Genomic DNA, 271,062 nt, shown 5'->3' on the forward strand with positions numbered 1-271,062 from the left:
TGATTATAAGGGAGAATAAGCTGATTTCAGAGTCACATCATCTGAAGACAAAGTATCAATTCTAATTTATAAGAAACACTTGAATTGGCATGAGCAATTAAAGTTGCTAATAGGTCTCCGTACTTCATATAGCATATGGTATGACACAACATTAGTGCCATATTCCTCAGGGCTTTTCTCAGAAAAGGATCCATATCTCTCTGAGAAAGAAATATGGACTATCCAGATTAGGAACACTGACCAAAATATTACAGCAATGTTAGACATTTGCATTATTTTAAAAAACAAAAAAAAAAAAGGTCAACTTCTAGGAAATCATGTCATTGTATAAAGTACAGATTTCACAACTCTGACTCTTGGGGCAGATACTTGTAGAGACCTAGAAAAGCATTCCAGTAGTGATGGGACACCACAATAAGCATATTCATATAGTAGTGGCTAGATGGTAAAGTGGATAGAGACCTGGTCTTATGTTGAAGTTCAAGGGAGACCCCAAAAAGATTGGCGCTCCAGGCTGTGTTGCAAAGTATCTAAAAAGAATTTGCAGGCTTGGACCCATCTCCAAGTCAAGGGCCAAAGTTTATTATGATTGTAATGCCAACTAAAGCAGAAAACTTCAAAAGAAGTTAGCAAAAAAAACAGAAGCAAGAAGATAAATTTATAGGAAAAAAGAGAATTCAGGTTTTTTATGTCACTGGTATGCTAATTTTATGGCTTAGAGGTAGAGTTGAGGAGTGGTCTGGTATGCATCTCACTATTGTCTCAGAAATTTTATTACTGACTCATAGATTATCTGACAGCCTGCAAAATTGGTGAAACTACAGCACCTAGAGTCAGGAATGAGCTTCACATGCTAGCTATATGAATCCTGGCAAGTCACTTAACTGCTGTTTGCCTCAGTTTCCTCAATTGTAAAATGGTTTTTCTAATGGTACCTACCTTGAAGGGTTATTGTGAGGATCAAATGAATTGGGTAAAGCACTTAAGATAGTGCCTATCACATAGTGTGGTCACATAGCACGTAAGTGCTAATTATATGAGAAATGGATAGGCATTTGGTTTCCACAGTTGTGAAAATTAAATTGGACAAATTAAACTTAAATTAGAAAACTGTAACCCAGAAGGACATCAAGGAATAACCAGAGATAGAGGTTTTCTTCCAAAAGAATGTAAACTCCTTGGGGGCAGGGGCTGACTTTTGTAATCTGGGTGGTAACCTGAGATTTGAAAAGAATCTTTTGCTCTTTGCCCTTAGCCCTCCTTTGTTACCCTTCCCCCCTTCTAGAATGTAAGAGCAGGAACTGGCTATGTAATGAGGGTGGAGATTCATAGCTTGAAACATCCAATTAATGGGGAATCAGGAATGAGACTTGTGCTTCAGGATAGGAATAAATGCAGCCTATGGAGTTTTCAAAATGTGTCTAGTCACCTAGGTACTCATTCATTTTTTGTTGTCATTTGTTTTTAGTAGTTTTTTATTTTCAAAATGTATACAAAGTTAGTTCTCAATATTTAATCTTCTAAATCCCCCCCTCCACCCCTTCCCCTAGACAGCAAGTAATCCAATATATGTTAAAACACGTGCAATTCTTCCATACTTATTTCCATAATTATCATGCTGCACAAGAAAAATGAGATCAAAAAGGGAAAATGAGAACAAAAACAAAAAGCAAGCAATAAAGAAAGTGAAAATACTATGTTGTGATCCATGTTCAGTCCCCATAATCCTCTTTCTGAGTGTAGTAGATAGTTCTCTCCATCACAAGTCTATTGGAATTGGCTTGAGTCACCTCACTGTTGAAAAGAGCCACATCCATCAGAATTGACCATCATATAATCTTGTTGCTGTGTACATGTTGTCCTGGTTCTATTAACTTCACTTAGTATCAGTTCATGTCTCTCCAAGCCTTTCTCATCCCACTGATCGTTTCTTATAGAATAATATTCCATTAACATTCATAAGCCATAACTTATTCAGTCATTCTCCAACTGATTGGCATCCACTCAGTTTCCAGTTCTAGGTACCCATTCTTGTAAGAATGTAAAATAAATCTTTTATGCATTTACCAGTGAGTCAATGAAGTTCTTGGTAAGATATTTTGTTTCTTACAGTTATTAGAATATCATTCATTGGAAAGGGGAAAAGATCCTTCAAATATATGACTTTGGCAAATAAACAATGACAAGTACTATAGATAGATAAAATTTTAGGAAGCAAATGCAATTAAACTGAAGGAAATATGCCAGGATATATAGCATATTTCTGAGAGTTGAAGCTATTTCTAATTGGTCTTATGCATTAACAAAAGCAGATAAATGTTCAGTTGCTGGACAAAACAAACAACTTTAAATATAATTTCTAAACTGCAAGGAATGATCTAACTTGAAAAAAACTAGGATTAAGCTAGCCATAACATCTTACCACATTTTGATTATAGAAACTAGATCAAAGACTACCTGTGGTTATTTATCCAGCCATAAGGGTGAGAATATCTTCTGACAGAAGGGCCACCAGACAGAAGCATTCCACTCAGAGAAGCCAGGGGACCAGATGTTACTGCCATATATGACATGACAATTGGTCACAGCAACCCTCTGCTACCTGGATGGACTTTAATGGTTAATGGGATAAACTAAATGACATCTCATAACAATATGGCCCTAGGCCCTAATTGTGACCTGAGACTTTGCAATAACAAGTTGAGCTAAAGCTAAAAGCTGCAGGTGTTAATTTTAAACAATACACATTTCCAAAGAGTTTGTTATTTACTAGTATTTTATTTCTGGGATAATTTCCAAGTTTAGGGTATATGCCTGGACTCCCCCAACAATGGGAGAAAAAGGGGAGAGCTTCTGGTTAGGATCTATATAATCTTGTTTTGCAGTTTGCACTTCTCTACTGAGACTTTGTTAAGAGTTGTCCTTTCTCACCAGGTCATGCTGCCTTTATTTTTTTGCTTCCTACCTTGTCTCAAATTTTAATTTGGGTTGGGGTCATATAATAGCAACCTATCAGATGCTGGTGAGTCAGGGTATATCTACCTGTGTGCGCTTCCCCTTCTCACCTTCATGGTTTCAGTTCAAATCCCAACTCCTAAAGAACTTCCTAGTCACCTAGTGAAAATGCCTTTCCCTTTCAGATTGCTTTCCATCTCTGCTACAGTTACTTTGTTACTTGTGTTCTATTAAAATGTGAGCTCTTTAAGGGAAGGGACTGGGTTTTTTGTATCTCTACTGCTGGCGCATAGGTAACACTAAATGCTTTATTAACTGACTTATGTAGTAGTGAAGTAGTGAAATATGCGTTCAAGAATCTGCATTAGGAAATGGAGATGGGAGAACCAGAAAGATGTCCCCAGGCCACAAAGTACCTGGCACCAATTGTGTGGGAGTTCCCTCCACCTGGTACTACTAAAAGGTTTGGTAAAACTGCCTATGATGAGGCATTCATCAACATGTGACCCCAATGACAACCTCCAAGTTTAGTTACCTTTCAAAGAAAGCTTTTGAACTATTATGGGGACTTTTGTGTATTTTCTATATCTCCTTAAAACCTCCTCTAGGACCTTTGTCTCCTGAATTTCCTGTGGAATGAAATAAAAGTTGCCCCATTCCCAATACTGGTAAATTACATGGAATACTCCAGCAGAAGCTGTGGAAAAAGACAAAAGCTGTTTCTATGCCCCATGTTTTTGAGATGTTCCTAAAGTAAACTCCAGAGCCTGGGCATAAGAAGCCAGAGACTATCTTCTGGGGGTCGGTACCAAACATGGGAGTCTGGATTCTAGGAGAAACATCAGGCCACAGATTGCAAGTATGAGAACTTTTGACTATTAGGTACTGCCTTAGAAGAACTCAGGGGCTAGACATTCAACCTTTCTCATCACTGGAAAAAAGGAACCTCATCTGTTTAAACTTAATAGCAGCAGAGGACTGCCAAGAGAGACCTCTCCCAGGAGATTGATGGTCTCTCCCATCTCAAGGGTCTCCCAGAGGGCCTCGTTTTCTACTTCAGATAATCCTTAAAAATCTGTATAAGTTTAATAGTGATTTCAGCTAGACAAAACTGTGTTTTGTTTTATTCAAAAGGGAAATGTCACAAATTTTAGCCCAAACACCTTCAACACTTCATCCCTGTTGTGATTTGTGCTTAAATTGCTACATTAAAAAAAAAAAAAAATTGCCTTCCAAGCTGGACTGACCCTCAAAGCCTTGCTTGTGACCCATTAATATATTGTGGTGAAAATGAAAATGCACAGTAGTGTTACATAACTCAACAATCAATTCTTGGATTAGTACATTGGTTGTTGTGGTCGAAGGGGAGTGGCAATGTTAGCTCAGTTATAAACTCTCACAAACTGGCTTCTTTTTTACAAAGGCAGATCATGGATGTGCAATGCTGCATAGAATGTCAAACTTTTTCAACATTTTAATTTTGCTAACATACTTTTTCCTGTCTTATTCTGTTAAAAGGAACAACTCTCTGGAAATGGAGATATTAAAAAACAAACAAACAAACAAACAAAAAAATCACACACACATACAAAGATATCAATAACTTTTTAAAAAAGAAAATCTGGCAAAGACATTAGAATCAGTCAATGTCAGAGGGGCTAAGGACAGCAAGTACATTAATGCCCTTCTGGTGAAGCCGTGAATTCATTCAGCCCTTCTGGAAAACTTTGGAATTATAAGAGAAAAATTACTCAATTGTTCAGACCCTTTGACCCAGCACTCCCACTACTGGGCATAAACAAAATGGAGGTTGAAGACATAAGGCTCCATCTATATCAAAATATCGTGATACTTTATATTTCAAAGTGGCAGAACAAACAGTGGTATAGGGATATAATGGAATATTATTGCTCAATAAGAAATATGAAGAATGAGGTCAAAGACAAAGACTCCATCTATATCAATATATTGATATTTTATGATATAACAAAGTGGCAGAACAAACGGTGGTATAGGGATGTAATATTATTGCTCAATAAGGAATATGAGGAACGAGGCCAAAGACATCAGGAAAGACTCCATCTAATATTTTGTGATATTAACAATGTGGCAGAACAAACAGTGGCACAGGGATGTAATGAAATATTGCTCATTAAGGAATATGAGGAATTCAGAGAACTTGGAAAGATTTGTTTTGAGCAAAGACAGCAATAGCTGTCTTTAACAACTGTAAAGACAACTTAATGGCACTTTAATAGCCCTTAAAGGTTTATAAAAAATCTTTACACACATTATCAAAAGCTCTTCCCAATATGCCCTAGACTTAAATCAGCAGCAGTGATGAAACAAATTAAAAAACAACCCTTTTCACCTAAGACGATCATCTTTTACAATGCATTTTAGAGTCCTCCAACAACCACCCTAAGTGATATTACTGGAAATTTTGACAGTATAGGGAGGTTCTCTACCTGAGCCTGTGTATATCCCTCCTCCCAAGCCCTCAAAACTCTTTTACTACCTATTAACAGGGAGTTGGCAATCACCTTACTTGATTCTTCCTTCGACATTTATTGGATGATATAATGTCAAATGCTTACCATGTGCAAGGAATTCCTAACTTTTTTGGGGACGGGGAATGACATATATTCAAGTAAGTATAATACAAAATTGAGAAAAGCTACTTATAAACGAGAAGTGAGCTAAAGTACTCTAGGAAATTATGAAGAGGATACTGAGGAGGTGAGATTATCAGAAGTGATTTCACTGAAAAGGTGGCACCTGAGCTGAACTCTGAGAGAAGTCCAGAAGTAGTATCAGTAAGAAAATACATTCTCAGCATAGGGGACACACTGTCTCCACGAACGTGGGGTGAAGTGGAAGATGGAAGGACAAGACTGATGGACAATTCACAGTACTGCAACATTAGCATTTATGTGAAGAGAAGTGTGTGAAATATCTGGCCAGAAAGATAGGCTGGAGGTAGACTGGGGCAAGCCTTAGACATCAGGCTGAGGAATATTTTAAACTAGAGGCAATAGCACATCTCCTTCATAGACTTTTTACTAGATGTGTGACCCTGGACAAACCATTTATTTTCTGAGCCTCAATTTCTATACATTTCTATACTATTCCCAAAACTAGGAAGGATGACATCCATTGCATGACAGAGTAATGACTCATAGTGGCTCACAAGGCTAAAGCAAATGCTCAATGTTAACAGAACATTACTGTAGGCAAAAAAGCTATGTTGAGTCACATCCAACTCTGACCTGATTTTGAGGTTTTTCTTGGCAAAGGTAGTGGAGTAGTTTGCCATTTCCTTCTCCAGTTCCATTCACAGAGGAGGAAACTGAGAGAAACAGAGCTAAATGACTTGCCTGGTCACACAAGTAGTGAAGTCAGGACTTCCCAACTCTAGGCCCAGAACTCTAGTTTCTGTGATACCTGGCTGCCAATGCTGAATTAGGGAAATAAGTGTCCAACATGAAGGAGGTGATAATTCCACTGTATTCTGCCTTAATGAGACCACTTCTAGAAGACTGTATTTAGTTCCGAACACCACATTTTAGTAAAGGCACCAAAAATCTGGATGCATCCAGAAAGTCCAACAAGAAGATGAGAAACATACTATCCTTAAAAAAAATTGGTTGAAGGAAATGAGGATGTTTATACTTAAATCCCACTCTTGGCCACATATCCCAAGGGTATCCATGACAGAAAGATCCCATGTATAACAAAATATTCTTAACAAGTCTCTGTTAGCAAGAAACTGAAAACAAGATGAGTGTCCTGACAGGAAAATGAACAAACTTGTGACAGAAATATAATGGAATATTCTTTCATAGTAAGTAGCAGGAGACATGAAAAATTCAGAATTGCTTCCAAAAAGTAGGATAATTTCGATGAATAAACAGAGAAAAATGAGCAATGTGGCGTTTGTAGTTAAGAAGCCCTGGATAAAAATTCTATCATTGATATTTACAAGTTGTGATCATGGGCAAATCATTAATTTTTGAACCTCAGTAATTTGTAAAATGGGGATAACACTAGTAGTACTTATCTCACAAAGTTTTTGAGGTTCAAAAAAGACAAAGCATGTAATTTACAAGCTATGTGTTAGCTGTTAATTCTCATTATGCAGAACCAAGGGGAACAATATGCATAAAGGCCACAGTAACTTAAACAATACTGATCAGTGATCTTGGTTCCAGAGGAATGATGATGAATCCTCATCTTTCTTCTTGATCTAGAAATGGCAGACATCTGTGGATGGAGTATACACTGTTCAACCTCATTGTTCAACCTCATTAGTGGAGTAGGTTTGTTCTGTACTTCTATGCTAAGAAGATTGGGTTCTACTACTGGGGTATAGTATTAGGGAAAGATACCAATTTTAAAAAAAAGTTTCAATAAAATACTTAAGGAAATAGGTAATAGTTATCCAAAGTGGGTTATCTAGGAAAGTACTGAATTTTCCTTTGAGTTTATAAAGGCAAGTGGTGTTCCCTTTTTCAGGTACTGGTTGGATTAAAGGGCTGGCTGCCAAGGTCCATTCCAACCCAGAAATTCTGTGGCTCTAGTTGAGGGATAGGAAGGATCTTGAGAGTCCAATGCTATATCTCAAATCCAAGATCTATCGTCAAAATTGGATAACGATTCCCATCTGAGAGCCCTCCTTCAGTAATTTAACCCCATGGAAAGCTCTGGGACTTCCACAGATTCAGCAGCAGATGAGTTAGAAGGTGATGAGTGATGGCATCAATTCCGAAGAAGAAACAGTTTTAAAATCAGATTATCAGAATAAGACAATGGGCAGGAGGGTGGACCAGGAGGAGTTCAGGTTTGGAGGATGAAACAGTCTGAGAAGGCGAGAACTGCAATGGTCGTTTGCATGAAGATTTAGACATTATGTTCATCTGAAGTGGGTCATCCCTCCCAGGGAAGTCCTGAGGAGAAGTTTCTGGCACATGATGGTTGAGCCAACTAGCCTAGAATGGAACCTATTATGTTTTCCATTTGAGCCCTGGAGAAGAGAAGAAGGGTGTCGCACAGGGAGAGAAACCTGATCGTTTCCATAGTAGTAGGCGCCGAGAGACCTCACCACAAAGTAGTCCTCAGAACAGAAACTGAAAGAGGAAAGGACTTCAGTGTTAACCTCACTTAGCTCTACCCTCAGGTCACAAGAAGAATGAAGACTTACTGGAGATTCTATCTCACTAATGGCAGAAAAAATGTCCAATATGAGGCTGCCAAGCCAGCTATTGTTCTCTCAAAGGAAGGCACCATGAGGCCTGTTATACATGTATGTGTTGACCCACAAGAAACAAAGGGAGAAAAACAAAAACAATGGGACATACGTAAAAAATCAAGCAAGCCGGCTTCTCCCTGCTCTTCTCCCTTCTGATCCCCAAAGTCCCATCCTTATGCCCTGGTATGCTCCATCCCATAAAAACTTGTGTGGATTATCAAATCTCTCTCCAGGGGCTAGATGGAGAACAACAAGTTTTCTGGCCCAAAGCATGGGTGAGGCAAGAGTTCAGTTAGATCAGGAAACAAATCACACATGGCTCTGAGGGTAGAAATCAAACCCTGTTTTATAAGGCTGCGATGGCCACTGTTTGCTTCTCAGCTGGGATAACAGGAGCTGGGCAAGCAGCAGGAGAGTGGGACATAGCCCCTCCATATGCTTTCCCTAAACCCACCATCCCTCTAAGCCCCAGAGAAATCCTCTTTCTGGAATTCAACCTTTTCCAAAAATACTCTGACTAGGGGCAGGATGGACAGGGGTGGGGTTCCAGGCTGGCCGGCAGGCCGGTTCCCATGAGGTAGCTATCGCTGGTGCTCCTGGGGAGGGAGTGGGGTTAATGGAAGGAAGCTGATCATGGGTTCACAGAGGCAACAAGGTTGTTGTTGGCTTTTGGAGGTGTGGGGGAAACAGGGAGTCTCTGAGCTTGCCCTGAATATTTGAGCATAGGTAACACTGGAGGGCAGGGGCTAGAGTTGTGGGTGGCATCCTCATTTTCCTTTGTAGAATGGGGGGTTTTCCTGGGAGAAAGAGAAAAGGGAGAAGTGTAAGAGTTCATGAAAATGGAGGGGTTTCTCCCTTCATGAAATGGCTCTGTTCCCATGAACATGGCTGGGACTAAGAGCAACTGATAATTTTAGCAAAGTCTCCTGTCCTAGAGTCGGCCTCCAATCTATTTCAGGAAAGGAGCTTCCTTTTTACTGTTCCCCCAAAACCTGAAAGGACAGCCAGGTCCACAAACACAGGAGGGCAGGCACAGGCCCAACAAGGAGTCAGTTGGCCACAAGTGTCCTCCTCGCACCCTCGCGCTAGAGGGGCTGATGCAGCACCACCCACCATTCGTCACTTTGCACCCCTTGGTTTTGTCCCAGTAGGAGGAAGCTTTCTCTATTCTGAGCTTCTCCCTGACCCCAATTCTGTCAAGCCTGGCCACTGGTTACTTCTATCCCCATTCCTAGATTTCTGACTCCTCAGAACTAAACCCAGTCCCATCCCCTCATCCCTCAAGTTTTGCCCGGATTCAGCCCTTAACCTTTACCCCAGCTTGTTCAGGTCTGTTTTACAGAAGGCATTGAGGAGGATGTCACCCTTCATGACGATATGTGATCTCGGCAGGGACCACTACAAACAAAAAGAAGAGCAGGCCTCCCCACTTAAGAGTGAGCAGGAATGTCCCAGACAGCCCAGCCCACCACTGACCATGGGGCAAAGAAAAAGGATTTCCCCTTCCTCCAAGGCCAAGCCAGTGAACGGGTGGCAAACACCCAGAGAAGCTTGGCAGGATGAGGAGAGACATCTTGGGATAGACCCTGGAAATAAGCAGGGGATGGCTCCTCGCCACCCCTGGAAAAGCAGGGACGAGCTCACTCACCATGGGAGCAGAGTCAGAGATGGTTCCAGTATGAAAGCCTTTGTAGCACCAGCTGCGGAGCAAGTCCACTCCTGGAGCAAAGAGGAAGAGAGAACAAGGTGGGTCACTCTGCAAAGCTTCCTGCCTGTCCCCAGACAACAAGGTGGTGCACACGCACCTTTAAGTTTGTTGCTGTGATACTTCTGTTCCCACTGCGTGGTCAGGATATTAAAATAACGTGGCTGCTCGAAGAAACGGAGATAGCGGGCAGAGACTCGAGACGGGAAGACCCGCTCAAACTGGCCCCGGCGTGAGAACTCATCCTCCATCTCAACGAGGACCCGAACGTCATCTGGCGTCAGGATGTCCAGCACCGACGCATAGAAATCCTTGTGTGCCCCATGTAAGAAGAGGAGACAGCATCAATCAATGGGGATGGGGAGAGGGGTGGAAGAGGAAAAGCAGAGCAGTTTTGAGGGGACAGAGCACACCAAAACCAGTACTGGCAGGATGGAACTCATGAGGCCAGGATTGGGGAGATGGAGGGCACTAAGCCCCATCTGTGGGGGGGAAGGCAGCACTGAGCAGCGTGGGGGATTGGGGGGGGCTCCAAAGCAGGCCCTCAGCCACTGCCACTTCATCAGGCTCAGCCTCCTCAGGAAAGAGTAGAGCAGGGTCTCAGAGGGTCTGGCTCTGGACCCTCTGGCAATGGGGCATTCCAGACAGAAGGTGACTTGCCCAAGGTCAGACAGCCAACTGAATGGAGTAAAGGCACAGAGCCCAAGCTCCAGGATGCTAGCTGGCTGCTCTGCCCAGCCCCGGGCCTATCTGTCAGAGAGATGGCATGAGAGGGACCCATTCTGCTCCTGGGATGGCTCCCCACCTGATCAGGCAGTTTCTGGGTCAGGTAATAGGCTTTCTTCATTTTCTCTGCTGTGAAGTACTCTGGAGCCAGCCTACTCTTCTCCTTTGTGGAGCTACTAAGACTAAGAACAAAGACAAGAAGGGTTTAAGCAGGTCCAAGAGCCTTGAAAATGAGATGCCTTCCTGATGAGAAAAGGGGGTAGAGCCTGGCTGAGATCTGTGGGGAGGTGGAGGGGGGAGAGGAAAGAGCTGTGAGGAGCCACAACATGCTCCCAACCAGGCAGCTCTAAAGCTCATGATTCCAGTACTAGCAAAGAGAAAAAGAGCACAGGGTCTCCACATCGAGGTGAACAAGCCTTGTCAGTCCCACCTGGATTGGGGGAAATCTCATGGAGGACCCCCAGTGACCTGAGGCCCCTCCAGCAGCCCAAGGCCTGTGGTGGTCCCTTTCCAGGGGCTACAGTGGGGCAAAGGCCCAACCTGATGGTGGAGCTGCTAGAGCTGCCACAGCTGGAGCCGATGTCCTCTGCGTGGGGAAGAACAAAGCCCGCCAGGTTCAGGAGGTCTCGGATCATCTGGCCCTTGATGCTGATGTCTAGTGGAGAGTTGGAGTGAAGGCTGCAGGAGGGAAGCAGACATAGGGTAATCAAAGCAACTACTTGTTTTTTCCCCAGAATTTCTCTTGACCACAATTATAGTATGGCCCTAATTCTGCATCATGCCTTTGCCTGATCCTGCAGAATCCCAGAGGGCTCAGGATATTTGCAGTAACAACTTGCACTTACCTAGTGCTTCATTACAAGGAAAGAGGAGCTAGCACAACTATTTCTTAAAGATGAAAGAGACTCAAAAATCTAAGTTCTTTTACTGCTGTCCCAGGGTCAATTAATATTGGGACTCAGATTCCAGACCAATGCTCTTTCTGTTGTACCGCCCAGCCCAGATGTGCTATACAGTAGCTCCATTACAAAGGTCCCCTGGCCCCATGAGTAAGAATGGGCCACACTTTTTAAGGAACTTTCCTGCTGAGGGTAACCCAGGCTGGACGTCAGGTTCAAGGAACCATTTCCACCCCTCTCCTCTACCATCTTCAAGTTCCAATAGACAATGGGGGGAGAGGGAGGAAAGTATGACCAGGGAACAGTCTATCCATTTAACATAAGAGTGGAAACTGAGGTCCAAAGTAGGAAAGGAATCTGTCAAAGTTGGAAAAATATGGATTGGAATGGGGCCAAACTTCAGGAGAGGAGGCTGAGGAGAAACTACAGACGGGGATTTCTGGTGCGTATCCTTGAGGATACCACTCACCTTGGAGAGATGTTGACTTCAAGGACCCAGGGCTTCAGATTTTCATCTAGCATGATGTCAAAACCAAAGAGCTCATGGCAGCTGTAGGGCCGGCGCACATACATCTTGAGCAAACTGGTTACGTAAGGCTCTGACCTGGTGATGGGGACGGCGGTAAATTGTGGGCTTCCTCCCATGGCCCAGCCAGAAGTGCCTTGCCCACTGACTAGCCCCAGGAGGGGAAGCATCAGTCTGCAGTAGATACCTATCAACCTTGAGCCAGCTTCTGCTGAGACCTCTCAGAGAATTGGGGGAAAAAAAGAGGGAAATGAAACCCAGCCTACACACATTAACTCTCGCTCTTTCACCCCCCCCACCCCCACTCCCTCCCCATCCCGATTTCCCAGCGGCTCCTCTAGAAAGGCCCAAGGAAGCCCAAAACACCACGTCATGGAGGTCAGTGCACCACAAGTTAGAGTCTCCAGTGACTCACGCAATGATGGTTTTGACGACAACATCCTTAATCTTTTCCCAGATGGCATCACTGTTGATTCCTTTTTGGCTCAGATAGTTCCACAGGGCCTTCAGTGCCCTAAAAAAAAAAAAAAAAAAAAAACAAAAAAAAAAACAATCCAAAACAAGAGGAAAGGAATCTTCAGTGTCATGTTTCTGGGCGAGAATCTCTCCATGGTGTGAGGGAGCCTCTGTCTACAAGCTCTCTTTTCTCAGGCCCCCTGACACCTCAGGAGGAGGAGAACGTGAAGGTCAGCAGAGCCCCTGGACACCAGCCCCAAGGCAGGGCTCTGAAACCTTAGGGTGTCATGGAGTCCTGGGCTGTCTTTCTCAGGATAATGTTTCACAATGTAAACAACTGAATACGTGGGCTCACAGTGGAAGGGTGTCCTAAGGAGACATTATTAGGAGAAGCGGCCCTGGCCCCGCTGGGTGACCATGTTCACCTGCCTCACTCCCTGCACTCACACGTACCCTCTATCCTGGAAGGCCACCCTTCTTCAGCCCCCTGCCCTCAGACAGTACCACTTATGGCCCTGGCAAGCGTTCTCATCAGTGTTGGCCTGGTATTCGGTGTTCTTCTTATTGATGCTGTAATTGGTCAGATGGATGAACTTGTTGCTAAGGCTCTTCATGGAAGAGGAGTATCTGGGAGTCAGCAGGACAGAGAACATGGAGGAAAGGGGGTCAAGGCTTTCCTGGGCTCTAGGCAGGTTAAGTGGCACACATGAACCCATTCTCGCTGCTCCCCCAACCAGAATTCAGGCTTTCTAGAACTTCTCCAACCCCTGAGGAACAACCAACTGGTGTCCTCAGTCACAGCAGTAACCAGGAAAGTACAGGGGGCAGAACCCTAAAATACTCAAGCTTTTTCCTCTCTTAGGCCTCCTCCAAGCAGCCTTCCTGATGCAGAGAAGAGTTCCTCCCCAGCTCTTCTAATCACTTCCATTCATGTTTTCTGTGTGCCCCCAACACCCTCCCCTCAAAAAAAGTAAAGCAAAACCAAAAAACCCAAACAAACCATTTTTTCCATCTATCTTATTTGCTTTAGTTCCTGCTAAACAAATCTATATACTACAGTATGATATCTCCCACTTACTTGCAGCTAGCAAAGCGGACGAGTCCATCCGTGAAGAGGTAGATCCGAAGGGGATCATATGAGGTGACGTAAACGTAGATACGAAGGTCAAACTTGCTCCCGCTGATGAGGTAGGGTTTGTGCAGATATCTTCCCAGGAAAGAAGAAAGGGGTCAACAGTGATAGCAGCATAAGGTGCAAGAATGGACAAAAGAGATGGGAGAGAAGGAGAAAGGACTAGATCAAGAGCTAAGCCCACAGATTCTTAAAGCAAAAACAAAAGGTTCCTTGGTACTAAGAAAGCCACCTCTGAAAAGGAGATATGGAAAAGAAGAAATGTGGACGAGTCTGGGGCTGGCTAGGAAGACTGGGAGATGGCGGGTGGGGGAATCTCCAGCGACATGACAAGAGGCTGGCTCACCTCTGCACGAGAAGGGGTCTTCTCTTAGGTAGTTGGCTCCATTTATGGATGACCTGGATGCCAATGCCTCGGGCTGATGCTGGCTAGAGAGCAAGAAGGAAGGAAAACTGTGTCAGCACAGGGACCCTTGCCTTCCCTGTTCTTTTTCCTCCCTCCAGACTCCTTACCGGCTTCACAATCCACTTCTGACGGCTGCTACTCTCCCAGGCTTTTCGAAGAAGTTTGGCATCCTGTGGTAGGATGAATGACTGGGGGAAGAAGCTAAACTCCTTCTTTCCAAAGCGGCTCTGCATGCGTGACAGGTTACGCCATAGTCGGTCCTTCCGCCCAATCTGGAATGAGCCTGGGAAGTGGTTCAGCTACACACAGGAGAGGGAGAAGGGAAGAGAAATGAAAAATGTTGAGGGTGGCTAAGGTGGCAAAGGAAGGTGACATCCAGAAAGGTGATGCCATCCAGTTCAGCTGCCCATGCCAGCTCAGTAGCTTCTGGAAACACTCAGACAGTGGCAATTTGGAAACAGATGTTTATGAAAGGAAAAACTAACTGGCCCTATTAATATCTCTTCTGCATCTGGACCCTGATGGCTCTTCCCTCCAGTATGAGACAAGAACTGGAGACTTATTTAGTCCCTAGAAGTCCTGATCACAAGAAACTAAGTCTATTTCTTCCAAGAAGGGACCACAAGCCTCTGTGTTTTATAAAAAATGACCAGCGTGGAAAACAAATGGAGGGACTATATGGCAGTTTAGATTGGAGTATGTGGTCAACTGTAAATAGAAACTCTTTCCTTTGATACACACAGGATGGTACCTAGAAAGGCCAGGACTAGATTGAAGTCAGTTTCTTCTCTTCTCTCTGTCACTGTCTCTATCTCTTTCTATAACTACTGACCAACACAGTGGCTGGGACATACATAGCTGTTGCTAAATAAATAATTGAGTGACTCTCAGATACTATGTGACTGACCTGGATTGGAGCCCAGGGGCCTACAGCTAATTCTCATCTGGAAGCCTATTATGCTTCTTCTTCAGAGCTATTTGAAAACCTTTGGGTTTTTCTCACTTTTTCCTCTCTAATTTTGTGTTCCCTTTCCTTGTTTTCCTACTTAGGAACCACCTTGTACAGCCTCTCAGGGATGGCTCCTACCTTTTGATGCTCCCGAATTGTTTTGAAACTGGGAGATTTCATGTGGTGACCCCAACAGCCCAGCCAATCATCGTTTTCTGTGAAAGACATTTTACAGTCAGTTCCTTTTGCAGTTTCTTCTCTTTGTGGTGGAAAGGGGCTCTAAAACTCTATATGTGCCTAGGGAGTTCACAGACTATGGCCCTGTGCCCATGTCAGAGAAAGGCTCCACAGCCAAGATTGGGACACTATTTTTCTATCATCAGGGTCCCAATCCCACACATAGCATGAAAAGGCCAGGATCTCAAGGCTACCTTTTCTCTCATGTTTATAATATTTGTCCCTCTCCTCCCACAAGTCCTCCATTAATAGAGTCCTCTAAAAATAATTGTGCTGAATCCTAATCTCTTAGCACTTCCCTCAGAAGGCAGGAAGGGCTCCAGATGCAAAGGTTCACATCCCACAGTGAGGTCAGAGCACTTTGGCAATACTAGGTCTGGTAAATGAGGCAGAACAAACCAACACTCACTCTTGCTGACTTTGAAGTGAGAGCGTCCAATGGTCTGTTTGACAATGTTGGGAGTCACTGTACTCATTTTCCAACGAAGCAGTTTCCTCTGTTCCCAGGGTAGCTTCTCCACTATACAAAGATCACGGATGGCAGAAAAGACCACGGTGAACAGAGAGAGGATATAACCACATTTGGCTACCAATAACTCCACCATAGCCACATGAGCCTCTGGAATTGTTCTGGTTCAGTGCTCCTACAATAAACTGAAATGCTCATGGGCAAGATCCTTTTTTAATAAAAATCAAGAGGGAGAGATGAAAGAAGAAATAAGGAACAAAGACTAGAGGCAAGAGGTAAAGGAACAGGGTTGATAAGGAAAGGGGAAAATATAGGCAAATGAGGAAGAATCTAAGAAGAAAATATAGTTTGGGGTTAGAATTAAAGCCATGTAAAACAAAGGCATGAACATAGAAAGCTTGACAAATGGTATATTCATTATACTTGGCTCCTTCAAGGTAGGTAGCCTTTCTCCTCCCCCCATGTCCACCCTCCCCAATGGATTATCCTTATATAAGGCCTCTTTCTCTTCATCCCACATATTGAATTGTTTCTCACTAGCTCCTGTGCTTTTAAATACTTTTCCAGGTTTACCTCTCTCATCCCTTGTGCCAAAGTAGATGGTAGGGGGTACATTAGGAAAGAGGCTGTAGATAAGGGGTTGCCGGACAACTTTCTCATGGTTGGCAAGGGGTTTGGCCAGAACTTCCATGCAGTTCCTAAAATAAGAAGACAGGAACATGGCAGAAGAATGAGGTGACTCGCTGATATCAGAAACATGCTTCTTCAGTATGCTGGAGGTACAGATGAATCCCTGCTACCCAAAAAGAAAAGATGCTCACCAACAACTTCCTAAGTAAAAACATGTAGGATATAAACTGCTAAACATTTCAATTCTTCTACAGAAGGTCCAATTCCATTAGGTTAGCCACATTGTATGACTGCCAAATGTATGCTTGCCACAAAAATATATATATTTTATGGAGAACTCACACAGGGCAAGCAGTCACAAGGTGGTCAGAAAAAGTGATACAAGGATACTCTCAAGGTATCTCTTAAGTACTTAAAAATCTATTGTATGACATGGGAGACACTGACATAGGACAACGCAGCATGGTGTGCCCTCATCAGAAAAGGTGCTGTGCTCTATGAGCAATGCAGAACTAAATTAGCCCAAAGGAAACACAAGATGCACAAAAATAGAGAAGCTATTTTATTTGTGTCCAACACGTGGTAGAGCACTCTGGGCTTATATTGGTCTGATCAGCCACAGCTGGACATAATGTAACTCAACTCTAACATAGTGATGTCACTTTGGTCCTCTTCAAGAATGAAGAACCACCACCAATTCAAGGTCCTTGTCATTTTTATCACAAGTTCTAAATCCTTTTTTCTCTGGGATATACATTCAGAAATCCATGGTGCAACAAGAAGTATATTGGATTTGAAGGGGGAGGGTTGTGAGGACATGATGACTCTTGAGCCCAGGGCTCTGCTATTTATTCCCAGGTGATCTCAGGCTAATCACCTCCCTCATTGTTTGAGTCTGAGATTCTCCATCTGTACAATGAAGGGGTTGGCTTAGACAGTCCCTATGGTGTCTTCTAGTTCTAGGTTTATGATCCTTTGAAATCAAGAAGTCTGACATTTGTTCAGTGCTTCACACTCCATGAAGAAGTGGAGAGAAGTACTAAAAAGCACTTTAAATGGGAGGGAATTTGTCCTATTCCCTACACAACCACTGACGTGCCTCTGGATTCAGCAAATGTGTGGGATCTGCAAAAGGCTATTATAATAGTCCAGGAAAAAGGTGATGAAAATCTGAATCAAGGTAATTATAGTGACCAAAGGGTAGAGATGGTTGAAAAGACTTAACAATTCAATGAGTGAGTATAAGAAATGAAATATGACCTCTAGATTGTAAACTTGGGTAACTGGAAGAAAGATAGTGCCCTCAATGAGTTTTAGACATGTTAGACTTGAGAGATCCATTGGACCTCAGGAAAGAGATAATAATTATCTATGCATATCTGGGAGTCATCTGCATAAACATGACAATTGAAACTATGGAGGCTGCCAAGATTATCAAGAGGGCTCTGGATGATGATCCTCCTAGAGATGGATATCAGTCATACAAGTAACAAGACATTGAGGTGCCATAAAAAGCCAGCAAGGAAAGGCTCACTGAGTAGGGAAGGCATATTTTTGGAAATAAATATTATGTCTTAAAAAAAAATCTATCAATAAAGAGAAAATTAGAGTGAAAGGATGATCAAAAAAGCAAGGTCCCAGAAGAGATGGGAATCCTGGGCATAGAAAGACACATTAGAATTGGCTGGGAAAAAGGCTTTTTCATTACCAGAATGAATTAACTGGAAGGAGCAAAGGAAGAAAGAACAAGTAACAATGCTGAACTGATCTGAAGTATGAAATTGGGGAAGAGTGAAAGTTAATTCAAACTAACCCTCGATTTTTTTTTCCCCAGTAAAATATGAAACAAGATCCCCTACCAAGAGGAAAAAGGTTGATATAATCAAATTCTGAAGGGGTTTGGAATAGCCAATTAGAATAGAAAGTAGGACAGAGGGTCAATCAGGGAAGGATAAAGATATCATACCACAGCAGGAAAGATTTTGTGATCAGAGTATAAAAATATGTAGACCACTCTGCTTTGCAGCATTCAGCAACATGCAAGCAACAATGAATATCCAGGTTTGGTCAGCTTTGGAAAAGGAAGACTGGCAATGTGATAAGGGGTCAAAGGATTCCAGGTTTGAAGACAGAGTAACTCTTAAGTTGTTCTGTGATCCTCTTTCATCTCTACCTAGTTCTAAACAGAACTGAAAGCAGGGTACTCTGTGGAAGGGACTCCCAAGGCCTCACTCCTCCACAACCTGGAAAGCAGAGTAGCTTAATTGATGATAATAAAGCAGACTCTGAGTTCCCCAGGCACTCACCGAGAGATCACTGCAACTGATTCACTTGCTGAGACACCGCTGACTGAAGAACACTCAGAATCCTCTAATGGGAAAAAAGAGAAAGCAGTGACTTCTCAGATGCCCAGGAGTTATGCATGTGATACCTGAAGGGAACAAATGGCAGGAAGAAAAAAAGAAAGACTAGTCTGAAAGGGACTTGGGGATCAGGCAGTCACTAGAAAGCCTTTTTCTTGGTGCCCTTAAGGCAGCAGAACCAAAAACTTACCATCCTCCTCCTCATCCTCATCTTGGCTACAACAGTCTTCTAAACCATCTCCCAGCTCCTCTTCCACATCCTCAGCTTCACCTCGGAACATGTCAGTATTTGAACTATAAGGAAGAGATTCCGTACATCATTGGTCCCCTTTTTATTCAATCTCTGTTTCCCAGGTTCCCCTGATATCTTGCTCCAAATGCTCCCAAGGTCTAAGCACAATACATAAAGCTTCCTTTGGAAGGAATCCTATATTCTGTTTCTTTATTCACCCAGAGTACCTAATATAGCAGAATACAGTCAAATGGCTATTAATTGGCTCCTAGAACTTGAAAGATCCTTCTCTGAGAATTGTAGGACACAAATCTGCAGAGTGGAGAAGGACTGAGGCCTGTGTATGCATGGACTAACCACTGATACAACAACTTGTCCAAAGAAAGAAAGGAACCTGCCCTAAACTGAGAAACTTCTTGAATCCACCCTGACCTTTGCCCATCTCGAACAAGAAATCAAACTCTAGTTCAGCCCCAGGACCAAATCAACTACTAGAGGTACTTAAGATGCTACGGCATTCAACCCTCCACCTTCTGGACCAAGGGCTCCCAAACTGGGCCCACAAACTTGTAAAAAGTACTTTGAAAACTATTTCAGTATTACTGGTTTCTTTTGAGGTCCCATATATTTGCATTTACAAAGAATCTTCTGAGAAGAAGTCCGTAGACTTCCCAGGTTAAGAATGTTTGCTCCCCAAAGACCCTGAGCAAGATATTCTGTAATTCACCTGAAGCTTCTAACTGATGAGTTCTGTGGCTGCGGCGGCAATGGCAATGGCTGCTGTTGCTGCTGCTGCTGCTGTTGCTTGCCTTCTTTTTGTCCTCTAGCTGGCTGACTCAGATGAATGGAAGACATCCGGCTGGCCATGTCTGCCACACTGAGAGCTGGAGCTTTGTCTCCAGTGGGGCTCCCCCCAGCAGGTTCGTTGTTGGGAGGGGTGGGGTGTGAGGCAAGGAGGTGAATGCTGATGCGCTTTGTGCAGAAGACGGTGCTGTCCAGCCCCATGCTGTCAGAGCCGTCGGGGACTGGTCTGGTCTCCAAAATAGAATCCTCTCGAGCAAACCGAGGACTCACCACGGGGGGCTGCCACCGCCCATTCCCATTAAGGAGATTCCAGTGGAAGCTGGGGTTCATGAGGCAGGACCGTTCAAGTCGGTAGCCTTGCCCCATCTTGGCAAGGCCCCTCCCTGTCAACTTTCTTACAGCCTCAGTCAATCGGATCTCCCTGGAAAAGGCTCGGGGAGCATCCTTAACCTCTAAGGTCCAAGAAGGCCGCTCTGCCCTTGAGGATGAGACGTTCTGGACATAGTTGGGAGAGGCACCTCTGGTGGGGGGGCTGGTGGAGGACGCAGTGAGGGTGCTAAGGGTGGGAGTGGTGGTGGTATGGGCAATGGTATGGTCAGGGACAGTGCCACTGCTCTTGGAGACCCTGTGGTCAAGGTGAAGGGGGGAACAATCTCCAGTGCCCCCTGAATGATGCCAAGAGACAGGCAATGGGATCTTGGGGGGGGGAACTGGCTTCAGGCCCTCTGAGGCCTGCTGTGAAGGCACTTTTGTGCTATTTGGCCTCAGGAAGGAATTGTTGTTGAGCACAGGCTTGTAGGAAGAGGGGGAAAAGGAGGAAGGGATCTTCCCTGAGATGGCAGGGGTCATGCTCTTCCCTGAAGAGTGCTCCCCGGCAGCTCTCAGAGGGAGACATGGGTCTGTGGCTGAGGAAGCCATAGTCCCAGGAAGGGTGGAACCTGCCGCTGGGGTGATGACCTTAGGGGCAGGGAGACCTATAGGGAGGCTCCTTCTGGAGAGAGTAAATGGTCTTTTGTCCGATGTGTTTGACCGTAAACAGAAAGACTCAAGCTGCTGGTAAGGTTTATGTCTGTAGTTGGAGCGCCGGTACAGCAAAGTGCTGCTGAAAAGGTCCGGGAGGGAGTGCAGATGACAGGGGGAGTTGCCGTGGCCTGCGATGACAGCTGTGGTCCCAGAATTACAAAGGGTGTTGGGATAAAAAAAGTAAGCTGGCTGGGGAGTGATCCCCAGGGCACCTGGGCCCTGCCCTGATGAAAGGGTACCCACGTGCTTCTTCTCTAGTCTCCAGATCGGCTTCACCTGCTGTTGTGCCTGGTACCAGGTTTTGCCCTCGGAGGGTTTTTCGGCTGGTGGGGTCGGCACTGTGCCCGGGGGACCACCCTGCTTGAAGCTGTTTCCCCGGCGGAGGCCAAGACTATAGTGCTCTGTCCCTGCAGAGGCCATGAGGGAGCCATTTCACAGCCACATATGGCCTGGCTCATGCACGGTGCCCTGCGCTTCAGGCTGCAGCAGCAGCATCCTTGGATCAGTCAGCCTGAAAAAAAGGAAAAAAGGATGAGGTCAATCAGAGTCCACAAAGAAAAACTGGGGACAGAGAGATGCCACCATGAGGGGGGAGGGGAGGGTGCGCTTGCGTGCATCCGCACACACATGGACATACTTCTGATTTTCTTGGTTTAGGGACCAGACTTGACCCATATTATTTCTGGGGTGCAAGGAAAGACAGCTCTCAATGAAGTCAAGACTATTTCCCCTCCCATCACCACTCCGCCAAAGCAAACCTTCTAGAAGAAAGGAACCTTTTAAGACATATGTACTTATGAAGGGAAGAGAACCAGGAGAGAAAACTGTATGCAGTGAGAGCAAGATTGTTCAATGAACTGTGAATGGCTTAGCTGTTCTCAGCAATATAATGACCTATGACAATCCCTAAGGACTAGTGATGAGGCATATTATTTGCCCCCAGAGAAAGAACTGATATTATCTAAAGCATGTCATTTTTCACTTATTTCTTTCATTTTTTTCATTTCAGTCTTCTTATACAAGATGACTAATATTGGAAATGTTTTACATGATTGTATATATATAATCTATATCTCTCAGGGAGAGGAAAATAGAATTTGGAACTCAAAAATGTTTTTAAAATTGCTTTAATATGTATTTGGGGAGAAAATAAAATACATATTAAAAATGAGAAGAAAGTATTGTTTGCATTCCTGCAAAAACTCACTTTTTTTCCAAAAAATGGCTCATATTTAAAAGATACTTCTACCTCCAAAGACCTTATCCATGGGGTCCCCCTTCCTCATCCCATCACAGGTTCTGCTGAAATAAGGGTAAGTGTGAGTCCAGCAGAGAAAGCAGCAGATAATGTCTCCCCCTAAACTACTCTGAAAGAATAAAAGATCACTTGAGAAGAAGTTAATTCTCTAACCACTCTCCTAAACAATTCCCAAAGACCTATGGCTAGAATACAAAGTCATGCCAAAATGATTTAGGAATGATCGAGTTGTTTATTTCTTTGATTAAGCAAAACAAGTTTAGTAAATGGAATGATTATTGTTGGGACCTTGAACCATTTTTAATTCAAAATTTCCAAGTATGAATAAACCCTTTTCAGAGACTTGGGGTTGGAAGAGACTATGTAGTACAGCTGTTGATATTTTCAAACAGCCGAGTAGAGCCAGCAGGACACAAGGAAAAGATAAAATAAATCTGTTCCTCCCCCTTCTTCAAATTCCAGGCTAAACCCAACAGTTACAGCAGAGCTGAACCATAGCCCCCATTTTTCCTAATTCAGTGCCCCCAATACAAAGTAATTTAGAGCCAGGATGCAAGATGCTTTTCACTCCAACTGGCTCAATATTACAGGAGCTCAAAGGTGCTGACCGACACTGGAAATTACCTATGATACTATAATTCAGAGTAATCTCAGTATTTCACAATCGATAAAGGAGGAAAGTGGAAAACAACATAAAATAAAACTTCCCCAGCTTGTCCTTGACTGCTAAGCTCCTGTCATCAAAAAGAAAAATACTTCCATCTGGTAGTCAAGAGGATCTGGAAAGATTCTGAGAATACTATTCAATCTAGTCAAGTTGACCAGCATATAAGTAAGGCAGGGAAACAAAATAGTCTCATCTTGGTTTAGGATGAAGGACTCAGGAAAGAGCAACTTACCTGAGTTTTATTTTAACTGGGAAAAGAAAAAGTACTCACCAAGTTTTCATGAGTTCAAAGAAATTACTTTTTGGCTAGAAGGGTGGAAGCGGAAGGCTTCCTGGTGGAGGTGGCATTTGAGTTAACCCTACAAAACAAGTTAATATCTCAAGAGGCAAGGACAGAAAAGATGAAGAGAACATTCTAGGCCTAAGGACATTCATTCAGTCTTGGTATTAGTTCTCTTCCAGGAGCAAAGGCAAGAAAGTGGCAAAAGAGAGAAGATCTGAGAGAATCAACTAATTCAATGGACAAGCACAGGGATTACAATGGAAAAGCGTGACATCAGTACTGAAAATAAGTGGGGACCAGGCTATAGAGAGTCTTAAAAAAAAAAGTTTGGACTTCATGAGGCAGGTAACAACTGGCCATAGAGAGCTTTGGAGCAGGCCAAGGAAGATGATCATACCCAAATAAGCAGTAACTAGAACTGGTCCACTAGACCCAAACAACTTTGACTTTCTAAATCCTTTATCCAGAATAACAGGCACTATGGATTTAATATTGCTCTCTCTACCTGCCCTCTAAACAACCCTTTTAAATTTGTCTAACACAGAGTACACTTATTTATGTAGTCAGACTGGAAAAGAATTTAGGTCACTTTAACCACATTTTATTTCAGTCCCACTCAATCTTTTATGTCTGGCATAACTGCCCTAAAAATCTTTTTAGGTTTTCCACAACTGTCAATAATAGCATTCCATGAACCCTGAAATGTTTCCTATGTTCCCAAGTTGTAAGAGAGTAAGTAAAGAGTGCACATTCTTAGCTCACCCAACCTGTTGTAAGCCATGCCATATTCATATAACTTCTGTGAGATATATGCAAATGCAAAAACGTAAGACAAATATGGAAAACAGATATAAAATCAACTTAGTCCCTGACACTTCATATATTCTGTGGCCCAGGGCATAGGCCAGGCATGAAATTTTTTATTTGCATACATATAGACATATAGCATTCAATTGTACAAAATAATAGCAATAGTGTTAATAATCAACTGTGAAATATCTGATCAATAATGATCCACAATTTCAAAGGACCCATGATGAAAAATACTATCCATTTCCAGGGAGAACTGATGAACTCTGAGAACAGACAAGCATATTTTTCACTTTTTTCCTGCCCCACCTCCCCTTTTGGGAGGGGCAACATAGTTAATTGGGATATGTTTTCCATGATTTCATATCTATAATGGGTATGATATTGCTTACTTTCTCAATAGGTAGAAAAGTGAATGGAGAGGAGAAAAATTTTTTAAATTAATGCATAAATAAGTCTTATAACATGTTCCATAATTTTACCCCTTTAAGGTAGGGGGAAAAAAAACTAAAGATAAACAACTAACTACTCTCTAGACCATAAAAATCTCAGACAAATCAGAGATAAGCTTAAATGCCAAAGTTCTGACCTGAAAGGAAGGTAGGTAACTGACTGGGCTGTTTCTGAATACATATTGCTTTATGTTTTGCTCTTCTAGATCCAATTGTCCTAATGCTAACCCTCATAACATCTGAATCAAATAAAAAAAAAAAATCCAATTCTTTAAAGTATTGAAGGGAGAAACTGCAAAGTACATCCTTAATAGGTCATGAAAAAGTCCCATAAAAACCAAAATATTAGCAAAATAAATTTTGTGCTAACAAAGAGCACGAAAGATGATGTTCACTGACTTAAGAGATGGCTAAACATAATATAGAGGGAAAAATCATATGTCTTAAGAAACAGAATCTGAAGAATTCACAAGTATAGGAAGACATAGGAACTGAAGCAAAGTATACAGAACTAGGAGAACAAAACAATGACAATGAAGCAAATTGAACAAAGAGGGGTAGAACTCATGGTCAAAAGACAAGAACAAATAGCTCTCAGAATCTGACTATTTTAATGACCATGTGAAAAAATGTTTCAAATCAAATGATAAGAGAAATGTAAATCAAAACAACCCAGAGGATTCATTTTGCCTCCTGAAAACTGGCAAAAAACAACAGATGGAATAGTTGATGTTGGTGGGGTTGTGGTCAGAAAGGCATAATAATAATGTGGGAGATGGAGCTGGGAAAGATTACAACTCTTCTGGAAAACCATTAAGGAATATGTCAATCAAGTAGCTAAAATGTTTCAGGCATCTTAACCCAGAGATACATACAGACCCTTCAAAAAGGTCACTGACAGAAAGACTCCATGTAACACGAAAATATCTAGAGCGTGAGCATTTTGGGAGTAGCAAAAAACTGGAAACAAAGTAGACGTCAACCAATTAAAGAAAGACTAAAGAAATTGTGCCACATTAAGGTAGTGAAATAATACTGTGATATAGAAGCAGATAATGGATAGAGAGCCAGACCTCGAATGAGAAAGCCCTGTGCTGTGTTTTACCTCTAGCCAGCTAGCTATATCCCTGGGCTTGGGATATCTGTAAAATGAGCTGGAGAAGGAAATGGCAAACTACTGCAGTATTTTTGCAAAGAAAACCTCAAATGAGGTCACAAAAAGTCAGACACAACTGATGACAAATATAAGAAATTACAGAAATGATAAATACAGAGAAGTGTGAAATAAGAAAATCAAATTTATATTGTTTCCTTTTTGTAATTTATTCTGTATCACTGACAACATTTCATATACTGCCTAAGCCATGCTTCTTTGTCTCTAAGTTAATTGCACAAGTTCAGCTTTCCTCTCTTGAATTAAGTTCAGAAATTCAGTTTTCTGGTAATCATTATTCTATCCTTGTGTCAAGGGAATCTGTTGTCCTTGCAGGTGGTTGCCAAAAATTCTGGTCTGTTATTTTTGCAACACTGACTATCATTCAAGAAAGTCTGATCTGTTATCACTGTGACATTAGCCATGCAGATGGACACTACCAATGAACTTTCTACAGTGGGGGAAAAAAAATAGGGGTTGTTTCAACCCCTGTATTCCAGACTTCCATCCAGTCATATTGTTTTCCTCATCAAAGATACTACCTTTTAGCTTTTGAAGGATCTTACTTTTGTCTGTAAAAATGACAAGTCTAAACAACTGGAAAAATATCAATTGCTTATGAGTAGGCTGAGATAATATAATAAAAATAACAGTTCTACCTAAAATAATTTACTTCTTCAGTGTCATACCAAACTACCAAAAATTATTTTGCAGAATTAGAATAAAAAACAAAATTTACCTGGAAGAACAAAAGTCAAGAATATCAAGGGAATTAATGGGGCGAAAAAGTGTAAAGGGATGTGGCCTAGCGGTACCAGATCTAAAACTGCATTATAAAATGGCAATCATCAAAACTATTTGGTACTGATTAAGAAATAAGAGTGGAGGATCAGTGGAATAGATTCGGTACACAGGACACAATAATCAGTGACAATAGTAATTTACTGTTTGACAAATCCAAAGGTGCCAGCTTCTGCGATAAAAAATCACTATTTGACAAAAACTGCTGAGAAACGTAGAAAATAGTATAGACCAACATCTTATCCCTATACCAACAGAAGGTCAAAACAGGGAAATGATTTAGACATAAAGGGTGATATTATAAGCGAAGTAGAAGAGCAAGAAGTAGTTTACCCATCAGATTTTTGGAGAAGGATTACATTAAAATTTTTTTTTGAAGCAGTTGGGGTTAAGTGACTTGCCCAGAGTCACATAGCTAGAAAATGTTGAGTGTCTGAGATGGGATTTGAACTTAGGTCCTCCTGACTTCAGGCCACTGCTTTATCTACTGCACCATCTAGCTGCCCTTGATTACATTAAATTAAAAAGGGTTTCCACAAATAAAGGCAATGTAACCAAAATTTGAAGAGAAAGAAGACCAAAGAAATCACAAAAGAGAGGAAAAGAATCCACATATGCAAAAGTGTTTGTAGCAGTTCTTTTTGTGGTGATAAAGAATTGATAGAGGCCTTATTATTAAAATATAGAAAGAACTGAGTCAAATCTATAAGAAAACAAGTCATTCCCCAATTAATAAATGGTCAAAGAATATGAACAGGCAGTTTTCAGATGGAGAAATTTAAACTCTATTTAACTACAGTCATATGAAAAAGTGCTCTAAATTGTTACAAATTAGAGAAATGCAAATTAAAACTCTGAGGTACTACCTCATACCTATCAGATTGGCTAACATCATAGAAAGGAAAATTATAATAGTTGGAGAGGATGTGGGAAATTGGAACACCAATGCATTGTTGGTGGAGTTGTGAATTGATCCAGCCATTCTGGAGAGCAAGTTGGAACTATGCCCAGAGCACTAAAAAATGGTGCATACTTTTTGATGCAACAAAACCACTACTAGCTCTGAATCCAGTCATAAAAAAGGGAAAAGGAATCTCATGTACAAAAATATAGATAACACTTCTTTTTTTTTTGGTACAAAGAATTGGAAATTAAGGGAATGCCATCAATTAGGAAATGACTGAACTAACTGTGGTATGGGAATGTAATAAAACTCTTGTGCTACAAGAAATGAGGAACAGGTAGATTTCAGAAAAACTTGGAGAGATTTAGATGAATTGTTATTAAATGAAATGTGCAGAACTAGCTAGGAGAACAACTCTATGTGATGATCAACTTTGATAGATTTAGCTCTTCTCATCAATACAATTCCTGAAGACTTATGATAGAAAATGCTATCCACATCCACAGAATTATAGTCTGAATGCAAATCAAAGCATACTATTTTCACTTTGTTTTTTTATTTTCTTGGGTTTTTCTTTCCTTGTGGTCTTTCCCTTTTTTTTTTCTGATTTATCTTTCATAACATGTCTAATACGGAAATGTTTAATATGTTTATAAACATACAATATAGCCTATATTGGATTGCTTGCCATGTTGAGGAGGAAGAATAATTTGGAACTCAAAATGCTACAAACATCAGTGTTGAAAACTCTTTACATGTAATTGTAAAAAAACCAAAATGCTATTAAGTGCAAAAGAAATTATCTATCTTCCCTTGTTACAGATCTTTTTGCTTGGGGAGAAGCTAAAGATCCTTTTTATTAATACTTGTTAGCCTTACCAATGAAGTAAATGAAGTAAACGTGCTCAGAATTCTGTCCCTGGGTTTATCTTGATTTTTAATTTTAACAGCAATAAATGGAATCCCAGAAAATTATATAATAACGCAAACACAAAATAATAAAAAATTAATAAGAAAAATTATAAAGAATAGTCATAGTCCCCAAGAAAGATATGAGACAATACCTCATTTCATTCCTTTGCAGAAGTGGGAGGAGGAGATGAATCAAGGATCTGGAATATTGTATACATTATCTTGTTGCTGCTGTTGTTGTATTGATTAAGTTTGGGGGGGATGAATTTTTTTTCCTTTCTTTTATAAGTCCTTAGTTATATAACACTTGATTCTCTGGGAGGAAAAAGGGGAAAGGACTATAGGTAGATATTTAGATGATGTAAACAATCAACTTTTTTTCTTAAAGATAAGTTTGATAGGGGCAGCTAGGTGGCGCAGTGATTAGAGCACCAGCCTTGAATTCAGGAGGACTGAAGTTCAAATCTGATCTTAGACACTTAACACTTCCTAGCTATGTGACCCTGGACAAGTCACTTAACCCCAGCGGGGGGGGGGGGGGGGGGAGAGAGATAAGTTTGATAATAAGGGAAAAAGGAAGGATATATTTGGAAACCAATGAGAAGTAAAATAAAAATTAAGAAATAATGAGAAAGGAAAACCAAATAGTTGTCTCAGTGATAGATGAATTTCTCACCTCATAAAAATTCAGAGTAAATAAACAGAAGGTATAGAAGGGCTCTGAATCTAAGCTTCGATACTTGATGAGCTATAGAAAGCAGGAAGAAATTCTAGTAGGAAATCACACAGTAAAAGTCTGTCAACAAATAAACAATTTGCCAAACTATTTGTCCTTTTATCTCTTAAGAAGGTATAAGGTATGGAGGGATGGGAATAAATGTCACCTGCCTTCCTAGAACATGTCCAGGCACATTGAGTATCAAACAGGTGATGTGAAGATATCTTAGCAACACAATCTGAGCAGCAACTTTAGAGCTATGGAAAGGGAAAATTATTGTATTCAAATCAGGACACTGCACATTAAGAAAAGCTTTGATAAACTGAAGAGACGCTTCAAGGGAACATTCAGGGTTATTAGGAGGCCTTAACTTCATGTCCTATGAAGAGAAGTTACCAGAGATGGAGCTGTTTAGCCTTAAGAACAACACTCTGGGGCTCTTGGAAGCTGTGCTCCAGTCTCTGAAGAGTGCTTCAGTGGTAAGAGGATCAGACTTCTTTTTTGCCTCAGAGGACAAAAATAAAGTGAGGCATAGAAGCTGCCAAGAAGTAAATTAAGGTTTGGTGTCATGAGAAGCTTCCTGGCTACTAGACTATCCAAAAAAGGACTAGCCTGCCTTGAGAGGTTTCAACAAATGCCAAACAAACACTTGGTAAGCATGTTTACAGGAGGGATTTCTTCTTTAGATATAAGCTGAACTATGTGGCTGCCAAGGGACCTTCTCATTCTAAAATTCCACAATGCTATGATATGAAGAGGTGCATGAGCTCTTCTACCAAGAAAGATATTAAGAAAGCACAATGTTCTTTAGATGTCACATAGGCTCTACAAAAGCTTAAGGGAAAAGGGTATTGTCAATCACCTCTATGACAGATGCAGATGCCTCTATCCTAGTTTCTTCCCTGATCTCTGTTCTCAAGCCTGTGGGTAGCAGGCTAACAGTTTTCTTCATGCAAAGATTTCTGATAAGGGTCTAACTCTGTCAGGGTTACACTACAAGAAGAAAGATCTTCTCTTCATTTCACAGAGGGGTTAACTGAGGCCTGGCATCCAGACTCCAAACTGGACCCTTTCTTCCCCAGTTGCCATTTGTCCTCAGCAGCATCTATCAGCATTCTGGTCTATTCTCTCTACCTCTAGAGGCTCCAAGTACCATTTCCTCTGAAATCTCATCTCCTGAGCAAGTGAAGAGCCTAAAATTTAAGAAATGGAAGGGAAAAAAAAAAGAAATTTCAAAACTTAAATGTTTTAAGAAATGAGTCCTTGGCAAAAAATCACAGGTCTAAAACATAAGTTTCAGGAATTCTAAAAACAATACCCAATTACAAGTTAAGTTTTTTAATGATTTCATGACAACTCTGACATCCCATTCCTTCTTTCTATTCAAGCATCCATCACTTTAAGTCAAGTTGTAATTACTTCTCACAGAGACTATTACAAAAGCCCTTAAGTGCTCTTTCTACCTCAAGTCTATGCAGTTGCCAAATTTATTTTCCTAAGAGTACAGTTCCTACTACATTACTTCCCTGCTCAAAAAGATCTCATGGTTCCTTATTGCTGATAGGATAAATTACAAGCTCCTCTGGCTTGTAATGTCCCTCCTAATCATGCTCTTCTCTGGGTAATTCAAAGCAAGCCACTTAAGATTTCTCAAATATCAATGTCATCAAATGTAAAATGTGTTTACTCATATGAAAATTATTATGTACAAGTTATCCATTACATTTAAAATATTTGATTTACAAATGTTCATATAACTTTTCAGGAAGCTTTGGTATTTATTTTATAAGTTGTGTTTCCCCAGCAGAATGTAAGCACCTACAAGGCAATAAATGTCTCATTATTTTATAATTTTGTATCACTAGAATTTGGCATACTACTGATTTCTAGTACACATACTTTCATACTTATAATTATTCAGACTTTCATACTTATAATTATTTCCTGGAGCAATTCAAATGATTCGTCATGGAATGAATACTCCTTCTACTCACACTTTGAACAGCCTTAATAGTATTTGTTTTAGAAGATATTACCCAAATAGCATTTTTTTTAACCCAACATGTTATCTTTAGAACCAATCAACATGACAGACATCTTTCTTGAACCTTCCGTGACCTAGAAGAAGGAAAATCCTTATCTATAAAGGCAAAGGCCTAGAATATCTGGAGCTGGGTCTTCCCACAGCTTTCACAACAGTTTGGAAGAATTTAAAGGCACCATAGAAAGTGGACAGAGAGCTGGTCTGGAATCAGGATAACCTAAGGTGTGAGAGCCCTGGCCAAGTCACTTAATAGTGCAGAGGCAAATCTCTAGGCCTATAAGTTAAAGAGAAGGTGGCCATTGGTAGAAGTTTTCTATACTGATGAAATCACATGTCTAGTCTCTGGTTCCTGATACTACCTCTTTGAATCAGGCTATACTAGTGGTCTCCACCCCTTGTACTCCAAGCCTAAGAGTCATCCCTTGGCGTGGTGAAGTAGCAGGCCAAATGCTAATTAAAGTCTTCTATCATCTTAGCTCCCACTGAATAAGTGATCAAAAAATCCAGTTCAGAAAGTCAACTTTTCCTTCTTCACTCTCAAAACTCATCCAGTCCATTAACCACAAATAAAGGAGAGATGCTGGAAAAGAGGCCCAATAAGGATTATACAATAAAAATTTTCCTAGCACTACAGATAAAATCCCTTATGACGTCTATCCCCAATTATTTTGTTCTAATGTAAGTTTGTTTTAAAATACACATATTCTTTGTTCCAGAGAATGGCTTTCTGGGGAGGAGAGGAAGGACATATATTTGGGAATGGAAGTGATATAAAAACAAAACATAGCAAGTAAAAAAAAAAAACTTTTAAACACATTATCAGAAACCAAACTCCCTATTTACTACCAAGCCAACCCTCTCCCCTCTCCTCACTTGTGGGATCTAAGTTATTAAGGCAGGCTCTGATATTGTATGATCCCAGGCAAACATAGAGGATTCTGATTATACTTATACAATCTGCCTCCTTGGGTTTTAGTAAGGTATTGTTTTTATAGGGTTTGTATCAGTAGTTGGGATTCTGAAAGCTGAAGTACATAAAAGGAGTTGAAAGGTAATTACTACTTAATATGAGGACCAAAGAAATAAATGGTCTTTTCTTGGGTAAGTTCTCTTTCTGCTTACAAAACATACAGTCCACAAATCCTTTGTGATACAGAGTGGCCAAAGACTTACATAGAATTCATTGTAACCAGATGAGTCAAATATTATTTCTATGGGCCAACAACTGGAAATAATTGTTACACTGATCTCTTTTCTTTAAAAAAAAAAAAAAGATAAGCCATGTGACCTGTGGGGGTTCGGTTCCCAGGCCAGAATACTATGTACAAGAAGCATCACAGAACACAAGCACATTGAGTAACAATGTTTCTGTAGAACAGTGTGTTCAAAGTTCCAACATGGAAGAACTTCACTCATTACAACTCCGGGAGAAAAGTTGGGACTATACACAATGACAAAAAGTTCTTTGCCTACTTCCTTCAGCTACATTAGAATGAGCCCTGAATAGAAATTCTGACTGCTTTATGGGTCACATAATATGAGAGTGATAAGGAGCTTAGGAAATTATTCTGCTTCCTCTCTTTTCAGCCAAGGAAAAAGGCCCTGAGAGAGGATTCACTGCCAAGTAAAGGTTGCAACTAACAGAGATTAGGTTCTCTGGCACTCTTAAGATTCAGGGATTTTTACAGATAAAAGACCCAAGCCAATTAAATTCTCTAGATAAGAAGCCTGCAAATGTTTCAAATACTGCTGTAACAAGGTTTTAAGAAAAGAGAAGGAAAAGTCCAAAAAAAATCCAAAGTAAAGGGCATAGTTCCGTAAGAAATGATGCCAACTGGCCTGAGATCATTGATATCCATACGCCTTCAAATGATACAAAGTTCAGCTTCTAATGGCCTTGATCTTGGTTAATTATCCCCAGTTTGTCCTGCAGAGTTGTTTGCATGTTGTCTTTCCCATTGGACTGAGTTCCTTGACAGCAGAGACTAGCTTTGTCCAGTGCTTAGGAAGGAAGGAAAAAAGAATTTATAAAGCTCCTACTATGTGCCAGGCACCAAGTATTTTACAAAGATGATTTCAATTGTCCTTCACAATAATCTTAAGTAAGTGTAATTTTTATCTCTATTTTACAATTAAGGAAACGGAGGCAGTCAGTATATTAGTAACTTGCCTAGCTTACACTGGCATTAAGTTAGCTGAGGAACATCTGGACACAAAACTTCCAGATTTCAGGCTCAGCACTTTATCTACTAACATCACCAAACTACCTGTATACTCAGCACAATATATGACACGTAGGTCACTTACTAATGATTACTGACTCACCTGGCTAAACTCTGTAGCCCAAGGAGTCACCACAGAGTCTCCTATCCTGGCATTTCTCTAACTCAAGGAGAGTATTGGTCATGATAGGAGTCACAGATTGGCAGATTTAAGAATAACTGAACATTTTCTCTGTAATACAAAGGGAATCCTGAGAAACTTATAGCTTTTCTGACTACTTTGTAACCAGAGTAATGGTAGAAGGGAACATAATCTTCCTTAATCCTTTTTCTTTTCTTTTTCTTAAATAAAGCCTTTTATTTTCAAAACACATGCATAGATATTTTCAACAGTCACTCTTGCAAAACCTTGTGCTGTAATTTTTTTTCTCCCTCTCTTTCCCCCCACTCCCTCCCCAGATGGCAAGTAATCTAATATATGTTAAACAGGTGTAATTCTTCTTTACATATCTCTGTGTGTGTGTGTATGTGTGTGTGTGTGTAAACATATTTTTTGCTGAGGCAACTGGGATTAAGTGACTTGTCCAGAGTCACACAGCTAGAAGTGTTAAGTGTCTGAGGCCACATTTGAACTCAGATCCTTCTGACTTCAGGGACAGTCTTCTATCCACTACTCCATCTAGCTGTCCACATGCATATTTTCTTAATCTTTTTCAATTAAGCAAATTTAATTTGTTGACCTCAAGTGACTAGATAAATAGGGCAAAGAATTACACTCACTGGCTAATCTGGCTCTAACATCTGAAAATTGGTCATGGCCCTGAAATACAAGGCATTTGATGATACCAAATAAGAACAACCAGGTAAGGAATAAAACTTTCTTACTTGAGAACCATAATGCTTTAGGAAAAGAACAAGAGGAAATGGTCTAAAACCAGAGAAACTTCAGTAAGGATTCTCTGTCACCGAAGGATTATTAGGGAGGTCTGAGATTCTTAAACAGCCCAGGAACAAGAAGCCGTATCATTATGGCATATTAGTTAGTTGATCACTCTACTGAACTTCACTGATCATTTGAGTCAAGCCTATATTAATCAACAACCAGCACAATCCCCCAAGCTATAAACTTTCTCTCTGACAAACTATTAAATCCCTCTATTCTAAATTAAAAAAAAACTCTTCATTTGCCTCTTCATATAGTCTATTAGCTCCTTTTTGACTCTTCCTCCTACTTTTCACCTATCTCCATTAGCCCAGGAGTGAGAACAAGAGTTGAAACCAAACAGAAGGAAGTTCATGGGCCCTTGAAAGTTACAATGAGTTTTGGAACTTGAAATGAAAGGTACAAAATGGATCAAAAACACTATACAACGATGTCACTCAACTAATGCTAAGGCTTTTAGAAGTCAAGTACCTCACAGAGTACCTATAGTTTTGGTCTTTATGAAGAATCAATCTAAGGCTGGCCTACAGGATTACACTCTATGATTAGAGCATCATAAAACATCTGCCAATTCCTGAACATAGTCAATAAGCCAAGAAATCCATTTGAATTAAAGGCAAAGGACCTGGGAAAAATCATGGATGAAAAAAAAAAAAGAAAGAAAATTTATATGATCTAAAGGAAAGAATAATACAATGTCCACTTTGAATGATTTTAAATTTGTCTGAACAGTAAGTAACCAATCAAAATTCCAAAAGTCTGATCACAGTAAACAAATAAGTTGCTTAAACAAAATACACGGTTTCGTACACAAACCTCTTTTTTTCAACTTTCTTTATCAAAATATTCACGTTTGCTGATGGTTTTCTAGCTCTTAATACAACTTTTTGAGAACCCTGAGGTTTCAATACACTTGACAAATTGGCAAAGTTGACAAAAAGTCAAAATAGTCCATGTTAGGAGGGTGGTGATAAAACAAGCACATTGTGATCTGAGCTGTGAATTGGTCCAACAGTTTTGAAGCTAAATTAGAAATTGTTTGTAGAAAATATCTTTAATGTCTATACCCTTTGACCTAGAGATTCCATTGGTTAGCAAATAGTGGTTAGTAAATAACAAAAAAGGCACTATATATACAAAATGTTTGTAATTACAAAAAACTGGAAACAAAGTAGATGGCCATCAATTGGGAGACTGCTAACCACGTTGTGCTAGAGTATATGAATGTAACAAAATTACAGTGCCATAAGGAAAAATGATCAATATAGAGAATTACTGGATGAAACATGAACTTATACAAAGTAAACAGAACCAGGGAGACAGTATACACAAAGACGCATGACAGAACAACTGATCCAGAGTAAATTATGAGCTCTAATGTAGGCCACGGGACTTTTAATTAAAGACTATGACTAGGAAAAGATCTATATAGTCTGGCTAGCTAGTTTTAGGGACCCAAAGGGCTCTCTAGGAATCCAAAGATAGCTTACTCTCCTACTTTTAAACAACTTTGGGGGTATGAACATTGATCTTAATAGGATATAGTTTCTCCAAGTAACCACCAAAGCAAATATAGAAACATTTGTTAAGACTTCACATAGGTGGCAGGTGAGCCTAACAAAAATAAAATGTTGAAACTATCTTTACATGTATTTGGAAAAACAAAATACTGTCACAGGAATCCAAGGGAAGTCTTTGGATATTAAGGAGTATTGACAAGTGGGGGGCTGTGGGATGAAATTACAGCAGCATCATGTAAAACTGGGCAACTTGCTGCACACTTTTGGTTGCCTATACTTCCAGAGGTCCTTCTGCTACCAAATCCACTGTGGCTCTATGCAGCTTCAGAATACAAAGCAAAATTATTTTGCCTTCAGCCTAAGTGTCATGAGTAGGGACTAAGCTTAGAAAGAAGGGAAACAGGATATTCTCTAAAGCAGAGGCTTCCATACTTTTTTGATCACATGCCTGATTTCTAAAATGTTTTGAAGATGCGAATGTATATATTTACTTACTCATATATTATAGATATGTACTACTATATATTATAAAACAAAAAATAAGACAATCTGAGAGGATAAGAAAACTATTTTTTAAATTTAAAAAAAAAAATCTCCAGTCAATAAGGAGCCACTGTTGTTTATTGAGCAGAAGAATGACATGGAAACTGATTTTAGGGAAGATGATGAGACAGACTTGGAGAAGGCTGACCAATCAGGAGAGTATGACAGTGGTCCAGGTCAGAAGATGAGGTGGTGGGCATGGCATGCATAAGGGGAAGTTTTCCGTTGGCACTAGCACAGCGGCTCCTAGCAGTTCCACTATCAATTAAGTTATGATTGTCCTGAAAGACTGCCTCAAGTGAAGGAGGCACTGCGGGGGGGATGGGAAGGGGGAAGTGGTGAAGGTTAAGATGGGGGTAGTTATATTTAAGACAGTCTCCTGAATGGCTCTGCTGGTAGAGTTACCCACTCCAAAGAGTCTGATCAGCTTGTCCCTCCATTCTGGAGAATGTTTTATCTTAAAGCCTTTCCTATTGCAGCTCCTTTTGGAGTTTCCTGCAAATTTTAGATTCTTCCCCTTCATGGACTCTTCTGCTCCAGCAAAGCATTCACCAAACTCAGCCTTCCTATGTCCTACATTCACACCTTTGCGCAAACTATGTCTCATACCTAGAACCCACTCTTTTCATCTCATCTCCACCTCTTAGAATCTCTTCAAAAATCCACTTATCCATTATTATTCATATTACCTCCAAAAGAAACATTTTCTGATCCTTTAGCTATCAGTTCTCCCTCCAAGTGTCTACATCCCTTCAGCAGAATGTTGCCTCTTGAGGGCAGGGGCCCAATATAGAGCAAAACTGCTCAACAGCTCAAGACAAGAATCCATCAGTTTCCTTACACAAACCAGTCTCCAGAGGCCAGGGCCAGTCTAACTGGAACACATTGTTTCTTCCTTTTTCTTTTCCTTTTTTAACATGTGAAGCCAGCATGCCTTTTATCTTTTTTTTTTTTTTTTTTTTTTTTAAATTTTAAGTGTTTTAATTGATTGTACCACAAAAGAAAAAAAACAAAGATTATTATAAGTCTTGTCTGTGAATTTGCAAGATCTTCTTTCTAGAGTACCCAAATCTCTCTACTACATTACTGGAGTATGTGGCTCTTAGGATCCAAAGTTTCTTTTCCCTTCTATCTAGGCATTTTCCAAGGTCATCAGGGGAATTCTAGACACACATACAAAAAAATGAAAAAATCTGCAATCCACAAGGTCTTTGAAAAATGTTTAGTATTAATAGTCAAGGTAGAATTGACTTACCTGGAGATGAGAGTCAAATGGAGTTTGAAAAGAGAAAAGAGAATAAGATCCTATTTTTATTTGAGAGATAATGCCTAGGGTTCTCCTTCAATTACAAACGACAAATAGTAAAACAGGAATAAAAAATAAAAATAAAATAAAATAAAAGCAGTGAGCTTCTACAAGCCCAAATAGGGAAGGTGGATCAGGAACATCAGGAGAAAATATACTATTACTGATTTTCCAATGAGTTATCAGGTCTAAAAAAAGGGAATAAACAGAGGTACCCAGAGCTATAGAAGCTAAATCTCCAAATTAGTGAAAAGGAGCAAAGTTATTCTCAAAAAGTGAACTGCTTTCCCGATCCTAATCCTGGCCTCCCTCAGCCTCATCTCTAACCGCGAGCCAACAATTAAATCAAATCTTGTGGAGCCAAGGGTGCCAAGAAGAGAAAGTAAAACTTCAAAACAAAGGGGGAAGCACCCTTTTTACTTAGCATCTCGCTAAATGACCAAAATAGCCCATAGTGAATCGGGGAAGTAATTACCAGAAACTTCCAGGAACAAGCGATAATTGTAAAAGTACCCTTGAGGTCATGACCCTAAGGAAAAGGAAAACCCACTTTCATCATTCCCCTTCAACAAATAAAAGACTACCACACAAAGGTCGCAGACACATCCATAATCTGAAGAGAGGGGAAGTGACCCCTTAGAAAGGAAGAGTGGGGCAGCCAGGTGGCGAAGTGCGTAGAGCACAGGCCTCGGGAGGACCTGAGTTCAAATCTAGTCTCAGATACGTAGCACTTTCTAGCAATTGCCTCAGGGGGGAAAAAGGAAGAATGGTCCAAAACGCCACTGGCAAAATTCTCAAACCACAAGGGACCTGACCCCAGGCGAACACTCCCCAGAGAGCCCCTATCCCAGCTGGCTAGAAAAGAACTAGAACCCCAATTTGCGAAGTCACCCACACTGCCCTCCACTCTGCTCCGAGTCTTAGAGAAGCGGGGGAATAACGGGACGCCCCTTTAGTCGCTAAGAGCACGGCAAGTGCTCTCCATCAAAAACCTGTCCATCTGTAGCACGTTACACGGACTAGATGAATGGGCGCGTCCCAGCCGCTGGGCCCCGCACCTGTGGGACCCCTCACTGCCCCACACCCGCGGCCGGCGCCGTTAGCAGCGCCCATGCTGAGGAAACTCGCGCTGAGGCTCCAGAAGATCCGGGACCACATCCGCCCGAGGGTCACCGACAAGCCATTTAACCCGAGCGGACGAAGCCGCTGGACTCGATTTCTCGGGTCTATTTCCGGCTTAAAATAAAGCACACACTAAGACGCCGCCGCCAACATGCCGAGACAATGGGGCGGCTCCTCAGACCCCTGACCGCCAGCTAGTGCGGCTCGGCTACCTCTGCCCCGGGTTCCGAGAGGGCGACACCGCCCCGGCGCGGCGGGAGAAAAGAAATCTGAGCTCAAAGGGACCAGAGGCGTTTATTCTTCCTCCTCGGAATCTACTGCGCTACTCTCCCGGCTGGCAGCGGCTTCGTAAGCGGGGGCTCTCAAAGGACTGGGGAGGGGAGGGAAAGCGGTCCTCCCGCTTTTCTAGAGGGGGGAGGAGAGCGGATCCAGGAGCTCCGATCCCTTTCCCTACTTTTTCCTGAGAAGGGGGAGGGGAGGGCCCCTGCCCCAGCACTTCTCGTGGAATGGACTGTTGAGTGTCCTGGCATCTCACGGCTCTTACAACACACAGAGCCGCACGGGGCAGCGCTCGGCGAGGGGGAGAGGGAACTCCCCCTCCCCTCCCCCATCCCCGCCGCAGACACACAAGGAGGTCCAGGACCGCCAAAGAGGCTAGGCAAAGTGGGGGAGGGGAACCCCGGGGCCCAGAGGGGTAGGGGCTGCAGGGCCGAATAGGCCGGGCTCGGGGGCAGAAGCTGCGTCCGAGGAGGGAGGAGACCGCGGCTGGGGGGGAGGGGGAACGGAGGACCGGCCCTCCTCCCCCCTTCCCCCGCGGGGGGGAAGAAGGAAGGGCACCGGGGGCGGACGCGGAGGGCGGGGCGGGGGACGCGGCACACGCTTCTGGGTCGGGACTGGCGGGAAAGGGAGCTGGGGATCGAGGGTCCAAGGAGGTTAAGTGGCGGGAGTAGAGAGGGAGGACGCGAAGGAGGGAGAGCGAAATGGAGAGCGTCCGTTCCCGAGGTAGCACTCGTCGCAACCCCCTCCTCACTCACCTTGCCGGCCCCCGCTACGTCCCGGCTTCGATGCCTGGCTCCGCGCTGCTCCTCCCTGGCCTGCCGGGCGGGCGGCCTCGGCGCCCCTAGCAACCACGCACCGCCACGCGACCCGCGCTCGCCGGCGCCGCCGGCCACGTACCACGTGCGCGCCCCTGACTGACGGACGTGAAAACGAATGAAGGCAGGACCGAGGCGGGGAAAGTTAAATAGGGGGAAGAGAAGGACTGGAGGAGGAAGGGAGGGGAAAGGGGTGGGGGAGGGAGAGCGGGAGGGGGAGGGAGGGAGACAGTCCCCTCCCGATGATCTGCGCGTGTGCAAAAGCATTCCATTGCTCCCAAGAGGCAATGTGAGCTGACTTTGGCGTGGTGTATTCTGGGAATTGTAGTCTTAACGATCGACTGCCGTGAATCTCAATGTACGTACACAGACTTTCTCTGAAACTCCCCCAAAGTCTGCCATTATCGCAAGTGAGCTCCAAACCCCTTTGATGAACAAATCAAGCGAGTCAGTATAGTATATAAGTATATGTATATTATTTATAACGTGTTATTTTATTGATATTCATATAATTAGTTATATTTATGACATAATGGTTTCTTTTAATATATTACTTATTCCATACCCTAATATGTCATGTATATATTCTGTATTATAAGGTGATGGAGCATCAGGTCAGGAAGGCTCCGCTTCCCGAGTTCAGATCTGGCTTCAGACCTTAAAACTTGCCTCAGTTTTCTCATCTGTAAAGAACAATCTAGAGGAGGAAAAGCACTCCAGTGAATTTACCGAGAAACCCCCAAAGGGCCCGAGAAGAGTCAGACGCTGTCGAAATGTCTGAACAATAAATACTGTATAACTTTGTGTCTGTTATGTAGCTATATTTTGTCGTTATACATTTTATTTTTATACGTAATTTGCATATCGTACAGAGTATATTACATGTACATGGATATATGCATACAATATGCATTTTTCTATGTGTATAGTATCATAAATGAGGTGCTCTGCAAAAGCAAACATAAAGTGCTACATAAATGTTATTGCTGTGCTTATGATTATAGTTCTGAAAAGCCCTTCTTTGAGGCTTACCCCATTCGCCTCTCCCTGCCTTCCTGGAAGCCTATTTATTCAGTTGAAGGGATGGATGCCTCTGACCAGATGTAAGTTGAGATGTAAGGCACGAGTTCTTAACCTGGGACCCCAGAATTTGCTTTTGAAAACATTTTCATAATTTTCACAACCATCTCAATAGAATTGGTTTCTTTTGTTATGTATTTCATGCATTTTAAAACGTTGTCCTGAGAAGGGCTTCCCCAGACTGCCAAAGCTCAATAACCGGGCTTCTCCCAAGATACAAGTTAATGACGGGACTAACCAAGGGAAGGTGAAGAATCTTGAGAGATCTCAGAGAATGTCACTGCAGAAACCAAATAAACCAAAACTGGCCATTGGAGCGATGGAAACCTATCCTCATTCACTTCAAAATCTTTATTTTTCTCCACACATTTCTTTTAAAATATTGTGATGCTTAATATAGATGCTTCAGAAGTCATCACCAATCATTTCACATGCTCTGATGAGACTCAAATACCACCTTGTACTCCCTTACCCCAAACACACACTTACTGATGTGGGGTGTGCTCCCTTTAAGAAACTAGTCCTTTCGGATTTATTCCTTTGTGATTCCCAGCCCCTCCTGGCTGATGCATTATCAATTCAAGCAGCTAGGACCTTGGATTCCCAAATCCTGTCTAAAGCACCCCTTTGAATTCCAATTGGAGATCCTGGCCTGTCCCAGCCCCCACTAACTCTCTCATTATAAAAGAGCCAAGCTGGAGCTCTCTTTGCAGAGGTTCCTAACAGGGCAGCCTTACGCCGGTCACGTCAAGGGTCTCTGCCCACCAGACCTGTAGCTCCGGTGCCCTCTTATCTCTATCCTCAACTTTACTAACTGAACTTTACTTCCAAACCCCACAATAAACCTCTTATCAATCTGGCTTTTTGGTCTATAAATTCCTTTACAGGAGACTCTTGCGCTGCCACTAGACCTCATTTAACTCCCTTTCCTTGCGCCGAATCCAAAGGGGTTGCAGGGGAGCTCCATTTGACTCCCTATACCCCGAACCTGCCACTATACCTCAATTAAATCCTAATTTCATTTAGATACTCCTTATCTAATTCTGATCATTACCACCAGCACTCTAGACAACGGGGTCATCGTTATTTATGTCCTAGTTGATTTTGAGAAACCAGGGAGAGAAATATAAACTCAGGAAAACTTAAGAAATTCAAAAGGAGGGATGAGAAGCACTTTTTTTTTTTATTAAAAGACTTTACAAAAAATTGATATAACTACCCTCACCCATAGATGGAAACATGAGTACAAAACAGGGACTAGGTATCAGGGTGGCCCCCAGCAACAGGGAGACACACGCAAGGATTTATAAACACACTTCAGAACTGAGCACAGATGTTGCTCCCAGCTCAGGATGTGGGGTCTGGCACACAAAAAGTAGAAGCCTTTTGGAGCAACAATGAAGACCCTCCAAAAGAGAGAGTCTGGAGCTCCTATAAGGTTGGTTCCCTTAAGTCCATGAAATTAGTTCCTGGGACTAAAGGTATTTTACTGAGGAGAATATATCCCAAGATATGGAAAAGAACCAAGGGTCCCATGGAACCAAGAGAGCCAGAGGACGGGGTCCAAGAAGTCTGATTTTGGCCTGAGAAGGCAGAAATCTCCCTGTGGCTGAAGGAAAATAAGACTTTTCTAATGGGGATCATTTCGGATCTGTGATCATGAAAGGCCCCTATCTCCCTCTTCTGGCCTCTTGGTAAATTAGTGGTTTGTGTGAAAGGAAGAGGCCCATGGAGCTGTGTCTGAAGAGACTGGTGGCTTGGGAGCCAGGATTTCGGGCTCACGTGCTGTGAGCTGGTCTCAGGAGGTGGATGAGTTTCTTGCAGTGCCTGGCAGAAGAGGGTCGGGGGCTCCCAGGAGGGAGTGGGCCAGACGATGAGAGGGAAGCTAATTTCTCACTGGCGTCCAAGGACACCAACACCTGGAAAAGAGCAGAACATTCAAGATGTCAGGTAGCTCCTGACTGACCCCTCCAGGTGGCGCTGGCTGGGCAGACCTTCAGAGTGGGCATTTCCTCTTGGTGATTTTATTGCTAACTCTATCAGGAGAGGGGTGCCCTGAGAAGAGGGGGACACTGGGCTAGGCCCCTACACTCCTACCTCCCCATTGCAGATAAAAATGAGAAATAAGTCAAGGCAGCCTGATGATCTCAAATGATCCTGCAGCATGGTTGGCAAATCTTGGCCAACTCTGGTGCCCCCTCTCCCTTCAATGGAGATATGGAATGGGTCCTTACGGAGCAGGATCTAGAATTCTAACTCTAGAATTCACCCCTGAGAGGCTTGGAGGGACAAGGATGCTGATCTCTGTGTGCAGAACCACTGCAGGAGAGAGAGCTTTCTTCACAAAAATGGTGGCTTCTCGGCCTAATGGTTCTCACTGCAGGACTCTCACTCCCTTAGGGAGTGACACACAAGACTGGCCCATTTCCTTCTCAATCCCTGGATGCTCCTCCTGGCTCCACAGCTTTTTGTTTTTTTAATAGTCAAACATAAGCTAGGTTTCCACCCTGAGACTTCTCTTCCCCAGTGGCTGTTTGGGAGGTAATATGGCCAACAGGGGAGCTCAGTGTTGAGGTCTCTGAGGATATACCTGATGGATGCAGGGTTCTTGCCGGAGGCTCCGCAGAGCAATGAGGGCAGCTTCTCTCACTGTGGGTTGGGGATCCCCACATGCTGTTTCTAGGAGCCGATGGGGCACCTGGCACCGAAGTAGTTCCTCCCCTAACCCTTCAGGGCCCAGGTTGCCCAAAGCAGAAGCTGCATTACGACGGGTGCCCGTCTGAGGATCACCTAGCAGTTGGGTTACCCTAGGCACTGCGGGTGCTAGAGCTGCTGCCAGAGGCCCAGCCTGGTAGGCTGCATTCCCAACAGCAAAGCTGGCACTGCGGCGAACAGCAGGGTCCTTGTCCCTCAGCCCAGCCAAAAGCAAGCTCAGCAGTCCTGCCTGGCTCTGGAGGGCCCCCCGAAGGGCAGTGCTGTGATGTAACAAGTGACCCAAGAGCCCATAGGCTCGGGCACGCACTGGATTCTCTGGATGGCCCAGGAGGCAGCGCAGAGGCCAGTAGGATTCATCAGGCCCAGCTAAGAGGTCCTGTAGGAAAAATAAGTGGGTGGGAGGCCAGACTCGGGCTGCATGGGCTAAGAGGGACAGGATGTCAGAGGTCAGAAGGGGCTGGTCCCCCAGTAAGGCGGCTGACAGGAAGGTGATGGTGTTCGGTGAGGCAGCCACAGCAGCTACAAACTGATTGAGGGTGGTGGAATCTGTAAGGGCCAGACGGGTGAGAAGGCTGACAGGCAGCTCAGCCTGTGGTAGCAGGAGGTAACGGCAACAGACCTGAGGGAATCAAGGTGAGCACATGAGAAGAAGAGAAAGCTGTCCTTGGCCTCCCCAGAGAGGAGTTTCTCAGAATAAGAGGAACCAAATCCTAGGGCAGAGCCGGAGAGAAGAGGAAGTACAGAGTATTACTGCCTCCATTTCCCAAACAAGAAATGTAAATGGATAGGCTATCCATACCCAGTGCAAACATCTCCCCCAGGAATAATCAAAGAAAAGAGCTGTCCCCAAAAAGAGACAGGACAAGTTACCTTGCCCCACAGGGATGGAATATTATATATGTTTTCATGTTTTTTCAATGTGTTGGTTGATTTTTGCTGCCAATTTTTTTCTTTTAAAATTTTTCTTTAAAATATTCCTTACTATATGGGATATTTCTCTGGGAAGAGGGAAGGAATACGGGGAGGAAATTGGGGGATGTAAAAAAACCAAGATGTCAAATATAATTTTTTACAAAAATTTCAAAGATGCTAAGTGACTTGTGTAGAACCAACAACACATTGTACCCAGCAACAAGAAGATTATCTGATGATCAACTCTGATCGATGAGGCTCTTTTCAACAATGAGATGATTAAAGGCAATTATAATAGATTTGGATTGGAACAGCCATTCCCATCCAGAGAGAGAGCTGCAGGGACTGAATGTGGATCACAATGCAGTACTTTCACCTTTTGTTGTTATTGTTTGTTTGCTTTTCTTAATTTTTTTTTCCCTTTTGATCTGATTTTTCTTGTGCAGCATGATAAATGTGGAAATATGTTTAGAAAAAATGCACATGTTTAACCTAAACTGAATTACTTGCTGACTAGGGGAGGGGGAGAGGAAGAGGAAAGAGAAAAGTTTGGAATACAAGGTTTTTCAAGAGTGAATGTTGAAAACTATCTTTGCATGTATTTTGAAAAATAAAAAGCTATTACTATACTTAAAAAAACTAAAAAGATATCAAGGAAACTTTTGGCCAAGGACCCCAAAATGGGGAAATGCTCCCTTTGGGCTTTTGCTCATGGCATTAATGGGGACTAACTCTCATTGTGGTCTTCATCCAAGCCCAAGGACCAATACCAACTCTTCCTTGACCTCCCTTCTCTTTGCCAGGCTTTAGTGAGACACTATCTTTGTTCTTGAAAGGTGGAATTACAATAGAAAGCATAGAAACAATTATGAAGATAACTAGCAATTGCTGGGCATATTGAGGGGAGGTTGCTGGAGTGATTGCCATTACTAGAACCAGCTGAAATGACTGAAAATGATTTCTGCGGGATGGTTTTGAACCAGGAAAGAGAGATATTTGGAGAAGGGGAAAGACACATAGGCTAGAAAGCAGAAGTAATCAAATCCTGGGTAAGGAAATATATTTTGTGGAAACTAACCCTTTGCCTGCCCCTACACCCAACCCAGCCTTCCAACAGCAATCTTCTACTGGATAGCTGCCCCCCGCCTGCTCCTCCAAGGCTGCAGTGGCACCTACGTACCTGCAGCAGATTGGCTGGCACGTCTGAATCCCTAAGGTCGGTCAGGATACTTAGAAGAATATCAACATCCACATCCATGGCAAAAGGAAAGCAGAGAAGCTGGCAGACAGGAAGTACCACTGCTGGAAGCAGCTCGGACCCATGGGGTCTGGGGAGTGCAGATGAGGCTGATGTTCTCGATCTCTCTCACCCACTCCAATGCCAGACCACTGGCTGGCTCCTTGCGGCAGACTGCATCCCCTCTCCCTAAGGCTTGGACCCAATTTCCCAGTCCCCCAATCCCTCATCCCCTCCCCTCATTTCCCAGTATCTGGTTCCTCTCCTTTAACAGACTCATTCTTGGCTAAGGCCCAGACTCACGCCTGCCCAAGCTGTTGCAGGAAGCTAGGAGACAATAGGTGCTTCAGAGTGGACATGAGGATGCTGCCATGCTGAATCAGGTGGGGGAGACACAGGTGGGGCTCCTGGGTAAAGACTGCCAGGGCAAGGTTGAGCAGAGCGGTTATACCTGTGAACACAAGGGTGAGAAAGTGAGGAAACAGACCATTAGGAAAAAGAGGAGCCCAATGAGTCCTGTGGCCTAGGGCTATTTTCAGGCTCACAGGATCAAGCACTAGTGTTAGAAGAGACCCCAGGGATCACTTAATCCAAGCCCCTGATCATTTTGCACATGTGACAGCCCGGGTGGGAAGGGGACAGTCCCAAGAGTGCCCAGAGAGAGGATGTGACCTTGGCCTCCAAATTCAGAGCTCTTTCCACTTAAACTACACTGTCTCTCCTCCCTGAATAACTAGGAAGATAATCCTACAGCAGCTCTCAAGTTCTGCCAGCCTCCCCTTCCCGTGAAATGCCTATGATAGCCTTTGCCTACCAAGATATTACAGACAGAAAATTGGATTCACCATAAGTTGTTGGATCCAGTGCTGGAAGGGATCTCAGAGGTCATCTAGTCCCGCCCCTTCAATTTACAGACAAGAAAACTTGGGAACATTAAGTGATTCGACTCTAAATCTCATAGGAAGAGAACCAACCTGGGCTTAGAATGGGGATGATACAAAGGATGGGACTGGTCAGGAACCAAGGGCCAGGGCCATGCGGATGTCAAAGACTGGAAACTTGAGGGGGCCCACAGAACCATTGATCTTAATGAATAAGACATAAAATCTCTGAGAATTCTACCTCGGGGAGAGATGAGAGTCCATTCAGGCTCTGGGATGGTTTGGCTGGGTAGGTTCCTCTTGTCCTCTGAGGTGGGTACCTCCTCAGACAGCCTCAGTGTCATGAAGAATCGGTGCCACAAAATGGTCCACAGTTCTGAGTTGGCCACATCCTGCACTATCTCAGCTCCACCCTGAAAGAGAAAGCATCCAGGTGGGGACTGGGCTTCAGTTGCCAGGATTCCAAGTTATTCTTCCCTGCCCCCAGTGTATAGGGAAAGGGCACCCTAAAAACAACCTTCTCTTCATGATATCAACATTGACCAGTTTCTCTAGCCTTCCCCACATCCACTCCTACAACCCCAGACTCCTATGACCATGCCCCAGGGGAGAAATAATTTTCCCTGTTAGCCTTCTAGGTTCACAGTGGATGTAGCCAACTTGGTACTTCAGATCTCTAAGATGATGGAAGAAAGGGAGCAGCTAGTTGCAAGCAGGCACAGCAAATTAAAAAAGAGAAGTAAAACTAAAATTCCTCTTGTGTTCTACACAGCACAATAACCTAGTTCCCTTGTCCTGATTTCTCGTCTGTCCTGGGTTGTGCAGATACCTGGGTGATGAGCTGCAACAAAAGAAACAACAGCCCATCGTAGAATCCAGAACCACCAGGTGGAGTACGACGTAACTGCAAGAAAGAAGGGAAGGTGGTCAGGTATGGATAGAAACTATATACTTTAGGGGCTTGTCCAATCGCATCCAGAGTAGCAGAAGGTTGTATCTGTTAGACAGATGAGCAGCCAGAAAATCTAGAGTGTAATAATTATTCCAGACTTGGTTCCAGAGGAAACCTCATGCTATATGTAATAAATACTTTCCTTTGAAAAAAATTATTGATTTCATCTTAACACAATAGATATTTCCCAACAAATATCTAAAAAGTATGTTCCTCAAAAAGCTTACTGAGTCTTCTTTTTAAAAATTTTTATTTTAATTTTCCATATAATAATATTATTTTTGCAATACATGTAAAGATACTTTTCATGCAAAGTAAAACAATTTTGAGTTACTACCATACATTTCTCAGATTGTCTTAAGATGATAGGAAAAAATAATGATGAATGTTGGAAGGGATGTGGAAAAACTGGGAGATTTAGTACATTGTTGGTGGAGTTGTGAACTGATTCAACCATTCAGGAGAGCAATTTGGAACTATGCCCAAAAGGCTACCAAACTGTGGATACCCTTTGATCCAGCAGTATTTCTACTGGGTTTGTATTCTAAAGAGATCATAAAGAAGGAGCCACATGTGCAAAAATGTTTGTGTCAGCCCTTTTCATAGTGGCAAGAAACTGGAAACTGAGTAGATGCCCATTAGTTGGAGAATGGCTGAATAAGTTATGGCTTATGAATGTAATGGAATGTTATTGCTCTATAAGAAACGATCAGCATGATGATTTCAGAAAAGCCTGGAGGGACTTACATGAACTGATGCTGAGTGAAATGAGCAGAACCAGGAGATCGTTATACACAGCAACAGCAAGACTATATGATGATCAGTTATGATGGACGTGGCTGTCTTCAACACTGAGATGATTCAGGCCAATTCCAATGGTTTTGTGATGAAGAAAGCCATCTATAGCCAGAGAGAAGACTGTGGGAACTGAGTGTGGATCACAACATAGTATTTTCATTCTTTTTGTTGTTTGCTTGCATTTTGTTTTCCTTTCTCATTTTTTCCCTTTTTGATCTGATTTTTCTTGTGCAGCATATTTGTGAAAACATGTACAGAAGACTTGCACATGTTTAACATATATTGGATTATTTGCCATCTAAGGGAGGGGGTGGGGGTAAGAGAAGGAAAAAATTTGGAACATAAGGTTTTGCAAGGGTGAATGTGAAAATTATCCTTGCATATATTTTAAAAATACAAATAAAAAAGCTTTGATTTTAAAAAGTTACTTTTCAACATTCACTTATTTTAAAATGTTGAGTTCCAAATTTTTTTCTCCCTCCTCTTCTATTCCTCAAGATGGCAAGCAATTTGATACAGGCTATATGTGTACAATCGTATTACATATACTTCCACATTAGCCATGTTGTGAAATAAGAATCAGAATAAAAGGGGAAAACCATACACACACAAAAAGTTAAATTAGTATGCTCTGATTTGCATTTAGATGCCACAGTTCTTTCTCTGGATATGAGATGTTCTCTTAGTTCTGCTCACTTCACCCATCAGTTCATGCAAATCTTTCAAGTTTTTTTTCTGAAATTGGCCTGCTCATCATTTTTAATAGATCAATTATATTCATATACAACTTGTTCAGCCATTCCCAATTAATTTCCAATTCTTTGCCACTACAAAAAAGAGCTGCTATAAAGTTTTGTACTTGTGAGTCCTTTCCCTCCCCTGCTCCCCTTTTTTAAAATGATCTCTCTGGAATATAGAACTAGTAGTTGGTTTTGTTGCATCAAAAATTATTTTTTTAGCCCTTTGGGCATAGTTCCAAATTGCTCTCCAGAATGGTTGGATCAGTTCACAATTTCATCAACAATGCATTAGTGTTCCAATTTTCCCACATCCTCTCCAACTTTTATCATTTTCCTTTTCTGTCATATTAGCCAATATGATTGGTATGAGGTGGTACATTTCTCTAATCAATAATGATTTAAATAATTTTTCATATGACTATATATAACTTTAATTTCTCCATCTGAAAATTGCCTGTTCATATCCTTTGACCATTTATCAACTAGGAAATATTTGTTTCTTATAATTTTGACTCAATTCTCTCTATATTTTAATAATTAGACCTCAATCAGAAACATTTGCTATAAAGATTGTTTCCAGCTTCCTGCTTTCCTTCTAACCTTAATTGTATTGTCTTTATGTAAAAACTTTTTCATTTAATGTAATCAAAATTATCCATTTTGCATTTCATAATATTTTCTATTTCTTGTTTGGTCATAAATTCCTCCCTTCTCCAAAGATTTAAGAGGTAAACGGTTTCTTGCTCTTCTAATTTGCTTATGGTATCACTATGTTTAAATCATATTCCTATTTTGAACCCATCTTGATATAGAGTATAAGATGTTGGTCAATGCCTAGTTTCTGCTATGCTATTTTCCAATTTTCCCAGAAGTTTTTTGTCAGAGTGAGTTCCTATCCCGGAAGCTGGAGTCTTTAGGTTTATCAAATAATAGATTACTATAGTCACTGACTACTGGGTTTTGTGTACCTAACCTATTCCACTGATTCACCCTCTATTTCTTAGCCAGTATCTAGCAGTTTTGAAGATTGCCACTTTAGATATGGTACAGTTAGTCCACCTTCCTTTGCATTTTGTTTTCATCACTTCCTTTAATATTCTTGACCAAGTTCATCAATTCTTAACAGAAAGAAGTGTAGTAGCCTTTAGCATGGCTGACTTGGTGCTAATCCCAATCACCATTGCAGATTATGTACCTCTTGACAAGGTCCTTATTTATACCTTATCACTTGGCTAGTCAAAGCAAGTATCAAAATCAGAACCAAATGAGAAGAAATAAGATTACCTTCCATAAAAATCACAAAACTTTCAATCTAATCTATTTCAGGAACTACTGACACACAAACTTAAGTGAGAAATAACAAAGATATTTACTTCTGTTATCACTATTTTCTACTGAAATTTAATTGATGGAAAGCAATTACCACAAGGTGGCCAAAACCCTTAATTTCTTTTGATTAAGAGGAGAAATGAAGCAGCTAGGTGCAGTGAAGTATTAACACTGATTGTACAGTGAGTGATGTGAGAAAATCTGGGGCCTAAAATACAAGGAAAGGGAAAAGACACCGAGATTGTGCAGCTTGGAGGAGGAAATAGCCTTGGGTGTGTGATACATAGTGATCCTTCTCCATCTTCATGAGGAACAGAAGGGGAGGGAATGGACAGTGGGAGTGATGAAGATTCAACAGCAGGAAGACTTTTTCAACAGTAACAGGCACCTAAAGCAACCTCATTCTGTTCCTTCAGGTCAGCCTCTTGCTTCCAGACAATGGGAGAAAGTTTTGTCTCCCTCCAAGAGTGCCTTACCTCTGCAGGAGCAGACAGCGCGTGTGCGGCTGCAGCAATCCACTCCTTGGGCTGGAGATTGAAGGCCACACCCTGCTGGCTGAGCTGGGACAGCAGGCCAGCTGCCGCACTCTATAAAGAAGACCAAGGTGGGGTAAGGAGCAGGAAGCAAGGAGGCTCAGTGCCCTACGCTGCAGCTGGATCCCAGAAGAGAAGCTTAAATTTGGCCTCAGACAGAGCCTCTGCCTGCCCCAGTTTTCTGTCCAAGGGGGATAACAGCATTGACTCCACAGGGGTGTTATGAGGAGCCAATGAAATATCTGTAAAGTGTTTTACAGATCTCAGTGCAGTAGCTAGTAAATATCTATTAAGTATCTACCATGTACCAGGCACTTAGATAAATAGGCAAATGATAGCTATCAAGATTTGAATGGCTATGGGATCGGATGAGGACAGGAGGACTATATCTTGATGTAGAATAGCAGCATTTTCTTCAGAAGCAGCTAAAATTGGGACAGTTGTCCCATCTCTCCTACAGCTTCATGAGGGGTTTGGGAAGAAATTAGATTAGACTTACAACAAGAGAGACAACAGGTGAATGGACAAAAAGAACAGCAAGCTCATTCCCTATCTTCTTAACCCTGGAAAAAGAGGATAAAGGGACTCAATAGGATTATTGTGGATTACATAAAGGAGGAACCAAGACTTTTCTTTGCTCTGATAAAATTTCCCATTTGTACTTTTCACTAGTCTTTTTAATGTTTTTTTATTTTGAGTTCCAAATTCTTTCCCCTCTTCTAGACCCTCCTAATCCATTGAGAAGACAATATGATAAACATTATACATGTGAAGAAATACAAAATATATTTCTATATTAATGTTAAAAAGAAAACAAAAAAATAATAAGCAAGAAGCATAAAGTGAAAAAAGTATGCTTCAATCAGTTCTCTCTGTTTGTGAATAGGATTTTTCATCATGGGTCCTTTGGAACTGTCTGGGTTCACGTACCAGCTAATCACTGCACTATATACAATGTTTTCCTGGTTCTGCTCATTTTACTTTCATCTGTTCAAGTTAAATCTTCCCATGTTTTTCTGAAACCATCCCGTTCATCTTTTCTTATAATATGATTGTATTCTATTACAATCATATACAACTGGTTCAACTATTTCCCAATTGATGGGGATCTTCTCAATTTTCAATTCTTTGCTACCATAAAAAAAAAAAAACTGCTCTAAATATTTTTGTACTTATAGGTCCTTTTCCTTTTTCTTTAACCTCTTTGGGATAAAGACCTATCAGTGATATTGCTGAATCAAAGAGTGTATAGTTTTATCACCTTTTGGGTATAATTCTCCAGAATGGTTAAACTATTCACAACTCCATCAATGGTATACTGGTTTCCCTATTTTTCCACATCCCCTCTAGTATCTATCAATTTCCTCTTCTATCATGTTAATTAATCAGATAGCTGCTAAGTGTTATCTAAGAATGGTTTCAATTTGCAATAACCTAATTATTAGTGATTTAGAGCATTTTTTCATATGATTATTGATAACTTTAATTTTTTCTGAAAATTGCTTGTTCATGCCATTTGTCAATTGGAGAATGATCGATATTTTTAATAAAATTAGCCCAGTTCCTTATATATTTGAGACCACTAACTTCTAAGATAAGAGTTGCTAGGTAATAGAGCCACTCCACTCACACTATGGAACATAAGCACTGGCACCCTCTATTCCATGCCCTTCTCATTGTTGGCAGATGAAGACTCCTTCTTATAAATTCCATAAACCCCTGGGCATGAGAGTTTCCATGCTTCTACTCTATTAAATAGGAGAACTATGCAGGAAAATTTCCATGGTTATACTCCTCATTATGGCAGAGCTGGCCAGCAGGGTCTCCATGGTTATATTCCTTACTATGGCAGAGTTGGACAGGAGGTTCTCCATGGTGATACTCCTCACTATGGCAGCAGGGTCTCCATGACCTTACTTTATACTATGGCAGAGCTGGGCAGGAAGTTCTCCATGGTTATACTCCTCACTATGGCAGAGCTGGGCAGCAGAATTTCCAGTCATACTTTATACTATGGCAGAACTGGGAAGGAGGTTCTCTATGGTGACACTCCTCATTATGGCACAAGGGTTTCCATGGTTACATTCCTTACTATGGAAGAGCTGAGCAGCAGGGTCTCCATGGTCATACTTTATACTATGGCAGAACTGGGCAGGAGGTTCTCCATGGTTACATTCCTCACTATGGCAGAGTTAGACAGGAGGTTCCCCATGGTGATACTCCTCACTATGGCAGAGCTGGGCATCAGGACCTCCATGGTCATACTTTATACTATGGCAGAAGGGTCTCCATGGTTACACTCTACACTATGGCAGAGCTAGGCACAAAGATCTCCATAGCTACACTCTGTTCTAGAGCAGAGCTGAGCAGGAAGACTCCATGGTTATACTCCTCACTATGGCACTTACATTCCACACTCTATAACTTACCCAGGAGGTAAGACCTGAAGCCGGAGGACCAGAAGGGAAAGAAGATGAAGGGTAGCTTCGGCAGCCTCTTCTGGATCCATAACATCTACCTGTCAGAGAAAGCAGGAACTCAGGATAAGCAATTGCATCAAGATGCCTGGACTCCCAAGGAGTGTCTTCCCACCTTGGTGCTACTTACCTTACCCTGCACCAGCAAAAGTAGTGACTCTAAGGCCACGGGCTCTTGGTCTAAACGCCTGCAGAGATTTTCACTGACATGACAGCAAGCATATAGTACCTGGGGAGATATATGGAGCAGCTTATCATTCAAATGACAGGATGCTCAAGCTGAAGGACCAGCCACCCTGTTCCATCCTTGTGCTCCTGGCCCTGGCCCCATAGCTTATAGTAGATGTCTATATTATAAAGTATGCTGAGAGGATGGGGGAAGGATTGGGAAAAAGAGAAGAATTTTGTCTAAAATCCAGTGGGGATATCTATTTGGGAAATATTTTAAAATAGAATCCCCTCATGGATCTGTTTTTCATATGGGTCTCAGGTAGTATTATAGTAGGACTAGGCAATTTTCAATGGTACAAAAGTAACCAATACCTTGAGCAGATGCAGGGAAAGAGAGGGATGCTGCAGGCTGGAGAAAAGGTATGGCCGAAGCTGACTGCCTTCTTCTGTCAGCTGATCTGCCAAATACCTGGAAACCTGAAGGTCACATTATAACCATGCTTTATGAATATATGTACACTCCCTTGGATTCACATCTTCTTTTAATTCCTTTCTAACCCACCTGTTGCCTTCCCTTGGCACTCCAGAAATAGAAAGCCAAAAACCACAATCCAGTTCTTCCCCATGAGGGAGAGGGAAAACCCAACATGGAACATGTGTTTTGAAGCCTTAGGGAAATAAATCAGTGGGACTGATGATTGAATGTGGGATTACTTTCATATTTTACAGGATGGGAAATTTATCACTGATCTGTGGCCATCTCAAATCTCCCCTCTCCGTCATTCAGAGATAATTGGGCTAGGGGGAATCCTGAGGAATCACTGTTTCACATCCCACAAAAGGCTCCATAATAAAGGCATTCAGTGAGCAGTGTTAAGAAGGCCAGAGGACCAACGCCAAGTTAGGCAGGGGAGACTGGAGTCAGAATTCCCTGGAAGTTGGATCAGGACCCTCCAATAAGGAGGAAAGGCGACCATCAAAGCACCTACTTGTTCTTTGGAATCCCAGCAACCAGGCAGCCCCACTGGGAGAGTGCAGATAGCAGCAAGTGCTGTTGCAAAGGCCCTGGGCAGATCTTCATCCTGTTCCCTTAGTGGCTGGCTAACTTGTGGGGCACCTTCAATAGTCAAAGAAAGAAAGAATACAGAGGGGTTAGCCCATTCACCCTCCAGAGACAGAAAAACTGAGAAACCTGGGAAAAGTGGGAAGCTGAATGAGAAAGCTGAACGTCTACTTACCTGGTGGTGTGTGAAGAGGGAGTTGTGGGAGGGCCATCCCATGAAGGAGGCCATCCAGAACAGGCCTGTGAGTGGTCAAAAGGCTGGAATAGAAGGACTTGGAGATGCTGAGGCTGCTGCCATCCATCGTCTTACACAAATCAGTGAAGCACTGGGGGAAAGAAAAGTTAGGGTAGTTTGAGAGGAGTCCTGCTTAAAGCAACTGGTCAATGACTCCAATCACAAATGGTGGTCTGTGGTCCCTCCTGCCTGGGAGACAATAGGTACCAATGACTGGGAGCCTGGCACAGAAGTTACCCTGCAGACACCCCGTGCTACCCGTAAACAGGCAGCACTGAGTTTGGGGCCTTCCGCACCTATCCTGAAGACAAAAAAGCCGTGTTTGTCAGGGTAAAGAAAAGCTTACAAAAGAAAAACTAAATAAATATTGAAAAGCTCCAACAGTTTGTTTTCTTATAATAGACTTATATGATTTGTAATTTATTCCATTTTAATAATTCAGGCTCTTTCAATAAAAGAAAAGCTATGGAGAACAGACTATCAAGGCTCTCACTTGACTCGGGTTTAAGATCTTAAGACTCTGAAAAGTTTCCATTTACAGCAAGAGAATGTAAGGTTTTAAGTTATACCTGAAGAACTTGGCTTTGAAGCACGAGAGATACACAAGGAAGCCTTGGCACCTCTTTCTTTGTGATCTTTAAGAAGAAAAGGGCTAGCTTCTCAGGTAAGATCATTTAGAACTAGCTGGAGAAAAGAAGATCATTTAAATGGCCTTTTGAAGTATCTTCTGCTAGAATGAGGATTTGGGGTTGGAGCCAATGTAGCCAAAGAAAAACAAGAGTTGAGAAAAACCTTAAGGAGGAGGACTGGGCAGGACAGCAGGAAAAATACTAATCTAGGGAATGGGGCCAAATTACCATAAGACCATCCCTGCGCAAGGTCTGCTCAGCATCATCAGGCTGGGCCAGCAGCTTTCCCAAAAGGTTCAAGAAAAGGTTGGCTGCCTCCTGAAATACCTGGAGGCTAAAAGGAATAAGCCTCTGTTAGCTAAGGGCAGTTTCCATCTACTCGCTGAAGGCTCTGGTTCTCCCCTGTACCCCCTAGCCATTTTTCTCAAGCTATTGCAAAGCTTGGTTTCAGAGGATTTCCTAATAATTAGAAAAGACATCCCCTCAAATGCTACAGGTAGTTCTGGAAGGAACTCTAGGATCATTCTCGTGAGGACCCAGTAATGTGTTCCCCTGCTCCCAACAACATAATAGCCAGAATTCATCTAAGGCTTTAAGGGTTGCATGTATTATCTCACTGGATCCTCACAACTGTCCTGGAAGGGAGATTCTATTATTCTCCCCATTTTACAGATGAAGAAACTGAGGCAATCAAAGATGAAGTGGCTTGCCCATAATCACACAGCTGGGAAGGAGCTGAGGCTGAATTTGAACTCAGATCTTCCTGACTCCAAGCTCTGTGCATTGCTCCATTCAGTTTTCTAGTTCATGCGAATCTTTTGGTGCCATAATCTCTTTGGTTTACAAAGGTTTGGACATATGCCAGGAGTATCTCTATGTCTCTGGCCTCTTAGGATTTCCAGCTAGAATCTCAGAGATGTCACTCACTGTATTCTAGCTGCTGTGTATCTTTCCCCGTACTCTTCCCTGTAGTTCTATGGGTGTACAGGGCAGGGAATCAGGCTGAAGAATGGTCAGAGGACAGGGGAAGCTACATCTCCCACTCCCTTTTCCCCATACCTTCAACCAACCTACCTGTCCCCTGTCTGGTTTTTCTCCAGGTTGAAGTTGCTGGCAAAGTAGGCCTGGATTGTAGCCACCAGGTCCCTCAAGAAAGTTCCACACCAGGGCTGCTGCCAGGGAAGAGAAGGATTAAAGTAGAGACAGAGATCAAGAAGAAACAGACAGACAAACAAACCTAGGAGAAAGGAAGAAAAGAACAGGTTCACAGCATCATGGACAGAAAGCTCTACAGGACTTCAGCACTTCTCTAGCACTCTCCCATTTTACAGAGTAAACAGAGGCCCAAACAGTGAATGACTTATCTAAGATCGCAAAGATAGTACCAGAGCAGAGATGCACCCTCAGGTCCTCTGTCCTCTTTTCCATCTCATCCGATACTAAAGACAGAGCACAAGAGGGCAAAGAGAAGGGGGACAGAGCAAGGGCAGTGGTCAGAAGGGTCCTGGGGGCAGAGGGCTTCTCTGTGAGCAGGTATTCACCTGTTGGATGCTAATGCTGCTCTGACTGTGTCTGAGAAGGTTCAGCAGGAGGCCGGGAAGCCCGGCTTCTCGGCAGAAGGCGTACAGCAGACTTGAGTCACTGCAGGAGATCAGGAGGCTTTTTACAACACGGAGGGCAGGGAGCAATCGGGAAGCCCCATCCAGGATGCCCTCGAGGACCTAGGAGATATCAGGGGAGAACAAGTATTTAAAAAATATTATCTGTGATAAAAGGAGGGACCCAGAATATCCCTAAAGGAGAAATGGACAAAGACCAAGGATCTCCTCATTTCCCTCTGACCTCTGAATCATGGGCATGGAATATGGACAGAATAAACTATATGAGCCCAGTTCCCCAAGGGGACCCCTCAAGATCATATTCCCCATCCTCTCACTGCTTCCCTCCATCTCATTCTCCAATCCATCACTTCCAGTTTCTCTGGGATGCTTGGCTGTCCCACCCTGGACTCTCCTCTACCTGCCCACCAGCGCCATGGAGCTGGTTCTGGACACGCTGGCAGAAGTCAGGGTTGCAGAGCAGGGTGAGGGGGGCTTTCAGCTGGAAATTTGAAGGTGCTGTGGGCTCCAGCAGGTGCTGCCACTCATTATCACTGTCCGGCTCCTGGCCCAGAGAAAAGGAAAGGGGAGGAAAGTATGGCTTGGAGCCTGAAGGAACATCAGCTGGAGACTTCCCCAGGCAAGAAGTCAGTCATCAGCATCTCACCTCGGGCTCCAAGGTCACGACATTCATGTTCTCCTCAGCTTCTCGCTTTAGTTCTGGGAATGGCTGATCATATTCCTGGGTGACCTGGGGTTCCCTGTCCAGGAAGATGCTGAAGAAATTGAGTTCCAGTACTGGGAGGCTCAGGGTACAAGAACCATCCCCTCCCCAATAGCCCTAAATGGGAAGAGGAGCCTTACATACATGCAGATGAAGTCCAATAGATGACACAGAAAAAGATAACACAAATTTTGCAATAAGGTACTGTAAACATCCCATAAGAGAGAAAAAAAATCAGACTTCTTCTCTGGTGCAAAGTAAGGGTCAAAAAATTTTACATAGATTTTTTTAGATTACAGGGGTGCTGCACTCCTACCTCCCACAAAAAAGGGAAAACTAGTTAATCTTCTGATGGAGAGAATTTTTTTCCCTTTCAGTTGGGAATCCTGAACCACAAAAGCCCCCTTTACAAAATTAGTGCTAAGAACAGGAAATCTTTCCTATTATGTATATTAGTATCTTAGCCATCATATCTTCAGTATCAGATTTGTTTCTATTATGTTTCTATCTATATGTTCTCTTAGGATATAAGAAGTTTATAAGATAAACTTTTATCTTTATAACTCCCTGTGTAATATGATACTCTCTACATGATATTCACTTAATAAATACTTGTTACTTGAAAAAAAAAAAATTAGTGCTAAGAGCTGGTGACCACCCAGAGCTTCCTCTACTCCCTCAGGGCAGGGCCAACAATGCCCCCTTACCGGGTAGGAAGGGGAGGCTCACTTGCCACCCAATTCGCCCACTCATTCTTGTCCTCTGGGGAAGAGGCTCCAGATGAGAGGTTGAGATCGTGAGAAGTAGCTCTCAGTCTGGACAGGAGGGCTGTCATAGGAACCGCCTTGCCTGCTTTGTCTACTTGCTCAAAAGGGACTCCAGGGTTTAGATGTTTCTATGGGAAGGAATTAGGTTACAGAGGCTTGGTCACTACAGGATATCATAGATCTTGTCCTACACCTTATTCAAATTCTAGAAATTCTTCTCCAATTTCCCATCACTAGCCCACTCTGACCCTCTCCAACACGAAAGACCTGGACTTCACCTCTGCCCCAAATACCTTCTGCCTGGCCTCCTCAGTCATCCGCTTCCGGGCCTGGCGCAAAATACGGGACTGACCCGACTTGGGGGCCAGCCAGTGTGCCTGTTCTTCCTTGAGAATCTGAAGCTCTGGGGGTAGTCGGCTGGTGAATGGGGTTCCCAGATCAGAAGTCACTGATTCGGAGGTCACTGTGGGGGAAAGTCGGAGAGAGTGCCATGCTAGAACTCACAAAGAGCAAAATGATGGCCGGAGCCCCAGCCTACAAAGATTTGAGGAAGACAAGGGAATAAGAGGCTGGTATAAAAACAAAGGGTTCCTTTCCCACTCTGAGAATCTGGGATCATTGAGTGATGGAATTCAGGGAATGAGATCCTGCAGATGGAACAGAGCTCACCGGTGACTCGGCCAGCAATGAATGGATGGTAGAGGAGCTCAGGCCAGGCCAGCCGCTGACGAGGATCCTTGGTGAGCAGTCCCTGCAGGAAACTCTGTGGGGAAAACACTCCATCGCTCCCCTCTTTTGCCTTTAGCATCCTTCTTCCCAACCCAGGAACACTCTATCTTCTTCCCATGCTTGGAAAGTGCTTCCCTTCAAAGTCCTAGTTTCTTTTCAGGGTCAGGCTACCTTTGAAATGAGCATTTTTATTCTTGGCTATCCTCCCTTTGCCTCGACTGGCTGCTCGTGTCATCTCCTCCAAGTTTGCTTCATGCCTGATTTAGATTTGTTTGGGATATATATTTTTCACCCCCATTCTAGATTCCCTGAGCACAGGGAGTTTTACTTCTGTCTCTGTACAAAGTGATGGCTCAATAAATGTGAAACTGATTATTTCTCCAGAAGCTGAGCTGCTCTGGGTCACATCCCTGCCATCCAATCTCGATGAGCCTTATTTCTGTTTTTAGAAATTAAAGACTTTCTAGATCTTGACATGTCAAAGAGGAGCCTTGATTCTACAGTCTCAGGAGATCATGACAACCCTCAGAATAGTACCTGCAAATCATGTTCACCTTCAACAATTCATCAATGCCAAATGATTTTTTTTTCACATTCTGTCCCAAATCCAGAAAATGGAATTGGGAAAAAGAAGGAAAATGGATTTCCAGGAAAGATCCTCTGTGCCCCTGCCTTCCCTTCCCTTCTCCCCACTTTACCTTACCCATATTCCCCACCTTAAAGCACTGGCTTATTGTTGGCGGCCATCGCACCGGGTCCTTTAAGATGAGGCTGACGAGTTGGAAGATGCTGGTGGTGTAGAAGGGTGGCGTGCCCACAGCCAGCTCATAAAGGATGCAGCCCACGGACCACAAATCCGCAGTGTGGTCGTACGGGCGCTCCTCCACCAGCTCTGGGGACATGTACAACGGCGTGCCTTTGATAGACGTCAGCACCATCGTATTTGTACTCATGGCACGAGCAAAACTGGGAGACAGGGTGGGGGAGAGGATTAATGGCATAAGGTGAGAAGCTGCGCAAGAAAAGTCAAACCCATTCCAAACTAAGCCAAGAAAATGTCTCTAACCGTAATCCAAACCCTTCTCATTCCCACTCAGCCAAACTGCTCCCCCAAGCACCTGGCTCCCAAGACTCCAGAAAAATCCCCCCTGCACCGGCCCCAGGCCTCCACTCAGACCCTTTATCCCCTTTATCTACCTAACCAAGCCATCCGCTGCGGGCCTTGTCTCCCTCCCCCCAGAGCAGCCCTGGGGGCCTGGGATCCCCACCCAAAGTCGCAGAGCTTGATGCCGCCACCCTTGGCCAGAAGAATGTTCTGGGGCTTCATGTCGCGATGCAGGATACGATGGGAGTGCAGGTAGTAGAGGGCCGATACCAACTGAGCCGCGATGGCCTGGACCTGGAGATCGACCAGCCAGGGAGGGAGAGGATGGAGAGAGGGAAGCAGCAGCCTGCGGCTGGCCACTCTCCGCGCCGCCCTATGACCGCTCCTCTGCCCTCGTTACCGCCCCCTTAAGCTTCTCTTGTCCACCCCCTTTCTGCTCCTTCACTCCCAGGAGCACAGCTCTGCTAAAACCCCTTACTCCATGGCTTCCAAGACAACATTCAGTAAGGCAGATAGCGAGAAGCCCAGGAATTACAACATTCAAGATGAAGACTCAGGCAACCTAGAGACGATAGGGACAGACAGGAATCCCCCTCTTCCCTCGCAGTCTTCTTAGGACATCATCAGCCTCTTCAGACCAGCCCCTCTCTAAGGCTACTCAAATAACACAACTCCATTCCACACTGCCCGGTGGACCGGTCCTGACCAGTAGAAGGCTGTGCAGAAGACAGAGGAACTAACTAATCACAGCTACCTGGTCTTCGGGCAGCTTCCCATCGTCTTCTAGGATTTGAAAGAGCTCCCCTTCAGCGTAGTCTGTTACGACGACTACCTGCAGGGAGAATATAAGCACAGGGTTAATTCCAGGTTTAGAAATGGGAGACTCCTCCCCTCCGTGCTAGCTCCCGGGACCCCCACGGCAGGGTTTGGAGGAAGGGAAAGGACTAGCCTTCACTTACCTCTTTGTCAGTTTCAAAGCTGTCGAGCATCTGCACAATGTTGGGGTGCCTCAGACCCCGCATGATCTCTATTTCCCGCTGTAGATTCCTCAGCTCCTTTTCTGAGCGCCCCAACTTAGGGATGAACTTGAGAGCCACCACCTTCCCAAGGCAAGGGAAGAAGTCAGGGCCTTTCCTGAAAGGAGCCTCCCTCTTTGTTTTTGCTTTCAATAGCTCTTTCTTCGCACTCATTTTCAGCTCTCCAAAATACGGCTTCATGCAGCGTGAGTGAACGACTCTCATCATACGTGCTAGTTTCCTGCCTTCCTTCTCTCCCGGGGCTTTAGCCAGGTTTCCCATAACCCTCTCTTCAAAAAGCATCATCTCCCTGAAATGTGCCTCCTGCCTACTCTGTGCCCACCCTGGGGTCCTAAAGAGAAGGCCGTCCAGCAATGGTTCAAGTCTTAGCAGAAGATATTTGGAGACTCGAGGGAGAGGAAGAAGGGAAGGTAAGAGAAGTGTTAGGAGAAAGAGGCCTGGGGCTGCCATCTCTTTCTACCTTGAGTCTCTGAGCTCTCAACACTCAGAAAAAAAAAAAAAAAAAAAACAACTCCAATTTAGGACACGGACCCAACAAAAGGAGATCCTCTGTTGATGCTGGTTACCCTAAATAGTGCAAATTTTCTGCTTTCTTCCTTTTGGGGTGGCCTGAAATCCTTCAGGAAATATTCCTATTAAGTCTAAGTACCTGGGCACTGTATTTTTTTCGACCCTTGTACACTCTTCCAAAGGAGCCCTCGCCAATCATTTCTAGCACATGGTACTTCTCCATTATCAAGGCTCCAGAGGTCTCCCAAGTCTGGAAGACAAAGTGTTGATCAAGCTCTGTAGCACCTAGGGCAATTCCAGGAGTCCTGGCAGTGCAGGGCAACCCAAAATTCAGATAAGAAGAAAGAGGGGGGGTCTGCCATTATTTCTTCTCTTAACCCTGGACCCTGACCCCAGCAGTCCCCCTGAGCCCAGGCAGGTCCTGTTCCAGCAGTCCCCCCGAGCGCAGGCGGGTCCTGTTCCAGCAGTCCCCCCGAGCGCAGGCGGGTACTGTTCCAGCAGTCCCCCCGAGCGCAGGCGGGTACTGTTCCAGCAGTCCCCCCGAGCGCAGGCGGGTACTGTTCCAGCAGTCCCCCCGAGCGCAGGCGGGTACTGTTCCAGCAGTCCCCCCGAGCGCAGGCGGGTACTGTTCCAGCAGTCCCCCCGAGCGCAGGCGGGTACTGTTCCAGCAGTCCCCCCGAGCCCAGGCGGGCACTGTTCCAGCAGTCCCCCCGAGCCCAGGCGGGCACTGTTCCAGCAGTCCCCCCGAGCCCAGGCGGGCACTGTTCCAGCAGTCCCCCTGAGCGCAGGCGGGCACTGTTCCAGCAGTCCCCCTGAGCGCAGGCGGGTACTGTTCCAGCAGTCCCCCCGAGCCCAGGCAGGCACTGTTCCAGCAGTCCCCTCCCCCCCCCAGGCAGGTACTGTTCCAGCAGTCCCCCCGAGCGCAGGCAGGCACTGTTCCAGCAGTCCCCCTGAGCCCAGGCGGGCACTGTTCCAGCAGTCCCCTCCCCCCCCCCAGGCAGGTACTGTTCCAGCAGTCCCCCCAAGCCCAGGCAGGCACTGTTCCAGCAGTCCCCCTGAGCGCAGGCAGGTACTGTTCCAGCAGTCCCCCCAAGCCCAGGCAGGCACTGTTCCAGCAGTCCCCCCGAGCGCAGGCAGGTACTGTTCCAGCAGTCCCCCTGAGCGCAGGCAGGTACTGTTCCAGCAGTCCCCCCAAGCCCAGGCAGGCACTGTTCCAGCAGTCCCCCCAAGCCCAGGCAGGCACTGTTCCAGCAGTCCCCCTGAGCGCAGGCAGGTACTGTTCCAGCAGTCCCCCCAAGCCCAGGCAGGCACTGTTCCAGCAGTCCCCCCAAGCCCAGGCAGGCACTGTTCCAGCAGTCCCCCTGAGCGCAGGCAGGTACTGTTCCAGCAGTCCCCCCGAGCCCAGGCGGGCACTGTTCCAGCAGTCCCCCTGAGCGCAGGCAGGTACTGTTCCAGCAGTCCCCCCAAGCCCAGGCAGGCACTGTTCCAGCAGTCCCCCCGAGCGCAGGCAGGTACTGTTCCAGCAGTCCCCCTGAGCGCAGGCAGGTACTGTTCCAGCAGTCCCCCCAAGCCCAGGCAGGCACTGTTCCAGCAGTCCCCCCAAGCGCAGGCAGGTACTGTTCCAGCAGTCCCCCCAAGCCCAGGCAGGTACTGTTCCAGCAGTCCCCCCAAGCCCAGGCAGGCACTGTTCCAGCAGTCCCCCCGAGCGCAGTCAGGTACTGTTCCAGCAGTCCCCCAAGCGCAGTCAGGTACTGTTCCAGCAGTCCCCCAAGCGCAGTCAGGTACTGTTCCAGCAGTCCCCCAAGCCCAGGCAGGTACTGTTCCAGCAGTCCCCCCGAGCCCAGGCGGGCACTGTTCCAGCAGTCCCCTCCCCCCCCCCAGGCAGGTACTGTTCCAGCAGTCCCCCCGAGCCCAGGCGGGCACTGTTCCAGCAGTCCCCCTGAGCGCAGGCAGGTACTGTTCCAGCAGTCCCCCCAAGCCCAGGCAGGCACTGTTCTAGCAGTCCCCCCGAGCGCAGTCAGGTACTGTTCCAGCAGTCCCCCAAGCGCAGTCAGGTACTGTTCCAGCAGTCCCCCCAAGCCCAGGCAGGCACTGTTCTAGCAGTCCCCCCGAGCGCAGTCAGGTACTGTTCCAGCAGTCCCCCAAGCGCAGGCAGGTACTGTTCCAGCAGTCCCCCCAAGCCCAGGCCGGCACTGTTCCAGCAGTCCCCCCGAGCCCAGGCGGGCACTGTTCCAGCAGTCCCCCCGAGCCCAGGCGGGCACTGTTCCAGCAGTCCCCCAAGCGCAGGCGGGCACTGTTCTAGCAGTCCCCCCGAGCGCAGTCAGGTACTGTTCCAGCAGTCCCCCAAGCGCAGGCAGGTACTGTTCCAGCAGTCCCCCAAGCGCAGGCAGGTACTGTTCCAGCAGTCCCCCCAAGCCCAGGCCGGCACTGTTCCAGCAGTCCCCCCGAGCCCAGGCGGGCACTGTTCCAGCAGTCCCGGAATCTCAAACCCAGACCCTCCCTGTTTAGCCTCTCATTATTAACTCTGATCCTAGAGCATCCCTGCCCCTCCCTTCCTCCCTCCTTAGCATCACTACTAACTCTGGTCCTTGGGCGTCCCTGCCCCTGCCTCCCAGACTCTTCGACCCTATGACCCTTGACCCTCTAACTCCTCGACAGCTCTGACCTCTTAGTCCCTCCCATAGCACTCCCCCTTCCCGCAACGCCGACCTGTCCAGCCTTTAAGGAGCAGGCTCCCTCTCTCACTAGGTCGGACCTCTGCCCCGGGACCCGGAGGGCCCCCCTGATTCCGGGCCCCTGTGCCTCGCCAGCCCCTCAGTCACCCCCAGCTTGAAGCCGGTCGAGCTCCACCCCCGCCCCCCGAGCAGCCCCCCGGGTTGCCTGACCGAGTTAGTCCGCAGCAGGGGCAGGCGGCCTCCCCGCAGGGCCCTTTCCCCTCCCTCTCCCTCTTTCAGAGCCGGGCGGAGGCCCTCGGGCTGGGGCGACGCGGAGGGAGGGCTTGACGGCCCGCTCCATGGAGGCACTTGTGCGGGCAGCTCCGAACCGTCTCCCAGCCGCCTCAGGCCCCAGCGAGGACCCCGGCGTCTACGGTCGCCTAGTAACGGCGGCTGGCCGCCGGCCCCTCGGCCTCTCCACCTACAGGTCTGCGGGAAGGCACTTCCGGTTCCGGCGCAGGCAGCAGGAGGAGATGGCGGCGGCCGCGGCGGCAGCCGGGGAGGAGGACTGGTAACTGCCGGGGACGCGGGACCTGGCTGGCGGCCGCTCCTGGCCTGGGACGGGCCGGGCCGACGGCCCCATCCTGGAGGCCCGGGGTGGGGGTTGGGGGGACGGAACTCGAAGGTGGGGACACTGTGGGGTCTGGCTGACGGGTCGGCCCACGCCTCCAGCCTTGCCCGACCGGGTGTCCGCCTCCTGTCGGCTCCGCGCCCCGCGGGAGCCGGCCAGGCCCCCCGCGACCCCAGCCGAGCGCCCGCTCCTCCGCCCCATCGACCTCCTACAGCAGCGGGACCCAGGGCCAGGCGAGGGGCTCCCCCAAAGCTCAAGGGGCCCCGACCAGGAAAGAGGACTAGGGTGTCCCTGCCATCCCCCACCCCCATCCTTCCACCTGTTTCGTGTTGGTAGGCATTGACGTTCGTGGGGATGCAAGCCCCCCAAAGCCGAGCAATGGGGCAGACTCGGGATTCTTGCAGGGGTTGAGATGTAGGCGGATCCAAACACATTTTCAGCGACTTGGTGCTATCATCAAACGGCTCTTTCCGGGGAAACTTGGAGGCCGAGCTGTAGGGACTCTCCGGGGAGGGCCTGACGAGCTCTCTGCTATCCCCTCCCCCACTCCCTGCGAGAGGGGGAGGGCATCCAGAAAAGCCTGGGACTCCTAATTTCTGAACGCCCATGAGAAAAGTCAGGACCTAAGTGCCTGTAGTTTCTTGGGTAACTAGCAATTATATTGGCGACTACCATGCTGCAGACCAGCATTACTCATGCGTGGGGTTTAGAGAGATGAAGTAGAATCACAGACAGAGCTAGAAGCCGGCATCCAGTCCTGTCATATAAAAAATGTTGACTTGCTCCAGGCTCCCTGGGGGTAAATGGGCCATAGTTTGGGTGCCATTATTTGTCGACCCTAAGGCACAGTGAAGGACCAGCAGGTTTGGCTGTTGGAAAGCTTCGATTCTCATGCTGGTTTTGCCTCTTAGCCACTGGGGGCTTTTGAGACCCCTTAATGCTGCAAAATTCTGTTTTTATTATTACTCACTCTTGTTTCCTCCCGTTTTGAAGTAGGTATGGAAAAGGAATGAACTGGGATCTAAGAGATGTGTTTCTCCTGTGCTTCTCAAAACAGCAATCTCTCTCCTCTAGGGCCCTCTTGCTTGGGTCCTGATAAGGTCCCACTTTGGGAAAAGGAGAGTTTTTTGTTTCTCCATTTTCAGGAAGTTTACAGAAAGACAACAGCAAATGTAACTTTTCCACATAGTTGTAAAAATCCCCAAGCCGTGATAGCCTTAAAAAATGATCCCCAACTTGTGGAAAAGGAAGACTGAAAATGACATAGAACCTTAAACTCTGCTCTTCAGTACCCTCTAGGACGAACCCCCTTCCTCCTAGGATGTCAGTAAGGAAGGACATGGTGCAAAAGCCATCTCTTTTCCCAGGGTTCTACCCTCTGAAGTAGAGGTGTTGGAGTCTATCTACCTGGATGAATTACAGGTGGTTCAAGGAAATGGGAGGTGAGTACTCAACTGGGACTGAAAAGGGCTTCGGAAAGCAATAAGGGAATGATCTTGACTGAGACCATCATGACCTGAGAGAGTATGAGAAGTGAAGGAGTTCTCAAAGAAAGAAGGGTGATAGCTTTAAGTTAGCATAGGACAGAATCCCTCCTCCTTCCTCTAGGGAGGGAATTCTCAACTCATCACACCCGTCACTCCCAGTTCCCATCCAAGATCCCATCTTGAATCATCACAATAACTATCCCCAGGTCTTCACCATGGGAAATCTGCATCACACTACATCCTGCTACAGCTGAAGACCAGGATTCACAATTTGTCTGCTTCACCTTGGTGTTACTGGTCCCTGCACAGGTGAGGTGCTTATTGGGTAACCACAAAGTAAGGAGAAATGCTGGGGTGTGGAGAGAGGGTATTTCATACTGGTCTGGTCTCTTTTTTCCAGTACCCCAATGAGGTGCCTAAGATCTCTATCCGTAACCCCCGAGGGCTCTCAGATGAACAGATTCACAAGTAAGTGTTGCATTGACCAACATAGGATAGAAGCAGGGCACATCTTAACATAATTTTTGTTATGTTACCAACATAGGGTATCTCTTTTGCAAGAAGTGGAAAGGAACTGTTCTAACATCGGGATTGGGTTCTCCTTTTCAGGATCTCACAGGCACTGAATTGTGTGGCTGAGGCCGGACTGGGCACTGCTGTGCTTTATGAACTCATTGAGGTGAGTTGGGCTCTAGGGAGACTTCCTTCCTCTCATGCCAAAGCAGGTTTAGCCATGGGTCTAGAGTCATTCATTTCTCCTAAAGTCAGTTCAACCCTTTCCCTCCCTTTGGGTAAAGACTGACCCAAATTGATGAAAGGCCTATTTTAAAAGGCTCCAAAGGGAGAGGATCTACAAGCTTTTTCATTTGTTTTTACTCCATTATCTTGAAAGCTGACAAGACTGAAAGAATACTTTTTTTTTGTCTAACATAGTGCTTCATTCATTTCCTGTTTTTTTCCCAGTGGTGAGAGAAAAGAACATATGGATCTTCTTTATGTCTGAGACTCAGTTTCAGATAGTGTGTACACTGGTGCTACAGGAGGTAGAAAATAACCAGAAGACAGTCCCTATACTCAAAGCTTACCTTACATCCAAAAAAGCAACATCTCACATTTACATTAGCATTCTGATGTTTGCAAGGCTCTTCTCTTTCACTAAGAGAAGAGAAATTCCCTTTCTTTTAGGCTTACTGCCTCATAATAGACCTTAGCAACATAAGGAAGGGCAAGTTAAAAATATGCCTCTTACTTAAAGACCTTACCTCTTTATAATTGCCCTGATTTTTTTTAATCAGTTCTATTTTTCATGGGTAGAAAACCAAAAACTTCTTTAGAATCCCAGCCCAGTCATTTTAAGTTTTCTGGAGAAGACAAACCTTGTATCAGTCAGAGAGGGATGGAGTGTAAGGAGTATTTGGGAGGATGATTAAATTAGGCCTCTATTCCTTCCTGAGTCAAGACCTTATAATGTGCCTTTCCACTTTGAAATGAAATTCAAGACTATTAAGTGCATCATATAAATGGAAATAACCATACTTTGGTACTATCTGCTCAGGAATTTTAGGAGAATCAAAAAAGTTAACATGTGTGAAAGTGCTTTGTAACCATAAAACACCAATATAGAGGCTATCACTTTGTGTTCAAACACTGAAACATTTCAAAGACAAAATATGACTTTTAGGTTATCTGCCTTTGGGATTAACCATACTTCTTCTCACACAGTCCCTGAAGTCCAGAATCAGCAGTGGAATAGACTAACCTGTGAGGGCAGCAGTGATGCCAAATAGAGAAAACATCAGCTGGGAAGACTGTTTTTAAAGCGGGTGGAAAACACGGATTGGTCTTTAGAAAGGCAAGGCACTAGCACAATGAGCTTGTACCTAGAATTTACCAGAGCTGAGGAAGCCAAAGTGTCCTTAAAGTAGATGTCACAAAGGTTCATGCCCTAAAACTTGTGCACCTGCAGATGGGAGAGTCCCTCAGGCCCTTATTCAAACTTGTTCTCGTTAAAGAAACACTTGAAACAAGCTTGGTTACCACAGACACACAAATTAAAGGGATGGGCTACCACAGGCAGATCCCTGACAGCAATGAGAATGGACAACTTGAAAGCCTGGTAGTAAAAAGGAAAAAAAAATCAAGAAAACCCAAAGTTACAGCAGTCTAGGAATTATTTGTTAACAGGGTCTAAGGGCCTCATTAGAATATGCTTCAGGACAGCAATTTATGACAACTAGCTAGAAAGTTATTTGTCTATAATTTAAGAAGCATAGAATGTGGGATAGCTACTTGGTATAGTAGATAGAGCACCATCCCTGAAGTCAGGAGGACCTGAATTCAAATCCAGCTTCAGACACTTGATTACTAATTAGCTGTGTGACTCTGGGCAAGTCATTTAACCCCAATTGCCTTAGCAAAAATAATAATAATAAAGTATAGAATGTACTTCAGAAAACTTCATCCTAAATGAAATTTTTTGAAAAATAGCATTCTTTGCCATCTGGAAAACATTGAGAATGATCTATTCCTGGAGGTTTCAGGTGGCAAAGGCTTTGGTCCAAGCAGTGACTACATAGAGGTGGCAAGTATATTAACTAAAGAAACAGAAACTGCCCAGGGCAGAGCTTTCTAGATGGAAGGCTGCTGTCTGCACCCACCTAAGCAAGCTGGTTTTTCTCCTCTCCCCTACCCGCTTCTCTTTCTAGAAGGGAAAGGAGATCCTCACAGACAACAATATTCCACATGGCCAGTGTGTCATCTGTCTCTATGGTTTCCAGGTCAGTGGGAGGAGGGGGACGAGGGGGGTGTGGGTGTGCCCAGTCCAGCCTCAGCCACACAATTCAGTGCCTGTGAGATCCTGAAAAGGAGAACCCAACCCCAAGCCGTTCCCTTTCTGACCAGGAGAAAGAAGCTTTCACTAAGACCCCCTGTTACCACTACTTCCATTGCCATTGCTTGGCCCGCTACATCCAGCACATGGAGCAAGAACTCCTGGCCCAGAAGGAGGAGCAGCAGCAACATCCCGGCTCTCCAGTGGAGCAGGTAGCAGCTGCCTGGGCTCGGCCTCACCCCCATGTTCCCCCAGCCCTGAGCAGCCATTAGACCTCTTCCTGTCCTGTCCCCAGGATCTAACATTGGGACACGTGTTTCCCAAGCATGCTTCTCCCCTCCCCTTTCTCTCTTAGTTACTTCTTGTAGCAAAAATAAAAGGAGGATGCAGTGGGAGAAGAGTTCAGCATCTAATACAGACAATTGGACACTGAGTACTCCTCACTTGAAGGGGGAAGGTCGCTGTCTTAGAGCTTTTCCATGGAGACAATTTCATCATTTTGTGTGGCAGGGTGTCGGTGTCCAGTGTCCAGTCTGCAGAGAGCTCCTGGTCTATGACCTCGCCATGCTGCAGGCAGCTCCCCCACCTCAACATCCTCTGGTAAGAGGGCTATAGGGCAGGTGGGGAAGATGGCCCCAGCTCCTCAAGGCTTTTCCAAAGGGGCACCTCATCTGCCTTTGAAGGACAGGGTGAGGCAGCCACAAGTGGCCCTGGGCCAACCAGTTCCCTTTTACTCCTTCCAGGAGCCATACCAGCCTGATGCAGAGAGCTTGAGGCAGCGGGAGGAGAGGCAGAGGCTCTATGAGAGGCAGCAGCAGCGCGGGGGGATCATAGATCCAGAAGCTGAACGGAACCGCTATTTCATCAGCCTCCAACAGGTGAGGAAACCTCTTCCTGATTCCATCACACCTGTTGGGACTACAGAACCACAGATAGTTTGGAGTGGCAGAGGGTGTGGGGATGCCAAAGTTGGGGTGCTGCACTGAAGGACCCCATCCTCACTGCATTTCTCCTTTTTCTAGCCTTCCCCTCTGGAGCCTGAGGTGGCTCAGGATGCCTCCAAGGGATCTCAGCCACCAGGTGCCCCTGCCACAGCTTTGCCCACCCCACCAGACACTCTGCCTGTTGCCCCACTGCCTACAAGAGAAAGGATCTCAGGGGCTGGGCCAAGCCAACCAGGGCTGAATGAGCTACAGAGAGCAGAAAGAGACACCTCCAGGGCCTGCCGGACCCCTGGGCAACAGTCAGAGCAGAAAGACCTTCGGGGAAGTGGGAACTCTGCCCCCAAAGGCTCCAGTTGTACACAAGAACTGCCCCCTCCCACAGGGCCATTCAAAGAGCCCATGGACCTGAAGCCAGAGCCTCAGAGTCAAAGGGTTGAAGGCCCCAGCAAGGAGAAGGGGGCTGGCAACTGGCAGGGGCCCCCAAACCGCAGGAACTGGGAATGTGGTCGCTGGGAACGTTCCAAAGGCCGGACGCCTGGCTCCTCTTATCCCCGCCTGCCTCGAGGTCGGGGAGCATACCGGCCCAGTACTCGCAGGGAACCTCCAGGCCTGGAACCAGAGGAGGCTTCCTAGCAGGAATTCTGGGGGACAGGGGATAATGGGTGGGAGGGAAGCAATAAAGAGTATTGGCCCAGCTCAGCCAACTCTGCTTGCTGCTGCCTCTGGAAGTAAAAAGTCTAGTCTTTAGAAGCTATATCCTTGCCAAATTTGTGACGGAAGGAAGGAAGAGGCAAAGGTGGCAAGATAATTCTTTAAATCCTTCTGTATTTGTATAGAAGTTGTGATGGCCATGAATGTTAGAAAAAGGAATGTACTCCTAAACTTGTTCTGTCTCCTCAACTGTGGCTATTTCTGTAGGACCTCAGGTTAAGTGGAAGTTCCTTAGTAATAACCCAGTGTCTGCCTCCCTTCCTCTTCTCCTCCCTCCCCTTTCCCCCATTTTTAAATACTAGCAGGAAATTTAATCAGAGAGGTACTGGTGCTATGAACAGTGTTTATTGGTTTGATGTTAGGCCCGGCTTGGTCACAGCAAGATCCTCAACATGCTTCAAAGCCCCCTCAGGGTCATTTTTAAAAAGCATGAAGTGGCCTTGTACCTGAGCAGCACTGAGCTGGCCCTGAGCCAATAGGGCTTGGTCTGCAAAGGATTCAGCTGTAGACACAGGCTCCTCTGGGTAGAACCTCTGAAACATCTGGGACAGCTGCCAGTGTGAACAATAACCAACATATTCCTTAAGGTCTACACGACCTGGACGTACTAGAGCAGGGTCCAGCCTAGAGATAGGAAGCAGAGAGTGGCAGACCCTAGTGTCATTGTGGTTTGAGATGTGGACTTGTCATCCCTTCCAACTTAATGGTCTAAAAAGGGTATAAAGAAAAGATCATTTTCCATTTTTCCATTTTTGCTATTTAACAAGAATCCTTCCCTCCTCCTTTACCTGTCAACATAATTAGTAGTCATGAAGACAATTCGTGCCTCTGTAGAGGCAACGCCATCTAGGGCATTGAGCAACCCGCTGAAGGTCAGACGTCCAAGTCCTTGGTATTTTGCTGGGTCTAAATCAAAAGAGAATCACGGAAGGGTAGTTAGCTTAGTTTGAAGCGGGCAGAGAAGGGAAGTAGGAAATGGAGAGATCTGATTTGGGAAAAGGTGGCAGGGTACCCAGCACTCACTTTCCTTCCCTAAGTCTCGGCTGAGGAAGGCCGCGTCCACATCCTCCAGAAGGACCAGGCTCTGCTGAGGAGCCACACTCAGCAAGTGGTTCAGGCGGTCATCAGAGAGGCTGGAGTCAGTAAGGCTAAGGAGGCAGATGCTGTGCTCCAACTCTCCAGCCAAAGCTGTGCTATGGAAGACAGGGAGGAGGATGAGGCCCTGTGGGGCAGGGCCTTTCTCACCACACCCTGGGGTGGAACATTTCTGAGGTCCTTGGGATCATTCAACTTAGGACTTGGAGAGCTTGGTCCTACTCACATGAAGCTGCTCTTTCCACAGCCAGGGGGCCCGTACAATAGGTAACCTCGCCGGTAGGGAATGCCTGGGAATATAGTCCGGGGCAGCAGGGTCAGGACCTAAAGCCAGCTGGACAGCGTCCAAGATGGGGACGTGCTGAGGAATGAGGGGCCGCATGGTTTGCCAACTACCCCCCCCACAGGTATCCCGGCCAGTCAGCCCCAGCTTGGGGCAACACCAGTACCACTGGCCCTGGCAGCAGGATCTCCTCCGCCCCGCTGAGCCCCAGGACTCACCTCTATCACTGTACCATTTGGGGTTATTGATGAACTCCCGGATATCCTGGATGATGCGCTCAGCCAAGCCCTTCTGGAGCACCACTGACTTCAAGGGTCTTCGGCGTCTGGGGTGACCGAAGGGCCTCCATTCGGAGCCCATGGCGGTGTACATCACTGTCTTCCCCTCTTGTTGCTGCAGGGCCAGCTCCCGGGCTAGCCATGGGGGGAGAAAAAGAGCTTGGAAATGCTTCCTTTCCCTGGACACCCGGTTTCTTATACTGAACGGGTCCCATACCTTCCTTGAGGATGCTACAGAAAATCCTGCGGTCTGTGCCCAGGGCGGTGAAAGTGACAGACTCCCACGGGGTCCCCGTCTGCAGGTCAATCATCTGTTTCTCACGGTTCCGTTCCACCCGGATCCACTTGCCCTGGTACCTGAAAGGGGGGCAGGTCCCTATCAAGGCACAGCCCGACCCCTCTTGGAGCAGGTCTCCCCGCTCCCACGCCCCCTCACCAAATGAAGTGGCTGCCCGGGCTGGGCACGAAGTCGAACTTGGTACTGACGTGGCCGCTCTCGTGCTGCAAGTACGAGGTCTCCACGCTCAGGTGCTGCGTGCGGGAACCGTGCCGGGCCAGCCAGCTCAGCAGCCACGAGTAGCTGCGGTCCCGGCCCGGCACCTCCAGCGTGATCATGTAGTAGCGCCGGAACGCCACCAGCCCCAGCTGCGCCCCCTTCCGGGCCAGGGCCAGCGCAGTGCCCACGCCCACCAGCCCGAAGCCGGCCCCGAAGTACGGGTTGTCCTTCAGGGCCAGCACAAAGTCAGACAGGGCCATCGTGGGGGGCTCCTCTCAGGGGGTCTTCAGCATCGCCGACCTGGGGGGAGGAGCGGGCAGGTGTAGGGGAAGGAGGAGCCCCGGACCCTCCCCGCTCTCCCCCCTTCCCCGCGAGCTCCAAGGTCACACGTGGGAAGGGGCAGGAGCCCTGCGCCCCACTCCCGGAACTGCAAGGTAACCCCGGCAGGGCTCCTACCTGGGCTCTAGAGAGAGGGGCGCGGCGAGAATGGGGGCGCCGAACCAGCCCCTCTGCTCTAGGGCTGGGAAACGGAGAACGCGCCGCGGGGAGGCTCGTGCGACTCCCCTCGGAGCTGCAAGCTGCAGGAGCCGCCACCGGGCCAGAGAAATCCGGGAGGACCCGCTGCCACCCTCGGAGCCGCCAGGCACCTGCCTCAGGGTCTCCGCTCCGCACGCGGTTACTCTCAGAGGCGCCCTCTGACCGCGTCCCGTCATGCTCTCGGGTCCCGGCCCGGCGCCTGGCCGCTCTGGCCCGCCCTCTCTATGGTACTCTCCTCCGACCTCCTCGCCTGCTCTCCTGACACCGAGGGGAGGAACCATAGAGTAACAGCCCCGCCTCCCCCGGCTGGAGGAACGAGAAAGAGAGGCCTTCTTCCGCCCGGAGCGCCGAAGCCCGCTGGGCCGGAGGCGGGCGCCCACAGGGGCTGACGGGGCTGCTCCTTCCTGCGCCGACCATAGAGATGCGCCTCCCGCCGGCCCGAGCCTGAGGTGGGTGACCCAGGAGGGCACAGACGTGGGCTGGGAGGGAGCGGAGGGGAGGCCCTGCGGCCCCCGACCCTCGTAAGGAGGGAAAGGGGAGAGGGACGCTCGGCTTCCCTGGCGCGGAAGGAAGGAGCCGGGAGCCCGGGCCGCCCGCCTAACCCCTGAGGAGGTTACCCACACACACCTGCCCCCGCGTCAGGGCTCCGCCCCCTCCGCCCTCCCAGGTGGGACCCTCCCCTGCCTGGCTGAGACCCCCTAACTCTCCGCTCATCCTGGCTGCGTGAGGCTCCCAGAGTTCCCTGCCCGGCCCAGCTGTGTGAGACCCCGCAACCCCCAGCCCCTCCCGCTCGTGCGAGACCCCTGGCTCAGCTACCTGTGTGAGACCTCTGGGCTTCCCACCCATTCTGCCTGCGTGAGACCTCCACAAAGCCCCGCCCGTCTCCCCTGGCTGAGACCCCACAACCCTCACCCCATCCCCCATCCAGCCCAGATGACGCTCCTCCACCGGAACAGCTCCCTCCCTGCAGCCTGCCCTTGAGACCCCCTTCCCCGCCCCCATGCACCAGCCAGAAGGAGGACCCCTCCCCCCTGCAGGCTGCCCGTCCCTCTTCCCCCAAGCAGACACTGGGCGTTCCTGAGCAGGACCGGTGCAGTCTGTCCCCACCCCCGGGCTGGCCCCTCCCTCCCAGAGATGGGGCTGTGACTGCCCTGAAGAAGGAAGGGGGGAGGGGGTGTCCTCTGCCAGCTTAGTCTCCCACCCCAGTCTCTCTTCCTTAGGCCCCATCCAGGCCTTGGCTCTTTTGGGTGATTGCCACCCTTCCCCTGCTGATTTTTCCGCCCGGTGTCACTGGCACAAGTGGGCACGGGGCCTCAGCACCAGCACAGCCCAAGTCCTGCCTCCAGACTCGGCGCCCGGCAGCTCCCTAAGCAGAAAGGGGGCGGGCCGGGGGAAGCCCCTCAGCCTCCGAGCCAGGTTCACTTAGCACCTAATAGAGGTCTGTCACTTGGCTTCCCATTTCTGTGCCCGTTATACTGTGTTAAGGGACTTGCCCAGGGTCACAGAGCTGTGCTCGAGCCCTGCTCCAGCGCCCCGCCCGGCAGGGAGGATTCAGAAGTCCTTTGGTTCAGTGAAGTGTCAGTCAGGAAGGAACTGCTTTGTCATGGTTGTTATCTTGGCCTTATTCTTCCAGGGATTCTATATTCTTCTAGTGCTGCATAGAATTCCACTGTATATAATCCCATGGGTCACGTAGGAGTGAAGGTTTTTAAACTGGAAGCAACCTTAGAGGTCCCCTACTCGAACTTAGCTGGCAGCGTCCAGGCTCGACTGACTAAACGTAATTGGGAAATATTTAACAAAATACATAATGACATAATACATCTAGATGATGTTACTTAAAAAAAACTTAGTAAACTATTACTCTTCTCCAATTACGGGGAAAGGTAGTTTGCAACATTCATTTTTTCTCCCTCCCCTAAGACACAAGCAGTCCGATGGCGCTTATACTCAGCCGAGATGTTACATATGTTCACGTTAGGAGGACGTCCCATTTTAACACTAAGTCAGTAGGTGGCCCTCGGGGATCCTCGGGAACAGCCCAGTGGCCCCGTTTCTGCTGAACGGGGCACCACTGATTTAGTTCAACCTACTTTATTTTGCAGATGAGAAAACCAAGCACCAAGAAGTTAAATGGCTTGTTCAAGGTCACACAGGCAGTGAGTGGGGGCCCTGACGTCAAGCCCAGGTCCTCTGACTAAAATCTAGTGCTTTTCTCCCTATTGATTTCCATTATTAATCCCTCCTATTGTGCAGTTCTTAATTTTTGCTATTGAAAACAAGAGAATACTTTTCTGGATTATTCACAATAGCTGGTACCATGATCATGTGGTGATACCCACTGGACATTCCCAGGCTCACCATCTCCTTACCAGATGACTCATTGGGCTTATGGGGAGCTGCTGGCGTTGATGGGGACCCAGGAGGAAACTGACTGTACATCTTTTGCTTTTTCTCTCAGTTGGCTTGTTAGCATCTCAAGGAAATGCAGCATCTCTGTGGGAGGTGATGACTGACACTGTATTGGGCCCACAACAAGGGAACAGCAGTAAGGAAATGGATGGGCTATGCCCTCAACTGTTGCTACTGCCCCTCCCTCTCCCTGACCGTGGTGTCCCAGGGTCAGTTCAGAGCCCTTCCTACTCTGAGACCCTCACACCTCTGCCTACCAACTCAAATTGCCTGCTTGTGGAAGCCACAGCGACAGAGGGCAGTGCAGGAAGCATGGACATCTTTGTGGAAGCTGTCACAGGAGACTTGTCTCAGAGTGCCCCTGGAGAGACCCCAGGTATAAACAGACTGATAAACAATGTGATTTTATAACAATTGTTAGCTATTTTTATAAAGATGTTTCAAGAAACCGTCGTTTTGGGGAAGGGGAAGAAAATAGCTATTGGTCAGTAAGTGTTAATTGAGGAATGTCTTAGCCTTATAACTGGTTCTAAGCAGTTTTCTTCCGCTCCCATAAGGAGGAAATGATGAAACTATCACATTATCTTTTTTGTCCTAATAAGTTTATGTATTTGTAATACACATTACTTTATGGATCATGTTGGGAAAGAAAATCAGAGCAAAAGGGAAAAATCATGGAAGAGACCAAAAAAAAAAAAATTGAATATACACATATGTTGATTTACATCCAGTCTCCTTAGTTCTTTTTCTGGATGCAGATGCCATTTTCTCTCCAAAGTCTATTGGGATTGCCTTGGATCACTGAACCACTAAGAAGAACTAAGTCTTGTTAGTAATTGATCATTACATTGTTTTTGTTTTTGTATACAATGTATTCCTGTTCTGCTCATGAAACTATTATCTAGGAAGGAATGGATGAGAGGGAAACTGTTCAGACATGGGCCTATGCCTGCACTTGGGCTAGCTAAGGTTTCCTAGATAGGAAAGTATTCTACTTTAACTTTAATGTAAAAGTAAATTAGAAAGTAAAAGTAAAAATCTTCCAAAAGTAATCTAGTACCCCCACCCTCACTCCCTGACCCAAGTTCTTGGACAGGATTGCCCCTAACTCAACCTAGATAGATTATTGGAAGGTGAGAGTTGAACATGTATTAGCGTTTCCCTCAGCTATTACTCATTTTTAGAAAGTTCTGGTGACTACAACAACTTTGTGTTAAAGCTTTCATTCCTTTTTCTTGGTTGTTTCTGCAGAGATGATTAATGTCCTCTGCTTAAGATGTTACCATGACTTTAAGCCCTATTATCCATCTCTTCTTCCTCTCAGCTTTTTCTGCTTTCATCTCTTTCCTTTTCTCTCATGGCATCATTGTTTTCCAGTTATTGTCATCTCTGTGCATTCTCCTTTTTCTCTCCATATTTCTTATGCCCTTCTTCAGTTGGGAAGCTCAGAATTGAACTTGGAATTCTGAGCTTCTGTGATCTGAGGCGAGTGGAAAAATGATTTTTTAGTTATCTACCCATGAAGCTGGGACTACATAGTCTATGTCTTCTGTATTCCTCCATAGTATGTAACATTACTTTGCACTTTCAACAAACTACTCAGTAAATATTTTGTCAAGTGAATGATTCTGTGTCCCAGAATCAGAAGCTATTTCTCATCCATCTTCCCTATGCTTAAGGCTTTGTGTCCTTACTTTCTGTCTTCCTGAATTTCTATCTCTGTGCCATCCTGTCTACAGGTGTTCTGATGAAAGTGGTGAAGCTGTACTTTTGTGAAGGCTGTGAGCAGAGCTTTCCTGAGCCCACCCTGCTGGCCCTGCACCATTGTCCCAAGACTTTCTTGCAGTCCAAGGGCAGCCTATCTAGCTCCCTGCAGTCTGCAGAACTGAACCCTGGGGTTTCTAGCCTCCCCAATCCCTTACAGGGGCACAATCCATTAGATGAAAATTCCCTGCCATGTCCAGTGTGTGGGCAAGAATTTGCCCAGCCACAGGCACTGAAAAGCCATTTCAAGAGCCATCAGGTTCCCCCTGAGGCCTTCTCCTGTTCTGAACCAGGATGCAAGTTCTTGACTAGAGAATGCAAGGAACTACAGAACCACCTACAGCAGGCCCATAGTTTGGTCCCAGTGCCCTGCTCCTTTCGTGCCTGCCCCTTACTCTTTGGGAGCCAACAGGGCATGGAACTTCACCGCCGCTCCCATTACCCCTTCCAATGCAGCCACTGCAACTACATGGGCTCGAATGTCAAACTGTTCTGTCAGCACCAGCGGAGTCACCTGCCTGGGGCTCACAGAGAGCCAGCTCCTAGTCAGGGCCCCTCTTCTCAGACGATGCAGCCAGGTATGGGCTAGAGGTCAGAGCTTCCCTCACTCTCATTTGAAGGAGATTAGCTTCGTGGGTTTTGGCTCTAATTTCCATGAGGAAAGATGGCTGCATTCCTTCTCCTTTTCAGTTAGAATAAGAGATCTTATGAGCAGGGTAAATAGGGGTGTAGTTTAGGATTGGGTAATTGAACAACACATCTGGGCAGGAGTAGCCAAGATCTTCAGATAACAAACAAAAAAACATTAATTTCTTTTCAGAACTGTCAGAGGAAGAATGGATTTGAGAGGGTTGGGCGGGCAGCTGTGAAATTACTTGAGCGGGAAAGTAACAGGAGAAAAGGAACAGAATTCAAAATTGGATCTTTCCTCATCTCTCACTGGCCTTTATTTATTCTCATGGTTCTCATTGCATGGGCTGTAGGGGAAGCATGGATGACTTATTTTCATGGTCTCTGCTTCCTTACAACTGAAGCGTAATGAGGTAAGCAGGTTTAAAAGTGAAATCATGGTCTCAGGCCAACATTGGATTAGGGTTTCCAGGTGAAAATACCTGAGGAAGAAAAATTACAGACCAATATTGTGATCTTAGCCATCTTGGGATCACTGGCCCAGGGAAGAAAGGGAAAGGTCTCTCTACCTTTAGACTTGTATCTGTAAAGAAGTTGAGGCACCCTTGTTTTATAGATGAGGAAAAGGAGCCATGGAAGAAAGAAGTGACTTTTCCCAGTGTCTCTCAGATATTAAGAAAAAGCTCTAGGATGAAAACCCATCTGCTCTTATTCCATGTCAGGTGTTTGTAGGAGGGGTGAGGGGAGAGACACTGCACCCTTAGTTTCTGGGTGACTTTACCAGGTTAAATTTGTTTGTAGCAACTGAGCGGTCCTCTGAAGAAGGGAGACCTCCTAAAGGAACGGGTAGCTCCCTACCCAGCAGCAAACCAGGGGAAGAGGAGGAGAAGAAAGAAGATCATGGAATGGACCTTCTCTCTCCTGAGGGAAAGGAAGAAGAGAAGAAACAAGGAAAAGCTGAGAGTGAAGATGAGGGCGGGAGCAGCAAGAAAGTCCAAAAGACCCGCAAAGGGGCTCGGCAATTCAAAGGTAACTGCGTCAGACCTGGTACTCTTTTGTGAGTAATACCCTGTCAAGTGGATGTTACTCATCTCAGATTTTACAGATGCGGAAACTGAGACTGAGAAAAGCTACTCAGTAGTACCTTAAGTCTTCTTGATTCCAAGTCCCCTCCATTGGGCCCCCCAAGCTGCTCCAGGGTGAAATCAGGATCCCCAAACTTCATTTGAATGAGTTTAATAGTGAGGGGCTTTGTGGCATCTGAGTTGGGTGCTATTTCAGGCAGGAGCAGGGCCAAAAGTGTAGCCATCAGGGTGTTGTTCTACTCCAGCTGGCCTTGTCTTCTCCAGAAGGGCACATGGTAACTATGGAAATGGGATTCAATGAGATCATTTATCTTGGGCTGGTTTCCTGCAGACACCAAGGCTGCCACCTAACTGGAAAAGACAGTTGTGTTAAAACAGTTGTAAAGAGCTCTGATCAAACTTGTGTATTGTTTGGATGACTATTTTCTTCTGGTCTTAGCTCCATTTTTCCTCTTTTCCAATGTATAGCTGTCTTTCACAGAGCCTGTCCTAGATGATGGGTGAATAACAGAAGTACTCATTTTGCTTATAATCTACTCTCCATTTTATAGAATAAATTGATCCCATGTCTGAATGGTTTTTGCTTCTGGCTTCTTGCTTTAGACTTATTATCCTTTTCACCAGTATCACTTCCTTCCTTGTCTTTATTGGGGCAGGTACAGGAAAAATAATTAAAACTGTGCTGTTTAATGTGAGGAAGCTGTGGCTCAGGGGATAGCAGTTAGGAAGACCTGGGTTTAAATGGTTTAAATCCAAACTTAAACTTCTTAGCAGGTCACTTAACCTCTGACCCCCAAATGGATTAACTGAATCTTAATGGAAAGGAAATGGCCACCACTCTAGTGTCTTTACCAGCAAAACTCCAAGAGGGGCCACAGAGTCTCAGGCACTTCTGAAATGACCAAATAACAACAGTGGCCCACATAAAAGGCATAGATGCTCAGAGGCATTTCTAACATACTATAGAATCAGTTTTCAAAAGACCCTAACAGGTTTGAATGCTGGGCCAAATCTAATAAGATAAAATCTAGTTTGTATTTCCCCTAAGAAATCCACTCCCACATAGGTTAGATAGCGGTGCAGCTGGATAACAGTTGATCTGATGAAGATCTGAGGATTTTAGTGGACTGCAAGCCAAGGAGGGATCCATAGTATGATATGATGATCAAGAAAGCTCATCTCTTAGCGATGATGCACTAGGAGAGGCATCATGCTTTAGGAATAAGATGTTGGTGCAGTGGATAGAGCACCAGCCTTGAATTCAGGAGGACCTGAGTTCAAATCTGGTCTCAGACACTTAACACTTCCTAGCTGTGTGACCCTGGGCAAGTCACTTACCCCCAGCCTTGGGAGGGGGGGCGGGGGGGGGAAGGAATAAGGAGATGTGATAGTTTTCCTGTCCACTCTCCTGGTTGGACCACTCCTAGAGTATTGTATCCAGTTTTGGACAATTTTGGACATATTTCAATGAGCTGAAAAGATGCTCTAGAGCAAGGCCATCTGGAGAGTGAAGAGCTTTATTTATATGCCATGGGAAGACTGTGAACTAGAGATGTTTAATGTAGAGAAGAAGAGCTTTGGCTTGGGCAAGGGAGAGACATAGTTTTAAAATATTTAAGGGGGTACCATGTGGAAAAAAGAAAAGGATTATTTTGCTTACTCCCAAAGGCAGAATTGGGAGCAATGGTTGACAGTTGCAAAGATGCAAATTTAGACTTCATGTGAAGAAAAACCACCCCAATAATTAGAGCTACCTGCAAGTAGAATGAGCTTTGGTGAAGGTTATGAGTTCTTATTCCCTGAATGAAGAACCATTTGTCAGGCAGATTGTGGAGAAGAGGGGATTCTTTTTCAAGTTTGGTATCCAAGGCCCATTTTATGTCTGAAATTCTGTTCCTTTTGAGTGGTGCTTAAAGCAATGGAATAGACAAGAATGAAGTTTGGTTTTTTTTTAATTTGTGATAAGTTTATTTTTAATACACATTGTTTTATGAATCATGGGAGAGAAAAATTGAAGCAAATAAAAAAAACCATGAGAGATTAAAAACATAGAAAAAAGTGAATATAGCATATGTTGATTTATATTCAGTCTCCTTAGTTCTTTTTCTGGATGCAGATGGCAATTTCTGTCCAAAGTCTGTTGGAATTACTTTGGATCATTGCATATTCTTATTGTATAATGTATTCCTGCCTCTGCTTGTTTCACTCAGCATCAGTTCACATAAATCTTTCTAGATCTTTCTATAATGAGCTTGTTCATTATTTTTTTAAAGAACAGTAACATTTTATTGCTTTTATGTACCATGACTTGTTTAGCCATTCTCCAATTGATGGGCATCCATTCTTTTCCAATTCTTTGACACCATAAAAAGAACTGCTACAAACATTTTTGCACATGTGGGTCTGTTTCCCTTCTTTTTGATTTCCTTGGGATATTGACCCAGTGATGTTGCACTGCTGGGTCAAAGGATACCCACAGTTTGATTGCCCTTTGGACATAGTTCCACATTGCTCTCCAAAACAGCTGGATCATTCCACAACTTCACCAACAAGGCATTAGTGTACCAGTTTTCCCATATCCCCTTCAACATTTATCATTATCTTTTCTTGTCATCTTAGCCAATCTGAGAGGTGTGAGGTGGTACCTCAGAGTTGTTTTAATTTGCCTTTCTGTAATCAATAGTGATTTAAAGTATTTTTTCATGTAAATGGCTTTAATTTCATCATCTGAGAATTGTCTATTCATATCCTTTAATCATTTATCAATTGGAATGACTTGTAGTCTTATAAATTTGACACAGTTCTTTATAGATTTTAGAAATGAGACCTTTATCAGAAATATATAAAGATTTTATCCCAGCTTTGTACTTCCCTTTTACTCTTATTTTTGTTGGTTTTGTTTGTGCAAAACCCTTTTAATTTAATGTAATCAAAGTTGTCCATTTTGCCTTTCATAATATTCTGTAGTTCTTCTTTGTCATGGATTCCTCTCTTCTCCAAAGATCCGATAGGTAAATTTTCCCTTGTTCTCCTAATTTGTTTATGACATCCTCCTTTATGCCCAAATCATGTATCCATTTTGACCTTTTTTTGGTATGGGGTGTGAGATATAGGTCTAATCTGAGTTTCTGATATATATTTTTTTTCCAATTTTCCCAGAAACTTTTATCAAATAGTAAGTTCTTATTCCAGAAGCTGGAGTTTGGGGTTTTATCAAATGCTAGATTGCTGTAGGCCTTGATTATTGTGTCATGTGTATCTAGTCTATTTCACTGATCCACCACTCTCTATTTAGCCAGTACCAAATGCTTTTGATAATTGCTGCTTTATAATATAGTTTTAGGTTTGGTACTGCTAAGCCACCAGCCAAGGATGAAACTGTTACTTGTTTATTATTTGACTGATTTAAAGGAAATACAAATCTTAGTAATTTTCTGTGGCTTGTGTTCCTTAACATTATCAAGAGTTAATTGTGTTCGTTTCTTGAAGAGAAGAGAGATGACAGAATGATTTATGTGTGCTGGCAGCTTAGCTGCCCATTTTCCTCTGACTCTCAGTGCTGTCCCCTGTCCCCACCTCCTTCTGAGCTGCTCCTGACGCTCTCTGTTTCTCTTCCCCTCACAGGGGATGTGGCTGCTGGCTCTGAATCTTTGTTCAAGACTCACATGTGCCCAGAATGCAAGCGTTGCTTCAAGAAGCGGACCCACCTGGTGGAGCATCTCCACCTGCACTTCCCAGATCCTAGCCTCCAGTGTCCCAACTGCCAGAAGTTCTTCACTAGTAAGAGCAAGCTTAAAATTCACTTGCTTCGAGAGCTAGGTGAGAAGGCTCACCACTGTCCCCTGTGCCACTACCGGGCCGTGGAAAAGAATGCATTGAACCGGCACATGGCGAGCATGCATGAGGACATCTCCAACTTCTACTCGGATGTGTACGCGTGCCCGGTGTGCCGTGAGGAGTTCCGCCTCAGCCAGGCTCTCAAGGAGCACCTGAAGAGCCATGCTGCCGAGCCCACCCGCCTCCACTGCTTCCAGGAAGGCTGCAGCCATGCTGCCCCCGACCGCAAGGCCTTCATCCGGCACCTCAAAGAGGCCCATGGGGTACGGGCTGTGGAGTGCCGCCACCACGCCTGTCCCATGCTCTTTGCCACGGCTGAAGCCATGGAGGCTCACCGAAAAAGCCACTACGCATTTCATTGCCCACACTGTGACTTTGCCTGCTCCAATAAGCACTTGTTTCGCAAGCATAAGAAACAGGGACACCCTGGCAGTGAGGAACTGCGCTGTGCATTCTGCCCCTTTGCTACCTTCAACCCTGTGGCCTACCAGGACCATGTGGGCAAGATGCATGCCCATGAGAAGATCCACCAGTGTCCTGAGTGCAGTTTTGCTACTGCTCACAAGAGAGTGCTCATCCGTCACACGCTGCTGCATACTGGTGAGACCCCTCCTCCTCCCTGATCTCCCCACCCGATTTTAGGGTGCTTTTCTCCTAAGTACTTGGAGAAGGGAGTGGTAGAGAAGATCCTATTCATTCAGGTCATCAAAAGTTGCTGAAAGAGGATGCAAATAAGTGCATCTGGGAGTGTGATCTGTCAGACTTCTCACTGTCAGACTCTGTTCTGTGCATGGCAGCTCCCAGGAATGCCCAGTCTCTTAGCCAGCCCTGGGGAAAACACAAATCCCCATTTGAGCTTTGTTTGCAAAAAGTGCCAAACATAGTTTAAGAATAGTTTTGGGGGGCAGCTAGGTGGTGCACTGGGATGAAGCACCAGCCTTGAAGTCAAGAGGACCTGAGTTCAAATTTGACCTCAAAGACTTAACACTTTCTAGCTGGGTAACCCAACTGCCTCAGCAAAAAAAAAAAATAAAAAAAAAAATTACACTATTTGACTAGGGGTGGGGGTGCAAGGAAGGGAGGGAGAAAAACTTGGAACATAAGGTTTTGTAAGGGTGATGTTGAAAACTACCTTTGCATGTATTTTGAAAATAAAAAGCTATTATTAAAAAAGAAAGAAAGAAAAGACTGGAGGGAGAAAGTTATTGCTGATGGGGGCATCCAGGAAAGCTTCCTAGAAGAGGTGAACCTTAAGTTTGTCATTAAAGTATAGTCAAGGAATTTATCAAGTGAAAAAAGAAAGGAAGCACAGGAAATTTTATGCATAAGAGCAATACAGGCAAGTAAAATTCAAATGACTGTGTTGCAAACTTGACAATGCTTTGCAAACATCAGTAATCATCATTCCATGTTAGCCAAAGTGTAGATATCATCAGGGTGAATAATATTAAGTCATTTTTCTTTTTTTTTTTCCTGAGGCTGGGGTTAAGTGACTTGCCCAGGGTCACACAGCTAGGAAGTGTTAAGTGTAAGACCAGATTTGAACTCGGGTCCTCCTGAATTCAGGGCTGGTGCTCTATCCACTGCGCCACCTCGCTGCCCCCTATTAAGTCATTTTTCAAAGGCAGGGAGGCTTTAGAGCATAAAGGACCTTTGAATATTTCTCATGTAGTTAGGAGCTACAAAAAATTGAATAAAAGAATGATGTGATCATATATGTGCACAAAGAGTATAATTCCAATGATGGTGGGATTGAAGAACGGGAGAGAGAAGTGAGAACAGTCACAAAGCACAATAAATTGTACTGTGAAAAATCACAAGTAATAGAGACAAACAAAAAAATCTCCTTATCGTTAGTCTTAGTTTTCTTTATAATTCATATATTACAACTTATAGTAGGAAAGTTTAATTTGAAAGAGGTCTGTTTTTGCACAGTATTCCATTGAGAATTATTTTTAAAATTAGCTACTTTGGTTAATGAGGAAGATCATTTCTATTCTTTTTTTTTCCTTTGCTGAGGTAGTTGGAGTTAAGTGACTTTCCCAGGGTCACACAGCTAGAAAGTGTTAAATGTCTGAGACCAGACTTGAACTCAGGTTCTCCTGACTTCAGGGCTGGTGCTCTATCCACTGCACCACCTAGCTGCCCCTATTTCTATTCTTTAGAAACTTTTAAATCAAATATGGGAAAGTTTGTGGCCCATTACATTAGGCCATTGAAATCTATTTATGATTATCCAGAGGACTATACAAAACAAATAACAATAGATTTACATTTGTTACTAATGAACCATCGTTTAAGAGAGACAAGCTATCATTTACATTTTCTGTAATGCTTCTTTTTTTATAACAAACTTGACAATTATAAGAAAATGAACATTTCCTTATACAAAAAAAGAATATATATGAAACCATGATTCTCTATTATATATACCTTGTCTTTTCAAAATTATATATTAAGTGAAATACAATTTGGTACCAAAAAGCACAGTGTTTGAGAGGACAGTTTGATGGTATTCAGTGCACTGGTCCTGAAGTCAGGAGGACCTGAGTTCAAATCCAGCCTTACACACTTAACACTTCCTAATTGCGTTAGCTAGCTCAAACAGGGATTTGTGTTTTTCCCTGAGGTGAGTATTTCTGGGAGCTGCCACCTGTAGAACCCTGGGAAAGTCACTTAAGCACAATTGTCTCTCAAAAAGAAAAAGAGAGAGAGAAAAATACAGTATTTGGGCAACTTGAGCTTATTAGCTATCTATCTCCCCAAAACTTTCACTTGTAAAAATCTCTTATTTTCAAGACTTACTAATAGGCCCTGGGATCCTGGAAGTGGTGTTGATTTATCTCCTCTGTTCCTGCATTCAGATCTCCCTCCTGAAGAGTCAATGAGTTTGAGATTCTGACCTGTTCCAGAAGTTGGCAGAGTGCTTGCTAGCTAAGTGTAAAAGACATTGAACAGAAGGCCCTCAGCCAATTCAGATGATCTCACTTGTACTTTCTTCCCTTTTCTTTTGGGCTCCTTTGCTTGATCATGCTTCTCTGTTAGATTGTGGGGTTCTGTGGGTCTCTGAAAATAGCCCATAGGAGTTGGAAAAGAGGGTGGCTACAATCCCAATGCTGGGAAATGTGACTATTGGAGGCCTCCAGTTCTTTCTGGGACACCTTGAGGCCCCAGGACTCCTGCCCAGTGTGGCAGTGGGGGTGGGGGAAGCTGCACTGAGCAGGGAGGGACAGGCAGAGGACAACCTGCTATCCTTTCTCACCCTTGTTTTCTTCCCCTTTTTCCTTTTTTCCCAAGGAGAGAAACCTCACAAGTGTGAGCTGTGTGACTTCACCTGCCGAGATGTGAGCTACCTGTCCAAACACATGCTGACCCACTCAAATACCAAGGACTACATGTGCACCGAGTGTGGCTATGTCACCAAGTGGAAACACTACCTCAGTGTGCACATGCGCAAGCACGCAGGTGACCTCAGGTACACCCCCCGCTTTCCCCTCTGCGGTTTCAGCCCTAGGTCACACTCTGGCCCAGACAGACACTGTCCCGCTCTTCTCTGGCCTTCTCCAGCTGCTCCGTGCATGAGAGATAAGTTACATAAAGGGATCCTCTCATCCTTCCTGGGCCTTGGTCAGGAGATGCTGCACCAAGCTCAGCACCTGGGCCCTCCTGGGCACCGGCACACATGCACGCGCGCGCACACACACACACACTCCAGAGCCCATCCTTATTTCCCTCAGACTCAGCAGAGATACCATACTGACCTTGGCCCTTTGCATAATGGGGTCTGGACCATGAAAGGGTCAGTGAGCTGTTCTTCCATTCTCTCTTCTTCCTCCCCAGGTACCAGTGCAATCAGTGTTCCTACCGCTGCCACCGGGCTGATCAGCTGAGCAGTCACAAGTTGCGCCACCAGGGCAAGTCCCTCATGTGTGAAGTGTGTGCATTTGCCTGCAAACGCAAGTATGAGCTGCAGAAGCACATGGCCTCCCAGCACCGCCCGGGAGTGCCAGCCCCCCTGTACCCCTGCCGCTACTGCAGCTACCAGAGCCGCCACAAACAGGCCCTGCTGAGCCACGAGAACTGTAAGCACACCCGCTTACGAGAGTTCCGCTGTGCCCTCTGTGACTACCGCACTTTCAGTAACACCACGCTTTTCTTCCATAAACGTAAGGCCCATGGCTATGTGCCAGGGGACCAGGCTTGGCCACACCAGCACGCTGGCCAAGAGCAGGAGGGTGCTGAACAAGGCCCAGCTGCCCTGCCTGCCCCAGAGGTCCCAAGCCAGTCTTTCCCCCAGGAGGAGGGGCAGTGCCCACAGCCTGCAAAGTCTGTCAAGCCCGGCTTGAGCCAGGCATTGTCACCAATTTGCATGGAGAAGGGAGAAGGAAAAGAAGGTGAGACCAGCACCCTCCATGGGGGTAACTTTGTGGGGCAGTCTCCCAGCCCTGCAGAAGTGGACGAGGAGGGCTGTACCCTGCACCTGGAGGCACTAAGCGTTGAGTTGGAGCCCACTGCTGCGCCTCCCCCCAGTGAAATTACAGAGCCTCCCCATATGGAATATGGGGATCTGAGTACCTCCGAAGCTTTGGGCTCAGAGGAGCCAGATGGCCCATTGGAGGGTTTGCCTGACTTTGAAGAAGAGCCTGATCTCCAGAATGGTGGTCAGTCTGGTCTGGGGCCTGGAAGGGCACCTCTGCTAGAGGTGCCAGCCCCTGATTCTCTTAGAAATCCCTCATCCTCAGACGACCCCCCTGAGAACTTCAAGGGACCCTTTGAGCCACCCGCATCCCCTGGAGTGCCAGCCCCATCCCAGATCCCACAGTCAGAATCAGTGCTTAAAGCGCTAAGAAAACAGGACAAAGAACAGGCTGAGACTCTGGTGCTGGAGGGGCGGGTGCAGATGCTGGTGGTCCAGGGAGAGGGACAGGCCTTCCGCTGTCCACACTGCCCTTTTGTCACCCGCCGGGAGAAGGCTCTGGGACTCCACGCCAAGATGGGGTGTCAGGGCCGCCGGGAACCACTCCTTTGTTCGGAATGTGGGGCCAGCTTCAAGCAGCAGCGTGGGCTCAACACCCACCTCCTCAAGAAGTGCCCTGTCCTGCTCAAAAAGAAGAAGCCTGTGCTCCAACCCGGTTCTCCCACCCTTGCAGACCCTCAGCCTGCTGTCCCTGTGGTCTTGGAGAGTGTAACTGAGGATCTGGCTGCCCCTGCCACCTGGGATGTGACTTCTGCTGAGCCCCCTGTGTCGCCCCCGTCAGACTCACTAGCCCCAGCACAGGAATGTCTCATGGCCCAGGGGTCCTCTGAGAAGTTCTACTTTGAGCAGGGCAAGTTCCATTGCCGGGCTTGCCCATTCCTCTGTTCCCGGCTTTCATCCATTACTTCCCATGTCACCGAGGGTTGCCGGAGCCAAAGCTGGAGCAGCAAGCGCACCTTCTGTCAAACCGAGCCCAGCTCCAGCAGCGGGGAAAGGAGCGCGCCAGAAAGTGAGCAGGGCAGGCCAGGTCTGGCCTCGGAGGACTGTGCCCAGGACCCTCAAAAGGGGTCCCGTTTCTCCTGCCCTACCTGCCCTTTCAGCTGCAGGCAGGAGCGGGCATTGAGGACACACCAGGCCCGGGGCTGCCCCTGCACAGACCCCATGGAGCTGCGCTGCAGCCTCTGCCCCTTCACTGCTCAAGCCCCTGCCGCTCTGCAGCTCCACCAGAAGCGGCGACACCGGGCGGTCCCTGCGCCCGCCCCGGTGCGTGGTCCCCGCCCCCTCTTGCAATGTCAGGATTGCAGCTTTACCTGCAAGCAGAGCCGGTGCCTACAGCAGCATAGGCGGCTGAAGCACGAAGGGGTGAAGCCCCACCAGTGCCCATTCTGTGAGTTCTCCACCACGCGGCGCTACCGCCTGGAAGCGCACCAGTCTCGGCACACGGGAGTGGGCCGCATCTCGTGCGGGTCCTGCCCCCAGACTTTTGGCACCAACTCCAAGCTGCGCCTGCACAGGCTCAGGGTCCACGACAAGACGCCCACCCACTTCTGCCCCCTATGCGACTACAGTGGCTACTTGCAGCATGACATCACCCGCCACATTAACAGTTGCCACCAGGGCACGCCAGCCTTTGCCTGTCCGCAGTGCGAAGCCCACTTCAGCTCAGAGACAGCACTAAAGCAGCACGCCCTGCGGCGACACCCAGACCCCGCACCTGCGGTCCCGGGCTCCCCAGCCCATGCCTCCGAGGGCCCTCTGCACTGTCCTCATTGTGGTCTCTCATGCCCCAGCCCCGCCAGTCTGCGGTGCCACACACGCAAACAGCACCCCAGGCTGGAGTGCAGCGCCTGCCAGGAGACCTTCTCCAGCCGGGGGGCCCTGGAGGAGCATCGGCGGCAGCAGCACTTCAGCCACCGCTGCCACCTGTGCAGCTTTGCGGCTCGGGAGCGGGCGGGGCTCGTGAGACACTACCTGGAACAGCATGAGGGCGGCGGGGCAGCTGGGGAGGGCGCGGCCGAGGGGCCCCCCCTGCGCTGCCCCTTCTGTGACTTTGGCTGCCGCCACCAGCTGGTCCTAGATCACCACGTGAAGGGACACGGGGGGACGCGGTTGTACAAGTGCACCGATTGCGCGTACAGCACCAAGAACAGGCAGAAGATCACTTGGCACAGCCGCATCCACACTGGGGAAAAGCCATACCGCTGTCATCTCTGCCCCTATGCTTGTGCTGACCCCTCCCGCCTCAAGGTGAGCAGCTGGGAGTGTGATCCCCTGGCATTTAGGGCCAAGGTGGAAAGTGGAGGGGTTACAGGTGGAGTCAGAAAACATGGAGGGGACCCTTTTGGTGGCTGCACCATGGGCATTGGCTGGCTGAAGGGACAGGGATGAGAGTACTCCACTCTTGGTCCTTGATGTCCAGTGGGTGAGCTCGGCCAAATCTGCAAGTCTAAAGACTGGGGCTGAGAGTGGTGCCTCCTTATCCTGGATCCCAACTAGACCCAAAAGACTTCTCTGTAAAAGGGTGAGGGTGGGCTCACTTTGGACCTTTAGAGTCTGAACCCTAATCCGATACGGGGTGGGGGGGCAAGACAGGCTGTAATAACTGAATGTCCTGCCTGACTCGCGAGGGCCATGGTTGAAAATGCAGGAGAAGAGGAGGGAAGGGGGCATTGGCATGCACCTCATGCCTTCTGTGCACTGCTTTTCTCCCATCTCTAGTACCACATGCGGATCCACAAAGAGGAGCGCAAATATTTGTGTCCTGAGTGTGGCTACAAATGCAAGTGGGTGAACCAGCTCAAATATCACATGACTAAGCACACAGGTGAGTCTGCATTGGGGAGAGGGGGACAATAAAGGGCCCTGTTTATTCAGCCTCACTGAGGCAGCCGCTGTAGGGACTGGGCTTAGGGCAGGGCTGTGCAGCTCCTGTGTGGAGGTGACTTGAAGTGAAAAGGCAAAATTCTTTTTTCAGGAAGTATTTTTCCCCCCAGAAAGAATATAAGCACTTTGAGAGCAGATTGTTTTATTTTTTAGCCTTTGCATTTCCAGTTCCTAGCACATAGTAGGTACTTATTGATCAGTTGGTTCCACACAGGCAGATGGCCATTTGCCCAGCAGGGCATTCTTAGACAAATCAGTAGATTTTGTCATTATTCTTTTTCCCCAATACAATCTTCTCAGCCATCTTCTTTTACGTATCATTCTCTTGAGTTAGACTAATGTTTGTTATTTGTTTCTAAAAACTGAGACTAGAGTCTCTCAACAAGTGGTGAGTTCCTTGGCTTCTCTCCTCAGCCTTTCTGGAACCCTCCACATAGCTGTTGCTTCTTCCCATCCTGAGGGTGGCAATTCAGTTGTCAGTGATGTATATTTAATGTCCTTGAGGAAGGCATGAAATAAGAGCAGACGTGGGCCTATCTTTGAAGGATTTATAGCCTAATGGGGAAGGCAGGAGAAAAGCTAAGAAATGCCCAGAATAGGTTCTAAGTGTCGGAATGATGTGAGTGGTCAGAGGTGGCGCGTCAGGCTTTGAAAGCTTCCTAAAGAGAGGACAAGTGACAGCATGTAAGCTCTGAGCGAGGCTCTTCTCCCCTCGTTTGGAGATCTCTCCTCTCCCCAACCCCAGCTTCTGGCTTCACCTCCTGACTGTTCCAGCAAAAGGCTGCAGTCAGTAACCAGGTCCAGATTAAGCTGTGAGCCAGAGGTCAGTACTGTGGCTAACTCCCGGGCTCAGAACCTTTAGAGGATGGCCCTAAAGTGCTCATCGTGTGCCTGGGATTTCGCTGGGTCCTATACTTGTTTACAATGCTGTTGGCTGGACATCACGGCCTGGGCACTGAGTCTCCCCTCCCTTTTTTCTCCCCTGGCAGGATTAAAGCCGTACCAGTGTCCTGAGTGTGAGTATTGTACAAACCGAGCAGATGCACTCCGGGTGCACCAGGAGACTCGGCATCAGGAGGCCCGGGCATTCATGTGTGAGCAGTGTGGCAAGGCCTTCAAGACGAGGTTTCTGCTACGCACCCACCTTCGGAAACACAGTGAGGACAAGCCTTACGTGTGCAACGTGTGCCACCGAGCCTTCCGCTGGGCTGCTGGCCTGCGCCACCACGCCCTTACCCACACAGACCGCCACCCCTTCTTCTGCCGCCTCTGCAGCTACAAGGCCAAGCAGAAGTTTCAGGTGGTCAAGCATGTTAGGAGGCACCACCCTGACCAGACTGATCCCAGCCAGAGTGTAGGCAAAGACCCCACCACCCCAACAGTGCATCTTCATGATGTGCAACTTGAGGATCCTGTTCCCCTAGCAACGGCTGCACCTGAAGGCTGAGCCGGACTTCTCAGAAGTCATGCATCAAGGGGCAGGGGCTTGGACCCAAACTACTGGTACTGAGGAGGGGGCGAAGAATTGCTGGCTTTTGTCACCTCCTGGAGACTGGACACCCTCCTAGGACTGTGCATAGGGTACCATGAAATGTATAGCTGGGTAAAAATGACTGATCAGAGTATGACTTGTCATACTTGGGGTGTTTTTAGTCCTCAGGATCCCTAAGATTTCCTGTAGAAATCCTAAATTCAGGGGTTTGGATTTTATTAATTCTTTAAAGGCCTTTTCTTCTTACTTGTCATGTCTTTCTCTATTCCATCATCGTCAAGATATCTTTATTAAGCATCTAATGGCATATACTTTGTACAAAGCATCTTAAACAGGATGTGATCTCTAGCTTTGGATTCATGGCTGTCTTTTTTTTTTTTTTTTTTTTTCTTAACACATCTTAACTAAGCTGGCACTTTATGCTGTTCTTTCTTCTCAAACTGTTCTCTGATCCCTTTCCTACCCCATTGAAACATAGGAGTTTTGTGTCAGATACAAAGTGATGCAAGCCTTGACTCATGTCCTTGTGCCTGATCTCTGTCTCCCTGCTTTACTCTTGCCCTTCACCCCAGCTCTGAGAAAGACTTGGCTAAAGCGGGTTTTAGCAGGCAGGGAGTCCTGGAGCAGATAAACAGTTGTATTTCCTCTGGAATCCCCAAGCCTGAGACATACCCAGAAGCTGATCAGCAGCTTTCAGGAGCTGAAGGGCAAAGACTCTGCTGGGAAAAAAGGGCTCTGGAGGTCATGGCCCATCCAGGGTCTTCCTCCATGCTCCAGGAGCCTTAGGTGAGATCTTGCTTTAGGCCTTTTGCCTCATTCATTCTTCCTCTCCCTTTGGTGCCATCCACCCAGTCAGGATGCTTCCTACTTTTTGCTCAGCATCTTTGTTTCCTTTGTCTTACTTACCTTCTTTCCCCATCTCCTAGCAAAGTTTGGACCCTGCCTTTTTTCACTGCTGGGTTCCTTTCCTACCTTTTTCTTCTTTTCCTATCCTACTCCAAAACAAGGATGAGCTACATCCTAGACTAAATCTGGGGGGAGGGGAAGAGGGGCGGAGAGGGGGAGAGAGAGGAAGCGGAGAGCCATATTTGGTACAGAAAGGCCTCAGAAGGTCCAAGAGAGGCCCTAAAGGTTACTCTTCAGAAGTCAGACATAGTGCTGTCTCACAGTCTCTGACCCTCCCAGGGGTCCCAGCTTCTTCTCTTCCTTAGCACCATCCTTATGGCAAAGGAAGCAGAGCCCTGCCTCAAAAATCCAGGCACTCCTTCTGGCCTTCTCTTCCTTTCTGGGCTGCAGTAGCCTTTGCCCCAGGGTGAGAGCGAGAATCTTAGAACTGGACCAGGGTGGAGACTACAACAAAAGGAGCAGCTTCCAGGGAGAGCAAGAAGAGGATGGGGATTCTGGTGATGTGACGGAAAACGGGAAAGATGCGAAAGGCCCAAGGAAGCTGAGACCTAGGAGGAGAGGGTGAGTGATGAGACCTCCTTCTCCAGAGCTGGGCAAAGCTTGGGGACGCCAGGAGAAACGACATCCATACCCCGCAGACCTCCCTGCTACCTCTTACTACTCCCTACCTGAAGTCCTGCTGGCACTTCTCACTCAGTCTCCATCTTCATCCAGTTCTTCCCGGATCTGGATGTGCACAAAGATGGAGGCGGGGTGGAGGCTTGTCCCATCCTTAGAGAGGAGATGTATGTGACGGTAACCTGAGTGAGGAATAAAGCCTGCTGGGGCCTGGGATGGGAGGGAAGGGGGCATGAAGACCCTTGTCCCTTCCCTAGGTTGGAGTCAGGCTCAGCCTGCCGAGACACCCAGGGCTGGGGGGGACAGACGCGCTCACCTTGTTGGACACAGGTCCAAGGCAGTGTGTACTGACCCACAAAGTCATTTCTTGAGGCCCTGTCATAGTCTTCCACCACAAACCTCAGCAGGGCTAGTTCTGGCACTCGCACTCGGAACTGCAGTGTCTGCCCCCAGTAGGGATTAAAACCTGCCGGGGCCAGGAGACAGCCTTGACTACATACAGGAAATGTTGAGAAAGGGGGAGAGGGTGTGGCAATGCCTGCCCCCCCCAGTCCAGAGCTGCCTGGCACCAGTGCCCCTCACCATTGTTCTCCACGTAGCTGGTCTCTTGCCGGGTTGTGTCTCCAGGCACCCCGTAGATTTCCACCCGCACCAGGGGATCCACAATCGAGCCCTCTTTGCTGTTGGCCACTTTGGGCAGCTGCTGACCACTGATCACCTGCAATCAAACAGTCACTGACCCAAAGCTGCCCAAGTAGCTCCCCTAGGCCTCCCCCAATTCTGCCTTGTTCCAGAATGTCTGGGGTCATTTCCCAAGGTGGAGTTGGCTATAAGTTTCTTTCCCCAGAGGAACTTTGCAGTTCAAAACACATCCGGACAGAACAGTAAGACTGAACATGTTCACTCCACCCACATTCATCCTAGCCTTCCTGCCCCACTTCCTTCACACCCACTCAGGTTCTGTTTCCTCATAGCACCGCACCTGAATGAGAAGAGTCAGAGTGGGACTGGGGGGCCTCTCAGGGTGAAAGGAACTTTGGGGGTCACACAGGAAAGCTGGCTTCAGCACGTAGCCACAGCTGCCATTCTGACTAAAAAGCCCGTCACAAAGATCCATCTCCAGCCCTGCAGTCTGAATGTTCAGGGCCACTTGATAGGTCAGAGCAGAGGGAGGGGGAACAAATCAGACTGTGCTGCAAAGCCCATTGACCTCCCTGGCCTCCCCCACCCCTACCCCCAATGCATCTCTACTCTTGGGTACCAGTCTGGGCTCCCACCCACCCAGTGCGTCTCTGCTTCTGGGTACCAGTCTGGACCCCCATGCCTCTTACCCATCTGGCAGCCTGCGTTCCAGAGCTCCTGAGGGCTATAATTGGAGGAATCTGTCCTCAGACCACTGGGGTACACTCGGCTCAGCTGCCATGCGTTGTGTTGCACAAATTCATTCCCTACAAAAGGAGCTGGGATTGAGGAGTACTGTCAAAGCCCCTCATTCCCCCCACTGCTCTTCCCCCAGAACCTGTTTTTGTGGGACCTGAGTGACTGCTACATGACCTTCGGTCTCCTTCTCTTGGGTGACCTTCAGCTCTCTTGTTTGGTGCCTGCCCCTCCTGACTGCTTGTCTCCCCTGTCCTCTCGCTCCCCCCAATAACTCCCTCTCCGGCCTTGGCAGCTGCCCAGTACTTTGGTGCCCTGGTACACCCCACCCAGCCCGTATCCCTCTCGTTTCCACTTTGTACTGGTCCTAACCGGCCTCCTTGACCAGGCGCCGGGCCTTTGTCTCAGAGAAGGATGACGTCTCATAGAGGCGGTAGTGAGCCTTCGAGTGTGCAAAACTTCGAAACGGGACACTCTTCATATAGACAACCAGGGCTGATAAGGCTGGACACAGGGTGGTCTTGGATTTCTAGAGAGAAGAAAACAGGGGGTAGTGGAAATAGGACAGAAAGGAAAGAAGATCCTGACCTGGGATTGAACCATCCCCTCATGCTAAGGGCCTCCCCACCACCGCCACTAGGATTCTCCTCCCATCCCTTCCCTCCCCACCTCACCTGCTTGGGCAGGAGAGGGGACCCAGACATGGGGCCAAGGGCCTGGGGCCCAGTCTGACAACACGCAGACGGACACAACAGCCGACAGGACACAACCTGGGGTGGGAATGGGAATAAATGCAGCCTGGATACCCTAATGGTGTCAGGGGAACCCACCATATGCTTCTGGGTATGGATGGTCTGCCTGTGCACATTCATTATGCATCAGTTCTCTTGCAATTAAGAGTCAGAATGGGGGGGGGGATGGGGGAGAGGGCAAGGACTGATAAGCAATGGGGAGTGTCTCCCTTTTAAAACCTATTAACATAGCTAAACTTTGTATCTTCCCCCCCAGCTAGTGCCTAGTAGAGTTCTGCACCTAATAGGTACTTAATAAATGTTTGTTGACTTGAAAAAGCTCTAAGTGCATGAGTAGAGATAATTGTTGATACTTTGCATCCTAAGTCTGGGGGACCCCAGAATGATGTCTTTGGGTTTGCTTTCTAGAATTCCCATTTAAATTAAACACAAACAGCGAGGTGTCTTGCCAGCTGGATAAGGTGAAGAGCCTCATCAGAGAAACAAAGGACATATATAGATACAACAGACAGACCTAGATCTAAACTTCTAATCACAAACCTCAGAGGATTCCACCAATCGCACATTCCCCTCTCTTCTGACACCCCTTCCCCACCTCAGTGATCTATCTTTAGCTCATACACCTAGCCACCGTCTTTCCACACCTGGGAGGGCATCCCTCTATTTTTGCCCATGTATCTACCTTCTCTTCTAAACCTGGCTCAAAACTCAGCTCCAGAAAACTTCCCCAGACAACGTGGTCCCAATTACCAGTCACGGCAGCTGTACTTGTGTGTTCCCTCATACACATGTACGTGCATAAATGACACTCCAGTAGGTTTTTCACCATGTCTGTCGATTTCTCAGATGCTTTCTCTCTCTCTCTCTCTCTCTCTCTCTCTCTCTCTCTCTCTCTCTCTCTCTCTCTCTCTCTCTCTCTCTCTCTCTCTCTCTCTCACACACACACACACACACACACACACACACACACACACACACACACAATAAAAAGGCAAACCCCTCCAAGAACACAGATTTTTGCTCATTACTCCTCTGAATCTCCACCAGGGCTTAACTGTTGCACAGTTGAGCAGAGAGAGTGTAACACGGATAAAAGGGACCCAGCAGCCAGGTTAAAACTACCTCAAGTCCCACTTTCTTTTTCCTCTTGTCCTCATGTCGGGCTGTCTCATCAAAGTCCAATACATCGGGCTCCAGTTCTGGTTCGGGCTCTTCCTCTTCTTCAGGCTCTTCCAGCTCCTCAGGGTCGCCCGGAGCCTCCCCAAGCTCCTCTTCCAGTGTCCCCATCTTCTTCCCCTTGAGGAGAATCTTCCCTCGAAGTTCCTGACAGCATGAAAGGAAGGGAGGTGAGGCAGGATAGCAGGATAGGTTCCAAAACTTTCTCTAGAACCAATCTGAAATTGCTTCCACTGAAACTCCTCCAAGCAGATCATCCCACAGAGGGAGACTGGCTCCTCAGGCAAAATGGGGAGCAAAGGCCTGGGCCACCTGAGGTTGAGGATGTCTAAGCAGGAAAGAAAGCTCTGATTTGGAGTCAGAAGACTTGAATTCTTGTGCATAGATTTCAGGGGGATCTGTGAACTTTCTGGGGAGGAAATTACATCTTTCTTTTCATTAACTTTGGGTTACTTGTTTCATTCTACATTATGCATTTAAAAACATTCTGGGGGCAGCTAGGTGGTGCAGTGGATAGAACACCAGCCCTGAAGTCAGGAGGACCTGAGTTCAAATCTGACCTCAGACACTTAGCACTTCCTAGCTGTGTGATCCTGGGCAAATCACTTAACCCCAACTGCCTCAAAAATAAATAAATAAATAAATAAAAATAAAAAATATAAACATTCTGAAAAGAGGCCGATAAGCTTTTGCAGGGTCTGTGATTCAAAAAAATGGTTAAAGAGCTTCTGGTCGATAATCTAAAATGTAAAAATTGATCTTAAATTTGGTCCATTTACTGAGTTTTCTAGTAAGAGAATAAGGATACCCATACCTCTGGTGATGGCAATTGGGTGGGCAGGAGCCCATCCAAGGTAGTATTAAGCAGCCGGTCTCCCAGGATCTCTGTCAGGTGCTGGGCAATGACCTCTTGTTGTTCCCAACTGCAGTGATTCTCCAAGGACACTATGACTGGGAAATCTGATGTCTGGATCAGGGAAGCAGTATTGGTTTTAGATGCTGGCTCTAGACCTTTTAAAGAGCATCTCCCACTCTCCCCTAACCCTTTTTAATCCAGAGTCCTCACCTAGCATTTCCCCAGGTCTCCTTAGCTGCTATCAACATCTCTTAGAATATCAAGCTAGGTCTCAATCTCAGTCCCAGAGGCCACTCTCTAAAGGGCTATATCCTTGGGCCAGGATTAGTAATGGCTCTTTGGGGCCTTTGGGACTGGGCTAGATGCTAAAGCCTGTGGGAAGCAGAGCGCCATTCACTTCATAACATTTAATATTCCTCTACTTAGAGGTGACCGTGGGCTCTCCAAAGTACAGCAGAAGAGCACACGCTGCTGTTTTGCATACAACCTCAGCCACAGATTGGGTCTACTTGCTAAATACAGAGAAGAGGTCCACCCAGACAAGTTGGCTGCTAGATGATTAATTCATGGGCCAGGGCAATCAAACTCTGAGGTGTCCATCTCTCTAGTCCTTCAGGCCTCTAGCCCTCCCTGCTCCTTAGATGCCTGAGTCCCATGTCCCTCTGCCAGGACCTTCCTGCCTCACTTGGGCCCTAGACTCAGGATCCACACCTGAAAGGCATACTGGGCAATGGTGGCCACGACATCTTGGAAGGGGATCCGAGAAGTCAATGTGTGTCCGTGGTAAACAATCGGTTCCCCACTGGGTCCATCCCATACGTCCACTTCCACACAGCGACACCCGCGCTTGAGAGCCCTGCAGGACCCCTCCAACCCCAGAGGGGACAAAGGGTCAGACATAGCCTTGCCCATAACAGTGGTTCCTCATATCCATCTATATTAAAGCTTTGGAGCTTGACAGAAAGATTTCCTCCCAACTTTTTCCTTTGAGCTTAATAATAATGCTGGGAGGTGAGGGGGGCAGAGGATTTTTTTTTAGTTCTGTTTTGGAGGCTATATGACATGAAGTGACTCCCAAAGTCTACTAAAAAGCAAATCTGAGATTCACACTCAGGTCTTCAGTTTCCTAGTCTTTCCATTAGATTACAAATGTTTGTGGCATGAATGGATCACAGAATCATAGGATTTTAGAAATAAAGGAGACCTTGGAGATCGAGTCCAATCCTCTCATTTTAAAGACCATGATCCCAAGAGGTAAAGCTAATAAGTGGCAGAGCTAGGATTCAAATTCAGAAGCCCCCAAATAGCGACCATCCCTCCTTAAATTCCATGAAGTTCCATTAAATCCATGATAAGAAAGGGAAGGAACTCAATGATAGGAACTCCACCTGCTCTCTGTTTTCAGATCCCCAAATCTACTGATACCCCACAGACTTTCTGGTATCCCCAGCACCTCCGATACCCCCACACTATGTATCTTCAGCCTTCCTCCCGTCTCCTCCAGGGGACTTTCCTCCTCTGCTCTTCTAGACCCCCTGGGGTCCTTCATGATATTTCCCCACCCCTCTCCATGCTTCACACCGTATGTAGCCTTCCACACTGCTCTGTCCTCGAAACTGGTCCCCCAGCAGGTAAGTGTTGTGTGAGGAGTGAATGAAGTAATGATTCAGCGGGTAGCTCATGTCCTGGTAGACAGGGCGGCAAGCTGGAGAGAAGATATCTCCATCCGGGGAACAGAGGTATGCGAGAAAACCATCGATGGTCAGGACGTGCCGCAGTTTGGCTGTCGAGAATAGGATGGCAGATGGAAATAGCCAATACAGCTCTACCTCACCCCCACCCCCATCCTAGACTGCATGGCTTTAACTTCAGCCAAAAGCAAAGGGGCTACTTAGTTACTCAATGGCTTGGGCTGGTGATGACTGCCTGGGTCCCTGTCAATATGCAGTGGATCAGAGCTGAAGGAGCCCGTTGAGAGATGAGTTCAGAGGATCTTCACTTTTTTTTGTGGCAAAGCCTCAGGACCCCTTCTCAAAATCATGTTTTTAAATGCATAAAACCCAATATTTTTACAAAGGGAACCAATTACATTGAAATACAATTGACAAAATATTTTAGAAACAGGTTCGTGGAACTAGAATGGAACTAGACTTCCAAGCCTCTTCCAGTTCTAAGGTCTGAGTGAGATTGGAGCAGAGGGATGAAAAGGGGGACTGTGGAGTTAGAATCTCTTGAGTATGCATCCCATCAAACTTATCTGCCCCCCTCACTCGGAAACCCCTGCTTCATCTATTCTACAAACCATGTTCCAACTCACCCCCCAAATTCTGATTAAGAAATGCCCCCTCTAGGAGGTCTTTTCCCTTTAGTACTACTACTGGATGATAATCCAGTCATTTTTATGTCAAAACTCTGGCTTCTAGAACTTACAAATAGGATGGTGATGATAACATGACTCATAGTCATGTAGCATGATGATATTATAAAAATGTGACATAGCATAGTAAGGCAGCAATGACAGGAGAAGAGCTAGATTTGAAGTCCGTGGGAATCTGGATTCAAATGCTGGTTTTTTTCTACAACTATAATCTTTGACAAGTTATTTCCCCTTTCTGGCCCTCAGGATACTTATTTGCAATAATAGAGTGTTGGACTAGATCACTTCTGAAGTCCTTTCCAGCTGTTAATCCTATAATAAACTCCATATAATAGGTATCTTAAAGGTAGAAGGGACCTTAATAGTCATAAAGGCCGACACCTTCATTTCATAGATGAGTACAGTAAGACAGCCTTAGGATAATCATACAGCATAATGACAGAACTAAGTCTGTTCCAGATCTCCTGATTTCTAGCCCATGGCTTTTTTCACATTATCCAATGGGGATGTTGTATCTTTCTACTCTGGGTTTTTTATAGATGTCCTGTCTCTTCCCTTAGAGAACAGGGATTGTGTGTTCTTCTATATCTGTCTTCCTCCTCAAATAGCTATTTAGGATCTACATGAATTGAAGAGCAAGTGCCCAGTGGATTGAATGATGGCACATCTGCCTATCATTTCCATCTCCCATTTATGTCAGTGATGTTCATTCAATAAATATGTATTCGGTATCCTGTAGGCATGGGGAGAAATAGTAGCACAGCATGAATGTAACTGACACATTCCGCATCCAGAGGGGCACTATTATAGACTGTCAGTCATTCAGTCAATAAATATTAAGTACCTACTATGTGCTAGTCCTTGTGTTAAGTGCTGAGAATAACACACACCCCCCCGGAAAAAAAAAAAAAAAGGTAAAAAATAGTCCTTTCCTCAAGGAACTCAAACAATCTGATGGATTTCTGTAACTTACTGTTCCATCCTTCCTTTTCATATTCTGAACTTGAAGTCAGTAATAGAGATATAGGATTCTCCTCTCCTAGAAGACTGGAATCCAGGCCACCTGGATCAAGTATATAGCTCTCATGCAATGTATCTCTGACTCTCACTATGTTGTCTATATTTCCCATAAAGTAGGATCACAGTTTTAGATCTAGAGGAATTTGAGAGATCATCAAATACAACCTCCACTTGACAAATAAGGAAACTAAGTCCATAGCAGGGAAGTGATTTAATAAAAACAATAACAGCCAGCATTTATACATATACTGCTTTAAGATTTGTAAAGCACTTTTCAAATATTAACTTATTTTATCTTCATTACAAATCTGGGATGTCAAGTACTATCATTATCTCTATTTTGCAGTAAGGAAACTGAGGCAAACAGAAGTATCTTGTCCAGAGTCATACTCAGAGGTAATTAGAAGAGTGTGGTTTGAATTAGGTCTCAGAATTTTAAATCTAGCACTCTGAACCAAAGAGTGGGAAGATGGGAAGACAAAAGAAGATTGGGGATATAGATTACAAATGAAAAAAATACTCTAATAACTAATCTATATCAACCCATTGAATCATCTCTACTCAAGCTCAGTCCAATGCTGGACTCAACAACTAAAGACAGATGGGAAGAATATAATGAGGAGACAATGGAAAACAAAAAAGACAGTTTAAAGCTGGGAAATGAAATCATATCATTTATCTTTAAGAAGAAAAGATAGGACTTTTGTAGAAATGCTTAATATATATGTAGAGTAGAGGGAGAGAGGGAGAGAGGGGAAAAAATTGTAACCCAGGTTTTGCAGTGGTGAATGTTGAAAACTATCTTTGCGGAAACCAAGATGGCGGAGTAAAGTCAGGAAGCTGCTCAAGCTCTCCCAGTTCCGTTGAAAACCACATGAAGGAGGCAGCTAGGTGGCTCAGTGGATAGAGCACCAGCCCTGAATTCAGGAGGACCCGTGTTTAAATCTGCTTTCAGACACTTAACACTTCCTAGCTGTGTGACCCTGGGCAAGTCACTTAACCCCAGCCTCAGAAAAAAAAAAAAAAAAAAAGAATGAAACCAGGCTTCTGAACAGAGTCTGATAGAATGAAACCCCTCTCCAGCTCAAGATAGACTGAAAAAACTTCAAGAAAGGTCACTGGGGAAAAAAGGGTGTTCAACCCAGGTTAGGTAGAGACTGGGAAAGCTGATAAGAGGGTCTTAATCACAGCAAACAAGACCCTCAGTCCTGGCTCAGGAGAGAAGCCAATCAATGGGGCAGAAGACAAACTCTGGGAAACCCGTCTGTTTCCTGGAAAGAGCAGATACACCTACCGCTACAAACACAAGAGACCCAGTACTCACAGCCAAGGCTCAGAGCTGGCAGAGGAAGCTTGGGACAGTGACTCTTTTACCCCAGGAGCAGATCTCAACCATAAAAGTAAAAATAGAGGAAATACCAAAAAAAAGGAAAAAAAGAAAAAAAAGAATCTTGACCATAGAAAGATACTACAGTGACAGCTCAGATCAAAACACAAACTCAGAAGAGGACAGAATGTTTAAGGTAAATAAGAGAATTAGAAGAAGAAAAAATGAGAAAAGAAAGGACAGGTATACATGAGAAAGTCAACAGCTTAGAAAAGGAAGGAAAAAAATTGTCTGAAGAAAACAATACCTTAAACAGTAGAAGACCATGACCAAAAAAAGAGCCTGGATAGCATTTTACAAGAGATCATTAAGGAAAACTGTGCTAATATTCTAAAAACAAAAGGAAAGGGGAAATACTTATTGAAAGAATCCATTGTCACTTCTTGAAAGAGATTCTACCAGGGAAACTCAAGGAAAAAAATATTTCAAGCTGCTAGACAAAAAGAATTCAAATATCAAGGAGCAACCATCAAGATTACCCAAAATGTAGCAGCTTTTACAATAAAGGATCGGAGGGTCTGGGATACCATATTTCAGAAGGTAAAGGACCTAGGGTTACAACCAAGAATTAATTACCCAAGATTCAGCATCATCTTTCAGGGGAGGTGATGGAGCTTCGATGGTGTAAGAGAGTTTCAATCATTTCTAATGAAAAAACAAAACAAAACAGAACTAAACAGAAATTTTAATCTATAAACACAGGACACAAGAGAACTATAAGCCATAAAAAGATAAACAGGGGAATATATATGTATATGTATATGTATATGTATATGTATATGTATATGTATATGTATATGTATATGTATATGTATATGTATATGTACATGTATATGTATATATTTAAAGGTTAAATTGTCTAGATCCCTAAATGGGAAAATAATATCTACAACTCTTGAGAACTGTGTCTGTCACCTGGGCAGACAGAGGGAGGCATTATATGGACTAAGGATGTGGTTGTGAATGGACTCTGATGTTATGGCATCAAAGAAGAATACATTAAGGGGTAGGGAAAGATCTATACTGGAAAAAGAGGAAAGGGAAAGTATAATGGTAAAATTAGTTCACTTGAAGATGCACAAAAGACCTATTACAGTTAGATAGAGAGAAAGAAGTGGGGGGAAGTGGGGGGGAAGATGAGCATTGTCTGAAGCTTGATCTCATCAGTTTGGGCTTTAAGAGGGAAGACCTTAATTATTCAGTTGGGTATAGAAATTTAGCTAACTTTATAAAGAAACAGGAGAAGAAAGAGGAAAGAAAAAGGAGGGAAAGGATAGAAAGAAGGGCAGAAACACTAGGGGAAAAGGTAAGATAAGGGGGAAGGGTGGAAAGGAGATGAGGTAGTGGTGGGGTGGGTTAAAAAACACTAGTGAGAGAAGGGGGAGGGACAATAGAAGATAAGGTAATGGATGGGGTGAGTAAAAAAAACCCACAAGACTAAGAACAGGGTGGAAAGAGAGAAAAAAGTATATACGGGAGAGAAATAGGATGGAGGGAAATATAGAGTTGGTAATCATAACTGTGAATGTGAATGGAATGAACTCTCCCATAAAGGAGAAAAATAGATGAAATACCAAAATAGAGTGGATTAAAAATCCTACAATATGTTGTTTACAAGAAATATATCTGACACATAAAAGACTAGAACAGAATTTATTATGCTTCAGCTGAAGTAAAAAAATCAGTAGTGGCAGTTCTGATGTTAGATAAAGCAAAAATAAAATAGATCTTATTAAAAGAGATAAGGCAGGAAAGTACATCTTGATAAATGGTACCATAAACAATGAAGTAGTAACAATACTAAATGTATATGCACCAAGTGATAGAGCAGCAAAATCCTAGAGAAGATTTTAAGCCAGTTACAGAAAGAAATAGACAACAAAACTATGCTAGTGGGGAATCCTCAATCTTCCACTTTCAGAATCAGACAAATCTAACCAAAAAAATAAACAAGAAACTAGGGAGGTTAATGGGATCCTAGAAATCCTAGATATGATAGACATCTGGAGAAAATTGAATAGGGACAAAAAGGAGTACACCTTTTTCTCGGCAGTACATGGCACCTGCACAAAAATTGACCATGTATTAGGGCATAAAAACCCTCACAATCAAATGCAAAAAAGGCAAAAATGTTAAATGTTTCTTTTTCAGACCACAATGTAATAAAAATTATATTCAATAAAGGGCCAGGAAAAGATAGGCTAAAAACCAATTGGAAATCAAATAATCTAAATCTAAAGAATGAGTGGGTCAAACAACAAAGCACAAAAACAATCCATAACTTCATCCAAGAGAATGACAATAGTGAGACAACATATCAAAACCTATGAGATATAGCCAAAGTAGCTCTTAGGGGAAATTTTATATCTCTAAATACCTACATAAATAAAATAAAGAAAGAGGAGATCAATGAATTAGGCATGCAACTAAAAAAGCAAGAAAAAGAACAAATTAAAACCTCTCCATTAAATATCAAATTAGAAATTTTGAAACTCAAAGGAGAGATTAATAAAATAGAGACTAAGAAAATTATTGAACTAATAAACAATAAACAAAACTAAGAGTTGGCTTTATGAAAAAACTTAACAAAATAGATAAACTTTTGGTTAATTCAATCAGAAAAGGGAAAGAAAAAAAAAACCAAAATCACCAGCATCAAAAATTAAAGAGGTGAACTTACCACCAATGAAAAAGAAATTAAATCAATAAATAGGAGCTATTTTGCTCAATTCTATGGCAGCAAGTCTGACTAACTGAAATGGTTGAATAACTACAAAAATATCAATTGCCCAGGTTAACAGAAAAGGAAATAAAATACTTAAATAGTCCCATTTTAGAAAAAAGAAATAGAACAAATCATTAATGAACTACCTAAGAAAAAATCTCCAGGGCCAGATAGATTCACAAGTGAATTCTACCAAACATTTAAAGAACAATTAATTCCAATACTATGTAAACTATCTGGAAAAATAAGTAAAGGAGTACTGCCAAATTCCTTCTATATGATACTGATACCTAAACCAGTAAGAGCCAAAACAGAGAAAGAAAATTACAGATCTCCCTAATGAATATTGATATAAAAATTTAAAATAAAACATTAGCAAAGAAAATTATCTTTGCATGTATTTTGAAAAATAAAAAGATTTTTCTTTTTTTAAAAAAGAAATGTTTAAACAATACTATATGATGATCAATTCTGATGGACAAGCCCCTCTCCAACAATGAGATGAACCAAATCAGTTCCAATAGAGCAGTAATGAACTGAACCAGCTACATCCAGCAAAAGAACTCTGGGAGATGACTATGAACCACTACATGGAATTCCCAATCCCTATATTTTTTTCTGCCTACATTTTTTATTTCCTTCACAGTCTAATTGTACACTGTTTCAAAGTCTGATTCTTTTTGTACAGCAAAATAATTGTTTGGACATATATACATATATTGTATTTAACTTATACTTTAACATATTTAATATGTATTGATCAACCTGGCATCTGGGGGAAGGGGGGAAGGGAAGAAGGGGAAAAGTTGAAACAAAAGGTTTTGCAATTATCAATGCTGGAAAATTACCTACGCATAAAATTTTTGTAAAAATTAATTAATTTAATTAATTAATTTAAAAAAAGAAATGCTTAACATGATTCCATATGTGCCTTCTCAGTGGGGTGCAGGAAGGAGGAAGGGAGAAAATCTGGAACTCAAGAGTTTTAAAAACAAATTATAAAAAATTGCTTTAAATATAACTAGGAAAAAATAAAATATTATATATAAGAGAAGATACAAGACAGGAGAAGCATAATGAGTAGAAAGCTGGCCTCTCAGTGAAGAAGATATGGATTTAACTACTATCCATTAGGATGTGCAGTAGATAAACTGCTGGTCCTGGAGGAAGACTTGAGTTCAAGTTCAACCTCAGATACCTGCTAGTTATGTGACTCAGGACAAGTTTACCTCAGTTTCTCCATGTATAAGATGGGAATAATAACAGCACCTATTTCCCAGGGTTGCTGTAAAGATCAAATGAGATATTTGTAAAGTGCTTTGTAAACTTCAAAGCACTACATAAATGCTAGGTATTATCATCATTACTGTTATCATCATCATTATTATTATTATTTATTCTGATTTTGTGAGCTCCAGGCAGCTCTCTAAGACTGTAAATTGTAGAACAGTTCTTTTGCTTTGGTGGAGCATTTCTTCATTGGAGACTTCCCTATGCTGATGAAATAACAGGTTTGGCCCAAAATTTAAATAAAAAAAAAAAATGTACACAGAGAGAAAACTGGAAGTCAATGAGCAGCTAGTCTCCTTCTCTGTGGGGCACAAAACAAAAGGAAATAGAACGAAACTAGATCAAGGTTAGATATTGGAGTCTCCTAACAATGAGGGATGAGATCAGGTGCTTGGCATTGAAACCCTGCTTCCTACCTTGTATGACTTTTAACAAGTCTCTGTCTTTCTTACTATCCTCATCTACAAAATGAGGGGATTGGGTTTAAGTGATTTCTCAGCTTTTTCCACAGTGGATAGAGTGCTGGACTGGGAATCTTCCTGCCTTAGACCCTTACTAGCTGTGTGATGCTAGATAAGTCACTTCACCTTGTTTGCCACAATTTTTTCATCTGTAAAATGAGTTGGAGAAGGAATCTGTCCAGTATCTCTCCCAAGAAAACTCCCAGTGGGGTCAGGAAGAATCAGACATGACTGAAAATGACTGAAAGAGAAGCTCTTCTCTAGACCTAAATCTGTTTGTGTGAATGGTCACAGGTAATCACTGCTTCCCTGAAGCTTTAGTCAATGTCATGAACCATGGTTCCCAAAGGACTGGGATCTCTAGCCTTAGATAAGGCGTCCTAGTGAAGCTGTTTGTCAGTCTCTTCTTCCCTACCCAAGCCCCTCCCATACACGTACCACTGTCTGATGGCTCATAGCGAGCAATCAATTCCAAGGCTAGGTCAGAAGCATGCTCTCCCTCTCTCTGCTCTTCACGAAGGAAATCCGCAAACTCCAGCAGCGTCAGCTTCTGACCATCTCCAGAGAGGATTTCAAACAGTTCCAGTATCTCTGAGCGCTGGGTCAGGGCCCGATAGAACTCTACAAATTCCTCTCCTTCCAACATCCCTGACTCTGATTTGTCTGCGGCCTGCATGGGAAATTAGGGGGATGGAGTTTTCAGCAATCGGTTCTCCATTTACTCAGCTCGCCAACCAGGTACCAGACATGCAAAGAAGTTTCAAGGAAAGGTTGTAAAACCACCTCTTTTGTCATTTAACTTCTCTTATGACTATCTTATCTTAAATCTTACAATTCATCTTATCTCCAACTTCTGTCATTTACTAAGCATCTACTTTGTGTCAAGCACTAGTGACACACACAGAAATAGGCAAAAGACAGTCTTCTGCCCCAAGAAACTCACAATCTAATGATAATCCTATACAATATTGCAAATTACTTAAGGGCAGGAATTAAACCTTAGACTTAAAATAGATCATGGGATTTAGAGCTGGAAGGAACCCTGCAGATCATCCAGCCAAGGGATTCATCCTTGCTGCTCACTATGGCAGCTGTGAAATGATTGGAAGGATTCAGGGAATCCTTATTTAAATATATAAATATGTTATACATTCTGTAGATTGAATAATAATCATCATAATAAGTGATAATAGCTAGTATTCACAAAACATTTTACAAATATACATTCTATAGATTTGATAATAATAATAAAGCAATAATAAAATTTTTACAATTTACAAAGCATTTTGTCCACATTATTTTAATTCTCATAACAACCCTTGGAGGCAGGCACTTTATTATCCCCACTTTACAGGTGAGTAAACTGAGACGGAGAGAATTTAAGTGATTTGCACAGATTTAATAAGTTTTTGAAGCAGAGCTTGAACTCAAGATTTTTATTCAAGAATAGTGCCACCTAGATGCCTCATATAGAACATATATAATTATATCTAACACACACACACACACACACACACACACACACACACATATACATATATATATATATATATATATATATATATAAAACATACAACCTAATTTAAAGCATAAGATTAATAATTTTTAGTTACTCTGTACTTTCCCAAACTGTAATATTCACAACTAATACTATCATACTGAGAGGGGAGTAGTCTGTGAAATATTTTATCATCAAAAATGAATCTTCATACCCCAAAAGGTAGGGAGCCATTGATCTAACCCAGTTCTGGGTGGTTCTTTATATACTCTTTCCCAACGGTGTCTAGGTAAGCAGGCAGATATTTTACAATATGTTAATTAATTGAATGACTAGTTGATATTAAGAGATGGCTTGAGCAATGAGGTCAACTGACTGATACCTTTTTCCTCCCTCCCTGACCAAGACACATACCTGGAAGAGCTGCAGAGCATGCTCAGGGTCCATATCTACATTCATCAACCGCAGCAATCGTTGTACTTCCCGGAAACTCATTCTCCCATCCTGGTCTTTGTCCCCCTGCTGAAACCAATCACTCAGCCATCTGTATCAAAGTGAAGGAAAACCCAGAGGCTGCATTTTGGAGGGAGAGGTTGTATTTTTTGTTATTGTTTTTTCACTAATCTTTTGTTGTTGTTTAATTGCTTTATTTTTTTTGGTTATACATGTATATTAACTTTAAAAATATACATTTATTTATAAATCTTGTTGGGAAAGAAGACTCAGAACAAAAGGGGAAAACCATGAGAGAGAAAAAGAAAAAAAAAAACAGAAAAAAGATGTGAACATAGTATGTGTGAGAGGTTGCATTTTCACATGAACCCAAAATGAGGGAGGAAGGGAGAGAGAGAGAGAGACAGAGACAGGGACAGACAGCTAGACAGCTAGACATGGAGACAAACAGATACAAACAGAGAGAAAGACACACATAGAGACAGAGAAAAAGAGAAATGGATAGATGAATGGACAGATAGATGGATGGAAGAAGTAGGCAGACAGACAGATCCATAGATACATAGATGGATGGATGGATGAAGGGAGGGAGGGAAAGAGGGATGGTTGGATAGATGAAAGAAATAGGCAGATGGATGGATAAATGGATGACGATAGGTGGATGAGATATATAAATAGAAAGAAGAAATAGACATGAATGGATGGAAAGATGGATGGATAGATGGAAGATAAAGGTGGATGGATGGATGGATGGATGCAAGAAATAGGTAAATGGATGGATAGACAGATGAGATAGACAGACAGATAGAAAGATAGAGCATGTATTATTTTGTAGCAGGTAATGTGCTGAGCAGTGAGCATACTTCAGCATCCTTGGACACTGCTACACTACATACACTTTGTGATTAACTTCTAAATCTCCCTCCCAGCCTAATCACATCCTAGTCTTTAGTGACCACCCCAATGTCCTATCATTCCTCTGGTTCAATCCCTGATATTTCATGCCATTCTCCAGGCTCCTCTCACAGATACAACCATTCTTCCCCTGGAAGGATACTGGTCCATCTTCTCCTGCTGGTCCATGCTAGTGATAATCTCCAGCAGGCGCCGAAGCCCTTGCACCCAGCTCTGTGCCTCTTCAACGCTGCTGGCCACCAGGTCCAGGTTGGGGCGGCGCCCGTGGAAAACAACTGTAAAACCATGCTCTAGGGGGATTTCGTCGGCCAGGCTCCGCAACAGTTCTGAGTCATGGCCTTCTCGCACTGTCTCAACATCTGAAATGGAGACTGGAAATGGAATGGAAAGAATAGAAAGAAGAGAGAGAAGAGTTAGGATTGTGTTTTTTTTTTTTTTAATTTAGTTTACTGGTTTTTAAAGTCAAGCATTTTGTTGAAAGGTCTCAGAGAATCTGAGAAATGGAAGAGAGCTCAAAGATCGTCTGGCCTAATGGTCTTTAAACTTATTGTCTTTAAAAGTATTGAATAATCTTTGCATGTATTTTGAAAAACAAAAAGTTGTTATTATTTTAAAAATTATTGAGTACCCCAAAGATCTTTGGTTTATATGGATTTTATCCAGAAGTGTGCTGGTAAATATTTAACAATTGTCTCTCCAGGGAAAAATTTTACTCATGATACACTCTTAAGTTTTACATGCAGAATTCATTAAATCTAGATGATCAATAAAAGAACAAATCAAGACTTAATTTTGTAGTTTATAAATTTCAGAGATATAAATATTCACATTGAAAATTTAATAACTACCCCTCTTGAGCTGGTATGCTCCAGAATACCGCTGGTTATATTTATCAATATATATCAGATATTAAAATAAATAAAAATTTAAGATATGTAGTAATTCATTAAAATTATAAGCTATTACACATTAACACAAATTATATTTGTATGAAAATAAACTGCTATTCTTTAAAAAATTTTTATTACAGTGGCATTATTTTACATATTTTATGTGTTTAAAATATCTACCTTAATAAAAAAAAGAGACATCTAGATTTTCATATCTGCTTCTGCATTCACTTTATTTTAAAATGTTGTTTTGGTTGAAATAGATGAAGAAAATTTGGCTTCAAATAATTTAGTTGGTAAATGGAGGAGTATCTTCATAAGCAAATAATGTCTTAGACATATTATTATGAAAAAGGACAGCTGGGTGATACAGTGAATAGAGTTGGGCCTGGAAACTCTTTGTGAACCCATTTGATTTTTTTTGGCGAAAATGCTGGAGTAGTTTGTCATTTCCCTCTCTAGCTCATTTTACAAATGAGGAAATTGATATGATATACTTAGAAGTGTAGCACAAAAAAGTGACTTGCCCAGGCTCACTCAGCTAGTAAGTCTTTGAAGCCAGATTTGAATTTAGGAGGCTTAGTGTTTTTGACCCTAAGGCCAATATTTTACCACTATACCACCAGCTGCTCAATGTGTGAAGACACTTGAAGTTTAAATAAACTATAGTTTAGAAATTCTTATTGAACCTAATTTTTCCATTCTAATTCTGCAAGGGAAAAAAATTAATTGTTAGTTTTTCTATTCACTAGGGAACCAAATTATTTAACTCTTCTGAAGACACTTGAGATTAGGTCTTATTTAGGTCTTTAAATGTTAAAAGACTTAGAAGATCTCAGCTTGATGAGTGAATTGCCTATGAAGAATTTATGAGAGAATGTGAACAAGAATGATGTAAGATGAGAAGGCATACTGGATTGCTGTCTGTACTGCTAGAAGGAATATCCATTTTAATGATATAATAGATCTATTATTAATAAGTATTTCTAGGTTATGGGTCAAAAGATGGCACGTTTAGAGTGATCCTAGAACTGCTAAAATGGACTTGGCCAATGGTGTTTATAAAATGTCAGCATTTATTTCAGGTGGAGTTTTTAGAAATAAATAATAAATTTTAATACTTTCCCTAAACCCTTCTCCTGCCTAAAAATACAACCGTAAAGTCAGAGTGACAGAGGGGACACTCAGGAATAGAAAGTCTGCTTGATCAATAGATACTCTCATCACCACTTTTATCTATCTCCAGCACTTCCCCAGTCTGGTCCTGCCTTTCCATGTCTTTTCTCTCTTTCTCTATCCCCTTCACAGCCACTCACAGCTGGGTTTGGCTCTTCCACCAGCTTGCCGGGCATACCAAACAGTCATCCCATCATCCTGCAGTCTAAAATATCTCTGTTTCTTCCAACTTCGGGATTTGACCTTGCGTAGTATAGACCCATTCTGCATCAACAGCAGATCATCATCCAGAGGCAGCCCTGCAGGTGGGAAAGACATTGTGACAGAAGACTTGGTTGGATGATTGGAAAAGAGTACGTCGAGAGTTCTAGCACTTGGTCACCATCCCCATCAATGCCTCCCGCCTCCCCACATCCTCCTTTCTTGCAATTGATACTCACGGATGCTGTGCAAGGGAGAAGCCATGACCCTCCTTCACAAATGGCACCTGCTGGGGCAAGATGGAATATCAAACTGGGATTATCTTGGAGATCACACCAAAATGGTTAAACTCAGAGATAGAAAGGTCCTCAGAGGACACTGGCCCTAATCTATTCTGGATTAAAAGCTTCCTCCATAAAATATACTTAAAAGGATTACACCTATTTAATCTATAGCAGATTGCTTACTGTGTTGGGGAGAGGGTAAGGGAGGGAGCAAAAAAATTGTGGAACACAAAGTCTGACAAACTATCATTACATGTATTTGGAAAAATAATATGCTATTGAGAAAATAAATAAATTTCATAGCAAAAAAAAAAAAAAAAAAAAAAAAAAGGAATTTTCACCACAACATACCCAATAAAAGGATATCATGAAGATACATGAAGATATGATGATAAATTCTGTGAAATAATCAAACTACAACTATACATTCATTCATAGACTGTTACAGCTGAAATGATCCTTGGGAATTACTGAATTTGTAGAAGCACTAAGACTTTACTTATGTAATAGAGATGCTAAAGAGTGCAGTGCATAAAGCAGTTGGCCTGGAGTCAGGAAGCCCAAAATTCAAATCTGCCCTCTGACACTTGCTAGTGATCCTAGGCAAATGACTTAGCTCCCTCTTGCCTCAATTTTTTCATCTGTAAAAATAGTGATAATAATAGCATCCACCTTATAGGAGAGTTGTGAAGATAAAATGAGCTAATTGTTGTAAAGCACTTTGCAAACCTTAAAAAAACTACATACATGCTAGCTATCAATATTAAGAAATATTTTGAATAATGTAAGAAATGAATAAGTTGATTTTAGGAAAAAACATAGAAAGACAAAAAATTATAAAAATGCTAGCTATCAATATTTTAAAATGTTTGGAATACTGTAAAAAATTATGAACAAGCTGATTTTAGAAAAATAAAACATGGATTTCAAGAATCAAGAGAATATTGTATAAATATTGGCAATATTGTTCAAAGAATAACTGTGAATGATTAAGTTATTCTGAGTATTACAAATACTCAGATCATCACAAAAGATATATAAAATAAGATACTAATCTACCTCAAAAAAAACCCCTGATAAGTAGAAGTATGCCAATATAGTTTTATATTTATATATATGTGTATGTGTATACATAGAGAAAAATTCAGATATTGAATATATACATGTATATCTCTATATAGATATGTTACATGTGTAAATCAAAATATATCAAGATATACATATCTATACATATATACATGTGTTTATATGGGGAGGGAAGGAGTTCACAATTTAAAATGTAACAAAAATTAATTTAATTTAAAAAAGAAAAGATATTATGAGTGACTTAGTCCAAAGTCCTTGAACCCAATAAAAAATGAATTTGCATTCTTTGAAAAAGAGATATTATCAATTTCAGGAAGGAATCTTTATTTCTTGAAATTAGAATAATTGTTTATCTCTATCAAAGAAGAATAGAAATGTTTTTAATTACATAAGGAGAAATATATCTTTGTTTATCTTTGACCAAATTAAAACAAGAGTAGCTGAAGGAGTGATTGATTTTAAAAACTATTATTTTTCTAAGAGTGACCCAGCAATAGTTACTTTAGTTTTGTTTCAGTAAATCTGAAGGCCCATTTAACACTTGTACCTTTGGTTTATTTGGTGTGGAAGTAACTTTTGTTTTGGTATGTCAGTAGTGTGCACAGGAGTTAGAGTATCAGGTCGGAGTCAGGAAGACTAATCTTTGTGAGTGCAAATCTGGCCTCAGATACTTCTTAGCTATGTGACCCTGCCCAGGTCATTTAATCCTCAATTTCTCATCTATAAAATGAGCTGAAGAAGGAAATAGCAAACCACTATAGCATTTTTGCCAAGAAATCCCTAAATGGGGTCACAAAGAGATAGACACTCCTGAATAACAATTGAATTAAATCTATAGAATGTAATTGGAGATTACCTGGGTGGTAAAGAATTTTGATGAGCACTGGGAAATTTGCCAATTTGGTCCTCTCTTATAGCAGGAATCCATATCTAAAAATAAATCATCTCTGAGAGGTTTGAGTTAAGTTTTTCTTTCATAAGTCCAACACCCTCATTTTACTGCTAAGAAAACAGAGACCCATGGTAAACAATAAGACTACCCCAATATCACATAGCTAGGCTGTGAGAGCAGGCAGTAGAACCCAGGGGTCCTGAATCCCAGGCCTACTCTACCTTACACTACTTTCTGAAATAGATACAGTTCTCTTGACCTACCAGTCTCATAATGCTATTTAAAAAGGAAATAAAATTAATCTGATATAATTTATTTTTATTTTTTAGTAAATATACCCTAATACACCTAGTGATCTGTACTTCCATTTCTGCATGCTCACAATTCATCTGTATAATAAGTTGTTCTAAAATCAGCCTGGGGATTAATGTCAAGCTCACCAAGATGACATTTCAGGCTCAGCTTTTTAAAAATCAGGACTTCTCCCCATCTCCGGTATTTTGGCATCTATTCACTATGTGTCAAAGATCACCAGGATATCTCCTTTGCCTAAAGTTTCTTCAGTCATCTGGAATCTAATTCATCCACACCTAGAGACATGAATCATTTAGAATTTAGGTGTTTATGTGGGGCTTCATATGCCTGCTTTTAAAATATATATATGTATAACACACACAAAAATATATGTACATATATTTCTATTGATTATAGCTTGTTTTATACAATTTTATTTCTAAATACATCTTTTCCCTTCTTCTATTCAGCAAGATGTCAATGCTTTATAAAAAAGAGTAAAAAAAAAAAAAGATAACTAGTAAGACTAGAAAACCAGTAAATGTAACTAATACATGGTGGAGTGGAACAAGTGCCAGGTTTAGTTTAGAGGCAGAGGACCTGGCTTTGCCTTACTACCTGTGTGACATTAGTCAGGTCACTGTATAAGTTCCCAATTTTCCTCATCTATAAAATGAGAGGGTCTAGCCCTCTCTAAAGTCCTTTCCAGCTTTAATTCTATGACCCACAAAAATATCAGCTGAATTTGACAGGGTAGATAATGTTCCACCCCTATAATCTCCCAGCTCTATAAAGGAGAGGTGTTTTGTTGTTCATTCATGACCTCATCTGAGGTTTTCTTGGCAATAACACTGGAGTGGTTTGCCATTTCCTTCTCCAAATCAACTGAGGCAAACAGGATTTAAGTATCTTGCTCAGGGTCACACATTACATGTCTGAGGATGGATTTGAACTCAGGAAGATGAGTATTCCCAGTTCCAGGCCCAGTACTTTATCCACTAAACCAGCTAGTTAGAAGGAGATACATGTTATTTTCTTGGGCCAGACCTACTTATCAAATGCCTCTTTAACCTAAATTCTTTTATATTTTCCAGACTGAAGACTGGAGTAATACAGAGTACAGAGAGAAAAAAGCCAATTATCTTTTAAAAATACCATTTAAAAAGAACTATTCTTTTTTTTCTGCAACTAAAGTAGTTTATTTTTTTCCCACTGTTTTAAGTGCTTTTTATAAATGTCATCTCATTTGATCCTCACAACAACTCTTTGAGTAAGTGCTTTTATTTTCCCCATTTTACAATTGAGACCATTGAGTCAAAGTGATATCAAATCACTTGCCCAGGATCACACAGCTAATATGCATCTAGATTTGAACTCAGATCTAAAAAGAACTATTCTTGAAAAGAAAGGAAAGATTTTGTATTTGCCTAAATTTTACTGTTTTAAAAAGAAAAGGCATCAAGCAAGGTCTAGGAAGCAGTCATTAGAATTTCTTTCATTTTGTGTTTTATGCCTTCTCATACCCAAACATTTCAATTAGTCATGCAACTTCCAGTCAGACTTCATTCCTCTTGCCCTGCCTAAATAGGGATGAAGAACAGCAAAGTATCCTCATCATTGTAAATACCTTTCAGAATCCTGAAATCTTTCCCTTTAGCATTTTTTGTTCCTGAACCTCCTGAGGCTCAGTTTTCAGGGTTATCTGTTTCTTCTTGGTTTTCTGGCCAAAGAGAATCATAAAATATTGGAGTTGGAACCTTGTGCCTTGGATCATCCAATACAACTGCCTCACTGAGCAGATAAGGAATTTGGGGCCTAGAATTAATTTGAGCTAGTTTGGTGGGTGAAAAATAACATTAGGAAATCTTTACATTCTGGTTCTTTAAAACCTTATTATACATAATATTTTCCCCCTGGTTGTCTGAGAACCAGTCAAACTAGCCCTCACCTAAAATGTGCTTCCTCCTCACCTGTCTCCTGGAATCTCTGTCTTAAAGACACATTTAAGAAACCACCTCCTACAGGAAGCTTTTTTTCTGATTTCTTCTCTCCTCTCCCCAAATTACTACTGCCCTCCTTCACCTTAGATTTAACTGATTTGGCTTTATTTTGTATTTCTTCCATATACTTTATTCTATATATTTAAGTATTTATTCTATATAATTATGGGAATATTAATCCCTTGAGTAGGATCTTTTTCATTTTTTTTTGTATTTGACTTCCCAGAACCTCACTAGCTGTATTTCTTGTACCTAATACCTAGGATTGGAACTCAGAACATTCCTTTAGAAGGGATAGTCTCCTTTGATTTCCTCTAAGTGGTGTAAACTGTCTAGAAATTGAAGGGCAAAACAAATGGCCCATCCTTCAGAAAAACAGATTTCTCTCCTAGTTTTTAAAAGATCCCAGAACTGGCCAGAGCTCTCTCCCCAAAGCTAGAGTGTGATCTCTCCTTCCCGTCTCACCCCATACCAGACATCTTATCCAGAGGGCTGGGCACTGACCACACCATTTCTCTGAACTTTAATTCCCTTTTGGTGATATAGATGTTGTTTGTGTCTGAAAAGTGGGATCCCCGTTATTTAACCTTGGATTGTTCTCTGACACTGGAACCTCACTAAGGATCCTGGAATGGAGACCAAGAACAGGGCACCGTTATCTATTGTTTGCAGTTGGGAGAAATAACTTTGATTTCTCTTGGCAAAACTTTCCTAAACCAGAACTTTCTATCCAACCCTTCTCTATCTCCATATCAGGATTTTACCTGCATTCAAGTAAGATGTGATCATCTGTGGCTTTCATTTCATCTAGAACAGGGTTTTGATGGGTAGAAAGTCCATGTGGGGGAAGGGATTGGTCTTGAGACAACAAATACAATTGTCTTCTGCTCAGCAAAGTGTATGTATCTCAAGGTAAGAGTAAGCTCCCCCCCTACAGGTCCCATGAGACAATCTTTTTTCCTAGAGTGACAAGCCTTCATTTCCATCACCCCTAGGGAGCCCTGAGAGCTGCATTTCTTCAAGATTCCTCATGCTAGAGTCCCTGCGGAGACAATTTTCCAGGCTATCTGGCTGCTGAATATGAGGAAGCAGATCTAGGTCACCACACTATCTCCCCTCACCAGATGGACACCTGTCCTCTCCACTTCCAACTCCCCTTTCTTCCTTTTCTTAGTCCCACTCAATTCACACATAACACTGCAATTAATCAAAAACCATAACAGTTATGGTACTTAAGTGCTATTTGCCTCAGTTTCCTTTTCTGTAAAATAGGGATCATAATAGTTCCTACCTCCCAAGGTTGCTGTGAGGATCAAATGAGATAATTTTTGTAAAGCACCTAGCACCTGCCTGGCTCATGATAAATACTATGTAAATAATGGTAGTAGTAGTGATAGTAGTTATTACTATTATTATATTGTTATTATTATTTTATTGTATTATTACTATTATTATAATAATAATGATGATAAAAAATTATTATTATTGCTATGGAGTAACCACATAGGTCTCCTCCCTGACCCTAAATTCCTGGCCCACAGTCTCATTTCCTATCTTGTCATTCCTCATATAGTAACAAGTCAAGTCTCGATCAGCTAAGTCACCACCCTTCAAACATTTCTCCTGCATCTTCCAATAATATCTCCCAACTCTCTGTTCCCCCTCCATCCTCCTGTATTCCTCTATATCTCTCTATTATCTAGAACCATAAATGAGCATTGTTTTTTGGCTCAGGTGGAGCAGGACTGAGGCAGACAGCACACACACATAAAGGACTTCTAAGTGAACATTTTCATATAAATTAGTTTAAACGTGAAGCGAAAGCGACTCCACTCGTGCTTTGTCCCATTCCAGCAAACACTTTAAATACAGAGTAGAGGAGGCTAGGAAGAAGGGATCAGGAGGTGATGACCCTCTAGTTTAACAAATGATTAGTATTAGAATTAGAATCTAATTAAAGTCAGGAAGAGCTGGATTTAAATCCTAAAATAACTGACTAACTGTATGACTCTGGGCAAGTCACTTCATTAACAACTAAATTGCCTTAGTTTCTTCAACTATAAAATGGGGATAATAACAGCACCTACCTCACACCTCAAACACACAATGCATACATGTATATATTTATGAACACACACATATACATGCACCTACATGTGTGTGCATGAACACACACATGTATCCAAGACACCGCCCATATTCCCAGCAAAGTGTGCATGCACACGAATGTACAATGCAGTAATGTGTGCACATGCTTGTATGTGTATGTATCCTATATATACATGTGTGAATAAATGTAGATGCACATATAGGCATGTACATGCACAGATGCGTATATACTTTTACATATATGTGTGTATATATATTGACACACAAATATATCTAAGATATTATAAACTTTAAAGTACTATTATATGAATGTTTATTATTTGTAACTGGGTGTTAACTGGGTTGTTTCTACCTGTGGAAAGCCTGCCAGTCCCCTCTAAATTTCAGCTTCTTAATAACTTGCCCTGCTTTAGGCTCTGTCATTTCCTTTCCCACAACTCATTTCTTCAACTTTTATTTCTTCAAAGTCCTTTAATCTCTTCTCTCCCCCTCCTCAATAAATATAATCAATCACAAGTATCTATTAAGATCCTACTAAGTGCTAGACTCTATGGCATGTAGTGCTTTATGTTAGAATTTATACAGATTAAAAGAATGTTGCATTTCAATAATAGAAAATGAGGGCAGTTTGGCTGGATTGCTGAGTGTAACGTGGCTGGAAAGTGGGGAAGGAAGAGGAAGATATTGTACAATGAGGTTGGAAAGATAGGAAGGGGGTCAGTTGTGAAGAAAAAGCTTTTAAAGTCAAACCAAAAAAATCTGTATTTTATCCTAAAGATAATAGGAATCCGTTGGAGTTGAATAAATAGAGGCATGATACAGTCAAAATTTTACTTTAGGAAAATCAGTTTGTATAGAATGGACTGGAGTATCAAAAGACTTGAGGCAGAGAGACCGATTACTTATCAAGCCACTGAAATAATCTAGGTGAGAACTGGAGATGATTATGGCCTGTATCATGAGAGTAGTTATAGTAGTAAAAAGAACAGTTTGACTGAAGAGATATTTGGGGGTAGAAACCGGGAGATTTGGTAATTAATTTGGATTTATGAAGTAAGCAGGAGTGGAAAGATGAGGATAATGTTGAAATTAAGAATTTGGGACTGGAAGAATGGCGATACTAGGGAAATATGCAAAAAAAGATAGATTTGAAGAGAAAGATGATTTCTGTTTTAAATATTTTGAATTTGAGATATCCAATTTGAAATGGCAAATAGAGTTGAGTACTGATCTGGAACCAAAGGTCAGAGCAGCAACTAAGGATGATATTTTAAATTTGCATATAAATGTATAGGTATGTACACATACATATAATATACACATATATTACATATGTACATATTAAAGCTAAGTAGATTAAAAATGAAAAAAGACTCTTGGGATTTCCTGCCTATGTATATTTGTCTCCTCATATCTGCATATTTTTTATATTTCTCTTTCTATTCCTGTCCCTCATCTCTTCACCTCACCTTCTTTTCCTTTTTCTATCATTCTTTCCCCTCATCGTTTTGTTATTTCAACCTATTCCCTCTTCCTTTTACCTATTTTCAAAGCTCAGTTCCTTTCACTTCCTTGTCCCTTGTCCTTTCTCCTTATCACCTTCTCTCATTTCTTCCCCTTTCTTTTCAGATCTGTTTCTATACTCTCTGTCTCAATTCCAGGCATTTCCAAGCTAGAAAGCAAAATGTTAAGGTAGGACTTCTCAATTTGGCCCTATTTCCTAATAGGAAACAGGATTTAAAAACATTCTCCACAAAAAGAACTGGAGTTTCCACGCATATTTTTTAATGTAAAATACTGTCCTCCATTCTTCCTTTCCCTTCTCTCTTCTCCCAGTGCACCCCTCTTTCTCACCATATATATATTTTTTTTTTAATTTTTTTTTTTGCCGGGAGATATTCGAATATAGCCTACCTATTAGCCAGTTTTCTAATGCCTAAGGCAGGATGGGAACAGATGCGTCAGAGCAATAGCTAGTGAAGGATTGAGGATTAAGGGATCGCTGGGGTGAGAATGAGGGTTTTAAAAACCTAGAATTGAAGTAAAGTAGGATCAAATTTGGGGTAATGGGGTGAGGGAGTTAGTTTGTATTCCCAGCAAAGCCGGAAGGCCAAAATGAAGATAATGGATAAAGACCTAGAAGCACTATAGCATCAATAATATATCCCATCTTCATGACTTTTTCGGTTCCATCTTTCTCCTCATTGGACCCTGGGGAGCAGAGGGAATGATCCATGCCCCAACAGGGAAATGTGAAACATGGATAGAGAAAACTCTTGGTCCAGAGTTGCAGGCTCAAGATTCAACATCTGACATCCACAGATCATGTAGCTTTGAGCTAATTCCTGGGAAACGATTGCCCTAGAGTGACTGCCAGCAACCTTTAGATAATAGTGATTTTGGCTGGGATTCCAGCAGTCCCGGGGGTGGGGTGGTAAGGGCAGCGTCTCCAAGAGAGTCAAAGAAGAATTTAGGTCATACTTCCCATCTCCTTGCTTCCAAGCAGGGTCTCTAGCTGACCTGGTTCAGCAGAAACAGGAGAATGAAGTGCACATAGGAAAAGATCATAGAATCATAGAATGTTAGATATTGAGAGGAACTCAGAGATGGTTCATTGAGTACAACCCCTCCCCCCATTTTTATATATGAGGAAACTGAGGCAATGAGGAAAAGCAATATAAAATTTGGAAGCCCTTTATGAAATAACACACATCCAAAACAACAGAACTAACTAGCTAATAGCCATTAACTATCACAAAAGAAGAAAAGTGAATGAAAATTCAGGGACAAAGATTTCAAAGCCTTGGAGAGGATTTCAAAGATTTGGAAAGTTGTTATAACATTTTATTCACTTAAATGGATTTAAATGTAAATAGTGGCAAAGTAAGATTAATTGTGTTGTGCTTAATATTGTTTATAATCCCTTTTTTTGAAAGAGAAAAAATGTTTCATTTTAGTCTCATTTTGCTTCCTACAGTAACATTTTCCATTCTTTAAAGATAGGGGATGGATACCAGACTCTTGATTTTATTAGCACAAAGAGTGTAATTACTAGTGAGGCAGCTTTCTCCATCAACAGCAGTTCCACACCTTCTCTCCAACTTCCAGCCAAATGGAATTGCCTGAGGGTATGTAGAGATTAAATGACTAGCCCAATCACATGTCATGGCAACTCTTGAATCTGGCTCTAATATTCTCTTCACTCTCCTATTCTGGCCATTGACTGCCTACAATGTGCAATATTTAGTGTTGGGCACTTCAGATATAAATATACATAACATCTGGGTTACTTAGGACAGGACAAATCCATGAGGTTAGAGTAGTCCAATGCCCTCTCTAAACTGTAAAAATAATGCTCAGAGAAACAAAGGCTAAACAAATAGTGGACGTAGAGTCAAGATGTGGTGAACCCGTGCCTTCTATCTACTTAGATGGGCTTCAAGAAAGAGAAGAGCAAAAGATAGAGAATAGGAGAAAGTATTTCAGGCATAAGACATGTGCTATGTAAAAGCCTATGACAGTAAATGTTTAACAACCGGCTCTCCAAAAAAAAAAAAAAACACGTGTTTTTGTGACACACTTTTAAGTCTAATATGCATTATTAACATTTTACCTTTCTTAAGCCTAGACAATTCAACAAAACAAAAATCAAGTCTTTGCTGCTCTGATTTCCCATATTGACAATTTAGTTATCTGCTTGAGAGCTTCAGAACAAACATCAAGATTCCTAATCTTTTTTTGGGTCTTGGACTCCTGGGCATTCTGGTGAAGCCCATGGACTCTTTTTCAGAATGTTTAACTGAAATATTACATTTCAGTTAAAAGTTAACTGAGGATATAATTTTTTTCCACCTAAGTTCCTAGAGGATTCCCCAAAATCTAATAGAAGGGTCCATGGACCCCAAGTTAAGAACCCACGCTCCAGGGTTCTAAGGGCTTCCAGGGGCTCTTGAACACGCATATAAAGAGTCTGATCTTTGGAAAGATGGATCTCATGCTATTCTCAGATACCCAAGTAGCATGTAAAAAGAAATACAAATGAAGTACTAAGAGACTTCGCAGATTTCTGGCTAGCATAAAGGATAATAAATAAGATGTGGTCTCATTAGGATGCCTGTGTCTGCAAACAGCATTTCCTCAGTTCACCTCACTGATCAATTGCTCTCAAAATATCTACCAGTAAAAATGAATCTCTTTAGCTTCATGTTAGCCAGCATCCACAAAAATATTCCATTGCGAACTTTCCTCAGAATATTTCCACATTTCCTGTTTTGGGATATTTTCTTTTAGGGAAAGATGCCTCTGTCGTATACTAGTGGCCAAAAATTGAAAGCCACACAGTAGTGTGAGGCTTGAATTTCTTGGTTAAATGCACTGCAACTTCTTACTACTTACAGGCTTAAATAAATCTTTGCATGGTCAAGTTTATGTTTTAAAAGATGTGATTTTCTTCTCATTACTGTAGATGCTTTCAACTTTATAATAGGAAAGGAATTATGGGTCAGGAGATTTAAATATATCAGCACTATTCAAAATAGAATTAGGTGATGTATATTAGAATTTGGGGAAAAGAGGATTAGTCTCGGATTCTTTTTAGGAAGCTTAGTCATGAAATAACCATTTTTGTACAATTTCATGGTATGTAATGTAAATACTATAGTCTCTGCTCTGAGGACTCTCTTTGACACTGTTATCAGAATAAGAACCAAGAGTTCAGAACTCAAACCCTTGCTCTTTTAAGAGAAGTTCAGGAATTTTATCTTAAGTTTAACTTTGGGGTAAATGATCACAGCCCTTTGCTAGTAAAAAAAAGTTTGGATCTATTATTGTTAATGACATCCATCTTTTAATTAAAGAAAGACTCAGAAAGATACAGACACACAGAGACAGAGAGAAGGGATAGAGAGAGACAAAGATGGGGGGGCGTACCTACTATTGTTCCGATCTATTATTGTTCATGACCCATCCATCTTTCAATGAAAGAAAGAGACAGTGAGAGACAGAGAGAGGGAGAGGGAGAGAGAAGAAGAGAGGGAGAAAGGAAGACTCGGGGGAAAGGGAAAAGGAGAGAAAGAGGAAGCCAGAAAGGGGAGACACAGAGAGAAACAAAGAGAGACCCGGAGAGAGAAGCTAAGGGATTGCTGAGGATTAGTGCAGACGGGACAGAAGGAGGGAAAGCAGAGGGCATAAGGCAGAGATAGCCTAGGGGCCCGTTGGAAGGAGCTGTTCGGGGGGGAGAGTTCTGCGGCTGAGCCGGGATGGAGCCGGGTTGGGGGTTCGGGAGAGGTGAGAGCGAGTAAAACGGAGCAGCCCCCCAGTCCTCTTACCGTGGCCAGGATAGCCCCCGGTCCCGGGGCTGGGTGAGGCTGCGCTCTCGGTCCCCGGCGCCTCTCTCCTCCGGCTTGGCTGCTTCCCCTCCTCTCCGGCCGCTGCTGCAGCCGCTGCGACTGGCAGAGTTACAGCAGGGGGAAGGACGTTTGCCGGGCGGAGGTGAGCACTGGGCTCCGGTCTGCCTGGCAGCCTCTTAAAGGTCCAGGACGCGGGGCTGGGCAGGGAAACTGACAAGGAGGAGGCGTGTGAGAGGAAGGTACCACCTCCCCTCTGAGAAAGGGCATTGGCTGCCCGGCTCCCGATCCCAGCCCTGACCCTAAGTCTTCGGTAGCTCTCCGAGTGAAATCTAAGGAGCATCTGGAGCCCGTACAGTTTGGTGAATCACTGCTTTTAACTCGGGTAGTTTTCCTGTGTGTAATTCTCCGATCTCAGCTATCTTTTGTGCCCGAGGCGGGCTCTTCAACAGTTTCTATTTCAGCCCATCAGGTCCAGTGTCGGGCTGACCCGCTTTGTACAGCACCCAGTCCGGCATCGAGGCGGGAGGAAGAAGTGGGGGAAGGAGGTGGTGATAATCTCAGATTATGCAGGGACTTTAGAGCGCGTTTAATATAGTAGGTGCCTAATACATATTTGTCGGGCTGCAGGATAAATGGGTGGGCGAATAGCAAAGTCCCTTGGGGGGCTGCATCTGCACTCCTCCCTCATCCCCCACCATCAGAGGAGCTGTGACAAGTGTTTTACTGTGACATTTTCCAGAGGGCGAAACTGACCCTGAGGCTTAAGGAGCAGCAAACTATTCCGGTGGCAGTAGCCGAGCCAAACTTGGCTGCGTGTTCCTTGAAACTTCGCTAGTGACCTGAATTGGGACGATTCTGTCAGGGCCTAGAAAAAGCTCTGCAATTTCCCCCAACGCAGTCCAACCTCATTCCTGCCCTAACCCCAGTGCCCTAAAGCCTGAGGAAGATCAGATTATCTGGCAATAAATGTGGGCTTCATGAAGATGAAGTCAGATTGCCAGGGGGCCTCAGTAGCTAAGAGCAAAATGAGCACCCACATTCCTATATATTTCTATAAGAAATCTGCAAAAGGCTTTAGGAAAATTTCCCAGAAAAACTGTCCTTCACTGCAGACTACAAGTAATCCTCTATTTGGCATGATTTTAGATGCAACAGGAAAATTTAACCCTCAAACATGTATATTGATCTTTAATATTTCTGAATTTTCACTATTAGAACCTCATTCCTCTAGCTAGAGACATACACTCTATTAAGAATAAACAAAGCACCATGGGGAGAATTTACATTATATGTACTTTGTAAGACTATATTAATCATAAGACAGTTATCTGGAGTTCCTTTATTGAGTTCCCTGAATCAACACATCACAACTGGGAACCTCCTCCCACCCCCAATTGGATTTGCCACTTAAATTAATCATATTTCTTAAGATTCTGCTTGGATATAAAGGCCCAAGAAAACTAAAGGAAGGGATAGGGTTGCCATCAGTAGGGAAAAGGGGTCTAGAGAGAGGCAGGTCAGACCACAAACTTCACAACCATCTCTCAGGACAGTTTTATTCTCTGAGCTCTGGTCCTGACCAGCATTTCCCTCCCTGTTTCCATGCTTAATTTACTGTCCCTGCCTCTCACCCAGTCTCCTGGGAAGTCTTCCTAGAACCATATATAATCCCAGTTGGGGTGAATCCCCCCACCCCTTCCCAAGTCTTATGCAGTGCTTAAAGCCTTTCTTTCTGGGTAATTAGGGAAGATTCTGAGAAATCTTCACATAAAATGATTTTAATATTGGAAAGAATCCTAGATGTCATCTACTTCAATGTCTTATTTTGTGTATAAGAAAATGGCACTTTAAAGGGAATAGGTGACTGATTTAACCAAGATCACAGTTGGTAGCAGAGCAATGATGAGAATTAGCTTCCTAATTCCCAGCCCAGGGATCTTTCAGTTGCATTCCATTGCCTCTTAGGCTTAGCACAATCCTAGAGAGCCAGTAAATTGCAGAAAACGGGAAGGTAAACAGGATCTTAGCTCAGCAACTATTCATCTCAATTAAGGTCCTAACATGGCCCAGGGTCTTGTTCTGTTCCCTTCCCCCATTGTTGTCTATTATTAAAAGGGCCAGAAACCTGAGCAGGACAGCAGTAGCCCAGGGATCTTCTGGGAATTGTGCCCAGGAAAGGTCTTGTGAGAGGCCCTATGACTAGCATAAGAATTGGCAGGAAGTTCCACGACCACCACCCTATACCCCCAGCTTGCTCAGTAACAAGCGAATTTCTGTATCTCTGGAGGTCCCAGATGAGAAAAGGGATCCTTAAGGTTTAATATGACCTAGCTCAACTATGTATCTTTAACTGGGAGTCATGTGGCATGAGATCAGAAGGTATTTTGGTTCTCAAGAAATCCTAAGATTTTCTATAGTCCTGCCACTTAAATGGAATCTCACTTTACTACCTGGAGTCAAATTCTTGAAGCTTCCTGACAGAGTGCCCACCCATGTCCTCATGTCCTAGGATTGGTGTTTTGGCAACTCAGAAGGCCTACTCATTCTGCCCTCATTTCTGTTCTTAGCATTCCACCCAAAGATAAATTTCTTTAAAATGTTTTCAAAACCTTATTAAAAGCCATAGCAAACATCTAGACTTCATTTCAGCTAACAGCTTCCATTCAGCATTAAGTAACAATTTTGAACCTTTTCAACCAGTACCATACTATTTTAAACATGGGGCTGACGTGTTCCAAAAAGGACAAATGGTTAAAATGAATTATTCTGGAAATTGTGAAGCTGCAGCAACCTTGCCCTCCCAACACCATTGATTCCTTAATTGAAAGTTATGCTAGGCTACTGCAAGAGAGCAGCAAATATGCTGGCAGCAAAGCTATGTCCCGGAGAACCAGGCAGCCCTCCAAGGGCCAGGAAAGTATGTACAACAGCACTGAAAGAAGGTACAGACTCAGTCACCCAAGGGATATGAGAGTAAAAGCACAACACAGAATTATTCAATGCTCATGTCAGCTGCAAAGTCCAGTGTTCCACTGGAACATGTATCAGATGAGCCAAGGCAGGGATGGAACAGGATGGGTGGTTCTTCCTGAATGCAGTCAGACCAGGGGGCCATTTGGCCCCAGAGCACAGATGGGGGGCAGGCAGAAACAACACCTTCTCTGGCTCTCAGGTGGTCCTTATTTTTCAGATAGATATCCCACTTCTTCCCAGAGTGGTCCCATAGACAATACAAATAACTCTGAAAGTCATCTGACCAGAGTTCCTAGGTGTCCCACAACTACATACAAAAAAATATTCCATGAAAAAAAATTATTACAAAACAGAAGCATGTTTTATTTCAATCCTGTTGGGATGAAAAAACACAAAATGGGGTATTCTTTACATACATGAAATCAAAACCAACTTGCAAGGAATAATACCCATCTTTTCCCTGCCTCCTATATGGGGTCCAAGGCTGGTTGGGGAGGGAAAATGGGGCAAGAGTTAAGACACTATTGGCACAGTAACATGGCCAATGCACCAAAAGACAGGAGAGAAGACAATTTCCCAGGAAGGAAGCCTTGGGCTTCAATTGCTTCCCCAGCAGAAGGGGAGTGGAAAACCTTTGGCTCAGCAAGAGTAAAGTTGGCAGGGATCAGGGTTCCCCTCATGGGCCTCCTCTCCTTGTAGATGACAGGCCAAATGGAGTCAGACAGCTCATGTAGCACATGATGCCTTTGGCTTTCTCAAACCCTTTTCTTTCTTGGGTTTGGATTATGTACAGCAGGCTTCCTTCTCTCTCTTCTGGAAGGTAGCTGAGTTAGTAAGTACACAGAATCCAGCTCTGGATCAGATACAATGTCTAACCAAGCTACAATCAGACAGTGATGACTTAGTTCTGAAGAGGCAGAGGCCAACCAATTAGGCCGGCTCCCTTTGTGAAAGTCGGCCTTATAGAGCCCTTAGGTTGGCAAAGTTGCCTCTGAAACACTTGGTGAGCCTGGCCCTTGTGATTCTTCTACACCCCCTCCCCCACTTTCGTGGACATGGTAAGCTATCTCAAATGAGAAAAAGAACTCATTTCTTCTGCTCTAGAGTTGAGGGACATTATCAGCCCCTATGGGACAGGAATACGGAGGGGCTCTTCACCTGTCCAGGAATTAGGCTGAGGCTTCAAACTTACCACCAAAGTGGAAGTACAGCCCATCTGGGCACAAGAGGCAGAGAGGAAAGGAGTTTGTTTTTTTTTTTTTGTTTTTTTCACTATTATGAATAGGAAAATAATCTTTTAATGGCAACCCTGTAATTCTCAAGACAAAAAGGGAATGTGCCAAGGGGGATAATGGATCAAGCACATGGGGCCCTGCCCTTGATACATGTACAAAGCAGACTCACTAACTAATACTGATTCAAGTAGAACAGTGAGGTATCAGGAGCTACAGAAATACCCTAGAGCCAAGGATGGGGTTTCAGGCCTGGGCCCCTCCAGCTCAGTGCTCATCCTCTTACAAAGCATTCCAGGGGAAACATCCAGAAAAACCTTGAGAACATGGGCCAGGACGGTGTCCATACGTTCCAGTTCTAGGACAGCCTCTTAGAGTAGAACAGAAAGTGGGAGGGATGTGACAAAACGCAGCAGCTGAAGCCAGAAACCAGGCCTCTCCCTGGAGGGGAAGTTCTTTATAACAGGAGGAAGCAGTTGGGGGAGCTGGGCAGGCAGGCAGCAGCACTCCAGGTTAGGGAGCAATTAACGGTGGAAGGCTTCTACTGTCTTCTGGTACCCCTCTTTGTCACTCCTTTCCACTCTTCCCCTACCTCTAAGGCTCAAAGCAGCTTATAACTGGTTGGCCAAAGAGGATGTAACTAATACCTGGACCGACTTTTTAATTTAGCTTGTGATGCTAAAAGACTTGTAAACAGAACCAAGTGACAAGGTTTTTCTGAACATCTCAGTCTGTGCCCACTATTTACACCTCTCTCCTTGAAGGAAAAAAAGAACAAAAAACAGCACTGAGAGAGAATGGAGACATGTCTCGAGTCTTACAGGAAGGCAAAAATGGGAAATGCCACATGGCTTGGTCCCAGGCATCCACCATGCCCGATGCTGCAGCTGCTGTTACTATATCCCCTTCCTGTCAGAGAACAGGAAAATGGAGGGGAAAAGGGTAGTCTTGGGCATGCTGTACTACTGCATTTGCTGGTGTCGCAATCCCCCTGGGCTGTGAAGGGTGCTGGGAGGGGAACCCATTCCTTGGAGCAGCAGAATGAGGCCAGATCTTCAGGGTGGTCCAGAATGGCACCCATATGCCTCAGTGGGGTTTGTCCCTTTTCTCCAGTGCAGTTTGGCGTTGAGGTCAGCGGTAAAACCTGAGCTGCTTTCCTCAATGGTTCTCCCTCCCTTTCCCCAGGCTGGGGGACAATGGGAGGGAACGGGGAAGGTCACTGAGGGGGCAGGGGGATGCCGCGGGGGTCGGTGACCTGGCCTTCCTGCAGGTTTTTCACCAGCTGTGCGAGCCAGCGCTTGGTGGTAGTATCATCTTTGAGCACCTGGGCAAAGGTGGTATCTTTCAGCTGGTCAGGCAAGCACTGCCTGAGTGCTTCACGTGCCCTACATTGGAACACAACCGAGAGAACTACAAGTGAGTCCACACTTAGAGGACAGTGTGAACCTGCTCACAAACACAGGGGCTCTCTCTAGACTGTCTACAATTAGCTCAGATTGGCAATAAAGCCATCTGCTCCTGAGCCATGCCCTGTTCCTAGAGCTCTTGCTCTGTTCCTCCCATCCTCATAGCTTAAGAATTCAAAACACCCCCATAAAGTTCAATGGAGAAAAAATAAAGGACTGAATTTACTCCTGAATTTAGGTATTTTGACAGAATGCTATTATGGAAGATGTCATGTATTAGTCTATAGTTTTGATTTAAAATGAATCATCCATGGCCTTTCTGTACACAGTTTGGCTGTGTGAATGTAGACTAAAAATTACTAGATTTTCAAATTTTGGCTTAATTAGGGAAACCTCAGTTGACGATCTTCCAAAGAAACAAATCTTTGGAGAAATGGCCAGGCCCTGTATGTTCCTACTCTATTGACTAAGGATGAATTCAGAATTAAACCAGAGTCCCAAATTCCAGAGACACAAAAAAACTCTGGCAACTGGCCTGGGAATCTCTGACCATTCAGGCAAGGTCTTCATCATAGGTGATGTTCTTAACAAAAGTACCAGCACTTGCTGGTCGACCTTTTTAATATACACAGAATCTGCACAGTGATTTACTTGGATTCAAAAAAGAAAGACTCTGAAGTGCAATGAGGCAAAATATTACTTCTAGGATCCCTGAAGGAGATGTGGGACACAACTAAGAAGATAGTTCTTAAAGACACCAGCCACGTTAGTCCTTATAAATCATTATTTTTCTTATCCTCCTTAAAGCAAAGAGAACTCCAAATCACAAAGACTCATCTACTGTAAATCAAGGAAAGGATTAATGCTGATTATCTGCATTTCAGATCTGGATTGAGCAAAACATTTAGGCACAGATGTCATGTGTTTTAAAAATCAATATGAAATATTTAAAATTTAAATTTAAAATATGAAATATTTTAAAAGATATATTTTTTGAAAGCTCTAACTTCAGAAAAGTAAAGAATAGCTATATCCCTTATTGATTTCACTCTGAGACATAGGGAAGCCACTACTTACCAGTGTGGGACAATAATTTTTCTGGTTTTCTTCTTAATTCCTTAAATGTAAATAAATATTTATAAATGTTTACCTGGGGTTATCTGAAAGGCGAAGGTAACATCTGACCACATGTTTCAGCAGACGGGCAGAAGGCTCCTTGGATAGCTGCAGGACCATCTTACCCTATTTCCCCCAAATAAAAAACAAAATGTAGTAAATGTATTCTATTACTCAAAGATTCCAAACTATTACTTCCAAATAGAGGCCTCACACTGCCTAGCTCCAATAAGAAAATGGACTAAGATGCAATCAACAGAATTTAAGTAAAAGGGATGATATGTAAAGAATGTTACCAAGATCATGGCGACATGGGAGAATCGCTCATATGTCTGACAAATATAGGCCAATCCAGTGTCATCCAGGAGAATCTTCTGAAGGATGAATGTGGCGACCTGGTATAAAACAAATTGAACAAGTCTAGTTTTTTGAGGTGCCAAATGTCTTCTAACAACTCTACTCCCTTTGAGAGTCCTGTTAGTTATAGTAAATTGATCATTTGGAGAATCTAGGGCTCTATAATTCAAAAGAGAACAAAGACAACACATAGCTAATGCTAAATATATAGCTCAAGTTCACAGAGGCTATTCAAAGATACTGGACAGAGAGCTGATCTGCAGAAGTTGTTTTAAATAATTATCACAAACCCTACTAAGTTTGTGTGCTAGAAAGGGTAACTCTGGTTTGAAGAAATCTGGTTCCATGTGTTCAGGGTTCAATTAGGTTTCAGTGGTCATTTCTATGTGAGAATTTGGGAGAATATTTTTACATTCTGAAAGATCTTCAGGAAATCAAATTCTTGTGAAATTAAATCAAGTCCAAATTCTTCCTTTCTCATATTAAGCTCATCTAGATTTATGCAACTCAATTTAACAAGTGTTTATTAAATTCTTATTACATGCAGGGGATTAAAACACACACACACACACACACACACACACACACACACACACAAACACACACAGTCTCTGACCTTAAATAAATTCATATTCTTTGGGGAAGAGAGGTACGACATTTAAACATAATATGATATGACTTGAGGGAGAGAGAGTAACAACTAGGGACATTAGAAAAGACTTCCTGTAGGCATGTGCTTTGAATACTGAAGGAAATTAAATAAATTCAGTAAAAGAGATAGGGACAGATTGCAATCCAATTATTCAAGATAATTCATGCAAAGGCAAAGAGATGAGATATGGGATACAGTAAGCAATCCAAAGTGCATTAAAAGGAGTTCTGGAAAGGAAGGTTAGGAAAGGTTTTAAATGCCAGGTGGAAAAGTTTTATTTTAGCTGAGAGACAACAGAGAGCCACTAAAAAGAATTAAGTAGAGAGACTGATGTGTAGGTTAGATTGGAGAGGAGAAAAACTGGCAAGAAAGAGTTCAATTCGGCCAGAACTAGCCATGTCAAAGACATTATACAATTATCAAGAATCAACAACTGATTGGGGCAGGAATGGGGGAGACAAAATCAAGGATAACTAACTCTAAGTTTCAAATCTGGGTAGGAAAAAGCTAGGTCCTTCAATAGAAATAGGGAGGTATAAAGGAAAGAGGCATTTGGGACTGAAGATGATGTGTCAATCTGGAATCGATGAGTATGACATGCCTATGAGACCAGATATGCACTGTGAGCAACTAATAATATGGAACTGGAGCTTGAAAGAGACAGGGGATGGTCCAGAACTGCAATTTCATCAGTTGTAGGGAACTCTGGGCATAGAAATTCCTTTCTATTAATGTAAAACAACAATTTATCTTCAACTATAGTCATAGAAAGATATTAGGGCACTAGGAGGTTAAGCTTGACCATAGTTAAACAGGCAATACATATCAAAGCTAAAGACTTGAACTCAAGAACTTCCTGATTCAATGTGCTATTTTATTAGATGAAAATGTATATAGAACTGGAATGATAAATGAACTCATGGAAACTAACAATTCCACCAAAAAGGAGGGTTTATAAAGAGAATAAAAGGAAACTTATGAAAAAACTTTAAAGGTAAGACATAATGATGGCCAAAAGAGGCTGAAGAGGAATGTATACGAATAGTAGAAAAATCACCAAGAAAGCAGTGGCACAAAAATCGGAGGAAAGATTCAGGAAAAAAGGGTGGTCATCAGTGTGAAAACCTGAAAAAAATCAAGAATGTGTCCTGACAGGAATCACATTTTACAATTAACAAATCATAGGTAATCTTGGAAGGATTTCAGTCAAGTGAGTTGGTAAAGCCAGATTGCAGTGAGCTTAAGTCAGGAAATTGAGCCAATAAATAGATATATTTTTCTCCTTTACAATATTGGCTGTAAAATAGAGGAGAAATATGAGGCAGTAGCTTAAGGGAGTGGAAAGATCAAAAACTGAGTTTTAGGATCGAACTAAATATTTACAGATAGCAAGGAGATAATAAATGAGGCAAAAGTGAAAACAAAAGATGAAGAAGTAACTAAAGGGTAAGCTCCCCCAAAAGACACAACCTCTTTGAGCTTTAATTTATCTCATCCTAAAAACAGGGAAAATATTACCATTATTTCTCAAAGAATTGTAAAGAAAATGCTTCATTTTAGAAAACTGACACTTTACAGAAAGTGTCACCAATTCATTCTTCTTCCAGCCTTGTTATATTCAATTTGAATAATCTAATGTCTTTAAGCATCCTTTAAAAGTTTATTTTTAGCTTAAATTATTGTCACATTTCCCTTTAAACCTGTTCCAATTTACAGGAAAAAATGAATAAATGGTGGCTCAGAGAGAAAGTCACTTGCCCAAAATTATATAGGTAGTAAAAACAAAAGATTTAAAGGGACATACTATGATGAAGTGTAATGTAAATATAAATTCTTAAAACAACCTTTAATATAAGATGGTTAGAATTAAATATCCTTTGTCAAATCCAAGTGAGCTATATACCTAGAAAAGTTCTATAGTAAAGTGTTCCTGCCTTTTAACTTTTAACTAATTTATTTCAAAAGGTAGGATATTCTTTAATACTTAGACAAAGATCTAAACTTCAGCAAGGCCTTTTTCAAATGGATTCTAGGACAACATGAAGAATCAACTCCAGCTATTCAGACTCAGAGAAAAGGGAGTTACAATAATTCCTCGCTCAAGTTCAATAAGGAAAGGAACTTAATGACAGCAATAACTATATAAGGAAAAGGGGGTGTTATTCTTTGGAGCCATATATCATGAGTCAAATAATGTATTTAACTTAAATTTAAAAATATACCATAGGAGGGGAAAAAAAGTTTCAAAAAGCTAAGTTTAAATGTTTCATAAGAGGTCCCCAAACCTCTGAACCAGTCAGAATAAAAAGAAATAGATATAATGAAAAAGGGTCCTGATGCCCAAGAACCAAAATAATGAGAATCTAAAAGCACATACCGTTTTGGAAAGTTCACTTCCAGATTCCATAATTCGCAAACATAAAGGGATAATTTCTGTCGTCAATAAGAAGTTAATTACTTCTTGTTCATCTGTTTTGACCAGGGCCCCCTAAAGAAAAGAATTACGGACAAATGCACTTTATTTTCAGAGAGTGTTTCCACTTAAAAACCACCCTGAATTGCTTACCCAGTTAGTTGGGGGAGTACAGGAGCCATAAAACAGAATCATGGTCAAAATTTCAATGGCTGTGGTTTTCATCTAAGTGGAGATGAAGTCCCAGTCCTCCTAATGATTATTAAATGGGAGGGGGAGGGAGGAAGATTGAGTAGGTTGTCAGTCGCCTGACAAGTCAAAGGTGAGGCCCCTGGGAATACTTCATATTGCCAGTGTTTCCATGGCATTGGACTATCACTTGGTTGTCAACTAAATGAGACCTTAAAAAAAAAAAAAAAAAAAAAAAAAAAAACAGTAACCTAACTTGTCCCTTGGAATTTCTGAGTTGCAGTTAGGAAAAAAAAATGCTGCTCTATAGCCCTGGAATATATGTGGTTGGGAAAAAAAGAGAGAGAGGGAGGGAGGGAGGGAGGGGAGGAGAGAGAGAGAGAGAGAGAGAGAGAGAGAGAGAGAGAGAGAGAGAGAGAGAGAGAGAGAGACAGAGAGAGAGAGAGAGAGAGAGAGAGGTCCTATTCTGAAACTAGTCTTTTAGTGGGCATGAATTTCTTTATATATAACAGCCAACTACTTATTTAGCTGGTCTCTATCAAGTAACTCACATTTTTAAGGCAATGTGATATAGCAGAAAAAGCACTACCTAAAGTTTGTTATTAATAACTGTGACAATGGACATTACACGATTCCCAGCCTGAGAAGCACAACTGTAGAGGTCAGTGATATTATCCTAATATTCTACATAAGAAATCGGAACCTTGAAGGGCAAACACCTTGCCTTAGACAATACATCAAAAGTACGTTGGACTACATGTCCATATATTTTCCCCTCCAAAAACAGTTCGTAGGGAGGTATCGTTTATTGGAATCAGAAACAGAAGTTAATAAAAGCTACCACTACCAATTACTACATTTCCATATTAAATCTCACCACAAATTAAAATCATAAATGAATTTCACACTCAACCCCTAAGCCACAAGACATATACCCATAAACATTGTTTCTTTGCATGATCTAACCAGCTCAGTCTCTTTGAAAACATCTATGACAGGGGAAGTCCAATAGTGCTACTTTGAATACTCTTCCTCTTCTAACCTTTTATAAAAGCATTACACTATAATAGAGAGAAAGAAGCAAAGTACATATTATTAGTAAATATCTTCTTTTTGTCCAAGAGACATGTTGATGTTTAAAAAGCTAAATTAAGTAATTTTTCTAGCTTCAAAGTGGTAGTGCTTAATTTGGAATATACTTCTAATTCATATAACATATGGGTATAGAAATCTCATACAAATTAACATTTACTAAACAATGTATGAATCAATATAGTTTCTGTAAACAGTAATAGAAAAAATTGGCAGCCATGTCTTTGAAATGAGTTCTAGAAAGTAAGCTATTCATGACTAAAGTTGTAAGATCTTTTATCACTCATTGTAATATCATTTTACACCTTTTTTCTTTCCCCCATTTAATAGTATTTAATTTTTTTCCAATTACATGTAAAGATAGTTTTCAGTGTTTACTTTTATGACATTTTGAATTCCAAATTCTTTCTCCCTTCCTCTCTTCTTTCCAAGACAGCAAACAATTTGTTATAGATGATAAATTATACCTCTCATTTAATAAATAATCATTGATCAGTAGTAAAGCTGCCTCATAGTCTTATATAATACTGAAGCCTGGCTTCTATATTCAATTTTCTTGTTTAACATTATCTAAGAACTGTTTAGATGTCAAAAATGCAATACCAAGAATGGAAAAAAAGTGATACTGGAGAAAGCCAAAGACACTACAGAAATCCTTTTATTTATAGAGGTACTGGGACTGAAATGGCCTATCTTATTTTTTGAGTGGAGACAAAAGCATTCAAATGAATACAATTTCTCCCACATAAAACAGTAAGTACAAATCTAAGTATGTTAACTTGGGTTTTGGGAGCATTTGGCTAGGTAAATAGGAGAAATCAGTTCCATAACTATAGAAAGAAAGGATGTATGTATGTGTGTGCATATATCTAGAAGTGAGAAGAAAAGAAATGTATATTCCTTAAAGATTGCCTCTACTCACTAAATTGAATCCTATTACTATAATCCTTCTCCCTAGTTCCCAAAGTTGGGAATTTCTCACATATATGCTGACTTTATTCCTACCTGACAATCTTTCTTGGTAATGTGTAGTGCCACAGAAACATCATAAATATTAATCATTTTTTGTTTTTCCTAAGAATATATAATAGCAAGTTCCAGTTTCTCAGAATGATGTGATAAATGGCCCATGATTTTCTCTTGTTTATTGCCAGAAATAGACATAATCTATAAGACTGAAAAGGATATTAAGTGAATAAGCAATAAGAGGCAAAAAAACAAAAACAAAAACACAAACTCAACCAAAAAAAAAAAATCATACCATCTATTGAGAATGATGGTCCCACAGTTGCAAAGGAAGCCCAATAACTTACCAATAACTCCAAGGCTAGTGAGACGAAGATATTCAAAGGGACGAGTCTTGCTGACTGTGTGCAAAAATGGATACAAGAAGAGGGGGATATGGGCTGCAAGAAATGCTGACCTTGGAAAGAAAACAATATATAGAGAGGTCATGTTGATTTCTCATATTTAAAGACAAGCAAGTAATTATTTCTGCTAAGCATCGGCCTATGACTATTGCAGGAAAAGTTTTTTAAGTGACAAATCTGTTTCACCTTTTAATAGGTTGACCTAATGGCTAAGTGATTATGTACTTGATCGTGTCAAAAGCACGTGTAATCATATTTTAGAAATGATGAATTCTGAATAAAAGTTCAAGGCTGTTAATTTAGAATTTTTTTTACGTCATCCTTCCCTGCTCAGATTATGACAAATACCTTTAAGTGTAGTCAGGTAAAATCTTTCAAACCAGAGCAAAGGAATAAATCTGTTCTTTCCAAGTTTATTTGTCACATACTTCTGTGCAAATTTCTTCTTGATTAATTATAAGAACTGTTCATATTTTCTTTTTATGTCTTTGCCTTTTGTGCTCCCTTTTGGTTCTCCTCATTGGAAAGAATGAATTAGTCCTTGGTGCCCTTGTCAGCTCATTTTCCTCTTTCCTAATTGTGAGTGTTCCTCAAGACTATCTTCATTTCTCTTCACTTTACATTTTCTTAGAGATATCCTCCACTCTAATTGTTTTAGATATTGCTTCGATGAAGAAGATACACACAAATATAAAGGCATATGCATGCATTTGTGTATGTGTGTGTACATATATCACACACACACACAGCCCTGATCTCTCCTTTGAGCTCCCTATTAGTCCACAGGAAGACTTCCACCTAGTTATTCTAATGCTACATCAAGTTCAAAAGTCTAAAACTGAAACCATCTTCCTTCTACATCTGGCATGGTTCTTTTCCAGCTTTCCTATTTATGCTGATATTATCCTCTCAACCATAAAAATTATTTTTGTCGCTCTTACCCTCTTTTTTTAATCTTTATTCATAGGTGTGTCTGTACACACACAAAAAATATGTTGCTTAAAAAAATTAACACTGTGTATTCCTTGGACACCTAGGGTATAGAGAAAAATCAATTTATACTTCTGAATCTAGAATATACAACTCAACAATGAGAATACAGTTAAGAATTATACTGTAGGATACTAAGTTGGACAGGCCTACAAAAAACATGGGTTTAAAATTTTTTTTAATGTTTTATTTTTCATATTAACCTTTTTCTATATATATGCCTTTTCTCTCTCTCCCATTCAGTGAGCCAACCATTGTAATGATATGAATGTATGCATATGCACATATGTAATATAGATACACATATACATGTATGTGTGCCTACATATACGCACACACACAAATGTGTTTGATTTCTTAATTCTTTCTGACACCATTGTAGGTCAGGTCCTTATCACTATTTTAATAGTCTCTCAACTCAATAATACTTCAACAATGTTCTAAATACACAGGTCCAACCAATTCATTACCTTCTTAAAAAAAAAAAAAAAAAATCATATGCCTACAGGATAAAGCACATAGTCCTTTGTCTGCCATATAAGACTCTCCAACCACCAACAATTTGGCTTCAATTTACAGTTATTTCACACTACTCTTTCCACTCTCTAATCAGCGAAATAGTATGCTTCTTGTCCTTTCCCAGAATTTGTATAGATTTACTACCCAGGACTGAAATGTATTTCTTATCACTGTTGTGTTACTTTTGCCATGAAGCCTTCCCTACCCTCCCCGAGTAAAAATATTATTTATTTTGCCTTTTTATTCTATATATATATCCTAGTGATTCATGTACACTCTATCCTTCTAATTTAAAGTCTTTGAAAGTGCCATTTTAAAAAATACTTTTTATCTATAGTATTGGCATAGGTTCTAGCAGGTAATAAAAGTTTGCTGAATTCATTTCAATTTGCAATTAAGTAATGCAACCAATGCTTAACTATAAACAGAGGGGCTAAAATGGAATTTTCCATAAATGGAAATACTGGAACCAGTTCCTAAGATTATAAGCAAACCCACAAAAGCTTTGAAATAATTTAATTTTTTAATGCAATACTCAAAGGTTATTATTAATACAGTCTTTGGATATGGAAATTGCAAAGAGAGAGATAAAGGAATAATGAATAAAGTTAATGCTGAATGCCCACAGTGCCCTTAGGATTGACATGGCAAAATATACTGAAATCAAATAATCTCTAATCAACAAAGGCAATTAGGAGTTCCTCCTTTTTGCCCCAAGTGTGTTGGAAACAAACTATAAGCAATGTTAACTTTTCAAAAAATTAAATTTAAAATGTTTTATGTATTTTAAAAATACTATCTTCATTTCTGAATATATCCCTTTTCTCCTTCTGCTATCCAATCAGTCATACTTTGTAACTCAACCAAAGCAAAATACCTCTGCCATAAAAAGAAATAAGCAATTTGGCAAATTAAACCAACACATCTGACAGCATAACTCTGCAAAGAGGGAGATTTATTTTCTCATCATCAAGCATATAAGTGGTACAGTGGAGAACACCTAGAGCAATCTGCCTTCAGACACTTACTAGCTATGTGATCCAGAAGAGTCACTTAATCTTTGTCTGCCTCATTTCCCTCAACTATAAAAGAGAAAAAAATAGCACCTACTCCTCAGGGTTATTGGGAGGACAAAATGAAATAATATTTATTGAGCATTACACAAAAGCTAGCTAGTTATTAATATTATTATTTCTTCTGGGTCGATGTCAATTTAAAAAAACCCACCCATCCAAAAACAATCCTTCCCCCCGAAATCGAGCATAATTTGAATCTTATTCCATCCAAAGCACTTACCTAGTTTCTGGGTGTGATGCCACACATTGCAATAGTGCCAAAGCATTGCAAACTCTGTTAGACTGATGTGCAGTCAAGGTAGGTGGATTGATAGATGGGTAAATATTTACAATTTCCTAAAAATCAAATAGTATCATGTCAACAGGAAATGTTTGGTCTTAAGTATCTGGCTCTGAGTCTTGGTTACCCTTGCCTTATGACAGCTGGCTCACACTGATCAAGGCATCTAAGCTGCTCAGATTTGTTGAGCAGGACATTGAATTCTGTCAAAGCTTTGGCCTGTCCTCCCCCTTCCTCTCCACTTGCTTTCATCCCACAGTTCTCAGCTAGGCCACTGACTTTAAAACCTCTATAGAGTCTGTGAATCTCCCTTACAGAAGGCAGCATAGTAAAGTAAAAAGAATGAGGAAGTCAGATGGCAAGGGCTCCAATCCCCCTTACAAATGATATCTAGTATCTGCTACTCACATGGCCTCAGACAAATCACTGAACCTGTCTTATAAGTCAAAAGAAAGGACTGGACCAGATGGTTTTTAGAATCTCAACAATCCCCAGACTTTTAATCCTCAACCTAAATTATCATGCTTTTTGTCTCTTTACTTAGAGGAATGTGTATATACATATATACATATATATATATATATATGACTGTTCACTGATTGCTTTCATTCTTTTTTAAAAAAAATTATGCAAATCATTTCCTTAGAAATAATGTTATGAAAGAAAACAGATTTCTGCCATTCTCAAAAAAATCAAGAGCAATAAATAATTAATAAGTCTCTGCAATCCCATAAAGATTTCTATAACCCTACAAATTAATGGTAACTTTAAAATGCTAATTGAGTTTGAGATTAATGAATGCACTACTTTTTTTTTTTTTAATTATAGCTTTTTATTTACAAAACATATGCATGGGTAGTTAAATTTTAACATTGACCCTTGTAAAACCTTCTGTTCCAATTTTCCCCCTCCTTCCCCGCTTCCCTAGATGGCAGATAGTCCAATACCTGTTAAATGTGTTAAAGCAAATGTTAAATACAATATATGTATATATATTTATACAGTTATCTTGCACGAACTACTTTTTTATGCAAAGTTTCTAAATGTTTTCATTAGTAATCTATCTATAAGGAAGTGGCAGCATAGTCTAATCACAGGATTATCTTTTATCTATTATTATCTGGTTATTATCTTAAATCTACTCTAGGCTAAACAAGCAAACAAACAAAAAACCCTAAAATGTAATACAGACCACAGGTAGGTCTGGAAATACTTAGTCTTATGCTGATGACTTAATTACTTGAATAATTAATAATTAAAACTCCAAAATGGGGGAAAATAACAAATATGCTTTGAGGATTATTTGGTATAGAAAAATAATCTACCTAATGTATTTTAAAATCTGAAGATAAATATTTGGGAATTTCATGCAACACTTTAAAAGAAGTACAGCTTCCCTTGGAAAAGATAAAGCATGAAAAAAAAATCTAATAGTCTCTACTACTCCTTATTCTATCCAATTTTAGATATTTTACCCACATCATATTTCTCAACAAGGACCCCTCTGACATCAGAAACCATTTTTAAACAGACAAGTTTGTTTTCCTGATATTCCACAGCTATTTCTTTCCTTTAATAGCTTTTTTCTATAACTTCCTTATTATGCATTCTTGTTCTTAGCTATAAGAATGCATCTTATGTGCAATTTTGTTATAACTACCAATCCTTCCATATCTCTTTCTTACTACCAATCTTCTTCCAGTTGCCATGAAAGATCACCTGGGGAGTCATAGCAGACACCCTTCCTATTTATTTAAGAAATGCTGAGATATGAACAAGACTAAATTGCCACTGTTCACCCACCTGTAAGAGAGCTGCAATAGTACCAAAAGAGTGCCACAACATGGGAGCAAGATCAGGAACAGATTCACGCTTTTTACTCAGCTCCAGGAGAGCATTTTCCCTTGTCTCTGGACTGGACAGCTCATTGATCCACTGATAGATCTTCTCTCTATCCACTTGGGCCAATGCTGTAGGCACAGGCTTAAAGGGCAAGAGGAAACAGAGAAATGAAGTTTCATTAATACCCAGTAGTAATGTAGGAAACATGTGTGTGATTCAATACCAGAGTTGAAAAGTTAATGTCAACTGTCTGGTCTGAATGATAATTGTTAGAGTAATAAGATGACTTAGGCAAATTGACTTTTATAGTTCTCATCTGTGAAATGCTGGCAAAAATGATTTCTAAACATTCTAAGCCACTTCTGAAATTTATGTCCAGCAAAGGTTGATTCCTGACACCATCTTATGGATGTGGAAACATAAAACTAAAGAAACTGATTCATCTTGAAGCAAAATTAAGTCAGTGACACCTTTGAAAAAATATACTTTCAACTCCCATCTACTCCTTTTCCCAACATGAATTTTTATAAATAGATACCTTGAATACAAATGAGAAACTCAATATCATTTCAACAGTCTCTGCCAAAAGAACCACAAAGTACTCCATTAAATGGACTGAAACATCATAGAGATCTAACTTTTGCTTCTTTAAGTGCTTTGGTGTGAGTTACGTCTTCTAACTGACCAGTGATGATCCTTATGGAATCACAGGCTTCTACAGCAAACAACCCTGGGGAAGAAGGCCTGTTCTTTTTCCAACAGCTAATAAAAGCTCTTGCCCTTTCTACACTACCAAAGATGGGACCTGAACTCAAGAGCAAAAGATGATTTTAAAAGTTATTTTTAGAGAATTGCTCCCCATTGTGGGGATAGGATAAAAACTAATTTAGAGTGTTCCATCAGCTTAAAAGCTCAGAAGGGAAACAACAATTAGGATTTCAAGTAAAAGCTTTCACTTCAATCTTCAACTATATGTTAAAAATAGAAGAAAAATGAATTCAGTAATTTGGGTCCTTACCATACTAATACAGAATCTCAAAGCACAGCCCAAGAAAATACCTCATGCTTCAAAGGAAAGAAATTCAAAACCTGCTTTACTGTGCTTCTGTATGCCTATTTTTCTGAGTTGTAAAAAAATGCATGTGACATTTTATCATTATAGCTTTCACAGATTTAGATGATTTATTTTTTCTGCATATGAAGAAATACAGGTCCATTAATTGATAAATTTCTTCAAACTTAAGGAAGTGTGGGTGCTCCAAATAATTTTCAGTATTTTATGGTGGAGGGGAGAAATGGAACAAGGAGAAAGGGAAGAAAAAAAGTATTTTGTGGCATTAAGTGGAAGGGATTTTTTCCTCCTTTTTAAAAAAAAAAGACTACCTTAAGGATTTACAATTTAGATAGTACACCACTTTCTTTTTTCTATAACAGCCTAGCCAAGATTGGAGAATATGATTGGTTACTTAATCTGATTATACCATTTTGCTCTATGATGGAAAAATAAATTAATCTAATGTTTCCAATTACATCACCCAACCTAGATACAACTGATGAATGGTTAAAGAATATTACATAAACAATGTACCTTATATGTTACAGCATAGTTTTTAGTTAGGGATAAGAAAATAAGAGAGCTATCCTCTGCTAGACCAAAGCATGACAAATTTGCTTAAGGTCTAAGAGCTAAATAAAAATTTCAGCTTTCAAGGAAAGAAAATCACAAAGGGGAAAAGTCAATAGGTTTGGTTGATTTTTGGTTTCAAATCACAGAATAAACCCAAGAGTAAGTGTGTATCTACAAAAGGGACTCAAAAGAATGCTCAGTGAAAAACTCAAAGACCCGCTAGACTCAGCACACTGGCACTTAGTGGGGCAAGTAAGCGTGTAAGTCTAAGTAAACTTCCATAAACAAAATACAGTTCAAGAATCCCCAGATAAGACCCATAGCTACCAGTACCTAATGTGTCTAACTTCTAATCAAGTTATCTTTACTCTTCTTTGCTATCACAAAAACACTGCTAAGGAGCAATAGATTCATTTTGTAAATGAAAGAAACCTCATTAATCCAGAAATGGATCATGAATTTAAGCACCTCAACAACATTCTCAAGAATAAATGTTTCTCTATTCTATAATCACAAAGTAACCAACTATCACCATAAAACTGTATACATTAAGCTGAATACATAAAATTGGTAGTTTTCTTTTCCAATTAATACGAAATTGTGGTTAAAGAAAGAATGGGACCAGAGAACAGGGAATCTTCCCCAGGCTATAAAATATGGACTTGCAACCCAACAACAAGCCTTAGATTTATTCCAACACAATTCTTTTAAGAAACACCAAGTATGGAAAATGTGAGTTAGGTCATCTATCATTGCACTACTTTTGTAATGTAGTAACAAGTATGCATCATTACTCCTATTCTAAAAAGTTATTCAGAGGAAGAATCAGAGAAGTTAAGCAATTTTCTTAAGAACTTAAAGGAAATGAACAAAAGAGCTCAATTTGAACAAAGTATATTTATTTGGAAATATTGTTTCCCAAAACGGAAGAGGGATTTCCCTTGAGGAAATAACACCAATTAAAGGCTACACTTGAGCTTTATTCAAGCCATTTCTCAGGGGAAAAGTACAATGCACTTTGAAACAAACTAATATTTTCTGTTATTGCAATTTTCCTGGAAGAGAAGATATACATTCATATAGTATGAGTCGGGGATTTATCACAACTGTCCAACAAATGACAAATTTTTTTCTCCCTACAATAACTCCTTCACGCTGCCTACTCAAAGTTGGAGGGGTTGATATTTGCACAGTACCATATCCTTGCTATTAAAATCCCGTGTCTGGGAAAATGGGAGTTCTACATTAACTTGCACCACTTCATCTTTCTGAGCTTATCCTGTAGAATCGTAATAATTCAACATGTTTTATTAAACACCAACTCTGTGCAAGGCGGTGCAGGTAGGACAGCAGGCCTTGGAGTCAGGACGAGCTGTGAGACCCTGAGCAAGTCAGAGCCTTGTCTGCCTCGGTTTCCTCAGCTAGAGAAGGAAATGGAAAATCACTACAGGATCTTTGCTGAGAAAATACTAAGTGGGATCAAGGGAAAATGTACAGGACTAAAACAACAAAACATGCAAGAACCGAAGTTGGGCATTATGAAGGGAAAACGTATACACACCCACTGCCTATCACCAGGGAGTTTTAGGCTCCCCCAGGAGAGAACTCAACACGAATAAGTAAGATTCGGGACAGAATTGCTGCGTGGGGAGGAGAGAAGGAGCAGGGCTGGGCCCACGGTTAAGTCACATCCCTCGAGGTCCAGCACAGGAAAGGAGAGGGACCCACTTTAAGTCTGCTGAGACAGACTGGAACCGGGCTGGGGCAGAGTCCAATCCCACCTCAGCGAAGGAAATCCGATTACTGGGGAGACAGGTCGCGGCGTGGCCCAAGGCGATGCTCCCAGGGAGGGGCAGTGACCGCCAGGGTTACTGAGTGGGAGCTGGGAGGGAGCCTCTGAGGTTGGGCCCTACATGGAGCAGGAACTTGGAAAGCTCCAGGACAGAGCCCTAGGGTGCATCCGGGGCAGGCAGGCCGGGAATTGGGAGAGGACGGAGTCACTAAGTGCAAAGGAGGAGAGAACATTCCATATAAATGACAATGATTCTGCTCCTCCCGACCCTTTTCGTGCCCCCTTCCAGAGAGTCCCGACCGGATACAGGGAGGCAAGGGAAAACAAAAGGAGAGAGAGGGCCGGGGCCTGCCCTCAGGGAGCTTACATTTTAAAGGGAGACCGAGGCTCAATCCTAGGGTCTCTACTAGAGCAGGTGGGAGGGAGGCTCGGGGGGAGTAGCATCCAATAGAAGAGAGGGGTGAAGAGGCAGAGACAAATTGGGTGGGGGGCGAGGGAGAGAAATAAGTTTGGCGGGGGCCAGAGCGAGATCCCGGGGCGCAGAAGCCGCGGTGCCCCGGCTCCCCTGCTCGGACAGCGCGGCTGGCACGAGGAGCGGAAAGACGTCGGCGCCGGGAGGAGGCCGAGGCTGGGCCCGGGCCGGCTCGGAGAGCCGGGGAAGCGACGGAGGCCGCCCCTACCGTCACTTACCGCGGCCGTCGCAAGGCTGTGCATCTTGGGAGCAGACCCTGCTCGCTTGCCGCCGCCGAGCGTCCCAGTCCCGCGTTCCCGCTTCAGCACCCCGGAGGAGAAGCGGCTGCCACCGCCATCCGCCCGCTGCTGGCTCCGCCCTTTCACCGCCCTCTGACCCTTGACCCCGCCCTACACGGGGAGGGGGGGCTCCCGCCCCCCCCTCGCCTTCTCCCGGCTCTTCTGCCCGGAGACGGGGAGCAGTCCGGAGCGAGGTCCGATTTCCACCACCCGTGACAGTGTTCTCTGAAGCCTTTCACAGTCTCCGAGCACAGGACTAGTGTCCTAGAGCTGAGATGGGCCCTGTCCGACCTAGGGAGGCAAGAGAAGGGCGGGAAAAAAAACCTGGATTAAGACAGCTTGCCCTTACCACTGCGCCCAATGGGCGAGGAGAACGCATGCGTAAAGAGTACCAGGAAGCTGCTGGGTACAAAATAAGTCACGGGAGAAGGGGGGGGAATGAGGTTGAGCTGCGCAGGCGTGGCGGGAGTCCGGCTGCAGCTGCTTAGCGTCGAGGGGCGGTGGCAGGGGGCGGGGTGAGAAGAGGCGGGACGAAAAGCTGTGCGTATGCACGCACTCCTTGCGTCTATCCGACCTGGCTCGGCATTACGCGCGGAGCGAGGGAGTGCGTGCGTGCGTGCGTGCGTGTGCGTGCGTGCGGTCCCGGTTCCCGCCATCAGCCGCCGGCCCTGACGGGGGGCAGAGCGCGCCAGCTTCTCTGCACCCGGCGTCCCCTTTCCCCCCTCCCCCTCCCGCGTCCCAGCTCGGCTCCTCGAGGGGCTCCCGGAGCTGCCGCTGCAGGTAAGGAAGACTCGGCCCGGCTGCCTCGGCTCCCCTCGAAGTCGCTCGCTTCTCGCCCCCGGCCCGCCCCCCTCCAGCCTCCCGGTTCGGGACGCCCGCGGCGCTCCGGGCCCCAGCTCCTCGCCCACTCGAGTCCTCGCCCTGGCCGCTCTCCCTCGAGAGACCCTCGAGCCGCGGCTCAGGCCTTCTGCTCCTGCGAGCCGGCGTCGGCTCCCTCCGCCGAGGTGGGCTTCGAGCCCTCTCCGCGCACCTCCCCCGCTCCTCGGAGCTGGGGGGAGAGAGACGGCTCCGCCCCCTTCGGGACTCCTCTCCCTGCCCGGCACACTTCTGTGGACCCAACTTCAACTTCAACTTGATCCGGAATCCTGTGAATCTCGTGTTTTATTTCTTCTCTCAGTCTGCCGCCGCTCCCCTCCGCGCCCGAGCCCTGTCCACTCCTCTCCACACCCACGGAGCTTAAGGAGGGGCCCCGGCCGCCGTGCCCCTTTCCCATCCCGCCCCACCGCCCCATTCATTCATTCAGCAGCTCTGCCTGGACGGCGAGTCAAAGTCCTTTAGCTCCAGGACTTAGCAGAGTAGTAAAAGGACGGGCTGTAGACCGCGGTGCATGTACCTGTTAGGGCAACGAACACTGACTCGGGAAGTCTCAACAACTAGGGATGGAATCCAGGAAGGGATGTTTCAGCTCTGGGGGGGAAGGAACTGAACCGATAAAGAAGGGGACAGTATGTTGTGGTTTCCTATTCCTGACACCTGGATGCATAGCCAACCGCACGGACCTGGGGGAGGGCCTAAGGTGATACAGTCTGCCGGAATAGCTTTGTAGTTGCCTTTCCTCGGTTGGGGATGTGAGATTCGCCAGGAGAATGGTTCAGTGTGAAGGGGCTATCTTACTGGTTTCCTTTGGCAACTTCATACAGTGACCGACAAGTATCGGAGTGTGAGAAAAACAGACCCATTTGTTGATAGAGAGGCAGATTTCCTATTTTCTTAACAGCAGAAAAGAAAAGCCCCAGGAAGATTCATTATATACCACATTAAATGCTCTCCTTATTTTGTAACATTTAGTCTGAGAATACCGAGTGGAAAAAATAGCATTAAGTATAAGGTAATCAGAAAAAGAATCCCAATGCAGAGCGCTCTCTTTTCCAAAAATTGTTCACTGTATGTTTCTGCATTTAAATTTGACTCCTGCTCTTAGAAAGTTTTTTAGAGAACGGCTGTGTTCCGTCCGAAGGAGAATCAAGTTTATAAGCCGTTCCTATATTTGAATGGCATTCATTTTTAGTAATAAGCTGATTTAAGTTTCTAGAACTTGATTTAATAGAAGATTTTTAAAAATTGAATACCTATATGTTCTTTGTAGAGAAAGAATAAGAAGAAATTAAGTTAAAAGAGAATTACCTCACAATTACCTGTGGTTCAGGCAGGCCAGAATTCTGTCTCTAAGCTGGATGTGTTATCTCTAAAAAAAGATTATCGATTGATGTAAATATCTATTAAGTATCGGGAAGTGATACCCCCTGAGGATCCAAAGACCTGTGTGAAACGGAGCCTGCCTTCTAGAAGCTTACAAGATAGGGTAGATGCACATACATTTAAGTATGTGCAAAATGAATACAAGATTGTGTGAGGGAAGACTGTAAGAGTGGATAGGAGATCAGGAAAGACTTCTTATAGGAGGTGGTAGTTTAGCTTTGAAGGATTTCAAGAGACTTAGAAGCTACTTTTTTGGCCTATTTTTCTTTTTAAATTTTTGTGGTTATTCTTGTGTTGGTAGGTGATTTACTGTTCTTGGGTAAAATTTATGTTCTCTGAACTCCTTGTTTCCATTAACTCAGGAAAAACTATAAATGATTCTCGCTGTGTATTTCCGTCTAGCTAGGATTCTCAGGTCTGCCTACTTATCTTGGTAATACTTTCTACATTTCTGAATTGGCTCTGATTATAGAGGAAACAATATTCTACTTCTGGTGCAAGAATAGATATTAATAATGAAGTGGTACCAAATAGGATCTGAATAGGAAAAAAGCTGCTTTCTTCTAAGGACAGATGAATATTATCCCATGATTGGTGGACCTCTAGTAGGCTTATGTATAATAATTTAGACTACAGTGTTCTAATTACAATTATTTTAGAAGCACCAGCTCATTAGTAATCTGCTCTATAATAGCAAGTTCTTTTTTCTTCTCCATAGCCACTTAATAGGCTGTTGAAAAAAAGGAGCAAAGAAGTTTCCAGTGTTTGGATTCCAAAGCTGTCATTCAGCCTACACTTCCTATAGTATTTCTTACAACACTTAGTAAAAGTGTAAAGTGCTGTACAAATAGAAGGTGTTAATAAGAGAGTTGGAAGGCATCTAAGAGGTTATATACCTAGTCTATATCTCTTCCTCCCTTCCCCATTAGTGCCTCAGTATCCCCATAAATCTCTATTTTCAGCTAGTGGCTCAGTGGATAGAGCACTGAGCCTGAAATCAGGAAAACCTGAGTTCAGATCCAGGCTCAGACACTTATGTCCTTGAGCAAGTCATTTGACTGACTTGTGTTTGTCTCAATTTCCTCATCTATAAAGTGAAGATAATAGCACTTAGCTTGCAAGATTGTGATGAGGATCAATTGAAGTAATAATCGTGCAGATGTTTATTGCTTTCAATTCCCTACCTACCTCACAGGATTCTGAGCAAAGAAGTTTGCAAAATTTAAAAGTGCTATATAAATGTGAATTGCTACTTTTCTTATCCTTTTCTTTCTGCACAATGAATGCAAAGCTTGGGAAAGACTACAGCTAGGGACTGGATCTTTGATTTCATTGGTACTGGGAAAGCAGCATGGAGAAGTGATAAGCATTTTTATAGTGTTTACTATGTGTTAAGCATTTTACAAATATCTCGTTTTGTCCTCACAACCACCCTCCTAGGTGCTATTTTTGTCCCCATTTTACATTTGAGAGAACTGAGGCAAACAAGATAAGTGACTTGTCCAGAAACACAGAACTAGTGTCTGAGCCTGGATTTGAACTCTGGTCTTTCTGACACCTACCAGTCCATCTACTGTATTGCTAGTACAGGGAATACTGTGATGAGGATATTTCTTTGATGAGGCCTTCCCTGCCACTTGTATTGCCTTCATTGCATAGAGTACTTCAAATTTAAATCCCTTGACTGAGATTCCCCAGCCAGTGTACATCAGAGGTGCTAAAGGAATTTTTTGTTTGTTTGTTTAGAATGGCAGTAGGGTGAATGGAAAGAAAATTAATTTTGGAGTCAGGAGACTAACATTATGCTTTCTGCTCCCGTGCTTATTTGTGACTATAGACATATTATCTGAGCCATTGGCGTCAACATCTTTTAAAAAATGAGCTTATAAGAACTTATTTACTTCAGGGTTGTTGAGAAAAAAGAACTTTGTAAGCCTAAAAATCCTATTATGGAAATGTTTGTGTTATGTATATTTGTTGCTATCCTCTTGAGGGTTTTTGGAATCCAGAAAGGCCTGAGTTCAAGTTCTATCTCAGTACATTTTGTGTGTCTCAAGGCAAGTTACTTGACCTTGATGCTCTGAACCAGAGAAGTTAAATGCTGCAATACTCATAGTGTGGCCAGAACCAGATTAAAATGTAATGGGAAACCATTTAACAACCAAATAAAAGATACCACAAAATAGATAATACTGCATTTTAAAACTAAGTATATGACCCATAGGGATCCTTATGCATAGTTCAGTGGCATCACCCCCAGTTCCCCATTTCTTTTTTTTTTTTTTTTTTTTTTGAGGCTGGGGTTAAGTGACTTGCCCAGGGTCACACAGCTAGGAAGTGTTAAGTGTCTGAGACCAGATTTGAACTCGGGTTCTCCTGAATTCAAGGCTGGTGCTCTACCCACTGCGCCACCTAGCTGCCCCCAGTTCCCCATTTCTTGAGAAAACTGTAAGACACTAACTTGCAGATAAGGTGCTAATCTGCACTAATAGAGGGAGTTTCATTAATGTGAAAGTCCCATATACTATGCTTAATGAAATCACAGTACTGGTCCTTATTCCTTTCTTAGTCAATGGTTTCCTTGTAAGGGCAGTGTTTTGGGGGATGAATGTTGAACAATAAACCATGAAACTAGTGAGGAAGGGGTTACACTGAATAAAAAAAAAAAGTTTTAGATGCATTTTTATTTGTGGACATAAGTGGAAAAACAGGTTTGATTTGTTTTTTTGTTTGGCATGTATTCAAATGATGAATATGTAAGTAAAGTGGGCTTGGATTGTGGAGATTTTTCATGTGTCAGGGAAAGGAATATGGATTTAATTCTCTGAAATGTAAAGTTTTTGAAGGCTTTTGATCAGGAGAGTGGCTTCTATCAGTTTACAAATATTAACTATCTACTTTTGAGTTTAGCACTTTGAAGGATACAAAAGAAATAATGAGAAATCTTCTCTTACAGGATCATAGCTTTAGAGGTTATCTGTTCTAACCTTTTCTTTATATAGATGAGTCAATTGAAGACAAAACTTAAGTGTCACAGGTTGGCAGAATCAGTATTGAACCTTGAGTTTTCTGATGTCAAGTCCAGTATCCTTTCTTCAGAAGTTTACATTTCATGTTAGCTTCTGTAGCTACAAAGCAGCAAATTTATGGGCCTCTGAAACCATCATAAAAATAGGGCTTTTAAATTAAAAGTTGATGTTATGGTGGTATGCAAAATGTTTTAGAAACAAGGCAAAGTACAAGAAACTAGGAGACCAGTTAAGTAATGAAGAGATTAAAGATATGATAAAAGTGACCAGGAGAATTTAAGTGGCCTCTCTCTCAAAGGACGATTCCAACTGCTTATAGAAATTGAAGGATACTAACTCATAAAGGCACTATCATTGGTAAAAGTTATGTAATCAAGAATAGACAGGAAGACATCAAGTTTGAGATGATGATGTAATATCCAAGTGGAAATGTATTATGTATTTGAAGGTATAATTCTAAAGTTTTGGTGAGAGTTCAGGGATGAAACATAAATTTGCCAGAGTTTGCCTGTTTTGTCAGTTTGTATCAATAGAGCATTAAAATATTTTAGGGGTGGTGGGGTGTTATGCATGGGTGTTTTTGTTTTTTGTTGTGATGGTAGTTTTAAACTAAAAGTAACACTATGTAGCAATGTTTTTAAAGATATCAACAAAGAATGTAGTCTCTTTTCAAAATGTAGCAGGGAGAAATAAATCTACATTCTGTTATCAAAGTACATCTTGACTTAGAGGCCTGATGTACCTCATTTTTGCACAGTGTTCCTGAAAATTTCTGCCAATCAGTTTTTTTTTTTTTTTAATGAAGTCATATTTAAGAACTCTTGTGGGGGGTGGAAAGATATTGTGCTACTAAAAATACTTAAAAAAAAAATCTTTTGTTATGCCAATGATCAGAGTTTTATTTTGTTTGTTGAATTTTTGTATATTGGATTTTCTTAAAGCAAGCACACCTGTATTTTCTTTAGCTGAGTTGATGTCTTCGGGAGGACTGGAATAGCTGCAGACTATGGGTAGTTCCTCAAGAAGAGTTCTTTACCTATGGCACAAGCATCAAAATAAAGGTGAATTATTATTAATTAGCTGTCATTAAAAATAAAAAATCACTGAAATGTAAGTAAACTTTTCATTATTGTGTTTATGTTTGCACACATTTAGAAATTGGCAAGAACTGAAAGCATTTTTAATGCTTTATTAAAAACTATTGTAATTCAAACTTTATTTAGATTTATACATGCTATTTTATACAAAAGAGGGTCCTCTTCAAAGTGATATTTTCTATGCCTAGGCTAAAATATGCACTCTGAAATATAGGAAATAAAGGAACAGGAATATATTTGCCAACACTTTTAATTACATTATAGAATGTCCAAAGTTAACAACTTTTCATATGGGATGACATTTAGGGTAATAAGAACTCTGAACATCTGTAAAGAGTAATAAGTAGTTAAGGTATTAACAGGATCTGTGATTTAATTGATATAGCAAACTCCTTGATGAGAAAATTCAATATCCCTGTAAGTTAACTCCTCTGCAACTTCCAGTCTTTGTGAGTTGCCTAATCTATATTTCCCTGAAGATTAATCAACACGAATGTTGCTGTGATAAGAAAATTAGCATTGCACAATACAGATAATCTTGTCTTTGAAGGTCACATTAGGTATAACTTTTCCCAGTTCATAGTTACTTGCTGAAAAGGTTCAGGCCCCAACCGAAGTAGTAGGGGTAAGTATGGGTGGGTAAAAAGTATAATTCTGTCAGAGCCCAAATAGGCACTATCCATAGAGATGGTCATCTTCATATGAATATTATTTAATTGTATCTGCCAATTTCTTTAATCATACCTTGTTGAAGGAAAGAGATGCTAATTAGTAGAAATAATTTGTCAAAAGAAGCAGCTTAATATTAACTATTTTAAAAGGGATTACCCAGTAGAATGAATCCTGCTTTTGCAACTCAAATATCAGTATTCAAATCCTGATTCTGCCTTTATTTCTTGCATACAAGTCATTCCATTCCTCTAGGTGAAAGTTGAAAAGTGAGGGGTCTCTACTGCCCCTTGTCATTTCATTGAATCCTGTGATGCTATTCACCAGGAGGGGCATAAAGAGTCTTTTAGTGTTTCAGAAAGAATGTAGGAGCAGAAAGATAATGTGACCAGTGATTTACTTGTAATTGTTCATTACTTTAGCAATCTGGATCCTTTGTAGCTTTACATTTCATTAAATAACCCTTTTTGTTGTTGTTGTTGTTGTTGTTGTTTAAAATGTGATTCCTTCTTTGAAAAACGTTCTGGTGTCTACTGATGTCATTTGGTACGTTAAGAAAACACTCAGGGAATATGGTTCTTTGTTCTTCTTTTGAATTCAGGTACTTGAACCTTAAAAATTGTTAAGGTTAAAGTATAGGAAAGGCGTAGTAATAAGTGGTCTAGCTTTTAATATTATATAGCTATAAATTATATAGACCGTTGTTTTAAGTGTTTACTAAACATCTTTGTTTTAAGAGCTCACTCCATTACTTCACAATAAATGTCTTGTGTTCTTCCTGATATAGTCACTTCATAAATGATTTGTGTTCTAGTAAACTTTTATCAGTAAGGAATGAAGTCAAATCTTTGCTCTGTGGGAAATTTCAGCATGTAACTTGAGAGAGTGAGTCCAGGTTTGTACTTTGAAAGATGAGGTATACACATTGTAGTGAATAGTGGAGCCTTTTTAGGAACTTGGTGAACATAAGAATGACTTGACCGTATATGTAATGAGGATTTATCATTTCAGCATGTGCCTTTGTAAACTTGGTCAGCATACTAAAGGAAGTCAACTAAATGTGAGTGATGGGGGAGAAATGCTTCAAGGACACATTGAGGCAATGTAACAATGTCAATATTTAGAAAATAACAGTAGCAAACATTGCTGACACAAAATATGGATAGTTACTAGTATAAGCAAAAATGTCATCTTAACTAAGATGATTGTGATAGGCTCTGGTGTTCTGCGGTAGCTTCCTGTGCCCAGAAAATTACATTTATTACTTAGCTTTTATAATACAGAGAAGTTATAATTTTGTATATGCTTTTCAAGTTCTTTGAGTGGTTATACCGTTTTCTTCTTATAATCCTATATGTTAGGTAGGGCAGGAACAATGGGTACCTCATTTAGTCATTGGAAGGAGGTGTTCCAGTAAAAATTACAGATAACTGAAGCATACTTCTTTTAAAGATGGAAACTTATCTTAAGGACAATTTTTCTGTAATGTGTTATATGTTTCCCTGCTTTCTTAAACAGAATGTCCAGAACATAATTTAATCTTTTCTATTTGATGACTTGGGGGTCATCATGGATTTCAGTTATTCAACTGTATTCTTAACATATTAATATTTTCAGAAATTAATGAGATGTAGGGAACTGTCTGGTACTAAATAAAATAGCTCTAGACTGCTATATTTGAAAATAAGAAAAAAAGTCATAGGGGCTAGCCTGCTCTTGGTAGTTCTTGGTTTCTTCCTTCAGCTGTCAGCTCTGACTTGCTCTCTTGTCACTTGATATCTTATTGTCATCAGTCGTATACTAATTTACATGCCAATAATTTAAGGTTTATTCCCTACTGTGTGTTCAATATCTATATTGTTTTTTATGCAGTGGGCCAGGTAATTCTGCCTATTCCATGGGGAAAAGATAAATGGGTTTCTTGGCAGGTATTTCCTATTCAAAAACCTTTTTATGTCATGGCTGTGTTCTGAAGCATTGGGGTTAAACTCCACTAGTAATGGAGTTACATATTCATATATGTGAGGGCCACAGATTGACTTAGTTTTGCAATGTAGCATTTTTTGTTTTGTTAAATATTTCCCAGTTATTTTAATTTGATTTTGCCACACGAATGTGGGAGTGTTATCCCTGGTCTGTATAGTTGGTGTCCACCTGCAATAAATAGGCTATTGTATTAGTTTCATTTTGTAAACGAAGAAATTGAGGGAAAATGGTTTTACTTTTTGGCTTGCTTAAAGACACACAAGTAATCAGTAATAGAGGCAGAACTAGCACAGTTTTCCTGAAATACTAGTTTTTTTGCTTTTTTTTTTTTTTTTTTTTCCCCCTATATTGCATTGCTAACCAGGATGATTCGTGTTAATCAGGAAAAATAAGATGAAATATTTGGTGGTTTAGCATCATAGGAAACTTTTATTTGGACTGCTTTGGTGAGCAATTATCAATTTTATTGTTGTTTTGTTTAAATTGAATTTACTGAAACCATCTCTAAAGTTAGTAATCTGGTGACACATGAAAATAAACTGAATCATTGTTGCTTTTCTTGTTTAAGACATTTTGGTTAACATTTTATATTTTGATTTCTGGTATTGGCTTGATTGTATTTACTTGTTGACATTCAAAGTTTTATTTTGAAACATTTTATATGTCCAATAATTATAGTAAATAGAAGTACATTAATAAGAATCTGGATATTTGTTAAAGATTTAAAAAGTGAAAAAGCTTTCTCTTTGAATAATAAAATTAAAAATAGATGACTAGAAAATGTGCTACTTTGTTAGAAATTTAGTCTTCTGTTCCCAAACCACTATTACTGATTAGAATAGGTCATGTAATTTGTTTTCTACAGCTGTTGTTGAGACACATGGATGAATGTTTAATAATTTTTTTGTTTTTGTTTTTTTGGGGAGGGGTTGAATAATGACAATGAGTTCTTTTCTTCATATGCTATAATCCTAGTTGTTAGACTAACTTTATTAGAATTTTTTTCTTATTATTCTCCCTATATATATATTTGCTTATACTGCAGACTATTGGAAGTAATGACACTTGGCGGACATGCATTGTTATTTTGAGAGGAGTTATAAACAGCTGAATAGACAAATAATGGAATCAGATTGGTGGAAACACTATTTCTTTTTGGTAGGTGTTTGAAAGTCAAGACCTATTGCTGTTCATAAAGAAAGAAAGGAATCCGCTCTTTAATGGTTAAAATAGAGACTGATCCAAATTGTAATAGAATATCCCTTTCAGAATGGCATCTTTGTAAACTTGTTTTTAATTGGCATTTACTGAATGAAAGAAATATAATATGTACAGGGCAAAATACAGACTCGGACACTTCCTTTCTTTAAATTTCTCATTTAATATATAGGGTACAGGTGAGTGACTGTAAAAGTGTATATGTAACCATTTTGCCTTTTTTTTTTTTTTTTTTTTTAATTGGGTTAATGGTGCTTTTACGAGATGTATTAATGATTAAAATATACAATGTAAGAATGGAAAAAATATATCAACTGAGATGATTGTTGGCATATAGATAAACCGATACCTTTATTCATGATAAATTATAATTTTTGCTTTGTTCTATTTTTCTTCCTCAGAACCTTTCAGGTGAAGTTGTGATTTTCTTTTTAATTTGGGTAGAAGCAATTTATTTTTAATAAGTATGACTCCTTTGAAGATACATGGTCCTATCCGAGTACGGAGCATTCAGACGGGGATTACAAAATGGAAAGAAGGATCATTTGAAATTGTGGAAAAAGAAAATAAAGTCAGCCTAGTGGTTCACTATAATGCTGGAGGAATTCCAAGGACATTTCAGGTATTGCCATTTTGGGTTTGGAGTATATTAATTAGTGTCCTTTAGTAAATAGTAGTTCTATGCCAGAGTTAAGTTTCATGTCAACTCCCTACTAGACAATTTGTTCTTGTTTCTTATTTCCAGTACACTAATCCTTTTGTATAAATGCATTGTAAATTATTCAAAAGCATTGTTGGGTGGCCTGCAAAAGCAGGCGGTAAGTACCATTATTTAAGGGGAAAATGAGGCTTAAGTCAATATCCAAGCTAGTTTGTTTGTTTGGGTTTTTTTTTTGAGTTAGGATGATGTCTTAGTACTTTTTGTTTGTTTTTTAGAAAAATATGATGGCTGTTAAAATATTTTAGGTTTAGTTGTTTAAAAGACACATGAAATCTTTTTTTTTTTTTTTTTTTTTTTAGTTCTGCTAAAGGCACACTATTTTACCTATAGGAGTTAGCATTTCTGTTTGCAATTTAAAAAAAATGCATCTTTTAACATTACGTTTAGAAACTCTTTGCATGCATGTTTGTAGTTTTGTGTATTGGGGCACTAATCTGTAGAATTTTTCATACATAAGTGATCTAATCTTCATATATTCCATTCTTGTTCATACATGCAAAAGTAGAAACTTCATTCCATATATGAATATATTGTTCTGAATTGAGGGCCCACCCTTGTATGTGTGTAGGGGAGGATGATACAATTGTATATCTAAGAGCTTGATACAAAATTCCTTTGATAATTGTATTGAGACAAAGTGCTATCTTTTAAAAAATAGCTTGCCTTTGCTTAAGGGTACAAAAAGTACCCTTGAACTAATCTCTAACATTATGCTCATAAAGTGGTGAAGAAATTGGTGGTGGTAGTATAAGACAGAAAATTAATACCAGCTAAAGCGTCCATATCATTGCATTGACCATCTCATAACAAGACATTAAATATAGATTTGTGTCTACCCTTTCTTTTGAGATTTCATTCTTTGACTTTGTTCCCCAGGAACTTGATCTTAACTGAAGCAATAGCCTCAGTTACTTTCTTGTCCTAGTGAAAGAACAAGTCTAGAAATGACTTAACTTAGAAGTTATTTAGACTTCTGACAGTTTTGTTCTGTATATCAGGAAGACTTTATTATATACATATATAGTCTTTTAATATTATGGATTCTGAGAGAATCCTAATTTTAGTTTCTTGGCTCATGTGCATGCTAAAATAGAACTCTTAATATTTTTGAATTTGAATTTAATGCTCTGGTTTTAAAGGAGGTGGTAGGCTATTCATTCACGAGACTGATGTGTTAGTATTTTTTTTCTTTTCAGAGTCAGGCCTAACCTCTTAATATGTCTAATTCTTAAATTCTAGAGCAAGTTATTTTGTATATAGCAAATATATTATTCTGATGAGGGTCATAAATTTGGACTCAAAAGTTTTAAAAAAAGAATAAATTTTTATGTAAATGAGAGATTCTTTAAGAAATTAACTGGTGGGGCAGCTAGGTGGCGCAGTGGATAGAGCACCAGCCTTGAATTCAGGAGGGACCCGAGTCCAAATGTGGTCTCAGACACCTAACACTTCCTAGCTGTGTGACCCTGGGCAAGTCACTTAACCCCAGCCTCAGGGAAAAAAAAAAGAAGGAAAGATATTAACTGGTGTGTGTTTTCATGCTTATCTAAAAATTGACAAAAGGCAGTTGGACTACACTTTAAAAAAAATTATCTTTTATTTCTCCTGTGGTAACTAGGCATAAAGTTAAAATGACATGGGGAATTATTTTCCTCATTGTCAACAGAAGGAAATATTGAATGAATATTTGTGAGGCTGAAGGTGGGGAGGAACAGTTAATTATCTATAGAAGAAGTTGAGGGAATAAAAGTTACTTTTCTAAGATCATCAAAAAAATCTGTTTCAGAACCATAAGACTTGGTTTTAATTGGAAAACTCAGATGACTTCTAAAAATAACAAGTGTTCTAGAATGCTTTGGAGTCTTACCTATGACTAAAAGTTGAGGGCAGAACCCAACAGAAGCTGAATTAGTTAACATCCATCATTAGAGACAATTTACGGATAGGCCTAAGGACTGGAGACATAACTACATAAGTTAGAGGTAACTCTTGGGTGAAGAAATTCCCTTTGCCAATGCAGGCCTTTATCTAGTCTCACAGAGTTACATAGAACATAAAAGCTAGTTGTTTCCCCCAGAGTCACATAGACAGCACATATCAGAGACAGGACTTTGAGCCAATTTGCTATGTACTACACTATGCTATCTTTCCATGTTAAATTTGGGCAATACAAATGAAATTTTATGTATTCATAAAAATTGAAGGACTTGGGATGGTGATTAAGACTTACTATTTAAAATCTTTTGTTTGAAGAAATGTATTCTTTGGGACATGACTATATTATTGCCCTTTCTACCTCTTTGTTAGGTATCAATAGAATAGTGACACTATTATTCCATCAGATCTCGACTAGTTAGTTGGTGCACCAATTTTCATTTAGTTTTGTTAAAATGTTTGTGTTTCTGAAAATATGGAGCTGCCTAGCTTTAATAGTAATTTAGATTTGACAACAGTGTGAAATGTTTTTAAAGAAGATTTTGTTACCATATTCATAATTGTATTACTTTCAGAAAAAATATTGATTTTATTCCAACAAGAAATAGAGAATAAAATCTTCTTTATAAAAGGGAAAAACTTGGTTTACCATGGTAAAGGGAAAAATGGTTATGAAGAAGATAGTCCTTTGACTAAAATTCTTCATTGATATTTTTACATTAATAATAAATAAGATTATTTCCCTTTCCTCTTCAGCTAAGTCATAATATAAAGAATGTGGTTCTTCGACCTAATGGAGCAAAACAAAGTCGTCTGATTCTTACACTGCAGGATAACAGCTATTTGTCCATTGACAAAGTACCATGTAAGGATGCAGATGAAATGAGGCTGTTTCTGGATGCAGTCCATCAAAACAGACTCCATACAGGTGAGCACTAATCATCCCAAACTGTGGGCCTGATTGGTACAAAAATTAGGTGAATGGGGGAGGGGGGAATGAATATTTAAATTAAATGGGGGAAAAGGAAAAAAAAAAACAGTGTAGGTCAAGAGATTCAACTGAGACATTATTTTTCTAAAATACAAAATAATTGTGGTAATCCAGGAGTTTAATTCCACCAAAAGGTATCTTATTTGGTACATAGTTTGATACTGATGACAAAATGTGCTACAGCTTAAAAGATAAAAAAAAAAAAAAAATTGTTGCTAAATTAGAAGCTTAAAAAAAAATTAAAAAGGGAATGATTCATTTCTAAACAAATATGTATAAGAATTCTTCCGCCCATTTGCATACCCATTGTGTTTCACAAATTCATTTAAGTTGCTTAAGTTGCTATAATCTTTTCCTACAGAAACAGTATCATAAATTGTGAAAAGATTCCAATACTAACTCACAAGCCAATTTAAGTTATAACATACTTGGATATTAATACTAACACAAGCATACACTGTTACTTTTCAGCTGGTTGCTGATTCATTATAGATTTCTTGTGAGGCAAACTGCCCTTTCTATAACTTCATTTTGCCTGAGAGTGTGTTTTCAGTTATGTGAGGTGTATGCCCATGGTATTATCTTGACTTCTGCATCCTGGGCAGGAGGCTGTGTCTTGTTAAGTGGGAGAGGAAGAAAAGAGAAGTTCACCACACTTTGTCCACCACACTGTGCTACCTCGTCTTAACTGAAATTGCTATCTAGATTCTGCTTCCTCAAGTAGATAGCTAAGGTTAGTTTTTAGGGCAGTAGGATCTTCCTTATGTGTATTCTTTGGCTTTTACTTGAGTTTTCTTAATTAAGATATAGTTATATTGTATTTATATAGCACCTATTTAAAAAAAAACTTCGTATCAAAAATATTTATCAATAAACATTTTGGCTATCTTTTTTTCCTTTGCTTTTCCTTCCCTTCTTTACCCAAATATATAAAAATACTAGTAATCATCTCTTTGTAAAAGTTAGTGATTTGGGGGTGTGCCTTTGTCATTAGCCATGAAACCTTCCCAGGGGTCTGGTAGCTTTGGCGGAGTTCTCGGGAGCAGGACTACACAGAAGGAAGTCAACAGGCAGTACTCTTACATAGAAAATCAGGTATGTTAAATTGTATTTTAAAGTATTGAAATCTGATTATTAACAACTGAGAGTTTGTCATTTCTCAGTATTTTTGAAGGTAGTTAAAGGAGATACTATTTTTATAGTAATGCCCTCTTTGTCATAAATCTCCTTTTAGGCACTCATTTCTTTTTATTTTAACCATTTTGTGCATTTTAAAATTTTACCACACATTCCACTGCCTTAAGAAGCACAGTATAAAATAAGCATTTTCTTAATAAATCAGCATCATTACGATTATTCTTTATGTACTTTGTTTTAATACAATAATGCTCTCAAAGTTTAGTCATATAGAACTGCTTTATACCAAATATTGTCAGATTATTTTGTTTTTAATATTTGTCTCTCTTCTGGCTGATAGACTATCATCTCTCCATTCTTGCTGAAATATCAGTATGCTATCCTTTTTAGCAGCTAACATCCTCCCTTCTAATTTTTTCTCACCAATCTGCTATGGACTGAGAAACTAGACCACTGAGCTTATTAAAAGTAAATAGGTTCTGAATGAGGGCCTGAGAGGCTTTCCTACAAATATAAAGTACATTAGTTTATTTTAGATTTGCAGATATTTTTGCTTACTCTCTGGTATTTTCCCTTGCCCACCACCTATGGTCCAGGTAGTAGAGGTGCCTTGATGATAACTTCCATAAAAGTAAGATACCATTGATCAAAACTGTTTGTGGTATATGTTGTCCTATATAAAGTTTAGCTACTTAATCTATTATTGGAAATTTGGTGGTCTTTGTTAAAATTAAATATAGGTATGGATATTTTAATCAAATAAATTCTTATCTTTCTTAATGTAGTCACAAATTGATTTGAGAATGTAGTTTTTAACAGAAGATAGGAAAGTATTCTTCGTAGAGAGGTCTCATACTTAGTGCTTCTAGCTGTTTCCCCAAATACTGACACCAGTCAGTTTTTCTTTGGTTTGGTTATTTCAATTCTGGCTTCTCCTATACAGGTCATTGGTGCTGCTTCTGCCAATGTACCCCGTACTCTTCACCCATTTTCCCTGGTGAATGTTTCCTTTCTTTTTCTCTTTTAAATCAGAATTCTGTTTGATGCTTGCCTCAGGCATTATTGGATTCTTTGTCAACCAAATTGACAATGCCATACTTTTCTCCAATCTTTCTTGGTCCTCCTTTTTCATTCTCTTGGTCAAAAGTATTTTTTCCAAGACCTACTTCTTTGTTCTCTTCATCCACGACATTCCCCAAATCTGCTTTGGTCAGTGAATGGTAGGATTCTTTCTTTTATCCTTCATATGTGCCTTGGAAATTTAGAAATTTATTAGAAAAATAATTGCAAATTTGGACTTTAAGCATCTTTGATATAATCTTATTTATTACCTTTGGAGGTATACTTATTTAATATGGATTGTTTCTCTTTTTTTCTTTTAGACTTCTTCAAAAAAAGCAAGCTTGGAATCCAAAGATGATACATTTCGAAAAGTTCTTGGAAATCCAGGCAGAGGATCCACAAAGACCCCAACAGGAAGTATCATGAGTGGGACCCGCATACATACCTCTCTGTCTTCTACTTCAACACCTTTAAGAACAGGATTATTAGAAAATCGGTATGGAGGCTATTTCCATTGATAGTTATCATTTACAAATGTTTCATTTAACTATTCCAAAGTTGATATCTTCTAGTATTACTGATGTTTTGAGAAGGGTATTAAAAGATAGAAAAAAGTTCAGCATGTACACGGAGCTATTGCACTATATATATAATTGTGTGAAATAATGTAGAAAATTTTATAGGCAATTTGAAATTTTTGTTTTAATTTGCTTAACAGAATTTTAGTCAACATTTATTTATCTGTAGAGTATTTGCAAAGTCATTGTCATTGATCCCTGAAAGATCATGAAGAATAGGAAAGGTGCTATAGGAGTTGTTTTATTTTTTTAAGGGGAGATAGTAGAATCTGCAAACTATAGACAAGTAAGTTTGATTTCAGTTTCTAGCAGACATCTAGAGGTGTGAGCATCTAGATAGGGAAACAGCAGATTGGTAAAACCAAAGTAACTCATTTTCTTTTTTTCTGTATTACACTAGTAGATCCGGGGAATATAAAACATCATTTGCCTAGATTTCAACAAAGCATCTGACAAAATCTCATGCTGTTCTTGAGGACAAGATAGGATAATATGGGCTAATATAATGTAATTTGGTAAATTTAAAGATAGTTTTATAAGTGGATTTGATGAGTCATTGTTAACTTTGATGTTAGGTCTCTATTGGAGCACTCCAGGGACTTGTTTTTGGCCATATGAAGTTTAATATTTTTTATCATGACTTGAATGAAGGCATAGATAGCATATGCTAATAAGAATTGCCTGTAGCAGAAAACTGAAATTAGAAAGGAATGGTGTTGAATCTAAGAGGGGATTTAATGGAAGTAAATATAAAAAATTAGACTTAAAAAGTACAACTTCACAAGTACCAGATTATCAATTTGTGGTTGGCTAGCTAGCTCATAGTCACATGAAAACAATTCCAGTCACTTAGGTGACCTGCAAAACATGATCAGAGACTCTTTTAAGATAGCACATTATATCTAGAATTTGGGAAGTAATGGTTATGCTGTAGTCTGGCATTTTATTCAGATTCTGTTACCGTATTTTAGAAGGACTTTAACATGTTGGAGAGTCTTTTAGAGGAGGCAGTCAAGAAGCTCCATTCCATAGGAACATCTTATGAAAGAATTAAGTATTTTTGGTTGGAGAAGACCAGGGAGACATGTTAACTATCTTCAAGTATTCCAGTGGTCGTCCTATAGAGCAGGGATTAAAAGGACAAACCTGGGAGCCATAAAATAGAAACCATGGTTGTTGTTGAGGCTGTTCAGAAGTACAAGGAGCAGCATTATAAAAGTGTTCTGGGGCTTCAGACAGAGATTGGCTAAAGAGGAGCTGGAGTGACCTAGAGGCAGATCTAGTATAGGCTGAGCTCAATGACCTCTGACATCCCTTCCAACTCTGCAAATGGCATGATTGCAGATACTATCCTTGAAGCCATTGGGAACTATAGTTTTGATGGTGTAGATAATGCATTAATGTTTTGATTCTCTGTGTTCTATAGGAGTGAGAAGAGAAAAAGATTGCTCTCATCAGGGTCAGAAATGAATGAAGATTACCCCAAGGAAAATGATTCATCGTCGTAAGTTGCCTTGAAAACCTTTGTGCCATTACATTAGTGTTTTTTTACCCTGATAGTTGGAACCACAAGGGAATACAATACAGATGGTTAGAAAACTGAAAAGGTACTACGTGATGGTATTAAGCTGAATGCTACCTAAAAAGAATGATGTGCCAACTGTCACCCTCCTGTTTTGCCAGTGTTTATTATTTGTAATGCCAGGAGGGAGGGAAGGAGCACAGATCTATTGGACTGTAGAGAGCAGTGGACTGGAACTGGACTACAAGGCTTCAAATCAAGGATCTGATGATTTTCTAAGTTCCCTCTGTCAAGTTACTCGACTCTAGCTGGGCTTCAGTTTTCTTAATTGTAAAATATGGGATTGGATTCCAAGGACCTTTCCTATGGCACTATATACTCTGAGCTGATTTTTAGTAGTATTTGTAGATTTTGGAATTAGATGCTTTTATTATTATAAATAAGAAAAGAGAAAAAGGGAGGTAATAAAATGGAATATTATCATTTAACTTCTATGAAAATTATGTTCCTATTTAGTAAATCAGGTTCATAAGCATAAGGAAATTTTAAGCAGAATTTCATAACCTTTCACAAATGGTATCAATCATAAGCAGTAGGCACCTATTATATACCAGACACTGGGATACAGATACAAAAAAAAAAAAAAAAAGCTATCCTTCTAAGAGGAGAGACAAAAGCATACAGAATAAAGAGAATAATCAAAGTAATTAAATGCAAGGTAATTTAAGAGGGAATTGGAATCACTTGTGGGGAGGGGACCTAGAAAGGCTCCATGGAGCTTGAGTAGCACTTTGAAGGAAGAGGGGAAATTTTGTGAGACAAAGTAAAGAAATGGTGAATTCTGGGCATAGAAGATGGAGTACTGTGGATAATTTGCCTGGATTAGATTGGACAGGAAGAGGAGTAAATGTCCATTGAGACTGGAGAAATAGATTGTGAGGTGTGAAGGGTTTTAAAAACTTAACAGGTTCATATTTTATCCTGGAGACAAGGAGTCACTGGAATTGGTTAAATAGAGGAATGACAATGGTCAGATCTATCTTTAAAGAAAGCCATTTTAACAGGAGTATATAGGATGTAGGATGTGTCTTATCAGGAAGTGACTTGAAGCAGGGAAACTAATTAGGTTGCTGAAATAATGTAGGTGAGAGGTGGAGGTGATGAAGAATTGTACCAACACGGGTGGATGAGAATTGATTTAAAAGGAGTCTTATATGAAGCTCTTGTTATTTGTTTCAATTGTGTCCAACTTTTTGTGACCCCATTTAAAGATCTTGGCAGAGATAATATAGTGGTTTGCCATTTCTCTTCTCAGCTCTTTTTATAGATGAGGAAACTGAGGCAAACAGAGTTAAGCAGTTTAGCTGTGGCGACAAAAGATGGGAATAGTAAATGTTGGAGGACTTATAGAAAGACAGGCATACTAATACATTGGTTAGTACATTTGTGAATTGGCCCGGTCATTCTGGAAAACAATTTGAAATTATACTTAACAATGACTAGCATGTCCATATTCTTTGATTCGTAGATCCCACTGAGGCATTTATTCCAGTTAGATCAAAGATAGAAACAAGGGTATCACAGATAAAGAGCCCAAATAATTTCTTTACACTACCTCATAGAACCTTTTGTAACAAGGAAAAACAAGCAGAACAAATTACTACAGCAGTTCTAACATTCTGTACCCGTAGTCTTCCTCCTCTTTACCTGGTAGGGGGAAGTTTGTTTCATCATTAGTCCTCAGAAACAAAGCTTGATAAACTGGCAAATCTTGAAATAAGAATTGTTGCCAATTACATGGAAAAATGTTCAGAGAAATGAAAGTTTAAAAAAAAACCAAAAACCTTAGGTTCTACCTGGTTCTTCTTAAAGAGTTAACATTACAAATTTTTAAATCATCAAGTATTTTTATCTCCCCACTTCAAGAGAGTGGGGCAGGGCAGGAAGAAACCCTTATCATTTAAGCATAGTAGAGCAAAACAAATTCCCACATTGAATTATTTTCAGAAAAGTGTTTCTTACCTTGCTTTTAAATCATCATCCCTGTCATGACATGATCCTCTGGAATCATAGTGGATTGTTTTGGCAATCACAATTCTCAAGTCATTCAGAATTGTTCATTTATTGCAATATTAATATTGTAGTATAAATTGTTCTGATTCTGTTTACTTCACTCTTGGCATCCCTATTTATAATTTAAAAAAAAAAAAACAACTAGAAATAAACTAGTTATTCAGTGATTGGAAAATGTGTGAGCATATTATGGCAAATGAGTAGAGTAGAATGTTATTGGACCATAAGAAGAATTTGGAAAACTAGGTAAAGACATATGAAGTGTTGCTAAAGAGGAAAGCAGAATCAATGTATTCTCTGACTACAGCTGTGTAGTTACAGAAGAGATTCAAATTAATCCTCAGAAAAAATGAGGGAAACAAAAATATTAAAGGACTAAGCATAAATTGCTGTCTCCTTCCCACATTGCATTTCCCATCTTAATGTTGTCATTGCTCTTGGACTCATTCTTTGCAAGGTATCATCTCATTTAAGGGTATTTTTTGCTACCTTAATGAGTAGAGGGGAAATTTTAGAACTAAAAATAAAAATTAAACCAAAATATAATCTTTTGTCTTTTGCCATCTCCATGAATTGGCATTTGTATAAATGATATGTTCTTAACTTTTTTTAATCATCATAGTCTTGTATTAACTTTTGACTTGTTAAGGAAAGGGGTTATTTTAATTATTCTCATTTGGTCAACTGTGTTGACTAATAGGTTACTATTACCTAAACTCAGTATATCCATCTGCAAATGAGGGAGCCGGGTTAGTTGATCTCAAAGACTTCTTCCTGCACTAAATCCCATGCTCAAGGCACTTCACTGAATGTACTATTTGAAATAAAATGTCAGGTATTTAAAGAAAAACTAATCTTTGCATGCCAGTAATATTCAGTGTAAACTTGTTATACCTAGGAACAATAAAGCTATGACAGATCCTTCAAGGAAGTATTTAAACAACAGTAGAGAAAAACAGCTAAGCTTGAAACAGGCAGAGGAGAATAGAACATCAGGTAAGTAGTCTTTTAGATAAGATAGTAACTTCTTTACATAAAATATTTTTTAAAAATATAAATCTATTAATTTCAGTTTAGTTAAATAATTATTAGTTTCATTTGTTCAATAAACATTTTAATTGCTGAATATGTACAGAATACTGTAAAAGATATTGGAAAAAATATAAAATCATATAAGACAGTGCCTAAAGCTTTTTAAATTTATTAAGTATTCATTGAATTCCTTTTATGTCCTCGGCATTCTGAGGAGTAGAGGAGAGAGACTTTGTCCTTGTAGAACTATTATCCATGTTGGATGTTATTGAGGTCCCAACTTCTCTGTTTCCCTAGAATTAATTATTTTTTATTTTATTTTATTTTACTATAATGAACATCTCTATTTTAGGATTGACCAGAGAAATAAAAGAGAATGAAACTTGAGTTTTACCCCTTCAAAATATTACTGTTAAATTAAAAAACTGTCTAGGAAAGAAATTAATGCTATTTATATTAAATTTATGGATTTTTTTTTTTTTAATGGCTCTCAGTTATTCACTTTTTTCTTAACACCCATTATTGCAATACTTGAAAAGTGTCTTGAGATCAGCTTTGCTAATTAGTTAGGCTTTTTTGTTTGTTTGTTTTAGCAATTCAGGATTTGGGCCATAAAAAAAATTTTAATCAGCTTTTGTCATGCTTTACCATTGTTTCATATAGAAAAATTTTGATATGTAAAACTGCTATTTAAGGCTTGAGCAATTATGGTAGTTCTGTCTTTATAATATGAACTGGTGATTTCAGAACTGATTTTCCCTTTTTGGTCCCTTTTTACAGGACTTTTGCCCCTACAGTCATCATCCTTTTATGGTAGTAGAGCAATATCAAAAGATTACTCTCCTGGAAATTCAAACCTAGACAGGTATGTATTAATTTTATGTTTGACCTACAAAGATTATGGAGAATACTTGTTTACTGAGGAAATTAAACTTTGAATTTTACTATATATTAGTATAAATATTACTATATATGTGTGCGTGTGTATGTGTTACATAAGAACAATCAATAGTAATAATTTCATAAAGTAATGAACTTGATAATAGAATCAGCATCATAAACTTAGAATTTTTATTTTTGGAAATTATCTTAGAGACCAACTAGTATACCTTTCATTTTATAAAAGAGGAATATGAGACTCAGAGAGGAGTGATAATTTTTCCAAAGCCATATCACTATGCAGTTAGGGTCTGAAATGGAATTTTTATTCAATTCTCCTGACTTCCATGATAGTAGTACTCTCATTGTACTATGACGCCTCAAAACTGCATCCTAGTTAATACAAAAAAGAGTAGCTTTCAAAGTCAAATTGAATTGGCTGGAGTTACGATTTCAAGCCACATTTTGAAAGAATTTGATTAAAATACTAAAAATTTTTGGTGAAGTCATACAAAAATAAGTATGTATCAGGAATGACAGGAAAGTAGAAACTACTGCATAAGAGGTATTTGAATCAGAATTGACAAGTGCAAGTACTTTATATTCCTAATTCAAGTCCCTGAGCATTATCATCAGTAATATTAATAGTTGGATCCGTTTTCTGTTGTTTTGCAATTTTTTAAACTTAAATGTTTAGTATAAGATCAGCATTTTTATTTCAAAAGATATTTTATCTTGTAAATCTGGTGTATTTTAGAATGTATTCAAAGGGATGTTTTTCTATGAATCTGTTAGTTCATTAAATTTCTTAATCATATAAAATGGTCAAGTTGAAGTAATAATATACTGACAACTTGACTATCAAATTAACTTTTCTATGTTAATTGATAGAACTTGGTCAGATGACTAGGATTTTTTTCAAAGTACCAATGCTTGACTTTTGCAAAAATTGCTTGGGGAAAATAAAACATTTTTTTTAAAAGAGTTAAACCTGTTTATTATTTATGCTTTTCTTTAGGACAAATGTTTCAAGCCAGACTCCCTCTGCCAAAAGGAGTTTGGGGTTTCTATCCCAGCCAGCTCCTCTGTCTGTTAAAAAACTAAAGTCTAACCAGGATTACACTGGATGGAATAAACCAAGAGTGCCCCTTTCTACCCATTCACAGCAACAATTACAAGGGTAGGTGAATAATTTTCTCTTTTCTGTTCTTTATTGAGTCAACCAAAGAAAGCATGTGTTTATTACCATAAAGAAAAATACAACTTTGGGGAAAATCAGTTGTACATTAGTGAATGCTTTAAACATTTAGACACTACTCACAAAGTCTGTAATAATAATATTGACTTTCCTTTTTAGTGCCTATCTCAATTTCTTGGCCACAGTAGATGCTGAATAAATGCTTGTTGACTTTGAGTTGCTGTTGCTTCTGAGTTTATTCTTTGAATATGAGCAGGTTCTTTCCTTGCAACTCTAAAACATTATTTTCAACTCTATTACTATGAGGAAACAAACTCAGAGAAGTCGTGAATTGCCCAAACTCATATGGCTGAGAAAATTCTGGGGCTCTATATTTTCTAACTCTTGTGCAGCATTCTGGTCTCATTATAGGGAGAGAACTTTCTCATTTCCTGGGACTACAAAAGTAGGAAGGAAAACTTAGCTAGCTTTTAAGTACATCAGTATAATAGAAACTCTTGGACAGTTTTCAAATAATATTTGTCTCTTATTTTTCAGCTTTTCAAATTTGGGAAATACTTGCTATATGAATGCCATTTTACAATCCCTGTTTTCACTCCAGTCATTTGCAAATGATTTGCTTAAGCAGGGTATCCCGTGGAAAAAAATACCACTTAATGCACTTATCAGGTAACTATTATTCTTAGGTAAAACAATTATTATTATTATTTTTTTTTTAGGTACTGCTACATTTTCTACCCTTTGTTTTTATTTCCCCTCTCCTGCATGCTAACAGATTTTTTTTGGGAGGTACTAGAGGTTGAGAAGCATAATATAGTTGATATTTCTCAGAGACTTAATATATGACTTTTAGAATGTCTAATGTGCAAAATTCTTCTATTCTTTTGTAAATAAATGGCAAGAATTTTGGTAGGGAATGGTCATTTTCATCTAACTTAAAAGAATATTTTATTTTCACCATGACTGATTTCTATTTTAAAATCTTTTTTAGAAAACAATTTCTTGGTAGAGAACTTTGTAACTTAATAGGAGATTTTCTGAGGTAATTAGCCAGTACCTTTGAAATTCATTTTCATATATAAACTGCATTCAGCCAGTGAGAAAAAAAAAGGAGGTAGAATCCATAGAGGTCAAGTCAAAAAGTAGAGCCAAGATGGCAGAAAGATAGAAAGCACAGCATTCAGCTCTTCTGTTTGAACTTCTTATACATCTGAAAAATGCTCCACTCTGAAACCTGATGGGAAAAGTCAGAAAAAGTCATAGTGAGTCTTTTGTCCATATCAAAAACTGCATAGCTCCAGACCAGAAGGATAGCAATCAGACTTTGCCTTGGGTCAGACCAGTTGGGAGCACTGATAGCTTGCAAGTGCCCAGCCAACCAGCCTCTATGGTCTTAGCAGTAATAGGACCAGTCCAGAGATTCCGTCTATAAATATTAGAGAATGCAGCCCTAAGTGTCTGAAAAAATGTGCATACAAAATAAGAAACCCACCATAATGAGCTATTACAGTACCCTGAATGTTCAAAATACAAACACTGAAGAGAATGAATCTAAAACATCTAAGCATTGCCTCAGAAAGAAACATAGCTTAAGCATAAATTCAATTAGAATTTCTGGAAGAAATGAAGTAAGAGTTTTGGAAAATTGCTTAAAATGTTTTTTATAAATAGAGGGGGAATTTTTGAAAAAGAAATGAAAAATTGTTGAATATTTGAAAAGGAAATTATTAGCTTGACCCAAGAGAACCCAAAAAAATCTTGCCTGAGCAACAAATTCCCTAAAAATTCAAGTGGATCAATTAGAAGTCAGTGATTCTGAGTCAACAAGAAATATAACAAAGTCAAAAGATCGAAAAGAAAAATTGAAGAAAAGATATGGTGTTTACTAGCAAAAACAACTGACCTGAAAAACAGGTTGAGGGGGGGAAATTTTAATTATCTAACTGCTGAGACCAAAAAACCTAGATATCATATTGCAAATTTTATTTATTTATTTATTTGTTTACTCATTTTTTTGCTGAGGCAGTTGGGGTTAAGTGACTTGCCCAGGTGACACAGCCAGGCAGTATTAAATGTCTGAGGTCAGATTTGAACTCAGGTCCTCTTGACTTCAAGACTGTTACTCTATCCACTGCACCACCTAGCTGCCCCCAAAACATCTTAAGAAACCTGCCAACATCTCTTAGAACCTGAGGCCGAAATGGAAATAAAAATACATCGGCAGCTCCTGAAACAAATCCCCAAATGAAAATTCCCAGGAACATCATCGCCAAAATAAGCTTTCAGGTCAAAGAAAAATACAACCAGAAAAAAAAGAATTAAAGTATTAACTAATGGCAGAATCACACATGATTTAGCAGCTACCACTTTAAAAAAATAGAGAATTTGGAATGCAGTATTCTGGAGACAAAAGAGATGGACTTGCAGTCAAGAATAACTTACTCAGCAAAACTGAGTATAGTGCCACAGAAGAAAACAATGAACCTTGAATGTAACAAGAGAATTTAATTTCTGATGAGGAAAAAACCAAAGCAGTGCTGTAGGGAAACTTTGAATTGCAAACACAGGGATGAAGAGAAACATAAAAAGGTGAACACGAATGAACAGTGATAAGGAAATAAATAGGGATAAATTGCTTACATTTAAATATAGGGAGATTATTTATAGTTGCTCTCTGATATCAGTCATCACCAGGGTTTGTAGAGTCCAGTTAGGCAAGTTGTTGGAGTGATTTTTGTTAAGTCTTAATGATCTTAAGAACAGAAAGGAAAGAGAAAAGGGGGGGAAATACATGGGGATAGGAAAGGAATGCTAGAGGAAATTATCTTACTAATGAGGGTGCACTAGTAGAAAAGTATATGAACTATGAAGAGCAGGCTGCAGGAGCACCTCACTTAACTGCATAAAAGAAAGAATACACATATGCACACATATAAATAGTCAGATACAGAAGTACATTTCACTTATTAGGAAAATAAAAGGGAGAGGGGGGAGGAGTCAGAGAGTGGGTAGAATAAAGAAGGAAGAGAAATCTGCCTGTTAAATGGAGAACATATAGACTAATTATGGTATATAAATGAACTCTTTCTCAGCATGACCAACCATGATTTCAGAGTATTAATAATAAAACATGCTGTTTATCTTCTGATAGGTGAAGCATTCAGAATTAAGAAAAGAAAAAACATTTTTTTGTAGACATGACTAATAAGGAAAATTGTTTCAATTAACTATATGTGTTTATAATGGATTTTGTTGGTTGGTTGTCCATTGTTCTTAAAGAGGAGCAAAATGACATCTTAAGTTATAGTGTGTCCAACTTTGGCTGTTCAGACCAATATGAGCTCAGAATGTTCTGCTGCAAGTTGGACGCAAATAGTCCCTGTGTACATGTGGAGTGGGTTTTCTAGCTTTGCACATTTTGTATCTGTTGTGATGGGGCAGTATTGATGTGAAAAGGTGATTAGGTCTGGATATATGTTGGGAGAGTGGGTTGGGTTGCTAAATAAAACTTGGGAACTCTGATCAATGTGATAACCAGCCACAATTTCTGAGGATTTAAGATGAAACATGTTGTTCACTATCTGATAGAGGAGATAGACTCAAAGCACAGAATGAGACTTTTTTTTTTCCCCCAATATATGCTTCTAATAGGGGTTTTGTTTTTCTTGGTTTCTCAGTGAATTTGGAGGTGAAAAAGTAGAAGGGATACTCTCATTGAGGTGTTATTTGCATAATGGTTATCCTTATTTATAATTTGCCTTTTCACTTTTGATATCTCTTGTATTTTTAGATAAGCTGTAACTCCTTGAGAGAACTTTTTGCCTCTTGGGAGAAGTTTTCAGAAAAGTTTTGTTAGATGCTAAATTTCATAAGACAATTTTTTTTTTAGGGAGGAAAGTTAAGAAACAAGCATTTATTAAGCAAATTCTATGAGCTAGAAAGTTTACCAAGATCTACAGATAAGAAATATAAGAAAGGCAGGCTCTGCCCTAAAAGAGCTTACATTCTAATGAGAAAAGGGCACTGAACAGGTGGCCAGTGAGAAATGAGAATGAAGGAACCCAGGACCAAATCATACTTTTGAAGTCCAAAAAGTCAGAAGCAGACTCTGGACTAACTTGAACCCCTTCCCAAAAGGGAGACTGTAGGAGTAGTTCATCGGTGGAAGAAGGGGATTGGCCTGGTAGAATAATATTTCAAGGTTAGTGGTCATCAGGCAGTCCCATGGTGAGGAAGCCTCAGATCCTGAGTGAGTTGAGAATTTGCAGGTCTTGAGTTAAGGAACAAACTCAGGAGTAAAGCTGCAAGGGGATTGGATTTATGGAATGATAATTTTTTTTTAACCAACTGTTAAGAATTTTAATCTGAACTTCAATGCACATGCAAAGCATTTGTTAATTCAGTCTACATATATTGAATTTCAGTGGCTATAGATGAGTTCATGTTTGAAGAATTTAGATTTTTATGTTTACATTTGACATATTGTAATCTCATAATTTGTAAACCATGTGTTTTTATATTACTAGACGTTTTGCCCACCTTCTTGCTAAGAAAGATGTCTGTAATTCAGAAACAAAAAAAGATTTGCTGAAAAAGGTAAAAAATGCCATTTCAGCTACTGCAGAGAGATTCTCCGGCTACATGCAAAATGTAAGTAATGATTATTTTTTAATTATCTTTTTAACAGTCTGTGGGAAATGTTTTAAAATTTTTAAATCTTAGATTATTATTGTAACAGATTATTTTGTTTCAGTTTGGAAAAAGAAAAAACATTTCATTAATATTTCAGTCTATTTTACTGCTTTGAAAGTTTGATTTGCAAGGATCCAAACTTAGTGGGTTTTGTGTTGTAAAGTTAGTAGTAGCATATAATTTATGCTTAGTCACATTTTTTTGAAATCCATTTCAGATTTTAAGTCACAAATTGCTAATATACTAAGATATCTTGGAGTATATGATTCTTAACCTTTTGTATTTGTTTGTACTTTGTATGTTTTGATAAAATAAGTCATGAAAGTTAATGAGAAAATTTATTATAAGGGTAACTTTCTGATCTAATTGAATGGATCTTCTTAGGATGCACATGAATTTTTAAGTCAGTGTTTGGATCAGCTAAAGGAAGACATGGAAAAGTTAAATAAAACTTGGAAGACTGAGCCTTTATCTGGGGAAGAGAATTCTCCAGGACGAACTTCAGATGATATTGCAGCTACCAGGATATACACGTGTCCTGTTATTACTAATTTGGAGTTTGAGGTCCAGCATTCTATCATATGTAAAGTGTAAGTGTTCACTGTCATAGAGAAATGTATTAAGGTTTTTTTACTTTCTATTTTTTCTGTATATGCCTTTTAATTTTAAAAATGTATATCTCATAACATTGTTCTATCATTCATCCTTTCTCCTTTTTCAAAGAGTTTCTCAAATTCTTGCTATAGTTATTCCCTGGTCTGTAAACCAGGATTATCTAAAAAATGAATTCTAAACTTAAGATTCCTTTCCTAAGAATTAAACAAATAACACAACCCTTTTCAAATCAACTACTCTGTGCACTAAGCATGTTGCCATCTTTTCCATTTCACTGCCAGAGTGAGGTATAGTTTATGTCTAATGCCTCTACTTTTTGAATTAGTGAGAAAGTTTTTAGGATACTTTTCTTATATTTGTTATTTAACCTAAGATCTTGAAGACAAATAGTGTTCTGCTCCAATATGCATTCTCAGTCTTAACTCCATGCCTTTCAGAAAGTATGTACTTAGGAATTGTTTGTTGAATTGATTACCAGATATTTTGAAATCTTAATTGCTGTCTTTTCATTTTCTATCTCCCACTCCAGTTAGTTTCTAAATCTTCTGGATTCCTCAACATTCCTGGAATCTAGCCATCTGTTTCCATTCCTACTACTGTGATACTACATTGATGTTTTTATTGCCACTGACTTAAATTATTACAAAAGCCTTCCCACCATATCACACTATCATGCTCCCCTTTTAGATCTGTTCTTCACAATGGTGTAAGATTAACCCTATGCCTAGATCTAGTCATGTCATTCTGCTGCCCACAATTCTTCCATAGTTCCAAATTGTCTACTAAATATAGTCCAGACTCCTTGGCTTAGTATTTACTATCTTGTGAATTAGAAAGAAGGCAGCCAGCCTAGCCCAGTGAAGGATCTCGATTTCGTGGATTGTGAGAATGATTTGTAGTTATTTGTAAGAAGATCTTCTCTTCCTTTCCAGATTAGAAATTATTAAGAATGGGGACCCTGTGTGTCTTTGTAATTTCTTCATCACCTGCTACCATGCTTTCCACATGATAATTTTTTAAATGTTGAATACTAATTGTCTTATGATGTGACTTCTGCTTGTCCCATATTTCCTTCTAAGGCATAGAGGTATTCAAACCCATTGATTGTCCCCCCTGTCTTTTTTAAAGTACTTTGAACTCTTCTTCAGCATCTTTATTCTTCTTTTAAAATGATAGTAAAATGAAACTAACCCTGAGCTGAGTATGGGTAGAATAATGTGGCACTTCCTTATATAAATACCCTGTTCACATGTTATCATAAAATTTACTCTTTGTATTAGTTTTTTTCTCAAAAGACTATCTACTAGCTGGTTCTAATACAGAAGTGGACAGATCTTTACGTAAAAATTAGTTTCCCCCTAAAAGAACCATTCATATATCTTAGTTATCATATGGAGAGGCAGCGGGGCATAGTGGATAGTGGGTTGGACACTGCCATTCATATCCCTCCTTGGACACAAACTGTGTGATTCTGGGCAAATCATTCCCCCCTTATGATTTCATCCTGCCTAAGAATTGAGGAGCTGCTGAGCTGCATTTGCCTCAGCCGTGGGGCTCCCTACAACAAAGAAATCATGGTTCCAAGACATTTTTCTTTATTCCCCTCCTCTATGCCCCCCCAAAAAAACCCCAAATCTAAGCAGCACCTTCATCCTATTGTTTATTATAGTTCATTTAACTGTAATATTAAAGGGTTTTATCTTAATAGATTAGAAAGTAATCCCTATCTGTTTTTTAGCCTTTCTTTTAAGTGAACTGTAGAAGAAATGTTTTGAACTTGCAGCTCAGTTGCTTAGATTTTTTTATGAATAAGTGTGTTTTTCAGGTTTTGGAGGCTCTATTTCTACATTATCAAGGTGGTTTTTTTTTTTCATCTTTTGCCCCTATGAGGTTGTTGAGCCAGTTATCCTATAGTAGGGTTGCCTTGTTGTGGACCATCATGCAGCTTTAAAGATAATATAAAGATGCCTGTATATAGGATTATACATTTAGAGCTATCAGGGTCCTTGGACACGATCAGCAAGAAAACTCAGACCCAGAAAAGCTTAAGAATTTGCCCATAGTCTTGCACCTAAGTGGCAGAGATGGAGATTTCAACACAAGATCTCAATTCCATGCTCCATTGCTTTGTGCCAGGCTGCCTCCTTAAAACATGTTCTAAAAAGACATCAACAAGGAAATGGGTAATTCAAACACATACTTCTTTGTTGATGTCTTTTTAGAACATATTTAAATCTTTGATATTTAGGTTTTTAGTCAGATCAATATAATAAAACTTGAATCTATATAGCACTTTGCACACATCTCACCTGCACCTCACAACAACTCTATACTGTAGGTGCTACAGATATTATTTATCCCCTTTCATAAATGAAGTACTTCAGCCTTAAAGATACTACATGACTTGCCCATGATCACATAACTAAAAATGTCACAGGCAAGATTGGAACCTAACTTGCCTTGGTAGTATGATGTAGATGTATACTAAAATAAAGTCATAAATTATCCACATGCTTTGTGCTAGTGTACTTGATTGGCTCAATCAAGTGCTTGTTTATTTTCTGTTTCCCATCAAATTTCCTAGAAAGCTATTGTGTTTTTTTGTTTTTACAAACATGAAAATTTCTGCATCTCACAGGCATGTTTAGAAGAGCATATTTTTTATGTTCCTGCAGATGTGGTGAAACTGTTCCCAAACGTGAACAATTTAATGACCTTTCCATTGACCTGCCCCGAAGAAAGAAACCACTACCTCCTCGGTCAATCCAAGATTCTCTTGATCTTTTCTTTAGGGTAAATAATACTTTGTTAATGGAAATGTGTATTTCATAGATTTCGTTCTGATCAGTTTCTGCTTTGCATTTGTGTTGTCAGATGATTAGAAATTGATAAATATTAATTTTTCTTTGGGGGGAGGACAAAGAAAAGGAAATTCAAGAAATTGTTGATTTATAACATATTATTAGAAAAGAAAACAGATTGCCTAAGAAGATGTTCATGTAATCTACTAGCAAATGTCTTAAGAAAATAACTAAGAATTTGTATTTAATGTTAATAAATAAGGGGGCAGCTAGGTGGCACAGTGGATAGAGTACCAGCCCTGAGTTCAAATTTGGTCTTAGACACTTAATACATCCTAGCTGTGTGACCCTGGGCAAGTCACTTAACCCCAATTGCCTCAGCAAAAAAAAAAAAAAATAATTAATTAAAAAAAATCTTTATAAATAGGAATGATAATTTTATGTTAAAGTATTTCTGCTTGCAGGATAGATTAAATTATTAAAAATATGAGATAGATTTTACAAATATACATTCATAAATCTTATTGTTAATCAATACTTAAAACCCCATTGAAAAGATTTGGAGAGATCAGTATTTATCTTTTATTTTTCCTAAATAGAATAAAACCCATAGAGAGAAAAGGGAACATTTTAATGTTTAGAACTGTTAGATAAATTTAGTCCCATGGTTCAAAGTGACAGATCCTTGAAAAGCCTCTGTGGTACAGTTAAAGCTTCCATATAGCAGTAGTAGTTCATGAAAATTCATCGTGGTCCTTTTTGATTTTATAGTATTTTTTATTTCGTTGAAGTAAATTTATGAATTTTTCCTACCTGAGGCTATATAGTGATAATTTCTTATTGATTGATAACTAACGTCTAATTTTTATTAATCAATGTGATGATTTGTGTTGTGTTTTGCCCTCACTGTCCTGGAATAGGAAAATACCAGGCAAAGAGTAATTTCTTACCTTTTTTAAGTTATATTTTTCAGTTAACAGGAATCTATGTTCTATCTTATTCTCATCTCCCCACTGAAAAAGAAATAGAAATGAAATCCTTGTAAAAAATATATGTAATCAAAGAAAATCAGTTCCCTTGTAGGCACATCTTAAAAATCTGTCTTAGTCTTCACTTACATCCATCATCTCTCTGTCATGTTATGAGTAATGTTTTTTCATTGTTAGCCTTCTAGAATAACCTTCTTCGGTATTCCAAAGTTATTTGTCTTTTCAGTTGTTAGTCAATGTTGTATAAAAATTCCTTTTCAAGCAGAAACAATCAATTAATAGCTATTCTTTGAAAGCTTTTTTCTCTGGTTTCGCTGCTTTCAGCTATTTTTAGGTGCCTTATTTTTTCCTTAAACAAAAAAAAATTTGGTCTTTACTTTTTTTTAAGACTATGATTATTTATAAATTCTTTATTTTTAAAAAGAAAATTAATATTTATCTCAGAGACATTAGAAAATTTATTGTAACAAAAAATTCTTAATCTGCGAAACAGATCTTAGTTTCTTTAATAAGGGAAAATCTGCCAAGTTATGGCAATTATGGATTATTATGCAGTTGTAGTAATAAAATTTCACTTGGTTCAAAGTTTCTAATCCTCTCAGTGGGTATGAAGATGCTCGCTCAATTTTGTGTTTGTATTTTGTTTTAATAGGCAGAAGAGCTTGAATATTCCTGTGAGAAGTGTGGTGGAAAGTCTGCTATTGTCACACATAAATTCAACAGACTCCCCAGGTAAATTTAATCCTCGTTCAATTTTACTTCTTTGGTATTTCTTTTTTTAAATAATAGCAGCTTTTTGTTTTTACAAAATACATGTAAAGATAATTTTCAACATTCATCCTTGCAAAACTTTGTGTTCCAAATTTTTCTCTGTCCCTCTCCTAGTCAGCAAGTAATCCAGTATAGGTTAAATATATTCAGTTCTTCTAAACATATTGCCACATTTATTATGATGCAGAAGAAAAATCAGATCAGAAGGGGAAAACAATCAAAAAGTTGAAAATACTATGTTAACAATCCACAATTCAGTTTCCATAGTCTACTTTCTGAGTGCAAATGGCTTTCTCCATCACAAATCTATTGGAATTGGCCTGAATTTCCTCATTGTTGAAAAGAGCCAAGTCCATCACAGTTGATCATCACATAATTTTGTTGTTGCTATGTACAGCATCAGTTCATGAAAGTGTCTCCAGACTTTTCTGAAATCATCCTGCTGATTATTTCTTATAGAACAATAATATTCCATTACATTCATACACCATATCTTATTTAGCCATTCCCCAACTGTTAGACATCTATTCAAGTTTCCAGTTCCTTGTCACTAACAAAAAGGACTTCTACAAACATTTTTGCACATGTGGGTCCTTTTCCTTTTTTTTATCTCTTTTGGATACAGACCCAGTAGAGGTACTGCTAGATCAAAGGGTATACACAGTGTGATAGCCCTTTGGGCATATCTTTATTATTGTTTTTACTTCTCCCTAAAAATTAGAATGCCTAAGAAAAGTAGAAAGCCTGAAAGCTTCAATGCATTTATGGAAACGATAAGGTTTGACAATATGGGTTAGAAAGATAAGCAAAATTGAACTATAAATAAGGAAGTTAAAAGTAATAATTTCAACATCAAAGATTGGTTTGTTTGGTTAGTATACAGTTGTGCAAAGCAATTTGAGGTATTCTAGCAATATCCTCTTTTTTTAAAAAAATTGGGAATACAGTACAGAGCTTTATTGTCTATCTGAATTAGATGAATTATAATTTTTTATTCTAAGTTTTGATTTTTGTCTTTTGTTTTTACCTTATCTTCCATAGCATTTTCATCCCACCTCCTCCCCTTACCCAATACTGTAAGAAAGCCCTCTTGTAAAATGAAAGACAGGAAAAAGTAAACCCAGTACATGTGGAGCAATATACTTGTGTTCCCCATCTCTGCCCAGAATTTAGAACACAACAATTTATTCAGGTTTTATTACATGCCACTTAATACTGCTCTAGCTCTGGCAAGATGAACACCAAGGTTGAACTAACCTGTCTTCTTACTGGGAATGATGCTTATAAAGTTTAGCAGAGACTTCTTTTTTCATTAAAAAAAGCCAAAGCTGCACAGTTATGAAACCCTTGCCCTCATTCTGCAATTTCATAGCAATCTTTAAAGAACTTAGTGAATTTTTATTTTGTGGCTTCAGCAAAAAAGGCATATGCCGTAAGAAAGGCAGTAATTTTCTATAAGTCTTATTTGCCTGGAACTGTGGTTGATTTCCCACATGAATTTTGAAATTCAATAATAAAGTTTTTATATGGATTGTAGTCATTTGGTCCATCAAAGATTCACTCAGTACTAAAGGTGAAAAGATCTTTTGGACACTAGCCAGTATGTCTAGTGGTTCTGAAGAGCTCAAAAGCCCTTTCAGACTCACAAGCTAGAGTAGGTCTACAAATTTCCAAACACACATTAGCTAATAAAAGAATATAGTAAAAGAAAAATTTTTAAACAGGAAAACTATGTTTGCAGTTTTTTCCTTATCTGTTTCCTTCTTAGAAAAGGAATGTTGAAATATGGGTTAAAAGAGAAGTATTCTTACAAGTGCTAACTAAAGGGCTATTTTAAAACATTGAAAACTTAATCACAGGCTTTATAACAGATTGAAATGAACAAGTAAACATTTTAATCTAGTATCTTTTACCCGAACTTTAAAAAAAAAAAAAAAAAAAGCAAGTTTTTTAGTATTTTTTTCCTAAGATTCCTTTTTTCCCCATAATTCTTAAAGCACACTTAGCACTTGTATGAGTCAGAAAGAGGTAAATAAAACAGAATTATATGTTAGCCAGATAAATCTAGAAATTCCTCACTATATGTAGACTAGATTAAGCTGTTTTAGTTATACTCCAGATAGTTGCTTTCAATATGTATGAATTTATCATTATCTCTTTTCTAGGGTCCTTATTCTTCATCTGAAACGATACAGCTTCAATGTGGCCCTCTCACTCAACAACAAGGTTGGACAGCAAGTCGTTATTCCAAGATATTTAACTTTATCATCCCATTGCACTGAAAACACAAAACCTCCCCTTATTTTGGGTTGGAGTGCACATACAGCTATGTAAGTCCTTGGAAGAAAAATTCTCTCCATGCCCTTTTAGTGAGTCCAGTTCTAATCTATCTGGCACAGATGAAGCAGTGAAATAGAATCAATCCCAGAATAGTAGAAAGGGGTTTTGTGTTTGTTCTTGAAGGTAGTCTTGAAGAAGACTAAACAATCTTTTAGTTTTATCTATTTTATCTATTTAGTTTTTATTGGAGTATACTAAACAATCCAATAAAATAACAGAATGACAGATTAGAAAATAAAAGCTCACAATTGTTGTTGACAACAAAAACTTCCAAAAAGTAAATATATACACAAATTATAAAATGAGAAAATGTAATAAATTTACTATGTATACAGGAAATCAAAAAAAGCTGAAGTTGTACTCATTCTCAGACAAAGCAAAACAAAAAAATTTACAAAATATTAACAGATATAGAGGTAAGGAAAGAAATAGCAATATACTAATCTATATCTAGTTGTTTAAAACAACTCAATATCCTAATGGCATAGAATCCAAATTCACAAAGGAAAAATTAGCTGAATTGCCATGATATATTGTGCACAATATAAGGAGACTTTAATGTGCCATTTTTGTAGTTGGATCTAATAGATCAATAAAAGGGAAAATATAAACTTTAAAAAAATTGCTGGAGATATTAGAGATTAAAGACTCATGGCATTTCCTGATTGGGACACTAAAGAATATATTTGCTTCTTAATACTACATGGTTCTTGTACAAAAATTGCATATGTATTATAGAACAGAGAAATTGTGGATACATGTAAAGAAAAAGAAATACTAAACATGTCCTTTTGGGATCATAATGCATTAAAAACAGTAATCCATTCAGCAAGCACAAACAAAAGACAAAACTAAATAGAGACTTAATGAAAATCTCAATAATAATGAGTTAACGAACAGATCATAGAAACAACAAATAATTATGTGAAAGTTGTAATGGTGAGACAAAATATCAGAATTGAGATGCAGTTAAAGCATTCTCTGGAAAAAAATATATTCCTAAAACTATAAATTGGCAAAGTAGAAATGGAAAGTATTGAAATTAATATACATTTTTTAAAAATTAGAAACCAACGAATAAACACAAAAGTAGATATTTCAAAAATTAGATAAATTGAAAATCAAAATGGTTCTTTGAAAAGTGCCAGAAAATTGATAAATCTTTAGCTAATCTCATTAAAAAAGAGAATAGAAAATCAACTGATTCAGTTGCTGGACAACTCTGCTTTCTTTTTTGCATGGTAACTTGTTAGTAAGACTTTGGTTTAGAGTCCCAGAATGCTATCCGGCAGAGTGACCATAGGTGGCATAAGTGACCAAGTTTCTCAAGCAGGAAGAAGTGAACTAGTCTAAGATCAAAAAGCAAATCAGTGGCCATCCCTTGATGAGATGGTGTGGTGAAATAATATTTGGCATCCTGATAGGAGAGGCTGTTCAAGAAAGAGTTAGGAAAGTTATTTTGTTCATAGCCCTTCGGAGTTCTTCCTAGGACTGTCATATAAACTACTCTGTGCTGTCGATTTTTCCATGCTCCTTCTCTGCAGTGTGAGAAAAATAAAGAACAGTTGCAAGATTGTTCTCCTGTCACTTCCCCTTTGTATCTCCAGCATGTCCTCTCCTGTTTGTGACCTTTTAAAGTAATTTTTATCCACATTATTGCTTCATCTTGGCTGCCAATTGTGTCCAATTGTTATATTATTGAATTAGAAAGTATCTAATGATGTCATCTGTATTTGTCTCTCTGGTTCATTTAGTGGGTGATATATTTAATAGAATGCATCATTATATCCTCTGCTTGTCAAAGGTATTGATTTGTCAGGGATTAGAGACTCTAGTAAAGTGGCTTCAGAATAGAAGTAAAAAGTGGGGGGGAATTGTTTTCTGGAAATTGTAACTGCATATGTATATCTTTTGTGTTTAATTTTCTGATAGTTCTCGGCCATTAAAAGCATCCCAAATGGTGAATTCCTGCACCATCAGCACTTCTGCACCTTCAAGGTCAGTTTTATCTCCTGGGTACCTGGTGATTTTTGAGGATTTGACTTGTTCTGTTCTTCAACTCCCTTTTCTTCTTCTTCTTTTTTTTTTTTTTTTTTTGGCCATTTGTTTGGCATTTGACCTAGTGTAGAGCAAACTTTAATAAGGGGTTTAAAACAGGTCCTTGAGGTTCTGTTACAACCCTATGAGTATTTTAGATTTGATTGCTTTCTAGTTTGTGTCATGCTTGACTTAAAATTTAAGACTGCTTCAGAATTATTAATATAGTTTATAGATTTTTTAAAAGTAATATTTATATTGAATATATTATTTCTAAAATGTAGATTCAATTTTAAAAATTTCTAAATTTCATAAGATTTCTAAAATGTAAATACAAAATATATACATGCTCATATGCTAAAAGGAATTCTCAATTCAAATTTAATGTCATATCAGACCCAGACCTGCAGTGTGACTCTGGGGCTTGGTTTGCTCCTCTAATACGGAAATAACAGTAACTTCACTTTCTGTAGTAGTGTGAGAATCAAATTCAATGAAGCCCCTTATTAAAAAAAAAAAAAACTTCTTTATGAATTTAACTAAGTCATTGTTACTCTTAGTTTTCATGATTCATCTACTGAACTTGAGATATTTTGAGAATGATTAAGAAAGTACATTCTTGAGAAATACAGTGCTACAGGAATTTTTCTGCCTTTTCACAAAATCTTAAAAGGATAGGCCTGGCCAAGGCAAAGAAGCTTCCAATTCTTCCAAGAATTGGTTGAAATCTCCAATGTTAATATTTATTATATCTCTTGCTGTGAGTGACTTTATAAGTCAATAGTCTCACAGTTTAGACTAAATTTACAAAAGAGACTTTTTTGTTTTAGGGCATTGAAAACTGTCCTATGTTGCTTGGGAATTCCTATTTTCTTTTCTGTCATTTTTCAATGCAGTTAATACCAGGTGACATAAATGACTCAAGATCTGAAAGTGTTGTCCAGTGTACTTAGTTTAAGATAAACCAAAAGAAATATTCTTCCCCATTTCTTTAGAAAATGAGCAGGTAATTATGATGAATCATATGTTGAATTTTTCTTTAAAATATAGACAAGCTATAATTAATGAATTTAATAATTATTCATGAGATGTACTCTGTAGCATATCATTGTAATTGCCACAAAGAAATTACTTGATTGGACATTGTTATGTTTTGATCTGGTCCTCTGTTTACCATAGTTTTTTGTTCTGGAAGCTTGATTTTCTATCACAAGAGAAGAGATTAGGCCATGGCAAGCTACTCATGTTGATAAAACATTTAATAGACTTTACATAAGCCACTAAGAAACAGTCTCCTTCCTCAGCACAGTATTTACCTTGGATAAATTTGCTTGGAGATTTCCTTGGTGACCATGAAACCAGAGATACAGAATTGACATTGCTGATAGGTCATTTCTGTCCCAGTTTTATTAAAACTTGAAAGATTACAAATAGTGGATATTATTCTAACTAATAATACCTTTTGAATACCACCTCTTATAAAGTATTTGATGTGGCTGCAGGATTTTATATCTTTTTAAAAAATCTGTTTTGTGGGATATTATTCCGTCTTATTTCCTACTTATATGATTTTTTTTTCATTTATGGTTTATAATTTTAGTTTTGTCATTTCATTTTCTGTTTTGCTAGGGTAATATCTTTATGCTGATTCATAATTTTAAAAAATCTTTAGAGCATTTCCTTATTTCTTATTCAGCTTAATTTAGGTGCCCAGGATATTTAGAAGTAAAAATAAATCTTGTCATGATATCAGATAAATGAAATGTTTGAGCTAAGTAAATTTTCCATACAAGCTCTAAAACATTAAAACTTTTTTTCAGCCATATTTTTAAAAATCTTCCTAAAATATATTATATGTTTTCACACTATCTTAAACTAAATACACTGGATATAAATTTTGTTGTTGTTGTTGACATAGGTATATAACAGGATCACTTTTAGTTCTCTTATAGGGATCCCCTTGAGGGAGTTTGGCTTGACTGACCCTATATTAAATTATTCTAAGCTGATGTGTTTTTATAATTTTTTAGACTTTTCATTTTTTATATTAGCTATCACATATATATCCTCACTGCTGACAGTGTGTTACCTTGTTTCTAATTTTTTGCATTATTTAAATCACAATTTTTTGAGTGAGAATTTGAGTCACTTCAACCCTCTTTTGTGGTACAAAGTATCTGAATGATTGCTAGTTTCTCCCAAAGCCTCTTTTGCTTATTTCCTTAAGTGCATTTTAGATTCTTAAAATCTGACTTGGTAATAATTGTGATATTATTTAAAAGAGTGAGTGAATTATTCCATGCATAGTGTTATTGGATGTTTTCATTGAAATGAATCATTAGAAGAGAAAAAGACAAAAACTGGCTGATATATTTGCTAATAGCATTATATAATAAATGAACTTCCAAAGAAGTATTTTGGGAATGAAGCAAATGCATATAGATAGTCAGTTTTTAGCCAGATAATTTTCATTTAGTATAAATATAGTATATATTCTACAAGTTTTTTTGTGTTGAAAAACAGTTTCCTTTTTTATTAGCATTTGTTATGTTTGAAAAAGAATAGTAGGGATAAATAATTTATAATTTTTTTTTTTAATTTGCAGGAAATATACATTCAAATCTAAGAGCTCTTTAGGATTCTCCATTGATTCAGACAGTGAGGATGAGCTATTAAAACGTTCTGTGGCCCTTGGCCAGAGACTTTTTGATATGCCAAGCAAAGAGCAACAAGAAGACCTGGAAAAAGTAAGTGACTTGAATGAAAATGTCAGATAGAAATTTGTGTATGAGTTGTTATCACATTAAATCAACCATATAGTCTTCAAAATAAGGGTCCAGAAAATTGATGAGGCTAGATACAAAATTTTTGAAGAATGGAGAGTTTTCTTCCTGGCTTGCTCAATAATCTGTGTACAAATTGGTGACTTGGGCTCATAGAAACTAAGATGACAAAAGGATCTTCTGGGACATTTAAAACCAACCCTTTTATTTTAAAAAGCTGAGATCCAAAAAGTTTATGATTTTCTTAATAAATATGAATTGCTACCAGTTCTACGTACCTTTTACCATTTAGTCTTCCAGGAATCGTGAGCTTATTTTAAAATGTTTTATTTGTGAGAAAATCATAGTAAAAGAACTGAAAATATTCATTGAATCTGAGTTTTAAATTGTGACTAATGTGATCACAGATCAACCCCTAGTCAACAGTCATTTATAAACACCTGGGGCAGTTCTGTGCTAGATTCTGGGGATGCAAATAAAAAAAAATAAAAAATCTGTGCTCACCAGGAGCTCATGTCCTTTTTTCCTTTTCTTATTACAATGAAATATCATAATATTTACTCTGTGTAAGGCAACAGAAGAATAATCAAATGTTATGATTACTGAGTATGGGAAAAACAAGAATATTCAAAACAGCAGAATTTACTCATAAATTTTGAGCTATATATTTCTACAAATGTTTGTGTGTCCTTGGGTGGAGGTGCTATGCACTGAAAGAAACCTAAAAGGAAGACAATAAAAGTGGGAAAATTAATATTCTTTTAACTATTGAGTGTATGTTGATTATTGCTTATTGGCTAATTAAGCTTAAAGCATCTAAGAGGAATTTCTTAGAAATAAAGTTTTAGTATGATTTCTTAATGATTGCTGTATTTATAATCAATTTGAATCCATTTCCAAAAACATAATTTCACAAATACTGGTTGTGGGAAACATGGTTTTAGTTAACTAAAAGATCAATATGAATTAGTAGTGTATCATGACTTCCCAGAAACTGGAACACAGTCTATGTTAAGACCATTACCTTAACATTTGTCTAGAATATGGGATGTGATGGTTCCACTGTACTCTGTCCTAATCAGACCGCATTTGGAATATTGTGGTCAAGTCTGAGAAGCGAATTCTTCAACAGAGGCAGCAAGGATGGTTAGAAGTTTGGTTGAAAAAATTGGGAAACCTAAATTTGAAGACTTTGAAAGTATGGGACATGAAAATTCCTCAGGTTTTTATTCTGCTTGGGCCTGGAGAACACAACTAAGAATGATTAGTTACAGAGGCATAGGTTTAAGTCAAATGTAAGAAAAAACTTACAAACAATTGGAACTACCTAAATGATGATTATGAATTGCTTCAAATGTTTTAGTGAAAGGATTCCTATTTAGATATTTTTTTCTACTGGTTGACCTCCAGGTTTCTTGAAACTGTTTGGGTAATTTTGTGCCTTTCTCCCCATAGGGTTCAAAAAAGTGTAAAATGGAATCAGATAAATCAGAATTGGGAAATTCAGGATTTGATGGAATGAGTGAAGATGAACTTCTGGCAGCTGTCTTGGAGATAAGTAAGAAAGAAGCTTCATTGACTTTGGCTAATGAAGATGATGATAAACCTACCAGCAGTCCAGATACAGGGTTTGCAGAGGATGATATGCAAGATATGCCTGAAAATCTGGAATCTCTGGAGGCAGAAAAATCAAAAGCCCCCATTGAAGCTGGTAGGTTAAATAAAAATGAACATGTCTAATAATAAATGTAACTATAACTTACAAATTTAGTAATATTTTTAGTTGTGAGAGTAGTGTGGGTAACCATTTCTGAAGCATTCTCATCCTTTAAATGAACTTATTTTATTGACTTAGGAACTGTGTATGTGACTAAGCCCATTGGGATGCAATGAAATATATGCCTCTTTCTGGTATATATGGTTAATTCAGCAATATTATTTTGATTCATGAATACATTTGTGTGTTAGTGCATGTTTTAATTCTGTTTGGTCCTACTATTACCTCAAAAGTTCGTGTAAAATAAAACTTCTAGATGACCTTCATGTCCAGAGACCATTTTCTACCTTCATATTCCTGCACTTAAACTAGCTCCCTATTGGGAGGATAAAGGATGCTGGACAAGAGAGTCCAAGCAGAATTTGTTCTGTGACTCCTAATGCTCAGGGGAGTGCAGAACTGAGCTCTGTTTGCCTGGAACAATGATGTCTAGGTATTGCTTTTATTCTGATGGCCAACCTAGAAGTCAAGCTTCAGTCACCTAATTATTATAACTGGTATTAACTTTTAAGGTTCCTATTCAGAGCTTATTTTAAGTCTGTTTGCCCTATGTTTTCTGGTTCCTGGCTAAATTATCAGTCCATGCTGGTTTTTCTGGCATGAGTGGAATAGAATGATTCAAGACTAAATGAGCTAGCGGGAGTAGAATCTAAAATTAAAATTAGCAGTTTGCAAAGTAACTGATTCCTACTAGGTTTGAATGCTTTCCATATCTTCCACTTGACCTCTGGATAAATACGTGCCTTTATTGATATCAGCATCACAAATGGGTCTCTTTTGTAGGATTGTTAGAAAATTCTGAGTTTGAGGATGATTGTCTAGAAAATATATATTGAATTGGGTGTACTTGGTGTTGAAAATTTTTGCTGTGTGGAGATGTTGGTATTGGTCATCTCTCCACTAGCCCCCATATTGTAAGATCAACATGTAGGTTTTATGTTTTTGGTACCAAATTACAGGATGTGCATAACATGTTATCATGAGAATGCTATTTTTTTAACCATTCATATTTTGATTATTAATTATTTTCCACTAATATGAAATGTTTTATCAGAGATTGATCCATCAAAGGAGAACTGATAACCATGACCACTTAGAGCTTGTTAAATCTTAAATGTTAAATACCGAAATCTCTGGAAAGAAGAATCTCAGGGAACATCTGGATCTATGTGAATAGGGGGTGATGAGTATTATATAGAAAATGATCCACTTAGAATACAGTTATCACCATAATAAATATGAACATACATTAATTTTAAAATAATTCAGATGAATGAATTCAATTAGGAGAGGCTTCTAATAGCTTCTCTTCTCCTTTCCCCTAGGCAAGATCCATGTCTTTATGATTCAATTCATTGTCTAGTCTGGAATAAAATAAGGCCTGGAATAAGCCTAATCAACCAGATCTTCTCAAGACTTCAATAAATTCTCTATTTAGTCTTGTGTACCAGATATAGCATGAAACTACTTTTCCTTCAAATCATTTCCATATTTCAGATAATCAGATGAACTTGAATATGACATGAGTAAAATTAGTTAAAGTGATTAATTAAAAAATAAGTCAGTAGTATTAATATAGTTCTTATACATAGTTTAGTACATTCTTAGAAAACTAAAGTCTGTTATTATCACTCTTCTTTTTCATGAGGAAGCTTGAGGTTCCCAGAAGTCATGGGACTTGCCTTGATTTCAAACCTTTTGTTCATTCAATTCAGTAAAAATTTATTAAGCTCCTGATGTGCTGGTCACTGTGCTAAATGCTAAGGATACAAAAAGAGGCAAAAGACAGTAACATCTAAAGAGAAAGACTATTAAGTAGACAAACATATACAAAGTAATCTGTGTATTTCCTATTAAGTTCATCATTTTCCACTGGAAGGGTACAGTGCCTCTCTGGAAGTAAAAACTGATGAAAATTGTCCCTTTCATATGGATAAATCAGAATGATGAAATTGTTTTGTCCCAGGTTGTTGTTGTTTTTTTTTGTTTTGTTTTGTTTTGTTTTTTTTTGCTTTTGTAATAGCTTTTATGGCATTTGTTAAGAGAAATCACCTAGTGGGACTGAGGTTGGGACACTATGGGTGTCCATCTGGTCAAGAGACTTGCATTATGCTGGAAAATATTCAAATGGTGAACAAAGGAGAAAGACAGAAGTCTTGAATTCTGCTTTTTTGTTTCCTCAGGTCCTGCCAGTTTCACTGAGATCACAAAAGATTTTGATGAGAATAAAGAAAACAAAACTCCAGAAGGGTCTCAAGGGGAAGTTGACTGGCTCCAACAGTATGACATGGAGCGAGAGCGGGAGGAAGAAGAGCTCCAGCAGGCCCTTGCTCAGAGCCTCCAGGAGCAAGTGAGTTGCTTTGTCAGGCCCTTTCTGCTGCACCATCATAAGCTGTTTGGCAGTGTTTAAGCATTTTTAACATCATGCATTTGTAGTCTCGGTCACTTCCTCTGTGTGAACACCACACACTTGATTTTTAAATTTTATGTATTTATTTATTTATTTTCTGTCTAAGCATCAGATATTTAGGAAACTTTTCTAGTTTCCTAATGATAAAGAGGTTGTCTCACCAAGGATCACAGCTGTTTTATCAAGAGTGAAATTTAGAGGAGGTCTTCCTGATTCTTTGACTAACAGACTTTAGCTAGAGAAATATCCTACCTCTCTGCTAAAGTATATGTCTTTCTATTGTTTAGGTATAGCTTGTCTTTCCAAATACCAGTTAGAAGACAATTGTATTTTTCTAGTTCCCTTTCTTTTAAACAAGTGCCTCTTTTTTAGTGATTGGCTCTGTTATGTTTTATATTTGTCAAAACTAATGCAGTTTTGTTTTCTTTTTTTCTGAGGCTGGGGTTAAGTGACTTGCCCAGGGTCACACAGCTAGGAAGTGTTAAGTGTCTGAGACCAGATTTGAACTTGGGTCCTCCTGAATTCAGGGCTGGTGCTCTATCCACTGCATCACCTAGCTGCCCCAACTAATACAGTTTTAATTAGCATCTTAGTTATATTGCACCAGGAATCTGACTAGCTAATATTTTCTATATTGTCTCATTCAGCTGAGTTCTGAGTAAAATGGTACTGAAACTGAAATTTCTCTGAATAATCTGTTAAGCATTTAGAATACATTTATGATATTGTTGTTTGTTTTAATCCTAGGTAATCAAATTCAGGAAATTTCCTTGCAAGGTGTTCAAAAGCAACTGTTTATACTAATATATCATTGAATACATGCATATAAGTTAATAATAATTTATTTATCTAGTTCTTTATAGGGTTTGTATTACACCAATTATTAAAAATTCTGTGTCTTCAGCTTTCTGGTTTTAGAATAGAGTTGATGCTTTCAGTGATGAAAATTTTATTTTGCAAACATTTGATGATATCTTTCACAGATAGACTAATGAAAACAAAATTTAATTGCCCCTTTTATGTTTTGAGTTTCAGTTCTATTATTCTTCCTTCCTTCCTTTTCCCTGTCCCTGAAACAGTAAGTGGTTTGATATTGGTTATACATATACAGTCATGTAAAACATATTTTGTGGAAGAAAATGAAAAAAGGAATAAAAGTGGAAAAAAAAAAAAAAAGAATAGCTTGATCTGTATTCAGATACCACCAGTTCTTTCTCTAGAGGTAAAAAGCATTTTTCATCAGGAGTCCTTTGGGATTGTCTTGAATCATTGTTTCTGAGAATATCTAAGTCATTCATAGTTATTCATTGTACAATATTGCTGTTATTGTGCATGGTGTCCTCCTGATTCTGCTCATTTCACTTAGCATCTGTTCGTGTAAGTCTTTCCAGGTTTTTCTGAAACTGTCTTGCTTATCGTTTCTTATAGCATGGTAATATTCCTTTATAATCATATACCACAACATTCAATTATTCCCTAACAAAGCAAATTTTCTGCTACTTTAAATAAATGAATTGTAGTTGTAGCTCTGCTGGTTTAAGATAACAAATTTCATTTATTTAATTTTTTTATTTTATTAATTTTATAATTATACATTTTTTTGACAGTATATATGCATGAGTAATTTTTTTTTTATAACATTATCCCTTGTATTCATTTTTCCAGATTTTCCCCTCCTTCCCTCTACTCCCTCCCCTAGATGACAGGCAATCTCATACATTTTACATGTGTTACAGTATAACCTAGATATAATATATGTGTGTAAATCCAATTTTCTTGTTGCACATTAAGTATTGGATTCCGAAGGTATAAGACAGTAGTGCTAATATTTTACATTCACTTCCCAGTGTCCCTTCTCTGGGTGTAGTTGTTTCTGTCCATCATTGATCAACTGGAAGTGAGTTGGATAAGATAACAAATTTCCAGGGTTTAGAAAGCTAGAAGAAATCTTGAGATCTTTTTTTTTTTTTTTTTTTTTTTTTTTTTTTTTTTTTTTTTTTTTTTTTTTTTTGAGGCTGGGATTAAGTGACTTGCCCAGGGTCACACAGCTAGGAAGTATTAAGTGTCTGAGATCAAATTTGAACTGGGGTCCTCCTGAATTCAGGGTTGGTGCTCTATCCACTGCGCCACCTAGCTGCCCCTTGAGATCTTTTTTTAGGTAGGGTTTAAGAGGGTAAAAGACACCTTTAATTTTTTGTTCTGCCTTTCTCCCTTGCCACAAATAAGTGTGATTTTTTTTTTTCAACATTTTCAAGCAAGGCACATATTTTCAGAAAATAAAAGTTTAATGCAACAATAAAATATTACACAGGTATTTTCTTATCTGCTGAGTATGTTTTAATAGTCTAGTTGAGAAGGGTGTGTGAAACACTTAACATACACATTATTGTTTCATGATAAACACATTAAAGAGTTCTTGTGAAATCTGTAAAAAATCATAACTATCCAGCAGAGAGGTCTTGGAATTCTTCATGGATCAGTTAAATATCTTAGCAAAATCACAAAATTAATCTCATAGTTTCTTTCATGAAGAAACTACTACCAACATTTCAAGGAAATAATCCCTACTGCTCTTGGTGAATTAAAATTTCTTGAAGAGAATTTGTTAGAAGGAACATTAAGCCATTCAAGCATTTTTTTCTCCCTTTTACTTTAACTGCAGCCCCCAGATTAGGGGGAGGGGAGACAAAACTGCTGCAACACATAAGCATATTCAAGTAAAGCAAGTTTCCATAATGACCTTGTGCAGAAATGTCTGCCTCCTTTTGCATGTTAGTCTATCTCCTCCCTTTCAGGAGATGTGAACATGCCTCATCATTGATTTTCAAGAATCATGAGTGATCACTGTGTTGGTTATAGAGTTCTTCAAGTCTTTTAGAATTGATCATTTTTGCAATGTTGATGTTATAGTATAAATTGCTCTGGTTCTTTATTTCTTTATTTATTTTTAATCATCAAGGCTGTATTTAACAACATAGTAAAAACAAAAGTAAGATAACAGGAAAATATCTTTGGAAGTCAATAAGGTTACAGAACTTAGCACTATATTTTAATAGCAATTGATTCAAATCCCATTAAAAAGATAAAACATGACTTTGTATGTTTGATGCTTCTAGTTTGTAAAAATAAAATTTCTTTAATGTTACATACTTTTGTTTACTTTTTTCTTTACATATTTAAAATATATATGCAAAATCAGAAAACCAAAATTCTCCCATTGGCCATGTCCAAAGAATATGTTTCAATTTGTATCCTGAGACCTTACCTGTCAGGGGATAGGTAGTCTTCTGGAATTGTGATTAGGCTTTCTATTGCCCTTAAATCTTTCAAAATTTTTTGTTTTCACAGTGTTCTTATTATATAAATTAGTGTTCTGCTTCACTTTATTTTACAGTGGTTCAAACAGGTCTCTTCCTAGATTTCTTTGAAACTGTTTCCTTCTTCATAGAAAATAATAGTTTTCTATTTTCATATTCCATTTTTTGTTCATCATTCTCCAGTTGATTAATATCCCTTAGTTTCTGTTTTTCTTTTGCCACCACGGAAAAGAATTGCTATAAATATTTTTGTACATATCAGTCCTTTTCCTCTTTGATCTTTTTGAGTAACAGTATACACTGTTTAATAGCTTTGGGGCATAGTTTTAAATTACTTTCTGGGATGACTGGACTAGTTTATCCACTAGTAGTATATTAGTGAGTTCGTTTTCCCACAGCTTCTCCAGCATTTTCCCTTTTCGGTCTGATGGATACGAGTGATCTAGAGCATTTTTTCATATGCCTATTAATAATTTGGATTTTTTTCCTTTAAAATTGCCTATTCATATCATATCATATTATATTTAATTGAGGAATGACTCACATTCTTATAAATTTAAATCAGTTCCCTAGATTATTTTAGGAATGATACTTGCTACAGAGAATCTTTCCCCGGTTTTATCTACTTCTCTTCTAAGTTTAACTTCATTGCTTGTTGTCTGAAAGCTTTAGTTTTATGTAATCAGAATGACCAAACAAGAGGGAGACTCTTCTTTGACTGTCTTTCTCCCTTGTTTGTTTATGAACTCTTCCACTATCAATAGATCCAAAAGATCCAAATTCTTCCTTGCTCTTCGAATTTATTTAATGTCACTCTTTATGTCTAAGTCATATGCTTATTTGAAACTTATCTTGTATAAAATGTGATGTTCATCTACATCTAGCATTTCCAATTTTCCAAAAAAATTTTGTTCAGTAGTGAGTTCTTATGCAAATAACTTGGAATCTTTGAGTTTATAAAACACTGCTTCTTCTGTATGTTGTACGTTTATTTTACTGATGAATTTCATTATTTCATGAGAACTAAACCTGGGTCAGTGGAACTGGTGCTTGACACCTAAATAGGGCATTGGAGAGAATAGAGAGAATGTGGAACCTGGAGTAGGAAAGAACTATGTTCAAATCCAGCCTTAGACACTTCATAAGTGTGACCCCTAGGAAGTCAAATTAACTTCTACCCACCTAGGTATTGTAAATTGTAAAATGGAAATAATGACAGCACCTACTTAAAAGATTGTGAGAATCAAATGAAATAATATTTGTATAATACTTAGTAGACATTATATTAAAAGTTTGTTTCTTTCCTTATGTTTTTTAACTGCTGTTTTCCCACATATCTGTTCCCTAATTTGTTTTGATGACTTTTACTTTATAGTATAATTTGATATATAGTATTGCTAGGCCTCTTTCCTTCTCTCTTTCTTTTCATTATTTCCCTTTTCTTTCTTCAGATTAATTTTGTTATTATTTTCTACCCATATAAAATAATCCTTTGTTGTTTTGATATGGCACTGTAAAAAGAAATTTAAGTAGTAGTTTTATTTTTATTATATTGACTCCTACCTACCCATGAGCACTTAATATTTTTCCAATTATTTAAAACTATGGGTGTAAGGAATAGTTTTATATATATATATATATATATATTCATATAGTTTCTGTTTATGTATTTTCTTGGCACAAACTTTCAAGAATTCTATATTTCTGTCATTAGTTATTTTAAATAAAATGAAATTTCTTTTTCTTTCTCTTCCTTCTAGACTTTGTTGGTAACATACAGAAATAGTGATTATTTGTGAGTTTATTTTTATAACCTGCAACTTATTGAAATTATTGTTGCAGTTAATTTTTTAGTTAACTTTTGCTCAACAATCTGCAGAAATGAAGGTGATTTCGTTTCCTCTTTGCATAGACTTATTCTCCTAGGTTCTTTATCTTATCGTTCTAGCTAATGCATGTTTATTATTTGTGATTTTCTGCATTCATTCATGAAGTTTTTATATGCTAGTGCATGGCATTTTTGTAATAGTGCCATGGATATCTGGGTAATCTATGTATTCCTTTCTGTTATTATTCAGTAATTATACTAATTTTCCTAAACTATTCAGAGCCTTAATTTGATGGGTTCTTTTTGTTAGATTTATCTAGATGTTAAAGGTTTTCCTTTGTATTAGTTTTATTGTCTATTTCTCCCTTTAGCTTGTTTAACTTTTCCTTTAAGTATTTAGATGCTATGCCATTTGATAGATATTTAGTATTGATATTCGTAGTCTATGATATCACTGAGTATAGTGTAGTCTCCCTGCTTAACTTTTAATTAAATTTATTTTTTGCAGTTAGTTCATTTGAGTTCGTGATTGCTGTCTTTTTAACTGTAGCTGAAGCACAATAGATTTTGCTTCTTCCCTTTAAAAAGAAGATATTGTAGAGGAGTATTGTGTTTGGCACCAGAGTTCTGAGTATACTGCTCCCCATCTATCTTCTCTTTCCCTGATTTGGATCCCAATCACATGTTCTCATCTTTTCCTTTTAAACTTCACTTTGGTATTTGTTCTCCTTGCTTAGGTTTTGGGTTTTGGTTTTATTTATTTTTAGAACTTTTTGTTTAAAAAAAAAAAAATGAAATGAGCAAGACCCAGAGATCATTATATACTTCAACAACAATACTGTATGATGATCAATTCTGATGGACGTGGCCCTCTCCAACAATGAGATGAACCAAATCAGTTCCAATAGAGCAGTATTGAACTGAACCAGCTACACCCAGCAAAAGAACTCTGGAAGATGACTATGAACCACTATATAGAATTTCCAATCCCTCTAATTTTGTCCGCCTGCATTTTGGATTTCCTTCACAGGCTAAATGTACACTATTTCAAAGTCCAGTTCTTTTTGTTCAGCAAAACAACTGTTTGTTCATGTATATATATGTGGTATTTAATTTATACTCTAACATATTTAACATGTATTGGTTGACCTGCCATCTGGGGGTGGAGGGAAGGAGGGGAAAAATTGGAACAAATGGTTTGGTAAATGTCAATGTTGTAAAATTACCCATGCAAATATCTGGTAAATAAAAACTATTAATTTAAAAAAAAAAAAAAAAAGGTAAGTTCTTCCTGACCTTCCCTTTCTATTTGGATGTAATGTACTTGTGCACCCAACTCTGCATATGTGTGTATTTTGCAGGGTTTTTTTGCAGCACTCTTCATCTCTTCATCAGGAATGCTTAGAAGTCCCCTGTTTCATTAAAGATTTATTTTTCCCTCTGTAGAATTATACTCAGTTTTGCTGCATAAATTATTCTTATTGTTAGCCTGGGTTTTTGTTCTCTGGATTATTATATTACAGAATCTCTGCTCCTTTATTGTAGTGCCTGCAAAATACCTTACGTGATGCTGTAGCAATTCTGTACTTGAATTCTTTTGGGAGGGAAAGGGCCATTTTTTTTTTTAAGCTTTTTATTTTCAAAACATATGCATGGATAATTCTTCAACATTAACCCTTGCAAAACCTTGTATTCTAATTTTCCCCCCTTCCCTAGGTGGCAAGTAATCCAATATGTGTTAAACATGATAGAAATATATGTTAAATCCAATATATGCATACTTACTATCTTGCTGCACAAGAAAAATCAAATCAAACTGGAGAAAAAAAATGAGAAAAAATAAAATGCAAGCAAATAACAAAAAGAGTGAAAATGTTATGTTGTGAACCACACTCAGTTTCCACAGTTCTCTCTCTGGGTGTAGATGGCTCTCTTCATCACAAGATCATTGGAAGTGATATGAATCATCTCATTGTTGAAAAGAGCCACATTCGTCAGAATTGATTATTGTATAATCTTGTTGTTGACATTGTACTTGTACTTGAATTCTTTCTGGCAACTTGCAATATTTTTTCCTTGACCTGAAAGCTCTGCGTTTTGATTATAATGTTCTTGAGAATTTTCATTTGGGGTTTTTGTTTTTGTTTTTGTTTTTTCCAGTAGATGAGCAGTATACTATTTCTTTTAGTCCTCATCAAATTTGAACAATTTTCTTTTGTGATTTCTCAAAATGATATTTTAGTCTCCTTTTTGATTTTGGCTATCATAAAAGTTATCCAGTGATTCTTAAATTCTCTCTCCTTGTTCTATTTTTCAAGTTAATTTTTTAAAATAATGATGAAATATTCTATGCTGGCTTTTTTTTTTTTTTTCCAGTCTTTTGACTTTAATACTTGTATTTTATCCATTCTGATTTTCAGGTAGTATGTTGTTTGAGAAAAGTGGGTATTTTTTATGCCAAGTTAATAATTCCCTTTCTAATTCTTTAGTAATTTTCATTCATTTTCCCACCTCTCCTCTGATGTCCTCATTTATAAAGTATTTTAAAACTCTTATTTACATTCTTTACAAGTTGAACTTACAGCCAAGTTATATTCTTATTTGAGGTTTTGCCTATAGAGATGGTGAAGTAATTTTCTTTTAGATTCTTGAGTATCCCTAGCTCATTGTGGTGGGATTCTTTGGGAGTGTGGGTGGGGGTGGCAGTGAACTAGCATTTATTAAGCTACTCTTAAGTCAGGAAGTATGCCAGACTTTAGTTTTCCCATTCTTCCAGCCTTATTTCCTGATTTTTTATTATGTTCATGTCAGATTATGCACATGTTATAGAGCAGGGATTCTCAAACTATGGCCCGTGGGCCAGATGCGGCCCACTGAGGACGTTTATGCAGCCGCCGGGTTTTGGCAAATAGGCTGAGGGGCAAAGACAGAGTGAGGTTTTGTTTTTACTATAGTCCAGCCCTCCCACAACAGTCTGAGGAACAGTGAACTGGCCCCCTATTTAAAAAGTTTGAGGACCACTGTTATAGAACATATCTGTGTCATACTTGGTCCCATTTTGCATCCTGCTGCTGCTCTTCTCTGGTATTGTGTTTTGTATTTTACCAAGACCTTGGTGGATAGTTCAGGCTGGGGACCTGCAAGCTTTCATTGACCCCAGAGTGAATTCTGAGTGCTGCCTTTCTAGTTTGAACTCTTCAAACTTCCTTACCTAGATTTGGGTGTGAGCATCATCACTGTGAATTTGCTCCAATTGGATCTCTAATAGAATGCTAATGGTCTCAGTCTCTGTCCATCATTTGAGAAGCAGGGTTGTTTTTTTTTTTTGTTTTGTTTTGTTTTTGAGGGGCAGCAGGGAGAACAGGTGTATGTGTAGAGATCTGTGTTTCACAACATGACTTTTATGGAAATGTTTTGCATGAGTTTCATGTATGCTTTCTCAGTGGTGGGGAGGAGGAGAAGAAGGGAGGAAATCTGGAACTTAAAATTTTAAAAACAAACATTAAAATTGTTTTATATGTAACTGGGGAGAAAAACTAAAATGTCAAGTATATTCATGAATTTATACCCCTTTGGGCACAGATCATATCTTTTGATCATTTATCAATTGGGGCATGGCTCTTAAAAATACTAAATAATGAGGTGGGAGAAATAGCTGTGGGGAGAGAGCTGGATTTGTTTTAAAAATTGTTTTCTTTTTCTGCTTATACATGTACATTAATTTTTTAAAAATACATATTTCTTCATGAATCATATTGAGAGAAAAAAATCAGAACAAAAGAGAAAAGCATATATAGATTTACTACATTCAGTCTCCAAAGAACTGGATTTGTACTCCTTTTTCCCACTCTGTCATATACTCTGTTTCAAATCATTTTTAGTTAAGTTTGCATTCTATTAGGAAATGATTGGAGTAGTTAGGTAGTATGACAGAATGTCAGGCCTGGAATCAGGAAGACTCATCTCTCAGATTCTAGTCTGGCCTTGGACAGGTATTAGCTGTGTGTCCTCAGGCAAGTCACTTACTCCTTCTTGCCTCAGTCTCATTGTAAAACGAGCTGGAAAGGGAATGGCGAAGGACTCCAGTAACTTTGCTAAGAAAACCCCAAATGGGATCATAAAGAAATATTTCTGAAACTACTGGACATCACCAAAAAAGGATTGAATTTGAATGTTGGGATTTAGGGTCAAACCCAGTATGTTGAGGGGAAAAAGTATGTTCTCTTTGTCAATTCCTTCAAGAGTTGATTATGATGTTCTTTTAATTAATAATACAAAGGAAAACGAAACAGTATAAGAGACTTTGCTTTATTCTAAACATGAGAATACTGAATTTGTAATTGAGTTTTATTTCAGTCTCTTTATTACTGAGAATTGAACTCTTTCAAGATAATGAGCATTCCGTCATGTAGAACAGATTCTAACATGCACTGTATTTCTTTTAGAAACCAGAATAGATCTGCTTCAGTGGGGAAAAGAGGGTGAGTGAGAGTGGGAAATGATAAATGCTAAACTTTTTAAATGAACTAGATTTTGTGCTTCTCTTTTAGGAGGCCCGAGAACAGAAAGAAGATGATGACCTCAAAAGAGCCACAGAATTAAGTCTTCAAGGTATGTGCTATATTTATTTTTACCTACATTTTAAAGAAAATAGCTTTCCTTTTATGCATGCTCCTTATTGGAAAACCCATTGACAAATGTTTGTCATTTCATTTTCAAATGTTTAAAAACATAATTTTATTTGATATGTTATGCCAGTCAATTCAGAAATTTGTATGAATTGCTGTCCTTTAGTGAAATGTTTCCTTGTTAAAGAAATTTCATTTCATTTAAGGTTAAATTAAAGGATCCTAGGATTTTGTATACACTTGGTATTCCATTTTTAAAGTTTTTATAAAGTTTATAAACTTTATAAAGTTAAAAATAACTTTATGAATTATTTATAATTACCACTAATCTTGCCCTAAGTATCCACAGTAAATCATTTTTTTAAGTGTTTTTGTCGTCTTATAGATGGATAGCTACATAAATTGAAATAAATCCAGAATATAGTATTTTAATTCTGTGCTTAGACTAAATTTTGTTCAGATATGACCCATCTGAGTGGAACTCGTATACATTTTCATTATGCCATGTGCTTATTCTCTACTCATTGCAGAGACCAGATAGAGGCTTTTGTTATTCTTATATCTGTCTATTATTTAATCTGTTCTGAGAAATATTTAAACTATGAATCTTTGGGTGAGTAAGAGGGATAAATCTAACCATTTAATACAGTATTACTTGGAAATCAGAAAATTTGAGAAGCTATATTCTTTTGGGGAGTGACTATGCTTGTTCTAAATGTTAACCCCACCACTTCCAGGAATGGTATGTTACCACAGAATTAAGACTCTTTGGGGCTTTTTGTTTTGTTTTCAATTGGCTACCCAGTCATTGTGAGTGAGTGGTTTTAATTTTTCAAAGTGCTTTTCATTATGAACTCTTAAATAGTCCAATAATAAATAGCTTAAACTCACAATCCTACCCAATTTTAGTGGGTATTATGTTATAATTCTCATGTTCTGTTGGCATAAAGGGGAAAAGGGTAACATGCAGATTTGACACACAATCCTGGAAGAAGCTTCATCAGACATAAAGTTCTGTTTTCTCTTTTCTTTCTTTTCTTGTGAGTATTATATCCTGGACCCTTCATAAGATATATGTTGTGTATCTTTCTGATTTAAAGAATTTGAAAAATGTTTCTTTTACCACTTGTGAGGTAACTAATAAGGTATGACTTCATTGAAATCTCATTGTTTTTATATCATATTTTGGCTTGGGATGCTTCACTATAGAATCCAAACTTTCTTCCATTCTTTCTGATTGAGTCTCTTAGCCTCTTTGCCAATGGTACTTATCTGTCCTTGTTTATACCTTTTAGAGTTTAATAACTCCTTTCTGGATGGAATGGGTTCTGATGATGACTCTGGAAATGAAGATGTTTTTGATATGGAGTACACAGAAGCTGAAGCAGAGGAGTTGAAGAGAAATGCTGAGGTGAGAACTTGGGCTTCTCTTCATCTTCCCTTTCCCTCCCCACTCCTCCCCCCCAAAAAAAAAGAGGTTGGAGTCAAAAATAAGTATTAATCTTTTTGGTATATACTCAATGAGAACTGAGCAATATGGCACTTTGAGACATGTAACTATAAATTGTTACTTTCAATCAGGACAGATGTCCTTGTAAAAATTCTGTTTTCTTTTTTTCTCCCAGCAAAATATTGGTTCAGGCCAATAGATAATGACAATTTGATAACTAACTAACACTAAGGCATTTTGTTGTTCTTGGGTTCAGTATCTTTTACATGGCATGCACATAATAGCTGCTAACTGGATTTAATTGATATTATATATTCACTTTATATATAGATAGATACATAGTGTGTAAAGTACTCATGGTTGACTATAGTTTGAAGATTACCAAGTTTTATGGTTTACATATATCCACTTTGATGTTCAATCTTAGATTTAATATTTATTTTAGATACAGAAGTAAAGCCTCACATTCCCTTGTGTTTTTTTAGACAGGAAATCTTCCTCATTCTTATCGACTCATCAGTGTTGTCAGCCATATTGGAAGTACATCTTCTTCAGGTAAAAGATTATTTGAGCTTTCATATGGTAGAAGTATGTATCTTAGTGTATACCTTGTCTGGCTTCTCTAGTCAGCTAGTTCTTTGACTATGAGGAGTACTTCCTGAATTAAAGTTGAAAAGTCTCTAATGTTTTCCTTGAGTACAAAATGGAGATGGTCTTTGTGAAGATGAAATGAAATAATTTGCGTAAAGTGCTTTGAGCACTTTTTGTTACATAGACTAGTCATAATGTAGTTAAATGAATTGAGAACTGATTGGAAAACTAAACTTGTCATTAATAGTATATATTTGTTTATCAGATATGGAGAATGACTGGCCTGCAAAATTATTTGCTAAGATAACTGCAGGTAATGGTGAGCTGAGAGCTAGTTACAACAACCTCCCACTGCTTGAGTTCTCTAAGTTGATAATTAGATTATATTAGATTGTTCCCCAAAGTGTCCTTGATCCTGCCTTGTTCAACGTTTTTATAACTTAGGTGAAGAATTCTTGCTTTTCAAATTCATAGGTAAACAGACTTATGGACAATAGCTAATTTGTTCATGTGAATTAAGAGCCATAAAGATTTAATAAATTAGAATGCTAGACTGAATTTAATAAGCTAATTCCATTTAATTTTTTAAAAATCAATTTCATCAATATGGAATTGGGAAGGTATGGCTAAATAGTAGTTCCTTTGGGGGGAAAAATCGGGAAAATGGGAATAGGGGATTCAGTTCATAGTTCAAGGTGAATATAAGTTAGCAGTATGATATGGCAACTTAGGAAATTGTTTCAGGGTTCATTGAGAAAGCACTGTATCCAAAAGAGGCTGATAATAATTCTATTTTCTTCTGCCATGGTCAAACCCCACAGCTGAAGTGCTGTAGTCAGGGAAAAATGTATAGAGCATGATATTCATCAATGATATTTTATTTTATTTTTCCAAACTCACGCAAAGATAGTTTTCAACATTGATTTCTGCAAGACTTTTTCAATTTTTCTCTTTTTTCCCTCCCCTCATTCAAGACAGCAAGCAATCTAAATTCTTTTAAACATGTTTCCATATTTGTCAGAGAATGGTATTCATCAATCAGTAATTTGGTCTGGAGAAAAGAAGACTTGGGAGCTGTGGAATCATCTTCAAGTATTTGAAGGGGCTTTGAATTGAAAAGGAAATAGACTTATTCAATAATACCAGGATTAATGAGTGCAAGTAGTAGAGACAAAGTTAGGTTTGATGGAAGGGGAAAAACTTTCCTAACCATTAGAGAGATCTAAAAGCATAATGGGCTGCCTTAGGAAATAATGGGTTTCTACCCCTATGGAAGTCTACAGACCAAGATAGGATGACATTTATTAGGAATGTATGAGGAAAGGAGTCTCAATAAGATTGAGTTGGCTGTTCCACTTTAATAGTCTGTGCTTTTCTAAAGTACATATAGAAAGAGGTGTGTGTCTGTGATGAGAGAGAGACTAAAATTGATATAGAAATTGTGAGATTGCTCAAACATTCATCCATAAAATATTACCTTCTCTAAAATCTAGTGGCTATAGGTAAATTGATATAAGTTTCAAAATATATGTATGAAGTCCTTCAGCATATCACACAGATCTTCTCTAGAAGATTTATGGAACTCATGGACTAGATTCACATAGAATGAGGAATAATAGATTGCAATCTGTGTCGATTAAAAAAAAAAGTACTGGGGGCCACCAGGTGGCGCAGTGGATAGAGCATCAGCCCTGAATTCAGGAGGACCCGAGTTCAAATCTGGTCTCAGACACTTAACACTTCCTAGCTGTGTGATCCTGGGCAAGTCACTTAACTCCAGCCTCAGAAAAAAAGGAAAAAAAAGAGTACCAATAAAATGAAATCACAAATTGATTGAAGTTTACAGGAATTTTTCGTGTTGATATACTTCTATATATTACATCTTGCAAAGGGGGCAGTTTCTAGAAGCTCTCTATAACAATGAAATCAAAAGTTCATCCCCTTCCTTTAGGAAGTCTCAGTTCTATTGAGAAAATAATTGCTTTGGGTCAGTAGTTGGAGCAATTGATAGAGCACCAGCCCTGAAGTCAAGAGGACCTGAGTTCAAATCTGGTCTTAGATGCTTAATATGTCCCAGCTGTGTGACCTGGGCAAGTCATTTAACCCCAATTGCCTCAGCAAAAAAAAATAAAATAAAATAATTGCTTATTTTTTCATTTGTTTTAGGTCATTACATTAGTGATGTGTACGACATTAAGAAGCAGACCTGGTTCACTTACAATGACCTGGAGGTGTCTAAAATCCAAGAGACCTCTGTTCAGAGTGATAGAGACCGGAGTGGTTACATCTTCTTTTATATGCACAAGTAAGAGTTTGGCCCAACAAGGATTCACAAGCCAAAAATTGCCTCTTTTTTTTTTTTTTTTTTTTTTCTTTATCTGGGAGTAAAATAATCAAATGTTTTTGCCATTTTGAGTTTTCATTACTTAATTTTTTTCTCACATTGTTGATCTTTAGGAAGTAATACAGTGGGTGGTTTCTGGAATGTAGCCTCCCATACTTGGTGATCTCTCACTGGGAATAAGAAAGATCCAACTATAAGCTTTTTTCTTTCTTCCCTTCTAAATGTGCCAGAGAAGTTCTCTGAATTCAGATATTTAGTGATTTCTGAGACCCATTGATCTACGATTTGTGTATGTTGGGGATTGATTATATATCATTTTAAAACAGTAACTCTAGCCAAGGTTCTCTGAAAATTTATAGGTACTAATAGCAAATTGTTATAAGGACCTGGATTGTTATTTCAAACCAGGATGAGGGTTGAAAGAAGAGGCTGTTTTTTTTTTCTGAGAGAATAACCACTAAACAGTCATCATTCTTATAGTTAGCTCTGCACTTACATTTGGTATCTCATTTTTCTCTACCGATTTGTGATTCTTTTTATTGATTTCCCCCTTCCTCTTCTAGAGATATCTTTGATGAGCTGCTGGAAACAGAAAAGGCCTCCCAGCTGCTTAGCATGGAGGCCGGGCGGATCACCCGGCCAGCACTGTGAGGAGCCCACTCCCAGGTGTGGGGGCATCTGTGTGTGCACACGACTGTCTCGTTTTTGTGTTTTTTCCACCTGAGAATTCTGAACTTAGAACTGACACAGGAGTGACAAACAGCTCAGGGCCAAACCAAAACATAGAAAGCTTCAAACCAGGGAAGTTCTTCATGCATGGAAATCCTTGAACCTCACACCTGCAGCTGATCAGCCTTCTCTCCAAGAGCAGAGTGGAGCTTTCTGTAGTTCCAGGAATCTAGACACACACACACACACACACACACACGTACATATGTACGTACACACATAAACATTCACACACAGCTACATACACACTCACGCTCTGATACGTACACCTGTGTGTACATGTGTGTTTGTATATATTGGACAGAATGGAGCCTTAATGAGTTGGAATGAGCCACAAGACTTTGTTTGCTCGGAATTCGTAGCATAGTTGGTATGGAGAAGAAATGGAAGAAAGTGACAGGGGGATTTTCAAGTTCATTCAACTGGGAAACGGGTGAAGAAACCACCTGTATCACTTGCCATTTGTGTATTTTTATGCCCTTCATGAGCAGTTTGAGCAATAGTTTATAACTTTGAGTGTATGTTTCATTAGTAAAGTTCACTGGAACCCCAACTTTCCACAAACACTAATGATAGTTCTTCCGGCTAAGAGGGATGTTTCTGTCATTTGAGATGAAGCATGTTTTGGTTATTTAATTATCATTATTTCATGGGTTTGTAACTCCTCTACAGTTTACATGCAGTTCTAGGAAATGAAATGTTGGTGCTGAGGAATGTGTTGTAACATTTTCATCATCCTTCACAGTTTTTGCTCATTGTATGCTTTGTGCGTTTAAAAAAAAACAAAAACAAAAAAACAAGTTTTAATTCACACAGTGTATTCCTTTATTCAGTCAGCATTTGTTCTTGTTACTGGCTTCCTTTCATTTATTCCAATATCGTTCCCACTTGAGATTAGACACCAATTATTTCAGGCTGCTTCTTGAGTTAGCCAAAGCATCCTATAAAAATTGGGCAAAAATGTTGCCCCAAATGGGATCCATTGACAGATAATCTTTGAAAGGTTCCTCATCTTTCTCATTCCCAGATATCAAAAGGTGTTCTTTATTCTGGACTACTTACCCTACCCCAAATGTAAAAATAAGTGTGTATTGGGACAGGGCTTAAACATTTAAAACCATTTAGTCTCTTGATGCATTTCTAAGAAGAATTGAAGTGAGGATGATTTGGGGGAGTCCCAGTCACTGTAAAGTTTAGTGAATTGATGTTCTCATCTGCTTGAGGTCGAGGATAAATATGATTGAAAAACTAAGCACTCTACATTTCAATAATTGCTCAAATGACATAAAGCAGATTGGTTAAACAACTTGAGAAACCGTATAAAGGATGATTTTTTTTTTTTTGGTAGGTAAAATTCTGTAACAACTAATTCTGAGAGCTTGGCTCCATTATTAGACTCCCATGCAGCTTGGTGTCATGAAGCAAAATTTGATATTTGTCTCATTCCTTTATTACAGAGAAATGTGTTAAGAACTGTAGGCTCTGAATTTGGGCCAGGTTACAGTTTTAATATCTTATGAAAATATGGAAGGTTTTTTTCTTTAAAACTACTTTCTCATATTGGTGTCAAGGCTGGTTGTCATCAGTCTCTTGAGAGGGAAGCAGGCAGGGGAGAACTGTGGATTTTTTTTTTTTAAACCACTATTCATAAACTTAAACTAAATTAATGGGGTGGAGGCTGGATATCTTTTCCTTTGAAGAGCCTTCAGCATTACAGACATAGCTTTGTTCTGCATTCTGCTCTGTAAGCGAAGCCTCTTCTTACCTGGATTGTTTTATATTGTGACAACCACAAACAAGAAATGCTTTTGACCTTTCTCTATATCACATGCACTGCTGTATTGTTGGCGAGAGAAATCTAAGGGAAAAGCTTACTTTAATATAGGTTTTGTTTGTTTTGCAACATTTCCAACAAAAAAACCTTTAAGAAAAATAAAGGTAAAACAAGTCTTACAGTAAATGAATTAACTGATTGTAGCATTCCTCTACTCTCCTTCCCCATCCCCAGTCATTTTGAGTGCAGCACTAAAGGAAACCTGAATGAATTTAAAGACAATTCACAGGGAGTGGTTACATTTGGAGTCAGGAACAGCAGGAAGTTGTCACAGGAGCAGAAAGGAAATTCTCCAGGTGGGCTGAAAAGTTAGCCTACATTGAGTTAATGTAATTGGAAGCATGATTTGATGGGGTCTTCTCCCTCATTCTTAGTATGTTGGAGCTCTTTCTCTCCTATTGAATATATTGACTCTTCTACTATTGTTAGGTCTTGGCATCTGGGGGCTTCACTTCTGACAGACATGTCCATTTAAGTGACTTCATTAATTCTCCTTTCTCTGTTTTACTCTTCCACCAGAGTCTCTTCTCAGTTTAGTTTAATGTGGAAATTCTGACTACAAATTGGAATTTCAGCTTGATTTTGTTGATAAAGATAATAGCAGGGGAGGGGTTATTCCTGGTTGCAGTGGCTTTATATATTTTTAAATTGTGTGTGTGTGTTTGTGTGTGTGTGTGTGTGTGTGCATATACACACACATATATATGTATATATACATTTTTTCTTTTTTTTGCACAGCGTGGCCAGTTCAGAATTGTGGTGTGAGTGTTTGATGGGTGGAAGGATAAAGGGTCCTGTTATTCTGTAGAAAAACAAATATCTACTGCAAATCCTAAGCATTTTGTGAACATCAGTTATATATATAGTGTTGGAACTAATGTAGTATATTAGTTCTGTATACAACCAGTATGATGAGTTTGGTATTTATTTTTTTTAAAAAAGGAAAACCAAACCAAACAAAATTTATATTGGTCCTTATCACCTAGTATTTTGGGGTGTGGGAGAATCAGCATTATAGCAGTTATAAATAGAATTTCAGCCTGCTGGAAGATAGACTGTGTATCTGTCTCTGTCCATCTGTCCCAACAAGGCAGTATAACAAATTACATATTTTCCTTCTATTTTCTCTTTGTTTACTGAAAAGATTTTGCCTTAATTACAGGCTCTGTCAGTGATCACTAATAAAAACTATTCAAGTGTCATAAATATCTCATGAAATGTACTCATTTGTCCAGAAAAAACTTTCGCCATGTTTATTTACCAATACCTTTTATCAAAGGTTCATAAAAACAAGCTTTAAAACTTGAAGCATGGCAGAGGGTTAATTGGCTTGTTATTGTCCTCCCCTGCTGTTGGTAGCATTATATAGCTATTGACATATAGCTATATACACATATAGCTATACATAGATAGATGTATAATGTAGGCTGTCTAGAAGTTCATGTTTGTGAAAGAAAAATTGGCAATTTTTCAAATAACTCAGTAGCTGGGTGTGGCATGTGTGGGTGGGGAGGGACATTTTTTAAAAGGTAGAATATAGCAAATAAACTTTACTCACCTTACCCATAAGAGAATTAGTCCAAATGGGCTGTGTTTAAATAAATAAAACCATTACCTATCTTTGTCATTTCCTCACCTTTGTCCCCTTGAAATACCTGCCCTGAAGCATATTGATTTATATTACTTTTAATCTTTCTCTATTTCATATAAATAAAAACTTTAATGTGGATATGTTTATTAGTGAAATTGAAATAATTTCCAAGAGATATTTATACACATATGTTTGTATGTGTGTGTGTGTGTGTGTGTGTGTGTGTGCATGCTTTTTAAATGCCACCCATCAAATACATTAAACAAAACAAAACAAAAAAAAACAAACCTACTTCAGGCAGACCTTGGGAAATCCTGTAAATAAGAGAAACAATTTATTGTCTTACATGACCACTGATTTCTTTTTTGACCTGTATGTTTCTATTTGACCAGGCATTGTTTTTCAGTGCATAAATTATCCCTAAGTAACCCATCTCCCCATATTCATGTGTTTTTTTCCACAACTGGATAAGTGTTTTTCATGTGTACTGTGTAACTGAAAGTGTTTTTGAAAAGTAAGAGCTCTGCTACAATTAATACACGAAGCCATTAACCTTTTGCCATTGGACTCTTAATTGAGGTACAGATAAATCTCCTTTGCTTGGTACAAAGAGAAGGGTGAGGACGGTAGGGAGAAGTCAGAAGAACTAAGTTTGCAACTAAGTCGAGCACTCAAAAGAGTAAGATAGACAAGATTGTTCTGGGTTAATAAAGTTGATTGTTTCTATCCAAAGAGTAAATTGGCAATGACTGAAGTCTGCCTTGATCTTGTTCCTCTTTCTCCAATTTTACCTTCTCTCCTTTTTTCTACTTCCTTCCCTATTTCCCTGCCTGACCAGTTTCACTGCCTCCTGACAATGTTAATTTATTGTATGAAAATAAATAAAATAGATTTCTCTACCACGCCTGGTTGATCCACCACCAGGTTTGCTGGCAGCTTTGGCCATATTACTTACTAGTGGGATAGTTTTTCGCGTTCTGAGTGATTTTTTTTTTTTTTTTTTTTTTTTTTTTTTTTTTTGATTCTGATTATTTACACTGTTTATATGGAACGGCACTTTATCTGTGTTTTAGCAGAACTGTTCCTTTGTATCTCTTAACGGTTTCTCCTTGTTTTTTTCCCTTTTTAAATGATACATAGATTTTTTTTGTGAAATTAAAGCCTCTTTATTAACCCCTCTATTGGTTTGACTTTTATTTCTGAAAAGGGCAATGTTCTGTCAGACACTTTAAAAAAACTGGCACATTTGTGGAGACTTTTGGGGTGGGGGTGTCTTCTGAAGAGGTCACTTGTAATGTGTGTTCTTAGAAGAAAAGGAGCATGTAACTGTTACTTTGGTCACCATTGAGCTTCAGTATAATTATTAAGGGTTGGCCTGCCAAGCACTGGAAGTAGAGGAAAAAATAGTTCCTGCTTTCAGAGACCTTCTGTTCTTAAGTTTGTCTGGGCCTGGCTGCTGAAAAGTTCACCTTATATGACTGGACACAATTTAATCCCTTTCTTAGTATAGGAGCAATCTCATCCTTTGTTTCACTGGAAATACTCTTTGAGAGGAAGTGATAACCTAGGGCTTTGGAAAAATGTTTTCTCTGCTATAAAGCCCAAAATAGGCCTCATCATACTCTACCTTCAGGAAACTAAATTGCAGATCAATGGGACTAAATTCTTTTTAGTCTGAAGCACTCGTTGAAACTTGGTTAAAATGGGATTTGCCCTTGAATATGGTGGAGACAGTACACTGAGAATGTATTAGGCTCAGATTCTGAGAAAAGCAGAATCAAAGTGAAAAATAGAAAGCTGTTAAGCCTATCTACTGTTCAAATCAGATAAGTCATAATTTTGAGATCCTAAGGGGACTCCTCAGAATTCAGAAATGTCTGGAGTGGCCACTTTAATGTCCAATTTAACCATTGCCCCACCTATCCTCTGGGAAATTAGAACATAAGATTTAAGAGAGAGGGCATTACTCCATTCTTCATTGGTTTAAAAGTAATGTCATTTTATTTGGCATAGCAATAGCAGTAAACAAAACGAAACTTGACAGAGCTGCCTTGAGAAAGCTGCCTTGTGGACTTTTAGGTATCCCCCCTCTTCAAAACAGCCCTTTCTCCTTCTTCAGATTCTGTTGTTTCCATCGTGGCAGGGCAGAAAAGGCAGCTGGAGACATCCCGAAAACCCGACTGAAATCTTCCCCAGACAAGTGTTCCTGAGAGGAAAGAGAAGCTGGGGATGAATGAGTGGCCCAGATCACGTGGATACAAGCCAGATAGAAGGGCAAAGTCCCTCCTGAATGACCAGCATTTGTCCCAGGAGCATATTTTTATGTCATGAATCAGAGTAGAAGTCAAGTGGAAAGCAAAATCTGGCAGTACAATAAACCATAAAAATGGAGAATGTGTAACACAGCTATCTAAATAGCCCTGGAATTGGAGTTCAAGTTGGGTTTAAAAGTTTAAATCCTGTTTTTGTTTAGTACCTCTAAGCAAACACCAGTTTCCTAGAATTCTTGTCACCTATGTATAGAATTGAAAGAAAAACTATGTTTCAGTTAGAAACTAGTGAAAATAACTACCTTGGAACTTATACTCCCTAGGGGAAAATGGGGATGAGGTGGTCTAGCTAAAAGATGTCCAGGGTCTCTTCTAACCTTAATGTTGTGTGTTTATTTATTGGTGAGGCACTCAGAGTTAAGTGACTTGGCCAGCATCACACAGCTAATGTCAAGTGACTGAGCTAAAATTTGAACTCGGGTCCTCCTGATTCCAGAGTCTGTGCTCTTTCCATTGCACCATCTAACTACACCTCTATAATTCATTTTGATTAGTTCACAATTAAAAGGCCAGGCCAATCCCTGCCAAATAGAGGAGCTATCAATCTACTTTGGGACCTTGATTCACAAGAATGGAAGACTTGTGGCTGAAATTTCCAGAGAAAATGATTGGGAAACAAATCAGGAGAATGTAACGATGGAGTCTAGATCAAAAAATTTCTATTACAATTTCAATCAATTTGACCTTGTAATTAGAATACTTGTAAGCATGCATATTTCCAGGTTTGAGTGGAAGATAAAAGTAATAGGAATAGTGAAGTGAAGCACACTAATCTACTGGAATGTTTGAGATGAGGAAAAGGGCTATTTTGTCTAGGAAGTTCTAGCCAAGGACAAATTTTGGAAATATCTGAAAATAAATCAATTGCAAGAGATAGAAGCCAGAGTTCAGAATTTGACAGAATCTTAAGGGTTATTTTGTTCAACTTCGTTTTTTGGTGAAAAAACCACTCCAAGTGTTTGCTTTGAAGTGATTTGTCTGTGAACCCACCCAGACAGTAAGTAGATTTGGACTTCCACACTAGATTTTCTAACCTTAAATCCAATATTGTTTCTGCTACATCACTCTTTTGCTAAATAATAAACTTTGTAAAGGTGTTTGTGTAAGGTCTCTTCAGTGCCTCTCGAAAACATCAGCAAGTGGATGAGAAAAGAAAGACTGAGTTGGTAATCATGCAGGGTATGTTTTAATGTTATTGAATAGGCCAGGCTTAATGTGTCTCAGCCTTTTGCCTTGAGGGACCACCACCACATAATCTGGGTGGCAAATGCAGGAAAATCTCTGCAACTCTAAATCGAGGTATTATTTCTGTGTATTAGGAAGAATAAAAGTTCTTCCCACCCTGGACTTCCCTGTTTTTACAATTTAAAATTTCATAGACATTTCCACTTTCCATGATTCATCCTCTAGAACATAAGCTTGGAGTGCTTACATCCAACTTGCCCCATGAAATATAAATAAATACCAGAAATAACCCTAATTTCATCTTTTTTTTGACCCCACCCTTTTCCAACTCACCTCCTTTCTACTAGGATCCACTCCCTCAGGTAATTCTTCTACAAGTTTGTTCTGAAGCATCTCCAGTGGGAAAGTAGGCAAAGGTCCAGGAGAAAGGTTTGTGTCAGCCTTAAACAGATCTAGCTTAGGACTGGTTATCTCCTATGGAGAAAGAAAAAGAAAAAGCCGTCTACCCAAGCTTGGTCATGGCTCTTAATCTGATATTATTTTAAAGGCTACCTCTTACAAAAAGCTCTCCCTGATTCCTTTTCTCCTTTCTAGTTCCCCTAAGCAGTAATACATAGTTTCATTCCCAAGGTCTTTCCAGTCCAATAATTCTAATAAGTATGCATGTTTTATTTAGTCATCTACTCTCTTCAAAAAGATCAGATGGAAGTGGATATTTTCAACATAAAGAAGATCCAACTCACTTCCAGCTGATCAATGATGGACAGAAACAACTACACCCAGAGAAGGAACACTGGGAAGTGAATGTAAATAAACTGTTAGCACTACTGTCTATCTACCCAGGTTACTTACAACTTTGGAATCCAATACTTAACATGCAACAAGAAAATTGGATTTACACACATATATTTAGGTTATACTATAACACCTGTAAAATGTATGGGATTGCCTGTCATCTAAGGGAGGGAGTAGAGGGAGGAAGGGGAAAATCTGGAAAAATGAATACAAGGGATAATGTTATAAAAAAGTTACTCACGCATATATACTGTCCAAAAAAATTTATAATTATAAAATTAATAAAAAAAAATCAGAGATGTGTTCTAAACAATCTTAAAGTTCTGCATCCTGTCAAATTTGTATTTATCTAGACCTCTTTGATTTATATATATGTATAACTTTTCCTGGGTGTTACTGGACAGTGCTGTGCCTTGGGTAATTAAAAATAGTGCCACATTTTTTTTATTACTTTCATCCATGTAATTGCTGTGTTTCTCTGGACAAATTTCTGTATCAATCATCTCACTTATTAGGGCTGTGAGCTCCTTGAGCAAAGGGACTAGGGCCATACTTTTATTGCATCTCCTCAAGCACCAAACCAATAAATATTTACAGAGTGAACGTTAAATGAGAAAATTAGAACCTAAATAAGTATTTGTTAAAGTTGAAGGGCAGAGCAATTCGCCATCTCTGCTGAGAAATGAACAGGAAGGCAAAGCACTGGAGAGACCCTGCAGCAAAGGGGATTAATTAAGATTAGTCACCAGTAGAAATCTCCTTACTGGATCGCCAAAGAATCAGTAATGAGATGAAGGAAACTTACATCTGCTTTCCTGGAGAGCCACTCAGCACCATCTATTAAGCCTGAATAAGAACCTTGCCCACTGCTAGGGTCATGGACAAGGTGACTCTTTAGAGAAACTGGTTAGCTTGAACAGACTAACAACAGTTATGACAGTTGGTTCTTATAAATTAGCCACCCATATTTTCCTCTTTAAATCCCTTAGTGTTTGTTTATTGCCTTGTACTTGGGGCCTTTTCCATAGTATGTATTTTTTAAATGTTAAATGAATTCCATACTCACAGCTGTAATCTGGTTCAGGTTGCTACTGTTTCCCAGTTCTGCCTTCAGATCTTCATAAGATTTGGCATTCTGGAAGTGATGAGACAACAGTAGAAAAATGGAGTCAGACAAGGGATGAGGAAGAAGGATCATTTCCTCTGGTCAGAAGAGGGTTGGTTCACACTCTAACCAAAGGATGGAAGAAAATCAAGATTTCCCAAATTCAGAAAATGGAGTGGGGGCAGAAGGTAAGATGAAGAAAAGACATGCTCAGCGATGTCATTTGATTCAGTTCTCAGAAACTATCCGTGCAGAGCAGATATGATGGCTTAAGAAACATAAGGGGGTGGGTTGTGGTGTGAGTGAGGAATGAGCTTCATTCAAATTTACTAATTAATTGCCGAAAAGGACCTTAACATTTTTCCTTATTCATTCTCAAGGAGTAAAATATAGGCAGTGTGGGTGAGAACGATGTCATAAATCTCCCCACCCCTGACTTTGTAGTTTTGTGTCTGTGGCCCAGCAGAGCTGAACAAAGGAAGTATAAAAGAATGGGTCTAGAATCAAAAATCAGTACAGATTTTGAGAGGAAACAATTGGGGAAAGATTACTGGCAACTGCACAGCATTGGATATGTTAGTGTTCAGATGTGTAGACAATCAACCAATCAATACTAAGGATGATTCATTTTCACAGTGCTTTAGAGTTTACAAAGCCTATGTTAACCTTCTGGGGTGAGTAATGAAATTATTCCCACTTTACAGAGGAGGAAACTAATACAGGGATTTGCCCTTGGTTACATAGCTAATAATTGCCAGAGGCCAAGTTCAGACTCCAAGGGTTGATTCCAAGCCCTACGTTTTTGGAATGAATAAAACGACAGTGAGTAAAAGTCATGGATGGTATGTCTGTCTATGAATGAAGGAACTTTAAACTTTATTGATAAGATCCTTGCCTTGGAGATTTTGGGGGATCAGAGAGCCACAAGAAAAATACTGGATGAGTCACTCACATTCCACTTGAAAGGATCCCATGCCATGAACCACCCTGTGAAGGTGGGGGGCTCATGTCCCTGCTTCACCACCACAATGGGTGTCTCAGGATCACGCCTACTGGGGTGTGTCTTCAAATACTCCTGCACCATGATCGCCGAATCTCTCTTCTCTGCTTCATTGGCGTACATCCCAATCCAGAAAAAAACCTGTCAGCAATTCCAGATCCTTCTTAAGTTTGTCCTGAAGCACAGCACCATCCTTCCCTCCAATTCCACAACCTTTCCCAACCCTTTGCTCCCCACAGAGCTAGAGGTAAATCCCCCTTCCATGCAGAAACCATAAGAGCAGCCAGAGACAAATGACAATTGAAAAATAATATGAAGGATCCCCAACAGAATGAATGATTTTTTAAAAAGATGAATGACTCGATCCCGAGCACTTCTCTGAGATGAAGGAAAAGGGCAAGGAAAGAGTTCTGTGATCATTCTCTGAAACTAGTACTGGAATTGGGGTGCACAAATGTACTGAATGAGAGAAGCAATGAATGTGAGGAATTAAGAGCATCAGGTGAAGATTTTAAAGAAATAATGCATCAGAGAAGAAGCAGAATCAACTAAGTTATATGTCGAATGATAACTGTAATATTATCTGAAAGCAAAAAATGAAGCTGAATCTGTGCAATTGTATTCCCAAACTGGGAGAAGATATGAGAAACTGCATTAGAGGTGGAGAACACAGCATATACTATCCAAAAAACAGCTAGTATGTTGGTTTTTCTTAATTTTTTTTTTAAATAATCTTGCAGAAAATTAGGCTCAGAGGAAAATGAGCTACAGATCAAGGTCATGCTCCTGGCAAGTAAAAAATTTGGATCTGAGTTTAGATTTTTCTGGTTTCAAATTTAGGACTCCTATGTACCAAGATAGAGAGTTACCTGGGGCAAAAAAAACCCATACCGTAGAACTCTCTCCACCATGACCAATAAGAAGTAAATAAATAGTTATTATAAGGAAAGAATCACTAGGTAGGAGAGGAGCCCATTTGAAAATGAATGTGATATAAAAAGATTTTTTAAAGGAATGTAAAAATTAAAAGCATTAATAAAATTCAGTGTAGTTTTTTTTTTTTTAATTATGTAGCCTACATTGAATTTATTACCTGTTCTCAGTTGGTATAGATAACGTGAGGAAATGAATATTTACAGATGAACTGTACCTGCTTGTCTTTCTTGTCCCTGTCTTTTTTTCTTCCTTCATGGCACTCTTCTTTCTCCCTAAGGCCCCTTCATGCTCTTTACTTTTTTCCACCTGAGGCTCAGTTTCTTGACTCATAAAATGATGAGGCTGAACTAGAGACCAGATACCCCTTGCATGTCCAAATCTATGATCCTTTTGATTTTGGAAACTCACTTACAATGAAGCAGACTGAAAACTACTTATTACTCTTCCCTATCCATGAGACACCAAACAGGCTAGCCAGCAGTTATAACTGCTGAATTTTGAATATCTCTTTGAACCTCACAACAATGCTGTAAGATAGTTAGAGGTATTCCTATCATTGCCCCCATTTACAAATGAAGAATTGAGTCTCAGAGAATTTAGAGGACATCTATAGTGTCATGTACAGCATCTGGCATTCCCTGATTCCAAATCAGGTGATTTTCCCACTACAACAATGAAGTCTTAAACTACAGTTCTGTGAGTAGTTGAGAGTGTAGGAGACATAAATGAGGAGGAAAAAGAGATAAGGGAGTACCAAGACTAAGGCACTGACTACACTTGCAGCTATTCAGCAGATAGAATCAAGAGTTCAGTAAGTAGTTAACAAGAATAATTAGTTAAAATAGGAAGCTGCCAGATTTTTCTCTTCCCTTACCTGATTTTTTGCCCTGAACTGAGGACATTTCTTACAACTCATCTTTACCACAAAAAATTCCTGCATTGTTACACTCATGTGATCTGGAACTGAAAGGGATCTCATTGACCATCTAATCCAAAATTTCTTAAATTGTGGATTGTGACCCCCTATGAGGTGAGGTAAACAAATATGAGGATCACAAAAAATTTGGCAACTGAAAAACTTTCTGAACTCGAATGACCAAAAATTGATTCAACATCAATGATGTTTGACCTACATTGGATTGCTTGCTGTTTTGGAGAGGGGACACAAGGACAAGGTGATTATTGAAAACTTTGCATGTATTTAGGAAAAGAAAACACTTAAAAAAAAAAATCAAAAGTGTAATGAATCCAAGATGTGACTGGCAGCACTTGCCAATGTTGCCTTGGTTCTGAACACAACATGTACACTTTGCACTGCATATGCATGAATGCTACTAGAAACACCTCAGCTCAGATTTAAGATGGGGTCACATAAGAATTTCTCAGATGAAAAGGAATCATGAGTGGAAGAAGTTTAAGAAACCCTGAGGGAGCCCAACTCCCTCACTTGACAGATGGAGAAACTAAGGCACAGAAAGAAGTGGTTTGCCTAAGCTCACAGAAGGAAGGAGTAGGTAGCAGAGGTAAAATTTGAACTCTTGAGTCCTGAGGGGACTTGCTGGGCTTTTTAAGATTGGAGGGAGTGGGGCAAGAATGTAGAGCACTGGGCACTCAGACTTGAAAGGAAAGAGGATTCTACCTGATCCCAGACATCCAGCAGAAACACATCATCTTCTTCCAGATCATCCTGATTGAAATCAGGAATTTCTGTAGCCAGGAAGCGGCCTGTCTGATTGGAGCACTCAAAGAGTCGAGGCACAATAGAAAGAGTTTCCTCCTGTAGTCTGTGAGGGACAAGGTAATGAAATTAGTTTTATAAAATTAGAAAGAATGCCCCAGTACATCTTCTCTAACTTCCAAAGTCTTAGGAGATGTGGAAAGAAGAAATGTCTCCCTTGTTATAAGGAACCTTCAAGAGAAAGATTCCACACTTCCTACCCTGCTGTTATCTCCATTCTAGTATTCACTCTCCTCACAATTGGGACGTTTTTCCTGAAATTTAATCTCTGTCTTTATGGCTGTAATAATAGCTCATTTCCTCTTACCCTTTGCTTACTAAAATTGAAAAATTGTTGTGGTTTGTCCTTTTCAAAGAGGAACAACGTCTTAAGTAGAGTCAGTTGGATTTAAGTGAGAAGGAGTTGTACAAAATCATCAACCTCACTGTCTCCTCCATTGGGGAAAGTCCTAATGGCAAGACAAAAGTTAAAATGACTGGTGATGGCCCAGAATTCAATGGATGACCTTGGGATCTTCAAAGACTGACCTAGCTCTAAATGCTCCCTAATACCTTCATGACCATTGGAACAAATTATTTTCATCTTCCCATTCTGCTGGGGGAAGTCTTCACATGCTTGGGGTAGACATCCCAAGATATCTCACCAATGAATTGAATCTGTTGAAATCCAGATTTTCTATTATTTCCCAAATCTATTTAAGTATTCTCTTCTCCAGGTTAACCCTAATCCCTTTAATTTCCCAAGCCCTGAGTAGGGCAGCTCTTCTGAGAAGACAACCCAACACCTACCACTCAGATGCTGATGTAAGCATTTCACCAAAGTGTTGAGCCTCATAGCCAAAACCCTGCCCTTTCTGAAGTTTATTTAAACTTATCTAATCTAATGGACTTGAACTCTGGGCTTCCTTTGCCTGGGAGATTGGGATACCTCCCTCTGCCCCACCCAAGAGGGATTAGGTACAATGTTCAACCAGCAGATGCTTGGACAAAAAAACAGGACAAAAGCTGGAAGTCCAAATAATGACTTCTCCAAACTCTCTGAATGTCTTCTGTTTGAGGAAGGGAAGAGCCTCCTGAGTCTACAAATGAAAGTTCATCCCCTACCTGCTCCAGCATTCTGAGTAGAAAGAATATTGTGGAGTCAGTTTTTTAATGTTTGTCCTTAATTTTTTAAAAACTGACCAGTGACATCACAGGGTGATTTCTTGACTTATGGGTCAGTTGGATTTAATTGAAGCAGAATTGCACAAAATTGTTAGTCTCTCTCTTCCAGAATTATCAAAGTCTAATAGCCAAGATAAAATTCAAGACATGTAATGGCCCAGGATGCAGTGGATGATTTTGGTTCCTTCAGTGTCTAAATTCTAAACTCTCCACAGCACATGCTTCAGCCGACTTCATGGCTATTGGAACAAATTGCTTCCATCTGCTCGTTCCCCTGGGAAATCTTCACAGACTTGATGTAGACAACCTAGAACTCATCAATAGGTTCATGGTTACCCTCGACCTGGTTTGGCTGTCTGTGCAGAAGGCTTACTGTGCATCTTGCATCTTCCATTCTACCCAGTAAGAGATGAGATGTAGGCTTGGATGATTTCCAAGGTCCTTTGACCTCTGGATCCTGTAAGCCTGCAGTCATTGACAGGGTCCTTCCTGTTATATCTCCTATCAGATGGGGTTTCTCTGTCTGATAAAAAAGGAGTCATGAAGGGCAAGTGAGTCCAGTTACCTTTTGTTGTTAGCATAGGGTGCCTTTCCACCCAGGGCAAGCCAGAAGCTTGCTGGTTCTTGCCCCTCTACTACCACTTGCTTCTCCATTCTCGAGATGATGTCTGACACAGATTTCGCCATCTCTCTCTCATCACCGCTACAGCCCTATGTGGAAAGGAAGCTCAAGAGATTGAAAAGAATAAACTATTTCCAGTTCCCCCATAATATTTTCCCCCAAAGTATTGGACCAGGATGTCCCTGCTTAGAACTAGTCCCACGGTTCTCTTGGACAAGGTCCCAGATTGCAGAGCTCCATGTTCCTAAGCACGGCAAGGTCAATGAGAAGGAAGCAGCACTCAGAATTTGTCACCTCCCTGCTCCAATGCTCCTTCAAGCTCCTCAAGAGCATCTCCAAAGGGAGTTCTACCTTTGTGAGGCTGGTGAAGTAGGGGAAGTCTAGCCAAAGTTCTAAGAGAGCAGGAGGGCTTTTGAGAAGAAAACCTAGAGAAAGTCAAAGAGATCAGAGAGAGAGACTTAGAGAAAAGCAGAGACAAAGCCCTGACAGTCACAAAGCTAAGGAGAGACAGATTGTTAGATAAGGAGACAGGATCAAAAGGAGAGAAGTGAAGGAAGGAAAAGATGCCATCCTTAGGTGTGGGAAGAATAGAAGCTGAGAGATAAAGGGGAAAAACGAACACATCTTTCCTTCCTTGCCTGCCTAAAGTGACCAGTTATAGGGGCATGGGCATGGATACTTGCCTTCCCACACCACAGGTAGCAACAAGATTGGGTCTTGAGAATGAAGACATCATTAGAGTTGAGGGAACTGGCCTGGGGAGACACCTCTATTGCTTTGGTATTCTTGTCATTTGTTCCTCGAACTTGGAACAGCCTGGTAGAAGGCACAGGCTCAGTGTTTCCTGACCGGGAGGTGCCCCCCTGTGAAGCAAGAGACGAAATACAGAGAAGTGTCAACCATTGGTGTCCAATGGAGGAGGAAATCCAACAGTATCTCTCTACTCCCTTGCAAGGTAAAGGCTCTGGACTTATTATTCCAGAGATGTTATCTAAGCCGGCAGGGGAAGGTGCTGTAGACTTGGTCTTCACCAGGTATAGAAGGATATACTTGAGCTACAGGCTCACACACCTAGCTCTCTCCTAGTCTAGTCAATTCTGGAGCTGCCCACCCGCTCACTCAGGGAATACTGATGGTATCCTCAAGGAAAGAAAAATGATTAATCCTCAAAACCATGGCAGGGAAAACATTTACATGTTCTGTTCCATTCAAATAAAAGTCAAGCCTCTGTCTGTACTCTCCTTAATGAAATAATTTGCATGAGGACCATGTGTGGAACATCTTCATCTTTCTCTAAATATATCAAAGGGCAACTGAACCTCTATTTTAGCATCCCTACAAATTGTTCCTAACAACTTGTTCCCCTTTTCAGTCATCCAGGCTCCAAATCCCAGAATCATTTCTTCTTCTCTTGATTTAATCTCTCACTCCTAATTGTTCACCAAGTTTTGTTGATTCTTCCCTCAAAACACTCCAACTTCCTCTTCCCACTGTCACTATCCTAATTCAAACGCTCCTCACTTCAGGTCCCCCAACCTGCAGTTAGTCTCTCCCTATCTCAGTAGCCTTAAATCACTGTTTATATCACTGTCAGTCAGCAAGCAGTTGTGAAATACCTACTATATGCCAGGTACAGTGGGAAGTCCTAGGGATACAAAAAAGACAAAAAAAACAAAACAAAAAAAAAAAAAATCTGCCACTGGTCTTAAGGACACCAAAGCTTTATGCACTAATTATAATTCTCCCTGTTTGTGTCCCATGGCAAGCTCTTAAGGCTATCCTTCAAGCTCTTCCATGATCTGTTCTTACCTTATCTTATATTTCTAAACCTAACTCTTATTTACTCTCCAGATAAAGTCATTGCTCATTCCTACCTCTTTCCCTTGGTTCATGCAAGATCTCCTGAAGGAATATCCTTCCTATATCTCTCAGCCTATCCAAATCATCCTTATATTTCAGTGCACAACTTCAGGTCCTTCTCCTCCTTCTTGGAGCTTTCCCTGACTATTCCAGTCCCTCCTCTGAAACCTTATTTCTTAATCTGCATCACTCTTTCAGCATTTATGATAAAATAACTTATGTTGCTAGTTAATTTTTATGTGTCTGTGTCTTATATTTAAATTATATTAGACAGTTAGGAGTTGATACATATAAGGACAAGGAATGTGGCAAACTATTCATGCTGAGGAAGCCTGAATCTCCTGGTGGATATCTGGATAGACTGTGGAATAACAGTCTAAAAAGCTGATTCCTGCCTAATAATGGACAATAAAGCATAACCTATAGTTAATTCATTAATAAAACATTTTCTACTTCTGTGTTGAAGATTTTTTTTAAATAAATAAATTGTATTAAACTACAAACTCCTTGAGGGCAGGGACTACGTTTTACTTTTCTTAGTATCTCTTAGAGGACCTAGCACTATGCCTTGCATGTAGTAAGTCCTCAACAGATGCATATTGAATGAATGGATCTCCTCAATTATATTTTAATGCATATAGATAGTTGGAACAACATTTCCCCACAGCAATCAACTCAGGGCTTGGAACATAGTGTTATGCTTTTTCATGTACGTGTTTTATCTTCCTTATTGTTTTTAAGTCCCTTGAACAAGAAAACTGTCACTTTTTCATCTTTGTTTCCCCCAAATCTAGCATCTGATTTAATTATAATAAATGTTCTTGGGATGTGTCAATAGCAAGTGATTCATAAATGTCCACTGAATGAATAAAACTATTTTCTGCTAAGTTTAAATTTGTGAGACTATAGATAGATAGATTTTAGACATATCTAGACAAGCAATTTCCATTTCCAATATGGACCTAACAAGGGAATCAGGACAGAAGTCGGTCTATAGATTCCAGTATCATTTTTGAAAATTTCTTATCCAGTTCCAGAAAAGCAAGAAGCCAGTCAAGAATAGAACACTAAAAGGTTTCCAGCTGAGAAGTGTAAGGTTGACTGCTTCAATGTGGCTCCATCCTTGCCCACCACCTGTTCCCCTCCCTCATCACTATCATTTACCTGAGTTCAACTCAAATAATATTTGTTAAAACCCTACTGTGTGCAGGGCATTATGCTAGATGCTGTGAATGACAAAATTAATGACATAGCTCCCCTCCCCATCCAGGAGTTTTTTCCTCTCTCTGTTGGGTAGCTGTTCTACTTCTCCAGTTGGACCTCTCTGTTGGGGGTGCTGAGAGCATTTTCTTTTACCTGATAGATCACCATGCGTCCTTTGAAGATGGCCATGAGATGAGGGGGTTCCTTGCCCATGGGCACACGAATCTGGACAGGCTCGTCATTGTACTTCTGGTCCAAGTTGACTGCCTGATATGCTGAGGCTGCAATCTCATCCTGAGTAGCAGAGCTGCCCTGAAGAATTTAGAAGTGGGGATGGATGGGGAGAAAACAGACAGCCCCACTCATCCACCCTGAAGTCCCTCTCAGAAGGTAAAACCAAAGGAAACCAAGTTTCATCTCAGTTTTCAATCTCTCTCTCCTCCTTTCAAGATAACCTAAAGCCTCACACATCGAAGCAGAAAGAAGGGAAAGGAAAGAGAGGGATTAGAGGAGGTTGTGATGTCAGGGGCAGGAGAGGGAGAAGGAAGTAGAGGGTGAATTAGAGAAGGATTAATTAGCACACTTTTACCAAGGGCAGACTATATACTGGGCATAAAATGATTTGAGGCAAAGTAGACGAAATAGGGACAAGAGAACAGAACCTGAAGAAGGAAACCAAGGCTTTGCTCTAGGGTTCAAGTGGACTCTGACCTGCCATATGTAGATTAGGTAGTTCTTCTTCTCATTAATTAGATAAGTGTAGAGCAGCAGGTAGCAGTCCCCACCGTAGAAGTGTCCTAGCCATCGGGGTTCCACTGGCACTAACTCCAGGTTCTCAATCCTCCACATCTGTATGGAGGTGTTGTAAGAGTGGGAAGAAAGGGAGTCTATGGTCAACAGTGATGCTTCCAGAGAAGCTAGATGAATGATAGCAAGGGTCTGTGACCCCTGCCTTCCCCCAACCAAGTGGAGAAAGGCATTCTTCCTCCTTTCCATAGCCCAAGGTCAACATGCTGCTCTACCTTACCTGAACCTCCCCACTTCCATCATCCACCATCTTCTGCTGGGCAGCCACTTGAGGCTTGACGTGCAAGGATTCTGCATCAAACTTTACCTGTTCCACTTTGGCTGGGGTGAAAGAGAGAAGAAGAGAGAGGGAAGCTCAGAGGAGGGATCAGCCCTCTCTGTGAAGTCTTCCTGATTCTTTGGCTACCTCCCTCTCCTCTGAGGTCCTCTCAGCCCCAGAATCCATACCACACTTTAGACTGAATGAGGTACTGAATTGTTTGGATTTCGTTTTGTTTTGTCTTCTGTGTCAGTTTGTCTTTGATTCCTGGACCCTTTCAAGGACTTCTTCATGGGAAAAGCAGCATGATACTCTTTAGAAGTAGTAATTGCATGGGTGTCAAAAACCTGAGTTTGAATCTTATCTCTGATGTTGACTAGCTGTATGTATGTGACTTTAGGTCACAACTTCCTTTGGGACTCAGTTTCCTCACCTGTAAATGAAAGAGTTGGACAAAATAGTCCCTTCTAGCTTTAATATTCTACGGCTGTAATTCTATGAGGAGAGAGGATCGATAGTCAGAGCATCTTTCCCAGGCTGTTACTAGTTCCTCACCCACAGAGCCCACAGTGTGGGTTTTGCCAAGGCCGGAAGTTCGACTGGGAATTGTCCACTTCTGGAAAAGCTGTTGGAAAACAGCTGACTCTGCACCATCATTCTGAACTTCCACTTGGGTGCTGGCTGGGTACTTTTTGGCCTTGATGAAGTTCTACAAAGAGATGTGGTCATGGAGAAGAGGAATAGCTCAGAGGAGAAGGCATCCCTCCCGCAAACTAGGCTGGCCCCATGCCAGCCCTGACCATAAACCCAAACTTAACTCTAACCCTGACCCACAGCTTTCTGCTGAATGTAGTTGAAATCACAGAGCAGCTTCCTTCTCTTTCCCTCCCTCCTCTGTGAAACTTGTGGTCTTTGCTTTAATGAATCAATTAACCAAATGTTGATTAAGGCAATGTTTGTGCTACATGCTGGCAATACAAGAAGAAAAATGGAATAACTCTTAGCCCTGAAGGAGCTTACTGTCTATCAATGAAAATAAAAGATAAATATATATATATATATATACATATATATATATATATATATGTATATACTCCCTCCCCGCCAAAAAAAAAATCTCCCAACAATAACAACAGGTAATTTGATAGGGGGGTTCATGTAGTTGAGAGAGAAGATTTTTAAAAAGCCTCATGTAGGAAATAGCATTGAGCTGAGCTTCGAAAAAAGCTGGGGATTCTACGATGAGAATAAATGAAGGAGATGGTTGATGGGATGTTTGAGCAACAGCAAGGTTATTTTGGCTGATGGTTGGGACTGTGTGAAGAGAAGTAATAAACCTGGAAAAGTAGTTTGGAACTAGGCTTTTTTCCATGATTTCTCTCACTCCTGGATCTTTCAAGAGATTTCATAGCCATTTTGGGGAATATTATAAAGAAAATTCTTATGCAAGTATGGGTTGAAGTGATTGGTTTCTAAAGTTTCTTTCAACATTGAGAGCCTTTGAGAGGTCCTTAAATCACAAGATGACCCCAGAAATAACTGATCTTTAGAATCCTTGGGATCCAGGGCACCCTTTGATTTTTTTTTTTCTGAGGCAATTGGGATTAAGTGACTTGCCCAGGGTCACACAACTAGGAAGATTACTTTCTGAAAATCTATAAAGGGTAATGGAGCCTAATGTTCCCATGGCATTCAAATGTCTCAATTTTTTCTCTTCCTCCTCTCTCTGATTCTTTTTTTCTCTCTGCCTACTTCCTATCTGTTCCTCTCTTTTTCTTCTCCACCAATCCATTTCACTTAGCTCCAGAATCTCTCTCCTTACCAGAGCATGGTTCATGGCCTCTTTCCTCTCCTCAGCATTTGCTTTCTTCCCCTTCCACACATAGATCTTCAGACCTCCTTGGTCTAGGATATAGCAGTCCTGGGAGAGGAAAGAAGAGATAGGAGGAAGGGGAAAAAAGGAAAGAGTAGAAAAGGGTCCTGACATGAAGTTTCCATAGTCTTCATTTTAGTGAGTAAGGAATTCCAGGGGTACAAGGCAAGATATTCAGACTCAGCCTCTGGAGCTGGTCTTCCTCCTTCCAGAGCATCTTCCCTAAGTCTCATCTCAAGGAAACAGGAAACCTGAGTGTGAAAGATTCCTTTTCCTAGAGTAAACTTAGGGGTGGTGTCCATCCTTGGAAGGGGAAGGAAGAAGAGGAAGGGTAAAGGAGCTACCAGGGGTTTAATGGAATGGAGAAGACCCGGCTGCTAGCAGAACCAGAAAGGATCTTCTCCACTCTCCCATCCACCTCCTTGGGCCCTTCTTACCTCATGTTGAAGTAGGTCCTGAGTGAGAGGACAAGTGGCCACTTCTTTTACCACTAATTTGCCCTCTGAGTCAGACACACTGCAGGGGATAAGGAGTAAGAAGGAAGTGAAGAAGAAGTTGACCTTGGAGTCATTTGGGGGCTGGTCACCTACTATGTCCTAGAATCCCAAGCCTTCTCCCTGTCTAGGATCTCTCTCTCTCTACAGCTGCCTGTCTGCTCCCTTTTGAAGCCCTGCCTTCACTGTGGAAGTCAGGGCTATATTAAAAACTTGAAGACTCTTCAATTCTTCCATATATTCTATATTCTGTTAGTCAGAATGTAGGATCTAACTGTAAAGGGAAATCTCCTTGAGAGAGAGTTTGTTCACAGTGATTGAAAGTGATGGGTTCAAGGTCACACTTGGGAATTGCCAACCAAATTATGATTATCAGAATGTTACTGAACTGTAATACACAATGAATATGATGAATAGAGAAAGGTATGAGAAGACATATAAACTGATAAAATGAAACAAAACCAGGAAAACAATATACACAATGATTACAACAATATAAATGGGAAGAGTAATAAAAGAATGGAACAATGTTGTAAAATTATAATGACCAAGCAGAAATATATCAGGGCCCGTCCCCTTCCTTCTTCAGGAGAGAGGGCACCGTGGATGGGTTTGGAGCGCTGCATATAGTGTCAGACTTTTTTCATATAGTCAGTACTGTGGCCTGTTTTTATTCTCTTTGTAAATTCTTGTTATAAGTAAAGGACAGGAGGAACAGAGATGTTGGAAAATATACATGATATAAAAACAAAAGCTTTCCAAAAACTCTTATCAGAAACCAGCAACAACAGCAGCTAAATGAGAAATCCAGGACCTCATTGATAGCTGCAGTCTCTCTCTTTTTCTCTCTTTTAGGTAGATCTGGTAGCTGGTCACATGGAGAAGCCAGACTCAGATGCTAAATGGGATGGGAACATCCGCTGCTGGCCTGTCTGGCTAGATTAAAAACAGCATGGCATCTTGAGCTAGACAGGATCTTAGAGGTCACTTAGGCTGACCACCTCATTTTATGGATAAGGAAACAGACTCACAGAGATGAAGTGGCCTGCCCAACACACCTGAGGAGTTACACCATACATCTAAGGACTTAGTGAGGCTGTAATTCTAAACCAGTTCCTTTAACTTAAAATCCAGGGTTCTTTCCAGAAGAAGTGTTCTATAAATGGGTTGTGCTATTCTAGATTAACTTTATTTTACCTTATTTATTCTTAAGAATTGATAAAGGTTCTGACTTTGGTATTGTCCATAGTAAGGGAAGGAAAAAAGGAAACAAGTATTTATTAAGCATTTACTATGTGTCAAGTGCTTTGTGATCCCTGAAACAATCCTGAGAATAGATGCTATTATCTCCGTTCTACAATCGAAACTGAGGCCATCATTGTTACATGATTTACCCAGAGTCACACAGCTGGGAAGTTTCTCAGGTTGGATTTGAATTCAGGTCCTTCAAACACCAGGCCCCGCAACCTAACTATTATACCACCAAGAAGGGACTATACCCCCCACAAAGATCAAATGATAGCAATCACAGAAGAGGCTTCAGCCCAGTACTTCTGGATACCAGCCAGTAAAATTTGGGAAAACAAGAAACCTTCTGGGTTGGGGCTTTGATTGATTCCTCCCCCCTGAATTCTGGCTTAGCACACTTAATTAGGCCTCTCTTTGCCCCTTCTCACCTCCCACCCCTGTGCCTTACACACAGAAAGAGACACTTACTGGTAGAGTTTCAGGGAAGCTTTGACAGCTGGTTCTACCACATTATCAGGGATGGCTGCCTTCAATTCCTTTCTCTGGCCAAGCACATACTTCATCACTTCCATTAGCTCAGGTGATTCAGCTTCCCTTTCGCCCTCCACCACTCCAACATATGCCCGGCCACCTCGTTCCTGGTCCCGGATCTCCTTTGCCAGGTTCATCCCCTGAAAAGTAATGGAAAGGGGAAGGATGTCTGGAAAATCCCTGGAGATGCCTCAAATCCCATGCTTCGGGAAATGATAGATGCAGCTTTCCAAGAAGCAATGGAGTGGAGTGCAGTATTTTTGGGCAAAGGAATGTGTTGGGTCTCCTAAGTAATGCTAAGGATGATTAGCATCCTAAGAACTGGGTCTAGCACATCTCCTACTAATGATCCTGGCATAGGATTGTGATCATCAAAGGGACCTTAGAAATGATTCATTGTATAGATAAGGAAACTGAGCTCTGGAGGGAAAAAAATTAGGAACACAGGATTTTGCAACAGTGAATGTTGAAAACTACCTTTGCATGAATTTGGAAAAATAAGATTCTATTTAAAAAAAGAAAACCTTATCCAAGTTATCACCTATTTGTCCAACAAATCCCTAGTTCCATGCTCTCAGAGAACAGATACATGTCTTACTTGAAGATTACATTTTTAATAACTTTTTATTTTCAATTTACATGCAAAGATAGTTTTCAACATTCATTGTTGCAAAACTTTGTGTTCCAAATTTTTCTCCCTTTCTTTCTTCCCTACCAAACAGCAAGTAATCCAATACAGGTTCGTGTACAATGAAGATTATATTTCTAGAGTACAGTAACTATTTCATAAAGTGTTGCTAAATAAATGATAACCCTTACGCACACACACACCCCTCACTCCTTTTTGGGAGTTGGGAGAGTAGGAGAGGGGGAAAGGCAGTAAGGAAGCTAAGAGTTTGACCAGGAAGGCACAAAAGTGGCCCAGTATTTGGAGTTGAAACCCCAGGGCTGGAGGAGAAGATAAAGTAAGTGGGGATTCCTGTCGGTCTAATAGATGACCAATAAGTTGAGTGATGAAATGGGGGGTCAAGTGGAATAAGGATGGACATCTGGTGGTGGAGTTTTCATATGGTATTTTATAAAACTGGTACCTAAACTAATCTAAATCCTTCATTTCTCAGACAAGGAAACTGAGGTTCAGAAAAGGTAAATGACTTAATCAAAGCTACAGAGGTTAAGATATTATGGAGGTAGGATTTGAAGCCAAGCTCTTACTCCCAATCCAGGTTCCTATTGCACCACCTGCCTCTTGAAGGACTTTACCTTGATCCTTTCCATTCGGTTGCTCTCAGGGCCATTCCACTGTATGATGAGTTTACCCAGATCCAGAAGGAAAACATCCCCTCGGTTGAAACTCTTCCATGACATCTCCACCTATGAAAGTTGATGGGCAGTGAAAGTAATTCCAAATTTGTTTTCACCTTTGCATTTTCTCTTTGTTGCCCTATGCAGAGTCTCCAGCTATGGGAAAATCCCAGTCATCATCTGGAATTTAAATTTCTGTTTTTTAATCTATAGATTATTTCTCCCTGATATAAAAGGGGAAATTAAGAGTATAGAGAGATGTTGATTCTATATCATGACTTATAGCCCTTCTAGTCATATCAAAGTCTCTTTGAGGGGTATAAAAGGGAGAGATTCCTATGAATCTCTGAAAAACTGGCTGCTTAAGTCAACCATTTCTTTCCTGACTTAAAGACTCTCCACCTAGCTCCTTATGCTTCCTTGGTCCTTCCCATCTCAAGGATTTACATGGAAGTGTCTCTAAGGAATTCTTTTATGATTAGTGATTAATCAGAAAAGACCACAAGAACTTATCAAGAGGAGACCATGACCCAAACCCCATCACTCTGGCCCTTTCACCTACCTCTCCGGCCATCACATTCCTCTTGCCTTTGACATGTAGCAGACGTTGAATATCATATGAGTTGGTTTCTACATGCTTCATGCCGGAGGCCACCCCTCCTTTCCGTATCCTGGAGAGGAGTCAGAGTCAGATCAATGGGAACTGCATACACATATTTATACATAGGATTAGCTATATGCAGTTAACTCTTAACTATCAATGTTAGTTTGGGGCAATATAGAGGATCATAGGATCATAGATTTTAAAGTGGAAAGAAACTTAACGGTTATCAAATGGATAAATTGAAGAACCTGGATTGGGGGTCAGTAAATTTGGCTTCAAAGCCCACTTCCATAACATCCTACCCTCTGTGGCTTTGATTAAATCATTTACCTTTTCTGGACCTCAGTTTCCTTGTCTGAGAAATGAAGGGTTTGGATTAGAAGATCTCGCAGGTCCAAGTTCTATAAAGCTGTGGTCACACAGCTAGCCAAGACTAGAATACAAGTCCTAATACTCGGCCCAGTGGTCTTATCACACCACAATGTGCAATTATGCCAATTATTGACCATAGAATGGAACTAAGGACTAGAAGAAGAGTAGCCAGGATGGGAACAGCAAGGTCAAGGAAAAAGGAATGAAGATTCCCCTTCTCTTATCTCTTCTAGTATGCCTTAGTTCTTCAAACTATCCAACTCAAAACAATTCCTGATGGTAACTGCAAGCTCTCTGAAGGCAAAGGCCAAGTCTTGTCTAAGTCTTATATCTTATAAGCACATAACTGGGGCTTAATAAGTGCTTATTAAATGAGTAAAGGAATACCACCACTATCCCAAATCTCCCAAATACATACCCTTTACTTCCTTTAGGGAGTAGAAGATCAGTAAGAGGAGGGGTCAGGGAGTTAAGATCCATTGAAAGGCTCCAGTGAGATGGGAGTATGGATGGAGTCATTGGATAGGGAGCTGAGGAAATCAAGGCTTTCAGGAGAAAGTCACTGAGTATAAGTCACTGAGCTTTGGAAGTGACCAAAAGACCTAACTGAAAGATTAGGGTCATAGGATCAGAAGAGGCAAAGATCCTCAGAGATAGTTTTTCCCTGGACATGGAGGATAAATATTTGGGAAATGGGGCATCCATACACAAGTCCTTGCTTGAAGTAGGCCCTGAAGGTATCACTCTCATGGCCCTGGACCTCTCTATGTTGGACAGCCCGGCCCTTAAGGAAGTCATCCATCTGGGTGGTATAGATGGCAGCTGCCCCCTGCTCATCTTGGGACGAAGCCTGGCCCAACCAGTAATGAATGTCATAAGAAAGAGTGTTCCCTGTCTTATGGATCTGCAAAGAAAAAAAAAATTATAGACTATCAATGAGGTAAGGTACTGTAGAATTCACTGAGTCAAACCACCCAATCTGAGAAAGGAAGTTACTTATCCAAGAGCAGCAAGTATAAGACTTCAACTAGATCGTCTGACTCCAGCCCAGAGCTCTTCCCACTATCCCGTATTGACCAGTTTTCAGTAGCTCACTCAAGGATGACAGACATCTTCAGTCTTCCCTCCCTCCACAGCTCTACCTTACTTAGTGCATTCTCTCCTTTGAAAATTCATAGTTTTCCATTTTTCTCTCTTTTTTCAACTTCCATAGCACTGTAGGAGTCAGCAATCTACTTATAATTATGAATTTGCTTATGGATCATACAACCAGAGTTAGATGGGACCCTAAAGACTCTGACCAACTCCTATTTGGTGTCAGAACTAAGTCTCAATCCAGGTATCCTACTGTCTGCTTGTACTGTTCTTGAATTGTTTCTTGTGGGCTAATACTTGTATTTTAGCAGATGGTAAGTTTCATGAGGGCAGTAATCATGTCTTTAGTTTCTTTCTGTATTCCTGATAGTAACTACTATAGGACTGAACTTACAGTAAATGTTTAGGAAATATTTGCTTCTTTCCTCTCTCTCTCCCCCTAAGAGTCCTGGAACTCCAGGTTCAATCCAATTGGCTCAGTAGAACCTTGACCAAATACTTCCAGAAAGGAATCTGGAATATCGAGGCAGATCCCTTCCTTTTTTGCCCTTCTTCATATCTGGCACCTTGTTCCCTGTGTACTCACAGCCAAGACAACGTAGCAGTCTCCATCAAAGAAGCTTCCAAAGGAGTTGCTAGGGACAGGCACCATCTTCATGGCCTGGGGTGGGAGAAAGGAAGTAAGACTAAATATGGCCAAGCTCAGAGTTAACTCCTATGGGAAGGAGAGAAATAAAAGTAATGGCAAATACCCCAGACTCCTCAGTCCTGAATTATATGCTCTGTGGGCTTGAGAGGAGGAAGGGGAGAAACAGAAAAGAGAAGAAAAAGATGAAAAGAAGAATGAAAAAGACAAGTCAAAAGAGGAGATATAAGTATAAAATGAGAAAAAGAGAGAGAATGAAATAGGAGAGAAATCTGAAGAGGGAAGAGCAAGGGCAAGGGCAAGGGAAAGCAATGAGCATTTATATAATATCTTCAATATGCCAGACTCTATGCTAAGCACTTTACAAGACTTATTTCATTTGATGCTTAACAACAACCCTAGGAGGTAGGTACTGTTATTATCCCCACTTTACAGAGAAAATTGAAACAAAATTAAGTGGCTTGTCCAGGGTCACCCAGCTAATAAGTATCTGAGGCTGGTTTTGAACTCATGACTTCCAGACTTCAGGTGCTGTCCACTATTCCACTAGCTGCCTCAAAGTGAAGAATAAGGGAAGAAAGAAGAAAATTTAGGAAAATTTGGGGGGAAAAAGAAGAGAAACTGAAGGAACAGCAGACAGAGAAGGGAAAAGAAGAAGAGTAAAATGAAAAAAGGAAATGGAAAAAAGAGAAATAGGATAAGGAAGGGGATGAATAGAAAGGAAAGGAAGAAGAGGAGGAAGAAGAAGGAGAAGGGGAAAGGAGGAAGACAATAATTAGAAATAAGGAGAGAAAATGAAAAACAGAGGAGGGAAAATAAGAAAAAGAATGAGAAGGAAGACTAAGTACTAATAGTTTAAAAGAAGAAATTAAAAGAGAAAAGGAGAAGGGAGAAGGGAGAAACTTGGAGGAGTCAGTTACAGGCACAAGATGTCAGGGGACAGCTAAAACTTGTTTCCTCTTATCCCATGCCAGTCATGCTGAATGGAGGAGATGACTTACCACAATCCTTCCCTCTGATCACTTACCTCTATCCTCCATATTTGAATTCCAGGAGTGGTGATGTTTAGAGAACTTTTCACTTGGGCACTGAGCTTTGTCATGGCTGAACCTGGAGAAGGACCAAAGAGAGATAAAAATAGGAAGACAGTGCTAGAAACCAATGCACATTATTGAGCAGCTTCATGCAGGTCCCTTTAGGTCTCAGTTACCCTGATAATTCAAGCATGTCACTTTTTGATTGAGAGGTGATTTCCTGAAAGGGAAGAATAAGAAATATATTTTCCAGATCTAGCTGATTAGTTCATATGTTTTGTTTAACTAAGTATTTTTGCCACAAAGGAGGATCTTTACTGGATGAGAAATGTTATAGGGGACTATGTAATAGTGACCAAAGAAAAGAAGGAAGGACGGAAGGGAAGAAGGGAGGGAGGAAGGAATGGAGGAAAGAAAGAAAGAAAGAAAGAAAGAAAGAAAGAAAGAAAGAAAGAAAGAAAGAAAGAAAGAAAGAAAGAAAGAAAGAAAGAAAGAAAGAAAGAAAGAAAGAAAGAAAGAAAGAAAGAAAGAAAGAAAGAAAGAAGAAGGAAGGAAGGAAGGAAGGAAGGAAGGAAGGAAGGAAGGAAGGAAGGAAGGAAGGAAGGAAGGAAGGAAGGAAGGAAGGAAGAAAGGAAGGAAGGAAGGAAGGAAGGAAGGAAGGAAGGAAGGAAGGAAGGAAGGAAGGAAGGAAGGAAGGGAAAGACAATTGTCAATGAAACATTTAGAAAGTTCACAAAAAAGGAGCAGAATGAAATTTATAAGAAGATACAAAGTTTTTAAACCACTTTGTTCAATTTGTTACATTTTTTAATTAAATCTTTTTATTTTCAAAACATATGCATGGATAATTTTTCAACATTAACCCTTGCAAAACCTTGTGTTCCAGTTATTCTTCTCCTTCCCAACACCCTCCCCCAGATGGCAAGTTATATATACATTATTTAAAAAAAAGAAAAGAAAAGCAAAAAAAAAAAAAAACAAGCTCTACATAATGGAGATTCCCAATCATATCATATCTTCTTTTTCTGCTTTTTGGAAAAGGGAATGACTGTGTCCATTAATGTTTGTTTACAATAATAATTTAAAAAAAGGAAAAGAAAGGAAAAAATTGGGAGATTCTAGGCTTGGATTTGAAAAGGGAGAGGGGAAAAGAAAGTAAGGTTAACTTTGCATAAAAGAAAAGATTAATTCTGCTACTGAGTGATCTCGGATAAGTCCTTCAACTCTTTGGACCTCAGTTTACTCATAAGAGCATGGAAATAAAAAGGGGAAGGGAACTCAGAAGTCCACAGATCCATCGCTTTCCTTTTTATTATTATTATTCCTTTTCTCTTCTGAGTTCCAAATTCTCTCCCTTTTTCCAACCTCCCTACCCCACTGGACTACATTGAGAAGGCAAGCAATATGATATCCATCATACAGGTGAAGTCATAAGACACCATCTCCTTCCTTGGAGGTCCAGAGGACATCCAAAAATGCACAGGAAATAGAGCAGACTAGACTGGAATCTGAAACTGCAAATCCTGTATTCATTCCACAATAATACATCTCTGATCTTGCTCTCATGCTACCCACAATCATATACCTATTCATTTCCCTTCAATACCTTTCTTTACTCTTTTTTATTTTTTTATGCTGAGGCAATTGGGATTGTGATTTGCCCAGGATCACACAGCTAAGAAATATTAATTGTCTGAGGCCAGATTTGAACTCAAGTCCTCCTGACTTCAGGACTGGTACTCTATCCTATGAGCCACCTGGTTGCTCCCCCCTATGCCCCCAAAACGTTTGGCAATCTGAGCTCCTGGTAGAACCCAGCTTTCAGAGCACAAAATCACGATCTAATTCCACAAAGTCTTCTCTTCAGAATAAGGAGAATACAAAGCAGAAAAGATGCTGGAAACTAAAGGAATATCCATCATTTGGGAAATAGCTAAGCAAATTATAGTATATAAACATAATGGATTATTATTTATGCTTTAAGAAATGATTTCAGAGAAACAAATATGTATGTACTGATGCAAAATGCAGTGAGCTAAAGGGAACAATTTATTTTATAGCAACATTGCAAAAATGAACAATTTTTTAAAAATTGAAATTCTGATCATTTTGTTGACCCATTATGACTAGAGAACTGATGAGACTTTTACCCATTTCCTGGCAGAAATGATATGGTCTGGAGATGTAGAATAAGAAGTCAATTTTTAAAAGTGTCATTAAAAGAATTTGTTTTTATTGATTATACATATTTCTTATGAGTTTTATTTTTCTTTGTTTTCAATGGGGGAGGTAGAAGGGAGAAAAATAAATGCATAATAATTTGCAAACATAAAATTTGACTAAAATAAAGTTATTAATAATGATAAATAAATAATAAAATGACAATAATAAAAATGTAAACCTAGATGATCTCTAATGGCCCTTACAGTATCAAAGTTTATGAATCTAAGAATCCATATGGGATGTCACCTTTTCCCCAAATGCTCCTCCTTAAACTGATTAGCTAAGTTTCATACTCCCTTACATCTCCAACAGCAGCATCTCCAATGTCTAATAACAAAGGTAATTTTCCAGAATTTTCTCTTGATGAGAAAGACAAAAAATTACTCAGAGGATAAGAAGTCATGCAAAACAAAGTAAGAAAATTCAGAAAAATAATCTTTACACTCATTCAAACAAAAAAATACTATTACCTGTAGCCATATCAAACGATGTGTAATTGTTAAGATCAATATTGACTCTCCCTAAAAGAGGTAAGGAAGTAACTCCCTCCCTCCCAAAAAAACATACATTTGGTAAAAGTGGGCAGGATTGCTTATGAGAAATGATACATATATTGGCAGATATGGTCATCTTATTTGTAGTGCTTAACTTTTTCTTTGTTATAAGAAGGACTCATTTGGGGAGGCCGATATATATGGAAATGACTATAATATAAAAATAAATATTATCATCAATGCGTCTTTTCTTTTCTTTTTTAAGATGAAAGGTGTCTAAGTGGCACAGTAGCTACAGCACTAACCCTAAAATCAGGAGGACCTGAGTCCTCCAAATGTATCCTCACACACTCAATACTTATTAGCTGTGTGACCTTGGGCAAGTCACTTAATTCTGATTGCCTCACCAAACTAAGTAAATAATAAAAATAAAAAGATAGAAAGGAGACCAAAGAGAAAGAAGGAAAAGTTTTTTTAGTGGGGAGGAAGGGGGACAAATTAGTTACTGACTACTTGAGGGACTCTCTGTGGGTCTAAGTTTCTTCATTAGGATTAGGTGACTACTAGAAGGTCCCTTAAACTTAAGTGTCTTATCTGATCTTGACCATACTCTCTTACCTGTGTCTCTGTATCACAACTGACACAATTACTACCGGAGTTCAAGCTCTCATCACCCCTTTATTGGACCATTATAAAAGCCTTCTAATATATATATATCTCTGTCCCAGATCTCTCCCCACTCCATTCTATCCTTCACTTAGATGCCTAATGGATAGTTGGAAATACCGCTTTGACCACATCACTCTCCTTCACAATAAATTCTAGTGTGTCCCTATTATCTCTAAGATCAAATGCAAACTTCTGTTCTGCAAGTAAAGTCATTAAAAATCTGCCTCAAACCCACCTTTCCAAACTTATTCTACTTCCTCCTCTTTCATGGCCTCCAAGGTTCAGCCAAGATGGCCTTCTCTAGGTTCTTCATGTTTAACATTCCATCCCTGACTCCTATATAAATGCTACAGGTTGTTTCCCATGACTGTTTCTCAAGCTGGCCTTTATCACCTCTCAGAATTCCTTGTTTCCATTATGTCACCTTCTACAGAAAATGTTTGCTGATCCTTCACTACCACTAATATCTCCTTTAAAAATTACATTTTATTCATTATGTATATTTCTATTTTATTATATTTTTTTTCCTAACTCAGCTTAATTAAAACCTTTTTTACATGAATCCTTTCCTGATTCTTCCTCCTCCCCCAGCTTTCAGGAACCCTCTCTAATGTCTCATGTCTTATAGTTACTTTTTATATAGTCTGTATATTTTTCTGTGTACTTGTCTCCCCAAATAGAATACAGGTTGCTTTGGGGCAAACATGGGTTTATTATTATTTGGGTTATATATCCCCAGTAGCTAACAGAGTGCCTTATTCATGTGGACATTATAGAAATATATTTGTAGATGATTACAAATGCATTATCATTAAAAAACTAAATTCAGAGAAGCTGATTCAGAGTAGTTTGAAGTTGATATAAGAACTTGAAAAGAGTTATCCTGGATCAGAAAGGCCCTGTTCCATGTGACCCAAATCTCATTTCTGACAACTTAGGGAAGAGGATTTGGCTGATCTTGGATATCAGCCATAAAAGACAAGATCACCTCATTTCAAAACATCCTCAGTTCCCTTTTGGAATGACCTCAATGAGTAATAAAAGCAGTAATCACCATGGAGATAACAAGGGGCAGAAATTCCTTTGCTTCCATTCATAAGCCATAAAACTAAAGCAGACTCTGCCCACCACTCACCACGTGACGTGATTATAGTATCTCCTGGGGCATAACTGGATTTGGGGTCAGAGGACCTAGATTAGATTCTAAACTCAGATAAATAGATTGTATGACTTTGGGCAAATCAATTTCATTTAAAAGGTTTCAGTTTTCTTTCTTATCCTTTTTTTTCCCCTGAGGCTGAGGGCAAGTGACTTGCCCAGGGTCACACAGCTAGGAAGTGTTAAGTGTCTGAGACCAGATTTGAACTCCTCCTCCTGGTCCTCCTGAATTCAGGGCTGGTGCTCTATTCACTTCACCACCTAGCTGCCCCCTTTTCTTATCTTTAAAATAGAAAGATTGGACTAATGTAGATCAAGAACCTAGATGGAGACAGACAGAGAGGGACCTGGATGGTGGTGTGGAGAGAGAGAAAGAAATGCACAAACTGGATATACTTTTTACATTCAATCTTGTCAATATTGACATTTTCTTTTGTCTAAACAATCAACAGAATGATAATTCAAGCTCTGACTTTTTGTGCTTGTTGATTTTCAATGTGAGTATTCTCACACTGAAAATTTAATTGATATAGGTTATATAGGTTCAGTCATGTAAAACATAGTTCTATGTTAGTTATGTTGATTCAGATACCATTAGTTTTTTTCTTTGGGGATGGGTAGCATTTTTCCTCATCATGAATTCTTTGGAACTATCTTCGATCATTGTATAGCTGAGAATAGCCAAGTCATTTAGTGAGCATTGTACAGCATTGCTGTTACTGTGTACAATGTTCTCCTGACACTGAAAATTTCACAATCAACTCTCAGCAGTTCCATCTGGCTCTAGCACATCCTTGGACTAGATGCTCTTTAAGCACCTTTCCCTCTTGAAAGCCTATGAAATCCTGAATCACTTAAGAGCAAACCTTCATGTATCCCAAGAAGATAAAGGGTAGAAAAAAAGAGATCTCATATATACTAAAATACTTTTAACAATACTTTCCATAGTAGCAAAGAACTAGAAACAAAGTAGACATCCATCCTTGGGGAAACAGCTAAACAAGTTGTGGTTTATGAATGTAACAGAATATTCTGATGCTGTAAGAAAGGATGAAAACGAAGAATAGGAAGTATCTATCCACAGGTGATGAACTGATCAGCAAACATTAAGTACAGATTATTATGAATGTTCTAAATGCCAGAATTCAAATAAATGCTAAAAGTAGTCTCTATTTTCAAGGAGTTTATATTCTATTTTTAGAGACCATACACACATACACACACATAATATAGCATTATTATATTTATATTAAATTATATATACAATATTTTACATGCACAATATATGTATATTTACATTCTATGTTATAAGCAACATACACAATACACATATGCCTTGTGTTATATATGTATATGCACATGCATTTATGTGTATGTTTGCAAACATGTATGCACACATACACATATGTAGAGAAATAATATGTGTATAATAATGAATATAATGTGCCTCCCATATATAGCCATATATAATATATAGAAAGACATATATTTATTGTTTCTCCATTAGAATGTATGTACACATATTTACATACATGTGTTGTACATATATATGTCCGTATACAATATGAGGTACATAGGGCAGATGAAAGATAATCTAAGAGTGAATGGCTTTATCCACAGAGGAAGTTTGAGGAAGTACTCATGCTTGAGCAAAGTCTGGAAGGAAGTTAGGGAATTAAACAACACTGAGAAAACAATATACACAGAGGGACCACAATCTTATAAATAGAAATAATAACAAAGTAAAACTGAACACTATAATTAGAGTGGTCAAGGTTGATCCAGAAGAAGAAAGAAGAAAATCCCCTCCATCCCGTCTATGCAGAAGTGGCTATGTCTGGGAGAATGTTGCATGCATTGCTATATTCTATTGATTGTTTGGTTCATTTTACTGAACTGCTTCTCCTGTCCTATACCCCTGAGTCTTGGATTCTTCATCCTTTCATATAGGAATAAATAACATATCCCAGAATACTATTCTTATGAGAATTAAACAAGATAATGCATGTGAAAGTCCTCTGTAAATTATAAAGCCCTGTGCAGATAGGTGAGGCACTTATTATCACCCAAAGGGCTGGAGGAGAGATCAAGGGGGAAAGGAAGAGTTGATATGATCTTAGGTTGTTTGAGAAGGCAGTGTCCGGAGGAAGGAAGGCGGTAGTTTCACTGTACTCTGCCTGTTCAGATCACATCTGCAATATTGTGTTCAGTTTCAGGTGCCACACTATAGGAAGGGCACTGATAAGCCAGAGAACGTCCAGAGTTCACAGAGCTAATAGCCAGGAGGGCCACCTCAGCCAGAATGGCATACTTCCTCCCACCTCATTTCATACACTTATTACATACATCATACACCAGGTAAAGTACTTGGGATCCTATCTTAGGACAATCAGTTTAAGCAATTGAAGCTATTTTGGCTGAGGTTTTGGTGTATTTGTATATATGTTGTTTCTACCATTAGAATGTAAATATAAATATATATTATGCATACAATATACATCACAGACGTAATCTTGTATAAATGTAAATATATATATTATGCACATAATTTTATATAAACATAACAGTGATATGTTGTATATGTGTATGTGTGTGTTGTCTCTAACAATAGAACAGAGACTACATGGGAACCATTTGCAAGAATTTAAAGAGAGATTACAATTATTCCCAGGGGCTGAAATTAAGAGCAATGACCTTCAATCAGATTTTGGCTCAATGACAAGAAAAACTTTCTAACAAGTGGAGTTATCCATAAGTGGGATGGCCTGCCTCAGATTGCCTTTCATGAAAGTCTTCAAACAAATGCTGGACAGCATGTCACTCCCTCTTTTGTTCATATTCCAAAAGTCTAGCTTTTTCAGACCTGTTCTATCAAGGCCTCCCCATCCCCTAGATTTTTTTTCTTCTCCCTTTCTCTGGCCTATGTCCAGCATCATCATCTTAAAGGTGGACAACCTGGAACTCTACATAGTATTTTAGGCACACAGGAGAATAGAAGGAGAAGCAAAAATTGCTTTTTGTTTTCCTCCTCCAGTAATAATATGAGCAAACGTTAATATGACACTTTAAATTTTTCAAAGCTCTTTACAAATAGTATCTCATCTTGTCCTCACAACAACTCTGGGAGGTAGATGCTATTATTGTCCCCATTTTTGAAGATGAAGGAATTGTGAAAAACAAAAGTTAATTAATTTGCTCAGAGTCACATAAACTACAGGTAAAAAGTCACATTTTCACAGAGTCACAGCTAATCTGAGGCTGAATTCTAACTTAAATTCTCCCAACTCCAAGGTCAGTATTGCTACTACCTAGCTACCTTAGTCATAGTGAAATATATATCATAGTAAAATACATATAAACAAACAAATAAAAATTATGGAGCAGTTACTTTTTAGTTCCTGAGAGAACGAGGGAGGGATAGACTGAAACTGTAGCAATCAGTGAAACAAGAGCAAGCATTAAAAGGTAGACACTAGGAAGAGCTTCCCAATGAATTAGGAGTGCCAAGAAGGGCAGTAGCATCTGTATTCTAGGATATCTCAGAACATCAGTCTCCCATCTAAAGAAGGAGACAATCTCCCTAGAAAAAAAAGATGTAGGAAAAATGATGGCTTGGGAGGGAGGTTGGAATTCTTGAATTTGGCCAATTTTCCCATCTCAACTCCTTTATCCCCAAACCTGACTTTTTCTCTGACATTCCCTATAGATCATAGAGTGTTAAAGCTGTAAAAGTCCTTAGAAATATATATATATATATATATATATATATATATATATATAAAATTTTTTTTTTGTAAGATCACAGATAAGACCTGGAAAAGAACTCAAAAGGCCATCTAGTGTAATATCCTTAATTTATAAAGAGGAAATTCAGGCTTGTGCTGATACAACAAATTGCTCAACAGCAGATGACAGAAGCTGTTTTGTTTTGTTTTGTTTTGTTTTGTTTTTCCCAATAGACCAAGCTGTCTTCCATCTCTTTGATTTATAAATGAGGCAACTCTGGCTCAGGGAAATGAGGTAACTTCTTGGAAAGTCACCCAGCTAGTTACAGGTACAGTCAGGACAAGTACTTGAACACTCAGGTCTCTTAACTCCAACTACAGTACCTATCTCACCTCATCTCCTTTATATAATCAGAAAAGTTGACCTAGAGAGTAGGGGTGGGGTATCACCCCCTTTCCCTCTCCAGACTAAATATTTTATGTAATTGGAGAAATAAGAAAGGAGCAAGGAGGAAAGAAGAAAACTTTTCCTGCTTATTTCCTCGGAACTCACACCTGATTTCCCCAAGCACCAAATTTAACAGGATATTTTGAATTTAATAGCTTTGCTGGGGTAACTGCCCCACCCCCTGAATGCTGCAAATGACTTGTGTACCAGCTGTTCGGGCTGGATATCAAGAAAAAGGACTTTGCTCCCCAGTAGTACAGTACTTTCACCTTACTCCTCTGCACATTTGGGAAGTTTGAGAGTTTATCCCCCAATCCTGTTCCTTCAAAATAACATACCTGTGGGGCCTGATTCTCTGGAAGGGGGGAGACTAGGATCCAAGCCTCCTGGACTCTTAGGACACTGAGGCTGTCAATGGGAAGGTAACATACTTTTTCACAAACCTGTATAATTATGATTGATGATTGTGGGAAGAACTGGGTAGCCATTCAGGGGGCTAGATGTTCAGATTTTGATCTCAGAATCATAAATTTAGAGATGGAGTACATCTTAGTGGTTCAGAAAGTGAGAGGTCATTTAGTGCTGTCCTTTCATATTACAAAAGAGAAACTGAGCCCCAGAGAGATCACCAAACTCACCCAAGGTCACACTGAAACTAAATCCTGTGACTCCAAATTTTTCACTGGCCCCTCTGCACTATGTTACCTATAATACAAAAGGTTAAGGCTTGGGAAAAGGGAAAGATGGTGTCCCCAAAGTCCCCCCAAACAGAAATACTTCCTCTTTTCCTTAATCTGTCAGAATCACAAGCATCCAAATACAATGGAAATAAACCATACCCCCAAGCCACCACAAACTCCTTGCATCTCAGGATCCCCAGGGCTGGTTCACTTTGAACAGAACAGAAAGTTCTCATAAGAAAGTACTGTCACAGACAGATCTCACCGGAGAAGGACTCATTTCCTTCTCCCAATACAGGCTAGAGAGGGAGCCTTAGACTGAGAAGATGAGGGAGAATACAAGGGCATGAAATATGGTACTGAGGGGAGTTAAGAGACAGAAGGGAGAGGAAACATGGTGGGACAGTGATAAGGATATATTCTGCAGGTAGCTGGCAGGGACAGCACCCGGGAAGGTTCCCAAGTCTTGCCCATAATTTGCTGCTCATCATATCCCTAACAACTTCTTCATGCTTAAGACACCTGGACTTCCAGCAAAGCACAGTGAAGATATAGGTGAAGTCAGGGAAAAGGGAAGAAAAAAGGAATTTGAAATTAGGGATCAGTGAGCAATAAAGATGGGGAAGGAAGGGAAAAAAAAAAACAACAATGATATGGATGGAAGATGAGTTAGAGCTAGGGATTGTGGGGGGAAAACCCTGAAGAATGGCTTATTTAGAGTATAAGGATTAGAGCAGTAAGAATCTTAGCTATCTTCTGTTTAGAGAATTAAACTGTTTTTATTCTTCCATCCCCAAAATGCCTCTGAAGACATCAAGTCTCTCTGTGAGAAATGGGGAACATCATCCTTCTGCCCCCACTTTCAACCATACCTTCCCACCAGACCTCCTTACCTGTCCTGGGGAAGAAGCTGCCACCTGGAAAAGCTCAGGGATCTATACTGGGCTGGCTACAGGAAGAGGACCTTTGTCCCTTCTCCACACCCCTCCTTCTCTTAGTAATTGCCATATAAGGAAAGATAGGGCCCAAGAGAGAGAGGGGATGGGGTGATGGGGAGCAGGGGGGGGAGGAGGCAGGTGCCTACCAGGTCCCCTGAGAGTCAAGAGTGGAGTTACAGTTTGACAGCTACAACCAGATGTGGCCCCATCTCCTGGCCCTCTGGTGGGTATATGGGAGTGGTGCTGGGAGTATTCCCCAACTCTACAGAAGTCTAAGAACAATGAACATAGTGGAGCTGTGGGTTGGAAGGGATGGGGGAACCTCTAGGTGGGTGACAACTGCCATTAATTAGAAAAGTATTGGACTTGGAGTTAGGACATTTCAAATTGTGACTCTAACACAAGCTGTGTTACCTTGGTCACTGAGAACTTACAGGATGCACTAATATTTTTATTACCTACCTCACAGAGGATGTATTAAAAAAAAAAAAAAAAGTATTTTGCAAATTTTAGATCACTATGGTTACTATTATAGCCAGATCCAAACTGGGTCCCCACCATAAAGGGTAAGGCTCAGACACTTAGTGTTAAAATCTAGATGGAAAAGTTAATGCTATATGGCAGGATACCTTGGGGAAGCCGATGAGGTAGAATTTCATACTGGGAGTGTGGAAGGGAAAAAAAAAAAGAGGGAATCTAGATCCTAGGATTCTTTATTGGTTCGTTGGTTCTACTGTGTCCCCAGATCAGTTGTTACTTCCATCTGGGCCTTCAGCTGGCTATCTGGTCTCTTAGAGTCACCCAAGTGGGGAAAGAACTCTGTCTCATGGTCCTGGAACACTGCAGTTCCTCTCTGCCCCACCCTTTACTCCGGCCACAGGGCGTTGGTTCTGGCCTGTTTATGAATAGTCATAAAGCAGAGGCCTTGTCCTAGGCTCAAGTCCACCCCACCCGCTGCACGCCATCTGCCTGAGCCTTAGCCTAGGGATCACTGGCACTCTTCCTACCCGCTGGAGAGCCACCCCTGAATCAGTATCCCATCCAGAAGAGATAAGAAAAGAAGTGAATCTATCTCTCTTTAAAACATCATCTCTTTCTTCTTCCTCTTCTTCTTCTTTTTTTTTCCCCCTTTGTCTTCCAATACCTAGAACCTAGAGGAGACTAATAGGAGGTCTGGAGGACATCCTCAAGTAACAGTCTTGTTCAGTTTGGTCTCAGAGAATAGAACTGGGAACAATAGGCAACGAGTCAGAAAGGTAGAATGAGCTGTCTCAGGAAGTAATGAGTTCCCATTTATAAATCCTTAGAGACTGGATATGGAACTCCAAAAGGCTTCTGGGGTCCATTCTGTAATGTATTTCATGCCCCCCATTCCTCAGTTCCTGTGTAAGGAACTCCCAACCTACCTTTAGTTGGTGGTATTGTTGAAGGTTTGAGCCTCATGACCCAGAGAGGCTCAAACTGGGCTCCAGATCCCAAATTTGGGGTTCTTAACTTGGTTTTAAGGTGTGATTGGGGGAAGGATGTAGGGTAATAATCTATGCTTCAAGAACAATAAGGTAAAGTGGGGAAGGGAACATATCTAGAAGCAGAAGCATCTGAATCTCTGTCTTCTTATAGGTGATGGACTCCAGGTATAGAATAAATATTTTCCAGACACAGCCAATGCAGAGAAAAGAGCAGAATGAAAGCAAGAAAGAAGCTTAGAAAAGTGGGATAGCTTTGAAAGCTGACGATTGAACTTATACATTTTCTTTTTATTTTATTTATTTATTTAATAGTTTTTATTTAGCAGATATTTGCATGGGTAATTTTACAACATTGACAATTGCCAAACCTTTTGTTCCAATTTTTCCCCTCATTCCCCCCCCCCCCATGGCAGGTTGACCGACCAATACATGTTAAATATGTTAGAGTATAAATTAAATACAATATATGTACACATGTCCAAACAGTTGTTTTCTTGTACAAAAAGAATCAGACTTTGAAATAGTGTCCATTTAGCCTGTGAAGGAAATCCAAAATGCAAGTGGACAAAATTAGAGGGATTGGGAATTCTATGTAGTGGTTCATAGTCATCTCCCAGAGTTCTTTCGCTGAGTGTAGCTGGTTCAGTTTATTACTGCTCTATTGGAACTGATTTGGTTCATCTCATTGTTGAGAAGGGCCACTTCCATCAGAATTGATCATCATACAGTATTGTTGTTGAAGTATATGATGATTTCCTAGTCCTGCTCGTTTCACTCAGCATCATGAACTTTATATATATATATATATTTTTTTTTTTTCTTTTTTTTCTTTTTCTGAGCTAGGGTTAAGTGACTCACCCAGGGTCACACAGCTAGGAAGTGTTAAGTGTCTGAAATCAGATTTGAACTTGGGTCCTCCTGAATTCAGGGCTGGTGCTCTATCCACTGTGCCACCTGGCTGCCCCCAAACTTATATATTTTTAAAAGAAAAGAAAGATGAATGTAATAGGTATCTATGATTTCATAAGCTTTTCTTGTTCTACCATATAAATAAAAATACCCATTTTATTTGGTATTTAGTTTAGAACAAAAATAAAATTTTGAAATAAAATAAAGACTTCACATAAACACATTCAAAGTCTGTGGTAGTTCTGCGGGACAGGGGATACAAAGGCTCCAGAAATACAATGTGGGGTTGAGGGAGGTAATGAGAGGGAATCATTTGCATAGAAAAAGGGAAGTAGAGCAGGATGCTGTCTTGGATCCCATTCAGAGGTGGGTTTCTGAGGTATGCTGGTTGTGCCCAAGCCTTTTCCTCTCATTATGGTGGAGGTGCCTAGGTTCTTGGGGCACTTCAGGGCCAAAGTTGATTTATCCAGGAACTAGGGACCCCCATTCGTTGTAGCTGCTGTCTCTGGTGCTCCTGCTTTCTCCTTTTTTCCCTAGTTTTCTTCCTCAGTTTTGACTTGATTACCCCTGACACCATAAGAAGTGAATCTCAAACACCTTAGGCTTAAAGTCTAAGTAGAATGGTTAAGACTGTGGAGTAGTAGACTTGGATTCTAGAATCCCAAGCCCTGGAATGGGGGTGGGATATGATATACTGGAGATGTGGACAGGCTCTTTCCTGCTTTTGCCAAGCATCCAAAGGTCAATTGCTTCCCAGAGTGTCTCCAAGGTTGAGCAGATGACATATGTACTTGGTGGAACTCAGCTCTGGTCCAGACCAGGCAGAATGTCTTAGGTTCTTTTTTAGAGAAGGGAAAGCAAAATTTTATTTAAACACATTATTCTGAGAAGAGTCCCATAGGTTGTCCCAAACTGCCAAAGGGATCCATGGCATAAAAAAAGTTAAGAATCCCCTCTAGAGACATTAGAATTGCTTTTTAATTTTTATTCTTAGTTTAAAAAATGCCAAATAAAATTTTCATTTGCATACACATTATACATACATATACATATATTTATGCACTTCTATTCTCTCTGTACAGAAAAAATAAAACTGTACCTGAAAGTGACAGTATTATATACCGTCTTCTTTTTAAAGTATATACAAAGGTCTCTCTGTTCTTTCCCAAGCGGTTCTACTTATATGGCCTCCTCTTTAGCCTTCCTTTTATTGATTTTTTCTAATTTGTCCTGCATAAATATATGTATTTATGTATACAGCTTTTTGCATATTGTCTCCCTCCCTTAGATTATGAGCTCCTCAAAAGCAAAGACTGTCTTTTACCGTCGTGTCCTCTATAAATTGACTGTCTTCTGTTCCTTTTCCTTCATTATAAATTTTTTTAAATGAGACCAGAATGTTGTAAGAGTTGTTAAAATAAAGAGCTCCCATCTCTTTTAGGTCATGGCCTTTTGATTTTCAATAAACCTTCTCATTTCAGTATGAAAAGAAATATTCTAGAGCTTATCATACATTTACACAAAAAGATAACAGAGAGATCACTTAATTTTTGTCCTCTAAGGGTACATCAAACATTTTATTTTGTTGGTTGAAATAAATTTGGAATTTCTGGAATGTTTCAATTGGATAATATCATTATTTACCAAATATGCCTATATCCCTTGGCAAGTTTCTCATGCCCCTTGGAAGTACCCCAAGGCTTGGGGGGGTACCCTTATCTTAGAGGACATCTGGTCCAACCTTCCAATCAAGGGCAACCGTATAATCCAAGCGACTGTATGACAGAATAAAGGACTAGGAGTCAGAAAACCAAATTTCTTAATCAATCAGCTAATCAATAAATGTTATTGATCTCTGGGTGCTGTGAAAAGATAAAAAGACAAAGGAAAAACTCTTACGCTTCTTCTTCCAGAGGTGCCATAACTTGGTGAGGTGATTCAACCCAGAGTATAGATCTGGAGTCTTAGTTTCATGCCATGTATGTAGTACATATGTGCCTTGGGCAACTTAATCGCTTTCTAACTCAGTTTCCTCCTCTGTAAAAAGGGAATAATAATGCTATCTCCCAGTGTTGTGAGTATAAAATATTTGTAATGTGCTTTGTAAACCCTAAAACACTATATAAATGTTATCTTTTTTTCATAAAGACTTTGAGAAGGAAAATTGCCCATGTATATGTTTTGTAAATAAAAAGCTTTAACAACAACAAAAAAAGCCAGTGTGATAATTAAAAAATAATAATAAAAAAAGATTTTGAGAAGGGAGATCATTACCCATGATGTTGAACATTCAGACATCATTGAAAATGTCAAGATACATGCCTAGTCAGCTAATAAACATTTATGAAGCACCAACCATGAGTCAGGAACTAGAAAGGTAGTTTTTCTGATCAATAAAAGGTGATTTTTGCTGACAAGCAACTAGAACATGGATGGACTTTATCTGCAATACTTCTGAGGAGTTTAACCTTCATCTTGAGCTGAGACTTTGGGGTAGTGCCAAGAAAAGCAAGTTTTTATATCACTTTCTAAATGAATAAGCAGAAAAGAAAGGTTAAGTCTGTTGTACTCAGATATCCAAGGATGATGAGAATGGTCATCCAGTGTGCCCACTAATGAGCATGGGACTCCAATATTTAAGCCAGTCATTGAGATAGACAACTATGGTAAATGTGGTTTTTGACCTACCGCTTCAACAAACCAGAAGTCAAATAAATCTGCCTTGAATTTTTTTTGGGGAAAAAAAAGAAGCAAAATCACAATAATAGAAACCTCAGCAGTGGTTAAGGACCTCCTTTCATTTCCCTCATTTGCTTCTCTCTTCTCCACTGTTCCTGTCCAGGATCAAGACTTAAGCTCTGTGCCTCACCTTAGATTCCCCCCATCATTGCCTTTCTACAAGCTGCAAATGTAGGAAAAGTTTCCTGAATATGAGCAAGTTGAGAATCCATGTGGGCATACTGAAATTTTTTCTTGAATTCTCCGGCTACCCAATACTATTCATCTGAATCTGGTGATCCTAGATCAGGAAATTTCCCAGAGGTGGGAGGAGTTGGAAATAGTGCCATGGATTCCATATCATTACTACTTCAGAATGTTAGTTTTCTTTTTCTTCCTTCTAGCATAATTTGGAACTGAGGGAAACAAAAGCATTTTTTGTTTGCCTCACTCTTTGAAGCTAGTAGCCTAGAGAAGGGTAATGAAGCATGTGCATAAAGAGAATCCCTTATACCTTTATCAATGGGTCCTTGATGAGATCAATGGACTGATAGTTGGGGTATCTCGCCATCTAGTGGGAAAAATTAAGGGTGGTTAATAGTAAAATAAAACTAGGACTTATTGTAGGCTCAAGGAAGTTTCACCTAGTGCAAACACAGTTTACGCTTGTATCACATTATAAAAGAAAATATTGCATTGGCTACTTTGCTTCTATAAAGATTAAAAAATTCTGCACAAATAAAATAAATCTACTAGAATAAGAAGAAAAAACAAGGATTGAAAAAGATCTTTTCCATAAAAAAAACACTTTTAATGAAAGCCAGGTAACCAAAATGTACTGAGAATTTTCATAGTCACCTGTTATCATAAATCTAAACTATTTCTCCAAAATGAAAGTGGCCAAAGATCACAAAACAACAGTTCCCCCACAAATGCAAACAATGGCCATCTAAAAAGTACTAAAAATCACTGAGTGAGAGAAATACAAATTAAAATAATTGACATAGTCATACTCCTCAAACTATCAAAGATGATAAAAGATGAAAAAATTCCATTTTGACAGGGGTGGTAATGCCAGGAAAATAAAAATATTGAACTAATATAGTGCTGCTAGAACTATGAAATAGTTTAATCAGTTTGGAAAACAATGTAGAATTGCATGATACAAGTTAGAAAATAAATCCATGTACTTTAAGCCATCAATATCATTGTTGGTTTTATACCCAAAACAAGTAAATATCTAGCTAACATAATGATAATAGATAACACACTAGTAGTAATAATATAATGATAATAGTCATAAGACCCCAGTGTCTAATAGAAAAAAAAAAAAAAGGGAAAAAAATTATGTGTTTACTGATCAGTCTCCATAATAGACAACAAAGAGGGAGAATTCAAAGTAATATGGGAAAATTTGAGGAGCAGCTAGGTAGTGCAGTGGATAGAGCACCAGACTTGAATTCAGGAGGACCCGAGTTCAAATCTGATCTCAGACACTTGATACTTCCTAGCTGTGTAACCCTGGGCAAGTCACTTAACCCCAGCCTCAGAAAAAAAAAAAAAAAAAAAGAAAATTTGTATGAAGTGGTACAGTGAATAAAAAACCATATAGGTAATTGCTACACCGAGGCAAATGAAAACAAGTTTATTTATTTTTATTTTTTTGGTTGGACAAAGTCATAGACCTTATTTCATCAAAAAAGGCAATCATGAAAATATAAACAACTAGTAAATCACAAGCCTGCTTTCCCATATATTAAATATTTTTGTGAAAATTATGCATTCTTAGACAAAAGTATAAAAAGGAGAGATAAATGAGAAAGGAAAAGCGACAACAAAATTCACATACAATTGCATATATTTATACAATGATAGAAATTGATAAATTAGCACCGATATTCATCTTTACTTTATAAATAGAAAATCACTAACATACAATGCTCTGTGTGTATATATATATATATATATATATATATATATATATATATATATATACACATACACACACTATGTATAGTATGTGTATACATCAATCACAATGGTGTCTTGTTGAACTGCTTTCAGGGATTGTAGGTAGGGACTGGGTTTTACAGTGTACAGAAAGCAAAACTGATCAATACTTTCCTTAAAAATGTGGTTTTGCTCTGGGGAGCTGGTTGAGGTCATTGAAAGATATATACTTTCCCACCTGCCATCCTGGGTAGTTAGAAGGCATAGAATATAGAACACCAGACCAGTAGTAAAAAGACCTGAGTTCAAATGTAGCTGTGTGATCAAGGCAAGTCATTTAATCCTGTTTGCTTCCGTTTACTCACTATAAAATGAGCCTAAGGAAATGGCAAACCACTCTAGTGTCTTTGCCAAGAAAACCCCAGATGAATTTATGAAGATTTGGACACAACTGAACAACTCTATGTAAACACCTTAAGGGTCTAGCTTGTTTATATTTTGTTTCCATAAGGATTTAGTGAGCGCTTAATGAATGCTATCATAAATTTAGAGCATTTTTTCCATATGATTAAGGATAGCTTGGATTTTTTTTTCTTCTGTAAACTACCTATTCATATCCTTTAACATTTATCAGATGGAGAATGATTCTTATTCTTATAAATTTGGGTTTCCTATATCACTTAGAAATGAGACCTTTATCAGAGAAACTTGAGGCAAAACTTCTTCCCCATCACCTCCCTGCTTATTTCTTGCTTCTTTTCTAATCTTATCTACATTTGTTTGTCGAAAACATTTTAATTTTATGTAATCAAAATTACTCATTTTACCTCTGATGAATTTTTCTTTTATTTATATCTATAGCTCTTTCCCTATGCATAGACCTGATAGGTAATTTCCTCCTCACTTCTCTAATTTGATTATGATGTAACATTTGATGTCTAAATGATATACCCATTTGGAACTTGTCTTGGTATATAGTGTTAGATGTGGGTCAACACTGGTTTCTGCCAAACTTTTTTCTAGTTTTCCCAACAATTTTTGTACAATAGTGAGTTTCTGCCCCAATAGCTAGGATCTTTGGATTTATCAAACAATAGATTATTTGATTCATTTTTTTCTGTATAATGTTTATCTCATCTATTCCACGAATCAATCTACCTATTCCTTGTTTTTGTTCAGTTGTTTTTCACTCATGACCCTATTTGGTGTTTTCCTGGCAAGAATACTGGAGTGGTTTGCCATTTCCTTCTCCAGTACATTAAGGCAAACAGGGTCATAGACCCATTAAGTGTCTGAAGCCTGATTTGAATTCTTTCTGATAGTAGGCCTAGCTCTATTTCTTACCCAAGAACAAATTGTTTTTGACAATTATGACTTTGTAGTAAGATTTGAAATTATGAATTCCTGGGCCACTTTCCCATTTTTTCCAATGATTCTCTTGATATCCTTAACTATTTGTTCTTCCACATGAATTTTGTTATCCTAGTGCTATAAAGTAGTCCTTCAGAAGTTTTGTATGAAATTGAATAAGTAAATTAATTGAGGCAGTATTATTAATTTTATTATATTGGTTCAGCCTACCCATGAGCAATTAATATTAATATTTAGTTCTGTCTAAATATCTAAGATTTAGATCTTTTATGTAAAGAATATTTTTTTGTTTGTTTGTTTGTTTTTTAATTATATATTGATCCATAGTAAAGAATGTAGATCCAAAAGAATAAAATATTTTGATTAGGAAAAAAAAAGAATGATGATGGTACAAAAATGCATTAATAATCTGGTCAAATACAAAAAACAATGCTATTACAAAATCATTGTGGTTATTGAACATCTGTCATTGGAGAAAATATTCAGTAACTGCAAAAATAGAAAAAACACATGCACTTTTTGTCTCGATTGTTCTCTATTAGGCTTTTGTTTCACTGTTTTCAGGGAAAGTATTTTTGTAAAGAATATTTTTAAATGTGCCCATAAAGCTCCTGTGTATGTCTTGTTAAGTAGACTCCCAAATATTTTAGTCTGTCTTCAGTTATTTAGAAATGAGTTTTATTTTCTGCTGAATTTTTTAATAATATGCAGAAATGCCGATGATTTGTACAGATTTATTTTATATCTTGCAACTTTGCAAAAGTTTTTCATGTTTCAATTAGGTTTGTTGGTTGAAAAAAAAAATGTAACCTCTCAGTTTCAATACTTTCAAGATCATCCAGTCTCCAGTATAATATTCTGAGTGGATGTGCTTGTTCTGGTCTTGTCTCTCTTTTCAGTTTCTGAAATAACATTGCAGTTTCCTCTTACAGGACCCTGAGGAGTCAGAAATGGGATGTTGGACCAAGACAGGGATTTTCTCCAGCGTGAGAAAGGTACAGAGTGGCTGATAGCATTCCCTTAAGGAACAAGACCTGTCTAGGCCCTGGAGGAGGGAGGAGCAGCAGATAGAGCTGTGGCAAGGTGGAAACTATCACCACAAGCTCATGAGAGTGGAGAATGGTCAAGGCTTCCCCTGGAGTCTCCCAGTTTCTTGGGGCCGGGGGGAAACAGAGGCCTGGGATGGGTGACTAAGCTCTGGCCAGACTTAGAGGTGGGAATGCAGACCATGTCACTGGATTATGTATCCAGTCTCCCTCGAAGCTTACAGCAGTAGTCCAAGACCTAACCCTCAGCAACTCTTGCTTCTGAGCAGCCCAGGGACCAGAGATGGTGGGAATGGGCACTGAAGGAAAATGTACCTCGATCCATTACTGGGAATACTTCGGCCTTTGAATCCCAGGGATTTTTTTTCTCTCAGAGTTTTGTCTTCAGTTTACCAACTTTCCAGCAGCCTGGGGTCCAAGGGTTGGCAAGGGAAACTGGCTTAAAGTGTAGTAAATTGACCCACTCTCAGACTAATCAGCCTGGAGAGTTGGGGTGAGAAGACAATAAGAAGAGGCAGTTATTTTTTATGTTGTTTGCTGCTGGGGATTAATAATCTAGAAGCATGAGGCTTCTAAACAGTCCACAAACTACTGAATCCTTCTGATGGAGGCCATGCCCTCAGTAAGCAGGCAATGAGGTTAAAAATAGATTTAAGCTTGTGGATGCTCTTTAGCTGAGATTGTATTGTATCCCAAAGAGTTGAGGAATCTCTGAGAACAGACTCCCAACAAACGGACTCAGCCGAGGAGTGAGGATGTAATAGTATGTAATCTTCAGCATATTTTTTCCTTGCATATTTTTCAGCATATTTTTGCCTTTCCCACCTTTCACAGCTGATATCAATGAATATTCCAGTATACATCACCATGGTTTTGTCAAGTTCCTTGCCCTTCCTTCTTCTTCAGCATCTGCTAGTGCATAAGCTGCAGTGATCGTCCTCTGCTCCATCTGCCTTGGAAGCCTCTCTTGTAACTAAGAAGGTTTCTAAGCAAACCTGTAATTACCACCAGGAAGGTTGGCTCTCTTGTAAAAGGAGGGGACCATGTGTTCTATGAAATAATGCTGCTTCTTGCTCTTGGGCCTGAAATAAAACCAGCTCTGCCAATGCCTTTGTTTTCTTCTCCAAGGAGAGATAACCTGTAAGATATCCTTTCATTTGGCCGTGACTTCTGGTTTAGCGAATTAAAACAGCAATATCAGTGTCATTCAGTTATGTCTATAGTATTGTGAACCACTGGACAAATATATCACATTTAGAGTACAGTACTATTGATTAACATTTATTGGCACCTAAAGACTGATTCTTAAGGAAGAATTCATTAGCTAAGCATTTATTAAGTACCTACTATGTGCCTGACATTGTACTAAACTCCTCTTCGAATCTTATTTGACAAAATATCTGATGACAATGCTAAGAAAGGTGCTATTTTCCCTCCATTTTAGTTGAGAAAAGTGAGGCATATGAGATTAAATTATTTTTCCTGGATCATATAACTAATAAGTGCTTGGGTTGGATTTGAACTCAGAATCCCCTAACTCCAGGCTCAGAGCATTATACACCAAACTATTTAACTGCCTCTCCTAGTTTTTGTGTGTAGGAGTAAACCTGGGCAACTTAATACGTGCAGCTTCTAGGGACATCCCCCAACTATCAGATCTCAGATCAGGTCTCAGAAAGACTGAGGTTCAAGGTGTTTTGTGGGCCATGATCCACCCAAGACGAAAGCTCCTAAGGCTCTCCTCCCCTAACTGATGTGTTTATTTTCGCCAGTTAGCCAGATGACACAACTAATTCAAAATAAAGACATTTATTAACATAGTATAAAAAAGTAGCAATCATCCATTTCCCCCATAGATTTGAAGATACTCTAATTTTATATAAATACACATGCCATCAGTTAAAAGAGTGGAGACATGAGGAATATTCAGGTAGAGTCGCATACATAGGCTTCCAATGCTTCAATCTCTTCCAGTGATGATGTACTGTTTTCTGACGTCTCTGCTAAGCATGTCATCTCCCCAAGTTTCTCTTCCTCATTGCCTCGGGTGATCACTTACTGACACAGGTCAACTGGTTCTCTGGTGAATATTGGCCAGGCACAGATTCACTGGGTTTTCTGAGGACCTCTCTTTCCACGTCCTTGTTTCAGTGGGGGTGCCGCCTTTTCCCCTGAAGAGGAAGAGTGGACTCTACAAACTTACAATTTGAACTCTTTTCAGGAAGGCAATGCTATTACACACTCATTCCTTGCATGAGTCTGTTCTCGGTAGTGAAAATGAGTGTCTCTTTCCAAAAGGAGATTCCTCAACTCTGGGACACAACACAGTCTCAGCTAATTAGTATCCACAAGCTTAATCTATTTTTAACCCCCATTGCCTGCTTACTAAAGGTATGGCCTTTGGTAAGCCTTTATCAGAAGCTTTACTTTAAGGGTCAGAAAATCCTCCTTTAATTGCCTTAAAGGGATCTTGTGATTTCATACTCATGAAAGATGGAAACAATTTTGGTTCCTCAGGTGTGGAGGTGAAGAATGAGGTTAAATCCTGCACATCAACAAAGACCTACCTTTGTCAAGCCCAAATGGGACGACTCAATCTCAAACATGGAAGCTAGGCAAAAGGGAAGACAAAACCACATAGTCTGAAAGATTGTGCGTGTGCGCGTGTGTGTGTGTGTGTGTGTGTGTGTATTTGCATAGGCACTGAGGACCTTTTATACAATTTGTAGAAACCTAAGGCTCTCAGCAGGTAGGTATGCACTTATGTTGTCCTTCATTCTCAAGAAGTCCAATAACATAATCTCAGTGGGAAGGACTGCCCAAGCTGAGGAGTGATTTAAAAACAATTCCTAATTCATGTAAAGTCTAGAGATGAGTGTACTGGGCTTTGGGGTCCACCTGCTTCTCTCCCACTGCCACTACAGAAAGGGGGAGGCTGGGTTCCCCATCTTGTATTTGTTTTTTGGATGGCCAAAATACTGTCTAACGACAAAGTCCCTCCTCCCCTCTTTCAGGACTCAGCTCAAAGGCTTTCTGCAAGAGGACATTCTTGATCCACTCCAATGCTACTGCCTTCTGAGCTTACCTCCCATTTATCTAATATATATCTTCTATAATCAGAGATTTTGCTTGTCGTCTCCCTCATTAGTTTGTAAGCTCCCTGAAGGTAGTGGCTGATTTCACCTGTCACCATATCCTACCTGGCAAATCCAAGTATCCTACTTGAGGCTCCAGATATTCCTAAGGTCACAGAGGCAGCAAGTGATCCAGATTCCAAAATAGGGTTCTCTGCAAATCTCCAGTAGGACTAGATAATTGCTAAGGCTCCTCCAAGCTCTAAATCCTATGACATTCACTATTATATGGTTGCTCCTACCATTGTGGGCTAATTCCACTATTAGCTTCTTAGCATGTGCGAAAATGCTCCTCCTGGCCATTTGCAGAGGTGAGCAACTGTAGGACAAAAGCCTTCTATGCTGATGTCGGCTATGTCTGTCAATTGCTTTCTATGCCTTTTCTTTCTAAATTTTTGTTGCAAGGAATGGCTCACTGGGTGAGGTAGGGGTGGGGTGAGTTCTGTGGGGTCATGAAATTATGATTGTTAGCAAACTCATTTATATACCCATATATCCAAAGTCACGTAAAAATCCAGGTGAAGAGGTCACAAGTGGGAAGTTTAAGAAGTCCTGCTTAATTTCTTGGTAGCAGGTTTTACCTGACAAGTTCAAATCAGTTTCGTTACTATTCCACTCATTGCTCCTCAATAGAAAGCAAACAGAACCAGGTGTAAATTTACTCATTTGTGGTACTCACCGGTGGCGGTGATGATGACAACTTAAGGGTGACAAAGTGCTTCACAAACTTGCCTGTTACTTCTTCAAGACTATATTAGCTTTTTTGGGTTGTCATATAACATTTTGGACTCAGGTTTAGCTTGTGGCTCATTAGAAACCCCAGATTTTCTTCACACAAGGTGCTTTCTGTCTTTCCCATCTGATACTTAAGAAATCGATTGCTTGATCCCAAGACTTTTTCCACTGATCCCTTAATATTCCATCTTATTCGGTTTCATTTAAAGGTTCTGATTTAAATCTGGGAGTGGGAAAATGACCAATTTAAGTGAGTGCCCCTTCAGAAGCCAACCCGTACCCATACATTGGAAGGAATATACAGTATGTCACAAGCTTTCAGACACTCAACAGATCTCTTGCATATATAATCCCACAGCCGGGACCTCACCCTTCACATTCTTTCCCCTCCCTCCAAAAAAAGCACAAGACAGAAGTAGATTGGGAAGGATCTGGTTTTCTCTTTTATAGTTCAAGGGCACGCCCATCACACCAGGGTCCCACAAAAGGCACTTATTTGGAGATAGACCCTACACCAGCCCTGCCCGGTCTTCCCTGCTCACCACTCTAGCTCCTTAAGAGGAATAAGAAAACTCTGATATGTCTTACCAGCCTGGCTCCCCCTTGGCACTGGAAGAGCTCAATGGGCCAACCTTTGGGTCTTAGAACCAAGTGGATCAGGCTGAGAGGGATGGGCACAGGCTCTGGGTTTCTAGGGAGCTACCCTCAATGAGCAAACAGAGGAATTGGGGAAATGGGCTGTATGGCTTAGGTTGGCACTAGAAGGAAAGTTTGGTCTGGCTACCAGAACTCCTGATATCCTAGCAGCTCTGTGGGGTGACTTTGGGGACCAGGAATCTGTTGGAGGGAAAGATCACTCCTGGGCGTAAGAGTCACCTTAAGCCAGACCCAAAGCAGGGGGCATCTAGAGAGTGGACAGAGAGCAGCAGACATTGGGTTGCACTTATGTTGGGGGGCGAACCGTTCCCGCCACCTTCCATCCCCACAGCAGTGCTTGGAGAGGGAGATGGGAGATCCCAGAGGGCCTCAATTCCATCCCATTTGGAGGCTGCAACCAAAGCTTTCAGCCAAATTAACCACCAGGGGATATGTGGAAGCTAAGGAAGAACCAGACTTAGCTCCAGGACTGGTGGGGCTGGAGACGGAGTGGAGCAGGGGGAACTGGCATCCCCAAGTCTCCCTTGCTCCTTTCAGAAAATAGCAATTTAAAAAATGTAAAAATCCTTTCCCATCCCACCCTCCTTTACCCCTCAGGTCCTGGGCCCCGAAGAGGCAGGAGTGACTTCCCACCCTTTCAACCTCCCTGCCCCTTTCCTCTAAAAATCTATATACACATATACATATTTATATGGCACAATGGGGGCCGGGAGCCTGGTCCCCAGCCCCTTCCCTCTCCCGTCCCCCAGGCCCCACTTGGGGATAGAAAGGGTGAGTCACCGAGATGACCGATTCATTTGGCCTGGGACATTATTGGTTAAGGCATATGTGACGAAAAGGAGTCATTTGTGTGTGTGTGTGCAGGGGTAGTGGTCCAAGGAAGGCAGGAAGAGCTAGGGAAGAAAAGCTCCCAAATCTAAGAATGTTCCATTACTGAGGGGATTCCCATGCTCGCCTCCTTGTCCATCTCCTGCAGACCCTAGGGGTCAGGGGTGGCGTTCGTGGGGCCTACACAAGTCTAGGGCAGCAGGTCCTTCTTTGACTTGCCTCCCTCTCCCCATCTATAATAGTCACCCTCCCCCCTTTAAGAGGCACTAATTGAAAGAGGAAAGAAGAATCCATTTTAGAGGGATCTGGCCCTGAAGGAACAGAGTCAAATCTCTTCTCAAATGGACTGTTTTTAGGGAGAAATCTCCTATGTTTTTCCTTGCCACCCCCAAAATCTGGGGAGAAAGGGCTCGGAACAAGGCACTTGGCATCCAACCTTGCCTAGCCCAGGGCAGGCTGGGGTCAGGGTGAGAATGGCAGTGTAGGGGGCTGAGGCACTGGGTCACAAAGCTGAAACTCTGACAACCATCCCCTTCTTTTCCTTCCCCCCTTCCTATTAAGGGTCCCAAAATTTGGCAGCAGAGAAACTCAGCAACACTGGAAGAGAGCGAAGAGGAGCGAAAGGTTGGAGGGAGTCCCTCTAACGTCCCATTTCTGGGGCAGGAGGGGACTAAGGCACTGATGCTCGGTACTAAAGGACCCAGCGGTCTGGAGAGAGTCAGACAGAGGGAGTGGAGCTGGAGAGCATCTTCGCACTTGCTGCCCCTTTGTCTCTCTGATCACCTCCATCCATTCCTTCCCTTCTGGGCCTGTGAGGTGGGCTGGCTGGTGGCAGTGTAAGGGGACAGAGTCCTTCCCCGTGGCACTGAGTTTAAAAATTGATTTGTTTCTTTAAAAACAGACAAAATAAAAAAGGAAGAGGTGACTGGAAGTTCAAGTGTGCAGAGGGAGGATCGGCTTCCGTGCTGCTGAGCTGGGGGTTCAGGGACGGCGGGCGCCTGGCCAGACCTAGCTCTGTGACAAGCAGGGGCCTGGAGCCGGGAGAGCAGGAGGGGCACCGGCCCCGCCTCTCACTAGCTCTCAGTCCTCTGCTGTTTGAGCACCGAGTAGACGTCATCAACGCGGCTGAGCCGTTCAAAGAAAGGAAGGAGGTCCTGGAGCTCTGTGTCGCCCATGTTGTCGAACCAAGAGGCCACTGGTACCTAAGAAGGATGGGGCCGTGGAGCAGGGTGAAGGCCACTGTGGGTTCCATCCTCCCAACTGCCCAGGGATGGCCGTCCCATCTGCTGGAGCCTGGAGAGGTCCTTCCCCCCTCCCATCTGCTGGAGCCCGGAGCCCTTCTAGTCCCCCAGTTCTCTGGCCCGCCTCTGACCCATCCCGCTGCCCGGCCCCAAGGCGCCCGTCTTTCCTCCCCTTCCCAGCTATCCCTCGTACTCACAGCATTGTCTGGGTGAAAGACGTAGGACGCGGGAGAGTTGTCCAAAATGAGCACCCTCCGAAGGTCCCGGCCCAGGCGGCTCAGGTCTTTGACGTAGTTTCCTCGGTGGAAGACACAGGACTCTCGGAAGAGCCGGGCCCGAAAAGACCCCCACTTGTCCAACAGGTCAGCAACGGGGTCTGCATACTGGGAGGGACACATATGTGACGCAGAGCGTGTTGGATTTCAAACAGGGAGGACCGCTGCCTAGCTAGGGGCAAATTCTGGGCTATGGAAATGCTGCTATTGTTACTATTCCTGTTGTGATTTAAGGGGACTCGGGGAGAATCCCCAACTCTCCTACCCCCACCTTGTGGGAAATGGAACAGGAGGGAAGGAATGGCGGCCCACGGAGGGAACTGCCCCCCAGCAGGGAAGGAGGGGGAGAGGGTCAGGGGCTCACCTTGGCCAGGCTGGCGGTGAAGAGCACACACTCAAACAACTCCCCCATCCGCTGCAGGAACTCATCCACATGGGGCCGCTTCAGCACATAGACCTGGGGGCAGGGGCAGTGAGGGGGCTGGCCTGGCTCACGAGGGGAGGACTCGGGAGCGAGCTCTCCCGAGGTCCACCCCCGCCACGGCCGCCATGACTAAGGCCCTGACCCTCTCTGTCTCATAGGAGCAGGCGCTTTGGGTCACATTGCTAAGGAAAAGGCCTATAGGTGGGGCAGGGGGACCCTAGGACCCCCTCACCCCAAGTGAAGCTGAGAACCGGCCCCCGAACCAAGTAATGGAGAACAGGCTAAAGAGAAAACAGCCTATCCTGGATTACTTGAAACGGGTCCCGGCCACCGAGTGGGGTGAGAGGTCGGAGGAGGCAAGAGGGAGAAGAAGAATAAACAAAAGCCCCTAGACTTTCTCAATGGAGCTAAAATAAGAAACCAGACTTCACAAGCGGTAAAATGAGAGGTTAGGCTAAATCAAACATTCTAACCTTTACTGCATATGAAGCTGACAGACCCTCACTCAGAATCATGTTTTTAAATGCATAAAACAAAATTTACAAGATTACAAAATAGCAACCAAAAAAAGCTGACAGACCCCCAGCTAAGACCCACTTCCCCAATCTAGCATACCCTTCAACCCCAATATTCTAGGATTCTAAGTGTGCGGAAGACAATAGTGGGGGGGTTAGAGATCCCAGAGCCTGGCAGCTTAAGGGACCCCAAGAAAGCATGAGTAAGATGGGATCTTCCCTTCCACCCATCCCCAAACCCTTACACTTCCTGCTCTTGACCCCACGACCCTCCCTACCCACTCACCTGATGAACCATTCCATCAATCTCCACAGGGATGATGAAGTCTGCATTGTTCACGGGCTGTGGGAGATGCAAAAAGGCTGTGACTTGATGACCCAGTCACTGCTGTGACTCCCAAGCCCTGGCTGGGAGTGGAAGCATATTTCCAGCCCTCCCTCGGAGAAGGGGAAGAAGGGAGGAGAGCCAGCAGGAGGGAATGGGGAGCATCAGGCCCAAGACCTAAGAGGGTGATGGGAAGGGTCATCCTGGGGTTGGGAGGGTCCCAAGGTCAGAATCCAACCTTAAAGGAACTGTGCACCAAGGTCTCATCCAGGTCGATGACCACACAGATTTTGCCCAAGTCCTGGGCTTTGACCTCAGGGAGCAGATATTTAGCCGGTGCCTGTAGGGAGGGCAAAGGGGTTCAGATAACAGGATGGAGGGCCACCAAGAGATAACAGGATAACTCAACTGTCCCCAAATGTCTCTTCTGCTGGTATTCAATCCCCCTTCCCTTTTTTGGAGGCAACAGAGGCTAAGTGACTTGCCCTGTGTCACACAGATAAGTTTATGAGACTGGATCAGATCCTCCAAATCTCTACCCATTGCACCACCCCTCTGCCCCTCAATCCTTACTTCCTCAGCAGCCCTCTCCCCAGGACAGCACAGAGCAAATCAGAAGCCCAGGATTCTGGACTGGGCTCTAATTCTCCCTAAGACCTGTAAGCAAATGATTCCATCTGTCCCCCGCTTTCTCATCTGCTAAATGCACATTTACCTGTCCCATCTTGTCTTCCAGAGCTTCTAGGGGAAGAAATGGAAAAAATGCCCGTGTCCCTCTGTGTCTTGCAAATAATACCAATAACAACAATAACGGTCACCCAGCATTCGTAAAGCACTTGAAGCTTGGAGATGGGGCACACGTTACTTAATTTGGGGCTCACAGTGAGGACTTTGCACAGTGGACAGAAAGCTGACCTTCCAAGAATATGGAAGATCTGGGCTCAAATGTTTCCCTCAGTCATGCGATGACTGACAGTGGCTGTGAGCGGATCACCTAACACCCCAGGCTGGGTTATTTGTCCCCTCAAAGAGAACCATGACATCAGGAAGGCGCTGCCATGACTAGCAAATGAACTGGCTTCAAGTGAGGGAAAGCTATGCGAAGCCACCAGCTTTACTTTCTCCTCCGGAGCCTTTTGGGTGCAGTGGCAAGACACAGATCAGGATGAGAGGAGAAGACTCTGGATGCAGTGGGAGACCTTGACTTTTAAGCAAAGCTTTTCCCAGGTCTCCCTTTGATTGAGCTAACACCCATTTAGGGATTAAGGGTAGGTAAGAAACAAAGGGCGATCTAATTGTGCACACCCTTTTATCCAGCAGTGTCTCTACTGGGTCTGTATCCAAAAGAGATCAGAAAAAAAGGGAAAGGGACCCCGACCTGTGCAAAAATATGGCAGCCCTTTTTGTAGTGGCAAGGAACTAGAAGTTGAGTGGATGCCCATCAATTGGGGAATGATTAAACAAGTTGTGATATATGAATATAATTAAATACTATTGTTCTAAAAGAAATGATGAGCAGGATGATTTCAGAGAGGCCTGGAGAGACTTACGTGAACTGAGACTGAGTGAAGTGATTAAAAGTAAGGGAATCTTGTACACAGTCACAGCAAGGTTATGTCATGAGCAACTGTGATGGACTTGGCTCTTCTTAACAATGCAGTGATGTAAGGCAATTCCAATAGAATTGTGATGGAAAGTGCCATTCACACATATAAAGAGAACTATGGAGACTGAATGTGGATCAAAGCATAGTATTTGCACTTTTTTTTGGTAGTTTGCTTTTGGCAGTTTCCCTTTCTTGTGTTTTTCCCTTTTGATCTGATTTTTCTTTTCCAGCATGATGAATATGGAAATATATTTAAAAGAAGTACACATGTTTTAACCTATATTGGATCATTTGCTGTCTAGGGGAGAAAAATTTGGAACACAAGATTTGGCAAAAGTGAATGTTGAGGGGGCAGCTAGGTGGCTCAGTGGACAGAGCACCAGCCTTGAATTCAGGAGGACCTGAGTTCAAATCTGGTCTCAGACACTTAACACTTCCTAGCTGTGTGACCCTGGGCAAGTCACTTAACCCCAGCCTCAGGAAAAAAAAAAAAAAGCGAATGTTGAAAACTATCTTTGCACATACTTGTTTTGTCTTGGTTTTTTTTGGCTGGGGCTACTGGGTTTAAGTGACTTGTCTAGAGTCACACAGCTAGAAGTGTTAAGTGTCTGAGGCTAGATTTGAACTCAGGTCATCCTGACTTCAGGTCTTTGCGTGTATTTGGAAAAATAAAATACTTTTTTGTTAAATAGCTCCTTTAAAGTAGTTTTCAAAAAATCTGGGAAAGGAAAATCCTCCGAGTTTCTGGCCCAAACAGAAATAAATGCTATTTATGTTCACTTTGAGCTCATCAGGATCAAAATAACAAACAAGTGAGGCTTGGACTTGGACCAATTGTTGGTCAGTCAATGAGAGCTAAAGTGATCTGGGTTTGAGGTGTGATCCTTAAGAAAAAATCTAACCTATAAACCCCAAGATATTAGGTTTGGCCTCTCAAAATTACATTCTTTTGTGGACAGAGAGAGAGGAGAAGAGAGGAAGAGAGGAAAGAAGGAAGGAAGGGATAGGAGGGATGGAAGGAAGCAAAGAAGGATGGATGGAGAAAGGGAGAAAGGTAGGAAGGATGGATGGAAGGAAGAGAAGGAGAGAGGAAAGGAAGGAAGGAGAAGCTCAGACTATACTTAGAAGAGACAGGGCCAGCACACATTTCTAGAAGGCCTTTCCTCAGTTGGGAGTCCTCAATGCCAAGGAGCTCACACATCTAGTCCCTATCCTTTATCCTTGTAACTACTCCTGTGAAGGAGGAATGGACATTATTTCCCCATTTTGCAAATGAGGAAACTGAGGCTCATTAAGTGCTAAATTATTTTGCTCAATTAAATGCATTAAGTCCTTGAGGAAAGATATTTATCGACCATTTACTCTATTAAAGCTAGAGCTAGACATTTAATGTTTAAGAAACTGAATTCTCTGAAAGCAATTTGAAAAGCTGAGAGCAGTATATAGGTTCTAGAAGTCACCATTCTAATGATGAACTCATGGTCCAGAGGCCCATGCTTCCTAACTGTGAGATTCTGGGCAAGACATCTGACCTGAGACTCAGTTTCCCCATCTGTAAATTGGGGATAATAACACCTACATGGCCTACCAACCTCAGCTTGTTGTTAAGAAAGCGTGCTGGGATAGCTAGTTGCCACAGTGAATTGAGCACTGGCTTTGGAGTCAGGAGGATGGGAGTTCAAATCTAGCCTCAGACACTTAAAACAGCTTGTGTGCCCCTTAACCCTGATTGACTTTAAAAAAAAAAAAAAGAAAGAAAGAATATTGGTAATCTTAAAAATTCATTAATCACTTGCTGATGGAAACAGAAATGACAATTATATTGCCCCTATTCCTGGAGGTGAAGCCTGAGAGTTACTGACCTTGGGAACGGTCCCATTTTCCTCCACCAGCAGGGGGGCGTTATTGTTAATGGGCACGGGCTCAGCGTCATCATGACACAGGCAGCAAAACAGAGATTGTAAGATTCCTCGGCTCCGGGGTTTCTTCGAAGGCTGCTCACCTGTGGAGTCCAAAACTGACTCAGCAGGCCGGTGTGGGGATGGGAGGCCCCACATTCAGCCCCAACCCTTGTCAAGATGTGAACATTAAAACAAACAAGTCAGCATGTGCCAGGGAGAACCTTTGCTCAAAATGAGGAAGGCAGCAGGGGAATGATCAAATCCTGGTTCTCTCCCCATTAGTGTGACCAAGTCACTTAACTTTTTATTGCATATGTAAAATGAGAGTCAGACTCAGTGACCCAAAAGGTCTCTTCCAGCTCCAAATCGATGCTCTTATGAATGGAAAACCTTCCCAAGAGCCAAACTGGGGCTTGAGACATATGTCCCATCACCTTGGGGCATCCTCCCAAGGCTTCTCCAATAAAGCCTTACTGTTCCCTGGCTGCCGAGGAGGGGAAGAGACACAGGCAGCCACCAAATCAAAGGGAACAGTTGCCAGGCCAGCATTTCTTTGGTCAAACTTGGCTGCTTCCCACTCGGGGAGCTGTATCTCTGACTCTCAACTTATGGGCTCCCCCTAAGGGGAGTCCAGTGAAATCTGTTCAGGTCAGCAAGCAGATCAAGACTGGAGAAATTACATTTGCATGAACTAATGCACAGTGCAGAGTAATGGACAAGATGACTTCAGAAATAAAGGAAAACAACTTTGAAAGACATCAGAACTTTGAGGAAGAAATAGTGACACATGTCCATCACTTCAAAGAGCAGATTGCAATGAGACATTTATGCTCTTTGCCAATGTGATTTTTTTTTTTTCTTAATTGACTTATGGGTTAAAAGAGAGGGCTTGGGGATGGGAAGGTGAATAGTTTAATATTAGTAACACAGAAAAGAAAGTATAGTAACACACAAAAGAAAGAAAGGAATCTCAGTAAAAAATTAAAAATAAACAAGTTCAGAAAGGGAGAGGACAATTTTATTACTACCTTCTTAAGTTTTATATACGTTAAAAAAAATAAACACAACAAGAACTCGAGCTTTCCCACAGAATCCTCTACCCCTACAGAGTGAAAAGTTTGGGGAGGGGATTTAAAGGGGATTACTCAAGATGCCAGACACAGAGGTTTATTCTGTAAGTTTGACTGATCCTAGAAAAGTAACATTAGGAGATGAGAGCGCAGAATTTGAAGCTGGAAGGGACTGTAAGATCCTCAAATCAAAATTCAAATTCCTGATTAAGATATTAGAAAAGGGCAGAAAATAAAAAGTTCCTATTCGAAACTGAAACATTCACAAATAGAATTTTTCATCTTTTTAAAAAGTCTATCACATATTCTATACATATTTTCAAATCTGTACTCGGCTTCCCTCTGGACTTCTCTTATGCATTAAAATGATTTGGGGGGCATCCCTATAGCTAACCACCCCTCCCCCCAAATTAAAAACCGAAAGAGAAAAAAACCAAGTCTGCTTGTCACAAGTAAGCAGAATTCACCAAAAATCAATTTACAGAGTTGCCAGATCCAAAAAGTCAGTCACTTCTGTCGTAATTTTACAGAAGAAACTGGGGTTCAGAGAATGATTTGTCCAAGCTTTAAAGAGTCGGTAAATAGCAAGGTCCGCATCTGAACTCGGATGTGTCTTCCGGTCCCCATCCGGAGACGGGCTTCCCCCCCCCCCCCCCCCCCCCCCGGTGCCTCCGGACACCGACGCACACGCCCCCGGAGTGGACTCTTCGACCCAGGGCCCGGGCAGTCCGGGGAGACTCGGCTCGCGCTGACCTTCTCCCGGCCCCCTTCCTGCCCCGGAGCTCCTCCCTCTGGAAATTAGGGTTCAATGTCCGCGGCGCCAGCTGGCCCGAGGAGGGACTCGGGAGCCAGCCCCGGCGAGGCCGCGCTCCGTCCCACACCATCTGGACTGACACGTCCCAGGCCGGGCCCCCGCCTCCCCTCCCCTTAGGCCCGCAGCGGCCCTGACTAGCCTCGGGCCGAGTTCCCTGGCGCCCGGGACTGGGGGCTTCCCGCCCGGAGGTTCCAGAAGCAAGTTAAGTTAAGACACAATAACAACAATCTCCAGAGCCCGCTCCCGCTTCGAGGCTGAGAGAGCCCGCAAGGAGCTCCCAGCGAGGCTGCCGGGAGGGCTGGAAAGCGGGGGGTGGGGTTGGGACTTGAAAACAAGTGACGCCGTCGGCGGAGTGTCGCGACCCCCACGCCCCGCTTTCGGACTCCTCCAAGCTCTCCCCGGCTCCGGGCGGGGCTGTGGCCCCGAGGAGCGGCTGTCCTTTTCGGGGCTGCTTTCGAGTCAGGAAGTGGGGGGAAGGCGCGAGGCGGAGCCCCCCTCCCTGTCACTCCCCGAACCCACTGCGGACACCCGCTGCCCGTCACCACTCGGCCGGACACCCGGCGGGGAAAGGGGTGGAGTCTGAGGGGCCTTGATCCCCCACCCCCAAATATGCAGCCCCCAGGCGCAGCCCGTTACTTCCCGGGGGCCCAGAGGCTTGGGTTCAGTTCCCAGACTCCGGGGTGGGGGCAGGGAGAGACGGAAGAAGCCCCGGCTACTTCAAGCTCCCCCTCCCCCGGATTCCCAGGCACCTTCCGCTCCCCAGCCTCAGTTTCCCCACTCTAGCTCAGTGGGAGCGCTCAAGGAGCGAATCCCGCCTCACGTCCCCGGCGCTGGCAGTTTAAACTCCCCTCCCCGAGCACTCAGAGGGTGCTTGGAGATCGTCCGAGAGACGGGACGGGAAGGGAAGGGGAGCCAGCGGCCCCCGGGCGTCCGGCCCGTGCACCTCCTCCCTCCTCCCCTCCCCAGCCCTGCACCCCTTCCCTTCCCCAATCTCGCACCCCACCCCAGCCCGCGTGCCCCGGTACCTTTGCCCCGCAGCGGGCTCCGCGCCTCTTCCTTGCTAATCTGAGTGATGACGGCCGAGCTGTCCATGGGGCCAGGCGGGCTCGGGCCGGACTCTGCCCCCGGCGCCCGGCCCCCCCCCCAGCTCGGGCCGGAATGGGGGCGCGGGGGGGGAGGGGAGAGGAGGGAGGAAGGGATCCCCAGGAAATAAGGAGGAGGGGGGAGGCTCGAGGGGGGAGGGAGAAAAAACGGGGGGGGAGGGAGGGGGCGCGGAGGAAACTTTGTTACAACATGGAGTTTCCTCCCCGCGAGGCGGATACAAACATGGAACCCAGGCGCCGTTTCAAGGTTCCCCCTTAAAAGGGCGATGGCTTCCGAGAAACCAGGTCTCCAGACTCACGCTTCCTCCCTCTTTTGGGGAGGTAGTTCCATCCGGGACAGAAAAAAACCTATTCAAGAATTATTTGTAGCTCTTTCGAATCCAACTCCACCAGCTCGGGCTGGGTCCATAATACGGAATCTTAAGCAAGGCTGGCTTTTTTTTTTTTTTTTTTTTTTTTTTTTTTCGGTTTGCGCAGCATTCCTCTTCACTGAAACTCCTCCCCTGCCTCCGGCAGGTATTGTTATTCCATTTTCCTGATAAGGAAACTGAGGCCCGGATTGGCCTAAATTTAAAACTGTTAAATTTAAATTTATTAATTGAGATTGGAGCCTAATTTTTCTCGTTTTAGTGAGTCCAGGAATCCCCCTGCCTAAGGAATCTCCAAATCGTCTGAAATCTTTTCCAGCTTCCTCGCAGGACGACCGAGGCCCAGATACAGCAGACCCTTAAGCCATATGATCCATTAAGCTGCATATTGATTCACCATGTTACACACATTGTTGCTACCCATCTCAGGGAGTGGAGCTGGAGGGAAGGAGTTCGAAACTCCAAAAACTTAAAAGTTGTTTTTTTTTAAAAGAATAAAATTAATAGAATTCATAAAATATAATACAGGAGTTATTAATGGCAGCATTAATACTGCCGGTATCACCGGCATGGAGCATCCGGGGCCTTCCTGACTTCCAAGAAAAAATTAATAATAATCAATGATAACAGTAAATTAATAACTCACCTTCACAACACTGCCGACCAGTGTCTACAATACCGACTGCAGTGTGTTCAGATTTGAGTCAGCCTCAAACCCCATATTGCCCCATGACCCCCCTAACGCCCCCCTCCCCATTGTTTCTATGTCTTGTGCAGTGTGGTTTTGCATCTTTTTGTTGAGGCGATTTTTTCCGGTTGTGTCTGATTCCTTGTGACTCTTTTTGGGATTTTCTTCGAAAAGAGTCTAGAGTTGATCCATGATGGACAGAATCAGCTATACCCAGAGAAGGAGCACTGGGAAATGAGTGTAAACTGCTTGCCTTTTTGTTTTTCTTCCCAGGTTTTTTACCTTCTGAATCCAATTCTTCCTGTGCAACAAGAAATTCGGTTCTACACACTTATATTGTATCTAGGATATACTGTAACATATTTAACGTGTATGGGACTGCCTGCCATCTAGGGGAGGGGGTGGAGGGAAGGGGGGAAAGAGGGAACAGAAGTGAGTGCAAGGGATAATGTTGTAAAAAATTACCCATGCATATGTACTGTCAAAAAAATTATAATTATAAAATAAAAAAAGAAAAGAAAAATTAAAAAAAAAAACAGAAAAGAAGAGTCTAGAGTGGCTTGCATTTCCTTCTCTGGCTCATCTTACAGATAAGGAAAACAAAGGCAAATAGTTAAATGAGTTGCCCAAGGTCACACAGCTAGTAAGTGTCTGAGGCTGGATTTGAACTCTAAAAGAGGAATCTACCTGGCTTTAGGGTGAATATACTATCCACTGAACTTCTTAGCTATCCCAGATTTCAAGTTTTTTGTTTGTTTGTTTGGGTTTTTTTGGGGGGAGGGGTCCTTACTCCCTGGGGACTTTCTTCTCTGCTTTGATCTCCGGAGGCATTTGCTATGTGGCTTACCTGGCACATTTGCCTTGGAGGAAACTCCCAGGTATGGGGTGGAGGAGATTTATGGGGGAGATCAAGGAAGATTCTTCCCTTGTGTGTGTTTATATTGCAGCAGAGAATCTAACCTCCCAGGTCACAGAGACACCAGCAAGGCAGCCGTAACGTCAGAGTTAAAAGGGACCACCACTGAAATGTGTCCATTCAATGTGTTCAAAAAGTTATCCAACTGTGCATACCCTTTGTCCCAGCAGTGTTACTTCTGGGCTTATATCCCAAAGAGATCTTAAAGAAGGGAAAGGGACCTATATGTGCCAAAATGTTTGTGGCAGCGCTCTTTGTAGTGGATGAAACTGGAAGAAACTGGAAACTACGGGGATGCCCATCAATTGGAGAATGGCTGAATAAATTGTGGTATATGAATGTTATGGAATATTATTGTTCTGTAAGAAACGATCAGCAGGATGATTTCAGAAAGGCCTGGAGAGACTTATAGGAACTGATGCTGAGTGAAATGAGCAGAACCAGGAGATCATTGTCCCCGACAACATCAATATTATAGGAGATCAATTCTGATGAATGTGTCTCTTTTCAACAATGAGATGATTCATATCGCTTCCAATGATCTTGTGATGAAAAGAGCCACCTACACCCCGAGAGAGAACTGTGGAAACCGAGTGTGGATCACAACATAACATTCTCACTCTTTTTGTCGTTGCTCCCTTGCATCTTGTTTTCCTACTCATTTACCTTCTTTTTCAAAAATCTGAGTTCTCTTGTGCAGCAAGAGAATTGTATAAATATGTTTACACATGTTGGATTTAACATGTCTTTTAACATGTTTAGCGTATATTGAATTGCTTGCCACTAGGGAATGGGAGAGGAAAGAAAGGGAAAATCTGAAACACAAGGCTGTGCAAGGGTCAGTGTCAAATTATCCGTGCATATGTTTTAAAAATAAAAAATTTTTTTAAATGTCCATTCGATTGGTAGCAGTGTTGAGTTTCAAATCCATATGTTTTTATTCCAAATACTCCAAAAAAGGCTTTTTTCGCTTCACTGGCCTTGGAGATGGAGTCAGTAATTGTGTTGATTTAGGAAGAATAAGCTAAGGACATGACATTTATTTGTCAAATGAGTTGAAGGTAGAATGTTCCCCATGCCCAAACGGGTTCAAGCAGAGATTAGCCCTGTACTCGTGGGGGTCCAGGTCAGAGCTGGACTAGTCTGCTATTCTTTTCGGTTCTACATTTCTGAGAAGGTGAAGTCTGAGGGGCAGTGACATTCCCCATCAGGGGCCAGGGAAGAGACAGAATTACTAACCCCCGTGCAATTGCTACGGGCCGCTGGGTGGCGCCCTGAATGATTTATGTTCCAAATCCATCTTTTTCTCCCCTTTTCAGTCCCCCTGATGGATCTGGGAGAGGGAAATCACGACTTTTGATGATTCTGGGTTCTATTTAGGGCTTGTATTTGAGGACGTGGATTACAAAGACTTGTTTAGGTCCCTTGGATGTTAAGGAAAGCGCTTTGTAAGCCTTAGTGATAGATAAGACTGGCCACGTGATTTCCTTGGAATAAGGCATTTTTAGCTGAAAAAAC

The 271,062-nt window shown here is 40.8% G+C and overlaps 10 protein-coding genes and 1 long non-coding RNA gene across 32 annotated transcripts; 4 read left to right on the top strand and 7 right to left on the bottom strand.

Annotated features, from left to right (window-relative positions):
- Positions 1-8,531: 8,531 nt before the first annotated feature.
- Positions 8,532-39,582, bottom strand: TTLL4 (tubulin tyrosine ligase like 4). Of its 5 annotated transcripts, none has more exons than XM_074307612.1 (19): positions 39,453-39,582; positions 19,661-21,271; positions 18,892-18,995; positions 18,645-18,708; positions 16,282-16,406; positions 15,649-15,759; positions 15,141-15,217; positions 14,161-14,352; positions 13,994-14,076; positions 13,594-13,722; positions 13,020-13,142; positions 12,475-12,573; positions 12,003-12,137; positions 11,175-11,312; positions 10,714-10,816; positions 10,009-10,219; positions 9,852-9,922; positions 9,519-9,601; positions 8,532-9,000 (listed from the first exon to the last, which is right to left on the bottom strand). In XM_074307612.1, exons 2-19 carry the CDS (start codon positions 21,178-21,180, stop codon positions 8,835-8,837), a joined length of 3,534 nt encoding a protein of 1,177 aa, XP_074163713.1. In that variant the 5' UTR covers positions 21,181-21,271; positions 39,453-39,582; the 3' UTR covers positions 8,532-8,834. The 5 variants fall into 5 exon arrangements, with proteins under 5 accessions (XP_074163713.1, XP_074163717.1, XP_074163716.1 ...); XM_074307616.1 differs by lacking the exon at positions 39,453-39,582 and adding an exon at positions 38,873-38,895; XM_074307615.1 differs by lacking the exon at positions 39,453-39,582 and adding an exon at positions 38,631-38,765.
- On the top strand, positions 38,631-40,316 carry LOC141564744 (uncharacterized). The gene is made up of 2 exons (XR_012488693.1): positions 38,631-38,766; positions 40,112-40,316. It is a non-coding gene; the product is annotated as an uncharacterized LOC141564744 (long non-coding RNA).
- Positions 40,317-41,756: 1,440 nt separating this feature from the next.
- On the bottom strand, positions 41,757-64,816 carry STK36 (serine/threonine kinase 36). 3 transcript variants are annotated; one of them, XM_074307609.1, is made up of 27 exons: positions 64,620-64,816; positions 61,874-61,984; positions 61,147-61,287; positions 60,942-61,019; positions 60,351-60,481; positions 59,799-60,048; positions 59,023-59,116; positions 58,647-58,816; positions 58,294-58,481; positions 57,530-57,623; positions 57,284-57,427; positions 56,806-56,985; positions 56,339-56,436; positions 55,493-55,598; positions 54,576-54,726; positions 54,327-54,454; positions 53,710-53,814; positions 53,297-53,395; positions 53,119-53,207; positions 51,189-51,252; positions 50,633-50,743; positions 47,167-47,241; positions 46,579-46,750; positions 45,760-45,907; positions 45,400-45,547; positions 43,183-43,926; positions 41,757-42,511 (listed from the first exon to the last, which is right to left on the bottom strand). In XM_074307609.1, the coding sequence occupies exons 2-27, from the start codon at positions 61,955-61,957 to the stop codon at positions 42,371-42,373; spliced, it is 3,933 nt and encodes a 1,310-aa protein (XP_074163710.1). In that variant the 5' UTR covers positions 61,958-61,984; positions 64,620-64,816; the 3' UTR covers positions 41,757-42,370. The 3 variants fall into 3 exon arrangements, with proteins under 3 accessions (XP_074163710.1, XP_074163712.1, XP_074163709.1); XM_074307611.1 differs by lacking the exon at positions 64,620-64,816 and having other exon boundaries at positions 61,874-62,069; XM_074307608.1 differs by lacking the exon at positions 64,620-64,816 and having other exon boundaries at positions 56,339-56,433; positions 61,874-62,045.
- Positions 64,693-70,979, top strand: RNF25 (ring finger protein 25). The gene is made up of 10 exons (XM_074307632.1): positions 64,693-64,959; positions 66,387-66,461; positions 66,713-66,815; positions 66,907-66,974; positions 67,116-67,185; positions 69,212-69,283; positions 69,408-69,548; positions 69,847-69,936; positions 70,080-70,214; positions 70,359-70,979. The coding sequence occupies exons 1-10, from the start codon at positions 64,748-64,750 to the stop codon at positions 70,911-70,913; spliced, it is 1,521 nt and encodes a 506-aa protein (XP_074163733.1). The 5' UTR covers positions 64,693-64,747; the 3' UTR covers positions 70,914-70,979.
- Positions 70,980-71,317: 338 nt separating this feature from the next.
- Positions 71,318-73,869, bottom strand: BCS1L (BCS1 homolog, ubiquinol-cytochrome c reductase complex chaperone). 3 transcript variants are annotated; one of them, XM_074307633.1, is made up of 8 exons: positions 73,600-73,869; positions 73,084-73,443; positions 72,865-73,004; positions 72,588-72,782; positions 72,313-72,376; positions 72,015-72,184; positions 71,780-71,897; positions 71,318-71,615 (listed from the first exon to the last, which is right to left on the bottom strand). In XM_074307633.1, exons 2-8 carry the CDS (start codon positions 73,401-73,403, stop codon positions 71,336-71,338), a joined length of 1,287 nt encoding a protein of 428 aa, XP_074163734.1. In that variant the 5' UTR covers positions 73,404-73,443; positions 73,600-73,869; the 3' UTR covers positions 71,318-71,335. The 3 variants fall into 3 exon arrangements, with proteins under 3 accessions (XP_074163734.1, XP_074163736.1, XP_074163735.1); XM_074307635.1 differs by lacking the exon at positions 72,313-72,376 and having other exon boundaries at positions 72,602-72,782; XM_074307634.1 differs by lacking the exon at positions 72,313-72,376 and having other exon boundaries at positions 72,015-72,179.
- A 148-nt stretch (positions 73,870-74,017) lies between these two features.
- ZNF142 (zinc finger protein 142) lies at positions 74,018-92,504 on the top strand. Of its 4 annotated transcripts, none has more exons than XM_074307602.1 (10): positions 74,029-74,129; positions 75,786-75,868; positions 76,142-76,468; positions 77,832-78,434; positions 79,288-79,515; positions 83,196-84,008; positions 86,706-86,883; positions 87,249-90,132; positions 90,604-90,709; positions 91,758-92,504. In XM_074307602.1, exons 3-10 carry the CDS (start codon positions 76,189-76,191, stop codon positions 92,213-92,215), a joined length of 5,550 nt encoding a protein of 1,849 aa, XP_074163703.1. In that variant the 5' UTR covers positions 74,029-74,129; positions 75,786-75,868; positions 76,142-76,188; the 3' UTR covers positions 92,216-92,504. The 4 variants fall into 4 exon arrangements, with proteins under 4 accessions (XP_074163704.1, XP_074163703.1, XP_074163707.1 ...); XM_074307606.1 differs by having other exon boundaries at positions 75,786-75,839; XM_074307607.1 differs by lacking the exon at positions 74,029-74,129 and adding an exon at positions 74,237-74,347 and having other exon boundaries at positions 75,786-75,839.
- On the bottom strand, positions 91,290-124,462 carry PLCD4 (phospholipase C delta 4). 4 transcript variants are annotated; one of them, XM_074307629.1, is made up of 18 exons: positions 124,331-124,436; positions 112,578-112,627; positions 112,278-112,436; positions 110,214-110,442; positions 109,118-109,247; positions 107,644-107,875; positions 99,527-99,728; positions 98,657-98,801; positions 97,904-98,056; positions 97,036-97,236; positions 95,836-95,931; positions 95,534-95,690; positions 95,116-95,232; positions 94,767-94,933; positions 94,367-94,502; positions 94,101-94,250; positions 93,835-93,966; positions 91,290-91,427 (listed from the first exon to the last, which is right to left on the bottom strand). In XM_074307629.1, the coding sequence occupies exons 2-17, from the start codon at positions 112,600-112,602 to the stop codon at positions 93,860-93,862; spliced, it is 2,406 nt and encodes an 801-aa protein (XP_074163730.1). In that variant the 5' UTR covers positions 112,603-112,627; positions 124,331-124,436; the 3' UTR covers positions 91,290-91,427; positions 93,835-93,859. The 4 variants fall into 4 exon arrangements, with proteins under 4 accessions (XP_074163730.1, XP_074163729.1, XP_074163728.1 ...); XM_074307628.1 differs by lacking the exon at positions 91,290-91,427 and adding an exon at positions 93,592-93,714 and having other exon boundaries at positions 112,578-112,624; positions 124,331-124,462; XM_074307627.1 differs by lacking the exon at positions 91,290-91,427 and adding an exon at positions 93,592-93,714.
- Positions 124,463-127,663: 3,201 nt separating this feature from the next.
- Positions 127,664-146,379, bottom strand: CNOT9 (CCR4-NOT transcription complex subunit 9). Its single transcript, XM_074307636.1, has 8 exons — positions 145,968-146,379; positions 141,820-141,999; positions 139,957-140,072; positions 137,094-137,204; positions 134,465-134,573; positions 131,375-131,473; positions 131,113-131,204; positions 127,664-129,941 (listed from the first exon to the last, which is right to left on the bottom strand). The coding sequence occupies exons 1-8, from the start codon at positions 145,989-145,991 to the stop codon at positions 129,773-129,775; spliced, it is 900 nt and encodes a 299-aa protein (XP_074163737.1). The 5' UTR covers positions 145,992-146,379; the 3' UTR covers positions 127,664-129,772.
- Positions 146,380-146,611: 232 nt separating this feature from the next.
- USP37 (ubiquitin specific peptidase 37) lies at positions 146,612-206,328 on the top strand. Of its 7 annotated transcripts, none has more exons than XM_074307618.1 (26): positions 146,638-146,807; positions 152,281-152,376; positions 156,113-156,225; positions 156,687-156,907; positions 159,698-159,869; positions 160,927-161,027; positions 162,452-162,627; positions 164,136-164,213; positions 167,203-167,300; positions 168,117-168,201; positions 169,234-169,395; positions 169,951-170,082; positions 173,940-174,063; positions 174,490-174,695; positions 177,396-177,513; positions 179,163-179,242; positions 181,447-181,611; positions 183,554-183,619; positions 186,264-186,405; positions 187,897-188,152; positions 190,402-190,568; positions 200,324-200,384; positions 201,697-201,812; positions 202,337-202,406; positions 204,609-204,747; positions 205,350-206,328. In XM_074307618.1, exons 4-26 carry the CDS (start codon positions 156,752-156,754, stop codon positions 205,435-205,437), a joined length of 2,958 nt encoding a protein of 985 aa, XP_074163719.1. In that variant the 5' UTR covers positions 146,638-146,807; positions 152,281-152,376; positions 156,113-156,225; positions 156,687-156,751; the 3' UTR covers positions 205,438-206,328. The 7 variants fall into 7 exon arrangements, with proteins under 7 accessions (XP_074163718.1, XP_074163719.1, XP_074163720.1 ...); XM_074307622.1 differs by having other exon boundaries at positions 146,671-146,807; positions 160,875-161,027; XM_074307617.1 differs by lacking the exon at positions 152,281-152,376 and having other exon boundaries at positions 146,612-146,807.
- Positions 206,329-210,914: 4,586 nt separating this feature from the next.
- Positions 210,915-243,548, bottom strand: VIL1 (villin 1). 2 transcript variants are annotated; one of them, XM_074307626.1, is made up of 21 exons: positions 243,437-243,485; positions 242,502-242,568; positions 233,140-233,222; positions 232,053-232,127; positions 231,079-231,275; positions 229,958-230,066; positions 229,354-229,464; positions 228,028-228,230; positions 226,255-226,333; positions 225,767-225,865; positions 224,500-224,653; positions 223,906-224,006; positions 223,590-223,727; positions 223,032-223,190; positions 220,499-220,678; positions 219,759-219,904; positions 217,931-218,075; positions 215,308-215,496; positions 214,317-214,385; positions 212,789-212,929; positions 210,915-211,146 (listed from the first exon to the last, which is right to left on the bottom strand). In XM_074307626.1, exons 3-21 carry the CDS (start codon positions 233,212-233,214, stop codon positions 211,033-211,035), a joined length of 2,484 nt encoding a protein of 827 aa, XP_074163727.1. In that variant the 5' UTR covers positions 233,215-233,222; positions 242,502-242,568; positions 243,437-243,485; the 3' UTR covers positions 210,915-211,032. The 2 variants fall into 2 exon arrangements, with proteins under 2 accessions (XP_074163727.1, XP_074163726.1); XM_074307625.1 differs by lacking the exon at positions 242,502-242,568 and having other exon boundaries at positions 243,437-243,548.
- Positions 243,549-257,229: 13,681 nt separating this feature from the next.
- On the bottom strand, positions 257,230-267,865 carry CTDSP1 (CTD small phosphatase 1). The gene is made up of 7 exons (XM_074307637.1): positions 267,495-267,865; positions 264,547-264,686; positions 261,317-261,418; positions 261,040-261,096; positions 260,179-260,271; positions 259,737-259,922; positions 257,230-259,500 (listed from the first exon to the last, which is right to left on the bottom strand). Exons 1-7 carry the CDS (start codon positions 267,559-267,561, stop codon positions 259,372-259,374), a joined length of 774 nt encoding a protein of 257 aa, XP_074163738.1. The 5' UTR covers positions 267,562-267,865; the 3' UTR covers positions 257,230-259,371.
- Between the last annotated feature and the right edge of the window lie 3,197 nt (positions 267,866-271,062).

Source organism: Sminthopsis crassicaudata, chromosome 3 (genome assembly GCF_048593235.1).
Source record: "Sminthopsis crassicaudata isolate SCR6 chromosome 3, ASM4859323v1, whole genome shotgun sequence".
In the NCBI taxonomy this organism is placed as follows: Eukaryota; Metazoa; Chordata; class Mammalia; order Dasyuromorphia; family Dasyuridae; genus Sminthopsis; species Sminthopsis crassicaudata.

What these genes read in the sequence shown, in the direction of transcription:
- TTLL4 (XM_074307612.1), bottom strand. Translation starts at nt 21,180, where the DNA reads ATGGCCTCTGCAGGGACAGAGCACTATAGTCTTGGCCTCCGCCGGGGA. An exon ending in AGACCCCTTCTCGTGCAGAG is followed by an intron (nt 13,723 to 13,993) that starts GTGAGCCAGCCT and finishes TTTCCTGGGAAG; the next exon opens with ATATCTGCACAAACCCTACC. An exon ending in TCTCTGACTCTGCTCCCATG is followed by an intron (nt 9,602 to 9,851) that starts GTGAGTGAGCTC and finishes TTTTGTTTGTAG; the next exon opens with TGGTCCCTGCCGAGATCACA.
- STK36 (XM_074307609.1), bottom strand. Translation starts at nt 61,957, where the DNA reads ATGGAGAAGTACCATGTGCTAGAAATGATTGGCGAGGGCTCCTTTGGA. An exon ending in GACTCTCATCTCTCCCCGAG is followed by an intron (nt 45,908 to 46,578) that starts GTAGAATTCTCA and finishes TTGTGTTCACAG; the next exon opens with GTATAACCGCTCTGCTCAAC. An exon ending in TGCCAGCCAATCTGCTGCAG is followed by an intron (nt 43,927 to 45,399) that starts GTACGTAGGTGC and finishes TGATTCCCTCAG; the next exon opens with GTCTGTTGCCGTTACCTCCT.
- RNF25 (XM_074307632.1), top strand. Translation starts at nt 64,748, where the DNA reads ATGGAGGCACTTGTGCGGGCAGCTCCGAACCGTCTCCCAGCCGCCTCA. An exon ending in TGCTTTATGAACTCATTGAG is followed by an intron (nt 67,186 to 69,211) that starts GTGAGTTGGGCT and finishes TTCTCTTTCTAG; the next exon opens with AAGGGAAAGGAGATCCTCAC. An exon ending in CCGGCTCTCCAGTGGAGCAG is followed by an intron (nt 69,549 to 69,846) that starts GTAGCAGCTGCC and finishes TTTGTGTGGCAG; the next exon opens with GGTGTCGGTGTCCAGTGTCC.
- BCS1L (XM_074307633.1), bottom strand. Translation starts at nt 73,403, where the DNA reads ATGGCCCTGTCTGACTTTGTGCTGGCCCTGAAGGACAACCCGTACTTC. An exon ending in CTGTAGCATCCTCAAGGAAG is followed by an intron (nt 72,783 to 72,864) that starts GTATGGGACCCG and finishes CCCCATGGCTAG; the next exon opens with CCCGGGAGCTGGCCCTGCAG. An exon ending in CCGAGACTTAGGGAAGGAAA is followed by an intron (nt 71,898 to 72,014) that starts GTGAGTGCTGGG and finishes CTTTTGATTTAG; the next exon opens with ACCCAGCAAAATACCAAGGA.
- ZNF142 (XM_074307603.1), top strand. Translation starts at nt 76,189, where the DNA reads ATGACTGACACTGTATTGGGCCCACAACAAGGGAACAGCAGTAAGGAA. An exon ending in TTCTCAGACGATGCAGCCAG is followed by an intron (nt 78,435 to 79,287) that starts GTATGGGCTAGA and finishes ATTTGTTTGTAG; the next exon opens with CAACTGAGCGGTCCTCTGAA. An exon ending in AGGGGCTCGGCAATTCAAAG is followed by an intron (nt 79,516 to 83,195) that starts GTAACTGCGTCA and finishes TTCCCCTCACAG; the next exon opens with GGGATGTGGCTGCTGGCTCT.
- PLCD4 (XM_074307629.1), bottom strand. Translation starts at nt 112,602, where the DNA reads ATGGCTTCTCCCTTGCACAGCATCC. An exon ending in TTCTCCCTTGCACAGCATCC is followed by an intron (nt 112,437 to 112,577) that starts GTGAGTATCAAT and finishes TCCCACCTGCAG; the next exon opens with GGCTGCCTCTGGATGATGAT. An exon ending in AGTGTGGAAGGCTACATACG is followed by an intron (nt 98,802 to 99,526) that starts GTGTGAAGCATG and finishes GGGGTCCTGCAG; the next exon opens with GGCTCTCAAGCGCGGGTGTC.
- CNOT9 (XM_074307636.1), bottom strand. Translation starts at nt 145,991, where the DNA reads ATGCACAGCCTTGCGACGGCCGCG. An exon ending in CTATTGCAGCTCTCTTACAG is followed by an intron (nt 140,073 to 141,819) that starts GTGGGTGAACAG and finishes TTTGATTTTTAG; the next exon opens with GAAATTGTAAATATTTACCC. An exon ending in CCCATGTCGCCATGATCTTG is followed by an intron (nt 131,205 to 131,374) that starts GTAACATTCTTT and finishes TGGGGGAAATAG; the next exon opens with GGTAAGATGGTCCTGCAGCT.
- USP37 (XM_074307617.1), top strand. Translation starts at nt 156,752, where the DNA reads ATGACTCCTTTGAAGATACATGGTCCTATCCGAGTACGGAGCATTCAG. An exon ending in AGCACTTCTGCACCTTCAAG is followed by an intron (nt 183,620 to 186,263) that starts GTCAGTTTTATC and finishes TTTAATTTGCAG; the next exon opens with GAAATATACATTCAAATCTA. An exon ending in ATCTTCTTTTATATGCACAA is followed by an intron (nt 204,748 to 205,349) that starts GTAAGAGTTTGG and finishes TTCCTCTTCTAG; the next exon opens with AGATATCTTTGATGAGCTGC.
- VIL1 (XM_074307625.1), bottom strand. Translation starts at nt 233,214, where the DNA reads ATGACAAAGCTCAGTGCCCAAGTGAAAAGTTCTCTAAACATCACCACT. An exon ending in ACCGAATGGAAAGGATCAAG is followed by an intron (nt 228,231 to 229,353) that starts GTAAAGTCCTTC and finishes ATTACTTTTCAG; the next exon opens with GGGATGAACCTGGCAAAGGA. An exon ending in AGGACCTACTTCAACATGAG is followed by an intron (nt 225,866 to 226,254) that starts GTAAGAAGGGCC and finishes TTCCTCTCCCAG; the next exon opens with GACTGCTATATCCTAGACCA.
- CTDSP1 (XM_074307637.1), bottom strand. Translation starts at nt 267,561, where the DNA reads ATGGACAGCTCGGCCGTCATCACTCAGATTAGCAAGGAAGAGGCGCGG. An exon ending in GAGCCCGCTGCGGGGCAAAG is followed by an intron (nt 264,687 to 267,494) that starts GTACCGGGGCAC and finishes TGGACTCCACAG; the next exon opens with GTGAGCAGCCTTCGAAGAAA. An exon ending in TGGTGCACAGTTCCTTTAAG is followed by an intron (nt 261,097 to 261,316) that starts GTTGGATTCTGA and finishes CATCTCCCACAG; the next exon opens with CCCGTGAACAATGCAGACTT.